This window comes from Sparus aurata, chromosome 22 (assembly GCF_900880675.1).
Source record: "Sparus aurata chromosome 22, fSpaAur1.1, whole genome shotgun sequence".
NCBI lineage: Eukaryota > Metazoa > Chordata > Actinopteri > Spariformes > Sparidae > Sparus > Sparus aurata.
Genome location: NC_044208.1, coordinates 28864941 through 29152202, shown reverse-complemented (window position 1 = coordinate 29152202; position 287262 = coordinate 28864941). Strand labels below are relative to the sequence as shown.

General features: G+C 44.6%; 12 protein-coding genes across 30 annotated transcripts in view; 7 read left to right on the top strand and 5 right to left on the bottom strand.

Moving 5' to 3' along the window:
- The first annotated feature begins 25179 nt into the window (after positions 1 to 25179).
- Positions 25180 to 30634, top strand: LOC115573771 (thrombomodulin-like). Its single transcript, XM_030404732.1, has one exon. The coding sequence runs from the start codon at positions 25360 to 25362 to the stop codon at positions 26971 to 26973; it is 1614 nt and encodes a 537-aa protein (XP_030260592.1). The 5' UTR covers positions 25180 to 25359; the 3' UTR covers positions 26974 to 30634.
- A 230-nt stretch (positions 30635 to 30864) lies between these two features.
- On the top strand, positions 30865 to 32971 carry thbd (thrombomodulin). Its single transcript, XM_030404731.1, has one exon. The coding sequence runs from the start codon at positions 31061 to 31063 to the stop codon at positions 32702 to 32704; it is 1644 nt and encodes a 547-aa protein (XP_030260591.1). The 5' UTR covers positions 30865 to 31060; the 3' UTR covers positions 32705 to 32971.
- A 1510-nt stretch (positions 32972 to 34481) lies between these two features.
- tlr5a (toll-like receptor 5a) lies at positions 34482 to 41773 on the top strand. 3 transcript variants are annotated; one of them, XM_030404728.1, is made up of 6 exons: positions 35219 to 35234; positions 35573 to 35697; positions 37100 to 37159; positions 38264 to 40553; positions 40627 to 40715; positions 41107 to 41773. In XM_030404728.1, the coding sequence occupies exons 3-6, from the start codon at positions 37112 to 37114 to the stop codon at positions 41344 to 41346; spliced, it is 2667 nt and encodes an 888-aa protein (XP_030260588.1). In that variant the 5' UTR covers positions 35219 to 35234; positions 35573 to 35697; positions 37100 to 37111; the 3' UTR covers positions 41347 to 41773. The 3 variants fall into 3 exon arrangements, with proteins under 3 accessions (XP_030260590.1, XP_030260587.1, XP_030260588.1); XM_030404730.1 differs by lacking the exon at positions 35573 to 35697 and having other exon boundaries at positions 34482 to 35234; XM_030404727.1 differs by having other exon boundaries at positions 34482 to 35697.
- A 5047-nt stretch (positions 41774 to 46820) lies between these two features.
- On the bottom strand, positions 46821 to 119206 carry disp1 (dispatched homolog 1 (Drosophila)). Of its 3 annotated transcripts, none has more exons than XM_030404724.1 (12): positions 118959 to 119206; positions 116588 to 116654; positions 100075 to 100154; positions 70148 to 70874; positions 55749 to 55778; positions 54965 to 55088; positions 54270 to 54397; positions 52121 to 52215; positions 51628 to 51725; positions 49765 to 51354; positions 49423 to 49686; positions 46821 to 49182 (listed from the first exon to the last, which is right to left on the bottom strand). In XM_030404724.1, exons 4-12 carry the CDS (start codon positions 70840 to 70842, stop codon positions 47365 to 47367), a joined length of 4842 nt encoding a protein of 1613 aa, XP_030260584.1. In that variant the 5' UTR covers positions 70843 to 70874; positions 100075 to 100154; positions 116588 to 116654; positions 118959 to 119206; the 3' UTR covers positions 46821 to 47364. The 3 variants fall into 3 exon arrangements, with proteins under 3 accessions (XP_030260584.1, XP_030260585.1, XP_030260586.1); XM_030404725.1 differs by having other exon boundaries at positions 118963 to 119206; XM_030404726.1 differs by lacking the exons at positions 100075 to 100154; positions 116588 to 116654; positions 118959 to 119206 and adding an exon at positions 76929 to 77193.
- Positions 119207 to 126714: 7508 nt separating this feature from the next.
- hmbox1b (homeobox containing 1 b) lies at positions 126715 to 147442 on the top strand. 6 transcript variants are annotated; one of them, XM_030405770.1, is made up of 10 exons: positions 126715 to 127122; positions 129094 to 129750; positions 134594 to 134679; positions 136461 to 136571; positions 138444 to 138597; positions 138869 to 138951; positions 139533 to 139628; positions 140715 to 140809; positions 141697 to 141780; positions 142954 to 147442. In XM_030405770.1, the coding sequence occupies exons 2-10, from the start codon at positions 129098 to 129100 to the stop codon at positions 143095 to 143097; spliced, it is 1506 nt and encodes a 501-aa protein (XP_030261630.1). In that variant the 5' UTR covers positions 126715 to 127122; positions 129094 to 129097; the 3' UTR covers positions 143098 to 147442. The 6 variants fall into 6 exon arrangements, with proteins under 6 accessions (XP_030261630.1, XP_030261629.1, XP_030261628.1 ...); XM_030405769.1 differs by having other exon boundaries at positions 126716 to 127122; positions 129091 to 129750; XM_030405768.1 differs by lacking the exon at positions 126715 to 127122 and adding an exon at positions 127177 to 127643.
- Positions 147443 to 147487: 45 nt separating this feature from the next.
- Positions 147488 to 186322, bottom strand: LOC115574308 (kinesin-like protein KIF13B). 4 transcript variants are annotated; one of them, XM_030405760.1, is made up of 42 exons: positions 186151 to 186322; positions 185942 to 186032; positions 184755 to 184837; positions 183691 to 183784; positions 179607 to 179619; positions 179394 to 179454; positions 178905 to 178997; positions 176762 to 176942; positions 176458 to 176545; positions 176200 to 176334; positions 175304 to 175416; positions 173813 to 173924; positions 173194 to 173406; positions 172997 to 173107; positions 172629 to 172763; positions 172410 to 172540; positions 172110 to 172196; positions 171755 to 171945; positions 170101 to 170335; positions 169848 to 170010; positions 168723 to 168869; positions 168402 to 168551; positions 168163 to 168291; positions 167396 to 167569; positions 167145 to 167302; positions 166556 to 166688; positions 166277 to 166423; positions 166099 to 166128; positions 165332 to 165431; positions 164865 to 164991; positions 164103 to 164158; positions 163905 to 164023; positions 163635 to 163811; positions 163451 to 163543; positions 162745 to 162897; positions 162546 to 162623; positions 159519 to 159575; positions 158888 to 158981; positions 158495 to 158613; positions 152616 to 152684; positions 149126 to 150491; positions 147488 to 148856 (listed from the first exon to the last, which is right to left on the bottom strand). In XM_030405760.1, exons 3-42 carry the CDS (start codon positions 184822 to 184824, stop codon positions 148606 to 148608), a joined length of 6153 nt encoding a protein of 2050 aa, XP_030261620.1. In that variant the 5' UTR covers positions 184825 to 184837; positions 185942 to 186032; positions 186151 to 186322; the 3' UTR covers positions 147488 to 148605. The 4 variants fall into 4 exon arrangements, with proteins under 4 accessions (XP_030261620.1, XP_030261621.1, XP_030261622.1 ...); XM_030405761.1 differs by having other exon boundaries at positions 158495 to 158577; XM_030405762.1 differs by lacking the exon at positions 159519 to 159575.
- Positions 186323 to 186542: 220 nt separating this feature from the next.
- On the top strand, positions 186543 to 206447 carry elp3 (elongator acetyltransferase complex subunit 3). Its single transcript, XM_030405764.1, has 16 exons — positions 186543 to 186701; positions 187620 to 187719; positions 187951 to 188089; positions 188534 to 188604; positions 188849 to 188912; positions 189624 to 189692; positions 190272 to 190426; positions 193762 to 193923; positions 194051 to 194177; positions 201060 to 201253; positions 201488 to 201578; positions 203896 to 203961; positions 204070 to 204297; positions 204532 to 204613; positions 205412 to 205551; positions 205584 to 206447. The coding sequence occupies exons 1-15, from the start codon at positions 186680 to 186682 to the stop codon at positions 205501 to 205503; spliced, it is 1662 nt and encodes a 553-aa protein (XP_030261624.1). The 5' UTR covers positions 186543 to 186679; the 3' UTR covers positions 205504 to 205551; positions 205584 to 206447.
- A 2666-nt stretch (positions 206448 to 209113) lies between these two features.
- LOC115574515 (serine/threonine-protein kinase pdik1l-B) lies at positions 209114 to 218346 on the bottom strand. 2 transcript variants are annotated; one of them, XM_030406103.1, is made up of 4 exons: positions 218110 to 218346; positions 217025 to 217784; positions 216122 to 216347; positions 209114 to 211221 (listed from the first exon to the last, which is right to left on the bottom strand). In XM_030406103.1, exons 2-4 carry the CDS (start codon positions 217763 to 217765, stop codon positions 210983 to 210985), a joined length of 1206 nt encoding a protein of 401 aa, XP_030261963.1. In that variant the 5' UTR covers positions 217766 to 217784; positions 218110 to 218346; the 3' UTR covers positions 209114 to 210982. The 2 variants fall into 2 exon arrangements, with proteins under 2 accessions (XP_030261963.1, XP_030261962.1); XM_030406102.1 differs by having other exon boundaries at positions 217025 to 217787; positions 218110 to 218336.
- A 12845-nt stretch (positions 218347 to 231191) lies between these two features.
- Positions 231192 to 255213, top strand: pnocb (prepronociceptin b). 2 transcript variants are annotated; one of them, XM_030404744.1, is made up of 3 exons: positions 231192 to 231334; positions 247602 to 247869; positions 254279 to 255213. In XM_030404744.1, the coding sequence occupies exons 2-3, from the start codon at positions 247732 to 247734 to the stop codon at positions 254951 to 254953; spliced, it is 813 nt and encodes a 270-aa protein (XP_030260604.1). In that variant the 5' UTR covers positions 231192 to 231334; positions 247602 to 247731; the 3' UTR covers positions 254954 to 255213. The 2 variants fall into 2 exon arrangements, with proteins under 2 accessions (XP_030260604.1, XP_030260603.1); XM_030404743.1 differs by lacking the exon at positions 231192 to 231334 and adding an exon at positions 233582 to 233709.
- A 2349-nt stretch (positions 255214 to 257562) lies between these two features.
- Positions 257563 to 267580, bottom strand: znf395b (zinc finger protein 395b). 2 transcript variants are annotated; one of them, XM_030404738.1, is made up of 10 exons: positions 267277 to 267580; positions 264741 to 264914; positions 263696 to 263850; positions 263493 to 263605; positions 262970 to 263169; positions 262786 to 262886; positions 262128 to 262419; positions 259757 to 259846; positions 259463 to 259569; positions 257563 to 258442 (listed from the first exon to the last, which is right to left on the bottom strand). In XM_030404738.1, the coding sequence occupies exons 2-10, from the start codon at positions 264864 to 264866 to the stop codon at positions 258331 to 258333; spliced, it is 1296 nt and encodes a 431-aa protein (XP_030260598.1). In that variant the 5' UTR covers positions 264867 to 264914; positions 267277 to 267580; the 3' UTR covers positions 257563 to 258330. The 2 variants fall into 2 exon arrangements, with proteins under 2 accessions (XP_030260598.1, XP_030260596.1); XM_030404736.1 differs by having other exon boundaries at positions 262128 to 262422; positions 267277 to 267579.
- Positions 267581 to 280828: 13248 nt separating this feature from the next.
- Positions 280829 to 287262, bottom strand: part of paqr8 (progestin and adipoQ receptor family member VIII) — a 17764-nt gene continuing 11330 nt past the window's right edge. For 3 of the 4 annotated variants that reach the window (XM_030404742.1, XM_030404740.1, XM_030404741.1), the window contains exon 2: positions 280829 to 283589. In XM_030404742.1, coding sequence (XP_030260602.1) covers positions 281003 to 282082 — 1080 coding nt within the window. In that variant the 5' untranslated portion in view covers positions 282083 to 283589 and the 3' untranslated portion in view covers positions 280829 to 281002. Of the gene's footprint in view, positions 284046 to 287262 lie in introns of those variants that run through there. The other variant, XM_030404739.1, reaches the window with a different exon arrangement.
- The window catches only part of mcm3 (minichromosome maintenance complex component 3), a 6700-nt gene continuing 3700 nt past the window's right edge, over positions 284263 to 287262 (top strand). Inside the window, exons 1-8 of the mRNA XM_030404735.1 lie at positions 284263 to 284482; positions 284758 to 284870; positions 285534 to 285742; positions 285841 to 285971; positions 286082 to 286320; positions 286402 to 286510; positions 286898 to 287051; positions 287145 to 287262. The exon at positions 287145 to 287262 is cut by the window's right edge and continues 14 nt beyond it. Coding sequence (XP_030260595.1) covers positions 284408 to 284482; positions 284758 to 284870; positions 285534 to 285742; positions 285841 to 285971; positions 286082 to 286320; positions 286402 to 286510; positions 286898 to 287051; positions 287145 to 287262 — 1148 coding nt within the window. The 5' untranslated portion in view covers positions 284263 to 284407. The remainder of the gene's footprint in view (positions 284483 to 284757; positions 284871 to 285533; positions 285743 to 285840; positions 285972 to 286081; positions 286321 to 286401; positions 286511 to 286897; positions 287052 to 287144) is intronic.

The following is a 287262-nucleotide window of genomic DNA, read 5'->3' as shown; positions in this document are numbered from 1 at the left end:
ACATCTGTGTCTCTGTAATTGCAGGCAGATTTACAGGCTTTTTATCGGTGTGTGATTTTTATGGCTTTCCAAAGAAAAAGGCAGTAAACACACCTGGAACAGCAACGTAAGAATTAAAACGCCTTTTAATGAAACATGTAGTTTCAGTGGATCTTCCCACAGTCTGAGCAGACAGACGGCTGACTGATGCTGCTAAAGAAAACAGCTGGAAGATTACGAAGGAAATACCAAAATACCAGCTACTGCTCAACACAGCAGGGGTTAGCCGGTGTGTGTGTGTGTGTGTGTGTGTGTGTGTGTGTGTGTGTGTGTGTGTGTGTGTGTGTGGTTTGACCCTGGGTGAATACTTTCTTTCTCCTCCTGTGTGATTTTTGTGGTTTCAGCCTTGACTTGTGGGGAACATTGTGGTATTAACACACAAATCAGAGACAAGTTTTTAGTTTTTACAGCTGAATTTCTTCCCTCCACCTCGTCATCGTCTCTGCAGATTCACCAGCTTCATCATTTCATCAGCCTTCCAGACTCAGTAGACTCATCGACCACCACCCGTGTCTGGACTCCACGAGGGGGATGCATCACGCTGCTGCTGAGGACAAAACCCCCGCATCGTAAAAATCTCCCTGTAGAGACTTTCTGATCAGACTCAATTATCACAAATCAGCTGCAGCTTCTCCTCATTGTGAAAACCAAGTTGTAAAGAATCGACACAATCTCTAAAATCTATACCAAGTTGTCAATTTGTGTTGTTAAGTTAAAGTCGTGTCATGTTCATGTGCTGCATTTTCAGAAAGGCTTCTGGCAAATAAAGAACTGATGGTGAGTTCAGATGTTACAGGACAAAACGATCCTGAGAGCTTTATCGATCTGGTAACCAGCCATCAGCTCCACGTGATGAACGACAGACGGACAGCTGGACAGAATCTCAAAGATCTGTGGAAAATGATCCCAGTGTCTTTATAAAGAATCAAAAGCTGCAAGAAGAAGCTGACAGTGTAACATGAGTGATACGAGGTTAAACTGTCCATAACAAGCAGCAGGTAACTCATGAAAAGGTGAGACTGACTGTGAACTGTCGATCTGAGGCGACTGTGTCTGATCGTCCCATCGTTACTCGCCTCCTTACTTCAGCCTGCAGCCAGTCAATCATCTGTCTGTGATATGTGTCAGGATTTTGGGACAGTGGCACAGCTGGTTAGTTAGTTAGTTAGATAACTGAAAGCTTTTTTCTCTTGCAGGACTTTAAGACTTTAACGGGCCATCAGACAAGAAACTGCTTCCGTGTTGTTGTTGACTCTGACAGACGGGATATCTTCTCGGTGAGGAATCTGAGTGGAATCTTGGAATTTGCCGTCCTGGTATGTGAGCTTAAAATGAAAAATAAAGGCGTTCACGTTCCTCTCCGTTCCACAGTTTGTTCAGGAACGTATCAGGGCTCTGCAGTTTGTTTCCTCTGGTGGTGAACGCGACCCCTCCACAGTATATTATTATTTAAAGAACAGGAACACGATGACTTTGCAGAACCGCAGTGGTTGACCACATCCGTTCACGGTCGTACATGTTTACTGTCAATCAACAAGTGAGATCAGTAAATACGTCCGCTGCGTTCTCTGTTTTCTATCTGTTGAATTATAATTCAGTGTAGAAGGAGAGACGTGAAGAGCAGCTTGTGTTTGATACCATTTATGTTCATACTGTCGACCGGTTATTAAAAGGAACTTACATGATTTATTGAAGCGTCTCTGGGTGAAGAGAGAAGCTCTCAGCCATCAGCAGGAGGATATCTTTCTGTGGGCTGGACCAGTTCCTGAATTATTTCTGTCCGTGGAGGCAGAGCCAACGTGAAGGAATGCTCGCGGTGATTAAAAGCTTCGGTCGAGGATTAATTATCACTCCGTGAATAATTCTGGTGAATGCTCTGACACCGGGCCAGGCCCGGAGACTCTGCCGGTCCTGGAGATGAGACATGATTTGTTTAATGAGGTTCTGTTTTTCTATCCGACTGATTCCATTACAGACACTTTTACAGCATTTTAAGAGGAAATTCTTGCTTCTCGTTTCTGATATTGTTGCCCCGCTGATTGTTTCATGTCACTGCGATGTTAGATATTTCAGAAATGAGCAGGAAAGACATCTTCAGCACATTCTCGGCTCATTCCTGAGGGCTGGATTTCGCGGTATGCACGATGCCCCTCTGCCTGAATTAAGAAGTACAATCAAGGCCGGTGAGTCCAGAGATTTAAACCATGTGGCCGCGTTATTTAACAAGGAGCGTGCAGAAATATGCAAGAGGTAAAAACAACAGTCTGGATGAAGTTACTCTGCCTGTTGCACAACTATAAGTCAGTGAGGGCTTTGGCAGGTTTACATGACAATGTTTATTGTGCTACTGAAAATCCTCTGGTTTGTTTCCTCTGGTCGGGTTCATGCTATAGAACCACAGACCCAGAACATGAGTCTCAGCCGTGGAGACTGATTTCTCACATCAGCTGTTTCTCTTTCCAAAAAAAAAAGGGAACAACATATCCTGCTGAAAACTGAAGGATTAGGAGCGGATGAGGAGGACTGACTGGTGTTTACAGCAGCATTACGGATCTTTTCGTCTAACTTTTTCCGTCTTCTCTCTGCAGACATCATGTCAGAGCGAGCACAAACCACAGCTGCTGCAAATGTCACGCTCGTACTGAATGTTCAGCACTCACAAACCTCATTAATCTTGCCAGTAAATATGGGAAACAGTAAAATGAAAATCTATTTTATTGGGAAGTTCAAAAACTCCGGCTATTTATAATCCTTGAAGCCATCGGGAGTGTGTTCACATGAACACGCTGACCGGGACCGTTGGACCCGGTCCAGCTGAGGGCTCATCAGGGTTAAGCTGTTTACATGAACTTCTGGCATCGTGCACTCGGCCGCTCTTGCTTTGAATAAACCAGTTAGCAAAATGTTCCTCCTGTTCTCATCGTGCCACGAGTTCAGTGTGTGTCGAGTCAACATCCACCCGCGTAGATGTAAACGCAGACGATGTACGTACGTGAACACACGAGGGGCAGATATATTACATATCTTTATCATGATGAATCCAATAACGTGAACCAGGTCTCTCTCTGATCTCTCTGCACTCGGCTTCATGGAGCTTCAGGGCTGAAGAGAGTTCCAGCTCGTCGTTTGGCTTCACTCTCTCTGCTCTCATGGCTTCATTTAGCTAACGAGTTCAACATATTGACTCACAGAGTGATGATAAAGATAATAATGTGCTCACAACTTGTTCCGGCTTTCCCCCCGAGCGACCAGAGAATCTGATACTGCAGGTTTGAAGTTCACTCGCCTTCAGTGGAATCAGTGCGGCTGCAGATCAGAACCAAACGATCGCCTCACTTCTTACTCTGTGTTCAAAGGCCCAGAGTTTGGCTCTTTGAGATCATTATACACCAATAAAAACATAATTATGAAGGTTTGATTCCAATTGTGCCAACAGACAAAAAGATACCAACGAAATCCTGCACACAAACTTTAATGAGCGTGTCATTAATTGTTTAAAGCTGTAGATGTGCCGAGTGTGCTGACCGTAAACGTTCCCTTTAAACAGCCAATATTAAGAGCATAACTGTGAGCCGGCACCAAGAGATGAACGAGGACGTGACAGAACTTCTACGTATCTTCAATCTAAGTCTGGCTGACGTCAGTGAGACGTAGCTGTTAAAGAAGATGTCTGAATAATTCATCTTTAACTCTCTGCTCTGACAGAGTTCTTTGTTTCTGGACGGTTGCGTTGGGAGTCGGTTCAACTTTGACTTCGCGTCGGTCCAGAGACCGAGCACAGCGCCTTCCAGAGCTGTGGTGTTCCGGGAAGTTTTATAAGGAGACTCGTTGTGCCAATTAACCAAACCCTGCGCTGTGGAGAGTTCTGAGTTCAGACCTCGCTGCTGATTGTTCCACAAGTTCAGTGTGAGACTATTTTCCACAGTAATGATGACTGTTTTTGGTGGTTTGCCTCGTTGTGAACGTATTATTGAGTTCTTGCGGCCTCCCAAAAGACACCCGTGAAAAACAACCAGCGGCTGACGTGTGTGGGGTTTCAGTAACAATGCTCCCTGGTTGTAGGAAGAATTATATCACCCCAGCAGTGCAGGACAATATCTATGAATACAGCTGGCACCGCAGCAAGCATCTGTCACGCTGGATTTATGACTTGGCACATCAGCGCTGTATTTTATTATAATATCACTGCAGCAGCTATTAAATGGCCTCTGCAGTGACACAAACAACGCTCTTGCCAAAGGGGATGTCTGGACAAAGACACATTTTCCTTCCAAATCATCAGCTAATAAAAAACATATCCCAGTGCTGTAAGACTGCGAGAGTCAGGTACCTCATCGGGGACAGAGTTTCCCAAAGCCTTGAATATGTTGACTAACAAGCATTGAAAACTTATTGTCACTTTTTGTTTAACAAGCGCTGGCTCACACATCTGGGGAAACGGCTCAAGGCCACTCAGGAGGGCCAACGGGTGACGAGGTGGAACCTGACCGGCTAAAAATACTCAAGAACTCAGATGGACGACAGATTTCTCATGGAACGATGGAAGTGCTGCTCGCTGCTCGCTGTGACGAGCGGCGGCGATTGTTTCAGCTCTGATTAGCAGCACGACGCTGGAATCTGTGATTTAACTTGTAATAATGCTGCACTGTAGCTCCTTCAGCCTGTAAGAGACTTATATTCAATGTTTAAAGACAAAATAGGTGGTTGTTATGTTGCATCATGCAGGCAGCCGTTAATAATTCATCAGAAAGAAGAGTGACGATGAGAGAAGCTGCTTCTGTGGAAGTTTCACAGCTCAGATTCCTTCAGTTCCAACCAGCTCATCTGCGTCAGCTGTTGTCTGAATGCACTAATGTGTTTGATTTAGCAGCATGAGTTGTCCCTGTTTGTATCATCGTTTTGTCTCTGACTCCTTCAGGTTATATTAACACTGTACTCACAAAGTAAAGTGATGAAATCTGGGAATGAGCAGCTTTACAGAAAGAAGTAAAACTTTTAGCTGTCCAGACTTTTCTGGAGTTGAAAGCAAAGATGAGCACGATGTAAAACCGGAGCCAGACAGAAGCAGTCGATGGAGGGAAGCTTCTCTTTGGTGGCTGCTGGAGCTGAATACTGTTCAGCTGGATCTGTTAAAGGTCTCAGTGGAAACACATAACACAACATATTATCTTCTCCTGATCCTCCATCAGTTTTTAAAGGCAGTGCTGTCTCAGAAACAAACCAGCGAAATGGAAACAACCCGGGAATTATAAGAGAGGCAGACTGAGAAATAGAAAAGTTCACTTATTACAGGACTGGAATCACAGAATGTTCCCTGCATGTCGTGTCTGATGTTTTAATGATCATCTCAAGTTGAACCATAACTTTATTTTGAAAACTCATTCCATTATCAAATACATCACCAACGCTTATCTGCAGAAGAAAACTGACGGATAATTACCGACATTTCAGGTGTGCAAACTTTCAGTTTGACCTCCAGATAAATGGAGCATGTTGACATGAATAATCTGATAACTGGGGATTAAAAAGGTTAACGACAATAATCTGATTTGATGTGTTTACCTGCATTTCAGTGACGAGTTAATGGAAAAAAACAGGTTTACATGATTCAGTCAATCTTTATTTGTTTTGTGTCAATTCAAAGAACAAAAGTCTTCTCATGACACTTTCCAAACTCTTTGATTAATTTATTTACAGAGAAACCAACATTTTTCCTCCATGAGCACTTTTAACAGGAAGAAACCTCGAGCAGAAAAACAAACTTTAAAAAACTTTTTCCCTTTTCTTTTCATAAAGATCCTTCAGCATGTCGTTGCTCATCACGGCTGTTACGTCTTAACAACATCAGGTTTCTTTTACGTTTTCACACATGCACAGATGTAAAAGAACAAAAGGATTAATTGTTTACAGGCGCCAGATGAAACAGAATGTTGAGCAAAAAACTAAATGTGTTTATCAGATTCTGTATAATGTGATAAAAGCTTTTAATAAAGCACATTATGCTTTTCACATTAACACTTGAATAATCTGATAACTCTCTTTATTCTGGGCTCACGGAGGGCTTCAGATCGTCCAACTGCACCGCAGCTCATTTACAGCCTGGCTGCTGCTGCCGGTCCCACCGGATCGCTTTGGTTCTGTTGTCTTGGTCCAACATCTCAGCACTCAGCTGGATTTGCAGCGTCAACATAACCAATAACGACGTCGTCCAAAACTACAGAAATTAGACCCGCTGGAAATAAACTGGACTCACTCCTTTTTGTTTATTCAGATCGAGGTGAGCTCGTCTGTCTGCAGGTTTCCCACATGTGAATTCTTTGCTGGGAAACTACAGAAATAAATTCTAAGTGGTTCTGACTCGATGACACCGGACTGAACGGTCTCATGCTGGATGCCAGTAAACTGGCTTCCCATGATCTTCTTTCCCAAAAGAAAAGATGTTCCCCGAAATATTCTCAATCGGCTTTTTTTCATTCTGAGGTCAGACAGAATCCCTCGTGGCAAAATGAACTTCACATCTTCATTAATTCTGGAGGTAAATTAATCATCAGCTGACAAAGTGAAGACACAGCACTTGAGAAAACGTCATTTTCTGTGGGAGTGACTTTTCCTCCTGTGAGTAAGAAGGAAGTGCGTCCCAAAAAATGATTATTGACGTCCGACAGAATTAATCACTCTTGTACTTTTTAATACAACATATCTGACCAATGAACTACACACACACACACACACACACACACACACACACACACACACACACACACACACTTACTCACACTCTCTCCTGTGCAGACTGAACCAGCGTTCACTGACACACGCGGTGATGCAGCCAGACAGAAGCAGCGGGTCACAGATGACGCCAAAGACTCACTTGACGTTTTCACACTGGGGACTTTCTCTTCTCCTTCTCAGACCGTTTTGTTTCTACTTTTTTCCACTGCTGTGTAAAGTGAGGGTGGTGACGAGGCCGCCAACTCAAACACCGCTCACTGTCCGGGAGAATTTCAGCAGAACTCAAAACACATGGAAATGTTTGTGACCCGCGAACGGAAATCTAAAAATTGATAATGCAACTAATCACTCGCCACATGAGACGCGTTAAAGCCTGGAGGTGCTGCAGGACTGCATCAGTTCTGCTTTTCCAGAGAAAATATTCTGTTGGATGTTGTGGAAACTTTCAGGTTCTTGGTTACAACACAGTAACAGAACCAATGTCAGATGGAAAGATTCTATTGAGATCCTGGGACCGGTTTCCTGATATCATAAAGTCGAAGTGTTCTGAGATAAAATGCTGTTTTGTTCTGTTTCCCTTTAAGGCTGACTTGGTTATATTTGCATGTTCTGGTATTTCCTGACAGTCCATACTGTTGTCACTCATTTAGTAATTTAGTTTGTTTCAACTCTTCTGATTAAGATTTCCTCCTCAAAACTACGTAGTGCTCCTTTAAAATCTGTAAGGTGCTCATTTGGTACATAAAAGCTTCTTCTTGTACAACAGCAACTTTCAACGTTCAGCAGAAATAATCGTGGTAACTGTGAATATTTCTGCTGGATTTGATGTTCAGGGATCTCCAGCGTGTCACCGTGCAGCCGGCTGGATGCTGTCGTGGTCACCATGAAGCGACGCTGGAGGAGTTTCCACAGTGATGCAATGTTTTCATTAGTGTCTCCGTCAGTTTCACCCTCAGATGACGATGTTAATACACATATTAATCACACGATGCCACGGAAACCTCAAATGTCACCAAAACGTTCACTGTGACGGCAGAATTAGATTTCACAACATTCTTGTGACATTGGAGCATCAGAGTCACCGAGGTCAGTGTGGAGTTTCCTGTCCTGCATCTTCTAACAGACTGTTCTGCTCACTTGCCGGCTAGTTTGAATTCACTCTCAGCTGAACGTGTTTTGTTTAAGTGCTACATGTGACTCTATAATCACGATTTCTGTTATATCCAAGTGCATCCACTCAGAAATCATCACGTTACTAATTCAGTGTAGCGAGCGGCAGAGAAGACAGCAAGATGAATCGTTTATATGCAGGAACATCCTGTGAACTTTTATCATATTTGTGCTTTTATTGTTTCTGTGTAAGCACTCATAGTTTACAGGTTGATTAGTTTGATTATTAAACTCAAATAATAAAGTATAAGAGCTATAGGAGCCGGTGTTGTGTCTCGTACTGTCTCTGTCCAGGTCACCGTCAGACTGTCAGCAGAATCAAGATGTAAATGTTCGATCGCGTCTCTTCGTCGTATTATTTGGCTGCAGAGTTACTGATTGTAGGCTGTAATAGTGACGGCTCGGTCGCGAACGAATCAGTTTGAACGAACGACTCTTTAATGCAAACAAACTGACCTGATTCCCCGTTTCACTTCTCTCATTCGTTCATTCGTTGGTTCGTTCTCACAGACCAGTCGCTGTGTTGTTCACTGTTTAGTTATCAGTGGTGAGGAGGACTGAGAGCCGGCCAATCGTATGCTGAGTCTAGGACACTGTTGTCGAATTTTGGCCAATGAGAAACAGGAATGCATAGCAACCACTTCCATGAAAGAAAACCCATTTCATTTCGTTCGTAGCTCTCATTCCCGTTCGGTTACTGATTCCTCTCCTGTCGTTCTCGTTCAGTCAGTAACTCGTTCTTGGCTAGCCGGCTTTAGCTGTTAGCTGCTAACTGTCGTGTTGTCTAAAAGTACACATAATCATGAAGTTGCAGCTATGTATTGGCCATGAACTACAGTGTTATGTTGACCGTTAGCGCGACTGTTTGAGAACGAGGAGCTGAGAACTGTTTGTTACGTGATTCGCCGCTGGACGATGTTGCACCGGAAGTGCAACTGAACGAACTACATGAACGAGTCTTCCTGCCGAACCGACCGACGGGAACTGAATCTCGACATCGAAAGATGAAATCCACCTCTAGGCTGTAATGAGGCTACAACGCGGTCACATCGAGGTTTAACTGCTCCTCAGGTCCAGACTCGCTGTCCACTGACATCTGAAGGACACAAATCATTCCTGTGAGGACAACAACGTGAACATCTTGTCCAGAGAAGTCAGACGGTTTGAAAAGAATCCGTCTGTATCAAACTGTAACGACCGTCTTTGATCAGAGGAGGATGAAGACTTCACTGATCTCCTCCTACAACAGAGTACTGAGTTATCTCCCCAGACTTCTCTGTGGTATTTGTTTAATTATGAATTACTTAGAATTATAACTGAGAATGCAGTTGAGTCAGTTCAGTGCTGACGCATCAGAACCGTCGTCACAGTCGGGAGAAGATGACAGTGATGAGAATAGATGACGATGCTCTGGACCGAGCCAAGGCTGCAGCTGGACGGGCCTGAGGTCAGCCCGGGCCGAGAGTTATGGGTCCAAACCCCAAACTGACGAGACACTGGTGATTCTACAACAACTGTGAATATAACTGACCACCTTTATCAATCTGTTTGTGTTATTCTCTTTTACACGCTTTCTTCTGCCTCGAGCCTTTTTGCTTTTTTAAAGGTCAAAACCAACAAACACTTGTTATTTCCTTCTTACATAAACACAAAGCAAGTGCATCCAGCTGCTGCGTGTGCTCCTTCCATGCAAACAAAGACATTATTTATATTATTAACTAAACGTGTGTGACAGCACTTTGTGATTGAACCAACTTACTCATTCATGATCTTGATTCTGGTCCATCTGTTGCTTTGTTCACATGAACGCACGGCGACGACCTGCAGCCTCGTTTCTGTTTGAGTCCTACGTGATGTAAAGTTTTGTGTTTTGTTGACTAGACATCATCCCTTCCTTCTACAGTTCCTGTAGTAAAGTTAAGACAAAAAAGAAACATTCAATCAGCACAAGTCGTAATTTAAAAGATACGTTTTCTCCGTCTGCACTTCCTCTGTTCAAACTCACTGTTGATTCTATAAACACGGCCTGTTGTACTGAGCGATGTCTACACCGGCCAAGTCCCGTTCACCCTCGACCCCTCGCTCTCCTGCAGACTTAAATCTCCCAAAAATATGTGAATAGAAGGAAACACAACCAGGAACCAGAGTGTTTACAATGCAGGAGAGCGGGCCAAGACAGCGAGCACACATTCAAACATTAGTGAATGTAAAGCCTCGATTGTTGGCAAGAAAATAAAGGAACAATGAAGGTCTGCTGTCAGACTTTAACACAAACTGTTAACATGTGATTCCAGAAAGAAAAAGCGGGATAAACCACAAATCAGGTGATAATTGTTTCGCAGCTACAGTGTCGGCGTTATGCTACCAGACGAATGCTAACGTCGCTTTGTGTCTGCTGGATGTGTGAATAAGCGAGGACACAAACATGCAGGTCAAGAAACAAAAAGGCGAGATTTATTAAGAAAAGCTGGAATCCAATAATCAAAATGCAGGCGAAGAAAAATCTGGCAGAAGACGGCGAAAAACAGGACACGCGAGGAACAGATGCAGACGCAGGAAGAGCCGACTAACCGACACCAGGAGGAGAAAAGATGACAAACTGACGGAGAGAAAAGGAAAACAATGAGAGATCTAACCTGGGACTGGTTAACTCATGACACACAGGTGTGCACAGAAAACGAGCGGGAAGATGACAAAGACGGGAAGTCTAAAGCAAATATGACACATGAGGAGAGAAACAAAATAATGCAGGAAATAACTGAACACCGAAAACCTGAAAACCATGTCGACGTACCAGCATGTAAACTGAAACAACTTGAGAGTTTGAAATACACCAAACATTCAGATTAACATCAACAGAAACTCTGAAATGTCAACGTTAGGTTTCAGAAATGATCTAGTTTCTAAACTCACAGCAGCCACGACGCCTGACTTGTTCACTTTTTCCGACCCCGTGATTACTCAGTTCGTTCTGAAGGTCCGACTGAACCCACCTGGCACTCAGAACAGCTTCACTTCTCACCACAACAGTCGTCTCTTGGACCAGGATCTCACACACAAACCAAATAATATGAATCTGCAGAACACAAAACAGTTTGTGATCGTAGTTGATAAATGAGCATTAGCATGGAGCTGCTGCCTCGGGCTGATTCTGAGAGCCGCTCGCCTCGTTCCAGATGTGTCGAGTGGAAAAATAAGGGCTGAGAATTCACTTCTGCTCAACCAGAGTGAAACTGCTCAGAGCCACAGGTATTTAGTAGCAGAGAACTTCAGGGTCAGCCGCTGTGTCATCAAGCTAACAACCGAGGATGAACCGACGATCCGACACAGCAGGACGAATCCCAGCCAGCAGCCACACTGTTTCCTCCTCGCTGGTCTTTTACCATTTATTATCATCCATCAGACGCATATATATCAAATAAATATATATATATCTCAAATATATATCAACCTTTCATTAAAACTGTCAGCTAGCAGCTACATATAGCACGTTCCCTGGTTGTACGCTGCTATTACAGTTACAGAGTGTCTGAAAACTGTTTTATTTCAGGCTATTCACCATTTATTAAAATGTATTAAATGTGGTTGTTTCCTCCCTTAAAGTTATGAAGACAGCTGGGAGATTTGTTTGACCAATGACGCGACTTGCCACCATCTAGAAGACGTGCATCGACAGCAAGATCAGAAACAATGAAGAAGAAAACGAGGTCATCATCATCCTCAAGCACAAAGAAGCGCTGAGGCTGGTGTTTGATTAAATCGTGCTCGGTAACAGATCTGTGCTGAATAAAAAGAGAAGATATCTGAAAAGAAGATTGAATCTTTGAATGTTTTGATGATGAAGCTGCATTCATCCATGAAAGCTTCTCACAGCGCTCATAATATCTTTACGTCCACATCATGTTCAGTCCTCTTGAGTTTCGGTGGCAGAGGGTGGCACTTTGGTAGATCTCCTAAGATCGACGGTTCGATAGGAGTTCTGACAGAGCAGAGGGCGAAGACGTTTGGCATTACCTTCGTCACAGATTAAAGAAGGGCGGCCGCACTTTGTCCGGATGCTGGTTTGAAGATCTGTTTCAATACAGATTGCTCTATCATTCCACCCAGCCTTGCCTCCGCAGAATTCTTTTAACAGATTTCCACTTCACTGTCAATGCTTCCATCTTTGAACTGAGAGGAAATTTCATTTGGAAGAGTTCAAACATTTTATCAGCTAACGAGACAAACTGTTCCAAAAGACATGAGCAGGAGGTTTAGTCACGCTGTCTTGTTACTGTTATTGTGTCGTCTTCTTTTCCCACATGTCAGCTGCTGCACACCTGATAATCTGAATAAACATCAGCCCTTTTTAGATAGAAAAGGCGGCACATCTGCTCCAAGGTAAGGACGGCAATGTGCCGGCCTGTCTTTCTAATACGGAGGCGTAATATTCCTCCTTTTCCAAAAGCCGCCTCTGAGGTAGGCATAAACATGTGACGTGATGTGAAGCTCGAAGTTCAGCTGTGAACCGTGACAACGAATTTGTCTTCAAAATAAGAGCTTTACATTGCACCCCATTGGAGTTTAGAACTGCGAACTTAGCCAGGGGCTTTTAATTTGAAAGTAGCGACCGTTCTTACCTTGCCGACACAACAACAAGCTAACACAACCAAACAGCTACAGAGAGCGAGGAGACGCTAGCATCTCCTGGATCTCAGCGGCTGTCCAGTTGTTCATCTTAATGTCCGCGGCTGAAGTGATGGACTGACTGCTGTGATCAGCTGTTTCCTGGTTTTAAAACTCCCCGGCTGTGGGTCACACAACAGTGCAGGTCATCCACACCTCCGCCCACCTCACGCAGAGGCCGCCACATTACCGCCTCAGATTTAGATAGCAAGGCGGAAATAAGTGTTCCCTCCGAGGAGGAAAATCGACGGACCACAACAGACCCCCAATTTTCCGCCATCTGTCTAAAACCGCGGACCGAGCCGCCAAAAGGACGGACAGGTTGGCGGCTTGGTGCTCTGTCTAAAAACGGCTAGTGTGTGAAGTTATTTCAATCAGGATCCCTGAAATACTTTTACATCACTATTAAATGATTTAATTTGTCTTTATGTCCTCCGACAGATTTTCTGCGGCTGGTAACACTTTACAATAAGGGTACGATTAACATGAGTTAATTAACATTAACACACATTAAATTAACAGTAATCATTAATGTTGTTATCTAACAGTCTATTAACATGAATCATAACAAATGTCTCTTCTTAACATTATTATTATTTTTGACTTATTTATGATCAAAGTTACACTTTTATTAAAATAGCCTGTTAGAACCTTAATTAACCTTTAATAAATGTAAACAAGAGACGTCTGTTAGCAGTTATTTAATGATTATTATATATGTATTAATTAACCTGTGGTAAATAATGTTAATGTCATCTTTATGAGCGTTGACATAATGTATAAATGAATGCTGTTCATGTTAACGTTGGTTGTAATATTGATGTTGTGTTAATGATACACAGCTTTTTATTTGTTAGTTTATCTAGTTGCCTTGTTGTTTGAAATATTTATAAATATCACAATAATATCTTAAAAACCACAAAGCAAAGTTCACACACAGACACTGGAGGGTTCAGATCACACAGGTGAGGTGAGGGAGCTCAGACAGGTGAGGTGGACACAGGAAGAGGGCGCACTATCAAAATAAAACAGGGACATGATGAAAGACAAGAAAAACATGATTGTGTGAATGTTATTTTGGAGGTAACAGAGCGATGTGTGCAGGTAATGGAGGGCACCTTTATTATATATCAATAAATCATTCCATCATCTGTCCAGCTGGAGTTCCACAGAGTCGCACGCTGCAGGTTTAACTTCCCTGCTGCTCCAAATTTGTCTGAAATTCCTGCCATGAAAAAAAATATACCACAAAACCAAAGCAAGGAAAATAGTGCAGCGTTCCCAGCGCTGCTCGGTGACCTCACATATAGGTCAGAGCGTCGGGGAGGAGGTTGTTTTACACAGGGGAGGTCCGTCTGTGTGGGAAAACCAGGTCGGACTCACAAATACGCAGATTAAAGAGAATCACAGGCTCTGCTCGTCTCCAACCAACGAGAACTCCTGCAGAGAAGTCTGACAGAACTGTTCAAGCAGCTGACTTCAGCTCAGGTTCTTGTTCTGCAGCTTCAGTCCGAGCAGATCAGGTCATTTCCCGTTAAAAACATCAACGCACTCGTCCTCCCTCGCCACATCATGCGTGCAGAATGTCTGCGTATCGTTCGTCGTGCAGCAGGACGTGAGGGAACACAACCCACGGCATGATCCTGAACTCTGTCACGGTCGGAAAAATGCATGAATTCCTGCGTAGATTAGTTCAAGACCCTCAAGTAGATAATCTCACACACACACACACACACCTAGTGAACACTCACAGCTCACACCCTGTTTCTGACTGTAACTCTGTAATATGATGCTGCAGGACCTGAACTGAGGCCTCCGTCTCTGGATTTCATAAGTCCTTGTATATTATCTGTACATACATGAGCATGGGACTGAACACTGAAAGGTCAGAGGTTACACAAATAGCTGAGCTGTATGGAAGAGTGAGTTTATATTTGAAAAGTGGGGGAGGACGGAGAACAGCGAGCTTCCTCTAAAGAAAAGGTCTGTTTATATTCGGAGGTTCAGGAACTTGAGGTGCTTCTGGCTTTAATTAAAGTTTGAACACACAACATTGTTTAATGCAGAAATTTGCCCTTTTAGCTGGAAAGCACAAAGTGTCCACATCACATAGTCCTCAGATGTAATAACAGTATCACAGTAAAAATGGACACATGATGTTTTTCGGAGGAAATATTCAGGCGCCGTTTAATGACCTCATTATAATCCTGTTTGAGACTAACAAGGGCAGAAAGTCATTACAGCTCCTTAAACTAGAGGATACAACAGAAGCAACAGATTTAATAATGAGATATGAATATCAGAAGTGCTAAAAGAAGAAGGAGAAGATGAAGAGCAGGACCACAACAATCTGTGACGACAGAGCTCAGAGTCTCCGGGGGAGAAGCCGAGTCTGTCACACGTATCAGGACTTTGGATTCTGTTCCGTCCTCCTGGTTTGCAGCTTTCCTTCTCTCATACTTTAGTTTCATTTGATGTTTCTCCAGCCAGCAGCACGAAAACAATCAGCTGGTCCAACATCATCACGTGTCTGCTGACCTGAATGTTTCCATGTGGACAACATGTGTGTCGAGGGACAGACGATAAATGTGTGTTTGCACCAGAACACGAAGAACATGGACAATAAATGTGTAAGAGACTGGTTCTTACATCCGTCTCACACGGGCCCAGAGCGACTGTTCTTGTCTCTGGGGGTCACAGGAAGTTCAGAACATTTCTGTCAGCGTGCCAGCGTTGCCTCCTCGGAGGGGCCGTCTTATTTACTGCAGGGGGGAACAGTGGAGGGACGTTCCTGTCCGTCCCTGCACGCATTCATCCGTCGCAGGGCAGCCGTGTTCAGGGTGGGAGCGAGGAAGAGCGAGGAGGAAGCCTGAGGGGAAACGCTGGTGTTACTACTGTTTGTAAAGAGGCACAAGGGAGGCCGCGACCACAATGAGGCGGATTTTTACCTGCGATCAATCTGTCAAGATGCACCACCTTGGGAATCTAAAGAAGAATCGCTGAGCTGCTGCGTTATTTTGAGTTATTTTGCAAAGATGATTTGGCATTTTTACTTTATCTGCAAAGAAATGAATTTAAAAGTGGCATCAAGGTAGTTCAGCTGTCTGAAAGTCTTCAAGTCGTCTCAGAAGATTCATTATTATTCGTACGAATGTCGGGACATGTATGTTTTGTATGTTATGTTATTTTGTGTTTATCTAAGACAGATGGTTTTTTAAAAATCGTATCGCTGATGGGAAACAAACACATTTCAGTTCCCTGTCTCAGACTTTATCACCGACCTCTGCTGGGCTTCAGAGCCTTTCTACAGGAAAGCCTGAGCCTGATATTTCCACGCAATAATTTCCTGTGTTCAGCTCAAAATGTCCTTCATAACTTCTGGTAGAGCTTCTGTTCCAAAGCCAGTAAAATCCATCTGCGTCAGCCAAACAAGAACCGAGAGTTTTATTCTGAAAGGACGATCTGTTTTTTTTTAAAAACCAAATCCAACGATAATCTCATTCTGATTAGTTCTGTCGTACAACGCTGACCTTTTCCAGAATAACATCAATACAATCTGTAATCTTTCTCCTCGTTGATTTTCAGAGAGAGAACAAAGATGTGTTGTTATATATTCTGCTTGTTTAACCTGAAGGCTTGTGATGTCACCCAGGCGTCGCGAGGGGCACTTCCTGCTATTGAGGGAGGGGATCTACCTTCCCGCCCCCCCTCTGCACCTCGGCACAGGACATGATTTACACAAGCGGTATTTATCTGTGAGTCTCAGATGGTGAAACACAATATCCTCACAGCGAGTTCCTCACAGGTCAGCGGGGGTCAGAGAAGGAAAGCAAAGAACATCCCTGCAAGAGTGTCAGAAGCAGGACTGGCTCAGATCGGCCGGTTCAACATGGAGCTGCGGTGACCTGGAGGAGAGTCCAATCTTTCAACTTAGAGGCTCATTTCACGTACGAGAGCTGTTCCCTCATTTGTTCCAGCAGTTTACAGTTTATTGGGCAGTTTTTTTAATACGTATGACATTTGAGAAACATCCGCACTGGTGACTGCCAAAAGTCTCATGTGTCACAATAGTGCCACCGATTGTGACAGCAGCAGACGAGATGAGCTGTTCCTTTCTGATTACAACAGAAAGTGACATCACAGGATCAGACGTGATAAGAGAGCTCATTCAAATGATATGAAACACAAGAGGTGAAATGTGACGAGGACTGAAAGATAAACTAGACGATAACAAAAAAACCAATCAACTCAAGTTTATTAAATGAACCATAACCACGTGACACATTCAATAAATAAGTCAGGTGTGACCTGCTCCTCTGCAGGATAATAATAAAGGATTGGATTTGTATGGCTTTTTCTTTTCAAGACACAAGGCAAGGAGGGTGAAGCCCAAGGACACAACGACCATGACACAACTGGCCGGGCGGGGATCGAACTGCCGACCCTCGGAACACAGGCCGACCCGCTCTACCACCTGAGCCCACGTGTCATGGCCGACCTGCATGGTGACAATCACAGTTCACACCAGTTTTATTTGTGATATCTGAGAATGAAGCAGCATCACTAAAAACATCAATAATGATGCGAGAAGAAATTTCAGCAATCAGAAAAATGTTAAACCAACAACCTGACCAATTCCTCCTCTTCTTCTTCTTCTTCTTCTTCTTCTGCTTCTTCCTCTTCTTCTTTTTCATCTTCGTCTCCTTCTTCTTATTCTTTATTATTCTTCTTCCTCTTCCTCCTCTTCTTCTTTGTCTCCTTCTTATCCTCCTCTTCTTCTTTGTCTCCTTCTTGCTCCTCTTCTTCTTTGTCTCCTTCTTGTCTTCTCCTTCTTATCTTCCTCTTCTTCTTTGTCTCCTTCTTATCTTCCTCTTCTTCTTTGTCTCCTTCTTGCTCCTCTTCTTCTTCTTTGTCTCCTTCTTGCTCCTCTTCTTCTCCTTTGTCTCCTTCTTGCTCCTCTTCTTCTTCTTTGTCTCCTTCTTGTCTTCTTCTTCCTCCTCTTCTTCTCCTTTGTCTCCTTCTTGTTCCTCTTCTTCTTCCTGTACACCTCCTGCTCTGCAGACAGACAGACAGACAGATGGTGAACACAGTGGAACATTGTCATGTCTGTAGATATATTCAGATATATTAGTGTGGAGAATATTGAGAAGTGAAAGTGAGCGATCAGACGCTGGTCGTGTTTCACCACGTTGACTCATCATGATATCTCAGCGCCTACAATCTTCTGTCTGCTCCTGGACGGCTTCACTGATGACTTCTGCTCACTTTGACCTTATAAGGCGTCTCTGATGTCTCGACCAGGCGACGATCTGTCAATGTGAAACTTTTTTCGTTGTGACTCGTTCTCCTGGAAATCAACAGCTGGCAGCCGTTAATCTCAGCAGGGATCTGTTGAGGACCAAAACATGAAACCTGAAGAAATGCTGGAAGTCTTTAAGAATGGACAATATTGAAAATGATCCAAGACAGAATTCACCGAATTCTGTAGAATGATGATGAGTGAGACCCTGCTGACATGTTCTGATGAAACAGTAATATTACTGGTATAATTACATAAACATAAAAACAACCAGCCATTGTTCTGTAATATGAGCTTCCTGCAGCGTGTCTGCTGGGAAGCGTCACATTAGATCATTAACTGTGTCGAGACGACGTTGTTGAACTGAACACGTTTACTGACAGCATCAACGAGAGGAGACGAAAGAACTGAAATTCTGTCAAAGAACAAATGTCTAGTAGCCAGTCAGCGACCAGATAGAGTAATCATGTTAAATGTTTTTATTTTATATGCTTTTACCATCAATTCATCTGTAGAAATCCTGCAGAATAATATTAAAAAATGTTAAATGATGAGAGATTTTGCAGTTTCTTCTAAACTTCTACAACGTGACTTCATCACTCATGTTCCTTTAGTTTGCTGGTTTATTTGAGCTGAAGACTTTAAACTCTGTGTCGATCTAAAAAGGTATTTAACAACACAAAGTAATATATAGATGAGATGCTGATGTTTAACTTCTCTTTAACAAGGTTCATTTGTCTGGTGAGACTTTAATTTATGATTGATCAAACTTCACTTTGATACTTTGTAGATAGTTAATGAATTCTGTGTCGTTCATCTATAAACAATATTTGGACGGTCATTATAAAATTGTAACTGATGATATAAACATTTAAAATCACTTATAAATCTTTTCATGGTTTGTTACTGTGTTAACAATGATTATTAAATGGTGGCGCTTTTTAATAGCATTTTTCCAGTCTACTGACCGCTCAAAGTGCTTTACAGGCTTGACGACTCGCTCTACCTCCTGAGCTACAGCCGCCCATTAGTGTCACCATTCACTTCAAAATTAACAATTTAAAATTATGATCTTGATCATATTTTGCATTTATAAACAGAGCCGAGTGATCCAGCAGCAGGACATGAGACCGAGCAAAGGTTCTGATCTGGTGCTGTTGAGTCCAGACGCACCAGCTCCTGCAGATGTCAGTGAAAATAAAGGTTACCTGGGCGTTCAGCCGCGATCGTGACGCAGACCAGAGTGACGAACGAAGACAATGAGCTCGTTCAGGAAACTGATAAGTTGTACTTTCACTGTCTTTGTAGTACGTGTGTGTGTTTATATAATGACCAGCAGCTCCCTGGAGGGTGTGTGTGGCACACTGGGTCATCTGGGCTGTGTGTGTGTGTGTGTGTGTGTGTGTGTGTGTGTGTGTGTGTGTGTGTGTGTGTGCGTGTGTCTGTGTGTGTGTGTGTCTCCACTGTCACCACCCATGACATAGCAACAGAGCTGAGTCAACTCTCCAGGGTGTGGGTGGATCAGGGCGAGCGATAAACCAAAGTGTGGTGCCCATGTGTGTGTGTGTGTGTGTGCGTGCGTGTGTGTGTGTGTGTGTGTGTGTGTGTGTGTGTGTGTGTGTGTGTGTGTGTGTGTGTGTGTGTGTGTGCCACCTCCACCCTCCTCATGGAAACACCTCCCTTTTCCTCCTCCCTGGTACCGGCTCTCTCACACTCTCTGAAGTCCTTGGCCGAACACTAACATCGTTGGCAGCCGTCGTGAAGCGGACACGTCAGGTCAAAGGTCATGAAAACACTGCGTGTGTGTGTGTGTGTTGGTAAAACTGCTGCTTCTGTTGATATGGAGGGTCAGGTAGATCAGGGACAGTGACACTGATTGGTTCTTGGTTCTCGTGCCATAAATGTTGTTGTTTAAATGCAGTTATTTGATTAAAGCTGATTAAAGTCTCACCACTGGACTTTGTCCTTACTTGTGTTTTTTGTTTTGTGTCCTAAATTATAACATTCAATTTCCCACTTAATGGAGATGTAATATATTTCTTTTAGCAGTAACAGAGTAATATAATATATTACTACAGCTACATCACGTGACGCGTTTACAGTCCAGATACCGAGTGAAGTGAGTTTATTGTTGTTTTTTTAAGACCCCGTCCACACCAACATGAACATATTAATACAGACTCTGTGTGTTTAATACGGCCGAGCCCAGAAGTTCTGTGTTCAGTGATGAAGACTGATGATGAAGACTGATCCTCCGAGTGCACTTTGATTTACATGATAAATCACAGCACGCGCTCTTCTGCTGTGGACTTAAATAAAAAGTCTTGTTGTGTCATTACAGGAAACATTATAGGAGCATTACTTCGCCTACAATTAAAAATATTAATATCTCGTAATATATCAGACTGTGATCCTCTGAGAACAAGACCATCGTTTATTCCAACAGATCTCGGCTGTTTCACTGTTCTACAGAGGTCATTTGGGCGTTTTAGTGAAAGTCACCAAATCAGATCACCTCAGTTTGGACCCTCCGGCTCTCCGTCCCCTCAGACTGCAGCTCTGTGAAGGCTCGCTGTTGGTTAACAGTGAAAACCTGCAGCTCAAAGGTGAATTCAACACACACACACACACACACACACACACACGTTCTGGTGAATGGCTGCAGGACTTCCTTAATCCTGATTTCATCATTTCAGCTCAACTTGTCTCAACAACACATGAAACATCTGTCACATCATCCTCAGCTGTCGGCCGCTCCCTCCTGCTCCGTCACTCACAACAGGCAGGAAATACAGATCTGGGCAAAGTCCGACTCTGTAGCTCATTAACCAGCCAAACTCTAAATCATCCACATTTATGTTTGTGACGCGATGTTGTTGTTTCCCTCATCACTTCAACACGATGTGGAATTATGAATCCAGAGAGCAACTAAATGTTTAGAGAACCAGTCAGGTCATTTAATAAAGCCCAGAGGTTCAGTTCACACTGCTGGTGCACGTGAGTTATTATATATATTCAACCTGTGTTGTGTATATATTTAAATGCTTTTATATGGACATGTTTTATCTCTCATCTGCTCTTACAGCAGACGATCGTCTTGTATGTTTGAATCTTGAATCTTCACTTTAGAAAGGATGTGAGAGTGAGTCATCATTTTTGTTGGCGAGGGATTTTAATTTAACTAGATTTAAATTAATGTGGCTCCTTGTGTTTAAGCTGTGCATATGTTGTGTGCAGTGGCGTGCACAGACTTTTTGAAGGGCAGGGGCGAAAAGAAGGGCACTTTAGGACGCGTTTTGGCTCCCAAGAGGGCAGTTTATCATGTTTTAACCAGCCAAGGGGGCAGTTTAGTGTGTTTTTGCCAACCAAGAGGGCACTTTGGCACGCTTTTTTGGCTCCCAAGAGGGCACTTTAGCACGCATTTTGGCTCCCAAGAGGGCACTTTAGCACGTGTTTTGGCTCCCAAGAGGGCACTTTAGCTCGTGTTTTGGCTCCCAAGGGGGCAGTTTAGTGTGTTTTTGCCAACCAAGCGGGCACTTTAGCGCACGTTTTGGCTCCCAGGAAGGCACTTTAGCACGTGTTTTGGCTCCCAAGAGGGCACTTTAGCTCGTGTTTTGGCTCCCAAGGGGGCAGTTTAGTGTGTTTTTGCCAACCAAGCAGGCACTTTAGCGCACGTTTTGGCTCCCAGGAAGGCACTTTAGCACGTGTTTTGGCTCCCAAGGGGGCAGTTTAGTGTGTTTTTGCCAACCAAGCGGGCACTTTAGCGCACGTTTTGGCTCCCAGGAAGGCACTTTAGCACGTGTTTTGGCTCCCAGGAGGACACTTTAGCACGTGTTTTGGCTCCCAGGAGGGCACTTTAGCACGTGTTTTGGCTCCCAAGGGGGCAGTTTAGTGTGTTTTTGCCAACCAAGAGGGCACTTTAGCGCACGTTTTGGCTCCCAGGAAGGCACTTTAGCACGTGTTTTGGCTCCCAGGAGGGCACTTTAGCACGTGTTTTGGCTCCCAGGAGGGCACTTTAGCACGTGTTTTGGCTCCCAAGGGGGCAGTTTAGTGTGTTTTTGCCAACCAAGAGGGCACTTTAGCGCACGTTTTGGCTCCCAGGAGGCACTTTAGCAAGCGTTTTTCAACAATTGGGCCCCCCGTGTGTACATCATTGGTTGTGTGTGTGTGTTAAAAGTAAAACTGATGAAAGTGTCATTCAGCTTTAAATCTCACATTCCTGAATATATTCCGTGTAACATATTTCCAGTGTCATTGGACCTGCGTTGTCCTGATTTGGTCATCAGTTTGGACGTATACGACCTTTCACAGGCAGCCGGACGCCAGTGAGACCTTTCGTGGGTCAGTTGAAGCAGAACAAACACAAGTATGAAGCAATGTCACAAATATCCAACTGAAAACAGGGCCTGAGCTGAACTGTGGATGTTGTTCGTGGCTCTGACAGCTTCACATTCACATTCTCTTACTGTAAAAACACGGTCAACGCGATGGCGGGAAGGAGCAGGCGCTGCTTCTGAGGAAACAAAACAGCCATCAGACGAGACTTGAACGCTCTCATGGGTAAAATCGTTATGGGCATTAATGACGGATACCAGAAGAAATATTTACAGAGACGGATGCCAACAGAAGCCAACCAGACTTCTTGTTGAGATTCCATGGAGTTACTGTGTCACTGGACTGGATCCACGGTGGCTCACCGCTGGGCGTCCTGAAAAAGGTCAGAATCTCACAAATGAAACGTTCATTACTCAAATATAAACACTGGACTGATTATTTTTGTTTCTCCGGCGTTGAACAAAAGGATGCCGGCGCCGCTCACATCCCCTCCACCCCATTCCAGCAGCACCACACCTCTTTTATGAGGGAAGCGAGGAGGCACTGAAATAGCAAAAGGAGCTGCGAGTGGTTCCTCACGTTTCCATGGAGACGTGTAGATATATCAGCTTATTCTCATTCACACAGTAATTTCAACGCCATGGCAACACGTGGCTCCACTGAGTCACCATGGAGGCCGATCAATGGCATGTGATCACATTCCTTCGAGTGGACTCAGCCGAGACTCCACCCGGAAACCCAGAAGCTCGAGGAATGACAGTATCTAATGTGGTTCTGATCGTGTCCGGCCCGCTTCTTGTTCTGACTTCCTCTTCCAGTTGAGTCACCTTCCCCCCCCGAGGGAAGCAGGAGGAAGCTCCTCCGCCTCTGCTCCGACCCGAGAGAAGATGCTGAACGCTCTCACTGATGACGGATTTAGACCAGAAGTTAGACGACTGTGTCTCTACCTGTGAGGTTCTGGTCCTGTGTTGAGGAAGTCGGTCCACTTTACCGAATCCATGAGTCAGCGCCTCTCCTGGAAGAAGAGCTTTTTATAGTTACTGTCTCTATTAATAAATCCTGCGGTGACTGTTTCATGTCTTCCCTCGCAGCATTACAGCAGTTTGTACGTGGAAGTACTCTTCAGAGATGTCTGCGGGAAAGTAACTGAGTACATTTACTCGAGTACTGTGTGTACAATTCTGAAGGTACTTCTACTTTACTAGGGTGTTTCCATTTTCTGCTACTTCATTCTTCCGCTCCTTTATAGATTTTGGAGGCAAATTCTGTACTTTTTTACTCGATTACATCTGTTTGATAACTTAGTTACTTGTTACTTTGCAGATTACATGTTGCATCAGAGCCAAAGTAGCAGCTCAGCTCTGATGGCAGCCGGATGTGGAGGTGTGACCTCATTTTACGTTCCATGTTTAGTACCAGTTACTTTCCGCGTGAATGACTTGTTACCGCTCCCAAAGTAATAGAGTATTTTAACACAATGTCTTCACTTCTGCAACATGAGTAGAAACTGTAAGTAACAGATTACAAAGTGCAACATTTCTACTTTTTGGTATGTGACTAATGGTTCACATTATTTGGTTAATTAAAAACATCTTCCTGCTGAAACATCTTTGTTCTCGTCTCAGACTTCCTCAACCGTGAAGCGAACGTGACCGATTTCATCTTTATCGAGCAGCAGCTTCACTTTTTAAAGGAGCAGTCTGTAGTTTGGGTGAAGAAATGTTAATGAGCAGAGAAAGATCCTCATTGGCTCTTTTTTCCTTCCAAATAAACAAACTCTCTTTGTTTTCGTGACTGAATAAACAAACTTAAAGGACAACAATTCTTTTAAATCACTTCTTAAGACTGACTTTTATAGACTTGCCTGTATGTGATGTCGTCCTTTTGTTTATTTTTACTTCATATGTCTTAAATTCTGTTCGACAAATTTTATTTATTTTATTTATTTATTTCACCTTCTTTACCAATCTTGTATCATTACCTCTGTTATTTCAACTATTTCATGCAATCTATTTTATTGTACTTTGTAATTGTAAATTGTATTCTTGCTTTGTTCTGTCAAAGCACTTTGTAAACCCTGTTTTTAAAAGTGCTATACAAATAAAGTTATTAAATTATTATTATCAACACACTTTATACTGTTTCACTGTGTTGATGTGTGGCGGACCCTGCCACCTGTCCAGCTTCAAACAGTGTTCTGGGACTACACAGTACCCACAATGCAACTCGGCCCCTGAGTGACATCACTGGAGGCAGTTTATCAGATGACATGCAGCTTCCTCTGGAGATGTCAGTTGTTTAATAGCTTGTTTATTCACTGACGGACTAAATAAATATTTATGACTTTCTCTGATATCTTGATACACACACACACACACACACACACACATATATGTATATATATATATATATTTTGTAAGACTTTATAATATCTATCATATCATTAAAATAGACAATTTATATATGATTAATAACGGCATAATTATAGTTAATTAAACTTTATTTAACTGTAACTGTAATGCTTTATAAAGTACTTATGAGCTGTTGTTTATTGGAAAGTTGTGATTAATGTTCATAATACTGTAAATGATTAAAAATTACTGTGTAGTTCATTTATAAACATTATTTTGATGCATCAGAAAGTTGAAACTTTTTATGAATCATTTTATTGTTCCTGAACAGTGAAATTACTGAAATAAATCTAATGATGTTTATATTTACCATCTATTAATGACAGTTATTATAAAGTGTCAGCCTTGTTAATAAGTTTAATTAATTAAAAGTCAGAATTATCCTGAGACTTCAACTAGAGGATCCCGCGGGATTCTGGGATATTTCTTCATCCTCCTCTTATTAAAAGTGTGTGTGTGTGTGTGTGTGTGTGTGTGTGTGTGTGGGCCGTTCACTTTGAGATAAGGATTTCTGGACAGGGGGGGGGTTGAGTAATCAGACCGGGGTTAAACCGCTGGCAGCGGCGGGACTTCCTTCCTCTCCTGCCCGACACAGAAAAAAGGAAAAGGTTCCAGTGTGAGGCCTTTATAAATGTCCAGCTTTCACTCGCTTTAACAACTTCGGGTCGTCGAGCTCAGAGGTTTATTCACCGTCCTAACGTCGACATCATGACTGCTGTTAGAAACGCGCTGCTTGTTTGCGGGGTTCTGCTCTGCGCGCTGGAGGAAACGGTCCTCTCTCAGTACGGACGCTGCGTCGGGAATCACTGTTTTGCGCTTTTCCAGAAGCTCCAGGACTTTCCAGGCGCACGGGCAAGCTGCAAAAGCTCGGGTGGACAGTTATTCACGTACAGTCAGCCGGACTTGGAGGAGCTGTTGAGGGCTCTGCCCCGCGGCCTCAGCGGGAGGTTCTGGTTGGAGCTGCGCAGCGCCGGCAGGACCACAGAGGAAGCGTCGGCACGTCTCCAAAACTGCTCCTCCGTCTCCGTGACGGAGGGAGAGAACACGGAGGTGTTGTCGGGGCTGTGCAGTGAGAGTCTGAGCGGATATCTGTGCCAGTACTCAGTCGTGGAGCCTTGCGGTCACTTTCAGGCAGGTGGAGGCGCTCAGGTGAAGTACCAGGCGCACGAGGGCTTCGAGGTTTTGGATTCCGAAACGTTTCCACTGGCAACTGTAGCTGTGGCTGGAAAGGACGGCGGTGAGTATCCGGACTCGAAGCACTTGTGTTTCTCTGGGATTTGGCTACCAGCTCCCTGGGTCTGTGAGGTGATGAATGGCGGCTGTGAGCGAAACTGCACCTCGACAGAAAGAAACACAATACACACCTGCGCCTGTCCCGCGGGAGAATCCCTCCACCCCAACAAACTCACCTGCGGCGCAGATCCGCGTGCCGACAGATCGCAAGGGAGCCAACAGGAGGGCGACGCGCCTGTGCCAGGGTGCAGCAACGGCTACAGACTGACGCAGGACCAGAAGAGGTGTGTGGACGTGAATGAGTGTGAAGAAGAGGACCCGTGCACAGGTGAGGGGGAGCAGTGTCACAACACACTGGGGAGTTTCCAGTGCGTGTGCAGAGAGGGCTTCGACTCAGAGGATGGAGTGTGCATGGACGTCTCCATCTGTGAGAAGTGTGAGCACATGATTTGTTTGAAAAACGATGGTGTGTTTCAGTGTGCGTGCAATGCTGGCTTCAGGGTGTCCGCTGACGACCCCACCAAGTGTGAGAGGTACTGCCCAGAGAGAGAGTGTCCGGCCATATGTGACAGAAACACTGATAATGAGAATGCAGACATGCAGCAGTGTGAGTGCCCTGATGGTTACATCCTGGACATGGTGAACGACACAGCAGTTTGTAGTGACATAGATGAGTGTCAGCATGAGCAGTGTGACCAAAAGTGTGAGAACTCCTTCGGTGGCTACAGGTGTTTGTGCAATGAGGGCTACGAGCTGCGCAAAGGGTACAAGTGTGTACTCACCGATGACTCGGAGGACTATGATGGATCCGGCCAAGCTGTAAACCCCACAGAGCCCAGCACCAGCCCGGCCTCAGTGCCTTATTACATCAAGGCCGGCAGCGCCATGGGCATCTTCATGTTCGGGCTGCTGTGTGGCGGGATGCTGATCCTCCTGGTCATGAACATGTTCAAACGGTGCGGCAAGTTTGAGCTGTCCACCCTGAAACATCCAAACATTGATATCTTCTATCTGCAGCAGGTGACCACGGAGACATACAAGAGGTTTTCCTTCGACAGATCGTCAAAGACTGACTCACAAATACTTTAATGACACACCTTTGACCTTCTTCTCGGGTCACAGCGCTCGTCTGCTCAGAGCGGTCAGATACACACACTGTAAAAAAGAAAAAGTTGAGAAAACGTAAAATATCAAGGCAACATGATGCAGGAGATTTTTGAGTTTTCTCAACTTTTGCCTGATGTTGCTGACTTAACTAAGGTTTTTAAGTTTTGCCAAGAGTTCTGCCAACTTGGATCTTCTCGTTCACCTAATTGTGAGACTAAAAAAGAAATTCTTGCTTGAATGCCATGCATTTCTACCTGCACCAAACACAGATTGTTTAGTTGAATTAACAAATAATGACTATAGATATATATATATATATATGTGTGTGCATGCCATATATTGACAGAAACAAACCACGGTGTACATAGAATTCGCAGTGGTACAAACTATTGCAATCAGCATAATGTAGCTGTCCAGCAAGAGGAAATGGGCACGGCATAATTTGGCTCTAACTCTAACTAAAAATTCCCTATTTTTGCAGGGCACTGAGAGAGTTTAACAGACGGGAAGTCTCTCTCTGCAAACACCCCTTCACTCATGGTGCCAACATTTTTATCATCTTTGTTAACTCGACACAATTTAACCACAGAACAAACGATGTGAATTAACCTGCAACTGTCTTACACATCATCTTATTCACAACACATTCACAAACCATAATTACACCAACAACAACAGAATACCCAAGAGTCTTTGCGCTACAGTCCACAAGGGGCGTTACACTATAAATCACTCGGGATTGGTCACATTGACCAAAAATGGATCTAATCTTATAAATCGACTCGATCAACTCCGAGCTGAACTCGTCACAGGTTCCGCCTGCGATGCAAGATCTGGTTGTTTACCTGAAGCTCCTGTGGACGCACCTGTTCAGCAGAGAGCCGTTAAATACTGTTGGAACTGGTTCAGACATGCGCACTTTGCGCAGTGTTGCGCACATGAAGAATCTACGAGTTGGCCAAACTTAACTCAAAAATCTGCTCAAAGATTTACAAATCCTTGTTGTGCTGATTTTAAAATAGTAGTAAGACAACAATGAGGGAAATTTGCTGGGCAAACAAGATTTTATAGATTGCTTGTTGCAAAGCTTTTTTCTGAGTCAGTTTAATTTGAAAACTCAAATGAGAAACAATTAGTAGTTATCATTAATACAGTGCAGTGCTGGATCTTTATCCACTGACAGTCTGAATGGGAAACTGTCTTTAAAAGCTGCGAGCGACCACCTGCTGTGAAGTGCTGTAGTGGAAGCATATACAATGAAGATACACTGTATGCTATATAGGAAAACATCTTAATGCTTTCTTCATATAAAAATGTTCTACATGGAACTGCTGTATTTGCCTTACAGACATCAGCCCTGTTGGTAATGAGCAACACGTCTGACATCTCTCTGAAATGACCACTAAATTATCAGCTGTTGTAAATCTCAAGTTACGTCAGGATACGATATCAGATTGATTCTTTGGATATGATATTTGCTCTCAAAATTGTCTTTAATAAAAACAAAGCTCTGTTAGAAAAGAGCTGAGCAAGGATGGAAACGGTGACACAGAAGTGCTGTAGGAATTTCAAAATAATCTGTAATCACACTGTTATTACACTGTTATTACACTGTTATTACACTGTACAGTGTGATTACACTGTTATCACACTGTTATCACAATTTAATCACACTGTTATCACAATTTAATCACACTATTACACTGTTATTACACTGCTATTACACTGTTATCACAATTTAATCACACTGTTATGACACTGTTATTACACTGTACAGTGTGATTACACTGTTATCACAGTGATTACACTGTTATCACACTGTTATCACACTGTACACTGTTATCACACAGTTATTACACTGTTATCACAATTTAATCACACTGTTATGACACTGTTATTACACTGTTATCACACTGTTATCACACTGTTATCACACAGTGATTACACAGTTATCACACTGTTATCACACTGTTATTACAATTTAATCACACTGTACACTGTTATTACACTGTTATTACACTGTACACTGTTATTACACTGTTATCACAATTTAATCACAATTTGATCACTCTGTAATCACACTGTTCTTACAGTTATTACACTGTAGTCACACTGTAATCGCACTGTTATTAGACTGTAATCACACAGTAGTTAAGTTCTCAGCGTAGAAAACAAAATATCTTTCCATCCAGCAGTCTGTGAGTGATGTAACATTTTCCACATAATGGTTGTAAAACACACTGTATGTTTTTTGTATTTTGTTGTTAATTATCATTTAAACGTTTGGTGTCGCCGCCCTGACTGTGTGTCTGACTGTGTGTCACGCAGCCACAGTGACTCACCGTGACTGATGCTTGCTCATGTAATTTAATTACGTTGTGTTTTTTGGTTTATGACATCATGTAAATCTCCTTCTGATGCAAACCACTCTTTGTTTTGGGATGTATGTGTTGCCATAGGAACTGTTTCGATCAGGGCCGTAGTCAGAATCTGAGAAATACTGAGGTCCAAATAATGTCTGTAATGAACTACACGGGATTTATTCACCATTTACTGTATTATCAACATCAACTGCAACATTCCAATAAGCAGCCGCTCATAAAGAGTTTATGAAGCATTTCATTGTTTGTTAACAGTAAAACAACTATTGAATTGAATTGAATTGACTGTAAGTGTTTCATTATTAATCATATAGAATTGTTTATTTTAATGACCTCAGAGTCCTCAGTGGGAGCCGCGGCCCTGGTTCTGATCCACATTAACTCACAGCTGCGTTTTGTTAGCTCAACGGGTCATTGTCATGTGCCGGAACCTGACCCGCATCCTCCCAAAGTGACAAACCCACATTCTGAAATGTTTCATGTGTTTGTTAACTTACTTTTGCAGACAGAGTCGGAGCTCTGTTCCTCTTGAACGCTGACTCGTGACTCTGATCTGGGAGCTGAGTTGATTCTGAGACACTGACTGTAAACGCTGTAGAGAACAGCGGGCAGAACCGCCTCAGTTCTGTTGAATGTAGAATATTAGAAATGTAATGTGATGCCATGTTGGCTGATAACCCTGAGGTTCTCTCCCGGCTCCTCACTCTGTCGTTTACTCCCCTGTTTGACAAGCTGCTTCCAGCTACACATGAATGTAAAACTGCTGCTCCGGTCGACATCTGTGAAAACAAACGGGACTCGCCACGTGTCTGAATGCACGGCGACTTCCACCTGTTGATTGTTTGTTGTCTCTGCTGAGTGATAATGAAAAGACTTCAAGTTTTAGACATGTGTTATTGTGTTTTTTGTGTTTTCTTGGTCTCTGTGTTCACGTCAGATATTTTTGCGTAACTGGTTTATGACATATCAAGTTTTGTTTTTAGTCTTTTAACATTTTGGCTCATTGTACTTCGATGCTTCCTGTGAAATTTGGGTTCTTCTTCTTCTTCTTCACACTCGACCTGCATAGTTTGTGCTCGTTTATAGATGTACCGCAGTATTTATACTAATTCACACATTTAGCTGTGCACTGCTGGAATAAGCATGATCACCGTGTGTGACGGTGTCACAGCACCAGAGAAACTGTAAATACAAAGTAGGTGTGAGGAAGAGAAGCTTAACACTCACAACAGTTAATAAAGAAGAAACTTCCTGTCCAAACAGTCTTGACCTCCTTCTGTCTTATTTCAGAGTTCTGTCTAAAACAAAATGTGTTGGAAATTTCCTTTAACTGTCAGGATGTTAGCTTCACTTCAGAGAGAATTAGATTTAAAGGCCGATCACGTGTAAACGACTTATTCAGCCTGGTGTTTAGAGCAGAGGGGAGCTGGGAGGGGCTACTGCGGGCAGGGGGCGTTGGGTAGAGCCCCCTTTGCGTGCGCACGGCCTCAGTGCGTTCGTGCGTAAGAGCCGAGCGTAATTGTGGGGATGTGGTCCGCCTGCAGAGGAGAAACTTTCTGGAGGCTGATTAAACTGCTTCCTTCCTCTGCCGGGGCACTAACATGGAGCTGGAGGGTTATAAATAAGCGCAAAACGTTTTCTCCAACAAAAAAGCCAACGGACTAAACGAACACGACCGAGGCTGAAACATGAAGGCTGTCACGGGACTGTGTGTCATCTGGTGGACTCTCCTGGTGGGAAGAACCGGCGGGACGGAGCCGAGTAGCGGGTACTGCATCGGGAACGAGTGTTTCACAGTGTTCCAGGATCCCAGCGATTATGAAACCGCGCGGAGTCAGTGTAGAGATGTCGGAGGACACTTGATGACAGTGCGCTCGTCCGTGTCCCACGACGTTCTGAATATCTTGTTGGGAAACTTAACGGGGAGGTTCTGGATCGGTTTACATCTAACAGCCGGCTGCCCAGACGCTGCTGCCACGCTGAACGGCTTCGAGTGGGTCACCAAAGACAGCGAGAGTGACTTCTTCAACTGGGCGTCACCTTTTGACAGCAGCTGCTCTTCTGGTCGCTGCGTCTCCGTTTCCCAAGCGGAGGACTTCAAGTGGACCCGGGATTCGTGCGCCGAACATGCAGCCGGGTTCCTCTGCGAGTACAGAGTCAGTGATCCGTGCAAAGGTATAGTGGCTGCAGAGGGAGAGACCGTGACCTACAGGACCCCCATGGGCTTCGGAGGGGAGGATCTGCTGTCCTTGCCCCCTGGTAGCACGGCCATCAGGCTGCCAGCTGAGACTAAATACGTGTGCTTCGGGGAGCAGTGGATAAAGGCGCCCTGGACCTGCGAGATACACGAAGGTGGGTGTGAGTACAAATGCGCAACAAACCCCAACAAGGAGTCCTCCTGCTACTGCCCGCCGGGCCAGAGCGTCAACCCTGCTAACAATGTCACCTGCGAGGTGGCCATAGAGGACCCGTGCCTCCCGCTGCGCTGCGCACACGCCTGCTACAAGAATGAGGACTCCTGGGCGTGCGTGTGTGACCACGGCTTCAAGCTGGCGGAGGACGGCAGGTCGTGCGTGGACTACAACGACTGCAGGGACGAGCGGCAGTGTCCCCTGGACAACTTCAAGTGCGTCAACACACACGGCGGGTTTCAGTGCGTCTGCCAGGACGGATACCGGCTGAGCGGCGGCCAGTGCGTCGACGAAAACGAGTGCGTGTCCGCTCCGTGTGAGCACATCTGCACAAACACCGCTGGCAGCTACACGTGCTCCTGTTATGACGGATACAAAGAGGATCCAAACTCACCGGATAAGTGTAAACTTCACTGCGGGAAAGCGGAATGCCGCGCAGAGTGCGACCCGAACGACATGTCGCAGTGCTTCTGCCCCGAAGGGTACGTAGCAGAGGAGAGGGGGCGCGACACGTTTTGCATTGACATAGACGAGTGCGCTTCCTATTCTTGTGATCAAGGTTGTAAGAACACATTTGGCAGCTACGTGTGCTCGTGCTCTCCAGGGTTTATACTAATCAAAGGGTACAGATGCGTAAAAAGCTACGATGACGGGGACTCAGACGGAGGGTCCGGAGCGGCCCCGACGCCGGACACCCCCGGGACATCCGCGGTGCCACATCCAGAGCCGACCAGGCAGCCGTCCGCCGTGACAGTGGGGGGTCTGGTGGGCATCATACTCTGCACCGTCTTCTTCATCGTGCTGGTGGTGTTTCTGGCTCAGCGCATCCTCTGCGGCAGAGGGAAGACGGAGAGCGCCGATGCGCTCAAGGCTCGAGAGGACGAGGCGCACGGACTACGGCACGTGACGAGTGACACTTAGAGCGGCTGACAGAGGGACAGAGCGCGACATGTGAATGTACAGGACAAGCCCCGTCAGCGGGTCCACACAGACTGTACCGGACGGGTTCGGAAGGATGTAAAATTTAACAGCGACACAGTCACTACAGAAACATGAAGTCATGATGGAGGACTGGTTTCATCTGCAGCTCAGCTCACACAACCATGTAATAACACAATGACAGAGAACTTTGTTTTTTAGAGTAAAGTTTGTTTAAAGTTTGTTTTGAACGATAAAAATGTGAATGAACGCGTGTGTCTCCTTCTTGTGGTCGCTCAGTGTCGCTGCAGACGAGCTGACTGCGCCACCATGCGGACAAAACACCGAACCGACACATCTGGACCCTGAACGAGTTGATTCAGGAGAAACCTACAGAGCTCCAGCTGAACACATGATTAGAAGTTCTGCACATGTTGAGTTTACATCAGCAGCTTTGACTCAAAATCATCAGTTCACCTTCATCACGTCTGTTCAGGAGTCTAAGCTGTTAAAAGTTAAGCAAGCAGCACATGAAACAAGATGAAACTACACAGAACGATCCTTTAATCTGCACACCTGATCCATCAACTCAACCTTCAGCTCATACACACTTTATTCATATGAGCACAAATACAAACACATTTACACCTGATGTGACTCTGAACTCAATAATATCAAAATATAATAATTATCATTATCATTAAAATCAGAGCCGGAGCTCCACTGAGGTCATCTTGATACATGTGGTAAGACTTTATAATATGTGTTAGAAATAAGTTTAAAAAATACAGAAAAAACACGTAAAAAAGCAGCAGAAACATAAAAACAATATAAATTACAAACAGATAACTCACATTTCACTTTGAAGTGCAGAAGTTTGCTGTAACAGCAGCAGCTCAGGTGATGAGGACAGAAAAGAGGAACTGTTAAAGTGAATGATCTCTGCATTTAAGATAAGTGATACTAAATCAATAAGCAGGCGCAGCGTACAGTGTGGAGGCTACCTTCAGGACACATCAGCATCTCAGACTCACCTGTCTCAGGTAACAGGGCTGCCAGAGACATGATGGGTCATCAGACAGACACACATCTGAATTATTAAATAAGTCATGTTCTGTGTGTCAGTTTCTGTCTGTACACACTTTATAATATAATAATATAATATCCATCATGTCATTAAAATAAACACACAGAAAAGAGAGAACAGCTTCTTCACATCAGGCCAGTAACTGTCTAATAAAGGTAAGAACTAAACACATAGTTTCGGTTGTTTATTCATTTTTTTAATTTCACTTCTTGTGTTAAATCTTTATTGTACAAGTTGTAACAGGACGAGTTCATGTTCTGGTCCGTTGAAACAAACAGAGTTTAATCTCTTGGTGCCACGACGACAAATGCAAAAGTGTTCACCGCGTTTCCTCGTGTGTTAAAATACAATTATAAAAGCAAAAGCAGGAGAATGAAAATATGAAATAACAACTACAGTGGCTTTCTTTAACCATACAACTTGAAATGTACTTCATGCAGGGACCTCAGTGGTTCTAACTTCCTGGTTACGGCCCTGTTAGTGACACAGGCTGCGGATCAGGGCCAGAACCAGCCTCTTGTAAATCAGAAGGTTGCTGGTTCGATTCCCCTGGTCTGCATGTCGACTGCCATCAGTGTTTGAATGTTTGTATGAGTTACTGTCAGTCGCTTTGGACTAAAGATTCTGCTAAATGTAAATGTAGGTAACAGCAGCAGTGATATAGCAGCATTAGAAGGCTAACAGCTTTGTCGTAATAAGTCCAGTGTTATTAGTTAATTAGTTAATTAGGCCTAGTGTGACTAGACCACATACGAAGTCATTGATAACACACGTGAGGTGAGTATCTGGTGACGCTGTGTCGGCTCTCAGAACTTTTCACAACCTGCATTTAAACCTGATCCAGTTACAACAGTTCAACATGACGGTCAGTTTAACACTTTGACTTCAAACTGCTTCGACTGTAACTGTTTTTAACTACACACCGTCTCCTGCGGTCCAGTAATGTCGACAGCACAAAGGAAGTGATATTAATTTATATGATGTCATGATTACCTGCTGAACTTCTGCTGCTGGAGACAACTTCAAATTAGAAATGACAAAACTTTATCAGGGTTCCTATGTGCCCTGGAAAACCTGGAAAAAACACTTTTCCAGTCCTGGAGGATTATTTAAACTCCCTAAAACGACACAATACAGTCCTGTGTTTGTAATATCATGTATATTATTTATATTTTTAAAAAGTAGATCTGTCTTTAAAGAACACCAGTGAGATGTTCCTTTTCAGAGACTTGTATTAATTTCTCTTTCATATAGTAACTGTGGCTCTTGATGATAAAGGATTGACTTCAGTGATTTATTGAGATTTTAAATAAAGGTTGAATGAATGAATGTTGACACTGATAAGCAACACTGGAGGGGAGGATTATAATCTCTGATCTACGGGTACTCAGACAGGACAAATAAGGAGCTGTGAGGAGGGAGTGAGTGAGGAGGTGGGGCTACCTGGTAAGTTTTGGAAATACGTCTCAGCACAGCAAAGTTCTGATCGATCCGAAACTCCATTCAGGGAACGCGCGTTTTAAAAGTTGTCATCTTGTGAACTGGCCGACAGACCTGATGGATCATGACTTCAGGCTGTTTACAGTCCGACATTATGATGTCGTTAGTTCGGCGTCCATCAGGTCCATTTCTTGTGTCGGGTCGCAGAGAATTCTCCTGGTTCTGGGTTCATACACCGCCCGCTGAAGCAGAACACAATATGAGGACGTTGCGCAACAACTGAAGCGAAACTGTGAAGAAAGAGGTTCAGATTTGTTCACTCGGGATGTTTCCACATTCTTCAGTGTCTGCAGAACGGAAACAAAGTGGAACATGTGATAAAGTGTTGGACGGAGACGGCACCGAGTCAGAGTCAGACACACACGGAAACACCGGCACCGAACCGCACCGAACAGAACAGAACCTGCAGGTAAGACTCAGCTTCACCGCAGCAGAGTCGCTCCGTGTGTCGGTGCGCGTCTGGCACACGAACCTTCACTGTGCAGTAAACTGTTAATGTGTCCGTGTGGACCGAGCCCGGAGGTTCTGGACGGTCACAGCTCGATGATAACTCGACATATTCACTGAGGAGCTGCAGACACGTGAAGGTTAATCCGGATCCGGATCCACAGCTGCTTACTGGACTCTTCAGTCCACCTTTAACAGCTGCAGCGCCGGTTCGGCCGTCCTGCAGCAGGTCGTGGACTGAGAACACGGAATGAATGAGGGAGATGAAGTGAGATTTAATGAAACCATGACCCGGTCTGGAACTGGTTTACAGTCCAGAGCTGACGAGTCTGAGTCCAGTGGCTTTGGACCTGGTCTCTTGTGGTCTAGACATGAAAAAAGCAGTGAAATTGCCGTTTTTAATATATATTTTAAAAGATTTCACACATCGAAAAATGTATTTTAAATGCTCTTTAGCCTCTCTGAGACAATGTAGTCCAGGTTTCATCAGTCTATAGTGGTTTTGGACCTGGACCTGGCCTGTTGTGGTCTAGACGTGAAAAAAGCAGTGAAATTGCCCTTTTTTGTATTTTCACTAATAGAATAAAGGTTTCAAAAATGTGAAAATGTATTTTAAAGAGCCTCTCCCCTATCTGGAATAATCCAGTCCAGGTTTCATGAGTCTGTGTAGTGGTTTTGGACCTGGACCTGGTCTGATGTGGTCCAGAACTTTTTTTTTTTGTTGTTGTATTTTTATACATAATAAAGGTTTTTAAGTCACCAGGAGAGAAATGCTACGTATAAATAAATTAAAGTCAGGATAATCAAATACTGGAGACTTTTTAACACTGAGCAGGTAGAACCAGAGCACATAGACAGGAACTGATAATCACTTCATCAGGAGCAAGGACGTTAAACTCACAAGGAAATGACTGTAAGGTGACGTGTTTATATGATGTCACAGTTAATCAGCTCGTTAGACAGCCTGACGTTCCCACGCGTCCTGCAGAACAGCTGACGACTGCAGGAAGAGTTTCTGTATTAGAGTAGAAATATTAAAACGTTTATTCACTTGAAAGGTTTAAGATTGAATGTGACAATAATGTGAAGTAAACCTCAAACTGTCCGTACGTATAAATCTGATGGTACTCCAATAAAACGTTGTAGTATCTAGAATGTGACAGATGCAACGGAAGCAATAATCCTGATAGGATATGAAACATTTGATGAGCTCACAGCAAACATGTCTGCTGTTTAAAGGAGGTTTGTTATTGACCTGATCAGGTGTGAGAGGATGCGGTGTGACGCGGCAGCAGTGAACCATGAACCTGCTGAGTAAACACTGTCACAGTTCAGCTCTCAGCTTTGTTCATTTGTCTCATCAGGCTGAGGACAGAATGACGACAACAGCTCTCCATTTGGTCGTCGCTGGTTTATACCTGCAGGTATGTGAATATTATTGATCCCTGAGCTGATCAGTTGTGCCTCTTATTTCATAAACTGAACAGTTAGTGGCCAGGAATTAAATAAAAACATTAAAATTATATATACATATAATCTGAGAATGCAAGAAAGAGTTCGGTATTTTGGAAAATATTACTTATTCAGATTTAAGTATGCTCATTCATTGGCTTGGCGAGAGTCATTTGAGAAGATTGATACCAGCCCGCGTGATAGCTTAGCTTAGCTTAGCTTAGCTTAGCACAAAATATAAAGACAGGAGGTTAGCTTGGCAGCGTCAGATACCATCCACCAAGCAGCAACTTGTGTTCATCAACAGCATCAGCAAAAAGTCAAATAATGCTGTTTTGAGTATTCATGCTAAGCTAAGCTATCTGGTCTCTGGCTCCAGTAAAGTATTCATCGTACAGCCATGACAGAGATATCGACAAAGTTAGGCGAGCCTCGCTACGCGGCAGCCGTCTCTGCAAAGCCCCTGGTGAATGTTTCAGGCTAACAAGACCTGGCAGGACTTTATCTGACTGAGCGGTGAGAGAACCAGAACCTGTCTTTCAAGTTCCACCAGGACAAAACAGGTCAAATTTGATTTCTTTAAAAATGCTGCGCCGGAATAATGACTGAAACACTTTCTCCACTGGTCACTCTTCCCCTACGTACGTTCAAAGTTTCGTGAGACAAACGTTTTTCTGCTCCAGAGTCGCGTTGCGTGACGCCGTCTGTTCATCCGACCACACAACTTGAACAAAATGCAAGTTTAATATTTGAATCGTTGAACTTTTCTTGGTGATTCTGTGAAGTCTGCAGCCACGTCTGAACTGTTGTGAATCTCAACTTTACATTTTCATGAGTGCAGCCAGACGATTGGTTGATACGTTAACAGGTTCGGTTGTTATAAAGCAGACAGTGAGGGGACGTGTTATACCTGCCGCTACAGTCTTTGTATTAAACGTCTCTGGTATCCGTCGTCTCATCTAACTCTCTGCAACAAAGCAAATAAGCTGATTTCCTAAAATATCACACGACTCCTGCGACTGTAGAGTTCTGTTGTTTTTCAGTGTACAGATGTGATCCGATCTTCCCACCTGCAGGTATCCTCGTGCTACCAGTCGTGCACTCTTAATGGCCTTGCAGCTTTCTGTGCCTGGCAGCACCACTACTGGGTCCCCGCTCTTCCTCCCAACATCACCAAGCTCTACCTGGAGATGAATTACATCAGTGAAATCAACAGCACCTCACTCAGAAGCTACGGCCAGCTGCTGCAGTTGGATCTCGGGAAGCAGTACGTGCCGCTTGTCATTAGGAACGGTTCTTTCCTCATGCAGAGAAACCTGAGACGACTCATCCTCGGAGACAACATGGGCCTTCAGCTGGAGCCGCGGGCATTTAAAGGACTCCGCAATTTACAGCAGCTCTTTATGGATCATTGCAACCTGGATGCCTCCATCTTGGCTGAGAGCTATCTGGAACCGCTTGTGTCCCTAGAAGAGCTCAACCTCTTTGGTAACCAGATCGTGAGACTCCGACCCGGACGGTTCTTCTCTGCACTCACAAACTTCCGAGAGCTAAACCTCAAATTGAATCCGATCGAAAGATTATGTAAAGACGATCTCGCTGGTTTCCGGGGAAAACGCTTCAAACTCCTGAACTTGAACTCTAATCACTTATACAAAATGAATAGCAGAGACTTTGACTGGGGAAGCTGCGGGAACCCCTTTAGACAGATGGAGTTTGAGGTCCTGGACTTATCCAGCAGTGGATTTAACTTAAACTCATCGCGTCAGTTCTTCAAAGCAATAGAGGGGACTTCAATTACTCATCTCAAATTCTCTGGACAGTTGGGTAAAGGCTTCTCACACGACAACCTCCCTGATCCAGATGAAAGCACGTTCGAGGGCCTCATCAACAGCGCCGTCGACCATTTGGATCTGTCTGGTGGCTTGATATTTGCTCTGCAGAAGGCTGTTTTTAATCCTCTAAAGGTGGCGAGAATTATTGACATTTCCAAAAACAAAATCAATCAGATTAAAAGAAACGCCTTCGATGGCCTTCAAGGCCATTTACGAATGCTCAACCTGTCATCCAACCTCCTGGGAGAAGTACTTTCAGATACATTCGCCAATCTGACGGACCTGAGGGTGCTGGACTTGTCTTACAACCACATCGGCGTTCTGGGATACAAAGCGTTCAGTGGTCTTCCATTATTACGAGCTTTATATCTGACAGGAAACTCCCTCCGAGACCTGGGGTTTCCTGCGTCGTTGCCAAATTTAGATTTTCTTCTTCTGGCCGACAATAAGTTGAATTCTCTGTATGGTATCACCGACTTCGCCGTGAGCAGCATCCATGTCGATGTCCCAGAAAACAGATTAACAAACTTGGAGGATGTTCACGTCATCGTGTCTCATTTTAATCGTCTCCAGAACTTGATGTATAGCGGCAACTTCATCAAGTGGTGCCCATCGAGTCAGAGCAGTTCAGCACCTTATAATAATAGTTTGCGAGTGTTGGATCTTCATGAGAGTTCCCTGCAGATGATGTGGATGCAGGGGATGTGCCTGGACCTGTTTGATCATCTAGAGAACCTGCTTAGTTTAAATATAGCCTTTAACTCACTCGCGACTCTCCCAGAAGGAATCTTCAGAGGTCTCAGGTCCATCGAAGAGATGGACCTCTCCTTTAACGCCTTAACCTATCTGCAGCCGGACGTCTTTCCCGTCAGTCTGAAAAGACTGAACCTCGCCGGCAACTTCCTCGCCTCCCCCGACCCCACGACTTTTCAGTTTCTCAGCTTCCTCAACCTTGTGTTAAATCGGTTCCACTGTGACTGCCATCTGGAGAGCTTCCTGCAGTGGCTAAATGAGACAAATACAACCTTCCTGAGCCAACTTGAGGAGTACAGATGTGAGTTTCCAGCCGCTCTCCAAAACCGTCCTCTGCTGAACTACTCCACGATCGTCGAGCCGTGTGAGGAAGACGACGAAAAGGACGTCCAGAAGCTGAAGTTTGCCCTCTTCGTCTTCTCCGCTCTCCTCGTCGTCATGGTCATTTTAAGTGGGATCGTTTACGCTCATCTCCGAGGGGGCATATTTATCATCTACAAGAGGATCGTTGGTCGGGTTCTCGAAGGCCCGAAACCGATTCCTCCCGTGGACAATGTGCAGTATGATGCCTTCTTCTGTTTCAGCAACAGCGACTACAGGTGGGTGGAGGCGGCTCTGCTAAAGAGGCTGGATAACCAGTTCTCAGAGGAGAACCTCTTCCGCTGTTGTTTTGAGGCCAGAGACTTCATGCCAGGCGTCGATCATATTTCCAACATCAGAGACGCCATCTGGGGCAGCAGGAAGACGGTGTGCGTCGTCTCCAGGGAGTTCCTCAAAGGTACAGGAGTCACGTAATACATTAAGATATTAAAGAAACAACAGAAACTAATCAGGTCATGCTTCCTTTCCAGACGGTTGGTGCTTGGAGGCCTTCAGTCTCGCACAGTGCCGGATGCTGGAGGAGCTGACGAATGTCCTGATTATGTTGGTGGTAGGAAAGGTGTGTTCAGGTTCCCTGAATGTATTTGTTTTCATCTAACTGTGTCTGTTCGGGAACAAGACTCAAACATCATCTTCTCTTACAAACAGCACCTTTGAAGAGTAAGTGACTGCATGTAAAGATTCATAAATTCATTCCATCTGGTGTTGGCGAGTGACTCTGTAGAGAACGAGTTCCTCCAACGATCACGTTCTAATGGGCGGTTTATTATAACAGCTCAGAAGATATTAGGCTTCACACAGATTAAATCATCAGTGGTTTAAATATGGCAGAAAAATGTTGCTGTGCAGATGATAATCAATCTAAGTGGATATATTTAATTGTTAATAGTGTAAATAATTAAAAGTTTCAGCCTTCACCGCTCACCTGTATCTGTGAAATGTATCCGAAGGTGCCTCACTACCAGCTGATGAAGTACAACGCAGTCAGAACGTTCGTCCAGAGGAAGGAGTACGTCACCTGGCCGGAGGACCCTCAGGACCTCGAGTGGTGTTACGAGCAGCTCGTCTCGCAGATACTCAAAGAGACCAAAGTGAAAAAGTTTGCAGAGGACAAACCTGCACAGCCGAACGTCCCGCCTGAGAACGAGGACGTCATCGAGCTCGAGGACATCGGAAAAATTACAGCGTGAACTCCGACTGTGTGATGAAGAGAAACCTGAACTGTCAGATATGTCACAACACATCTGAGGAATCATTGAAAAACATTTAGTATGTATGTTTTATATATCGACGTTCTCACATCTTTAATCTCGATACAGAAATGAGTGCTCAGGCTCCTGAGTAAGATGAGGAAGAAGTTCTCTTTTTGCTTTTTTATTTACCTTTTATTTAAAGTTTTTAATAAATGTTCAGTCTCATCCTTCACAGTGACGTCTGCCACGACCTGCTGATTCTTCTCTACTGGTGACAGTCATCAACAGTTATGTAGTTTAAATATCTTTCACTGTGTTTTGGTGATTTGTGAGTCAAATACTTTGTTTGCAGCAGCAGCACTCCACGACATGTACTGTACAAACTGTTTTTATTATTGAAATTAATAAAGTCTTACTATAAAAACTTGTTAGTCAGCTCTTCTCACTGTTCACCTGAAGCAGAGATCACGTCTTTGTGACACAGACACTGAAGGTGTTACATCAGTGCACCTGAACACAGGTGTGTTAACAGAAGTGTGTGTTCAACTGATGAGTTCATCAATATTTGAAGAGCTGCTGCTCTGATCTGATGATCCCGACGTTACATTTGTTCAGACACGTTTATAAATTATTTTCCAGAATCTGAACATAAACATTGTTTCCTTTAAAGTTGTTTGATGAACAGAGCAAGTAATTAGATTTATAACGGCCTGAAAAAGAGAAGCAGTACATGTGAAGCAGATTTATTGCAGCTTAGTCTCCATTTGGTGACGTTACGTTTCTGCAAACCGCAGATAAAACTTCAATTTCAGTTTTATGATGTGACCCAAAGAGTTCCTGCTTAATTTAACACCTCCTTCTCTGTTCACTCATGTACAATAATAATCAGAACCCTCTAAACTGACAGTACATCTGTCTATATTAAACAGAACCCGGCTTGTTTGCGTCACAAATGTTTACAACTGTTGAAACACAGTCTTGAACAGTGGTCTCTCACTTGACGCTCTCTGGCTGCGACATCAGCTGTGACACGTGTTGTATAAATGCTGATCAAATCTATGAAATATACAAATCTATGTGTCTGTTGTACCATCTAACATTTAATTCTGTCGAGAGGACAGAAAATTATCTGTAGAGAACATTTGTTGGGATCGTTTGACTCTAAACTACCTTAATCTCTGTCCTGGTTCTAGTCCGACCCGGTTAAACATCTGTTTGAATGTTTGTATTCATCAGACAGATTTCATGTTTTTAAATAGTCTAATCCTCAGATCTAATTTAAAAGATATCAACCAGAAACCGTATGGAACGATTGTATTGTTCCATATGGTATTGTATTGTAGTTTACCGTCTTCACCACTAGATGGCGAGTGTCAGCTGTGTGCAGACTCTTCCTGCCACCGTTCACTGGTTAGACTTCAGTGATCATCACATCAGATTATTTCTGATCTCTCTGGGTGTGTCACATTCAAGGATTCCTGTTAATGACACGATTTCATCCTGACAGCGACCGCAAACCGTTCGATCTCTGCAAACACTGCTGGTGTGTCGGACTGTAAGAGGAGAGTGATTCTGAGGTCAGCCGGTTTCTTTTCATTCGAGCCGTGCGTCTGAAAACAGGAAGCTACTGGGCAGAGGAAAGCTTCCGTCCTGTTGGCCCCACCGCCTGCATCCTCCCGGCCTTTATGAGCCAGCTGTTCTGAACATTACGGCCGCCTGCAGGCTCCTGCTGCTTATACACTGTGGACAGTCCATGAATCTGAACGCAGCCCAACATTAACATCTGTCTGGCCTCCTTTATTGTGCACTTGTTTAAAATTATCTGGGATTTTTTTACCAGTGTTGGACTTGGAACAACGCCGTTAGTAGCAGCAACGATGTTAGCAGTTAACGTCTCTACAAACAACAGAGTCGTCCAAGGTGACATTTGTTGCATATCACGTTCACATTATAAGATTATCAGCCACCTTTCACATCAGCAGGTGGAGGTGGAGGCACGACGAGCCAACAAGGCTGCAAGACCACAGTTCTACTCACACCTCAGGCTGTATGTTTGTAAAGAGACCTGTGAACATTTGGTCCGATATTTGTCACGGGAGGACCGACATCCCGATCCTTGACCGGCATTTTAATCCAAACCATGATGCCGTCCGAACCCAAACCAAGTGGGTTTTGTGTGTAGACCTAACCGAACCACAAGCGCAGCGTCTTTACAACATGAAGAAACGTTCAGTGCGAACTCATCTGTGGTTCTGCAGAAGCGCTCTTAACTAACATTTATTCTGGCATTTGGGTCGTTGACTGAGAGGTCGGTTTGAGAAGTCTGGAGCCCTAAAAGCAACAAGAGGCAGTAAAAAAGGATCAGACAAGTCAAGATGATAACTGAACACCAATACTTTAGAATAGATTAATATAATTTAGTCATCGTACGTGTCTTTTACTAGCTCATGGTCTCAGTTTTTTACGCACAACATTTACAGTTTTCCTCGACACATTTACAGTTTTGTTCGTACGTAGACTTTCTGCTCACGAGACGCTGTGCAGCTCGTTAGTTTAACAGAAACTATTGTTGGCTCGGCACATTGAGCGCCGGCCTCTTTGGTGCCATTTGTAAGAAAAATGATGAAAATGTTTGGGTCTCATTCTCAGGACGGGTCGGCCGCCGGCCCAACACGTCATTATTCAACCAGTTGTTTTTACCACTTGTATTAAATTCCTGGAGTGAAACTGGGACGATCACACACGTCTGACCCTGACAGTTAATGATGTGCAGTACCGGGTCCCCACAAAGCTGTCGGTCATGAGTGGGACCCCATAAATACACAAGAACAAACACACACACGTCAATGTGTGTGTGTTTGTAGAGGATGAATTAAAGACTGAATCGAACATTTATTTTTGGCAGTTTTAAAAAATTAAGCAGCTTCCTGTTCAGTTATCTTTTACTAGTTTTATCTGTTTAACAATTATTGGCTCTCTTTCTGATCAAATGACAAAAAATGTGAAACCCGCCTCGCGTCCATAAATCTGGACCGGTCCAGCAGCTCCACTGAAATCTAATTTGAAAAGTGGAAGCAAATGTTTGCCTTGTAAACAAACTCTCCAGTTATTTCAGGCCGGCAGAATCTACTCAGGACAGACACACATGCCTCTGAGATTCTCCCTCACGGGGAAATGTAATAAACCCTGCCCTGCGGCCATAGCTAATATTTGACCTCTGTTTAAGCAAATATAATTACAGAGATGCTCACACGGGCCTGAGGAGGATCCTCTGGGGGGAACTGGACTCATCTTCACTGCAGCGCTGCAGAGGAGGAGGAGAATAAAGGCGGCCGTGGGGAATCTGACGGGAACACAAGCTGATCTCTGTGAGCCAAAATAAGATCGTTCCCCTCGACACAGCGGCATCAAGTGAGCCCAGTGTGGGTGGTTCACTTACGCAACGTGTTTTATAGGACTTGTTTGTTTGTGGAAGTGTGTTCTGAGGTTAAGGGCCGCGATGACGGGGATGAGAGGAAAGATCCAGCGAGCAGCACGGTGGTACTTTTCCTCCCATCGCTCTTCTTTCAAGCTGGAGGAGCGTCATCCATCCCGTTTCCAGCTGCTATTCTGAGCCAAAGCTGAGGTGGAAACACTAACCAACGTCCTCACAGAGCAGACGGCCTGGGACACATAATAAAACACTACATTTAAGAGGTCAATGCAACTCTTGAAGATCGTGCTAAAAGATTGGGTCTGAAATTACACATTTAAGAGAAAAAGCGAGATCTCTGGATCAACTGCTCACTGGATTTTAATCCAAAGTGTGAAACAGACTCATTAGTGCCTCAGTATGAACTACAACACCATGACACTTCATTCACTAACTTAGAGCTGATCAGCCTCCAGATTCAACACTGGAGGAAAGAGACGGCAGAAAAAAGACTGACCACTACTTTTCCAAACTGACCTCCTGGAGGGGAACAGGTGAGTTCTGCACCTGTTGGATCGCTCGGGCTGAAACTTGTTGCTGCTGATTCTGAAGTGAAACTATGAAACAAAACATAAACAACAGATATGATGTATTTTGGGCTCTTTGCAGAATTCTCACCTCACCGACATCTCTGATGCTCAGTAGATGATACAGATGATGTTCTGTGCAGATCATCAACATACAGTTTGTGATGTTTCCAGTCAGGATGCTTTCTGAACAAGAACTCAGCTCCTGTATTGAGTCTTATTTCACTTCCTTACACAGTAGAGCCTGTTGTGTGCTTTTTAACACGTGTGGTGACGTGAACTCACCATGAAACGTTCTCTGATGTTGATTCTCAGGAAGCTGAAACTGTTCACCTGCTCCACTGATACTGATGCAGGTGAGTCTTTGAGATCAACAGTGTCACCTTGTGTTGAGGAGTGGTGGAGGTAGAAGGGCTCAGATGAAAATAAACTATTTTAAACATCTTCAGCATACGTGATCAGCAACTGATTTGGAGGCAGTATAACAGGAATGCTCTCCACCGACTCCTGAGGCTGATTTCTGTCTCTCATCTCTACAATTTATCCCCAAACTAGGTGTTAAATTTGCGGCTACTGTCAGTTTGGTACCAGGCCCGTGTGTTTATCAGAGCTGTTTTAGCTGAAGATAATTTGCTGTTGCCCAAAACGTTACGATGACGGAGACGAGACTGAAACACAACAGACTAAAGTTCCCTCGAGCTGAGAGGACCTGCAGGGTGAGGTGGTCGTTCCCTTCAGGCTGCTTCTTTCAGATACACATGATCATTGAACCTACTGTTATTACAGACGTATTGATTATAGCTGTGCTCCTTTAATGTGCTCAGAACAGTTTGGAGAAGGCTGTAATGCAAAGCAGTCCTGCAGAGGTCCCGTTTCAAAGAGAGAGCCGGCAGAGCAGTCAGCAGATTTTGCTCCAGCGCTTCTCTGGAAGTGTTATGAAAGTGTAACTCTTTTAAAATCTATATTTTTTTAGACAAACTGCCGATGGCAGCCGGGTTGTTTGTTCAGGAACTTGTGCCAGACTGTTGTCTCCCTGTAATTAGCGCCGTCTGCCTCAGCAGGCCTTAAAGTTTTCAGTTGCTGTAACGCATGAAATGAAGCACACAAGGCCAGTTTTATTACTTTTTACCCGTCTATTAAACACAGTTTTGAAATGGATTTTGCCACTTTGGAATCGAGCGGTACCTGAAGTGGATTTACCTGAATTTGTAGCTTTGAGAAGATGAGATCTGTTACACAAGCAGTAATAAAATATGACTATTATACTTGTGTAAACAGAGGCGACATGAGCATAAAGCCTGTGAACGACCTCAGGTCAGAGTGAACACTGAGGCGCCTGCAGCTCTGAGACAATGAAACAGGTGTTTGAACAGAGCCTCATCTTTTTGTTTATGGACCTGTGTGTGTGTGTGTGTGTGTGTGTGTGTGTGTGTGTGTGTGTGTGTGTGTGTTAGGAGAAAGCAGGACAGTAGTGATAAAAAAAGACATTTTAATCATACAGTATATCTGAGGCATGTGGCGACTTGAACACGAGAGCACACTGAGAATTTAACACGAGCTCCCACAAACACGAGACGACTTTGAACCGGCTTGTAAACGTGTCGCGTTTCCATCGATGTAATCGTGTCTGACAGCGTTTATAGATAATTACACACAATATCACAATACAGATGCTGTGCGACTTGACGTTGGTGCAAACGGCTGCTGTGTGAGTATATTCAACACATTTCATTGAGGTGTGTGTGAAACTTCCCATAATTTCCCATAATGATGTAGCTTTAACAACAGTGCGTGCTTCACTGTCAAATCAAACAAACTGTGGTGAGTACAACAAACATGTAAACAGAATATAGTGAGCGGGTCGGAGCTGTGTGAGGAAACACACGGAGGCACTTGGTCGACAAACACATCACACACCTCGTCCGACTGCAGACACACTGCGTGTGTCGGTCCTTGTTTTTTTGGACGTCTGCCATTTGTTCTGCATTAAGATCTTATTAAAATATGGATTTATCATCAGCACAGGCTTTCAGAGGAGGGATTAGTGTTTACTGCAATAGGAGGCACGCTGGTTTCAGTTTTTGGCACGTTAAACTCTGAAGCTGAATTGCACTTCACTTTCAACGTCCTGTTAAAACAGTAGAGTTTCTTTGGAGAGGCGGAGGACGCCCGCTGTCTTTTGGAGTTCTGCTTGCACTTTTTGACACTGTCCTCCCGTGTGACGGGAACGCTGTCGAGCTTCTCCTGGTTACCAGGGATTTTACAACAAGCATCCATCTGCGTTGTTGTCTCTGTGGTTGTGGTGGACTCGTGATTATCACCACAACAATGCTCACTGTACTTTGCTGTCTGTCTTCCTCTGTCTGTGTGTGGCGAGCCCGGTGAGGGGGAGGCGCTCCGAGTCTGAGGTTGTGCTGGGGTCGAGATACTGGCAGGACTTGAGGGCCTCGTTTCATGTTTCTGATCCTCCTCTTGTCCCCCAGGCTGTGAGCCAGAGACTGGACCAGGAGCTGAGTCCTGGTTCAGAGCTGTGTTGATGGATCTCTGCTCTCTGGCTGAACCGGCCTGCATGCTCGCAGCGTGGACGCACTTCCTGAGATGGCAGCTGTGGGCGGGTCCCTGCCTCGGGGCCACCACTCTGCCCTGGGAGCAGTGGTGGAAATGGACGGGGGGGCAGTGGATGTAGTGCATGCGGCACTCCATGTGTGCGTAGACCGGGTCCAGGGTGGCAGGTAACAGGGCTGCGTTCTGCTGGCTCGGGCTGCTTCCTGAGAGGGGGAAGAGCTGAGGGGTGGCAGGGCAGGAAGGAGAGTCCTGGGGAGGCTGAGCACAGGAGAGGGGGGTCCACTGCTGAGGCAGGTGAGGAGGGGGAGGGTCTCCACATGTGCAGGTAGTGTTCTGAGAGTACTGACACCTGGATGGTGTGCTGAGCGCGGCTACAAGCCCGTTCTCAGGTCCGGTCCTGCCACTGTCAGTCTTACTCCTGTAATGGACGTGTGAATAAGGGCCGGTGTGGTGGTGAGGAGGAATCCCGTTGAAAAGCTGAGGACACACTTCCTGCTCCTCTCTGGGTTTGTCTTCAGGTTTCTGATTGGACGCCAGCGGCTCTAACTCATAGTGCTCCGCCTCCCCACCCCTGCTGTCCAGCTGGTACTTCCCCAGGCCGGAGCCTTTCCCCTGGGAGGAGGGGCTGGCGGACGTGACCTCAGAGAACACCTGACACTGCAGCTTTTTGGGCAGCGGGATCTGGCCGCAGGTCCCCTGAGGTCCCAGGCAGCGACACATGCACTGAAAGAAGAAGGTAGCAAAGGCCCAGCTGATGCACATGATCAGCATCATGAACGTGCCGAGCTGGGTGTAGGCCAGCACGGTCGAGGGCATCATCATGGCCCCCGCAACAAAGGTGGTCAGTGCCGCCATGGCGATAGCAGAGCCCATGCGGCTGAGAGAGAAGATCACCTTTCCTTCGCGGTCCGGTTCTGGGGCGAGCCGGTAAGCCACGCCATAGTGGACAGCGAAGTCCACCGACAGCCCCACTGCTACAGAAATAGTAACAGACTCCAAAACGTTGAGCTCCCAGCCGAGGAGCACCAGGGAGCCCACCGTGACGAATATGGTCCCTGCGATGGACAGGATGGCGTACAGACTGATGATGACGTTCCAGGTCGTCAGGAGCATGACACTGAAAGCCACGGCCACCGACAGCGCCATGGCCACCAGAGTGCCGCCTGACAGGCTGTCCTGCAGGTCGTAGAACTCCAGGTTGCTGATGAACCAGCCGTGGCTCAGGCCTGCTGGAGCGTAACGCAACTCCTCAGTGATCCAGGCGTCCACCTGCAACACAAACACAACCCTCGTTATCAGGACTAACAAACACATTGGTGCTTTCAGAAAACATCAACAAGTGTTCAGAAAAAGACGTCACGTTAGGGCAAGACGACATGTCCAAAATCCAAGAAGATATATAGATTCATATCATGATAACGATATAATATCAGCCCTAAAGTAATCAATAATAACACAACCTATGACAGATTGTGTGCAGGTGTTGCTTTAACGTGAAATGTGACCCACCTCTCTGTAGAACTGGTACATCTTCTCGTAGGCCAGCGTGAAGAGGTAGGTGCTCTGGAACTCCAACACGATGGCTCTGATGGTGTCGTTGATGTCGAAGCGAGGTCCGGGGGTCTTGCTGTCCAGATGGTAGTTGGTGCTCCGATCCAGCTCCATGATGGCTCGCTTGATGCACAGCTCAAAGACATCCTGCCTGTAGGGGAAGGTGGACTGACTGCAGCAGGGGTAGACCGACGCCTCCTCACAGTCCTGGTTCTCCATCCACTGGGAAATAAACGGTCAAGCGTCAGGGTTTGCAGGTAATGACAGAATTCTCACACTCAGCACTCTTGTAGTTCTCACCTGTTTGAACGTCTCGATGAAGCAGCTGGTGAAGTCCTGCTCCTCCGACTGAAACACAAAGCTCTGATTTCTGAGCTTCTGGCAGAAGTTGAGGATCCACAGCTGAGCTGCAGGACTGGCGATGTTGAAGCTGCTATCCAGCATCAGCTTTCCCTTGTTTTTAGGATTCAGGGGGTCCCCGTTATCCACCGGCATCACGCCCCAGATGATGGTGATGGGCATGTGGAGCTCCTCGCCGTGATGAACCCTCTCAAACATGAAAAGCTTCTTGTACTCTGCGTCGTAGCGCTCGAACGGGTGCGAGGATCGGAACACCTGAAACTCTGCCAGCTCCAGAGACGGGAGCTTCATCTTTGGGTTGACACAAACCACATAGGCCCCGCCCACCGTCATGGCGAGGAACCAGAAGAGCCAGAGGTAGCGCAGTTTGATGACTATGCAGGGCAGAACCTTCTCAAAGAAGATCCTTGACGCCTCAGAGACAGTGAAGAGGCATTTGTTGGCCTTCTGACAAAGACCTGCCCAGAACACCCGGCTGCAGACGCCTCCCTCCTGGTGTGGAGGCTTCGAGCAGGGGAACACATTCGGCAGGTAGCGTTCATGTAGCACCACCACAGCAGGAAGCCACGTCACCATGAGGATATAGTTCACTAATATGGCAGTACCGGCGTAGACGCCGAAACAGCGTATGGCGGTGATGTTGCTGACGTAATTGGCATAAAACGCTGCAGCGGTGGTGAAGCTGGTGACAAACATGGACAGGGCAGCATGTTGCAGCGTCACGCCGACCGTCTCTGACAGCTCAGCATGCGGCTTATCAAACTTGGTGTAGTTCCAAACATCGCAAAGCACGAAGGCGTCGTCTGCACCGATGCCCACCAGGATGATGAGCGCCGTGAGGTTCATGAAGGGGAAGAACTCAAAGTTGAAGACCATTCGGTAGAGAAAGTAAGACACAATCAGTGAGCTGATGATGGCTATAATCGTCATCAGAGTGATGAACACTGAGCGTGTGTACACACACATGACCAGCAGGACGATCACTATGGCGATGGCAGGATACACCGTGTCCGTGAGGAGGTAGTCCTGAAACAGGTCGTGTTTGATGCCAAACTCGATCCCTGTAACTGTGGTGATGCCGTCTGAGGCGTTCCAGTTCTCAAAATTGTCTAAATAAATGTTCATCATCGACTCTCCTTTCTCTGTGGGGGAGAAGAGCATGCTGTACTTGAGTACAGGCGGAGGAAACTCCAGACTCTTGGGACTGAGGAAGTCTTTGTCCACCAGGAAGTGAAGGATCTGGTAGACAGCGTTGTACTTGGTGCACTTCCGGGGCACACTGGCACACTTGAGCTGGTCCTTCCGTCGCAGGGCCATGTCCCAGCAGTCAGACGCCAGAGTGCCGTTGTGGTAGTACTTGGCACATGAGCGCAGGATCTTGAGCGTGTGCGACACATCGCGCTCTGTGATCTTCTGGCAGGACGACCTGTTGGTGAGGACGGCGATGTAGTTACCCAGAGTCCAGCTGGGACAGCAGGAGGCGTCGTTAGTGCGCTGACACAGACTCCAGTAGTCCCGATGGGAGCGCACCTGTGGACGGAGACAACAGAAAACAGTCAGAACAGACAAAAAAGGTAACGTGAAGCCAGAACAACATTTCAGACTGGCTGCACTGTTTTTTTATTTAGGTGCACCCATCCAGACATTTTGGTTAATCTCCTCAGACATTATCTAAATCATTATAAACAGGAATAATATGTTCAGTTAGGACTAAACTCATGAAGCTGACTCTGTCTCACTGTCTCATCATCTTCAGTCTCGACCTTGGTGGAGGACCGAGCCGTCCCGACACACTGTACGTACCCTGGTGTTGTCCAGATTGCACATAGATTTGATGGCCTGAATGCTCCACAGGTTCTTCCCCTCAGCTGATGTGAACACCAGTCTGGAGTAGCTGTCACCTGCAGAGAGAGTTTATTACTTGAATGGGAAAACCATCTTTTCCAGGATTAATAAAAGTTAGGAAATATGAAACAAAAACAACTCTACCATCTGCCTGATATCAGCTCCTACCAATGCTTTGTGAAAGATGTGCAGTTTTACCTGCTGGTTGGTTTTCTCTCATCTCTCTTTTCTAACCCGTTAATGACAGAACAACTTTATCTAGTATGTGAAAGAAAAGTCTGACGGATTCTTTTCTGTTAGAGGTAGAATTTACATTTTTGCTTCGACACATGAATCACGAAGACGCCTCATATTTAATTTCAGTGCACATTCATTATACATGTTTCTGCATCATATCAGGGCCTGAGATTAACATCATATCTTCATATAACGTCTGTGTTCAGACTCTCACCTGGAACATCACAGAAGAACTCTTTACTGAAGTCCCACTCTGCTTGACGTTTGTCTCGATCAAAGTGCTCATCGGGCCACCTCGGCTCCTGGTGACTGAAAAACATGAGAGCAAACAATTACTTTGACATTCAGAATGTAGCGATTAAGAAGTATTAATCACTTTCATATTGGTCATGTGTGAGTGGTTTGAGCCTGTGGATGATTTGAAGTTGGACTGTGGATTTCTTTGTGACGGACTCGGGTCAGATATTCTTCGTCAGTCCAGAGGATGAGACTTTCTGCACGTTCTTGAGTGCTTCATCTCTGCAGCGCTAACAGAGAGTACAACAGAAGCTAACGTTCCACAGAGCCTCTCTAAAACTTGAAAGATCACCAGGATCTTCTGCAGGTTTGAACAAGTCAAATTTAAGACTTTTTGAACTAAATTTGAGACCTACACAAAGTACAAAAAAGTAAGGAAAAGTGCGTTCCCAGATTTACTTTCTGGGCTTTGATAGTTTGACTTCACTGGAAACTTTTAGCAGCTAACTGGTGTTTTTCTGATTTTGTGTGTGACACCAGCGCTTTCACACCAAGAAAAAACAAACAAAAAATAGGCGACGACAGAAGCGGTAAATTAATGTAAATATTTAAGACCTAACTAAATGTCATTTAAGACCTATATGCAAAATATGGATGTATTTATGACTTTTTAAGGCCTAAAATTGAGACTGTAAATTTGAGACTTTTTAAGACTCCGCGGAAACTCTGTTCAGACACTGTTTGAGTCTTTAATGAACAACGACTGATGCATTCACTACAAAGTCCGTTAGAAATTGTGTTTATTTTGTTCTCTGAGTTTTACAGCACTTTGTAAGATTATTTATTATTATAATGATTTGTTAGATTAAGGGCTGGAGATAAAAAAAGAAACCCTGCACCCCCGGAGGAGAAAACAGTTCCAGTGCCAATCAGTCCGGTCCAAGAAGGAATACAGGAAGACATGTTTGATGATGACGTAAATCACCACAGAGATGTTGTTGTGTCTGAAGCTGCGTGATACAAAGTGAAGGAAGCAGATCTGATGCTTAGTAATGAAATAAGCAGCAGTAATTGTCGTTTCCACAGAAATCAGATGAATGACTCACGACATTACCAGCATACTAGTGTTATTATAATAATAATCATAATAGTGGCTCTGACTGAACAAGGGGGCCTGAGAGGGTGATGTGCAGACGAGTCTTTGGCGTGTGTGTGTGTATGTGTGTGTGTGTGTGTGTGTGTGTGCACTGTTTGTAAGGATAATGCTGCAGTGTAGCCGAGCCTACATGCCGGTGAGCGAGCGAGAAAGGCAGAGTAATCAGGTGGCTGTCAGAGAGAGACTGAGGGGTTGACAGACGGAGGGGATGAGGCAGGGGAGGCCTGCTGACAGCAGCAGAGGCCTCTCGTACACCGTACGCACATAAGTACACAATTACATCTGCAGACAGAGTGTGGAGGGAGACGGACGGGGAGACAAAGGCAGCCACAGACGCAGCAGCAGACAGAGAGGAGGACGCAGGCTGCAGCTGGGAGGACAGCTTTCTGATCTGCAGAGGGAAGCTGCAAGTGTTGGATATGATATCTATCAGATGTGGGCAGAGATCTGAACGCTTCGTGTGTGAAAACCAGAAGTTTGAGACAGAAAAACATAAACATGCAAAGACCTGCTCTTGATTAGTGACAGAGCTCTGTGGACGACCTTGAGGACGGACAGATCTGCACTCTGCTCCCATTTTCTCTCCAGAGTGGATTCAGACTTTTCAGCATATCTGTCAACAGCATCCTTCACCGCCTCCCCACAATCCTCCCACTCCAGTCTCCAGTCCGACTCCCCCTCGACCCCTCAGTGAGGGAGAGAATAATTATAATATGGGCTGCTATTGTGAGAAAACACCACTTTTGCTTTGGTGTTTGATGCTGTTGGATTGTAGCCTCACTAATGTCAAAGTGTTTTGTGTGAGTAGCTATCAGTGGTAGGTTGTTTAATACCCTGCTGTCTGTGCATGTTAGTTTGATTCTGGAAATGTCACTTGTGGGACTAAACAGTGAAGAAGGTCGTCAGTGCTGTTAATGAGAACATAAGAAACAAGCGTGTGTGTTAACACGTGTTAGAGGTGTGTTTGTACTTTTTGGCCTGCTCGTCAGCATATTTGAAGGGGTAGTTTGCCAGCGTTGCTTTGTAGCCCGTATTCTTCACCATGTTGTTCCATGTGACCAGTCGCTGGCCAATGGCTGTTCCCCGCGGCTCAAAACCCTTTTAGGAGGAAAGAAAACAATAACAGAAGACAAGTGATGATTATAAAAAGGCCAGACACTCTTCTTCTTCTTCTTCTTCTTCTTCTTCTTCTCTAGTAAAAAGCACTTAGATTTGACTTTACATCACAGTTGTCAGAGGACGAGACTGATGATCTGTTGAGCTTCACAAATCAAGACTTTATAGTCCAACAATGTGCTGACAGGAAAGTTCAGAAAATCGAATTCTGGCTCCCCTCAAACGGGCCGCTGTCGTCGTCATTCACTGGATATCTGTTCAACTTGATATCTGCACACTTCACCTCCATCACGCTGCTTCTGTGAGCTCATGCTGGATTTGAACGGTTGTTCCATCCAGTATGAGCTCATGGAAGCGTACCAGGAACACATATCTGAGAGTGGATCCCGGGCGAAGTGATCTGGGTCGTCAGCACCACTCCCAACACACAAACAGAACCACACCTACTCGGTACTGAAGGAAGGCCAAATGGAACTAATAAGATATTCACACAGAATACTGGGAAGGTGCTGGTGCTGTTCATATGTGAGGTGGAAACATATCACTCACCAGCAAAGGGTCCGAAAAGTCAGGCAGGTCCGGCACCAGAACGCCCACGAGAGCACACACCACGATGAGCACTGTGCACACCCCCAGCACCACCACCGGCCAATCAGCTATCAGCTCGGCATAGCTGGGAACAAGGAGGAGGCCGTAAGTTAGTAACATAGAGTTTGTATGTCTCCCATTATATAAACACAAGACGATGGCTCAGGTCATATTCATCACTACATGTCAGAAACTCCAGAAGTTAAGCTGAAGATTGTTCAGATTTCATGAGAGTCAGTTGATCTCTGTTCAACTGACGAGTGATTCAAAATACTGAGAAAAGGATCAACTTTGTAATTAATTCATAATTAGATTTGGATGCCATGAGAGGGACTCATACTTGATTTCAGCTCTGATTGGTTAGATAAAGTGTTATTTGGCTGAGAGTATCCATCCCTAAGCAATACTCATAACACTTGTGATTCTGCCTCTAAACCTTTCTGAAAGTCCTGGAAAAGCTTTAATCCTTTATTAAACAGTGTCCTGGATTCAGGTCTGAGACTGCAGTCTAACAGAAAGATGAGGAGATCCAAGCTGCTGGTTAACAGAGGCCAGGTACAGAGAGAGAGACGCACTACTCCCCTCCATAACTCTCATGACTCACTGCTGAGGAATGACAGCTCCACGGGAGCAGTGATGGATGGATGACAGGAATAAAGGAGGAGGAGGAGGAGGAGGAGGAGGAGGAGGGAACTTTGTAGTCCAGAGCATCAACACAGAAGAAACAGATTTTGGCAGGTCTTACCTTTTGGGGAATCGAAAGGGCCTCGGAGGGCTGAAAAACAAAAAGAGGGAGATAAATCAGGTTTACATTTTAAAGTCAAAGCAACAGCCAATCAAAAACAGATTTGTAGAGACTTTTGAGCAAGAGTGGACATCTTTTCTTCATAATCCTCTTTTTTCTTTTTGTCCAGCGGTTTGCACACCTTGGGGTACCGGACCACTGCGAGCATTAAACTGACGTGGCTGTCAAAACCACTTTCCAGTGAATTTATCATAATCCTCTCGGCTCGACACACACACTCACACACACACACACACACACTACTGAGGCCAAGTATAAAATAAATACAGTAACACTAAAGACTGAAACGGACATGAAAACTCCTGCCGGGCTCAAACTGACCTGAAGGGGTCTTCAGGTCAGCATGAACCAAACTAAAGCCCCCAAATCATCCAAATAACTGCAGAACAACAATTTTTCACTCTGATCTGAACCTTAAATCCAAACAGCTACACGAGGAAATGTGTCACAACCTCACAGAACCTGTCCAATCAGATGAGCTCATCAACAACAAAGAGCTTCAGTACACGCTATCATTACAGAAACACATTTTTCAGACAGATCTTCTCCTGGTTCGTATCCTGTGATGTGGCCTCCTGAAATTGGCACGTTGGACCCAAACACACACCAACACACACACACACACACACACACACCAACACACACACACACACTCCGGGCCTATCTGGACTTCTCGTCAGCTCCTCCCGGGAGCGGTGGGGAGCGTCCGGTATGCCGGGAGCAGCAAACGCCCCGGGTGGAGAGGAAGAGGAGGGAGGGAGGGAGGGAGGGAGAGGAAGCAGGAGAAGCAGATACGGCCGCCTGATCACAGCGTGGCTGTGGCTGATAAATGATTCGAGGGGAGACGAGAACTAATGTTTGTGGAGAGAAGACGGAAGGAGGGAGGAAAGTGACAACGTGCCAGGAGAAACTGCTACTTCCTCCAACGTAGCTCCAAAAGATCTCAATGTCTTTTCATTTTCAACTGTTATTAAAATTACATTTCACCGTCTCGATCATGTCAGCAGATCTCAGTATCAGTGGAGTAAATCTCAAGTTCCATCTCGATACGATATCAAACAGATTCTTTGGACAACGATACGATATTCGCTGATATCACAAAGTCTGTCACGATACGAGTTTGGATTATATTTCGATACATCAACTCACAAAAAGCAACTAAAATATGATTGACTGTTTTATTACTGAACTCTTCAGTGGAAATATTTTATCAACGGTTTCAGACATTTAAATGGAAACAACAGTTTCAATTTCAAAATAAAGGCGCGTCTTAACGATGGCAGCGTTATAAATCGTTGATTTCACTTTGCATCGAGGCTACTGGATCGTCGGTCACTGAATCGAGTGACCCTGATCCAGACTGATGTGTCGTTACACCCGTTTAAATCCACCTGTCAAAGGTGCAACGGGTCGCTTCACTGAGGCCACATCAACATCCACCCAGACGAACTCCTCGGATAACACGGACATTTTCAGACACACATTTGTAAAGATCAACCGTCTGCTTCAGTAGCTGCTAACTAACAGCTACATATATCTCTCAGTGCATCACAGACTGTATTCACATCTCCACAGCGTCACAGAGGAACAGGGAGGGAGCTCAGTGGTCGCCCTCTCTCCGCTGCAGCCAATCACGTCATTAGCACTCAGGATATCAGCGCTGTGATTTAAGCACTCTGGCCGGAGAGGCTGCTGTTGTATTTCCGCCCGTCAAAGCAACATGTGCGGAATGTTATAATTAGTGGTAATGAGACGCACAAATGATCTGCAGCTATTGGTGAGGAATTTAACTCCACGGGTGGGGGAGGGGTGTAAATCCCTTTCCAGGCTTCACTGGACACGTTAGCATGACAGCCAGATGTCAGGTGTGTTTCTGTTGTTGTTATTCTGGAGACGCAGATGTGACATATATGTAACTGTAACATGACAGAGATATAGATTAGAATCTGACTTGTTCATGCCCTCAGATATCAACTCATTCTTCATTATAATAATGTTACTGACTGCTTCCGTGAGTTGAACTCTCCCTCCGACGTACAAAGTGACCTTTAACCCGGTTTAAACCAACAATGCTTAATGAAAACCACATTTTCCTTTTCCCCTGCTTTGAACTAGTGGCCAGGGGAAAACTCTGTATTGCTAATGTGATTCCTTTTTGCTCTGTCTCTCGTCTTTCCATGTATGGCCTCGAACTGCAGACCTCAGGACACAGATATGGCCCAAAATGGAGGAGACGAGTTATTGGAAATAGTTGGAATGGATTCATAAAAGCGCCTTCAGGCATATCTATTTGTCTACTGAAGGTCTGTTTTGAATTTTGGTCTGCAGCGCTTCAATCTGAGTCCGTTTCAGCCAATTGGATGAAAGCGTAGCATACCTGAAGCCATTCAGCCCCCAGAAATTTAAGCGATGAGGATGATATATATCAAAAATCCGTCAAGCCAGCAGCAATAACTTATTCTGTCCTCTTAAAACTCAGGTGACCTCGCTTGTAACGATTTTAGGAGATTAAATCCAGATTTGGCAACTTTGGGACTTTTAGTTTTGGCCTCAATCTGTCGATAGGTCATAAACGGACACACAGCGGACCGTATTCACGTGACAATACCTGGATGAAGAAGAAGTCCGAGGGGGGGTGGTGGGGTCGTGGTGACTGATGGTTACAGAGGCTTTAAATCCAGCAGGACGACAACCCGCCGCGTCAGGTTTCCTCCCCGACGCTCTGATCACACAGAGCTCACGACACCTCGAAAGAAAACTCAAAGCGCAGACTCCCTCTCGTCCTCTCCACCTCCTCCCTCTCCCCGGCTTCTGCCCCCTCTCTTATTTTCATTCCCTCTCCCCCGGCCCTGACTAACCTTTCACTGTTATTCTATTTACCAGAGGGAGAGTGTTTCTGGATCACTGGGCTAATTAATAAGGTAAACACAGACTGCCAGCCGCTCACTCAGCACTGCGCTGACAGAGCGGGGAAACAGAGAAGCAGGGCTGAGAGAGTGTGTGTGTGTGTGTGTGTGTGTGTGTGTGTGTGTGTGTGTGTGTGTGTGTGAGGCTCAGCTGTGTTTATGTGTGCGACCTACACACTGACAGCTGAGAATTCTTTACGTGGTGATCCAAAATGGTGGAGGAGCTTTAAGGCCAAAGTGTCTTCTGACCACATCTGAAGCGAGGAGAGAGCCTCTCCCTCGCCGGCGCTCGCAGTGATGTGTTCATGTGCACGCAGGAATAACAACGCTGAAAGAGGAGCTGATCGCTGGATCGACAGTTTCAGGGAGTTACAAATATTTTCAGAAGCAGCGTCCGCTTCCGATGTTGGAACGCAGCAGGTTGAAAGGCGTTCAGATGTGTGTGAATGAGATTTATGAGACCGATCTTGTAAAGTTTTTACACGTGATAAACCTGCAAAATCACAGAGTTTGGTGGCTATAAGTGTTTTAATCAGAGGAATGTGTGAGGAGAAGAAATGTATGTAGACAACAATGTTTTTTGTGCACTTTAAAACATTTTGCATTAAAGGAAACATTTCTGCTTTAATATCTTAAAAACAACGAGCTGTATATTTTGTTTAATCATGTTAATTTCATAACTTCTAATGCAACTAAATGTAACGTGAATAAAACTGTAAAACATCAACTTGTGTGTGGAGTTAAATCTGTGGAAGCTGATCTTGGTTGGTTAATGATGGAGACGTCGACTCTTCGTGGTCCAACGAGGCTTCATGATGTTATCAAACTACTTCTTTGGCTGTCATGGTTTAGATCGACAGACCCGTCGCTGCAGAAGTTTCATAGTGTTCCTTTAAGTTTAACGTCTTCTATTTGCTCATGTTATACCAGACTGTGCACGTGTGCCGGAGGGGGCTGAATGTGAGGGTTCAGAGACGAGGGGGGGTTAACTGTCAACAGACGGGCAGGTAAATATTTCTTGAACAAGGCCTTCAAGTCGGAGCAAGAGCAATTACTGTCAAACGCGGGGCTGCCGGGCCCGCCTCGGCCTGATTAGTGCCTCGCTGGAACGCTGCACACAATTAGAGGCTCGACCGAGCCATGAAATACGTCCAGGCGACCGGCACTCTCCTCTAAATGACATCATGAGACTAGTTAGGCAGAAAAACACTGCGCTGTGTCTGACAGAAGGCCTGTGTGTGTGTGTGTGTGTGTGTGTGTGTGTGTGTGTGTGTGTGTGTGTGTGTGTGTGTGTGTGTGTGTGTGTGTGTTATGGCTAAAGCAGAATACCGACAGGGATATTAACGATCCCCAAAGTGAGCCTCTGTGTACTCTGGGACGACATTAACAAGACTGTAAATATCAAACAGGCCCAAAGAGAATAAAACTACGACTGTGTTAACGCTTTGTGACGCACAGACGGCTCAATAAACAGCTCTAATGTCTGAAAATGAACTTTTTACCTTTGTAGTTCTTCACGTGCACAGACTGAGGTGTAAACAGGGCTTCTTAAGACGCACATGACGAGTGCGTGTTTGTCTAAGTAAAAAGATCTTAAAATGAATTAGGATGAAATTAGTGGAGCTGCACTTCTGTAAACAATCATAAAATAAAACAGTGTAAACACTTTGGTTGGGTTTCTCTCTTATGTCCTGAGTTATAGATCTCAGAGTGTCAGAACAAGGGTTATAAAGTGGACACTCTGTATTTTCTTCCACACACTCCTCCTGCACGTTCTAACCTGAAGAATGTGACAACTAAGAATATACAGTCTGTCAGAGGACACAGCAGCAGAGATAATAATCTGGACAGACGCTGGATGATGGAGGGTAAATGATCTCCAGCAGTAACACAGAGTGATTCACGGGGCATCGTGTTTCCAATAAACACAGAACAGGCCGGAGCTGTTTAAACACAAAGTTTAAATGGAGGTCAGTCGGGGACGCTCTCCCCTCATTATCACCGGGGGAGAAACCAGAGAAGTGTACGGAAGCCTGTGTGGTCAAACTTCTGCTGTGTTGATTATACGTCTTTGTGCCAGAGCTGCAACTGCAGTCATCTCACCTGCTAGATCAGTTTTTTTATCCATCTCGAGCTGCAAATAACATTTATTTTCATTACAGAATATTTTTGCAATTACTCGATAAACTGTTTGATCTTTAAAATCTCAGAAAAGCTTCTACTGAAGCTAAAGCTGACGTCAGTCCAGAACTAATGAATAATTAATTCATGATTACATCAGACCAAAAAAAAGCCAATTCTTATAAATTAGAAGCTGAAATTAAGACATTCTGCTTAAAAAAGAAATAGCTTGCCTCATCACTTAATCCTTTAACTGCCCTATATGTATATTCTGAGGCAGTGACGCTGGTGTCCATGTGTTTCCACGTCTTCTGGGCGCGTCCAGTGGCGAGCGCGGCCTTTCCCGGCTGCACCTGCCATTCCCCTAAATTCTCGGGCGGTGAAATACGAGGGCGCTCAAATTCCAGGCATACAGGCGGGATTTCAGCACTGTAGCCAATAGTTACAAGCTGTCAGTCAGTGTGACGTCTTTATTACGGCTGCACCTCCGCTCAGCTTTATGACTTAAAGCTCACAGACCCAGAGGGGTGCAGGGGAGCGCAGCGCAGATCAAGAGATTTGTTTTGTAAGTGAAGAGAAACTGATTTCAGATCCTGTGTTATAAAAATGATATGTGATTAGTACAACTCTCCGCTACAAGGTGGGTCTATAACAGGTGCCAGCAGCGAGCTGCATTCCATGAGGGTTGAAGAAAATCTGAATCCAGAAATCCTTCTTAACCTGCCAACCTCACACTGCACGGCTGACTGCAGCTGTAAGCAAGCCAACTGTGAGTGGGCGTGTGTGGCCGGTGAGAACAGCGGGGCTTCACAGACGACCTGCAGAGGTGGAACCAATGGTTTTCACCTGATGCCGCACCAGAGACCCTCAGCTTCCTCCCACAGGTGTCTGTTAATACCGCTGGTTAAAACGAGAGGTCAGACAGACTCGGAGACGGATTCACCGTGTGAAATAAAACCACGAACAAAGAAGACGAACTTCAGTCCACAGAGACGTTCGGCTCGGCCCGGAGCAGAACTCCACCTCTCCCAACACAAAGCATGTTCAGTTCAGACTGGGAGGAGAAACTTGGAACTTTCTCCTGCAAAGACAGAATTCCCCTTTTGGAGCCAACTCACCTTATTAAAACAAGATGAGTCACTGAAGCTCATTAGCAAAAAAAGGTTTGAGTAAACTGCTTCATGCCTCGGCAAGGCCAACATTTCTCCTCTGAGAGCTGATGAAGCGACTGATCGTGTACAGATGAATTGACGTTACACTTTAAATGACCCCAAACCTCACCGACTGTACCTGAGCGTGTTCATCAGAAGAAAAGCTCGAGAAAGAAAAAGGTGTGTTTATTGTTTATTAGAAGGATAATGTTTCACTCCGCACCACTTCCTGAACTCCATCATAACCTCACAACACCGACAACCATCTATTCCCTCTGATGTTGTCGTGTCTTTGTGTGACTGTTTCCTTCTTCCTCTTCTCCTCCAATCATTCACTAAACTTCATCTGGTGGATTTATTTCCCCAACATCCCAGGTTTGTCTGGTGACGTAAAGACACCTGGTGCAGCTTCATCTCTCGCAGTAAAAGATCTAATATAGAAGATGATATTTGATGCTATTTTGAAGGGTTTGATTTTAGGAAAGCTGGCCCCTGTGGAGGCCCTGAGGCCAGGAGCCTTAATGATGATAACTGAGTCAAAACGTGTCCTCTCTCCTCCCTCAGTGTGTCTGATAGGACGGGCGGGTGCTGGAGGTGCAGGAGTCTGGAAAATTCCAAGAGGAGGTTCAAGAAGTTCACGAGAGGAAGCAGAAGCAGAGAAAGAGACGCGTCAGTCGACTGCTGGTTCGGTTTGATTCAATCAAACACTCATACGACCTCGAAGAAGAAGAAATTAGTACCTGTGCGTTACAAACATGCCTGTACTCTATTCAATTAAAAAGAAGGAGCATCTATTAACTGTTAACAAAATGTTCTATAGTTTTATTCAAACATAAAATAACATTGGGGATTCCCACAGCAGCATCCAGAGACGCAGTGGATCACAGACTGACTGTGTCTCTGTCACTAATTGATTCACATGTGGTGGAGCCGGTTGGCTTATTTCAGTCCGGTCATGATGTTTTTTGGTCAGCTCGTTTGGAAGAAGAGGAAAGACTTGTTCGCACCGGTCAGCTTATTAATCCGTGCGCCTGCTGCGGCCGCAACAACAAACAGCTCCTGTTTTAGGAAAAACTCCTGAACCTCGGCGCCGTCAAACACCGAGCACACAGATGTTCAGTGTTTAAGAACTGTGACGATATTTAGGACAGAAATGAAAAGGATTTTGTTCAGTTTAACCATAAACCAGCTTCCTGAAGATATGATGTTTAGAACTGATAACTGATATTGTTGATACTCTCCACTTCAGATGGATCAAAGAAAATAAACCAGAACCACAGTTTGCCTCCTCGTCCAGCTGAGGCCCGGCTGGCTGCTCGCTCAGCTGATGAGAAGTCAGGACGTCATGCTCACACACCGGGCTCTGATCCGGTTCTGTGGGGCAGAGCCGGCCTCGGATCCGGGATGGATATGAACGACACTGTGTGAACGAGGGGGGGGGCGCATCGAGAACTGAAGGAAGGGAAGGAAGGATAGAAGAGGATTCAAGAAAGAAAGAAAGAAAGCTGCCAGGTGAACAGAGTCAGCTGAAGACGAGTATTTGTTACATTATTGGGACAGAAATGTGCAAAACTTCCCTGACGTCTGCTTCCAAATATCTAAAAATATGCTTAGAAATGGCAGAGTGAGTTACTTATTAGTGTTACATGTTATACACGAGGCCACAGGTTCAGTTTGCCATGACGCCAGAGACCACAGTCTACGTACACACTCCCACAGACAGAACCCAAATTACTCAACAACAGTTTTAGAGATAGGCCATAAAATACGAGCGTCCCTGCAGACCCGGCTCAAAGTCTGGAGTCAAATCGTTCCCCAGTGCATGAAAAGTTTAAATCACTCAACCGTCCCTCCTCAAGAAAAATCTGAAATGACATTTTAATTTGCAAAAAAGGGAGCGACCACATGCTTTCTGCTCTAAACCAACACACAGCCAACATATCATATCTGTAGTCGTGCATGTGTATCTTGGCTCTGGGTTGAAAACGTCAGCGTACGTTTATCCCGGGCTAACCTCGGAGCGCCATTTGTTCTCCTCCAGGACAAACGAGTATCAGACCTGCAGGATGGGAGTAAATCTCAGCCGTCCATCACAGGAGGCTTTACACAAGCCCACGAGCCACAACATGCACACACACACACAAACACACAAACGCACACACTCTTTTTTCTGATGCAATCTTCTAATTTCACTTGAGTTTAACAGCATGTAACACGGGCTATTAACTGAACTGCTCTGCTTATAAAAAACAACGAGAAACAGAGAAAAGGAAGCCTGCAGGATTTTAAAAGACTCAGATTGCTAGTTTCTCTTGTCACAAATTAACTGTGAAGGTAAAGAGCCCCGAGGGTCACTTATCATCACCGTTTAACAGCCGGCTGAGGTGTAGTAACCCCGTCTCCTCCATATCTTCGTCTGATACTTCAATAACTAATTATATCCACAGAATACAGAATAAAAACCGCTCTTATTCCCTTTTGTATCGCTTCTATCTTTGAGCCGTCAGAGACGTATCGCAGCTGATTCTGCTGCTGCTTCACTCATCTGTTTTGAGGAGCTCTGCAAAATCCTACAATGTGAGTTTAAAGTATTTTTAGGCATCAAAGCAGGTGATGAACAGTTTTTTTTGACCTGCTTCTGTTGGTCCTGCGTCGAGGTATGCTTGAGGTGAACGCTGACATTCAACACTCTGAACTCTCTCAGCCCGAGGGAACACAGAACAGACGTGAAGGTGTGTGACTGTGTGTGTTTGTGTGCTACATGTAGAGAGTCAAACACTGAGTGTTTGTGTGTTCATCTCTTATAATAAGCATCTCTAATTACTGTGCACCATCATCAAGAGTGCTTAATGATCTTTAACACAAGACTATTAAAGTTTTTCTCTTCTGCCTTGGAGAGTTAATAATGTGTGGAGTACAATCAGGTCATTAGTCTTAAAGTCATCTCTAAAAATAATGCATTTCCTGATATTTCTGATGCAATGCCTCTTTTATAAATAAAGGTCATCTGTTGGGTTTTTCCCATGAGGATGCAAAGATTTTCTTTCATGCCGTTGTGCAGTTTAAAAACTCTGCGTGACCTGATTCCTGTCTTTTCCTCTGCAGACGTACATGGAGTCTTTAAGACTCAATAATAGACAGGTGAAGATTCAGACTATATAAAAGGCCGAGCCACAGCTTTTAAACGAGGTCTTCAGGTAACATCATGGATCATAAAGAAGCACCAGCGGGCCTCATTTGTTCCAGACGGCCCAAAGGACTCGCACACAGTTGTTACTCTTGATAATGCGCAAAGCCTCGTCAAGCTGACACCCTGAAACACAGAGCGCACCGATCACTTTCCAGACAAACCCTCGCCGGTCGAGGCTTGCAGCTGTCCGACAGAAAGGGAGAGACGGAGGGAGAAAAGAGGACGGAGGCGAGACAAAAAGAAAGAGTCAAACAAGGAAAATCTGGGATGTCACGATGCTCAGAACTGTGCACACTTACATGGTCCAACAAAAATCCTGCTGATAAAAAAGCTGCTAAATCACACGTGATGAACTGCTCCGATCTTTGGCGCTGTCATGTTTTCATACAGTTCCTCTGATGTGTTGTAGCAACCAAACCACCTGGTGCCTACAAATACTGCAAAATTCAAACTTGCTCAAGATAATGAAAGCTGACCTTTTCCTGCGAGGAGGGAGTGAGAGGCAGGAATTCTTGCTATCTGACAAGGCATGAATCTAAACCAAACTTGTGGTTGCCAAACAACAAGAGCTGTTGCGAGAGGCATCTGTGAAGAATGGTAGAAACATTTAGCTCCAGGAGAGCGAGGAGAGCGAGGAGGGAGGGGGAGGCAGGTTAAATACGTGACGTGACCCCGGATGGTTGAGTGTCAGTGAGCTGTTCGCTGGCTGTTGTGGGGTCATCAGTGGAGGCAGAAGCAGGTCAGCTGAACCTCAGGTACGACGTTATCTGTGTCATGTTCTTTCTCTCGTGGATCTCCGGTAGATGTGCACTTAAAGCCCGAGTGAAGCCTTGAAACTGTAGCAACGGTGTAAGTGTGCACACTTAACTCCAGATTAACTCTTTCGGTCTGTTTGCTTTGTGCTTCACTCTGTTTCTTTATACATTTCCAGGCCTTTAAACACACATGTTCAAGTGTAGCGCTGGAAAAAGTCTCCAGATTCACAGGTTGGCTATGACCTCGCTGTCTGAGCCACAGTTCAGCTCTCAGCTCTTTTTTTAATTTTTTCAGTGTGTTATTTTGGTTTCTGGCTTTAACCGTCGATGTTGTTGTCTCAAATTAACTTTTCTTTTGGTGTTCAGCTGTAGGAGAGTCTGGCACATCCACTCGCTGATCTGTTTAATGCACTTATTTAGCAATTGTAAGGGAATGTAGTCGTGTAGAGTTCTGTGTTATCAAGTGTGATGGGATATGTTAAAACATTTCTTAAAGTCTAAGCAAAAGAAAGCACGTAAATGTAAAACAGAAGCGGCCTGAGAATTAGGGCTGCCCCCAAATAGCCGACCAAAATTTTATTGGTCGATTGGTCGCAGGAAAAAAACCCCAAAACAATTGGAGCTGTCGTGACACTCACTCACTGTCAGTGGTTTTTTTTAACACGGCAGGTCTCTTCGACATCGCGGTTAGACAGTTAACAATTAATAGCCAACCATGTCGGGAAAGACGTCTAAAATATGGGATCATTTTGAAAAGAAGAAAGATGACCCCAAGAAGGTGACATGCAAACTTTGCAAGAAAAACTTCGCCTATTACTCCTCCATGACGAACATGATGTACCACCTTAAACATGTAAGTAGCCTAGCTACCTGCCCATGGTGGCCGAACGTTTGAAAGCAGAGATAAATACATTATTACATTATATTAATATATACATATATATGCGTCAATTAGTCAACTAATCGCTCTAAATGACGACCACTGGTCGACCAAGAAAATCCTTGGTCGGGGCCGGCCCTACTGAGAATAGACCTGTGATGAAAGGGTGACGTTTCTGGGTTTTATTATATCACCTACAATAAACGTTCTATATTTATATCACACAAATGAAATAAACAAACTTCACTGACGACTGAAGAAGACTGTGGATGGTTGTATCAGTTCTTGGTTTAAAAATTGTGCCACAATTACTCAGGTGTAAAACGGATAAACACACAAGCTACAATAAAACTCTATTGTACATTAATTGGTAAAACTCATTGGTAACCACTAAAGACGCGACACAGTGGAAATGTGGTATTGCAGTATTTCCTCTGCACTGTAGCTTAAAGGCTTTCACCTGAAGCCTTTAAACCTGCTGGCACACACCGAGCTGACCCGGGGCCAAACAGCTGACAACCCAAGGACACACTGTTTCCACCCCATCTTAAATAATACACATAAAATGGCTGTGAGAGATAATCTTACAGTGAAGAGACAGACGTGGTCTCACTGATACGTCTAACAGATCCAGAGAGAGGAAAAAAAAACAGAAAGGCCGATAAACAACCGACGGCTGAATCTGCTCCTTCAGCCACTCTGTGGAAACTGCTGAGCTGTGCTTGCCTTTTCAAAAGATTTGGTTTATTTCATATGAGGATAAAGACTAAAGGCTTTTGATCATTCTCAAAATAGAAACATTTGGAAACAAAGTCTGGGCTAATCTCTGTACGTGGATTAATGTTTTGTGAAGCCGAGAACAGAGGAATAAAAGTCCCCTGTTGTGAAACGCACATAAAAAGGTCTCAGCGAAGAGCTAATGTTACAATCCGTCTGTGTGTGTGTGTGTGTGTCTGTGTGTGTGTGTGTGTGTGTGTGTGTGTGTGTGTGTGTGTGTGTGTGTGATCACAGACGTAATCCCTCGGCTAATCTGGCAGATCACAGCCCAGAGGCAGATCAAACTGATATCTGACACCATCTTGTCTGACTCCATACCCTCAAATTATCGAGGCTATTAGGATCATATAGGATCCTGGTTTATGTCTGCGGGAGGGTGTGTGTGTGTGTGTGTGTGTGTGTGTGTGTGTGTGTGTGTGTGTGTGTGTGTGTGTGTTATATTACCAAGTTATATTTAACTACCACCAAACTCCAGCAGCTCCTGGTACAGGGAGGAGGAGGACCGGAGGAGGGAGACGAGGTCTGAAGGTTTTTGTTAACGTCTGGGTTCAGGGCAAAACTATACGACTGAGGCAGGTATATCGTTTCCTACGTCTAATCTCACCATCTGACACACACACACTCACACACACACACACACACACACTACAGGGAAGGGGGAATTTGGGGATGCAGTCTTGAAGCAAATCCAGGCCCTGTAATTCAAACCTGTCATCGCAGAACAAGAGGGACCCGGCTGGTAAATAAGAGAGCGGTTCAACGTTAGAGACGCGTACGTCCACAACGCCACATCTGCTCTCCATTCTGACGTGGAACAGGAGACAGAGGAGAGAGGGAGGCATGAGGAAAGAGAGTGTTAATAGAGTGAGAGGAAAACTGAGAGAAAGAAAAAAAAATGAAGTAGCCGAGAGCAGGGAGGAGGAAAAAATGCATCCAAATGCCTGCAACACAATCCTGTCGGCCTCTCCGTGCCCACCCAGGGTTCAGTTTGTGCTCGCCAGGTTTGGTTGTCGCTCCCCGCTGTGGCTACACAAACCTTATCTTTCAGCGCCACCCACAACGTCCCTACTACTAATGAAAATGATGAGGGAAGACTTCGTCTCAGCGAGGAAAATTCCAGGTTGTAAATAAAGTCTCATGCAAATCAGACTCCCCACAACGAGCTGCTGCCATTAAGAGGAGCAGACATGAGTAAATAATTACTTGTGCAGAGTTTTCACCTCCTGCCTGCCCTTCTCTGTGGTGATGGTAAATATAGGATTATGCAAATGATCATGCGAGGCATTAAATGGTTCCAGTTTCAAATGCGGTGGCAGGCCTGTGGTTTTGGAGTGGAAGGGAAAGAGCCAACTCACTATATATGGATCAGTAGAGGAAAAGAAAAAGGCGTCTGCCAACAAATGCGTTCAATGCTAACATTCTGCCTCGCCTGGAGAAGGCATGGTCGCCATGTGTGTATACATGAGTGTGCTTTGCATGCAATTTCTTTTAATCTGAAGAAAAACTTGCAGCATTCCTCTCATCTCGTGGACAAACTTTGCTTTGGCTGTTTGTTTCCCGACAGCCAGGAGGGTCGAGCAAACACAAGCCGGAGAAAATTGTAAAAATCACCAGAGAACAGGACGCAAATATGAGCTGATGTTACTGTGAGCCGGCCTTTAAACACCAGCGGCAACTACGGGACAAAACCTGTGTGAGTGTGCGTCCAGGATGCACGATAGAGGAGCTTCACCTGTTTTTAGAAACCTGTGATCGAGGTGAGAGATTCATACAAACAGCAGATAAAGTGTTGAAGACAAAGGGACCCGCTAACCCCGGTAGATGTTCAGGGTCGTCCACACACATAACAAACAGTCAAACTGGAACTAGTACGCAACGACACACAGAACACACGTATGGATCCACAAAACACAAGTGGAGTCTGTCCACATAGCAGGCAGCCGCCCAAACACAAGGACCGGAGCCCAGATACTTTTTCCAAGTACTTTTTTGTGCGTCCGCTTTCCGTTAAAAAAATCTATCAACTTTTCCTAAAAGGCGCTGGTGATGTCTCCGTCACACGTTTTCTCTTTCCAGGTATTTCAGCCTCCTATGGATCATGTCAAGCACCAATATGCATGTGAGTGGTAAATGGACTCATATTTCTACAGCGCTTTTCGAGTCTACAGAGCCGCTTTACAACTTTGTCAGATTCACCCTTTCACACACACACACACGTATACACTGATGGTGGAGGCTGCCATGCTCATCAGGAGCAATTTGTGGTTCAATATCTTGCTCAACATGCTTCGACATGCAGCTAGGAGGAGCTGGGATTTGAACCAGCGACCTTCCGACTACTAGCCGAGGTGCTCTACCTCCTGAGCTGCAGCCGCCCGTGTGCAGCGCTTCATCTCAGCGCTCAGAGTGCACAGCCAGCGCTCTCCTGCTTCAGAGAAGTGCTATGTGGACTATACAGGGGCTTAGACACCAGAATGCTAACCCAACACACACAGTGTTTGACAGATACTGATTAAAGCTTTTGAATGAGGTGAGAACGTCACAAAGAACTTCTCCTACCTGCTGCCGGGCGTCTGGTTCTGGAGGTGCTCTTGCCAGCGCTGGAGATGGTGGTGATGGAGACAGAGAGCAGAGGATGGGTGAGGAGGATGGGGATGTGGGTGAGAGTATGTGCAGGCAGACAGGCAGCAGGGGCAGGATGGAGCGGTCCCGGGGTGGGGGACGGATCCGGGTCCTGGTCCTGTGCCGGGAGTCTGGAAGAGCGGGCAGTCCGGCTGCCCACAGGGACAGCACAGGGTGGAGTGGAAGTGACAGTGCTGACAGCAGAGCGGCGGCGGCGGCTGGAGAGGAGGGGAGGAGGAGGACGGGGAGAGGGTGGAGGGCAGGTCGCATTTGGCCAGCCTCTGGGAGTCTGTGACGGCCGGGGAGGACGAGGCGACGGAGGAGGACGGCAGGTTCCTCAAGGACCCGTTCTGTTTGACCACGCCGCCATTTTGGCTCGGCCTGTTGGTTCTCTGGGTAACGTGCGATCTCTGCTGCTTCGGCTGCGCTGGTTTGCACGCTGCATCCTTCACTGTGACGTCTTCCTCTCCGTCTGCTGTCGGGGAGTCTCCACTGCAGGCTGCTGTCAGAGGGTCCTGGCCGTGGCTGACTGGTGTGCTGGTGTTTGAAGGGGCGTTTCCGTTGGCGCTGAGAGGGTGGTGCCCTCCGTTACTGACGGCTAGAGGGTCGCCGCTCGCATCGCTCAGGGCCATGGTCCTCTCCCAGCAAGGACACTGTCACTCCTCTGAGGGACGAGAAGACAACAGAGAGGAAAACACACAAGTTTAGTCTCCAGAGCACAAAATATCAGTTAAATCAGTGTGAGCTGCACGCTGCTAATGGACATTTTCACTTGATGCACCTCTTAATTTATAAAGAACAAACTCACCTATTCTGTTAACGAGAGCTTTGAGCTTAAAGGCAACTCTGAACTGTTGTATGTTGGTCACTCACATGATATACAAGAACACAGACTGAGAAAAAGGACCCCAAAAGTAGTTTTTTGGTGAAAGTGGTTCCAGATTTCAAAATAAAAGATTCAAAAGTCAAAACAAACGAAGTAAAACTGACAAGTATTTGTAGAAAGTTTGGATGGGACTGGAAGAATGTGGATCAGAGAACCACAAACACCCAAACCGCTGTCCAAATGCAGTAAATATGATGATGAATACAATGGAGAATATCTCAGCTTTCATATTACAGGAATAGTTTGCTTTTAATATCAATCTACTGTCCGTCCATTCAGTCAGAAGCAGTTAGTTCAGTTCAGGTGCTGGAGGCAGGAGGATGTCTCGCTCTGTCAGAAATCATTCTTGTTCGTTTAATCTGCATCAACTTCTGTGCTTCACATGTGGAGTCATGAGCTGGATTATTTATTGGCCATGATCATAAACTTTCTAGTCTTCTAATCATCGTAAAGTTTACCCGGCAACCAGCAGAGACTGAAGGAAATCACTGCTGCCGGGCAAGAGATGAATAAAAAACCTCAAACCAGAACGGCAACTCTGATATCAAATACAACATATTTAAATCCACTAGATCAGGATTTGTATTTGGATCTGCATCATGTTTAGCCGTCTCTCAAAATGCTTAATAAAGTGAGAAACAAATCTTGGATCCGTCTGTTTATCAGGAACCACTTCAAATGTAATAGAGGTCTGTTCTGGACCGAGACCAATCCTGCATCCAGGTTCTGTGGAAATGTGCTCAGTAGTCTTTTTGTAATTCTGCGAACAAACCAACCGACTGACAGACAAATGGAAGGCGAACACATCGTTTTAATTAATGCACTTTAGAGGCACTCGTTAGGGGATTTTCTTTACCTTTGGACCGAGCCAAGCTAGTTTCCAGGCTTTATGCTAAGCTAAAGGTCTCCTGGCAATAAAACGAGATACATTTCTTTACCTCTGTATCTGTTAGTTGTCAGGAAATGGAACAAATAAGCTCAGATTCTGTTCCCAGAGAGTCAGACAGGACTGGACTGCATCCAGCTGCACACAGTGGAAAGATGCTGTGTGTGCGTGTGTGATACTGAAGAGAAATCTTGTATCTGAGATTCAATCTAACACACAAAGGATCTCTGTTTTTTTTCAGATTGGACGGTCTTATAAAAACTCTGAACACCAGGTCCTCAGAAACCGAGCGGGCGAGCAGTTTCCATTCAGGATACGCAGCGCTGTGAGAGCGAGGGCTGAAAACTGAGTTCCAGTAAAAAAAAAAATGATATTAAGATGTTTGGCAAACTGAGGAAGCACACTAATGACATTATGGATGCAAAAGCAAACACAAAAAGTAGCCTTGTTAACTTCCCAAAAGCAGGATTTGCTGACACATGAGTGAGCGTGTAACATCTGATTTCCAGCAAACAGTTTGAAACCCCAATTTTTAACCGTACGTTGAGCTTTACGGAGACGAGCTCAGGTGAATGATTAAGGTGTAAATCCAAACCAACGCAGGAAAAACTGCCGAGGTCGTCTGGAAAAACAAAGACAAACAAAGCAGACGGCTGCCAAGTAAAGTTAGAAGAGGAGGAGGTTTCTGATGATTAACTGAATCACCAGTGAAATATTTTGGCAAACTCCACTGATTTTCTCTCATCTCACTGGAGTCTCGACAGTCACATCAAATGGGGGCCGTTTCAGATCAATATGATTTACAGAGCATGAATAAGACCCGGCATAAATCTCCAGTGTTTGTATAGATTACAAAGCATTAGACACTCCTGCATTAGGAGGCTGAGAGAACGGTTCCAACTGGGTGAGAACAAACAGAAGGTTCAAGTTATGCTACAGTTTCAGCCCCTATACGCGATCCGGCTTCGATTACAAAACACAGGAGGCCGCGACGGGAAAATGTGATGCTGAGGGATATTTCAGCACAGCGGGAGGGGGGAGGAGTACGGCGTGGCTGCGGCTTCCAGCCATGATACGCCTGACGCACTTCAAAGGCGGCTGAATTGTGTTTCACAGGTGATGCAGGGTGGAGGCGGGCCGCGCCGCTCCAACAGAGGCCGAACTACAACAAAAGAAACCGACGTGAGCGAGTGTGTGACGTATTAAACAGCAGTAAGAACATTTTACTGCCACATCGTTGGGTTTGTCTCAGCAGGAATCGAGCCTACAGAGACTCTGATATCTGCGATGCCATTGGGAGATAAGCTGGAGGCTGACGATGCTGGATATGATTCAGATGCTGCAGAGCTGAACTGATTACTGTAGTGCTTCAACGACGCTCCCATATCTCGTGACATGTGACTCCTTTACACCGACGCCCTCAAAGTAACTTGGACGTCACATCTCGTATTGTAAAAAACTTTATTTTTTAAGAACTTTCTTGAGTTCAGGCTGGATTATCTAAGTAAGCATCATTTACCTTCACTATTTGCTCTACCCTTCCTAGAAACCTAAGCACACAGCCGCAAAGGTTTTCTTTCAACCCAACCGTGACCCCAGAAAAATATTCCGCCGCAAAATGGATGTGCTTGCATTCGAGCGCCAAGCGATACATCACACTGGCCTGCTTCTCCCACCCGACACTGAGAGAAAGACGCGCGGCGTATGTGACCAATGTGCTCTGTGACACCTCAACATGAATGAGCGGTGAAACATGAGCGTGACAGCGCCGGCGTCGGGTCAGGGGTGGCTGGGAGGACGGGGCTGAGGGGAAGAATAATTGGGGAGCCTGAAGAGCTCAGAATAGCAGAGTAGTGAGGGAAAAGCCAGATGAAGTCATTAGTCTGGCTGCCACAGCTGTCGGGAGCCTGTAACGACTTCGAGAGGCAGGATGAAAGTTTACCAAAGTTTAATGGATGAGTTAAAAAAGGGAAGTAACGGAGATTGTAGTGAAGTGTGTGTGTGTGTGTGTGTGTGTGTGTGTGTGTGTGTGTGAGCTTTCTGCTGTTTGTGTTTTAAGGAATTTAGCTTGGGCTTTGTGTGTGTGCACGAGTGTGTGTCTGTGTGTGTGCAGCAGAGCGTTGACAGGCAGGTGAGACATCCAGGGCAGACTGTGCGGACACAAGCAGGGTCTTGTGTCTCTCTTCAAAACCAGAGCTGACAGCTGGACCGAGCTGCACCACCAAGAACCACTGGAACCGAGGCTCGGAGAATTCTTCCATCCATTTGTGAAGAAAAGCTGGTGTTCTTGATCAAAGACACGCCGGGATAAATGATTTAAAGTACGTTAGCGAGTGTAGCCTGGTAGTAATTAACTGCAACCAAAAAGACGAAGGTAATGCCGGCGACCGAGTGCAGGATGAAGAGCAGAAATTAGGAGCTCCTACCGCTTTCTAATTTCTTTACCTCATCCTCTGATTAGTCTAAAACATCTGGATTCCTGTTCTTTAAGTCGGCAGAACTAAACTTTAAGGAAGATATATCTCTTTAGCATCTCAAATCCACTACAGCACGAATGCAGGACCACCTCACATCCGTCTTCTGTCGCCCAAACATACAGATTCTGTCTGGCTTTGAACTTTTATGAAAAGGAAGCATGAAATCAAGCGACCTTGAGTCCTAAACAATCAGTCCCACCTTAATCTGAAAAGGTCAAACTGTGTCTAGACTTCCAGAAGTGATAAAGTGTCATTTCCCTCCTTCATTCTCACAATAAAACCTGCAGCTTTAAGGGATTACTGGTGCCGCTGAGGAGAACTACACTCGGCCTCCGTAAGAAGAATCATCCCGTGTGCAACCAAAAACCAACAGAAGTAATAATTCCCATCATGAGTGGTTTGGAATAACGCAGGTGATGATGAAGAGCTTCTTCTGCCGTCTTTCATGTGAAGTCGGTGATTATGGGGTGTGAGGGAGATGGTGAGATGTGGGCGACAGACAGCTACACAACACAAGGCAAGGCACCCTGCATCCCTTTAATTAAAGCTAATAGGCAGTAATTACCAGGAATCAGTCAAGAGACAGTTAATAACCACATTGCTCCTAATAATAATAATAATGATGACATCAACGGGCAGAGTCGTCTCCGTCAGGTACTCTCCTGCTCCATGTGGCTTTAGGACACGTACTGTTTGACAGGTTCCTGGTTGTCAGGAGGGATGTTGGAGCGCTCTCACAGCCGGGCCGCTAAACACACCGATGTGACGGTGCCGGCTCGACGCCACAGAACCGAGCCTCAGAACCGAGTCCCAGAACCGAGCCTCAGAACCAAGCCTCAAGGTAAACGCAGCAAGTCAGACCTGCTGGTTTCTATCATTCCATCGAGACAGCTGCAAACATAACTGGCAAATTAGAGAAATCAATTTCTTCTACGCATGTTAAAAGCAGCAGGTACGTACGAGAGGTGACACATATTCGAAGGTGTTTGATCCACTTTAAAGACTGATATCACAACAGGTGATGTAGAAACTGTTCCCAGCAGAGTCACACTGCAGGAACAACACCAGACAGCAGGTAACCAGTTTATTCCCCCGTTAGTTTCAGGGACGTCACAGATGTGTTCAGCTGCTGGTGTAACATCAGACACCAGGACTGTCACACTGATTTATTATTTTAGAACAGCCACATTTGAGAAAAAGTGCAGAAAGGCCGGACTTTAATATTCCAGATGTTTGATCTGAGTCAGTTTAAATGAGTCAAAATAATAAACTTTTACTTCTTCTCTGCTTTGTTTTTTAGTTTTTACTATTGAAAATGAAATATTATAGAAATTAGAGGAAAAAAATATGCCTTATATTAATTTTAATTCAGTAGGTTGTCAGTTTGATTCTTGTTAATCCTCCCGGCTCAAAGCTTCATTCTGATTTACTTTGTTTATGTGGCGGACCCTGCCACCTTCCTGGCTTCAGACAGCGTTCCTGGACCTTACGTTCCTCTGAGAACAACTTGTTTGTATCATTACCTCGTTAATATTGTTATTATTAAACTTCTGAGTTTGTATTTCTTCTCCTAAACTACAGAGAGCTCCTTCAAACAGCCTGGAGTAAAACTTTTTAATTAAATAAGAGTATTTTTGTGCTGAAGCTTTGAACGGTTATGAACAAAAGATTGTTTTGTTATTCTGTGACGATGACATAAAGAACTTGTGAAAAATTAATCGCACAATAATCACAGAATGACTCAGTGCAACACAAGACCTGCAGTTATTCAATATAATAAATAAACATTTCACAAAACAGTGTTTTAATTAATAATGTCATCATGATTTTCACTAGTTTTTCCAATGACAATGAAAACTGTGATGCAGAATGATTCAAAATGTATCGATCGACAGTCAGATGTGGAAATATAAAAGGACTTTCTTTACAAATATATTAAATAAATAATTGATCCGGTCGTCATTAAGTTGAATCAATCAAAGAAGTTTTAGTGTGTTCTCTGACCTCATGCAGCATCACACAGATCAGGTCAAAGTTGAGACAGTCAGTGAACATGTTTCATACATTATTACAGATTAACATAATTAAAAATAATGAAAGAAACTGCTGAAGATTTGCATCCCTCCTCTGTCATCACTGAGAACTGATCTGAGGTCAGTTCCACTGCAGCAGTGATGAGCAGGAGCGTTTGTTAATCTTATCAGAAAAGATGCAAATCACAGTTTTTCTCTGTTTTACTGATTCAGCACCGATATGAAGTCGAGGCTACATGAAGGTTTAACATCGCTCCATTCAAACCTCCACAGCGCGTGGACCCGAACCGAACCGCTCCACAACTCTCCAGCCTTCATTTATCTGTTTTACTTCTGGACACAATCTAAACGCGAAACCACGAGAATCACCCGGCGAGGCGGCTTCCTCTCCTCGGAGTCACCGGAGAACACAGCCGCACATTCAGATCGCTCCTACCGTGCTCCGTGTCGTGTCTCCCCGCTGCTCTGCGCTCGTCACCGCCGGTCGGATCGGCAACACGCGGCGCGCCGTGAAGAATGAAAAGATCCGGTTTGAATGAAAAAGATCTGCAGGGAAACTCGATGGACTCGGTTCCGGAGAGGCGACAACAACAACAGGTCTCAGGTCTGAGAGCGGGCTGGTTCTCCTGGGAGCGCGTCCTGCCAGAATGACTCACAGCCACACACACAAGCCCCGGCTCCCCCGGCCGAGTCTCCGGAGGGACGGAGTGGAGGAGCAGGAGCAGGAGGAGGCGGTGGGCTGGGACTGCGCCATTACGCACTGATAGGACGGTCACACTGTCGGCGTTAACCCGCTCACTGCCGCGCCGGCGGCACGCGTCAACGCACCGCTCATGCGCATTACAACCGCTTCATAACAAAATAAATCAGGATGCAGAGAAATAAAGAAAAGCTGCACAAATAAGAATTAAACTCAACAACACATGAAGCTGTAAACACTGACTGACACATTCAGATCTCCACTGTTCTCCAGGGACGATCTGTCTGACACACACAGGAAGTCAATATGTTCCTTTATCAATTCATTTATACCCAGAATGCCTTTTTCCTCTTGTGAATTACAGCTGCATGAACACCAGTAACGTGTTGCTGTCAGGATTGTACACTCGACTGTCTTCCGTGTAGCTTCTGTGTTAAAATGTGACAAAATAACCTGGAGTTTTCTAATTTTATTGGACTGAATGGCTCAAATTCTGACAGTGAAACAAGTCATTTCTCAACAAAAAAAAAAAAAAAACTAAATGTATCCAACGTTTCACAGACGCTTCTCTCACAATGTTAGCTTGTGGGGAAAAACTCTCTCTGGGCCCCAGAGCGACGCGTGACGATGTTTTTACACGACCACTATGAAAACTGACTTTAAAGTCTGAGCTCTTCCTGAAGAGTTGTGCTCCTGCTGTAGCTTGTTATTTTAGATCACACTACCTTTCCCGGCATGACCCGCCCTCCTCTGCCTCTGATTGGCTACATCCTGTTCTGTTCTAATCGTCATGTTCATCTCTCACCAATGACTGAACAGAGGCCAGATGTCTCACTCTGTAGCTAAAACAGAGCGTTGGAGACACAGTGTGAAAGAGATGCTACAGCGATGCACCATGTCAGAAATATAATGAGTTTTTTGAAAATTAAAGTATGTAAACCTTTTCAACGACACCCAAATAAAAGTATGAGCCTTAAAATAATAATTATATGACATCTTAGAGCAAGAAATAATGACGTGTTGGACAAATTAGATTAAACACAAAATATGAAGCTGTGAACGTTTACTGACAAAAACGCACTTTTCAAAAACAGAACTTAATTTTACATTCTCACAAGCGGAAGTAAACGTATGCGAACTTCACAAAACGAACCAACATGGCGGTTCAGTTAATTTCACCTGCGCTGTGGCAGAAGTCAGCGATACAAGAATACGCTCGAATACAGAAATGCAGCTGGCTTAGCTTACATGATAATGTTTGAAAATAAAAGACTATTTACGCATAATATCCTTGAAAAAGCAGCTTTCCGGATAAGACAGCTAGCCGTCACGTCCACCGTGTTACGCTAAGCTAGTCTCAAGATTACATAACTTTATGAGGCAGGTATCGACCACTGGAACATAAAGACTGAACAATATTTCAAACTGAGATAAACTTTAAAATGTAAAATAAATGTTTTATTATAAATGACCAGAGAATGTTTTCAGCGTCTCTTCATACGGAGCTGGTAAACAGTCTTTCATCATCTGAAATTCTACATAATTCTTTAATGAGGCGGCTCCCGTTGTGAACTCATCAGTTTATTTTAATAACAGATTTCTGCTCAGATGTGTCGGCTGCTCTTCCTCTCAGTACCTCCACACCCAAAACAACACAAGCTGCAGCGGGTGAACTGTGGATGTAATCAAACCTCAGAGAGAGAAAGTCGACACAGCCTCAACTCAGTCGTTTCACTTCAGAAGAACTTGTGACATTTTATGAACAATCACACAGTTTGTTTAACCTGCTGACACGTTTCAACCAAACTGAGCCACATTAATAAAAGTGTTTCATTAAATAAAGGATTATTAAATGTTTACAAAGGAAACTTGCTCTATATAAAGCTTGATTTTACTTTTAAATCCTGTTAAAATCAAATCTTTATGGTTAAACGTCATCAGTGGACTCTGACACGCTGAAAGAAAAACACGATCTCTCCAGACTAGAAATTCTTGTGGATGCACAAACAACTGATTCTCCTCAGCAGGGGAGGAGGTTTATCACAGGGAATGCTGGGAAGGCAGAGGGCCATACCTGGCTTTAATTTCAGCTGTCCACCAGGATTAGGACACAGTTCATATAGCAAGCTGTAATCATCTGCAGTAGTGAGACACTCTCTCGCAGCTGGCCCGAGGCCGGCCGGAGCCTGAGCCGTTCACTGCTTTGTAGTCGTCTCTAATAATAATAATAACCTGGGACTAATACGCTGTGTGGAGGTCACTCCTCTCTGGTCTGGTCTCATTCTGTTACTTCCCCTCTACATTTTTTGCCCTTTCTGATTTTAGAATCCTCCATAACATGCTGCTGAGGCTCCGGTCCAGCTCCCTGTGGGTGCAGCAGCGAGGGAGCTGCCTGTGAGTTACAACACAGCCCGTCGGCGGCTCCACTGATGGTGCTCATGCGGCCGGTCAGCTTAGGACAAAAGATGCCTTCCTCTGAAATAACAACACAAAGGCTTTTCAGCAGCAACACCAGTATCCAGCTCGTTACCTCCACCAAGATCAACATTGGGTTGATATGTGGTGTTAAAATGCAATAGAGAAGCTGAGTTCGGGTTCAGCTAGCCAGAGCCAAGGTCTGCCCGCATGGAGCTGGAAAAGGAACCACATCAAAGGCTGAACTGTACCAGGAAGGAGGGAGGCCCCGGTGAAAGCCCAGCGGCCCCGAGGATGATTGCACACAACTCATCAAAGTGACAGGTTTAGCGGACAACAAAAAAAACGGAGGGAGGACAACTAAATAAGGGAGAGAAGGATAGATGTTTTCAAAACCACTGAAGGCTTTTGCATGGCATGACAAAAATAATGTTTAATGCGCCCTGGAACTTCCTTTTAAATCATTTTTCCGAGGCTAATTCCAAAATTCTGGGGTTAGAATAACTCTCAGTCCCTTTCATTGTGGATTTCTCAACTGCTGGAGCAAATGTGGCACACAGGAAAGACACGCAGACCGAAACTGAAAAAGAGAGAGAGAGAGAGAGAGAGAGAGAGAGAGAGAGAGAGAGAGAGAGAGAGAGAGAGACAGAGAGAGAGAGAGAGAGAGAGAGAGAGACAGAGAGACAGAGAGAGAGAGAGAGAGAGAGAGAGAGAGAGAGAGAGAGAGAGAGAGAGAGAGAGAGAGAGAGACAGAGACAGAGAGAGACAGAGAGAGAGAGAGAGAGAGACAGAGAGGGAGAGAGAGAGAGAATAAAACCTCAAACAGCTGCAAAAAAAGAGAGGAAAAAACAGGGGAGGGCAAAAAAAAAACCTCTCCGCAAAAAGCTCAGTCCTGTAAGTTTAAACATGATCCGACTCGTTGTGTGATTTGAAAGCACATTAACAGTGATCTAATGGCAGAGCGTGCAGATGCTGGATCGTAATGTGTTTCGACATAAATGCAGGAAGGCAGCAGGTAATCCTAGAAGCCCTCGGAGCATTGCAGCGACTCCTGCATGTGATAATGTCTGGCTAACGAGAGAGAGGAGGAGAGAGAGAGGAGGACCGTGGAGGAAGAAGAAGAAGGGAGCGCTGAAAGAGTGCATTAAAGAATCTGAAATGAAGAATTCTCTTGTGGAGAAAAAAGGAACAAACAAAGAGAAAAGAAAAAGGTGATAATGTAACTGACTGAATGAATCAGAAACATGAGGGGGAGCAAACAGGCGCTCGCTGCTCGCTGGCTTCTGTAGGTCTGAGACGCAGAAACCAGGGAAACTCTATCCCTTCGACACCTCGGCGGTGAGGACGGACATCTCCCACCCGATTAGCAATGAGCCCCCTGACGTCTGCCCAGAAGGACCCGAGGGGGCCGAAGAATGGCTGAAACCCAAAAGAGAGCGAACGTCTGAGCTACCCGACAATCAGACGTAGGAGCGGGAGGCCTTGTGTATGTTATACTGTATTTATAATATTTACTTTCAGCCCTCTGCTGTAAATATGATGAAAAACTATAAATATTAATGTAATGTGATGTAAAATGCATGATTGAGCACTCAGGAGGAACCACGTGTCACGCACATGTGCACGTGTTTGACGTCACTGCGAGGCGATGGTTTATTCCACACACTTTTCTAACGTACACTTTTCTCTGTTATGTTTCCAAGTAGAGCCGCCACTCTGTACATGTGTGTGTGCAGACATGCTCTCTAACTGTGCTTACAGCCTTCTCACTGCCAACATCACCATCACTGCCTCCACCTACTGATATGAAAGTCAGGGTATGAACGTGTAGTGTTGTATGAATGCAGTGTGGGTCGATAACATGTAGAAATGTTACGTATCAGTGGTTTGCAGAAATGCTGATCTTTGGAACGAAGAGCCCAAAATGGAGGAAGTGACCACAGCTGTGTGTCAGCCTCCACCTGAAGTTAACCCTCCATATAAGAGGAAGGATCTTTAGACTGTTATGATGCAGTGACATTCACTCGTGCACCTCATGACACGTGCGGTCTTTGAGGCATGGTGACGTAGTGACTCCTGGAAATCTGAGTCACCAACCAGATAAGAATTCAACACAGTGAATTTGGATGATGTGTCAGTTCTCCAGGCACACAAATGTCGGCACTGTCAAGTCAGTTTGCTGTCGATCACCGTGTGGAGTCGTTGTTGTTGTAGCACTTGTTGTGACCCTGGTTCTGAATCTGCTGATCAGATTTAGAGAACAGGCGTCTTGACAGTAAAGATTGGCCTCTGAAGGGCGACAAACAGAGGATGTACGCACTGAAAGACGCCTGGTTGTATCAGGAACAAGCAGGTGAAGCAGACATGTAGCTGTGGATGTTGTTACTTTTAAAGATCAGGGAGAAAAGTAACATGTCTGAGTAATCTAGAGTTACCAAAAATGACATGACCTCTTTGTGACTCGTTCCACATGTGGGTTATATTGTCCAGACACTGTGTAGCCAACCGTACATGAACCTTTGAATGTACTGACTCTACCATCATTCTGTAGCCTTCTTTATGACCCACAGTCAGTAACTCTGCAGCCTGATAACAGGAATAAGAGACGCGATGAACATACAGCTCTATATTCTGCAGACAGTCTGACAGTGAGCTGGGCAGAGACAGACAGTACGAGACACAGCCGTCTACATGAACAGTACAACAAGCTCTTCCTCCAGGCACAACTAACATTTCAATGTGATGTTGTTCTCGTCCTTCTCGCCCAAAAAGTCAAAACACTGTGAATATTTCCACAAAGTAAACGCTGTCCTCTCTGACGTGTCGCTACGATGAATTAGCTCGCTACACATGCGCACCGACACAACTGTAGGTTCACCTTCCTGCAGCAGGACGGAAACAGAGACAGTTTTATTTTCTGTGGCGCCAAAAGAAAAGATGCAATTTTCTCCAGTAACGGATTACTTTTAAGAAAAACTAACAATATAATAGAATACTTGAATTGCAGAACGAACACTTTACTCGTTACAACAAAAACAGATTACTTTGTAAGAAGTTACCAGCGCTGCTGCAGAGACAGGCTGTATCCAGATGACCGCTGTCTGTTTTCAGTCATTTCCTTGCATTCACAACACAAAGATAAAAGAAAATGACACACAAGTATGAAGAGAAAAACTACAGAAGAGAAAGCACTTGGCTGCAGCGAGAAGAGACTGGCAGAGCGCTTCAGCTGCACTTCTGGTCAACATTCTTCTCCGAGGTGTTGACCGCCAGCTCAAAGGTGTGAATGACATCACATGTACGTGTTTGAATCACAATGTCTGGCAGGTGCAAAACCCGGCGGCGAGGACACTTGTTGATTTGTGATAATTAAATTATTTTAATGTGCCACGATTTGGAAACAATTTGAGATAAACCAACGCGGAGCAGAAAGACTGTCGCTGACGTCAGCTGGCCTGTTCAGTGCTGTAAAGAAACATCATTATCACTGCTAACACAAACACTAAAAGTTGTCAAAGATAAGACCTCTACACAGTTCTTGTTCCCACCATAGGTCATTGTGTAAGTCGGTACTGAAGTGTTTCTACGTTCTGATACCACAGAGGTTCCTACATGCGGGTCAGAACCTCTCCACGGGGACCATGAGACAATTAAAAGAATAGATGTTAGAGAGCTAGCAGGCTGAACTTTGAGCTAAATGCTAATGACAGCAGGCTCACAATGACAATGACAACATGTTCAGCAGATTTCATGTTTACCAGGTTCATTAACTGAGTTGAGACTGCATTAAGTTTTCAATTAAAAAAATAACATATTAGAGGAAAAACTAAAGTTCTGACCTGATGACGGCGATAGATGAGAGGTTAATGTGAAGTTACACGGTTCTTGAGGGAAACATGAATGTTTAACCCAGATTTCATGAACTCCATCCTGTAGTTTCAACATTCGTCAAGACATTTCACCCAAAAACACAAATGTGAACCTCACGTCAGCACCAGAGAAAAGTCAGGGGGCCACACATCATCTGGCCGCTATCGATGTCTGAATCAAATATGATGGACTTCCATCTCTAGAGATACAAAAGCAGTGAGCGAGCAGTCGTGTTGAAGTTGTTGCTCAGAGTTTACCTACTTCCTGTTCTCTTGTGCCTGCCGGTACGTTGCTTTCTACTCTTTCATTGATATTACAGATACATCCAAACACCATGACAGATGAATCCTCCTCTTCCTCCTCACCATCTCTTGCCTAAACCAAACAGGATATTTCCAGTCGGTGAGAACATGTCTGACATGGACAGTGTTCTGTTGTGTGCTACACAACTGCATGAAAGGGAAACTCCGGACAATTTCCAAAGAATAAGGTCCGTCTGGACGTTGATTTCACGTGTGAAAACGACCACAGACTGAGTCTGGAAAGTGTTCTCCTTCAGCGTGAGAAAAAAAAAGGTTTTAGTTCTGAATAAGTGGATCAGCACCGCTCACAGAGATACTTGATGTTCCAGATAGATGAAAACAGATTCTGTGTAGTATTATTTTAGCCTCGGACAGAACCGTACCATCCAGTTTTTAAACTGAATGCAGAATCAATACCGGCCAGCTGCAATTATTTGGCAGAAGAACAAGAGAATGTTTGAAAAAGAGAAAAACCAGAGGCCTGTTGTTTTACTGCTGTTGCTTTATCACATTAAACATGCACACTTGTGGCTCAGGCCTCTAATCACGGCTGTTTTCCTGAGGCTGTCGCAGGGTGTCAGGGGCTTTGGAGCAGCCTTTGTCGCTGGTCAACACAGATGACCCCGTCCTTTCTTGGCCCTCCACTCCACATCTCCCTCTTCCCTTCTCTCAAGTGCCTGAGCAACTTCCTAGTCTGGGAAAAGACACAGTTGAATCAAAACTCTTCTTGAGGGAGAGGGATGGGGGGAGAGCTGAGAGCGAGCAGAAGAAGACTGAGAAAAGAGATCTTAATGTGTTTGAACAGAGTCCCGGTTTGATCTCGGACACAAACAGGGCAACAGGGGAGTTATGCAGAGCGGAAGAAGGGAGAGTCCGAGGGAGGGGAGGGCGAGAGGCAGATGGACAGACACGCAAAAGAAGAGAGAGACAGACAATTCACAGGACTGTTGAGGAGGAATTTGGTGGACAGATGTTTGTGTGTGTGAATTAATGGAAGAGAGTTCCTCTTTGAGGGGACCAGAGTTAACGTTTGCTCATAAGGAGAGCAGCCTTTGACGAGCTGCCCAAACAGACACCGAGCCAGAAGCCTCTCTACACTCAGCACTTCTCAACAAACTGTGTGTGTGTGTGTCTCACAAACCTCTGGGGAGGAAGTTAAGTCAAGGCAACTTTATACATCTCCCCAAATATCACAAAACACCCCCTTTATCTCTGGACACTCAGTCAGACCAACCAAACTCCAACATTCATTTTTCCTTGTCCCAAAGAAATCACACTGACGATATCGATGTGTTTTTACTGGTTTATGTTGTTTTCACTTCTCCAGGATTGACCTATTATTTGTCAGGACCGATGTCTCAAGCCTAAATATATGTATTACTTAGAATCACAGAAAAAAAGGTAAACATAAAACACACAGCATTAAAATAACCTGCATGACGTCTGGTCCTCCACCACCATCTTCACTCAGGCGAACACAAAAAACATGAAGGAAACATATGAAAACATATTCTAAAACATTCAGAGGACTTAGATTCTAACATTTCAGGAGCTCAAACAAAAGTCTGGATACTGGGGGAAAGAGTACAGAGCAAAAATGGGTCTGAAGGAAAACTGTGATAAAACTTGAAGGATCGCATCTGTGTGTCAAATTTCTCCGGAGGCCTCTGAGGGCGGGGGACGAGATAGCCTCGGGGAGGAAGGAGGAAAAAAAATGATGACATTTTATTGTGTGGTTGAAAATGTTGGGGGAGGTGTGAGATCACATCCTGCTGTCATAAACTTTTAGACGTACTGAGATAGAAAATGGAGACGTGAGGAAGGACAGAATGAAGGTTGAGGGGAACAAGCTGTGAGAAAGAAGGATGGAAAGGGCATTCGGGTGAGGGGAGGGAGGGAGGGAGTGTCGGAGAGGAAGACGGCGGGAGAAGACAACACTCTCCCTTTCTCTTTCTCCAAATAAAACTCCAGACATACGAGAAATATTGAAGCTGAAGTGTCGCTGAAGTGTCACCACATCCAGCAGCTGGAGTGCAGACAGGGCCGGTCTACAGATTGTCCGTGACTTCCAGCCACTTCAAAGCTTTCTGTCCATCTCAATCATCATCATCTGAGCTTCCAGAGTCTCCATGTTGCCGATCTTATCGCAGACGGATGAGCTTAATATACCAGCTAAACTTTACTCCACAGGACATTCATCACATGCTCTCTTTCGCTGGTTTGTGGGCTGTTGGTATTTTGTTCACTCCAGCTGTAACCACCACAAATGACTAAAAGACTTCAGGTGTCTTTTAACTGGTTCACATGTCCAAAGCAAACTGTCGATTCCCAAACAGTTCCATATGATCTGCTTTGTTTGCTCGACACAATATTGTTTCTACTGCCGGTACACAAATCATTTCTGTAACGATGTCGGGCCACTAGAGCTTCAGAGTCTGACCTGAACTTTTATTACAAACACAAGAAAGTCCTCTATTTACTGACATTAATCTGGTTTTCCTGTTTTTCAACATTGCAAAGAACTGCTCTGTGTGAAAGTGTGATCTGATCAATGAATCACCTGCGACAGTCAATCAGTGAATCCTGGTATGTCTCATCTCATTTTCAGTGTTTTCACTCAACTAAATCACTTTCCCTGAAGCTTTATAATCCAAATATTACATTTAAAGATACTTGAAGGAACCTACAGAAGCAAACAAGACACTCAGAAAGATGATTTGCTGATTCTATATGGATATTCTAACGCTGGTCACTGGGTCGGACTCCAAAAACATTTTTTTTGCACTGGACTGCTGAGGAATGAACCTTCTCTGCAGTATAATGAGCAGCAGAACAACTGGCTTATAACATAAGAGTTTATGTTGGTCGTGCTACCGAGCTATACCGAGCCTTTCTTAGGAACATTGATAACTTTGGCTTTAGCTAAAACAAATTGGAATTACAAAGAAACTGACTGTTGGCTGTAACCTAGACAGTAACATGGCTAAAAACAAAGTGTTGCTGTCCTCTTCGCTGCTGTAGTGTTGTGAATGTCCCACTGTGTGACTTATAAAGGATTATCTTATCTGATCCAAGTTGGGTTTTTTCACAAAGAAAGAAACTTTTTTTCCATCATAAAACACTTTGAATTTGCTATGAAGTTAAATGTCCGGCTGAATGTTCTGTACTCACAGAAGATTCGATAAGATAAATGAATCCCAGTATGTCACCAAATTAAAAGGCGGATGAACAAACGATCAGAGTTAAAACTACAACCACCACCCATCAAAGTTCACCCGTCAGTTTCCAGTCACACCCTGTTCTGTCCAGAGGAAGTTGGCTGGTGATACAGTTGTGAAGTTGTGCAACGTCCCCGCTGGATGACAAGCTTCCTGCCCCGTTCTGTTTGGCACGCTGCGTCCTACATGGCAGTTTGTTGTTCTACGCAGAGGACGCTTGAGATTTCATGGCCGTGTCCCTCTCACAGAGGACTGGGCAGGACGCTGTGCTGTGAGAACATTGCCCTTGGCACATCACCACAGTCGTCTGAAACAAAGATGTCGATGCCAAGGCACATGGAGTGACTTCATCCTGTGTCATCTCACTGAAGTACAAGTGGGCTGTGGGAGGGCCCTCTGGGGGTTGGTGGGGTAAAAAGGGGATCAATTAGACTCACTAAAAAGGCTTTCTGGCTCCAGATTGCTGCTCTAAATGCATGTTAGATGCTTACATCATCTACACTGCTGTATAGATACGTTCACTAGTTTAGTCTTTTCTTCCCTGGATGCTGTTGTTACACCGTTCATGCAGCGTACACAGACACAAGAGAGAGAGGATGAGGCCAAAAAACAAGTGACAGGACTCAAAAGATATCTCATGTACAAGTCTGGACTTTTCCTTTGTTAGTTCTTCATCTTTTAAGCAGGTAAAATATCCGGAGTGTATTCCACTTGTGACACGCCTCTGCAGTTGCAAGTGAAACAGTCAATCACTCAGCTGTAAAAAAACTAAAATCATCAGAGAGATGGTTGGAACATTGGGAGTGGCTAAATCAACAGTTTGGTGGATTCTGAGGAAAAAAACACACACTAGTGAGCTCAGCAACACAACAAGGCCTGGATGTCCATGAAAGACAACAGTGTTGGATCATGGCAGGGTCCTTTCCATGGTGAAGAAAAACACCAAGCCAGCCGAGTGAAGAACACTCTTCAGTTAGTGGGCATATCTCAAGCCCAGGCCCAATAAACACCTTTCCTCTACCACTGATGCTGTTTCACCATCACATCTGCTTCTCTAACCTGTTTGACTCGGGGCGGCCGGGGTTTTCCTTTTCCACCACAGCTGGTCTACCTGCTGGAAGGTGAGTCTTAACCCAAAGACGCTCTCGTCCCGATCCTCACAGCACTAACGAAGAATCACTGCGAACAAAGTGGCTCCGCTCATCCAGTTACAAACATTTACTGTAACTTCTTCACATTATTTAGTCATTTAAAACTTTTAAATTTGAAGCATTAGAGGAAACTTATTTTTCATCAGCAGTAACTACACATGATGATTATGCTGTGACTGTTATAATAGTGGTTGTGGTTCCCAAACGTTTCAAACGATATGAAGTCTGCACTGAAATCACACTGGAAATTCAACTGATTGTTTCTTTCTAAATCCACTGTGGTGGCAAACAGACCGCAACTATGAAAACTGTGTCACTGTCCAGATATGTCCGGACCAAACTGTATACAAGTAACTAGAGTGTATATTCGTGTGTGTGTGTGTGTGTGTGTGTGTGTGTGTGTGTGTGTGTGTGTGGGTCTGGGGGCTGTTAGAGTCGAACTCGGGGCACTTGGAGCCCTTCCCGCTCCCTGCGGAGAGGTGTGCGCCAGGAAGACGGGAACCAGGGCCTCTGCAGCTGCTCCACACACACACACACACACACACACACACACAGACGCACACACACACACACACACAGACAGACACACACACACACACACACACACACACAGACTCACACAGACGCACACACACACACACACACACACAGACAGACTCACACACACACACACACACACACACACACACACACACACACACACACACACACCTAACCTAAACTTTACTTTCTGAAATTTCTCTGCACATCTTCAACAACAAACTATCTGTGGAGAAACTATACCGGCGCCCGTTTCTCCTCCTGACAGCTTCACACAGCATCCGACTCCTCCGCCGCCACTGAGCCTCGACAACCAAAAACAAACCCCACATCAAACAGAAAACCGATACAGGACCAGGAGGGAAGAAAAGGGCCGACAGGTGTCCGTGTGTGTACAGGTGTGTGTGACACAGTGTACATGTGTGAGGCATGTACGGGGCTGTCGGTGTGATATCCCTCAGCCCTGACCGTCCATGCCATCACTTGCACGGGAGACATTAACTGTGGACACATGAGGGTGTGTTTGTCCTCGGCAGGCATGTACACGAATACCTTACTGGACCAAAGGTCTTTCTTCTGTGGGAAAACAAGCTGTTATTATTATGAGTCAAATGGTGGGTACAGCGTTTTGGCAGCGGGCAGCAGGGTGCCAGAGAGGAACCGTAATGCTCAGAAAATGAAAATAAGTGGAAAGTGGTCTGGCTTGCTTTCGCCAGTGTGGACTTTATTAGCCGTCTGTATATGTCCATAAATATTTATAAACAGTGTAAAATTGCTGTAAAAGCAACGAGGGGGGAAAGAACTCCACACCCTGAAATGACTGGGGCCCAGCCTCGCTCTGGCATTAATCTCAGAGTCATTAAAAATGAGGGGGAAATTATTAGTGACAGGCTTATGGAATTACATCATGCTCAGGGTCAACGGGCCTCCCCCACAAGGAATAATAATGGGAGGACCAGAGGTACACCAACGGTATCTGTAGCTTTGGGACTGTTGGGGATCCAGAACCTGTGAAGTCTTGAACTGGCTGAAATTGAAATCTGTGTGTTTCACGCAACAAAAAGACGTCGACAAACCTCCGGTCAGAATGTCTCACTTAGCTTAGAACTGCGAGGGGTTCACATCATCACACGACTACTTGTGAGGGGTTTGTTTTTTATATCAGGGCTTTATGTTCTCCTGTCCTATATAGTATTTCCAGATTAGGAAGATTCTCTATCAAACTCTGACACCAAGATGTCAATTCCAGAAGCCTTGGAAACAAACGATAGACGCACGATAGATCAGACTGATAAATTATCAGCCCTATAATGGAAAATCTACACAATGGCTTCTCAGCAGATAAAGAAATTACAGCTGAGAAACACAACCGATAATACAAAGCCAGCATTGTGCAGCATTTACACACCGTATGTGGCGGTATGCACCTTTAAAGTGTGTTTCCCGGCCGCCAGTAAACTCAGAGACGAACAGGATCGACGATGCTGTTCATGACGTAGAGCTGCTGCAACTGTGTAGAGCCGCGCAATGTAGAGCTGCCGACGTTTTTCAAGTTCAGAAGAAGACGACACGGTTGAAACTTGAAATACATTCAATCTCACTCGCAATGTGCCAAGACCATTTTACGAATGCATCTGGTAATTTCCATTTTTCCATTCGTGCTACCATTGTTAGTATTGTCTCCATAGCAACCTGTAACCTTTTCTGAACCGATGGGGAAGAATGATTCTCATGTTCTCCCCGGATTAATCAAGTCTGTGCCTGCACTGACTCACTAAAGATTGCTTCATGCATCTTTTGATTTAGGTCACATCTTCTTCCTTTTACATTGTGAGGCTTCATATTTTAGTGGAGCCAGAGCTGGAGTTGCTTTTGTTGTGTCGAAATTATTTCAAGCACGCCTTGTAGACTTTACATCCGTGCAGGGAGGATACACCTCCGGTCCAAAGAGGGTCACTGCAGTGTTGCCCATGGTAGAGACGTAGACATGACCAGGAAGATAAAATCCAAATTCCACTTTTGTTCTAATCAACGATGTAATTTTACAGCGCACAGACCGTCCGCCCTCCACTACCACCCCACCCAGCATGAATCAGCTCTGGCATCAGCAATTCACTTCAGTCTCTGCCAGTAAAACCACAGAAGAAGAGGAGGAGGAGTATTGAACGCAGTTGGCTTGACCTGATCTTTCTCCACAAATTACACGATTTGGCCACTTTTTCGTAGTGGCCAAATCGTGTAATTACATTGTCACGTGATGTTCTGGGGCCCAAAAAGACTTTTTCCCGTAAGCTAACATTGTGAAAGAGGCATCTGTGACACAGTTTAATTGTTTTTGAGGCTCACAACCAAAATTATTCTGTCACATCCGTCAAAGTCTCAAAGACTTTACATGCAAGACAGGACAGAAACATACAAGCTGGCCTGATGACAAGGCTCCTATCATTATGTCATATTTCAGTAAACCCTTAATTTCAATCTTCCTCCTATTTGATCGGCCTCAGTCACTCTCTCTGTATACATGTACTGTACACCAAAGTAGGGTCCATCCATCTGCCCGCCTCTGCACCAGTCACCAGGCCTTCAGGCCGTTAATGTCACTCGGAGAGTGGTGGCACGTGATGCAGGGAACAATGACCCTCTTCAGCAGCGTCTGTTTCCATGCAGCTACAGCCAGGAGCTCTCTTCAACACGTGGCTATTAATTGTAATGTACTTTGGCGCAATCTAATAGACACTAATCTTACTCCAGAGGAGAGGACGGTCAGAGAGAAAGTCAAGGGCAGGGAAAAGAGACAGTGCATGAAATGTAGAGAGTCTGCTCTATAGCTGCTACCAAACAGATTGTATTCCTTTAGTTGTGGTTGCAAATGTGGAAAGTGACAAACCATGATTCATGTGTAATCTGGATAATAGTATGATCAGTGAAAAGGAATTCACCCAAGAGAGCACACAAGTATTTAAATCCATGTAAAGTTAAGGTCTCACCAAAGATATTACAATTTATCAGAAATGTCTGAACCAGATTTCATTCTAAGACGTAGTTTTGATATATTTTACAATGTCAACCTCGTGGTGGGAGGAGAGGAAAAGTCAGAGGATCACCAAAGTCATCTGGGCATCACGAATGTCTGTACAACATGTTTTACCAATCCATCTAGCAGAAGTGACAATATTACTATATATATATATATATAACACACACTTTGACCAGCTGGTGGCAGAACATGAAGAGTCGAGGGATAACAAAGGTCTTTAGGATTCATCCTCTGAGCACCAACAATATCTGATCACAAGTTTGTGGTGATCCATACAATACTTGACCAAACTGGTGGACTGACTGAGCCACATGAGCAGTGTGGCTGAGAAAACAAAACACTAAATAAAAACTGTAACACCACCTACAGCGGCGGGCCTACTGTTCATACACCCTCTTACAAATACATTTACATCACATGGACTCTAGCATAACGTCCCATGGGCATGACGGGTTGTGGAAGGCATGATTTCAGTACAGTCCTGGTGATGTGATATAACGGCTAACTTCAGGAATGTATCACTCCACAATATTCAAAGGACCCCATCTTAATCTTCCTGCAACCCATCCGTAGGCCCCGGCTGACACCAGCAGTGCCTACAGGCCTCGCATGAGCTCTGGTCAAAGTCTCTTTCTCCTCTGAGCCTGCCATTGTTGTGGGGGCTGATAAATATTTACTCTTCCCAGCTTGGCAGGGAAATGAGTGGGAGGGGAGAGGGACCCATTGTGACAGAGGGGTCAGAGACACTGACAAGCCAGCAGGGTCCTTCCTACCCCACTGGCACCTAAAACCCCAATACACTATTGGCTCTGCTCGGGGACAGATCCGCTGCCAGCGATGGTTAGAGCCGGGACGTTTGTCTGCGTGGCTGTGTGACGGAGGTGGAGAAACAGAAAGAGAGGGGATGGGGTAAAAAGAGACAGAGACCGGCAGACAGTCGAGAAGACGACCACAGAAAGAGACACAGAGCCGGAGTGCTTTGAAAAGCAGAGCGGAGAAGGTTCCCCTTTGAGAGCTGTTTACATGACAGACCACCAGCGGAACTGACGAGACAATTGAGCAAAGAGGATCCACAACACCAGACAATGCAGCCTAAAAGAAAAGAGGCACTAGTGTTATGAATACACACATCCCTGCAGGCTTCATCTCCCTACTTACCCACTTCTCCACAAAGGAAACCCAATAGGGTTTTTTTTTTTTTCAAGGCAGAACAAAACAGAGCTTTTCAGGGGCAGCCAGATTCAAATCGTCGATGTCAAACCAACAGTATTTGTTTCCTTATGAAATAAAGAAGAACTTCTGTGGGAAATCCAGTGAGAAAGAACATGAGTAAGTCCTCACTGGCCTGAGATTCAGGGTCAAACTTCCAGACCTCACTCAGACCTACCAACCCCCCTTCAGTGTCCTCACCATCTCCAACACAACTCCATTAAAGTTCCCAACTACAAGTCAGCGAGGAGGAAAAGGAAACTTCAATCACAGGGTAAAAAAAATCCCTGTGTTTGGATATCTGTTACTGTAGAAACAGTATTTCATGTACACACTTACACATACTATACAGCAGGTCAGCCAGGTGTCACACACAGATGTACAGGCTGGGCTTCCTACTACTGTGATCAAGGCCGGTCTGTCCCTGACAAAACCTCAGCACCTACAACAATAAACAGAGCTCAGATCTGCATTGATCTGAAGCTGCGTGTCCGTGCCTTCCCTTCATTTATCATTTCCTCTCCGGTTCCTTGGTTATAAGATCTGCTTCCCGTCTGGGGAAAAGACTTGGAAATGAACAGAGTCGGTTAACTCAAAGCAAACGTTTCTCAGACGACAGGCCTGAATTATACATGAGACTGGTAAAACTACAGAGTGGATCTATGAGAGAACAGAGGGCAGCAGCTACACTACCATGTGGAGTGACAATTAGAGGTTTACACTTTTACTGACCTCAGGTGGCGGGTGGGTGTTTCTGAGCTACACTGTCAAATACACATTTTACAACAAAATTAGAATCTATATGTGGGTTTTTGTACGCAACACTGCTGGACAGCTGGAGTGGCGAGACCGAGGAGTTCCCACGGTAATTACAGAATCAAGTGCAATGGTAATTAAACATGTATGTTGGATTTTAGGGCTGCCCCCAAATAGTCGACCAAGCAGTGGTCGACTAAAATTTCATTAGTCGATTGGTCGCAGGAAGAAAAAAACAAACATTTGGAGCCGTGTCTTGTCAAAATTAAGTCAAAATCTATGTGACTGGTGGCTGGCCTGTGTATAAAAGGCTGGAGGGCTTTTAATTTGAAGGGCTAGATACGGGAAGTCGTGACACTCACTCACTGTCAGTGTTTTTTTTTAACACGGCAGGTCCCTTCGACATCGCGGTTAGACAGTTAACAATTAATAGCCAACCATGTCGGGAAAGACGTCTAAAATATGGGATCATTTTGAAAAGAAGAAAGATGACCCCAAGAAGGTGACATGCAAACTTTGCAAGAAAAACTTCGCCTATTACTCCTCCACGACGAACATGACGTACCACCTTAAACATGTAAGTAGCCTAGCTACCTGCCCATGGCGGCCGAACGTTTGAAAGCAGAGATAAATACATTTTATTATTGTTTTATGCGCTAGTATTAGACTATTCATGTGTACTGGTCGACCAAGAAAATCCTTTGTTGGGGGCAGCCCTATTGGATTTGTCTAATGGCATCAACATGATGACATTTGACCTCACGTTAAAGCATCGCACCAAGCAACGGGACGATTTTGTGCATCCACCTGGTTGTTGTGTTTCCACAAGCTGCTCAGAGCTGCAGCAGATAAACACCTGTGAGTACCTGTGAGATGGCAATAATATAACACAGGAGACCAGTTTAGCCAGCATGCTAACACTCGCAGCCAGTGGATAATTAAAGTCAGCTGGATTCATCCACTGGGGACACATGAGTCCATGTAGTTGTTGAGATATTTCACACTGGACCAGAGTGACCAAACAAACCAACAGACCAAAACTGACATCGCTTCAGCCACGATTTTAGTACGGCTACCATTAAATGTCTTTGATTTTTCATTTTTATAAGTCACAACTTGGTGCTGGCAGTTAAGGAACCACGGAGGACAGTCGAAAGTGATCTTAGAGATGTTGTTAAAACTGCCTGTGTCAATCCTGCAGCCTACCATGCATCGTGCCAAAGCGTGCATTAACATGCATCACAGAAACTTTATTGTGCATAACAACTCTCTGCAATAAACTTGGCTGGATACAACATCTTGTATGAGTACTTATCTTTTTACATGAGCTAAATAAAGTGTTTTTTCCATAAAGATAAGACAGATATGTTGGGTAATGTTGAGCAATAATGTCCATTTCAAGTTTAAAATATTTGGAAAACCATGTCTGTGAATTTTAAAAGCATCTGTTATTGATAACCAACCGAGACTTTATTCAAATATTCCAAAGTTTTTCAACGTTAGCCATTCCTCCGACGCATTTATAGTCCCCTGTTATTAATATGTGGTTTCATTACACCAAGCAAGGTATTCATAAATCAAACTGTGGACGTATATCAAGTTGAATCATATTTTGGCTGGAGAGCCGCCGCCTCCATGTGAGCTTATGCACTGATGTCATTTCACTACACCTGTGTCTTGTTATATCGAGGAGTGGTGTTTTCCTAACGCCTCCCATCACATCAAGAAACACAACAGATTATTAAAATCAACAAATCATAAACTTTAATGAAGACATCATCCCGAGCCATCGCAGCTGAAGCTTCTAATGAAGCGAAAAACATGGGATTGTCTGCCAACATGAGGTTATTGGACATGAAACGGCCGCTGGAGGCGTCTTCAGACAGACATACTGTAGTATAGATAAACATCCCCTAACCATTCATTAGACTAATAAAGCCTGCTGGATAACCTGAGGCCTTGGATGATGGAGCAGCAGTCATTTACAACTCTGCACGATCAAAGTTGAGCAGGCTGTGTTTGGTGTGCAGCATGTTGGAGGGGGAGGCACAATGAGCTGGCAGGCAGGCTCAACCCGAGTGTACAGTCAGCCCAGTAATCAAGGGTTCCCAGGCACGAGACAGTCAACACAGCTGCTAGCGGCGGACAGGGAGGGAGGATCAGTTGCTGGTTACTGGCAGACTTTGTTTGAGTCGGCAAGCGAAGAAACATTCATATATCTCAAAATGCTTTCTCCGTTCCCTCCGGCTCGGTTTGTCGACTGGTATGTGCATTGTTGGACTGATTCTTTATCTAGTGAAAAGTACTTTGGGTTAATTCAAGCTACTATAACATCAATAAAGGTGTCAGGTTACGTTCTGCCTATACAGTGGAAGCAAGCTGCCTCGCCCCAAAATAGGAACCACCCTACAAAATTATTGCAACAGAGAATTAGCATATGTACTATCTCAGCATCTGTGACACGTGAGTGAGACGATTCCTTCGACCACCATTTCATAACTGAGCTGATACAAAATGAGACGTCTCAGATGCGTCCGACTGATCTCAGCGTGCTACAATGATTTTCTGATCACACTGTAAGCACGCTTTGTGATACTTTATCAGAGCAGCACATCATAATATCAGGGGAAACGAGTTGAAACAAAATAAAAGCCAGCCACTTCATCAGTTACCATCAGATAACACGAGTCCCACAAGTGTGAGCAGCACACCGGGCTGAAGTTACAGTAGTTTAAGGTTTAATAATCAACAGCCAGTAATTATTATATACTGGCCTACTTGTTCTCTGGTTTCTTATACTGATCTAAATCTGGTTATAAAAGAATTAAGATTTATAGATACCAGTGATGAATGAAACATGATCCAGGAAATCTAGTTTGATTATCAGATCCATGATGTTTAAAGCTTCATCAGAAGCCAAAACACTGCAGGGTGGTTAACAATACTACCAGACAGGATCTCACAACTTACACGCAACTATTTTATCTTTTGTCACAATGATTGAAAAATAAAAAGTAGGAAAAACAGCATTTTTGTTTAATGTAATCGCCCCCCACTCGTGCACCTTTTCAAATGCCCACCGCAGCACTTTGCATGGCGCCTGATGAGCTTCGTGTTGTGTTATCAGACAACACAACGTTGTTTTTGCGTCAGCCTTCTGCGTTGGTCATCCTGTCGCATCTTTCTGCAATAAGTTATAGCCAACATTGGTCTAACGAGCCCACTGAATGAGAAACATTTTACATTTCATTGCTTAAAGTTCATTATTCCACTAATATCTGCATAATGTGTTGATGGCATTATTTTTAGCTCTTCTGTCAACTACCTCAAGTTACTTCCCTTATGCAACCACCACTATGTTAATCACTGCAATTTTGGTCTACTTGACTATGACCACAATTTCCTGTTGGAAATGATGACACTGAAATGGGAGAACACATGCAGAGGGAAATTGTTCAAGTTGATTTAAAATGTACTGAGAGTCTAAACGCAGCCAAGAGCTGTCGAGCAGCACATCACCAAAAAAATTAAATCATTAACTGTTATTATTTGCAAAGTTCCACTTTCCGACCTGGCGTCAGCGGAGTTATCCCCGCGCTAAAGGTCAGTGTTCACTTCCTCTCGAGCTCTCAGGATCTTTTCAAAGACGGTGATGTCTATGAGAGGGAGAGTCCAAGCAGCTGCAGGCAGAACAAGCCGGGCCGGCCAGTTCTGAAGCCTCCAGCGGAATCAACAACAGACGCTGTCCATGTTACAAAGCAGCCACAGCTGCTCCTTTTAGCTGCTCTCCAAATTCACCCATGATTACACACACACACACAATGATCACACACAATAATAAATGAATCCAGGCACGCACACGTTACGCAGCCGAGCCTCGACTCATGTGCATACACGCATGCATGAAAAGGTGAGCAAACAGGATTAAAACCGCAAACATATTCACGTACACTGAATACATCTATGTTACGCATAGCTGCACACACGCATCAGTGTGTTCCTGACGCCTCCACATGACAAGGCAGCCGATCTGTAGGAATGAGGAGGGAGGACAGCCTGGCGTCCAACGTGAACCTGCTGAGCCTCTGAGCAGAGCTGTTGGCTGACTGACACGGCCCTGAAAGGCTTTCAGCAGGTCAGGGCAAAGAGAACCAGAGAGACATACTGAGTGAGTGTGAGAGAGAAATGTGTCTGAAACCAAGTCAAAAGCGATCGGGTTAGTGAGAGAAGTGTGTGAGCTGGTGATTACCTGAGCGTGCACTGCTGCCTGAGTCTAGATTTATACTTTCACATGAAGTCATGTGTTGGAGGAGGTAAAGACACACAGCTCAGCTCAGCCTGAACTGTTGATGCTATTTTTCTTGGTTGGGATAATTTGTGAACAGTCGTACTCCCCCAAACGCTGCTATTACCATAAATCATTCAACAAACATGTTTTCAGAGTAAAATAATATATGAACACATAATCAATAGAAACTGCTTGTTGAGAGATGTATGTTTTCCTGATACAAGCCATTTCTTTCCGAGTATGAATCCACCTCAAAGGTCTGTGAAGGCACTGGAGGCTATGAGCCGTAGGTAAACACATTTACCTGGCTCACTGACCCAGCTGTAGCAAGGTGGAGAACAAACATCCTCACCTTTTACCGGAGGCTTGTCTGAACTTGCCAGAGAGAGGCACGGGGGAAAGGAAGAGAACCAGGAACGGCTGCTTCACAGCTCGGTTCTTCACTCCGCTGCATGTTTTCTTTATTAGGCCGCTTGTGATCAAGGGGCAGCGATTACGGGATACTGACTTCCGTCGGCTAAGTTAGTCTGTACGCTGCTGAGCCAAGGGGAGGGATGATTTTATGATGGCTTTGTGATAACTGCGTTCTTCAAAGGCTTACTGACATTTCAACATCAAACGGCAACATCAAAATCATGACTGTCTTTAGCTAAAAATTGTGATAGTAAATAAAAGCATTTAGAAGCCCTGATTTAGCTTCAGGTTAGACCCACTAAAGAGGAAGAATCTTTATGTGTGTCACGTATCATACGATGTACAACATGGTGAAACTGGTACGAGGGAGCAGTGTGCAGCATGTGTGTGTGCCCAGGACCGACTCCAGATCTTAACCAGTGCTTTGGTCACAGCCACTGACTGGAGAATTACCCTAATGTTTTGATGGGTGGTGAAAGCGGAGTACCCAGAGGAAACCCATGCCGTGCCACAGCGAGATCTTAAACCTGAACCTCTGCTGTGAGGCAACGGCGCCAATAACTGCACCGCCATGTTGCCTCTGTATAAAACCTGGTCTGAAAAGAGACGTAAAAGCACAACTACATTAAAACCTGCCTTCTTTTTACTAGCCAGCAGAAGGTGACTCCACTGGTCTCGAATAGAAGTCGGACTGTGCTGCTGTTCCAGTACGTCTGCTGGCCCGGATCTATTCGGTTCAACTCGGCATTGCCAGAGTTTTACGTTTCCACCACAACTGGGCTTCCTGCTTCAAGGTGTGTCTTAAAAACAACCGCTAACAAAGTGGCTAAGTCAGTTACAAACATGTTTAATTTATTATAACATCCTCACAATAAAAGTCCCCCATTATTTAATCATTTAAAATCTTTTATTATGAAGCAGCATTACAGGAAATGTTGTGTTTTCAGAGGTTTATTAGCCGAGTGGAAACCTTTCTGCATTTATACAGTGGGCCACATAAACATGAAGTAAAACCAGAAGCTTTTTTCGGGGGTTTGTGCCAGGTGAAGAATTCTCATTGGACTAAATAGGGGCCAATCTTTGGGTCCAGAATCAAGTTCTTATCATTCATATATCAGTTAAATGAAGACTAAAGCAGGGAAGGCTTTCAGGTGTAGCTGGCTCACGGCATGTCATCAGGTTCATAGTGAGATCCAATCAGGACTTCCTCCCAAGCTCCACCCTCTCATCCAAATATGGTCACTTCTGGCTCCAAAAGAACAAGATGGTAATGGAACAATGCCAAACTCGAGTCTTCAAGATGGTTGTCCTCAAACCAATGCTGACGTCACAGCTGATTTACACTCGGCCCGACCTTTTCTGGACACTGATGTCAAACAGTACGGTCCAAGAATGGGTCACTGTTCTATCATAAGTGCCGAGTCACACACTATCACTACATGATCCATCATCCAATGCATAAATCAAAACCAACATAAGAACCAATTCTTTAGCACCAACTGTGAATCATTAAATTGTATTTTTGTATGTCGACAGAGAGATGTGCACCATTCATTTAACAGCACCAACGAATGGCAGCAGCTCAGATTGAATCAGATCGTGTGAACAAATGTACCGTACGATGTTCTGCTTTGCTCAGAGACAAGACATCTGATGTCTGAACACAGTATCACATGTCTTACCTGTAGGATGACAATCGACCATGCTCTGCATCTATTCATGCGTCCAGACTCTCAAAACTCCTCACAGAAAACAGGTAAACCTGTAAAGAGATACGAAGATAACATTTACTTCTCACTGGGATTTTTCAGGGTAAAGCTGAATCAACATTAGGATAACGACTCACACTTTGACCAACTTTAGAAAAGAAACAGCAAGGATGCAAAAAGCAAGACCTCTACAACGGGTGCATCTGTGTTCTTAAATGGGGAAAAAATAATAATTATTGCTATTTTTCCATGAAAATCATTTGGAAATTAGCAATTCAAAACTTTCCAGCTACAGAGGCTAGTCTGCAAAACAAGTGATGGAAGAGAAATTGTTATAATTGGCAGAGAAGAGAGGAGAAAGACTGAGAATGTGTCCACGAAGTCGTCAGAGACCTCAGAGCGTCGTGGCTGCAATGCACAGACACAGAGCAACAATAAAACACAAAGACACACATGTACTAAACCTGGAAGTCTTTTTCCTCTTCCACTTTATTCAAACACACCGACCCTCCGACTGAAAGGTCACACCTCTGCTGGGTCCACTCAGCCCGTTAATAAGGTCTGAGGAGGTCACTTAATGGTGACGATTACACACACTGACTGAACACTCACATAGTTCAGGGAAGAGTATTTTGCACTTGCATGAAAGGCAAGAGGTGATGATTTGACAGGTGGAAGAGAAGAAGAGATGGGAAGCTTTGATAAGAGGAAAAATAACTAGGAGACTTTATCTCCCTGCCTGTGACGCCAGTCCAGGAAGGTACAGGTAGCCTCATAACGAGGTTATAATATGTCCTTGAGAATGTCTAATGGCTCAACAGAACAGAAGGCCATTCAACCCAACATATGGTCCACATCACCAATTACTAAGGTGAGTGTCGATAGGGACAAGATGAAGAGGGTGGTAGCCACAGAGGGAGTTGAAATATGGACATATGAGGAGAGGAAGGACTTCCAGCCAATTTAGAGTAACAGCCACAGGTCAGAGGGGCCGATTTCACCAAACATAATGTCTCTAGGTTCCTCCCCAGACTCCCTGTGTGAAACACTGGAAGTGTGGACAACATAATTATTCAAAGTACAGACATAAAATAATGTACACGTAGACAACATGCCATTGAGAGCTGCCTTGGGAGAACCAACTTCTCAAATCCACACAATGTTTTCCTCTTGGCACACAAAAGGCAAGAATATAATGTAGCTTGTATAGAAAATGACGTTTTAATCGAGAACATGCTTCTTGGTTTTTGTTTTTTTACTGTTCAGATATGACTTTATGTTCCACGCACATCAAGCATTTTCTATGTGTCCCATGTGGTCTGTATTTCAAGGAAGAATAAATCTAGTTTTACATCACTGACGCAAACGCAGTGAGGTAAAAGAAAACTATGCACTCAAGATTACATTCAATATCCAGGCAAACATCCTTGCCTTCCAAGACTGTTGCATGGGTGATGAATGGTTTCTTAAAGGTAAAGGGACATCAGCATGTTGTGTAGAGTACTTGTGATGAAGTGCTGCCTGTAGTGGAGAGTAGTAAAATGGAGGGAGTGTAAACAGTTGAAGGCGAGAAGGATGGAAAAAGTATATAACATGGATAAACAAGATGAGGCTTAATAGGAAAATCAAATGCAGGGACTCCCTTATTCTTCAGTGCTGCTTGCTACATGAAATAAATAGTGTGTTAGTTGGAAAGACCCTGGCCCCCACGTCCCCATTTACTTCCAGGAAGGCCCAGATTGACCCCAATTAATTTGCACACAACCATCTCACAGACAATTCCCATCTACCCCAGGTCACTGGTAGCTCTGGTCAAGCATGCATGCACCAATTAATCCAATGGCTCGAGTCACGTCTGCTCTCGTTCCCAAAAGAGTCAATCAAAATCTGGAGATTCAAGACCCAAAATTCTCCCTCCCAATACAGAACTCCATGGAGGCGGCTGATCAGAAACTCAAGTCACTGGTTTCACAATGATAGGCTTAGGCTAAAAGGAACTGCTCCTCAAATTCCTACCTTTCCACAATTCGGAAAATGTTCCCATTGAGCCTGTGAAGACACAAACAATCTGTTGATTCAGTGGCAGAATCCTTTCCCCTAAGCCACTATTTGCTTTAGCGGTGATGACACAAGGGGAGGAATTTGAGCAATGCCTGTGTATCATAGACTCATTTCCTCCAAGTGAGAGCAATCTCCAGACAGACAAGACAGCACTGAAGTCTGGTTTATTCCTGTGGCTCCAGGTCAGCCACTGTCCTGCAGACATGTTACACACTGATGTTTCTTTGTCAGAGGGTACGCCGTCTGCTTTCCTAACCATTGATTCAGAACAAGTAGCAAACATGTAATGGCATGAAGCATTCATACATGGAAACACTTCATGAAACTATATTTTCCAGTGACCTCAGACTCAACATGGATGAAAGCCACTCACTCATCGCTTGTTGGTTTTGTCTGCATAATAAGCGGCACCCAATCAATGGCTATCGAGGCGATAAATTCATCTGAAGACACCAACTTATCTTTGAACATGCCCTAATCCCTGGTCTTTCATAATTTTCAAAGATCATCTTGTGCCGATAGGATTCCAAAGGGCTTACTGTCTCATTCCGCACAAATGGAAGTCTCTCCCAATTGTAAAGGATCAAAGTAGCCTCATAACTGCATCGCTTTCAAGAAGAAAATGAAAAGCGTGAAAAGCCAGAGCACGCTCTGTCTGCGATGGGATCAACACAAACTCAAGCAGCCTTGAGAAAACTTTGCTTGTTTAATAGGGGATCAATGCCAAGAATTATTGTGGCGCTTTGCCATTTGTGCTCATTCTCCCTTTCTCTCTGGCCCTCCCTGATATTTTCCACTGGCAGGTCAATGATATGTCATGAATTTACATGATGCTAAAACACTATGTGTACTCTAAAGAGCACTGAAGGATGCCCTTTTCCTTAGTACGCCAAAGTTAGAGAAAAAAAAAGACATGGAATGGGCCGTGCCAGCAGATTAGCAATCTTTGTACTTCATGGACGCCAGCCAGGAAGCGTCGACCCACTCCACTCTTCACTTGTGTCTTTTTTCAGCTGTTCGATTTCATGCCAGATATGTAAATTGCCTCTGAAAGTCACACAGGAGCTCATACGGGGCCAGTCGCTTTGTAAAAGGCAGCAAAAAAATGAAGCCCGTATCAGATGACATAGGGATATCAACATGGGAGATCTGCCGTGATGAAAGCAGGGGCGTATGGAGAGAGAGTTGCAAAAGGCAACAGCAGGAACGAAGCAGGCAACAGTAATGTCGATTTTACAAATTAAATGATCACAGGATGAGGTCGTTGGAGTTAAAAGGGACGCATGAACTCAATTTTTAATCCCATTACAAACTGTAAAAGCCGCCTGACTGAACCTTCCTCTACAGACCGTCAGACTACTCTGTCAGAAATGTCCAAGTGCACATCCACCCACATACACACCTGTCACCTCATTCTTCTGTGGTGGATCAATTACTCCAGGGCTCGCAGAACATCTCACCCAGATAAACAGAGGGGCAAGTAGGAAGGTGCCCAAGTCTTTGGAAACTTAAACTCTCCAAAGATTGGATAACAAAGACATTAACTTGGGATGTTAGCCAGGAGGAAATGTGTCACCTAATATTACTAATAAATTAATTATTAACACAAAACCTTTTGTCAAAGCCAACTCAAAATCTATCCAGCTTCATCAAAATCATGTAGAATCTGTGAAGTTAGCGGCCTGACACCTGAGAAGAATCAGTCAAGGAGGTTTGTCTTTTGTTTATATTTCTGTTTTTCCAGTGAAATGACGGATGGGCATCAGAGCATGCAGGAGCACACAAGACGGCGGCCTTGCAGCTGTTCCTGTGTGCCTTAGTACCGTCACTGTTTGTGTTCCCAGGAGAGGCGGACAAAGCACTTCCAGGTCGCCCACTAACCTGCCTTCTCATTACCAAAGGTCACCCTGCTGGAACACACCACTGACCTCTCATGCCAAAGGTTACTCAGTGAGGAGGAGGAGGATGGGGAAGGTGAGCGAGAGTTAAGACTAAGAACAAACCTCCTGCGTCAACCCTCACTTTCATTTAACCTCATCACCCATCATGGGACTACTTCTTCCTGAATTGACACTTTAGTACAGCAATTAATGTTCAATTATTCAAGTCAATTATTAATACCAAAATAATCAGATTAAAGTCCCAAGTTCTACCATAGTGTATTTCCAGGCTAGGCGTTTGGCATTTAGCACAGGCCGGAGAGAATGCCTATAGATGGCATTGCTCTTAGATCACAGCAAGCTCATTAGCTCTGGCCCGCTGTTGCATTCACTCAAACCAGACCAAAGACGTGCTTGGGTGGAAATTCAAAGAGGGTAGGAGGAGGGAGGGGTGCGAGGGAACAGATATGTTTCCTTGGATAAGGCAGAGCCGAATAATGACTTCCTGTATTTAGCCTGGAAAACAAAACAGAGAGGCACCATGGACAATTGTGCGAACACAAGTGTTGTCCAAGAGTGCTGTAATACCTACGAAGCAATGTAATCCATCTGTAAGGTTATGTACAGTGGACATGAGGATGATGGGGCAGGGTGTATGTTAGGCGGTTACAACATCTGGATCTTGTAGTACATGCCTCTGGAGTTTCTGACAGTCTCTCTTTCTCAGAGCAACAACCCCCACTCGTTGCATCCACGCTGCTCCCTCCCCCCTTATTTGCCTCTTCCTTCTTTCCTTCCCTATGTCCTTCATCCTATACCCCTTTCCTTAAGGGCCATGTGAAAACTCCCGATTAACAGAAACATGAGAAGTGCTAATGGTTGAACATGAACTTGGAATATGCAAAACACAGGAGCTCTTAACAAGGGCCAAGCTGAAATGTGATTGAATGCGTCAGCAGGTCGTAAAAGGCCCCCTCAAGATCAATGTAATTATGAAAGCTTTACGTGGAGGACTTTCCAGACTGGGGAGTGACCGGCGACAGGAGGAGGTAGCTGCCAGCATTATGTTCCGCCAACAGACCCCCACTTTTAACCCAACAAGTGGGGAACAAGCAAGGTCTTCCAGCTGCCTTCCATCAGCAGCTATAACAGACAAGGTGAAAGAAAGGTAGGACGAAAGAAAAGAGGTTTCCAACACCTGCAGCAGGGTGCCAGCAAACATTCCTTGGTCGTCCGGCCCCTGGGTGATGCACTCTATAAATCCTTGTGATTAGCTACAGTAGCGGGCCTAAGTGCCACTTAAATTAAACCCCAAAGGGGAAGTTGTTGTGACCTCGAAGCTTTGGAAATGTGATTTAGCCGACGTGATTATCACAAAAACAAAGCTAGTTCTGTTTCTCTTAGAAGAGAGGATGAAGGGTGTGATGGAAGTGTATGAAAGGAGAAGTAAGCTTAACAATAATAAGCCATCATTTCAATAATTCATGACAATCAGGAGAAATAACTACCTGTTATTAAGCCATTAGGTAAACTTGAACTAATGGTGAGTCCATTATGCTTCAGCATTCTGGGAAGACTACACAACCAAACAAGACACAGATGTGTGTATAGGAGCTACGCCAACGTTTTCATGCAATGGATGTGAAATCTGTACATTATGTGGTGTCTGCTTTTGCTCCAAAATTGATATCAGCACCTTTCCATTCATCATGTTTTCAAAGCTTCTCCCACCGGACAGCATCTCCAAACACTGACGAGAGAATGGGTGTGATGTTTAAATCAGACAATGTCACTGAATCATCAACCGATCCACGACATGATGGGGAAATTGCAGCATTAACCTGAAGCATACTTGTTGAATAAATGAGAATGTAACTGACCCCAGAGACAGAAACTCTACACAGTGTGGTCTATAAACCTGTTGTGCGAGCAGTAATAGAAGGGATGGCACAGCTCAGGTCCGACTGTTGACAGCTGACGTAGACCAGACCCAACTGCAGTCTGACTTGTACGAGAGACAAACCGTATTTCTACGTACCATCTGTCATTAGGATTATACTCCACCATCAGGCACATAATAGTTGTAAACTCTCTTATAGAGAGTAATTTGCCTGTGATTACATATAAACCAGGTGATCGCTATGAAGCAGCAGATTTCTCTGGACGTATCAATGTATTCCATCACAATGCACAACTGAGAATTACATTACGTTAACATCGCTGATGTCACTGAACATAAACAACAATGGAGGAGAGGTTAATAATCCCTAATCGTGGTTGTTTGCGGACACTCGCAGGTTTTATGATAACACATCTGCTCGTACCAAGACAGGACAAATAAGGAGCTGCTGTGGCGGGAAGTGAGCGAGGAAGTCAGACTACCTGGTAAGTTTTGGAAATACGTCTCAGCACAGCAAAGCTCTGATCCATCAGAACTCCATTCAGGGAACGAGCTGCTAGATTGTTTTGGAAAATGAGGCACAAATAGAGAAGTGTGTGTCCAGTAATTATTACCAAAATGTTACAGAAAAAAAGATTTACATCTATGCTATTTTCTTATTAGTATTGGTATATACTTAATTTATGATTTTAAATAGCATGGAAACTATGGAACACGAAGTAACTATTTTTTTAAAGAAATACGTTTAAATCAAACAGTAATCTGAGTAAAAAAATAAATTGCAGCTCCTCTTTCTTCATAACATCTACTCAATCATTCATCTCAAAATACACAACAGGACGAGCAAGTAGTATGCACCACACACACACACACACACACACACACATTAAAACACAAGACATGCTCTTGAGTCGGCCTTGACAGCGGAGGACATCCTGTGAACGGCCTTGTTTCTGTGCTGGCAGTCAGGGACGATCTGGAGTAGAGTCCTGCAGGGTGACGTCAGACTCGAGTTGTGTGCATTCATCTGTACATGTATGGACTCCCATGCTTTTCAGAGGGGGAGCTGTCTGGCATCAAGCCACATGTCCTAAAAGGCCTGGGCCTCTTAAGACAACCAGAGCAACCAACTAATCTTAAGTTAAGCAACACACAAAGCCTTTTCATAAGGAGAGAGACGGGTCTAATTCATTTGAAATTGACAATGTGCCATAACTACTTCCAGGAAGTAATAATAGCGTTGGAATTTGCTTTGTTCATACTCATCTATACATATGTTCACCCAGCCATGATAAACATGTAAAATGTCATGTCTGAAACCAACTGGTGCCTCACTGAGTCAAACTGTTTGGTCAATTAGTAGGAAATGAATCAGAGAGAAAAAAAATAATAGATCAAGTATGAACATAATCGTTAGTTGGCTTCCTCGTATAAAATGAGAGGGGGGAGGACAAAAGTAAAGATGTGGAGACTGCATTTAACAGAAGAAATGAACACGGGCTGCTCACTTGTGCTTCTTGGTTCAGGCCTGTTTTAAAAAGCAGCTCCACACATACTGCTTCAACCCAACACAATCACACAGTGTGGACCACAGAGACTACAGCCGGGTTAGAGGAGCTGCAGGTCCAGTCAGTGGCATTAGTAAACACACTCAAACACAGAAGCTTTGCCAGGACCAGGGTCACAGTCCGCTCTGCTCACAGAACCGCTGCGTCCAACACCACTCCAGAACAAAATGAGCATCAGTAAAACACTGTACTGGAAACAGCTTTCAGGTCGACTCCAAAGACGCTGGTGCCAAGGAAATGCAAGCCAAATGTTGCTGCTGTAGTTCAGTAATGTTGACCTGTACAGTATGCATATATGTGCCATGTGTGAATGTTTGGATGCAGGTGTGTCTGTATAGCTTTATCAAACTGGTATGCAGAGCAGTGAACATGGTTCTTGTCAAGTTAAATCCACATGGAAGAAAGCAAACTCGCTGGCTGAGAAGAGAACAAAACATCTGGCTCCACACCAGTAGGCTAAAAAAGCATAAAACACAAACAGACATGGAACTCAATGTGACCAAAATTAAACACAGTTAAATCAGTGAATGAGCAGTAAAATCCTGGCTGCAGATCAGCAGCACTTCTCTGAGGAAAGGAAGAGGAGGGACAATGCAAGATAACATGAAAGCTACAGAGGATGCAGAGGAAAAGAAAGGGGGGGAAAGAAAGAAGGCGTCAGAGAGGGAAGGAGGGATGAGGAGAGGGAAGGAGGGATGAGGAGAGGGAGGGAGGGATGAGGAGAGGGAAGGAGGGATGAGGAGAGGGAGGGAGGGATGAGGAGAGGGAGGGAGGGATGAGGAGAGGGAGGGAGGCATGCTGAATCGCTCTGCTTGGCAGCAGCTCTACAGTCAGCCTTTTAGTCAAATTTATGGACGGGCCCAAGCTCCACAAAGGTCTTCATTAAGTGAAACAAAAGAAATGGATCAGGCTGACCCTCCTTCATCTGCCACTCCATCTGTACCTATCCATCCCCCTCGGTACTGTGACCCAATCAACTGGCCCTCCAGGGCCAGGGGCTTGGGCCAGGGCCAGGACTGCTCTCTTTCTCGTTCTCCCTCCCTTGCCTCACCCCTCCCTGGGTGCACCTTCCCACCCTTACGAAGCCTCTCTGGTTTGTGTCAGTCTAATGAACAGTCTCTTAACTCTTCCACAGCAAGAAAGCAGATGGAACCCCGGGAAAATTTGCAGCACATACAGAAAGAAAGCGAAGGAGGGAAGAGGGCAGTTTGGTAAAAAAAAAAAGAAGGGGAGTACCAAATGCACTCCCAAAATGTTCCTCTGGCCGGCGAGCTGAAATTATGCCTTACATTTGCACATTTTTCCAATTTATCTCTTATTGAATTAAGGTTTCAGACTGCTGGACGCCTTTCAGGAGAATGTAGCAGAGGAAGAAGAGAAAGAGTGAGAGAGATAGACGTGTCAGAGGAAAGACTGAATCTGTGCAACTTCTCTTAAAAGGGTCATCTACAGTGAAGATGGTGGTGGTGGTGGTGGTGGTGATGGGAGCACAGCCTACGTCTTTAGGGTGATATCTTCATAAAATGAAGACAGACACTCTGGGCTTCAGTTGAAATCCTCTATAGAAGCTTTGAATGTAAAATAATACACTGATGCTCTAATTCCTATTCTGCAGTATTACTCTGAATACTTTTTCCACCACTGGAACCAGCAATGCTGCACATTTTCCTCTCTCGTGTTTGTTACCTCCAGGTTTACACTCGGGAGATTCAGCCAACAAGTTATTATGGGATATATATGAGTTACAACAGTAACATCATTGTTTAAACCTAATAAAATCCATAGCTGCTCATGCCCTACTACTTCTAATTGGGGACCCAAGGCAGTTGCCTACCTTGCTCAATGGTAAAGTCCAACTTTGAATACCATTGTTCCTGGGGACGTAGCATAGGAAGCATGAGGTAAAGCAAAAGTCTCATGGCAAACCACTTGTTGAATGTACCAATGTCCTGGCAGTGATAAAAGAAGCTGGAGGAGGAAAAGGCTTTGCTCTGTAGGGGTTTGGATAAGCCAGTTCTCCATCTGTGATTATTAAGGTCCAGTTTTCCATCCAGTTCTGTCGCAGGGCACATTCTCAGGTATTATGGGTCTCTACGGTGTAGAAAAAAAAAATAACTACAGAACTCGGAGCAAAGGGTTCAGTCACATAATGCATCCGCTGTGTGAGGAGGTTCAGAAATGACAAAAGTGTCGGAGAGAATGTCGGCAGGGAAGTGACATTTATTAAGTCCTCGCTGTCTGCCGAGAAGCTGGCAGACGTGGAAACGCTGAGCTGACAGAGGTGGAAGCTGAAACTAACAATCAAGATCTGTGTGGCTTTGTTCTGAGATTATTCATAACGTTCACGTCTGCTGCACAACAACCGAATGTTTCCATGATAGTGCTGACGTTCATCCTGTGTCGGTCTTTTGTTTCGGCCCTTTTTCAGATCCAAGGTTAAGGTGACACTGAGGAACTACAGTCTGCCAATTCATTAATTATCCGCCCCATTTAATCAGAGCCTGGACTGTCAATGCCAAACATGAGCGACAATGATATTACATCAGGCTGAGGCGGCTAAAGGGGAAGTGATAAACACAACACTCCCTATAAAATAGATTGGGTGGCTTGTCTGAGTAATTGAATAGCTTCACTCCTGTCTGAGGGACATCGTGGCCTGACTTGCATGTTTGAAATCTGCCCTTTTAAAATGTGCTAGGTGCTGCGATCCTGTCTCTTTAAGGACCCCCCTCCTGAATACCCAGTCTCCTCTGATTGGTCAGCTCACACACGCCTGATCCAGCACCGCTAACAAAAACAACAACAACAACAACAGAGCAGCTGCGCTAAATTAGCTCCTACTTATCAAACTAGCTGACAGGCATAAATTATGCAAATGTGTGACTCTGTGACAGAGTGTGATGTCAGAAAGTCACAGAAATAAAGGCTACTGACGAGATGCTTCATGAGCAGTGTTTTCTGTGGGATAGAGGAGCTTCTGCTGGTGTGGAGTTTAATCTTCATAACCATCAAGATCTTTTATATGCACAAGAACCGATACAAAACAATGACAGAAAGGAAAAAAAGCGCAAAAGGGGATAGGTCTCCTTTAACAGACTATCTTTCAGGTGACTCTTACACCAGTTGGTCAACAAAAATATCGTGGCCACATTTTTGGGCTACAAAAAGGGCAGGGCACCAGGGCAGAGGCCTATCACCAAAAGGTGCCTAACTTAAAAATGGATTCACAAGCTGAAGTAAATCTGGTTTACCGTTTGGGCCAAGTGGCAAAAAGGTGGACTGGCAGTGGGAGCAGCCTAAAACAAAAAGCTAAATAACTCACGTCCACATCAGTGATTGTGTTTGTTTTTAGTTTGACATGAATTTGTTCATTAAACCTTAATTATAACTGTAAATGTTGCTGTTGCTTCGTTATGTATCCCAGGTGCACAGAGCTTCTACAGTCACATAAATACTCAAAGTGTGCCACTTTACTCTCTCGCAGTGTGAATAGAGCGCTTGAGTGCAGTTAGTTCTCTGAACTTTTGATTCATTAAATTAGCACCCGAACAGTACAGGGTGTGATATTCACCAAACTCCATAACTCGTGACGGCAACATCGCCTGTCTGTGTTGCATCAACAAGCTGTCCATTTATTAAAACCTGAAGTTCGTACTGCGTACAGGCCCCCGCGAGGAAGGATAAGGTTAGTCCAGGGGTAACTGAGCCCCTGACCAGGAGGCACATGAGCCAAATATGATTCGACAAGGCCCAGAGCTCCAGGGTCAGGCCGCAGCGAGGAACATGTGTCCCTGAGAGAGAAGGCCTCGCTGAGCCCTCAGCCAGTCAACATTCTCCAGCTTGTGCAACAAATCCTAATGAGGCTGTTCTCTGTGGGGGGAACCAGGGCCCTGTCTGCTGGGATTTGTCTGAAGAGCCAAACAACCAAGGAAAGTCGCAGTGAAGCAACCAACGCTCTGTCTCACACACACAAACCAACACTGGTGAGGTGATGGAAGACATGTTATATTAAATATTAAGCAGAAAATACAGGCTGATTGGTAAAGTTTCTGACAGCAGATTAGAAAATCCTGAAGTTAGTCTGTCTGAGGTTAATGTGGAGCTCAAACAATGATGACAACAAAAAGACTAATTCATCTAAATCCAGGGATCATTCAAAAAAAGAATCAGAGAGGGTTGTGGAATAATACTCATTCCTGACAAAAGAATACGGGACATAAATGTGTTGAAGTTTCCATCTGAGGTTCGTGTTCCTACAAACTCAACACAGACCAACAGAACTCCCCGAGCAGAGACAGCGGGAAGGAAAAAGGTCGATGTTCAAAGACATTCCCATGTTCCTGATCTGTTGTTGGGGTCCGACAGGGTTTAGTCCACCTGAACCACATTAATTCATGCTCCCTTTCTGACTCTCTTCCTTTTTTCTCACAAAAACTTTGTAGCAAAGCTCGGTCCAAAAGTCAGACTGATATATATATTACAATGATACACTCTGACAACTCTGTCGACCTCAGTCAACTTTTTCTGAGGCGGGGGTTGAATAAAATAGTGGCACTAATACGCAACACCTGTTCCCTTTTGGCATCCGTCAGTATATCAAATATACAAACAGTGACAGCTGTGGAGCAGGCACTGATACTGTGGCAAGGCTCTGGGCTCATGTGATGCAAAACACAGAGACGGGGCTTGTTTCTCAGAGCACTTCTTCCCACACAAGGCCCTCAATAGGTCAAAGAGCTGAAAGCAGAGTGTAGTAGCCAGAGCTTATAATATTTCACATATGCTTTTTAAGGAGCACCAGGCGCTATTGATTTCTTTAATCTAAAGCCCAGGAAGCAAAAAAGAAAAGTGCCTGTCGACCAGCCTGCTTTCAATTACGAGGTCCATAAAGACAGCGAGATAGGAGTTGATGTGATGGATGGCTTGTGAGATGCCATGATAGGAGCCATGCCTCCGTCTGCTCAGGCTCAAGTCGGCCTGATGGGACCGTCCACATGCCAGAGACGCACCCGAGACTTAAGTCCAGCTACAATCAAAGAAGCGGCGTAATCAAGAAGTCATTGGAAGGATCCGGTTTGACCACTGAGTATCTGCTTGTACACCTCCTCATACCTGGGTGGCTTTTAGCAGATGACTACAACTGATTAACTCTATTCTCAAAAGGGAAAGAGGAAAGCACTGTTAAATCCAGTCTACAGTCCTACAGTCATGCTAGTAGTCCTGTGAGGCTGCACTCAGGCTAACATCAGCAATTAACATGCTCACATAGACGATTCTAATATGCTGACGTCAAGCAGGTTTACTGATGAACAGGGGAGGGATCACTAAAGTCTTTAGCAATTGTCCTTCTGGGCATCCTGGACATGTGTAGCACATTTCATAGCAATGCAACAAATAGTTTTCAAGATATAAAAGTCAAATAGTTCAACCTACTGAAGGATTCATCCTCAGGGGACCATGAACCTGAAGTGGCAGACTGACCAACGGACAAACTTGTGAACTGAAAACAGAAACCTTTAGTCCTTCAACTGATCACAGGGAAATAATTCTTATCAGAGGATATACAATGAACAGGATGATAGCTGGAGCCTGCATGCTGCGTTTCCTCTAATTAACCCCTCAATCCCTGTGCGAGTGTGTGAGTGTGTGAGTGTGTGAGTGTGTGAGTGTGTGAGTAACGGCGGATGTTGGTAGAGAAATCTAGCATCAGCACTGAGTAGTCAAAACTATTTTAGAAAGTCATCCGGTGATTGAGCTTTGAAAACACACATCCATTTATAGCTCACACGCGGACAATGAGAAACACACGCCTGTTTTTTTTCTCTTTCTTAGTCACTCCTTTATTTGTCCTCTTCACCTCGTGAGTTTTAAGAAACACGTGACATGCAAAGACTCAAAGTTAAACCACGTTTATCCTTCATTTACTAACTGGATGAGCTGCATTTAACTTGAGTTTCAATAGCATAACATTTCTGAGTTAACGCCAACTACAGGTTACAGTTTTTAAGTTTAGTGAGCTTCTCAAATAACAATCACATTCAAGATTTGTTTGTTTGGTTTTACAGTTTACACACAGCAGAGATTTGACTGGCAGTCCCCATTTTAATACATCATCCAGTCTTGAATTTAATTTAAATCAAAACAATTTCACAGCTATTATTTTAACAACTTATTAAGATTTATGAGCTAATCTCAATATGCTTATGTTATTCAAAGTGGCTGTAACTGATTTCTTTATATAGAAGCAATGTTTCAAGTGCTGACATGAAAACAATGAGGTTTAGAAAACGGTCGATTGTTACAAGGAGGTCGACTGTAGCAGTGAACCTACAGAGAACATTAATCTGCAGCTCCCCTCAGATTCACAGAGTTTATAGTGAGTTCCATCGTTTAGCTGTTTGGCTGCAACTTTTGTGATTGGGTTCAGTTCTCGCTACTCTCATAGCTGTTTAAAAAAAGCTTTAAAAACTTGTACACTACCTGCTCAGCACCAAACTGGACCAAACAGACACACTAAGAAGCCAGCAGGTGATCACAGTCGAGCATTCAGCAGCCAAAAAGGCAAACATTTCTTTTGGGAGTTGGTAGAGGACAAAAAAAAAGGTTTAAAAAAGTGTTTTATTGCTAAAAATGACAACAAATTGTTTCTGCTGCCCCAAAGTGGACAAAGGATCAGTTATCACAGGTTTAGACTACAGACTCTTGGTCTGTTTCCAAAGGATCTTCACACAGACTGGTTGGACTGTGTGAAGCTTTGAAATCTGAGTTCTAGGTTGAATTTCATCCTCACTGAAAGCAAAGTTTTAATCTCAGACTAATCTAAATCCATGTCCCTGACAGGCCTGATGGGGACAGAGTTTATCTCCTCAGAGCAGGGAGGACATCTTTCTCTCAGAGATCTTCAGTGGATCCCTCCAGCCGGCCTGTCAGCACCAAAAGACACAAATCCATAGCATGTAGCAGTCTGAAGTCTCCGCAGAGACGGACAGAGATTAGGCATGCTGGTGCTGCAGGGGTCCACGGATTCACCAGTGTCTCAATCCTTCAGCTCAACTTCAAAGGACCCAGTGCAACAGTTTGAATTATAGACAGCAAATGTGCAGTCATGCCTCTGTTGGCTACCAGCTCCCGGCCCGATTACCCCCATGCCGCCCCGAGGAGAACCAACACAGGATACAGTACCAACAACTGCACATCAGCAACAGGACAGAAGGTCACTGAGGCTGATGGCTCAATCCCTCAACTGCAATGTTGGTTTGAAGCACTTTATACAGCTCGTTTAACCTCTGCTAATCTATTTTACCACCGTTTAAGATTGAAGTCAAACGTATATTACAACATCTTTCCACCTGTCTTTACATTATAGTCATACGTTATTCAACTAAGAGGCTGATGATACGGATATCCAATGTCCTGAGAGTAAAAATGCAGCTGAAGCTTGAATTTATTGCCTCCTTTTCCAACTCTGACAGAATAAAAACTTTGCAGACTGTTCGTGCGTTCCCTCACTTTGCTTTACTGCCATTGCTCAGGGAAATTTCCCCCTAACTAAATGCCAACAAGTACAATCAGGAAAGATTGCAGCATATTATCAGCAGATGGACAAAAGACAATTCAGACCAGGCCATTATAGTGCCGATGACACATGGGATTCATTGTGAGGCAATGGAGATGAATACTGGTGCTGTTAGCAAAAGGTAATGGTGGTAAATGGAGCTAAAGAAAACACAGAGCTAACACAACAGATGCTCAACATAAAGAAAATTGGCTCCAATGTCAGAAAATAATCATATAAAACTCTAGATTTTGGTTTCAGTGTGCTCTTTTCTGAATGGTGACACAAAGACAAGGATAAAGACTGATTTAGAAACAGAAAGGCCGGCTTTCAAAAAGACAACGCCATGGAAAAATCTTGCCCAGATGGACAGAGGCCAAAAATGAGATGGCAAGCAGCTGTTACAGCCAGCTGTCCGGGCCAGTTGTTCAGGAGGGCAGGGAGGCCAGGATGGAGGGATTCAGAGACATTTAGAAGAAGGAGGGGGGGACAGATAAGCTATAACAAGCTGACGAGACGGCGAGGGAGGAAGGTGAAAAGAGCTGAGAGGATTTAGAAGTGACTGTTTTCTCTACGCCACACTCAAAGACGAGGGTCACACGTATCTGTATGGATCAGCAGGCCAGACTTGGCTCTGTTCTTGATTGCAGTTTCTCTTTAAATTGCAGAAACTGAAGCGATAACGGCTCTGAGAACAGACTCCAGGTCCTTATACGGTGTTTAAAAAAGCAGCAAATCACCACAAAACATCAATGAGACGGTTGTTACACCGATACAATTTGTTTAACGAGCCACAAATGATGAAACGTGTAAAAAAAAAAACACTTCCGCGGATTAAAGACCATACAGAGTTCATTCAGTTGGAGGTCGGCCACAAAATATCATCTGCTGGGGGCAAAATTAAGTTAACACATAATGGGCTTCTGTGCATTTCCTGAAGTAACAACAGAGCTGTTGTAGTCGTCAAACAAGTTTCTTACACAGACAGTTTCAAGGGACAGACGAGGAGCTGTATGAAGCCTCGTGGCCCGACGACCTTTACAGTAAATATTATCATTGTAGGAAGAGGACTTAATGCAAGCTGCACAACGGCAACCTGTCAATCAACCTGTGTCCACAAACTTCTTATACATCAAACATGAAACACACAACATGACAGGAAAGCATCTGTACAGCGGGACGACAGGGCTGATGCTGAGGAATAGCAAGCATGAGACTGCCCCCTAGTGGTCTTTCTGGAACGATGCATGCAACTACAAGAGAATCACACAGACTGAGGTCAGCTCAGCTTCAGAGGAGAAAGTATGAATGAATTAAATGAGGAAGAAAAACTATTTGTGTCCACCAAGTAATATAAACAGAAGCAGGATCAATTAAAACATGGCTGCAATTAGCTCGTGTGTGAACTACTTTGCTCATGGAGGCATTTCTGATGCTCTCACTTAGTTCTGAAAACATGAATGAAGCCTGTGTGTGTGTGTGTGTGTGTGTGTGTGTGTGTGTGTGTGTGTGTGTTGCTTACTTTAAATTCTTCAGGTGAGTTCGGTGTTTGAGTTTCCTTCTTTCAGTCAACAGCGTGCTGATCTCACCTGGGAGAGGAGTAAGATACGAGGAAAACGTTGACAAATCACTAAAAAATACTTTTTTCTAGAAACAAGGCAGCAATATCTGTTCTGATAAAATATTACATCATTATATTGTGATGTGACAGAGGTGTTGTCTTCTCCTGGTTTTAAAAGCTTAAAAACTTAACTTTCTCTCTGTTATCTGGCGTCTTTAAGTTAAAACAGCAGCGAGACGTACAACAATTCTGGTGACCGAACTCACAAACTGACAGAACCGAGTCTCTGAAGCTCATCATAGACAGAAGACTTCAGTCAGGTCCGATCTAAAAACCAGACAGGAAGCGTCTCTGAGTGAGCCGGATTCTGTCAGAGACACTCCGGACCCGAGGACCGTCACAAACAGTTTCAGCACTAATGCTGTGTCGGCCCGACCCAGTGACCCAGTGACCCAGTGCTCTCTGCCTTACATTTTGCACGTCTGCTCCTGAACAGTTGTTTGGCTGCAGAGCTCCTGGTCACGTTCATATGATGCTGAGAAGCTATAAGAGGAGGATTAGTTCACTAATGCTCGTGAGAGAAAAACCTGTACAACAAACTACTGACACAGAGCTTAGTGACCCGTCTACATGCTCACAGCAGCACAAGTCTTCTTACTTTGTCCTCTGTTATTAAATCTGAGGTTAACTGAATCTTGAATCTCATATTAAAAGAAGTCGCTGACGTTTACATACACTCATAAAGAACATGTACATCAGGGCAGCCATCAGTGACTTCTACAGCTCTCATGTTTCTGTGAACACAAACTACTCTGGCACTAAAACATTCATGAAGTTTGGTTCAGTAATGAATTGATTACACGTCTTCTGAAAATGTGACCAAAACCTGCTGGCTCAGAAATATACATACAGTGATTCTAATATTTGGTGAAATGTTTGTGGGCCATCAGGAGCTTCTGACATCCATCCACCAGCTTCTGGTCGTCGACTGGCTGAATTCTCTTGACAGAATCAGTAAAGTTCAATTAAATCTGTTCCTGATACAGACTTGCTGGATTTTGAAAGAACTTTTCCAAAACCTCAATTCGAGCCTGATTTAGAAATCATTGGACTTTAAGTCTGCCATGATGTTCAAGTTCTTTACAAGTGTATCTAAACTTTTGACCACGACTGCAGATCTCAAATACTGACGTCAACACAATATAACATCTGTTACATCTGTTAATGTTTTATGACAGAGTGGACTTATGAGTGTTCTGAAAGCAAATAAATAATGAACTCGATCGATCGCTTCACTCATTTACTGCTATGCTTCGTCATCAATATGAGTAAACGAAGAGTCTTTGCCTGGACAGAAGAAGCAATCTGAGGACGTCACAATCCAACATACTGATGATGATTCATCAAAAATTGTATTGTGTTATTGTTTTGTGGAAAGATCTGGGCATATGAGATCATCTGTCATCTATCGAATCCAATCAATACGTATCGTGGCAGACTTTGTGACATCAGCAGTTTCATATCGATGTCCAAAGAATAAATATAATATCATATCATGTGAAATAACAGCTGCATCATGCAGACTGTGAAGGTTGGACCTCCCTGTCCTGCAAACACAACTCCTGCTCACACATGCAGGTGTTCAAATAAATGATGTGGAGCAGCTTCTGGTTCCACTCAGCTAACATGTTCTGGAACAACACAGCCGAACCCAGCAGGAGAGCAGAACCACAGGAACGGTTTGCACAACACTTCTTCTCCACAATCAGGCTGCAGAGTAAACTGCTGACATGTTGTCCCCCATCAGATGCTGCTTCACAAACGGTTTAGCGACTAAAAAACCGCACAAACGATCAATAAATCGACATTTTTACACTTTTTATGACACGCCAGGTGTAACAGCTGTAACTTTAACACGCTCGCATGTGTATTAACGTGTTGCGTTCAAGTTTTCACTGTTAATTACAGGCTGAGGTTTATTCTCGTGTCAATTAAGGTGACGTTTTCGTGATTAGCTCCGGCCTTTAACGTTAAATCAAATCTCAGTGGACCCGTCTCAGCCGAACTAGCCTCAACCTTTCCGACACCAAGGCTTCACTATCCGAACCTGATCCAGCTCTCACGTCTCACCATCACTGAGAGGTCCCAGTTCGGATCATTCGGCTCCATTTCACCACCGAAACAAACCCAAAAAACCTGATGTTTGCTCTCAACATGCTAGCTAAGTTCACATTAGCTGTTAGCCGCCGCCAGCTAACCGCGCTGACCAAAACAGCTGGCTGAACAACAGCTCCGCTCTCCGCCTCACACACACGGACACACACGGACTCACACACAGCGGGCAGGACGGACACACACGCTGACAGCTGAACGGACGAAGAGAAAAGTATTCCTGCTCCTCCACTTCGGTTGTTTCTCTGCCGGATGCTGGCGTGTCCTCTCTCCGGGCATCAAACCATGTTGAGCGGGCAGCTGCGCACTAAGTTCGTGTTCGCTCCGGAGCCGTTAGCTGGTTTCTGGAGGAATGTAGGGAGCTTCGAAGGGAGCTAGGAGGAAACCGAGCGCCCTCGACTCCTGACTCCTAGAACCCTGTCTCCTAGACTCCTAGACTCCTGTCTCCTAGATACCTGTCTCCTAGACTCCTAGACTCCTGTCTCCTAGATACCTGTCTCCCAGACTCCTAGACTCCTGTCTCCTAGACTCCTGTCTCCTAGACTCCTAGACTCCTGTCTCCCAGACTCCTAGACTCCTGTCTCCTAGACTCCTGTCTCCCAGACTCCTAGACTCCTGTCTCCTAGACTCCTAAAATACTGTCTCCTGTCTCCTTGCAGTCTCAGTAGGCGCAGCCAGGATTTTAGAAGTACTGAGGTCTTGTCCCGCACATCCACCTACACCTCCACACATACATCCACCTACACCTCCACCTCCACCCACACATCCACCCATTCATCTACCTCCACCTACACCTCCACCTACACCTCCACCCATTCATCTACCTCCACCTACACCTCCACCCGTACATTCACCCCATCTCCACCTTCACATCAGCAACATTTTGAAGACTACAGTATAAATCTGTGTGTTTCTCTGCGTTTTGACCAATAATGACTGAGACAATAATATCAGTGCTAATACATACATTAAAATTGACTCAAACTTCAAATGAAGATTAGTTAAGAATGTGTCCAATTCTGACTTAAATGTACTTAAACTGATTTCTATGCTAAAAAATAACTTATTAACATGGATAACATTTTATAACATCCATCATTACAGTAGATTTACAGATTATTAGATTTAGTGAAGTAGTTTTACTGTTCGGAAACAATAAAATGATTCATAAAACATTTATTAAGTAATTGTTAAGGTTAAAAACGCCAGTTTCAACTCTCTATTGGTGTCAAAATAATGTTTATGAATAAACTACTCAGTATTTATTAACCATTTATAAACTATTATGAACATCAATCACAACTTTCCAATATACCATAATTATGAAGTCTTACCAAATACATATGTATCATGAGAACATGACCTCATATATATTACCATATAACACCTTATATTGTTCTGTTCTTGCCTGGTCTTCTTCTGTTAACTCTGTATCGAAGGTGAAACCGGTTCAGAAAACATTTTTGGAATGTTTTTCTTTTTTTTTTTTCTTTTTTTTTTACTTTTTACTTTTTACTAAACGAAGACAAGGGGATATATTTCAAGCTAGGTGTGAAAATACAGGCCAGTGTATAAATAATAGAAGTTATTGGAGAGAAAGGTAACGACTGAACTGAAATAGTCCATTCAGACCGTTATAACTGTGAACGAAAAACACTCTGTTTAGGTTCTGACAGCTATTAGCTGCTAATGCTACATTATAGCCGACTGAAAGGGCAAAACACTTTGTGGTAATGTGAAATAACTACTCAGATGTGTATGAAAGGACCAAAGGCAGGAGATAAAAGCAAATATATGTATTCATAATCACAAATAATGTTCTGGTTTGTCCTTCTTAGCTACAGTAATGGCAGCAACGCACTCGACGGATGTTTGTGACACAATGAACGAGCCGGAGATAGGAGGAGGTGGAGGGAGGTGGAGGCCAGGGAGAACCGCTAAAAGTGGAGGAAACTGGAAAAACCAAAGCACTCTGAGAAATTACACACCATTAAAATGGTTTTAGTCTCCCTCTGCAGTTGAAAAGTGCATTAAATGACTACATCGGGGTCAACTCATGAATACTTTCACTGTCACTGCCTGCGCTGTACTCAAACATATATACTGGCAGCGACAGGTGCACAGATTACTCAGGTAAGGGACAGACTTCTCTCACTGCTGCAGTTTAAAAGCACCGGTGGAACAAATAACATTCATTAACAACGGCTCAGCTCCATTCAGTTGTGAGTGCTCATCAGCGAGCCGGCACGCAGAAAGAAACTGGAACTACTGACCTGAATGCACTCTAATGATTTGTGTAATCAGATACACTTGCATTTGAAAAGACAGAAATTGTACTACTTTTATGAAGATGTGTTTTATTATTGTGGGTTTTTATGCCTCTTTGACATCGAGGGAGAAAAGCTGGGAGCTTTTAAAGCAGTTAAAACAGCAGCCGACGGATAAGTTGTTTTTCAGCGCTGATTCTAATCCCAATTAGTAATCAATATACATTTGCTGCAAAAAAAATTAATGAAATAAATAAATACAATTGTTTTTGTTTATGGAATTATCAGTGTTGGAATGTAACCGACTACAATTTACTCAAGTACTGTTCATGATAAAGGTTCTCAGTCATCCAGGATGGGTAGTTGGTAAAGTAAAGTTCCGTATCGTGGCCAACTGGGCTTCTTTCAGTTTCTTGAAAAAAATTTCTGTCTCATCCAAGAGGTTTCTTCAGTTCCTCCTATCTGAAGGAAAGTTACAGGCTTTTTAAACCTTGTGTGGGAGTGTCCTGATCACCCATCTACAATGCATTACTGAGTTCTCTCCCCAGGCAGCTTAACAACCATTCACACCTGGGATCACCTGGCCTCAGAGACCTACATGAAGGCCAGTTGGGTCAATGACCCACAAGTGGCCCTAACGACTCTGAAACTCAGAGCTCACAGGTGTCCTTAACGACTCTGTAAGGACAGTCCCACACTACGTAAGGACATTCCCAGACTACGTAAGGACATTCCCACACTATGTAAGGGCACTCCCTACCTCTGTAAGGACACTTCCACAGTATGTAAGGACATTCCCATCCTATGCAAGGACAGTCCCACACTTGTAAGAACACTCCCACACCCCACAAGGACACTCCCACATATTTTAAATGCCTGCGACTCCCCTCCAGTTAGTTAGAACTGAAGCAGCCTCTTGGATGAGAGGTGAAACGTCTTCAACAAACTGAAATGAGTCCAGTTACCTACGATACAGAACTTAGAATTACTGTATTTAAGTAAAACTTTTAGGTTCTTTAAATCATAAATTATCATGTTCTGCTACTTTACTTTATTTCCAGTCCACTTCATTTATTTGATATCTATTGTTACTAGTTGAGTGGAGACACCAGAACTGTGACAACAGACAGACAGATGCTGCATCAGAGACAAAATTTTGCATTTTTTCATTGATTTAATTTATCCGCCCATCAGACACAAAAAAAGACACAAGACAATAATGTGAAAAAAAAGTTGAATATCAGCCCTTACAACTGATAAATTCCTACATTACAGCAACAGGCTGCAGCGAGGGACCTTTGAACACAAGGCACACACTCACCAGGTGAGCTATCAAGTTTTTAAATTATCTTGAATGCAGCCTAGTTTTATTTTCCAGTGTCAGGGCCAGGAGGGAAACCATGACATTCATAAATGTGTTCCTCTTCTCCTCAGACAAAAATGAATTGCTTTGTTTGCCCACCAGGAGGACTAAAATAAGTGGAAACAGGAGGAACAGAAGGAGAAATTAGGAGCTGTTCCTTCTGATAAAATGGAAAAATAAACTTTAATTATGAATTTGCTGAAGTTTGTTGACAATAATATTGTTTGTTTCATGAGTGCCGCTGCTGTGATTGCAGTGAGTAACAGATTTACAGCAACACATAAAGATCAGGAAAAAACAAACACCTAATTTATTCTCCCAGACTCATTTTGGTTGCTGCAGTTGTCACATGGGGGCAGTATGACTGTTGGACTGTATGTTGCACACGCTCTGCAGAGCAGCTTTAGCAGCACACCTCACTTACAAAAACTGCTGTGCACCATTCCAAGTGAAAGCTAAAATATATCTCATATAATGAACCGTAAATATGGAACCATAAGCGCCTTATATGAGCACTACGAGTCCATCATGCATTATTCATGACTGTCAGGTCACGTAGACAACTGCTTTAACAGCATTAATATTCATCACATTCTATTGTGCGTTACGAATGTTTCAAAAAGCTTCTGACTACTTAACACCTCCACTGTGGCAGGTTAGGTCTGTCTTCTTCAAAAGCACTTTGTTATTAAAGGAGAGCAGAGCACTTGTTCTCTGCGTTGCCCGGTTCTGATGTTCCAGCGTGACCTCCGGGTCAAACTATGCATTAGATGTACCATCGATCGTACCCGACACGAAGCATGTTCATCTTTCTATCTACGCTGAACATCACTTTCCATTTTATTCAAGCTGTGTCTTCGATTAAAACTCCAGACAGCGAGTAAGTAACAGTATAGTTTTTTTAAAAAAGGGCAGCTTAGTGTCACTAAACCTGCTTTTATGTAAAGTGCAGAGAATTATATGAAAAGTTTAACTGCAACATCTATGCAGAGGCAAAGCAGGTGCAGGCTGAAATGAGGCAGAAACAGCACAGCAAAAAATATTAAATGGGCTGTTTTTTTTTCAGTCCAACTGCCTAATTGATGCGCATGCTAAGTTAGCCACCTGGATCCATTTCCCCTCCAGAGTAAAGCCTCTTTTAATTTCTCCTTATTGCTGACCTTCATCCACCTGAACCAGCTGAGTAACCAGCTCGCACCTCAAACATTAAGCACTAAGAATATATAAATAGCTCTGTTTGTTTGTAAGGTTTTGAATCTGCTTTTGGAGATGATGCCAAATGTGATTGCTTTGCACCTTATACCTGATTAACCACCTGACATAAGCTGGCGATCAAGAAACTTCTATTTTGCGTTTGATGACTCGTGTTATCTCAGCGTCAGTATTCCACAAAGCTTCTTGTTGTGCCACAGAAGGCTCGGCTCGGCTTTGTCAGTCTTCAAGTGCCCCCATAAATGTTCAGTGGAGTTGAGGTCAGGTGACTGAGGAGGAAAGTCCAGGACAGTCTAGACACTTTGTTCGTCTTTGGTCTTCCTGCAAAGCTTTTATTAAGGTGTGTCTAGACTCATTATCCTGCTGCATGTTATCAGTTATTATGACCTTCCTCAGTCATCCACTGTATCATTCTGGTATTTCTTAGCCCACCTTGACCGTTTGTCTTGGTTTCCCCTCCTGAGAAGTGGTTTATAATCTACTCCTCGTCCTCTGAGACCCCTACAAGACCGGCCTTCTTCTGACAGGACGTCTGCTGTGTCTTGTTATTAAGAATATTCTGTATCTGTGACGACGCTGTTGTTCTATCTATCAGGTAACTCAGCGTGTTGTATTGATCTTGTGATAGTGTGTGGTCACTTTGGGGTCGGCCTGATGATGCTTTGAATACAAACTGATCCATTTTCTACAAAGTGTTTCAAGTTCCATGTTCTGCCAAAACAAAAACACCCTAATATGACTTCTGAGAACATATGCAGCAGGAAGGAAGGACATGTGAAGAAGTGATATTGCAGGTCCTTCCTTCCTGCTGTGGTTTGACTGTATAAATACCATTTCTACTATTTCTTGCAACAATTATTACTCTCTATCTTCACTATCCCCTCTGCTGCAGTAATAAAGCAAATGTCCCAGTTGTGTGACGAATAATCGATGATCTTTTCATATATTATATTATTCTTTCTTATCATTTTTCTACTTATATTTTAACTTATCTGTTATGACTGTTTTAAATGATTGCTCTTTATCTTTACTTTTCTCTCTGCTGCTGTAATAAAGCACATTTTCCTGTTGTGGGACGAATGAAGAATTAACTTATCTTAATATAGATGTTCATTTTTGTCTGGACTCTTGATTACTGCACCACCAACATCATTACATTTCACTTTGTTTATGAACACAGTTGTAAAAGTAGTGAAGTTACACATGTAATCTGTTACCTGTGCCTGCCAGGTAAGGTGGTACAGGCAGCAGCAGCAGCAGCGGGGTTAATGGGAACAGCAGCAGCGGGGTTAAGGGAACAGCAGCAGCAGCAGGGTTAATGGGAACAGCAGCAGCGGGGTTAAGCGAACAGCAGCAGCAGCAGAAGGGTTAAAGGGAGCAGCAGCAGGGTTAAGGGAACAGCAGCAGCAGGGTTAATGGGAACAGCAGCAGCAGCAGAAGGGTTAAAGGGAGCAGCAGCAGCGGGGTTAAGGGAACAGCAGCAGCAGCAGAAGGGTTAAAGGGAGCAGCAGCAGGGTTAAGGGAACAGCAGCAGCAGGGTTAAGGGAGCAGCAGCAGCAGGGTTAAGGGAACAGCAGCAGCAACAGAAGGGTTAAAGGGAGCAGCAGCAGGGTTAAAGGGAACAGCAGCAGCAGCAGAAGGGTTAAAGGGAGCAGCAGCAGGGTTAAGGGAACAGCAGCAGCAACAGAAGGGTTAAAGGGAGCAGCAGCAGCAGAGGGAGGAGGAGGAGGAGGAGGGTTAAGGGGAGCAGCAGCAGCAGGGTTAAAGGGAACAGCAGCAGAAGGGTTAAAGGGAACAGCAGCAGCAACAGAAGGGTTAAAGGGAACAGCAACAGAAGGGTTAAGATCAGCAGGAGGAGGAGGGTTAATGGGAACAGCAGCAGCAGAGGGAGGAGGAGGAGGAGGAGGAGGAGGGTTTAGGGGAGCAGCAGCAGGAGGAGGAGGAGGTTTAAGGGGAGCAGCAGCAGGAGGGGGAGGAGGAGGAGGAGGAGGAGGGTCAAGGGGAGCAGAAGCAGCAGAGGGAGAAGGAGGAGGAGGAGGAGGAGGGATAAGGGGAGCAGCAGCAGAGGGAGGAGGAGGGTTAAGGGGAGCAGCAGCAGGAGGGAGAGGAGGAGGGTTAAGGGGAGCAGCAGCAGCAGAGGAAGAAGGAGGAGGAGGGTTAAGGGGAGCAGCAGCAGCAGCAGGAGGAGGAGGAGGGTTAAGAGGAGCAGCAGCAGCAGGAGGAGGAGGGTTAAGGGGAGCAGCAGAGGGAGGAGGAGGAGGGGGGTTAAGGGGAGCAGCAGCAGCAGGAGGAGGAGGAGGAGGGTTAAGGGGAGCAGCAGCAGCAGAGGAAGAAGGAGGAGGAGGGTTAAGGGGAGCAGCAGCAGCAGCAGCAGGAGGAGGAGGAGGAGGGTTAAGAGGAGCAGCAGAGGGAGGAGGAGGAGGGTCAAGGGGAGCAGCAGCAGCAGAGGGAGGAGGAGGAGGAGGAGGAGGGTTAAGGGGAGCAGCAGCCGCAGCAGGAGGAGGAGGAGAAGGAGGGTTAAGGGGAGCAGCAGCCGCAGCAGGAGGAGGAGGAGGGTTAAGGGGAGCAGCAGCAGGAGGAGGAGGAGGAGGGTTAAGTGGAGCAGCAGAGGGAGGAGTAGGAGGAGGAGGGTTAAGGGGAGCAGCAGCAGGAGGAGGAGGAGGAGGAGGAGGGTTAAGGGGAGCAGCAGCAGGAGGGGGAGGAGGAGGAGGAGGAGGAGGAGGGTTAAGGGGAGCAGCAGCAGCAGCAGGAGGAGGAGGGTTAAGGGGAGCAGCAGCAGGAGGAGGAGGAGGAGGAGGAGGGTTAAGGGGAGCAGCAGCAGCAGGAGGAGGAGGAGGAGGAGGGTTAAGGGGAGCAGCAGCAGCAGGAGGAGGAGGAGGAGGAGGAGGGTTAAGGGGAGCAGCAGCAGCAGGAGGAGGAGGAGGAGGAGGAGGAGGGTAAGGGGAGCAGCAGCAGCAGCAGGAGGAGGAGGAGGAGGGTTAAGGGGAGCAGCAGCAGCAGGAGGAGGAGGAGGAGGAGGAGGGTTAAGGGGAGCAGCAGCAGCAGGAGGAGGAGGAGGAGGAGGGTTAAGGGGAGCAGCAGCAGGAGGAGGAGGGTTAAGGGGAGCAGCCTCTGTGGTCACATTAAAAACTGCATCGCCTTTTGTGACAACTGTAGATCAGTGAGCCATCAGCTCTGGCGCGCTCTCGTGTCAGGGACTTGTAGTTTTTAGTGCGCAGCCCGCCGCCGCGTGGTAGCGGCCTGTGAGGGAGGGAGACTACAGTTCCCTCAGAGCTCCTCGGAGGTGTTAGTTGTCAATATGGCTGTTGTCAGACAGACAAAGCGGAGAGGCAAATAATTCGCCTCTGATTAGAAATCCTTGGAAAGGGGTCGGACAGGGCACTGTGATCAAACTGCTGAATTGTCCGGCTGCAGTGGAAAGACACGGCGGGTCTCTGCTCGGGTTACAAAGTTAAATGGTTAAGTGGACGATTTGAACCGAGGTAAGTCATGTACTGAGCTATCTTCAACACTACAGTGATGTTATTAATATCAGACGGTCGCTAGCCAGCGGCGGCGGCTAACGTCAGCTAGTACCAGCGCTGGCATGGCTAGCATGTTATGCTAATCATTCCGTACCCGCCGAGCGCTGGCAAAACGCGCTTGTGCTAAGTTGCTAGCCGTAGTCCGCGATGTGTGTGTTGTCAGGACGGGTAGAGCTGCAGCGGTACTGGAACCGATGGGGTTCGGTGTGTGTGTGTTAGCGGGCTGCAGCGGGCTAAAGTAACGTCACATTTGGACCACAGAAACATTTGCTAGCGCTAGCTGTTGGGCAAAGGGCGTGAAAGCTGGCATCAGCAGCGGTTCGCCCCGCAGCGCCGAGCCGAGCCGAGCCGAACCGCTGCAGGCCCCACAGCCAGCACAACACAAACACATGGAGGAGACACACATTTAACAAACTTCACTGCCAGAGAACGAGTTCGGTTCAGTCTGAGAGGATCAAATGCATGCAGCCAGTATTTAGGTAAGAAAGAAAGCCTCAGTTGTTTGTTTTTGCCTCCATGATTTAAAACAGCCTCGTTGTTATCTGACAATCTGCTGTGATTTTAGATCTGCTTTAAAAAAGTTGTTGCATTAGTTTTCTTTACCTCAGATGCTCGTGTTTTCATGAGTTAACAGAAGTGCAGTGAGTGATAAAGTTGTGTTTTTCAGTGTGTCATTGCTTTATATCAGGGAGGGCTGTTGCTCCCCTGCAGGGGCGTTTAACCTCCACTGCTCTGTGACTTTACACCAGTTAACCTAACTATAGCCCAAGTGAATAGTTCACCTTGTAAATACTTCACCAGGATGGGTAATAATTTCTTTGCCATGGCTGATGAGCCTCTGTAACAACACAGGATGTCTCAGTCTGACAGCAGGCGCAGGTTGAATTCTTCTTCCTGGGACGTGACAGGTTTTGCAGTGTAACCATTCTTGATAATGATTTAAAGCTTCTGCAGCCTTTCTTATGAATTCTTAATGACATCTGTAGAGACTTGTTAATGTTCACCATGATACTAAGCCGCCCCGTGGCACAGAGGGAATGTATATCCCCCGAATGTGTCTCAAATGTAAGCAGTTGTTATTCTCCTTTTCACAGCTCTGTGTTACAAACCTTATATTTACAGTTTCCTTTTAAGATAACTTGAAAACACTGCGTACTCTCTCAAGACATTTGTGTTATTTCTGTGCTCTGCGCCGCGGAGAATAACACAGATGTAGAGAAACAAAAAAATGCCAGTGACCCCTTTTAAACCATTTATCATATCAGCACAGGTCGGGCTGGCACAGAAGATGGAAAAAATCTGCCGCAGTCTGATTCCAGTTGCATTGATTTTGAGCTACGGCAAATTGCTTATGAAAAACATACAGCGTGGGTGGTGTGCAGAGCCGGGGTTTATATTGTAGCTCTTAAAGAACGGCAGTCAGAATGTTAAGATAGCATCAGCTGTCAAGGTGACTCCGGCACTCTGCGTGTGTTGCCTGCTGGTTCCCAAAAATAGCTGATTTTTATGCTTTGCCCCTCCCTCCCTCTTTCTTTCACACTTCTGTCTCTCGCTCTTGTCTTCCTTTTCCTACTTGCTGCCTCTTTATTTTCTTCTTGCAGTTTTTTTCCCTCTCTTTCTACTTTACCCCTCCACTACCCTTCTCTCTGCCTCGCTCCCTTTTCCATCAGTCTCATTTTTCTCCTCATCTACAACTGCGTTCCTTTCACTCTTTTCCACTTAATCCTCTCATTTCCTTCTGTGTCATCTCTGCCTGACTTTCCTCCCTGCTCCTCCTCTTCTTCTCCTCTCTTCCCATTTCCCTCCCTAGATCTTGATAATCCACTTACTTTCCTTCCTTTAACTTCCCTCTGCATTTCCTGTTTCCTTTTCCCTCCTCTTCTTACTTCTCTGTCTCATAACCTCTCTGTCTTGTCTCCCGTCCAGCAGCAGGATGTCTGAGTTCAGTGAGGAGCCGCGCTTCACAATTGAGCAGATAGATCTGCTGCAGCGGCTGCGTCGCACCGGCATGACCAAGCAGGAGATCCTGCACGCACTCGATACTCTGGACCGGCTGGACCGGGAGCACGGCGACAAGTTCGGCCGCCGCACCTCTTCCTCCTCCTCCTCCTCGTCCTCCTACGGAGTGGGCGGGGCAAACAACAACTCTGCCTCTAATACTACTACATCATTCAACAATAACAACACTGCCTCTGCAACCACCACCTCCGTGTCATGCAATGGCAACAACAGCGCAGAGGGCAGCGCCGGCGACCACTCGGCGACCGCCGCGTCTTCCACCACCTCCAAAATCTCCACCGCCACGCAGACACAGTTCGGCAGCGGAGGGGGACTTTCGCCCTCTCCTAGCAACAGCTATGACACCTCCCCGCCTCCAGGGCCGCCGCCGCCTTCCGCCATCTTGCCCTCACCGGTGTCACTGGTGGCTCTGTCACAGAACGGCCGGGATAGCCTAGCTGCCACACCCAACGGGAAGCTGTCTCCTCCGAGGTACCCAGTGAACAGTGCGGCCGCCGCACGAGCGTTTGGCTTCGAAGCTACAGAGGAAGACCTGGACATCGACGACAAGGTGGAGGAGCTGATGAGGTCAGTAGTCGTGAGCTCTGAACCTTGTACGGGAAACTTTGTACTCGTAGCCTTTTGTCTGAGTTTGGTGCTTGTGGAACTGGATGGAAATTAGGTGATGGTGCACAAGACTAGATCATGTTTGTGGATGTGAGGTTTTGTCATATCTACAGTACAAATGAGCCACAAAATGTTCTTGTGTATGAAGCACACAAGAAAACTCCTTTGAAAAGCAGCGCTGTCGGTTCTTATCCATCTTTTTTGAGCAGTTTTGAAATGCTTGTGTTACAGCGGCTGCTTGGTCAGAGTCCATATTGCCAGTAAGTCCTGCGATGATTAGGCAAGAGAGCAGAGTTTATGTCAGGGTGAATTAAACGGCACCAGGACGAAACTCTGCAGAAGTTTGTCCACGCAGCTGCTTTTTGAAACACATGCACATTAAAAAACACAGAGTTCCTTCATGACCTTGGAAACAGATACTGGGAAAATAACTTCAGCACAAAGTTAATTTGGATCTTTTGATTATCTCACATGATCTTCATCAGTTGAAGGAGTTTGCCTTTAAAGTTTTGATGGTAGAATCATTTTTTTGTCTGGAGCATTTTAAAGACTTCTTGTCCATTCTGACATAAAAGCTGTTGTTCAGATTTCACTCTTAAAAGGAAATAAATCTTCCCATTAAGTCCAGTTAGTCGCTCTTCTGGACATTAAGTCTTATGTTTACTAGGACCTTTAAATAATGTGATATTTCTTGGCTGTATTTTGGACTTTCATAACTGCTGCTGTCAGGCGTCAAAACCAAATAATCACAGTATTGTTTACAACGTGCCTCGATATTAAATATTAACGTAAAGAGATTTTCGGCAAATAATCATCAGTGATGTTGTCATTAAATTACAACAAGTACAACAGTCTGAGAAGTTGAGAACATTACATGAGTTTAGTGTAATACAGCCTTCAGAGCCATGTAGAGACCAGGCCCAGCCTCAGTGTTAACAAGAAGGACTGTTGTTGGATCTTAACACAGTAGCTGATCTGTGGTTGGTTGATCTACAAAAGCTAATGTGAATGAATGAGTCTATGGCTAAAGATTATGTTTACCAGGATTTGAAAAGGGTTCTGCTGTCTGAGTCTGACTTTGTCTCAGCTGTGCTGAAAAGCTTCTTATCCAGTCTGTGATTCTGGTTAGAGAGAACTTCACGTACCGTCGGTGTGATCGGTTGTGATGTGTTTGGTGGCACCAGTGCAGCTGGGAAATCAGAGACTTCTGTGGTTTCTGAGAGAGTTTACCTTTAACATGCGGGTCTTATTTTCCTCGAGGTGTTGAGGTGTAACTTGGTCAGTTTGTGCCACATTATCTGGCGGCGTTGTCTTGTGATTATAAATGTGAAGGTTCCAGTCTAGAGGAGGATTCTTCAGAGGGAAATGACAAAAGCCAGTTCAAGACTCGTGTTCTTGTGGGGCCCATGTGAGCCACAAAGCACTAAAGAGGCCTGTGAGGAAACCTGCTGGATGCGGGAAGACATATCCCTCCAGAAATTAAACATAAAATCAATGCATAAACACCTTTTCAAAGACAAGGAACTTTGCATTCTTTAACCACTTAATGAACACCCCCATTTTAAGGTTCTTTTTCCAAAATGACATGCCGAAATTAAAAGTATGACAGCTCCCACATAGTTTGAGACTCAGGGATGTGCTTGGTACCATTGGAAAGGTAACACCCTCAAGTTTTTTCTAGAAGTGTAAGTGTGATTTTATGACATACTGACACAGAGTTACAGAGGTTGGAACACAGGTTTTGGTTTCCATCCAAACACAAGGGTGTTCCTATGTTGGAACGGTGTTCCTTAAGGGGTTAATGTTCTGACATTGGAATTAAAAGCTGAAAAGTGTTTGCAAAGGACCTTAAATAGATGTATAAAATCATGCAACCAAAACAATAAACAGGGCTCTTTTCAGAACGATTGCATGTAAACACATCAGGCAACATCAAGGTCACATTGATGTGTTGATAATATATATAAGATATGTGCAATATGTCAGGAAGACACTGACGGTATCATCACAGGTGCAGTCCTGATGTGCAGGTGCAGCTCCAGCAGAACACTTTGACATTTAGGACTCAACCTGTTGTGTTGTCATTTAATCTGCTGATTGTTTTCTCAGTGAATGGACTCAAAGCTGCAACCAGTGAATGACTTGCTGCAATAGTTGCTGATGTAACTTTCTGTTGATTGACTAATTGATGAATCAGCTGATTGTTTCGGACCCATCTTGACACAGAAGCAGAACTGAGCATCAGTGAAAAGCACGTGCAAACAGTAAGCTGAACAAATGACAACTAAAGATGAACAAATTAAGATAAAACGGAGTTTGCAGACATTTTCTGCTCAGAGTGCCGGCCTCCATATTTCTACCCGCAGCAGAGCCTCATGACAGTTGCGATTAGCGTGTTTGTCTTGTACAGCATGTACTGCACAACGATGTACACCCTGCGAAGGAGTATCGTAATAACAGACGGGCATAAAGGCTTTCTTGTTCCGATTATGCTTCCAGTCAACAAAGACTGGTATTGCATGAAAGGGAAGCATTCTGCAGCAGATGTGTGAAAAGCCTTCAGGGTTCAGGATGACATTTGCATTTGCTCAGTGGGAAGGAAGAGAAGCGATTACAGTCGTGCACCTCTGGAAACATGACATACAATCATGTGCAGTAACATCAAACAACAACGAGTTTGAAATCACCTGCGCAGTCGCTACTTAGGAGCTTTAATGTGACGGTTTCTGTGTTGACGATCAGCATGTGATACACCTGCTCTCCTCCTCGAAGCACTTTCCACTTCTACAAGCCCTCTCCTGCTGCTGCCTCCCAGCTGCCCCTGCGTGAACAGTCGGAGTAAGAATAGACGTGTAGAGCTTCAGCCTCTGCGCTGGTTGTCCCGTTGCTCATTCACGCTGCCTCTGCATTAAATTACACGTCCTCTTTAGACAGCCCGAGAAGTTAAGAAGCGTTGAAAAGCCCTCGTCCCCTCCGCCTGTAGGACTCTCCAGTGTGTCGCTCCTCGGCGGGGCGTGACACGAAGTTTCAGCTTGTCAACAACCCCACAGAGCCCTTGTGATTTTTTCCTCTCATTTAAAGTGCACATTTCCGTCTCTGCAGGGGTTCGGCCTCTGAGTTGGCATCCACCTCCTCCTCCTCCTCCTCCTCCTCCCTCCACTTCCCACTCTTCCTCAGTCTTGTACAGCAGCTTGTGCTACATTGATTCACTGCTGTCGATACAAGCAGCGTTTTTGAGCTCTAATTTTAGCTGCGCCGCAAGAGGCTGGTGTGGAGGATATTGATGCTGGATGTCAAGAGTCGTGACGCATTTTCATTTCAGAAATAAGCTAACGGAGAACTCGGAGACTTTGATGTGTTCTCCACTTCGACTGTGTCTGGAATACTGACTGGTTCAAAGGATGCTGCGATTTCATGTTTTGAGCAGCAGAGCTGTTAAAGTTTGGAGGGGGGGAGGCGCCCACTGGAAATGCCTTGCGGTTAAAGTAAATAAATAACTAAATAAGAAGTATGCACTGTTAGTGTTCAGTCTATAGCATGATGAGGAATTAATCCAACACAGCCACAAGCTTGTTAGTTTCTCACTGTGTATGTGTATGTATAAGGGAGGGGATGTGGCCGGGAGCCAGAAAGCGGGGTGGGTACACTGTGTGACTGCACATGTTCACTCACCACCCGCCATTCCTGCAAGTCTGTGCATGTTTTATTTTTTTCCCCCCGCCGAGGTCTGAGATAGTGGAAATATGTCGACCAAATACATTTGGAAAATATAGATTAGCTGATTGCGGCTCAGTTCATTTAAATTCACACAGTCGGTGCTTTTGTGTTCCTCTGGAATGCAACGTTGATTATGTGGGAGCCGTAAAAAAAAGAAAAGAGAAGAACAATACATCGATAATAATGCTGTCAAAACTGCACCTCAGGGTAAAATGGAGCCTTGGTTTCGCAGGTTTTCCATGAATAGGAACAAAACAGATTTAATTGTCGGACATGTTTGTCGTTATTTGTACAGTAAACCAGACACACAGTCTGAGTCTGATCTGAAGGGACACAGCAGCGACGGCTGAAGCACAACATTTAGGCTTTTTGTCGTTGATGCTGTAAGTTATGACGCAGCATTTTGCACCACATGTGTTAACCTGTGAAAAAGAAGAAGCTGAATTCTGGTCATACAGACATTCAGACATTTTTCTGTCTACATTTGATGCAGAAGGGATGTAGCGATATACCAAATTTTGCGATATGGCAATAAAAAGAACGGGACTGTGATGACAGGATGTGGTGAAAGAGACGGGGGATGATGTGCAGCACGATGCCGCTGGTCGGACGCAAACTCTGGACCTCTGCAGCGAGGACAGGGCCTCTGAACGTCAGGCTGGTCCTCTACCACCGTTTGTTTTCACTAGCTAACCACGTGAAAAACTCAACGACGACAACTGCTGGCCATAGTGTCGGGAAATGAAAACGTGTCAGTTATGCTGACAGAGATTTTCGTGTTCCTCGTCGTCTGCTGGGCGACGAGATGGAGGGAGATCAGTGGGACTTGTTCTCAGCTGTCATCCCGTATCACACCCACCTGGTGGTCCCGCTGTACAACAGGAGGGGCTGGCTCCTTAAATGCTGTACACATTTATTATATCAGGATTGTTTGAGTAATGTCTTTTAATATAAATCTGTTTTTACCACAACGTGCTGAATCCATAAAGAAACAGTGTTTTTTGAAAATGCTGCTGAACTACTTGCAGATGATGCTAACAGTGTATGAAGATGTTCAGCTGTGCTCTCGTGTTCTGTGTGTCGGCAGGAGGGACAGCAGCATGGTGAAGGAGGAGATCAAGGCGTTCCTGGGGAACAGGAGGATCTCTCAGGCAGTGGTGGCACAAGTTACCGGTGAGTAGCAGTTCTGAAACCACGATGTTGTTTCCTGTCGTGTTGTTTTTAAATGTGCGTCCTTCCCGTTCGAATTACATCTTGTATCCATACTTTTACTTCAATGTTCAATGTTTTGTTTTTTTTCTCATACTGTCCATGCAGTACCTGTATTCGCAGCCCTTTGAAAATAAATGGCATGTTCTGAAATCCCACATTTTCACACTTTGTCAGTCACATGTGGGACGGACTGTTTGTTCCACCGGAGGTAGTAACAGAGGCAAATGTTTTTTACTTTTTAAATGTATTATTGTTTATTGACCTAGATAACCTAATACCTGAGGTTGTATAGAGTTCAGAGGTATGAGGCATTTGAAGATACTCAGAGAAATGAAATGACAATTAGCAAAAATACAGTTTTAGGCGACGGGCAGATCATTTCTATTGTTCGTTAACTTCCCTCCTAAAAAGCCAAGTCTTCTCTGATTGGTCAGCTCTTACAGGCCTGAGCAGACACACCAACATGTTTCTCCATGTTTTAGTTTTTATGTAACAGTAACTGGAGCGAGGAGAAAGACAGCGACTGTACAGCTGTGACATCACAACCTTGATGAAGTCCTGACGGCTGGTTTGAAGGTTCAGTTTCTGAGTCCAGTCTCTCTGGTCTGAACCCTTTAATACTTTCAGTGTTTATATAACACCTTTACCTGCTTTATAATCAAAAGCAGACATGGAAATAACTCTTTCTATTAATATGGCACCCTTTAAGCAATGCAAATAAAGCACAGTGTGGAACTTCTACATATCTGTGTTAGTGTCATATCAGACAAATCAGAATATCGTTAAGTCCTAAAATGTGTCTTTAAGGGGACCTTGAAATAAGTAGTTGGGCACTCATCAGTTGTCAGAGGTTTCTCTGTGACAGCTGCATCTTTTTACATACAGATTCAGTGTTGTTACCATTAGGGGTGGGCAAAAATATCGATACGGCAATATATCGCGATACTTTGCCGCCCAATATAATATCGATTTTTCAACTCCAAATATCGATATATCGCCTAAGAGCGACTCTGCTGTGCGGCGGGTGTATTTCTGTAGTAGAGAGAGTGGCTGAGGTCTTTGCAAAATGGATGGCAAGTTAACAACGCCTCCGCAATTTAAAGTTGACGTTTGGAAGCACTTTGACTTCAAAGTTAAGAGAGATAGCAAGAACAACGAGCTGGACAAAGAGAATATTACTGCCCGGAAATTTCATGGGATTTAATTAAATGGAGAGCCTGTTTTAAATGAAATAGTTTTGACTCAATTTGTCCTCTGATCAATATCATCTGATGTACATATACAGGCACTTGATTTTTCATCTTTATTTATATCGCAATATCGTGATACGCATCGTATCATGACCAAAGTATCGTGATACGTATCGTATCGTGAGGTTCTTGCCAATACCCACCCCTAGTTACCATGCAGAGACTGAGATTCAGAAGGATTTTTATTCATGAAAATAGATGCTGAAGAATCACAAGAACTGGTACAAAAATATCAGTATCAAGCTAAAACCCTAATTTCCCTCTCAGCCCAGCAGAGACGAGCCCGGCAGTGTTTCTGTAGCTGCAGCTTGTGAGAGAGACGTGTGATCGCAGATTCAGAGCGATGGAGGGAGAGAGAAAAACACTTCCTCCTTCTTGTATTCCCTTCTGTCTCTCTTGAAAACCTCCAATGCTTGTCTATAATTCGTAAATTGTTCCAGGAGCTCGATGAAAAACGCTCTTTTTGTAATTTGATGTCTGGCTCCTTTCCAGGCATCAGCCAGAGCAGGATCTCCCATTGGCTGCTGCAGCACGGCTCCGACCTGAGCGAGCAGAAGAAGAGGGCCTTCTACCGCTGGTACACGCTGGAGAAAACCACACCAGGTACATCTGAGTGTTTGAAGCCTCGCGCTGCTCGCTCTTGACTCTGTGTGTTTGTGTAGCTTATCCAAGGACTGCGGCTCAGAAAGGTGGAAGTGCCGAGAGAGATCCATGAGAGTGAGAGGGCAGAGATTTAACACTAAGACTAACAATGCCAGCGTGGTTGTTGTAGACATCAAGGTCAGAAGAGAAACTAGTTTGCTTGGGTCGCTGTGAGTGCTGGTGCAGAGCTGTGGCTGAGGAGATGAAGAGAAACTGAGGAGGTTAAAACTTTAGCCTCACTGATCGCAGCAGGAGGACGACTGCAGGGAAACTCTCTGCTGCCAGCAGTTTCCTCTCGGACTGTTAATGAGACGGCGCCTGATGGTGTGTGTGGTACAGTGAGATGTGGCGTACAGTGTGTGTGTGTGAGATGCCTCCATTCCCCAAAAAACACTTCAGCAGAAGATTCCTGGAGTGTTAAATGAATTTGAGGCCGGTGGAGACGACAGAGGGCTGCAGATGTCGGAGCAACCTCGAGTCAGCTGGTTCTGGTCTTCTGACAAAAATGTGCATTAGTTTTAGTCAAACTTCAGCCAGTTGTAGTGAACACAGAGTATTTGTAAATGTTTATTACTTCCAACCACTTTGAAACTGTCGCCATTTCTGTTGTGTGGAGCCATCACAGTTACAGCTGTTGTTCTGGTCCGTCACAGGGTTCATGGAAAAGGGACTGTTGACTCGTTTGTACACACGATGTCGATCACGAGTCCAAACCGTCTGCAGACTAACGTGAGGAAGTGTTCTGGATACAAAGTGTACGACAGTATTGTTACCACGAGGAATCCGTCCTCCCCTGCTAGCTTGCGGCATCGCGACAGTGTTAAGAAAGCGGTGCAGAATGAAGCAATGCGAGTCGCTTTTGAAATAATTTGAACATATTCCTGTTAGCTACGTTCTACAGCTGGAGTTATTGATGATAGATGACCGGCCTGCGTGTCTGTTGTTCATGTGAGCACCTGACACGCAAATGTTGTTGTTTTCAAGTCTCATCAAGCAGATTTAAGCTTCATTTTGCTGCTATGAAAATGAGTCTTACAGAACCTTAAATCCACACTTGACTGTAAATGGTTAACAGAACAACAGGCCTCCTGCTGGCGTCTGCAGCACATACGTGTGCGCACCTATAGCCAGGCAGCAGACATCCCACGCCTCGGCCTCTGCGGCATGTTCCTCGGTGGAGCCCTGCCAACACAGACAGCAGTGGAAACTGCTCTATGCTATTTATGGCCAGACCGAGCCCGGCCCAGCTCATCTCAGCCCAGCCCCGCACACACGCCTCCATCACTGCTGCAGGGAAAACTGATGCCCCATCCATGCCAGTGTGTTCTGATAACCTGGGCCGATGCAGGGCGACCCAGTTAGGCCCTGTTCATGCACAGAGTCCATGTCAGGTTCTGTGATGATCCAGCACGTCAGCTTCTGACCCTGTAAGACTGTACATCTCAGCTTTTAGCTGTAACGTGTCGAGTTTTATGAGTTTGAGAGCAAACGAAACCTTTTGTGTGCTTTTCTTTTCTGCTGTGCTCGTGATTTGAGACGATGCAGCGGCGTCCTCGTCAGCACTCTTCAGTCGAGTCTATAATCAAAATGTATTGTGAGATTTGCAGAAAGGCGACGTGCGTTCTCACACTCTCGTGAAGGGATGGGCTTTCTGTCTGTTGTGGCAGTTCACACATTACTACCAGCTTTTAACTTTAACTGGCACAGTTTGTCCTTCAAGGCCACAAACACGCCTGAGGACGGCTCCCACAGCTGACGGCGGCTTAAATCTTCCTGACACATGTGCCATCTTCAGTTGTTACCAAGAAGTGACTCTGCTGCCCTCATCCTCAGGTGCCACTCTTAACATGAGGCCAGCTCCATTACCTATGGAGGAGATGGAGTGGAGGCAAACCCCGCCGCCCCTCACCACCACCCCCGGTACCTTCCGGCTGCGTCGAGGAAGTCGCTTCACCTGGAGAAAAGAGTGCCTGGCTGTGATGGAGAGGTGAGTGAGGGGGTGAGGGGGTGAGGGGGAAGGGAAGCGCAGGAGATTAAAGATCATAAATGGGAGTTTGTTTCGTAACTTGTCTCTTATTTCCACATGGAGTTGAGGAAACACTGCAGCTCGTCCAAGGCGACGGCCGGGCGTGTCAGAGAGTCTCAATATTGGCTCGGCTGTGCTGCACACATAACAAACAGCAGTAACTCTGCTTTGTTGACATCGTCCTTGTGTAGTGAAATTAATTTAATCAGTGTGACTCCTCTGCTATTTATAGCTACTTCAACGACAACCAGTACCCAGACGAGGCCAAACGGGAGGAGATAGCCAACGCCTGCAACGCTGTTATTCAGAAACCAGGTACAAACACTCCAACCAGGAAAGTTGTCGGAACACAACGTGATGCCGTTATTTAACAGACAAATATTCCTGTTTTATTATGTTAATATTCTCAGTATTACCATGGCAACAGCCTCCTTCAATCTGTCAGCCAGGCATCGTTACACACTGATGTGTTAAATAAAGTGCTACAGAGCTGAAACAATGACCCGATGAATCCAAAAGTTAATCAGCAATCATCTGCAACAGTTTTATGATAAATTGCCAAAAGTTCCTTTGTTACAGTTTCTCAGATGTGACTGTTTGTGTCCGGAGCGTCTCGGATCTCATGTTTCTTTGACTTGAATGTAAATTGTAGTGACGTCTGTGTGTCCTGTCTGTGCGGCCTCATGCAGCGAGATCAAGTCATTTCTTTTCAACAGATATTTAAGCTTCATCAGTGATTATAAATGTATGAAAGAGCAGAATTCAAAGCACTACGAGAATAAAAAACCTGACCCAGAATGAAATGAAAAGATCAGAACAGGCTGCAGACAAAATGATTGTCACAGCGACAGTGTGAGAATGAACGAGCGCTCAGACTGTCGTGTGGTTTGTTTCAGGGAAGAAGCTGTCCGACCTGGAGAGAGTCACCTCCCTGAAAGTTTACAACTGGTTCGCCAACCGCCGCAAGGAGATCAAGAGACGGGCCAACATTGGTAATGTGGCTTTCAGGAGAGACCGCAAAATGTCCATGTTACACTTCTGATCGCATCCACTGAACATGTAGTGACATCCCTTTGTGTTAACACTACTATTTCATATTTAATAACAGCAGTTACAACTTTCTTTTGCATGGAATGGCTCAGCATTAATTCACTCCATCACAATAGTTAGTAGCTTGTTAATCTGTCACCGAACATCTGTAGTGACCTCTGGCACACAAAATCACAAAATCCTAGCAGTCAATTAAATTTGTAAAATAGAAGCTCCACCACTTTCTCCTCTGAGGAACAAATAATGGAGATTCAGTGTCGAGTCTGATGTTCCCAACCTGTTTTTTTTGTTTTTTAATTCCTGAAACAGTCGAGTGAGTTGAGCTGAAGTGTCCCTCCAACACATCTGTCACTGATTTAAATGTGTCCATTTGTTTTAAACTGGATGTTTTTCATCACAGTAATTATATAAAAATGGATTTTCTTACATTTTGTTTCTGGGTCGAGGCCGTTTGGTTTGTTCAGCGTCCGCCTGGAGTTTCAACATTTATCCATTAACCTACTTTAAACTCACGATTTCAACTGATCATCCTTTTATTTTTGGCAAACAATGTTTTAAATTATGATTTGTACCATCTCTTCATCACTTTCAGATAAGTTTTTAAGTATTTGGACCATTATCATCGCTTACGGCTAATTACTTATATACTAATATAGGTAATAGATAAATGCTTGACATCGATCTCCGACCTGTACGTGATTGGTTGGTTAGACTTCAGTTTTTTGCTCCTTCATGCTCTCAGTTCTGTCACAGTGTTCAGATGCTGCAGTGGACACATCTGTTCGATCCAGTACAACAGTTCTGCTGTAAAGTGGACTTTAACGATCCCTCATGTTTACTGATTGAGTCATAGAGGTGATGATTGATTATATGTAAAGTGCTGCTCTATTTTCTGCCCCCCTCATTTACATAAACGTAGAGAAATCTCTCCACGAAGTCGAGGTTGGGAATCACTGTTCTATAGTATGTAATGAGGGAAATTATTAGTCATCCACCATAAATCTAATGATCCATCCTCTTCCTCCAAGAAGCCACAATCCTGGAGAGTCATGGGATAGACGTCCAGAGTCCAGGCGGACACTCCAACAGCGACGACATCGATGGAAACGACTTCTCAGAGCAGGTAGACATAGATTAAGGATCCTGAGAGACACGTGAAAAAAAAAATTGAGATTCATTTGTACAGCCGGGACTGTAAACGACTGGTCTGATGAAAGAGGAAGAGGTCAGGTCTTCTTGTCCCACTGCTTCACGTCTGTATGTTTTTTATTTATGAACTTTTATTTTATTCCTTTTGCTTCTATGGATCAGCTTCTTGCCAGCCATTCACATCCATCCCCTGGCAAACGGGCTGTTCTTGGACAGCACTCAGTATTCCATTCATTCGTCAAGTGTGATCATGCATTTTGCATGTCTTTTTTTGTTCCAGCTATACAATACATCAGTTGACTTTCCTCATTAGTTTCCTCGCTTTGGTCAAAGTTGTGTTAATAATTAAAATGAGCAGCATGTGGTGTTTGTCTGCAGCTGAGCCCTGCGGCATCACTGTTCACAAATTCACACCAAAGAACATTTGATCTGCTGTTTTCTTTCAGATGAACCCCAAATAATATCATATTTTATATAAAATAAATGGCTGCTCAAAGCTTCTGCTCCGGGCACATTAATTAACAGAACTGGATCTCGTCTCCTTTTTCCTGTAACCAGTGGAAACTTTGGCCGGACGATGGAAACGCAGCAGCGCTGTGTGTGATTGTAGAAACCTTCACGGTGAACGCCGAGCTTTCAGCTTGAGCCCTCGAGCTTTTTACTGTCGATGCAAACTCTCCTGTCAGAGCAGCAGAACGTGAAACAGCCAGTTAACCGTTGAAGCTAATGATTAATGAACACAGGGTCTGTTTAATCAACCAGGCAGTGTTGTCATCCAGAGAACAAGACACGTGTCAAACAGTTCAAATGATTGTGTTGTTTTTAATGGAACAAGGTGAACATAGATCTTCTCTCCTGCAGGCCTGTGACCTGCCATATTTTGACAAGAGACCTCTCAGCCGACCTTTTGGCCTTTACCGACTGGAGCCCACCTCACCGACACAGGTAACATCCACACACCAACCTGCCGGCGTGTTCTCCACAACACAACGCTGCACGTACATCCACAGGCAGATGAGGTCCGGTCCTCATTCTCTCTCATAGCGGTTTCACACTGGCACGTTTCTGGTTCTGGCACTGGTTTGGTTTGGATTATTTACGAGCGTTTGTTTTGTTACTGCAGCTATTTGCTCAGTTTTTTAATTATTTGGTCTGGTGTTCGGGTGAACCCAGCCTTGGCCATCTCTTCTGAAAGTTTGTTGTATACTTTGCTCTTTCTTGTGGAGGTCTCTAATTTCTCCTGGAATTCAGGTGGTGCCCAAATCGCCACCAAACACTTAGTTTCTTCTGCCGACCACTGAACATTTTTCTTCTCCCTCGTCTTCTCTTTCTTTCCTTCTCCCTCCTTCTTTCCTGCTCGACACGCCCACTGATGATGTCACGGTTCCCAAGGAAAAAACAACTATTTTTAGGTTCCGCTGAGAACCGACTTTTCAGGTTCCGAACCAATTATTTTTTCAGTCTGAACGCGTCGGCCGGTTCAAAGTTGCGTTCGGGGACCAGAACCGTGCCGGAGCCCTGCCAGTGTGAAACCGCTAACAGTTTGTGCCACCGTGCCGATCTGTCTGGATCAGCGTTTCATCACTCACTCTTCTAGCCGGTGGTTGTCGAGGCGCTGCTCACCACTTGCAGTCCAAAAAGAGGCCAAGGCCGCTCCGTCAGATCAGACGGAGGTTAAAAGAGGTCCCTTCATCACAATTACACTCTGATTGCAGGGCTTTAAATAGCTGCCAGTGTACAGCAATCAGACAGCACGTTGCTTAAAAGTGGATCTGATGCTGGATGTCGTCGCTTGATGCGCTAAAACCTCACATGAGAGCCGATAAACACAACGTGTGATTCGTGTAATTCCTCACACACGTGCTCTCGTGTTTTATCCATTTGGGAAAGGCTGAAAAAAAACAAAGCACCGTTCAACAAAGCCAGAGCTGCAGTTGCTAAGCTATCATTGGACAGCTGATGATTTCCAGAGGGGGTTTAGTAGGTCAGCGAGCTTGTAGGAACTTAGCAGGAAAATAAAGGACAGGTGGAGAATAATTCACATGCAGAAGTAGAATTCCTGTGTCTTGGTGTTTGTTCACGCCTGGTGAAGCTGTGTCGTCTCCCTCTCTGTCGCAGGACGACAGCGCAGCACACAGCGAGCACCAGGACCCCATCTCTCTGGCCGTGGAGATGGCTGCCGTCAACCACACCATCCTGGCGCTGTCCAGAACCGGAGGGGTCCCCAACGACATCAAGACGGAGTCCCTGGAGGACGAATGAACTGCACAGGACCTGGGACGGAGGGAGGCGGTCCGAGAGGAGAGAGAGAGAGAAAAGGGAAGGAGGTGTAGAAAAAGGTGCGAGACGGGGCTGTAAAAAGAGACCAAAATAATGCTACTTAGTAAACCCTCTGAATCTGTCCCTCAGCCAGCCCCCCGCCGACTGCTCCCTCTCTCTCAGCCTCCCTCCTCCCACAAAGTCCATGTAAACAGTAATTACCCCCCACCCACCCCCACTCCACTCCACTCCACACCAATATATTGACACAGCTGGCGGAAATGTGTCACTATAAATCCTCTGATCTCTGTGAAAATGCTCCACGGAAAGAAGAACAGGGGTCCTTTAAAAAAAACCAAGACGTTGATCCTCGTCTTGGATTGTGTCTCCCAGGAACTCCCCCCTCTTCCTCCTGAACACACTCTCTCCTCACAGGATACCTCTGCTCCTTCCTCTCCTCTTCCCTCTCCAGCCTGGTTGTCTGAGCCGATCCTCAGTCTATCTCACCTCAGCGTCAACCTCAGAAAAATAACGTGTACTGTATATATAATATATATATGGTTCTTATGGTTCTCAGTCACACTCACCTCATGGTGTGCTACCTACCTACCTACCTACCTACCTACCTACCTACCTACCTACCTACCTGCCTACATAACCCTCAAACTTCAACCTCTTCATCGTGCAATTCATCAGAAGAGCAGCCTCCAGTCATTGTCGTCGGGGGGAAGATGGACGGCGAGGCCTTCCATCTCTCCCCGTCAGCACCGAGGCGATGAGAAAGGATGATACCGGCAGACGGAAGTGTCCAGTCACTGTCTCCTCCCCTCTGTAGTTATCATTCCTCAGCAGAGTGGCTTTTTATTTTCCTACACTAGAGCTGCTGTTGGACGAAAACCTCTTTAAAAAGTCAGCTAAAAAAGAAGTAGCCTTAATTTCACACAGACAACTACTCCTTTACTTTTTGCAGAACACGGCAGGTTTCAGAGTTTTTTTCCTGACAACAAGGAAGAAGCTTTTTTAGTATGCATAAAAAAAAAAAAGCCAGACTTTAACGTCTCGTCCGACAGCAGCAGAGGTTTTAGCTCCTTCACTGGCGTCTCCCTGATGTTTTTTAGCCCAGACGGTGACTGGATATACAATCATCTTGCCTTGTTATTTAGCTTCCCAGTGCCACTAATGTTAAGTACTCGAGGCTATGAGAATCAGTTAAGGGTCAATGTGATAATCAAGCAAACTTAAGCTATCTTATAAGGGGAATCGTGCTTTTTTTATTATTTTATTTTATTTTTTAATGTCGTCCATGCCAAAGGAAAACGATGCTCGGAGCAGAAAGCTAAGAGGCTAAGCTAAGACGGATCTGAAGATGATGTTAGCGTTCATCCAAAGCGATTTCTGCGAACTCCTTTGGCGTCTGTAGGTCGTTCTTCATCCTCAGTGAAGCTTCCTGAGCCGGCGTGACACTACAGCAGGCCTGTGTCTGTAAAGATAGAAAGGTATTAGCAGCCAGATGTATAACGATTAAAAAAAAAATACCCCCTAAGCTATTTACTACTTGTTCTGTGACGCTGCCTCTTTGTAATAGCTTCAAGAATGTGCTGTCAGAAGATTTCCTTTTTTAATATCGGTGGTACCAAATTAGACCCAGACCCACACTGGAAATGGTTCAGAATATCAGAGGAAGTTCTGTGGAAAGTTTTTGATGTTTAGTTTAATTTAATTCATATAGCCTCAAAGGTAAAAGCACCACTTTGAAAGGAATCAAAGACATTTAAACCTTTCCAAAACCATCTTTGACTGAACATCATCAGAACGCTAGAAGCAGAGACAAAGTTCTGTGTTCTGATCCGGTAAAGCTCGCTAATTATCACGTATCAGCTGCTCTCAGTGTTTGACTGATTTCCACGAGGCGTATTCACTGTTTCCTCAAGAGTTCGATAAGAAGAATGAAACCAACATGATGAAGTTTGAGCCTGGAGACAGTTAGCTTAGCTTAGCTTAGCCTAGCTTAGCTTAGCTTAGTTTAACATAAGACTGAAGCAGAAGTGGCTTTTGTCCAAAGGTAAAAACTCTCGTAACCCTTCTAGCGCCTCTAAAACTGGCTGGTTAACCTGATATATTTAGTTTTTATTAAAGCCATATTTAATGTTTGGTTTAAAAATGCCAAGCTGACAAACTGTTTTTCGGCGCAGTGACTTCTGGTGCACTTTCAATACTTTTACAGATGATCCAACAGGTTAATAAGCGAGCTTTCAGGTGCTGGTAGAAAGGTTTTTTACCGCTGGACGGCGCTAGGCTAGCTGTCCTCTTTTGCTCTAGCTTTACATTTAGCTCGCAGCACATGACACCTTCTAAAATCCTTCGTTTTGATAGACTGAACATGGACAGAGACAGGCTAGCTATTTCACCCTGTCTCTGGTCTCTATGCTAAGCTAACTGTCTAATTTTTGGCGCACAGACACGAGCAGTATTGATCTTCTCATCAAACTCTCAGCAGGAAGTCTGAGCAGAATATTTCCCAAAACTCAAACTGATGCGTTGAAGAAGGTTTTGGAGACCTGGGAAAATATTCTTCTTCTTCTAGGCAGGATTGATTAAAGCAGTTAGCCAGAAATCTGATGTAACTCCTCGCGTTTTTAGATACGGACATTGGTGAGATGGAACGATGTGATATCTGGATCCTGCTCGTGGGATTTCTCCGGTATCGGCCCGTGTTCTGGTCCAGTAAAAGCTCTATTGAAATCTTCTGTGTGTACGAAGCTGCGAACACAGTGACTCAGATCTGTGTTTCAAAAAGTAAACGGTTGAAAGATAAAAAAACAACAAAAAAACAGTATGTATTTATACTCATTTTATATGGTAATGTACAAAAAAAGAATGACATATGTTTTGAAATGAAACATGCTTTTATTGTTAAATTAATCATGCTTTTTAATTTTCTCCTGATGTATTTTTGTTCTCATTTAAACCAAATTATTATTTTTTTGTATCATCCCTCATTTGACTGAACAACAGTCTCCCCCCGCCCCGTTTGTGTCCGAGGTAGAAAGCTATTTTGTGAAAGATGAACGATGCACCTTATTAAAAAGAAAAAGAATCGCTCCTGAATAAGCTTAAAATGTAATCTTCCTTCCCCCGAGCCTCCGTTTTGAAAATGTCAGACGTTCAGTGGACTGTTTTTGTGGGGCAGGTGTGAAGAATCATGTAAATACAGCTGCTTCACACCAACATCACGTCACACCTGAAGTAACGCCGCACCAAACTCCATCATGAAATCTAGTGTTTTAATGTCAACCTCCTTCGAACAAACACACGTGCATAATTAATCAAATATAGCTCCGAGGAGAGGTTTAAAATTTAAATGACGACTGCAGTTACATAAATTATCATCAGATACTGATTCCATTAAGGTTTTATGGAAATACAAATGCCAAGTTCCATTTTGTTCATGTTGGACTGAAGCAGAGATGGAAACAAGGAGCCGACTCACTGATTGTTTGTTTGGTTATTAACGCCCCCAAAATCTTAAATACGAGGCGAGCTGTTCCTTTAAAGACCTCAAGCTGAAGGATCTAAAGAGAAGCGTGTACATATTTTAAGAATTGACTGCCAAGCACATAGTATTTTATATATAATATAAAACACTATTTGACATTAACATTTTTTTCCGTACGATGATTTCTCCGTGTGGAGTTTGGTGTGACGTTCTGTATCCTTACAGAGAGTATTGTAACAACTGGACGTCGGTGGAAGGAAAATCCTACAAAGAGTGCGTTTAGAGATTATTCTCTCACTTTAAGACACTTTTAAATGAATTGCCTTAGTGTTTGAGAGACGCCATGCCCCCGCTAGCAAGTGCAAGTTTTAATCCAGCAGTATTTTATGTGAGCAGAAATGTTTTATGGGACGGAAGAACGAACCCTCAGGTGCTCAAGAAGTAAAAAAACAAACCAGACTAGAACCTGAACCGGGCTCTCGTCACCCGTGTCGTGTATCCTCCGGTGGCAGCGCTCGCTCTGAAGGGGAATCCTCTCGTGGTGTGTCAGGGTCAACATGTCTACATGTCCTCGTGTGTCCCCAGTGAAAACACCTTCCACTTCATCCCAGTATAGCTCAGAAAAAGAGGACTGAATGCTGTTGTATCAATCTCAAATCTAGTTATGTTTGAAATTACTGTATTGCCCATTTCAGAATTTAGTGCCTTTTTTGGACAGTAGACTGTTCTGTAATTAAGATGTAGTATATATACATTTTTTTGTACAGTTGCTTTGTTCATTTTTTTAACTTGTGTTTATTTTAGTATGATATATATAATGTACAAGAGAATAAAGCTATATCAATGAGACGATTCTCTGGGTTGTTTTTAAATGTCTGGACAAAGATTCACCACATGTTGGGTTGATGACAGCAGAATGAAATTTATTTCATATAAAAAGTTGATTTTTTGTTCATTATCAGCATCATGTCTTCATCTTTTTAAAATAAATAACCAGTCAGGCAGTCAAAGAGATCAACGTGAACATGAGACAGAAATGAAGACGGCCGACACAATCCCTCAAAGTATCCTCGTCACGTACAAATCAACAGGTTCCCACAAACATGCACGACATGATTCAACACTGGCGAGTGAAATAAAAACATCATTGGCTCTCAGTTAATCTGGAAAAAACTTGCTGGAAGACAAAGTGATCAAAACATTCTGCAAACCTTCAGAAGAGTTTGTATGAAAAAAAGGAGTGCAAGGATTTAATTTTCTAAAACAGTAGAAACACACATTCAAATAAATCTGGTTCTCAGCCCACCAGCAGCTCAGAGTTCGGTGGTTTCATCACTAAGGCACATTCGCCGAGTGGTCGGCGTAAATATTCAAAAGGCACAAGAATAATAATAAAACACCAGCATCCAATCAAACCGCACCGACAGGAACGAGCAGTTTACGTGTTGGAGGTCGATGCGTCCGGCTGCAGAACAGCAGAAATATGAGCTCATTAAAGTGTTTTAAAATAAAAATAATTAGAAATAGTTAAGTGTCAATAAAAACCTACAAAAACATTCACATTTCCTGATAAAACGATATTTTTTAATTGCCGAGTCGTGGTCAAAAGTTTACATACACTTGGCGGAACCAGATCATCAGAAGACCGATAATAAATTCATCACTGAATCAAACTGCATGACTGTTTCTGTTTGTGTTCACAGGAACACGAGAGCCGTCCACGCCGCGATGAACACGTTCTTACGAGTGTATGTAAACGATCGACCGCGAATGCTTTAGGGCGGGACGCGGTCCTTTAACAGATGGTGAATGTCTGAAAGAACAGTTTCCTTTTCCCAACAGGAGCGTGAAATGCCTCATGTGACGACCCAAACGTACAGTGAAGGACCAGACACAGTGAACCCGGTCGTAGATCTACCAGAATAAAACACTATCATAACTCTTCATAAAGAGTCACAAACACCAGCTGCTGCATGCGGCTGATGTCCGATGCCATCGACCGGATCCGGAGCCTCTTAAGTGTTCCACGACTTGCGGTTCTCTCCTCTGCTGTGTCCCGGCGACGGCCCGCCACCTTCACCTTTGGCCAGAGCAGTAAGAGCTGCCAGGTTCGGGCTGGATCCAGACAGGTTGGCACTACGGCGCTTGTGCTGTTGGCGGCGGCGCTTGGCGCCTCCCCGGCTCACTCTGTCTGGTCTTACCAGCACGCCGTAACCAGGGTTACAGTGGAAGTAGTGCTTGCCACCCACTGAACCATCATTCTTACCTGGAGAAAGACAGAGAAAGGTTTGTTTGAGATTCTGAGTGGTGATAGAACCGCCCTACCCCTCCACTACCCTCTTGTAACTCAGTTCTGAGGGGTTAAAATATTGGACCTTACCCCAACAAGAATCGGGACACCGTACCCCGAGGGGTGAATGTGCGAAGATAAGGGCCTAAATGGTAGGCTGGGGTTGTATTGGGCTTAAGTATAATGTATGTGAAGATACAGTAAGGTCATCAAATAGCAACAGGACCGGGAACTGTTCTACTCACCTGCTGGTACCTCCAGCTCCACTCCCACCCAGGTACCCTTTGCAAAGTCTGTGGGTCCAACATAACGGACGGTGCCGCTCTTGTTGGTCCCAACAGTCACGAACTCCCCTTCTTTCAACCATTCAGGAACAACAGCGGTATCGTCTCCTTCGTCGGTGTCGGAGATGATTTCCAGGCTTTCCATCGGCACAGAGAGGTTCTGTCCCGCTCCAGGACTGCTGGCCCGGTTGTCCTGCGCCAGCTTTTCCTCCTCCTCGCTCAGAATACGCTGAAAAGACTTGAGGTCTGAAGACTTGACTTTCTGGATCTTGAAGGGGTTTGCCACTGACGCATCAGGTTTGGAAGCCTGAACACTGGATGGATCTGAAGCAGCGGAGGCTTTTGTAGATGCGCTGGCAGGTGTTTCCTGTTGGACCTCATCTGTGGCGGAGGATGAAGTCGGGATGGAGGTGCCACTTGAATTTGACACCCCAGAATTTTCCTGTTCTTCAGATGAAGATACAAGAGGCAGATCGTCGGAAGAGGCAGGAGCTGACACCAATACTTTGGGCACAACAGGCATCAGGTCTGGAGCTGGATCCTGAGCAGGATCTAAGGTCATTTGGACTGGTTCTGGCTGCGGTGGCTGAGGGATGATAGCTTCAGAACGACCTTCTGCAGACGGTTGTGAATCGTGTTGCAGTGACAGCTCAGCCTCCGTCTCGTCTACGGCAGCTAGCTGGAGTTCTTCTGTCAGGGGCGTCTCTGGTTTCAAGTCTTCGGTTTGTGAAATGTCTGTCGGTTTGGTTTCATCATCTTGTAGCGATGTTTCTGTTAGTGGATCCAAACTGTCCAACTGTTCTACTGCAATATGGTCAATTGGTGAGACTTGCTTTTGGTTTGTCTGGCACGGGAAATCTGAATCTGCAACTGAATCTGGCTCTCCTTGCTCCTTCGACTGGACTGATGGAGAATGATTTGGTTCTTGTTGACTCTGGTTTGAATCTGATGGCGTATCGTCTGGTTTGGACCGGGGAAGGTCAGTCCTTTCTTCAGCTACCATACCATCCAAAACCAGCAATGACTCCCGAGGCTCCGATCGGTCCACGAGAAAAGGATACGTTTCAGACTGCGTGACTTTAACGTCCTCGTCATCTGGCACAGCCTCAAAGCCGTCAGCTTTCCCGGATGGAGGCAGATCCCAGCTCAGTGTGTAGACTTCTGACAGTGTTGCTGTGGAGATACTAGTCGAGATGTATCCGCTCGATGCTTCGCTAGTCGGGCTTGGTGTGGAGTCTTCGGACTCTGGGATGATGGAGGGTGGAAGGGTCACGGATCTGGGACTCTCTGCAAGGAGGTCTGGAGGAATGATTTCTTCAATCGGAACCTGAGAGGGAAACGAAGGCAACAAAGGTATCTGTGACTCAAGATGCAACACAAGTCTGAACTCACACCTCAAATGTTGTCGCTTTCCAAAGTTAAGTCTTAAAACCCTTTTCACACAGCGACGCCGCATTATCTCTGCAGCGTTGGTTCGCCAATTCTCCGCCGATGGTCGTTCACACAGAGCGAAGCAGCTCCGCCTTAAAGACGAACCGCTGTGTGATTCACATAGAAAGAAAGAAAGAAAGAGACGTGGCGGTACACGTCATGTTGATGACATCGGTGTGTTTTCAAGGTGTTTCCCAGGTGTCCTCCTGTCAATCTAAACCTGGTGACAGTTCATAATCATATGGTGATTGAGATCCTGACCCACCAAACATCCTGGAAAGTGACGAAGTAACGTTTTTTAAAGTGGAAGCTGTCTAACTCACTCGCGGGAACAGAGGCTGTTTTCTGGGGGAAAGTTCCCTGAAGTCTCGGTCTGGAGGGCTGATGGTCGCGGTGATTTATTTTCATCACAAACAGTCGTGAGTTAAAGTTTTTTGCCGGTGACAGACACTGTTTTTCTCTGTGACGAAGAGTTGGTAGGACAGACAAGAGGACAGACGCTTCTCCTCGTATATCTGCGGTATTTTTTTCCTCATACAAGTTGCCAAAGACAGTTACAGTTTCTATGTTACTGTTGTTTGGTCCTGTAACGTTGCTTTGTGGGACATTTCTCTGTATTAAGTTGAGTGAAGGACCTGTGTAGTTATCAGACTGTAGATCTACACGCCCCCGCTCCGCGCCGCTGGCTTATCCGTTCACACTGGTTCGGTTCGGCAATAATACGGCCCTGATACTACCTCCAGAGACGGATCAGCGCCGGAGTGATATTTCACCCCTTGTCACATCTGAAACTTTCACACAGAGAAAAAGAAAAAGACTCACTCTCATCTTGTGTTTATTGTTTGAAGTCAGATTATTCTCAGCGGGACTCAAACCACTGATAAAACTGGGCTCGTTAAACCGCCTCGAGGAACCATTTATGTAGGAATTAGATTAGTGCGCTGTGGATCTGAATCACTGGTTAGAATGCACTCAGACCTGTGCCCAATTGTTCTGGCAGCATGGAGATTACAAAACAAGCTGTCTAGACAACAAGGTTCGTTTCTCTACAACGTTAACAGGCGGAACTTGTTTGCAAAGAGTTGATTGTGTGTCCACCAGGTAAATGTGTTGGTTTCTACCAACTCCTGAGGTAAGAACTGGCTCTTTAGCCACAGAAACGCTCACAAGAAGGTATGAAATGTTTCTATCTGAGACATTTCTTTGGAAAAAGTTGTTTGCTGCATGTGCATCCTTTTTCAAGATGACAAGTATAAAGTATGGCCAAACCCAGCAGGTTCGATAAGGACCATCACACCACAGGTACGATCTGATGCCTTTCTGGTGTCGTTTCTACAACATCCTGATAAAACGTAGCTCCGGTGTCGTCAATGAAACTGACCAATCATGTTTGAGGAAAGTCCAAATTTCCCCCTAAACCTAACCAAGTTATATTTGCTGCCTAAACCTAACCAATCGTCTTAGCTATCTTAACCTAACCTAACCTAGCATTTGTTTTCCCTAAACCTAACAGTGACGACAAACTGTAAAGAGATTACCTCATATTTTGAGTCTATCATCTAAACATCTGGTCTCCTGAGTGAAAGTCCTTTATTTAACCCACTCAGCCACAGCGGCTTGTTCCAGATGTGGTTTAAGTCGCTGCTGTGGAAGTAAAAATAAGACCATCACACCACATGTACGATCTGATGCCTTTCTGGTGTTGTTTCCAGAACATACTTATACAACGTAGCTCCAGGGTCGTCATTGAAACTGACCAAACATGTTTTAGGAAAGTCCAAATTTTCCCCCTGAACCTGACCAATTGTTTTAGTTTAACCAGTTGTGAGGCACCGGAGCAACGTGAACTATGACGTTCCAGAAACGAAAGCAAAACAAACGCAAAGCTCCGACATCACAACGGCATGTTCTGTCCTGGAACAACATTAATTAAGATGTTCGGAGTAAAACCGACCCTGCAGGATCAGATAAAGTCACACTGTGTTATCTGAATAACACCATGTGGGATGAGAGAACTTACCGGCTGCTGCTGTTTGCTGATGCCCTCTTCAACGCTGGCCGACTGCACCATGATGCGAGGCAAACTCTGCTGCAGGAGGAGAATTCAACAGATGTTCAGTTAATTACATTTTACATAAAGCTGAAAATATGTAAATCAGCGCTGAGTGGTTGTTGAGCAGATTTCAAGATGTTATCAGCGAGCTGCTCGGTGTCATTTCAGTCCAGTTCAACCTGGAGATCAGAAAATAAATATAAGCTGGTCGGTTTTTCTAAACCTGGTCATTACGCAGTGTGAGAGTGTTGATTATCTGCGGCGAGGGAATTACACAGTAAGACAGAAACAGCCTGTAGGGAAAACAGTTAATCCAAGATTGTAAAAAGATGACGGACGCTGCAGGCTCAACATCCGACAGCACTGCCTTCTCCTGCAGCGTCACATCACACTAAACCAGGATATCCAACTGGGCCAGTCGGCCATCTGTGACAGTATATTAGAACTGTGTGACAATTGCTTATAATCAGTTCAATAAATCAACATATTAGAAAAGAAAAAGGACAAATATTCATTTTGCTGCAGTGATTAGCAGTCAAGATGTTGATACGAGCTGCAGAGTGCAATAAAAATATTTGTTCATCAGATCACTCAGACAGATAATCAGAGCAAAATGGTGAAACAATCAGGATAATTGCACCGTAATTATAATTGCACCCAGAATCATTGAATCCCTGTTCAGGATCCTGGTTTCTTCTTTGACATCGAACATGATCCGTCAGCCGATTGAAGCTTTTCAATCATTTGCTTTTTTTTTGTAGTTTCTGAAGAGGGTAATAAAAGATATCATCCGAGATGTTTTAATAATCAGGATGATTGTTTGACTCTCATGCAGCCCTGCGACATATTCTGAGGGAGTTTACACTCGACGTGAAGCAGTTTGATTCGAGTCTCTTTGAGCAGAACGTGAACCTACGTGGACGACATGTCTGACATCAGACAGCAGGTCAAACACGTCTATCCGAGCAGAACAGTGACCCTGAAAGTCAACACAACAGACGCACAAGGATGCTGTGATCATGATGATACGGACAGATTCATGTTGTGTTTTCATCATAAACAGATTAAAAAGAGTCAGCAGATTAAAACGCTGGTTCAGTCGGATCTGTTAAGTCTTCTGTGGCCTCGTCCACTGTTTCCTAAATGTTTGAATGTTTTCCTTTTGCAATTACATGCCCACTTCTTCACGATGACAATGCGAACATGTAGATGTGTAACAAGTAAAATCAGTGGTGTGCACAAGCGGTCGCCCCCCCTCGTGGCCCAATTGTTGGAAAACGCGCTAAAGTGCCCTCCTGGGAGCCAAAAAGTGTGCTAAAGTGCCCTCCTGGTTGGCAAAACACACTAAACTGCCCACTTAGCTGGTTAAAACATGATAAACTGCCCTCTTGGGAGCCAAAATGTGCGCTAAAGTGCCCTTATTTTCGCCCCTGCCCTTCAAAAAGTCTGTGCAGGCCACTGAGTATATAGTATGTCGACCACAATCACATGTTTAGTTTGGCGTGTTAACATGTTAGGGAACAGCTGAGGTTGATATTTGGTTCAGGAGGACGTGAGAGTCTCAATAAAGTTTTATAGAAATCCATTTGATAGTTTGTTATTTCACTAAAAGTTCCGTTTAAGTCAAAATCGGTGGCAGAGTGTCGTGATCCATCTCATCTATATGTCAGAATCAACCAATAGTGGTGGAAGCTGTTTGTCAACGTGTTGATGACTCATCGTGCACTCAGGGGCATAAATATACATTTATACATACGACCACGGATCAATAAAAAAGAGAAGGAACACGTCAGAGCAGCGTGTTGCTCAGGACAACCCACCTGAAGACTTCCATTTTGTGATTTTGGTAAACTGGGTCACATGTTTCACCCTCATGTGGTTCCGGACAGTTAGCTGTCTCTTGCTAAAGTTGCTGCTAACAAATGGTCAGGGGGGCGGGGCTTGACGTGACCTACACTCCAGCTACTTCCTGGTTTTTACAGGTAGCATGTCTCTATGTCCAAGCAAACAGCATGGAACTTTAAAACCTCGGTGGCACTCGAGGAAATGTCATGAAGATTCATCCTCTGGGAGCCTGAATTAAGTCAGAGACGCTTCACTTCTCAAGTATTTTAAGTTTTTGTTGGTAAGATTCGAACCATAACGGAGTATCTATGTGGACTGACTGTTTCTGAGGCCGTAACACAATCAGTCAGTGATCCGATCCACTTCAACAGCCTGCTAATATTTACAATACTCGAGGCTTTTGTTTTTGTGTTTGACCTTTCTGAACATCTGTGGCAGGCAGGGAGGAGTGCAGCGCTAATTAGAGCGATGGCCTCAAACAATGCGCCAACGAGGCCCGACGGGTTTCCATTTCTACCGAGCACCGTGATTTCCCTGATTAGCTTCCCTCCGTGGCTCAAGGTGCTAATCAGTCAAATCAGATGCTGTAGTGTCTGGCTGCAGTGAGAAGCTGCAGACTCCCGGGTCTGGATGGCACATGATTGGAGATCAGAGGATGAGGAGGTGGTTGAGGAGCGCGGGCGACGCGACGTTCACCTGCTCCTAATTAACCCTCGTCTACACACAGTGTGCTCCGACTCAGCGGGGCTGTTTGTGAGTGTCAAACATCACACGACACGTCAATCACCCGACACACACCGACTCGTCTGCACCGTGTGTGTTTCAACCTCAACCGCTGCTCAAGTTACCTGGGCTCCATCCAACATCGTGTTGTGACTGTGTTTGTTCTTATTGTATAATTAACTCGATATCTAATTTAATGTATATTTAACCGTATTAGCAGTAAAACTTTGCCGGCAGCACTTTCATTCATTTGTTTTGAACTGTTGGACGGTTGTATTTGTAAACTGGACTGTTTTATTCATTCATTCTGATTTAAAACGCTGCAACAGGACGAATCAGCTGCAGGAGTTCATGCTCCCACTTCAGAACAAGTGAGGCCTTCAAGGATGAGAGTCATTATTCATTATCTACTCAAAAAGGAAAATCGAGTTAAGTGTCGTAGTCCGCAAAACATTTCTGGAGCTTCACAGCAAAAACAGAGTTGCAGCGTTCTGCTAAACAACCGAAGCAGCTGGAGACCGAAAACAAAATATAAAAAGACTCCACGCAGCTCGTCCGTATCATCCAACGAAGCCCCGACATTACAAACTGATTTGAAAAGATGTTATTTACATCATAATCTTCACTGAGCTGCTAAGTGTGTAAGGAGGACTTTATATCATCAGGAGGAGGAGAGGAGGACTTTATATCATCAGGAGGAGGAGAGGAGGACTTTATATCATCAGGAGGAGAGGAGGACTTTATATCATCAGGAGGAGGAGAGGAGGACTTTATATCATCAGGAGGAGGAGAGGAGGACTTTATATCATCAGGAGGAGGAGGACTTTATATCATCAGGAGGAGAGGAGGACTTTATATCATCAGGAGGAGGAGAGGAGGACTTTATATCATCAGGAGGAGGAGAGGAGGACTTTATATCATCAGGAGGAGGAGAGGAGGACTTTATATCATTCCGGAGGAGAGGAGGACTTATATCATCAGGAGGAGGAGAGGAGGACTTTATATCATCAGGAGGAGAGGAGGACTTTATATCATCAGGAGGAGGAGAGGAGGCTTTATTATCATCAGGAGGAGAGGGGACTTTAAATCTCAGGCGGAGGAGAGGAGGACTTTATATCATCAGGAGGAGGAGAGGAGGACTTTATATCATCAGAGGAGGAGAGGAGGACTTTATATCATCAGGAGGAGAGAGAGGACTTTATATCAATCAGGAGGAGGGAGAGGAGGACTTTATATCATCAGGAGGAGAGGAGGACTTTATATCATCAGGAGGAGGAAGAGGAGGACTTTATATCATCAGGAGGAGGCGAGGAGGACTTTATATCATCAGGAGGAGGAGGAGGACTTTATATCATCATGAGGAGGAGAGGAGGACTTTATATATTCATCAGGAGGAGGAGAGGAGGACTTTATATCATTCATCAGGAGGAGAGGAGGACTTTATATCATCATGAGGAGGAGAGGAGGACTTTATATCCTCAGGAGGAGGAGAGGAGGACTTTATATCCTCAGGAGGAGGAGAGGAGGACTTTATATCATCATGAGGAGGAGAGGAGGACTTTATATCATCAGGAGGAGGAGAGGAGGACTTTATATCCTCAGGAGGAGGAGAGGAGGACTTTATATCATCAGGAGGAGGAGAGGAGGACTTTATATCATCAGGAGGAGGAGAGGAGGACTTTATATCATCAGGAGGAGGAGAGGAGGACTTTATATCATCAGGAGGAGAGGAGGACTTTATATCATCAGGAGGAGGAGAGGAGGACTTTATATCATCAGGAGGAGAGGAGGACTTTATATCATCAGGAGGAGGAGGGAGGACTTTATATCCTCAGGAGGAGGAGAGGAGGACTTTATATCATCAGGAGGAGGAGAGGAGGACTTTATATCCTCAGGAGGAGAGGAGGACTTTATATCCTCAGGAGGAGAGGAGGACTTTATATCCTCAGGAGGAGAGGAGGACTTTATATCCTCAGGAGGAGAGGAGGACTTTATATCATCAGGAGGAGGAGAGGAGGACTTTATATCATCAGGAGGAGGAGAGGAGGACTTTATATCATCAGGAGGAGGAGAGAGGAGGACTTTATATCATCAGGAGGAGGAGAGGACTTTATATCATCAGGAGGAGGAGAGGAGGACTTTATATCATCAGGAGGAGAGGAGGACTTTATATCATCAGGAGGAGGAGAGGAGGACTTTATATCATCAGGAGGAGGAGAGGAGGACTTATATCATCAGGAGGAGAGGAGGACTTTATATCATCAGGAGGAGAGGAGGACTTTATATCATCAGGAAGAGGAGAGGAGGACTTTATATCATCAGGAGGAGGAGAGGAGGACTTTATATCCTCAGGAGGAGGAGAGGAGGACTTTATATCATCAGGAAGAGGAGAGGAGGACTTTATATCATCAGGAGGAGGAGAGGAGGACTTTATATCATCAGGAGGAGAGGAGGACTTTATATCATCAGGAGGAGGAGAGGAGGACTTTATATCATCAGGAGGAGGAGAGGAGGACTTTATATCATCAGGAGGAGGAGAGGAGGACTTTATATCATCAGGAGGAGAGGAGGACTTTATATCATCAGGAGGAGGAGAGGAGGACTTTATATCATCAGGAGGAGGAGAGGAGGACTTTATATCATCAGGAGGAGGAGAGGAGGACTTTATATCATCAGGAGGAGGAGAGGAGGACTGGGTTTTCAGTTTTGGGGGAACTGATCCTTTAAAAGGATCCTCTAAAAAAATAGAGGTCCCTCAAAAGAGTCCAAGAAACCTTTAATGAAAACAATCCAGAACTTTACACTCGAGTCTCTTATTGTTTTTATTATTATCTGAACTGCTGTTGAAGTCCACTTGCAGTTGATTGAAACTGTACTTTGATGATGAAGCTACCTTTGTGTTTTGGACCAATCCGCTGGCTCCGCCCTGATGGAGGCAGGTGAAATGAACACTGTGCACTTGGAAGCCTCCTGATGAGCTCTACATGGTTATGATTACTGTTCTCACCTCTATTCTTGCATCCTTCTGACAAAAACAACACACTCTCATTGTGCAGCGAGGCGTTTATGCTCTTATCTATTTATTATTTGTGTTTCTATCTACATAAGCTCTGTTTCCATGGCAACGGGAGAAATAGGACGAGCTGCCTGACGAGTAGAGGGGGTATTTAGATTCACGCCGCAGCGATGCATATAAAACTTTTAAATCCCTGATAAGACAGGAAGCAGAATACAAGCTTAAAGCCCAGAGACGCTGTGAGTCGGCTGAGCGAGCGTACCTGCTGATGGACAGCTGTCTGGTCTTTGCTATCTTCCTTCCCACCAGGAAGCAGCGACTTGAGCAGCTGGGGTACGGCCTTCACTGGAGGGAGATAAGACGCAGCAAAGCCTGAGTGCACTGATGTCGAGGACGAAGAGACGGAGAGAAGAAGAAGAAGAAGAGGAAGAGGAGTGCCAGGGGAAACAAGGACGGGAGGAGGAAGAGAAAAGTAGGAAAAGATTACGTTTTTGAGGCGAGAGGAGAGAAGACAAGCTAAAGGACGGATGCAGATGCAGGCGTCCGCCAGCGACATCAAAAACAGAGCTTATGACATCAAAGGCAGCGAAAATGGAAAGATAAAACAAAGACAGAGACAGAATCCATCAGGAGATAAAGGTTTAATCAGGCGTACCCGTCTGTGGGTTCAGGTTCTGGGATATGGAGCTGGGCAGAGTGCGTCTGGATGGAGGCGGCGCCACAGAGAGGTCCTGGTGGCTGTCCCAGCCCTGCACACAACATCACACATGTGCTGTTAAAGGAGCAGTTCAGTCTTTTCTGACCTTTAGCAGCCTCTATTGGTGACCGGGAGAAGTGCACCACACACCACAGCTGTCTGTTTCAGCCATTCATACATGACCGTTTAGCTAATCTAATCAATTATCTACTAAACTATACTATTTAGAGTTTCCTCCCCATGTGTAGGACCGTTAGGAGTCACTGCTCGAGTGTGTTTTGTGGTTGTTATCCAGGTCTTGGTGATTCTAAGTGCTGTATCGAAGGCAACTGGACCTTTTTCACCTGACAACAGGTCCAGTTGCCTAGAATTTCAGAGAACATCATCAGTATATTAAATATTGTTACAAAAATATCTATTTCCAGTTTTGCTCCTCTTATCAGTGTTATGATGCAGTTAGGAGACCGGCTGCTGGCCAGAGTTAATGGATCAGTTTATCAGGAAGACAATCAGGCAAGGCAGAAATAAACAGGACATAAACAAAGGATGATCACAGAGGACATCAGTGGACATGATTCATGCTTCTCACCTTGAAGTCGTTGAGTTTATGAGTGGAGGAGTAGAGCTCCAGACTGCTGGCTGACAGCTGGTTACAGGGTTAGAGGTTAGAGCCCAGGTGTTAGTGAGACAGACAGGCTAACAGTGGTGAGACAGGCTAACACTAGAGAGACAGGCTAACACTGGAGAGACAGGCTAACACTGGAGAGACAGGCTAACACTGGAGAGACAGGCTAACACTAGAGAGACAGGCTAACAGTGGTGAGACAGGCTAACACTGGAGAGACAGGCTAACACTGGTGAGACAGGCTAACACTAGAGAGACAGGCTAACACTGGTGAGACAGGCTAACAGTGGAGAGACAGGCTAACAGTGGAGAGACAGGCTAACAGTGGAGAGACAGGCTAACACTAGAGAGACAGGCTAACAGTGGTGAGACAGGCTAACACTAGAGAGACAGGCTAACAGTGGTGAGACAGGCTAACACTGGAGAGACAGGCTAACAGTGGTGAGACAGGCTAACACTAGAGAGACAGGCTAACACTGGAGAGACAGGCTAACACTGGAGAGACAGGCTAACACTAGAGAGACAGGCTAACAGTGGTGAGACAGGCTAACACTGGAGAGACAGGCTAACACTGGAGAGACAGGCTAACACTAGAGAGACAGGCTAACACTGGAGAGACAGGCTAACACTGGAGAGACAGGCTAACACTGGTGAGACAGGCTAACACTAGAGAGACAGGCTAACACTGGTGAGACAGGCTAACAGTGGAGGACAGGCTAACCGTGGAGAGACAGGGCTACAGTGGAGAGACAGGCTAACACCTAGAGAGGACAGGCTAACAGTGGTGAGACAGGCTAACAGTGGAGAGACTAGGCTAACAGTGGAGAGACAGGCTAACAGTGGTGAGAAGGCTAACAGTGGTGAGACAGGCTAACACTAGAGAGACAGTCTAAACAGTTGGTGAGGACAGGCTAACACTAGAGAGGACAGGCTAACAGTGGTGAGACAGGCTAACAGTGGTGAGACAGGCTAACACTAGAGAGACAGGCTAAACACTGGAGAGACAGGCGAACAGTGGTGAGACAGGCCTACAGTGGTGAGACAGGCTAACAGTGGTGAGACAGGCTAACAGTGGATGAGACAGGCTAACAGTGAGAAACAGGCTAACACTAGAGAGACAGGCTAACAGTGGTGAGACAGGCTAACAGTGGTGAGACAGGCTAACAGTGGAGAGACAGGCTAACAGTGGAGAGACAGGCTAACAGTGGTGAGACAGGCTAACACTAGAGAGACAGGCTAACACTGGAGAGACAGGCTAACACTAGAGAGACAGGCTAACAGTGGTGAGACAGGCTAACACTGGTGAGACAGGCTAACAATGGAGAGACAGGCTAACAGTGGAGAAACAGGCTAACAGTGGTGAGACAGGCTAACACTGGTGAGACAGGCTAACACTAGAGAGACAGGCTAACAGTGGTGAGACAGGCTAACACTGGAGAAACAGGCTAACACTGGAGAAACAGGCTAACACTGGAGAGACAGGCTAACAGTGGTGAGACAGGCTAACAGTGGTGAGACAGGCTAACAGTGGAGAGACAGGCTAACAGTGGTGAGACAGGCTAACACTAGAGAGACAGGCTAACAGTGGTGAGACAGGCTAACACTAGAGAGACAGGCTAACAGTGGTGAGACAGGCTAACACTAGAGAGACAGGCTAACAGTGGTGAGACAGGCTAACACTAGAGAGACAGGCTAACAGTGGAGAGACAGGCTAACACTGGTGAGACAGGCTAACACTGGTGAGACAGGCTAACAGTGGAGAGACAGGCTAACAGTGGTGAGACAGGTTAACAGTGGTGAGACAGGCTAACACTGGTGAGACAGGCTAACACTAGAGAGACAGGCTAACAGTGGTGAGACAGGCTAACACTGGAGAAACAGGCTAACACTAGAGAAACAGGCTAACACTGGAGAGACAGGCTAACAGTGGTGAGACAGGCTAACACTAGAGAGACAGGCTAACAGTGGAGAGACAGGCTAACACTAGAGAAACAGGCTAACACTGGAGAGACAGGCTAACAGTGGTGAGACAGGCTAACACTGGTGAGACAGGCTAACACTGGAGAGACAGGCTAACAGTGGTGAGACAGGCTAACAGTGGTGAGACAGGCTAACACTGGAGAGACAGGCTAACACTGGAGAGACAGGCTAACAGTGGTGAGACAGGCTAACACTAGAGAAACAGGCTAACACTGGAGAGACAGGCTAACAGTGGTGAGACAGGCTAACACTAGAGAGACAGGCTAACAGTGGTGAGACAGGCTAACACTGGAGAGACAGGCTAACAGTGGTGAGACAGGCTAACAGTGGTGAGACAGGCTAACACTGGAGAGACAGGCTAACACTGGAGAGACAGGCTAACACTGGTGAGACAGGCTAACACTGGAGAGACAGGCTAACACTGGAGAGACAGGCTAACACTAGAGAGACAGGCTAACAGTAGAGAGACAGGCTAACACTGGAGAGACAGGCTAACACTGGAGAGACAGGCTAACAGTGGTGAGACAGGCTAACAGTGGTGAGACAGGCTAACACTGGAGAGACAGGCTAACACTGGAGAGACAGGCTAACACTGGAGAGACAGGCTAACACTGGAGAGACAGGCTAACACTAGAGAGACAGGCTAACACTAGAGAGACAGGCTAACACTGGAGAGACAGGCTAACACTGGAGAGACAGGCTAACACTGGAGAGACAGGCTAACACTGGAGAGACAGGCTAACAGTGGTGAGACAGGCTAACAGTGGTGAGACAGGCTAACAGCATGATGAAGGAACTGTATGAAACAACAACACTTCAGCCCAGAATCCAGATGAACCAAGAATAATTCCCTCTACCTGCTGATTATCAGTGTTAAAACAAAGTTAGTGAGCGGTTCAGTTCGGTTAGAAAAGAGCTCAAATGTTGAGCGAACAGAACCACCTGTACTGGTTCAGGTGTCACGACCACCTTCTGTCAGAACACCTGAACTGTCCCTTTAATGTCTCTCACCCGGTGGATGTTCGGAGAGCTCAGGCAGCGTCTGGGAGATTTCCCTCTGACGGCCAGCTGTTCCCTCACAGCCACTTCCTGCACACACACACACACACACACACACACACACACACACACACACACACACACACGATTTCATTGGGTCTGAACGTGTTAGATGAGTCAGATCTCAGGTGTTCGTCCTGCACCTCCTCACCTGTCGGAGTCGGTCCAGAGTGAGGATGTTCTCCACAGCCAGGACGCTGCGGAGGTATTTCTCGATGGCCGCCTCGCTGTCGGCTGATTGGTCGTCCTCGGTGCTGGCGGCCAGCCTGGCCAACATCTCCCTGTCCTCTGGACCGTGGATGTCCTGAGGGAGCAGGGAGACGGAGCGTAAAGGGGGCGGAGCTACTGCTTTATGTTTGGTGGTCAGGTGACTGCTCATAGCAACACTCAGCATCCTTCACAAGTGTTATAACAAACCACAGTTTACAGGTCGCACTGTGGCGCAGCACAGAACAGCTGGCTGGTTATTTAAAGAACCGCAGAACACAGACATTAAATATTCAGCAGCGCTGGATGATAAAAACACGTCAGTCTGCTGAAGGTTTACAGCATCCATCCTACCTGATCATCAGTCTTACACAAGATACATGTTTACAGCATGGACTGTACAACACGCCTTTGAATGGAGGATATTAAAGGTCAATTTCAAGAAACACAAGCGTGTCAAAGTTCAAGTTACTGATTAAAGACTGATGTAAAATCCGGTTTCACAAGAACAGAACACCTGCCGACACCAGGCTGAGATTCTGCTCTCCGTCAGGTTCATATTTTGTTGTGATGATTCATAAATTTGTCCTGAGATTAAATGTTTTACTTGACTTTCTTACTCACAAACAGGTTCTGGGCCCGGTACTTACTCCTGGGATGTTGGAGACGATCTCGAAGGTGACTCCACAGCCGGGCACGGTGCTGCGCTGAGACATCCTCTTCAGGAGGCTCTGTGCAAAACCCTGCACACCAACACACAACCACACCACCTCCCATCAGCTCCTCGTCTCAGTTATGTCAGGAGGAAAGTGAATGTGTCGTCGTGTCGCCCACCTGTCTCCCAGCGATGTTGACGCAGATACGCTTTCTGAGTACCAGCTGCATGTCGGCCGGGTGGCTCAGCTGGACCACCGTCCTGACCGTCAGGTACACCCGCTGCTCAGCCGAGCCCACGCGACTCAGCTGGGGGCACTCGTGCACCGTCGAGTCCCAGGAAGCCTCCAACTTTACCTGGAGCACAACAATGTAGAAAGATTCCCTCCATCAGCCACAGAGAGAGGAAAGGTCGAACATCCACGCTATGAATATTAGTTATCACTTCACCTCTGGATCGTAGTGTTTAACAATGTGAAGTTCAAAGAAGTCGTCCTCCTCCTCCCCGCTGAGCAACGCATCCAGCCCTCCGGCCAACGGCGCTGAAAGACTGGACTGGAAGTCGTCCGCTGGAGGAAGACGGAGAGAAAACAGGTTCAACAGTCTGTCAGACATCAGAGGAACAAATGACGGAGAGGAACATCGTACCGCTGAGGTCCAGGAACAGGACGGGAATGTGTGTCTCCATCCCAGGGACAGGAACCCTGTGGAGAGGCAGCACCGTCAGCACACTGGATAAACACCTGGATAAACACCTGGATAAACACCTGGATAAACACCTGGATAAACACCTGGATAAACTCCTGGATAAACTCCTGGATAAACTCCTGGACAAACTCCTGATAAACACCTGGATAAACTCCTGGATAAACACCTGGATAAACACCTGGATACACTCCTGATAAACACCTGGATAAACACCTGGATAAACTCCTGGATAAACTCCTGGATAAACTCCTGGATAAACACCTGGATAAACTCCTGGATAAGCTCCTGGACAAACACCTGGATAAACACCTGGATAAACTCCTGGACAAACACCTGGATAAACTCCTGGATAAACTCCTGGATAAACTCGTGGATAAACACCTGGATAAACTCCTGGATAAACTCCTGGATAAACACCTGGATAAACACCTGGATAAACTCCTGGATAAGCTCCTGGACAAACACCTGGTTAAACTGCTCCTTCGACTCATCCTGACTGCTCATAAAACTAGTATCACCCGACTCATCAGATCTGCAGAGTTCGCTGGTCAGTTGTTCAACTTATTGGGTTAAATTCAACAACTGTTGGATTTTACAGGCAGCTCCAAAAAATTAACATTGTGTTCTTTAAAGCTAATGACAACAAACTAATTAACTAACAAGCAAATTAAAATACACACGCACACACGCACACACACACACCTCTCGACCGGTGCTCCGGGGATGCCGCTGCCGGCCGACGGCACCAGAACTGCGTTGCGTTCTTCAGTCAGCGTCAGGCGACACTCCAGCAGCTGGGACTCCCTCTCAACATCGTCCTCAGACTTATCTACATGCACACACACAAAGAAGGAAACTCTCAGAGCGTCAGTGTTCCTCTGGAGACTTCAGGGCTGTAGACTTCTGATCCCTGTCAGATAAACCGTAATTACATTCTTTCAGTGCTTCACATTCATCCGGGCGACGGTGCTGCAGGAGGCGCTGAGAAAGAATCTATATTTGCTTCATTGTGGCTTCAAATTAATGATGACTTGAACTGCACATCACTGCTACTCGGTTGTGACAACTGAATGAGGCGAAGCAGCACATGAGCAGTAAATGATACGGAGGGAAACAACACGATACGAGTCGGGTGGAATGGAGAACCAGGTCACGGCCGTGTTCAGTACCTGGTTTGCAGACGATCTTCTGGAGCTGCTGGTCCAGATACTCCTGCCTCTGGGTCAGAATCTCCAGCCACTGTCCCCTCATCCTCTCCAGGTCCGCCTCCTGCACGTCAGCACACACACACACACACACACACACATCAGATGTAGCGAAACACATTTTTGGAATTCACAGTTTACATCAGAGACACACTCTCAAAGCTTCGTGCTAGTTTTTCCCCTCCGTTACAAACAGTGTGATGCTCGTTTATCTTCAGAGCAGCTGCAGTCGCGGCTCCATCAGGCCGTTTAATCTACTGTCACCGTCCCAGTTTACAAGCAGCAGGGGAGAATCCACTTAATGACAGAAGTGTGTCTGACTCCCCCACAGGAGGCGGCGACATGCTCTGCTTCAGCTCGTTTCTACTGGACCTTCATCCGGTCGACCTTTTACGTCACAAACCAAACAAGTGAAGTCGCGACAAATGCGCCGTCCATTTCATACGTACTCGTCTTCTTTTGTTCTTCCTGCTACGGATTTATGCCATGGATGACTTCCGGGTCAAGACCCGATGTGGGGACTGCAGTGCATGCTCAGAACCAGAGGCCAGTAAGAAGTAAGAAGAATAAATCGACTCCCACCCACATTATCTGGGTGTTTTAGTCCGACTTTGAGAAATTCCATTTAGTAAGGATTCAGTCGTACGGACGTGTTTTCACAGACTTCACAATAGTAATTAATCCGACTGATTCTAACATCGTGTAAACGTTGTGACTGATCGTCTACTTACTTGGTAGCTGTCCATTTCTTCATCCACACCCTGAAATTTCAAGGAGAGAAGAGTTAAAGAATCAAACTACAGATAAAAATGTTTCTGGAGTCTGAGGGAAGACGTCACTCTCTCACACACACACACACAAAACGTTTCATTTTGCTCCTCAGATATCAACGACAGACTTCCTCCTCACCCAGTGTGATTCACCGCCTCTAGACGGACGCACCGGTTGTACTTTGACATCTCCTATGGACACGGAGAGGATGGAGGCGGGGATGAGGGGCATGGTGCCTGAATCCGGTACTGAACGCACCTCCACCTGGATGCGACGGGACTGACCCTTCAGGTAGAGATTTACAGGAGAGTCATTCATTGAGAAGACAACGGCCGTCACACAGACTGAACGCTGACATCAGTGCAGCTTCATCAGTTCAGAATGAAATCAGATATTCTGATATATCTGTGCTGATACCTGTCGCAGCTGGAAGATTCCTCCCGTGCGAACGTCTTTAGCAGGAACAACATCGACAGTCGTGAACTCTCCGGCCTCGTTCAGCTCCATCAGCTGCACCCACAGCTCCAGCCGACGGGTCACCTCGCTCCACCTGCAGGCGCAGCGCGGTCACACAGGAGATCATCATTACACGCATCATTAAAACACTTTTATCTGTTATGATACAACATATTTCTGTAGATATTAATGTTTGTGTGGTTCATGTTTATCATCACTGAAGATACGAGACTAGACTCAACTAAAACAAGACACCTAATGTTACAGTATCATCCTTCTGCTCAGACATTGATCAGTGGAGCAACATGATCAATGTGTTGATAGATTATAATGTACGACATCAGCCGTGTTGAAAGAGCAGCTCAATAAACATTTGTTGTTCCTGTCGGTGCAAAATGTGCAGAAATTGAAGAAACGTGACATCACGACTTCTCTGTGATGTGTTGCAGAGATATGTGATGAAGTTAGCATGCTAACCAGCTACCAGGCCGGCTACACTTTCTGTCTGTGTCGTGTTGTTTTGGAATCAGTCTCGATGACTTCACGGCACCTTTCTCTGAGAGAACGGGTCTTGGCCTGGATCACTCCGAGGTCCCACAGCGCCAGGTTCCTGCGATGGTTGGCCTGCTTGTGGCCGTACACTTCGATGGCCACGGCGCCGTCGGCTAAAAACTCCACAAACTCCTCTGACACCGGCACCGACAGCTCCTGAGAGGTTAGAAGAGTTGGTGTGAGAATGTGGAGAATACCAAGGCTGGAGGCTGTGAGGTGATCTGGTTCTGTGGCTCTTTGGAGAGTTACCTTGGCGCTGTCAAAGACCACGGTGCACTGAGGGTCTTTGGAGACGGAGGACGAGCTGGAGGGCGTCATCTCTGGAGCGATGAACACCGGCTCCTCCTGCCCCCAGAAGTGGTACTGACAGAAGACAAAGTTGGACAGGTGGCGAGGCAGACCGTTGGCCTGGAGGATGTTCACCTGGGGGAGCGAGAGAGTTGATAAACAAACACCAAGCTTCATCTCACTGCTGTCGTCTGGTCTAAAGCTGCAGATCAGACATTCAACCTTAAATCATTTCAGCGTATTTAAAGTGCTGAACGAGGTCATTGTAAAGATGTGTTGCTCTGTAAAAACTTGCTGCTCTGCACCTAAAGTCAAGAAATGATTTCTACACACAGGGAGAAACGCCTGAAGCCGACACATAAGAACCGGCAGAAGAGACTTGGTTTTTATTTCATTTCATCTGAGGAGAAACAAAGCGAGAAGCAACCAGGATATAAAGCCGACTCAGACTTATTTAAACTGGCGACATTTCACAGTACAGTGAGCTGGAGAACGCCACAACAGAGAGCAGACACAACAACCCGACCGCCTGCCAGATCCATTATTAATCTGGAAATATTTCCCCACTGGCAACTCAGACTGAACTCCTGCATGTAGGATCCTGGCTCATACATCAGTGAGAGGAAGAGATACGACTCAGATTTCCTCAATATCTTCTTGTATTTGGCTCATTTATAACCAAATCACACGATAAGCTGATGAACGAAGCGTGACTTGCATGTTCTTACCACACAGTCCAGTTTGCGCTCCTGTGGTTCTCTGTCTGCGACGTTCTGCTGAGCGTCAGACGGTCCTGAAGCGTCCACCTGAGAGCCGTCCGTCCCTCGCCACACCTCCACGTGCAGCCGACCGGCCACCTGACACACACACAGGCCACAACACTCAGGTGAGGAAGTCAGCAGCGACTGTTGTCTGTCTTTCAGGCCTACAGTCATCCTCCATTATCAGAAACACATCCGGCTCCTACCTCTCCCTTCTGGTTGATGATGGGCACAGCGTACTGCAGCTTGACGTCGTAGAACAGGCAGGCCAGGAACACGTTTGCCACGCCGATCAGACTGTGGTTCTCCTGCTCGTCGAAGAACGGGTCGGCACGCTTGAAATAGGACCGCATCACCTGTCAGACAGAAAGAGAGAAAATGGAGCGAGACTGATGAATGAATTGCTCGTCTGGCGGTTGTAATGAACTCCTGCTTCACCACGTCAGCTCGTGTTTTATCAGCTCATTCTTTGTTTTTAACTGATCAGAGAACAGCAAGTCATGAATCTGTTATCTCTAATCACTCACTGGATTGTCTTCATCGAAGTCCTTCCACTCCTGGTACAGCTCCCTCATGTCCACCAGCCTGTTCTCCATCTTCTCCAGAGCCCAGATCTGCTTCCCTTTACCTTTACGACGCACCTGGATGGCCGGCTCGCTCAGCACTGCATCACGCTACCAAGAGAAGCAGACAGAAAAAAAACTGCTTTCACCTGCTGTTACTCATGTTGGCCTGGAATGCAGATCAGAACATGAACAGTACATTCTGTGTAATATATCACTGCCATCCATTCTCCAAACCACACTCAGGTTTTCTTCAGTAACAAAGTGCTTTTCCTTCAGTCTGCACAAACTGCTTTACATCAGTTTCCCCACGGCGGAGGTGCAGCAGTGGCAGAAGGCAATTAAGGTACTTTGAAACACTTAAGCTCCTGATTGCAGCAATTTGCATAAAGATTCGTCGACCTTCTGGGCATCGAAACTCAATCAAATCTTAAGACACCGACGTGATGCATATAGTTTAGTGATTTCCTTCCTTTCCTCGCTTCCTGAGGTTACCGTCATCTCAGATGTCCATCGTGTATAAACATGAACAAACTCATTTAAAAAGCTGAAGGAAAGACAACTAATCCAGCTCCTTTCAAGAGACCCGAGGACGCTTTTACATATGGGAGGGAAACCTACAGAACTGCCTGAGAATCAGCTGTTTTTTAAGTTTTCTTCTTGTTAATAAATGTCTGTACGTCCATGGGTACACTGCAAAAAGCGACTGCTTATAGCTTATTCAGCAAACATTTAAAAAGGCTAATTCTAATTCTCAGGTTCATTCTTTTATTTGGGGGTCCTCGTAGAAAAGGAAAAGGTTTACATACGGAGCATCGCTGCAGCAGCTCTGTACACACTGAGTCTTCAACGCTCTCTTTCAGCTACAGAGTGAGACATCTCTGTTCAGGGGAAGGATGCAGCCAATCAGAGGCAGAGGAGGGCGGGTCATGTCGAGCAAGGTAGTGTGATCTAAAAAAACACCGCTACAGCTGCTGCAACTGTTTGTCTGCTGACTGACTGAGGTGTAAATATTCTATAATAAATATATAAAAATAGATAATATAATATATCTCTCTCTTAGACACACACACACACACACACACACACCTTCCTGTTGGCGTCCAGGTTGGCGGCAGGTATCTGCAGAGTGACCAGGTACTCCGTCCTCTTGTTGAGCTCCTCGGCGATGAAGCTCGCCTCCTGTGCCAGCAGGTTGGCCCGAACGATCTGCTCCTTCAGGCGCCGCAGGCTGCGCGTCATCATGGCCTCTCTGAATCACAAACAGTTTTACAATCAGTCTATAAAATATCTTCCATCGTGGATTTAAATGCAGCAAAGATGAGTAGAAGTTGTTCCTCACCTGTCCTCGCTCCAGCGCCGCATGCGTTTGTGGGAGCCGTGTGACGTCACTGCAGCGGCGGCGGCGTCGGGCAGCAGGCTCGTCGCCTCCAGGAGGTGGGAGGGTTTCTCAGGAGTCAGCCGGCGCCGGAGCTGCTGCAGCTCCTGTTCGTACATCAGCCTCTGTCGCTCCAGGGCGCAGCGCTTCTCCTCCTCGTGCTGCCTCTCCAGGGTCTGCAAGACCGACTGCAGGGGGTCTAAGGTGGAGGAGGAGGTTCACATTTCATTATTCATTCATTCACTCATTTTAGTCACCCACAAATAAGCTAGAACTGCTTCACAGGATTCACTCGCTGTCGGCCCAAAAGAGAATATGAAGATTTTACAGTAAATGTTAAACTTTAACCAACTGGAATCATTTGGGGTCTGAATTAATCTGCACAAGCTGCTTGGAGTAACTTCATCTGACATCCTGTGCGCTTGATAACAATGTAAACACAGGCCGTTAAAACTTAAAGGAAATATTATTATTCTACAGTGTCTAAAGCCTGATTAACTTATTCTTCCATCGTTGTGATTGAAGGACACAAACACACACACACACACACACACTGTAGTTCACTGTGACTCATTCCAATAAACTCTGTCCATCAAAAATATACAAGATTATGGTGAAAATATTGAACTTGTGGACACGAATCTGGATGTTATTGTTGTTGTGCTGGCTCAGTGTTTTAAACTCTCGTTGTTGTTGTGTTGTTGCTGTCGTGTGGTGAATATATATCATCGTGTAACTGTGTTTAATAAACTCTAGAGCTCATAGCTATACCGTTTCTGATGCTAGTATTATGCGACAGCTATTTTACTTGCAGCCAGCGAGATCTTTAGGAGGTATGCATCATGTTTACTGAGCCCATCAGGACTATGAGGCCCAGGACACTTAGATGGTTGATGCTGTTTCCTTCCAAAAAGTCTGAATAAGGAGACGAAACCAGGAAACACAAACATGATCTCTCCAGTCTGGTGTCGTTTGTGAAAATCCTGAGAGATGTTTGAGCTCCTACGACGTCCATGAGCACTTTTAACGCCACGTGTCACAGATCGACACGATGCATCACAGATTTAAACTCACGTATTTTTAGATCATGCAAACTAAATCACAACATTTACACTGTGAATAGAGTTTAAAATGTTACAGAGGACACTTCAACCAAAGTAGACGTAAACTGTAATTTGAATTCAAAAGTAATATCAGATTTCTTTGTCGCCACTGTAGGAAGTCACATCAGTCTGAGGGCAGGACGCTCTGAAAGCACACGAGCTTTAGAGAGAGTTTGTTTTCTCTGTTCAGGCCTCGATGACGTGCAGCTGCATGCAATTTTAAAAAAACGTCTTAAGCTGGAGGTGGAAAACGTAGACAAGAACAAGCTGAGGGAACAATTACGTTCTTTCAAAGTTGAATATTTGGACGAGAAGTCTCAAATGTTCACACAGCTTCTTATGACACGATGAGTTGGAGGCTGTCTGCTGTGTCACAACGCTGAGTAATGCACGGTCATTTTATTCACCACAACCTCCAACTGCAAAACACGCCGCTCAGCTAAACACATCAACATGTTATTATTACATATTCAGTGTTAACCTTTATACCTGCTGAACATTTCAGTCCGACTCACCGTTGTTGCCCATTCCTTTCATCATGACTTCTGCCTGAGCAAACTCGAAGCCGAAGCTCAGCTCGCTCGACACGTCGCTGGAAGCGTCCAGGTCCACCTCCAGCTGGTCGGTGCTCAGACACGTCTTCATCGCGGCGCCGCCGTCCTCGTCGTCGCCTCCTGCGTGGACCATATGCCTCGGCAGGCTGATCCTGTGTGAATGCATGGGGAGGTGGTGGTTGTGAGAAAGCGAGTGATTGAAAGAGGAAGTGTGATGTGGCGAAAAATAGGAAGAGACACAATGAAGAGTTTGTGATCAGTTTAACACGTTTGTGTCAGGAAACAAACAGCGAACAGACACACAGTCATCGCCCACCTGAAGAAGTGGTTGTTGCCCCACAGGATTCTGTCTCCGTGATGGATCTGGACCGGGCTGGTGACCGCGGCGCCGTTCACACATGTTCTGCAGGTTTCAACAACACGAGACAACGTTTGAGAGGAGAGAAGATTAAACTGTCGTCATTCTGCACGCTCTGAATGGAACAAATCAAACCAACATGCAGATTTTTCCACCGTCAATACAACACAACACATTTATAGATTTAGAGATCTGGGTTTGTCACAACAATCGATCCATCGCGTGTTGCAGTGCTGCTGATTCAGACTGAGTACTCACCGAGCGTTGCGGTGAGGAGTGAGCACCACGCCGCTGCTCTCGGTGATGTCGATGACGCAGTGCTCGGCTTGGATCGCCATCCCGCACAGCTGGATGTCCTGCGAGTTGGCCGAGCCCACGCGTGTGTGCTCCTGGAGACGGAGGAGAGGCGGTCACACAAATGCACAACACATGTGTGCGTACAGGTGAACAGCACCAGGCTGTATGTGTGTGTCGTACCTTCAGGTAGTAGACCAGCAGCTCGTTGAGGGCGGGGTCGGCGTTAAGGTTGACCAGGAAACACTTGTCGTTCACCACTCGGATCCCGGAGGACTGCAGGGAGATACCCAGACTCTCCAGCTGCCTCTGACGCTCCTGCAGGAAACAAGCTGAATTATTAATACACGGATCGATTTGTTGATTATTCTGAGCTTCAGCTGCGCGATGAAAGAAATGCAAAGGTAAAAAGAGCGAAGGAGCTGAGTGGAGAACTTAAAGTTCTGTTTAAGTTTTTGAGAATGAGAACTTTCCCCTCTATGAACCGATGCACAGTGTGTGTGTGTGTGTGTGTGTGTGTGTGTGTGTGTGTGTGTGTGTGTGTGTGTTACCTGTGCAATAGCCTCAGTCTTCCTGAGTTTATCCTCCCAGGTGACCGTCATCTCCTGGATCAGTTTCTCAGACTCCTCCAGCCGCTCCTTCAGCTCGGGGGCCTTCATAGACTGAGAGGGACAGAGGCGGCGTTACACTCTGCACACATCACTGAGTTATTAATCACCACACCTGTGCAGGAATGCGTCGTGTGAACCTCGGCCTCGGTGAGCTGCTCCCTCAGCTTCTCCACTTCCTCCCGGAGCTCCCGGATGATTCTGGCGTTGGGGTCTTCGTTGACGACGGCGTGGTTGACGATGCTCTTGGCTCTGTCGGCGTAACGCAGGGTGGACAGCGTCTCGTCGTAGTTGTCGGCGGCGGGGCTGATGGTGGCGACCATGGCGGTGCGGCTGTTTCCTCCCAGGCTGTCCTGCAGGTGACAATCCACAACAAAACATTTAATACTGGGATTTATCTAAATGTGTGAAGAGCGTATAATTATTGATCATGCAGTGTTTGAGAGGATCACAGTTTCTGCAAAGCTGCATTTAACACTACAAACTGAACACTAATTTAAAAAACCCCAAATTAAAAACTCAAAGCTCAAATCTCAGACAGCGCACAGTTAATGACAAACAATCAGCGGGGCCTTGAAACCAAACGGACACCCCGCTAAATCAATTGGTCAGACTTTGAGAGACTTTAGATTGAAAACATGCACATTGTTCTGGCAGCCTGCTGTGTAATAAAGTGGGCCTGCGCTGCAAAAAGAACTGAAGATGCAGAGAAGTCCCTGCAGTAGAATCTGGATGAACGAGGCCTCGTGTCTCACGTACCTTCAGCAGCCAGGTGAGCACAGAGTCTCTGTAGGGAACAAACTTGTTCTTGTTCTTCCCGGCTCCCTGTTCAGCCAAGGCCGAGATCACTAAACCCAGAGTGCTGAGAGACCTGGAGGGAGGTGCAGAGAGGAGGAGGACAAGGAGGAGGGAGGACAGGGAGGACAGGGAGGACAGGGAGGACAGGGAGGAGGGAGGACAGGGAGGACAGGGAGGAGGGAGGAGGACAAGGAGGACAAGGAGGACAGGGAGGAGGGAGGAGGGAGGACAGGGAGGACAGGGAGGAGGGAGGAGGGGGAGGACAGGGAGGAGGGGGAGGACAGGGAGGAGGGAGGAGGGAGGACAGGGAGGACAGGAAGGAGGGAGGAGGGAGGACAGGAAGGAGGGAGGAGGACAAGGAGGACAAGGAGGACAGGGAGGAGGGAGGAGGGAGGACAGGGAGGACAGGGAGGAGGGAGGAGGGGGAGGACAGGGAGGAGGGGGAGGACAGGGAGGAGGGAGGAGGGAGGACAGGGAGGACAGGGAGGAGGGAGGAGGGAGGAGGGGGAGGACAGGGAGGAGGGGGAGGACAGGGAGGAGGGAGGAGGGAGGACAGGGAGGACAGGGAGGAGGGAGGAGGGAGGAGGACAGGGAGAGCAGGGAGGAGGGAGGAGGGAGAGGGGAGAAGTTACAGCACAGAAACGTAACAGAGCAACCGATAGACCACAAATCATCGAGGCAGTCTCGGCTTGAAACAGCTTCCTGCCGAGCAGAGAGAGGTCAGCTAACGACACGAGGAAACCAAACAGACCAAAACCACCGACTGCAGTGAGGTCATCATGGACTCGAGTACCACCTGGATGACTGAGGTCTTAAAGTCATTACTGTCCTGTAGAGCTGCAGCTCATTACCAACCAATTACATAAACTCCTCATAATTTCAGTCATTTTTTAAGAAAAAACTTCAAATATTGTATAAATGTTGGTTCCAGCTTCTTAAATGTGAAGATTTTCTGCCTTTCTTTGTCGTTTCTCACAGTAAATGAAGAGTCTTTGGGTTTTAGGACCAAAAGTGGGGACGGACCAATTATCAGTCTGATTGTTGAGCATTTTGACATTAATAAGTGTTTTTTATATAAATTGTAATGCAGCTCTGTTAGTCTGCTCTGGTCTCAGTGTCACAACACGACGATGTCACAGTAATAATCAATTAGCAGTGAATCATTTGAAAATGAAGTGATTTATTGAGCCGCAGAAAAAAATGTAAATGCAGAAGAAAAGTTCCTCCACATCGTAGTTTGAGGAAACTGTAGTTGGTTACATGATGACATCACTGCTTATTCTCCACATTCAGACTAAGATTTGTATTTTTCCTGTCAATGTTTCTCAGAAGACGTCTCCTTTGGCTCTGGGAGGTTGTGTGATGAGCATTTATCTCTATTTTCTGTGAAGGATTGATGGATGCTCTGGTGTTGTGCCATATATTTCATATATTTACTGTCTGTTCACTCACTTGTTGATGTTGCTTCCTTCTTTCAGACGTTCGCCCGCCGCTCCGGTCTTGGCGGCTCGCTCGCTGCCGGCCAGATCCACCAGACTCAGCTTGCTCACCTTCTCGCCGCTCGTCTGGAGCAAAACCACACGACAGAACGCAGATTCATTAAACGTGATGACGTAAAATCTCTTCTGGACGTTGCAGAGAGAAAAACTTTGGGCCAGTTGTAGTTTGAGAAGACTTGCAGATGATTCGTGGATCGTTCTTTGCGTTCATTTGGCGTTTCTGTCCAATCCCTGTTTTTATGTTCGCTCTACGTCTCGTTTTATGTGAAGATGTAAAGAAAAAGCTACAATCCACAATTTCCAGTTGAACACAGGACGCATAACACAGACAAAATGAACATAATTTTATATTTTCATAAATTTTTACCATTTAAATCAATAAATCGCATAATAATCAAGAGTTACGCCGGTTTCATTTAAACAGGAATGTCAATAAATAAACAATTAGACATGGAGATTGATTTGATCCTGTGTGTGTGTGTGTGTGTGTGTGTGTGTGTGTGTGTGTGTGTATGTGTGTGTGTGTGTGTGTGTTACCCCAGACTTCAGGTCCATGAGTGTGTGTGTGTGTGTGTGTGTGTGTGCGTGTGTGTGTGTGTGTTACCCCAGACTTCAGGTCCATGAGTGTGTGTGCGTGTGTGTGTGTGTGTGTGTGTGTGTGAGTGTGTGTGCGTGTGTGTGCGTGTGTGTGTGTGTGTGTGTGTGTGTGTTACCCCAGACTGCAGGTCCATGAGTGTGTGTGTGTGTGTGTGTGTGTGTGTGTGTGTGTGTGTTACCCCAGACTTCAGGTCCATGTGTGTGTGTGTGTGTGTGTGTGTGTGTGTGTGTGTGTGTGTGTGTGTGTGTTACCCCAGACTTCAGGTCCATGAGTGTGTGTGTGAGGATGATGTTGAACACAGCGTGGGATCTGCTGCTCTCTTCGTTCATGTTCGTTGCAGCGACTGTGCGAGATTTATTTCCCTCTGACATCAGAGACTCGACGTCCTGTCACAGACACAAACAAACAAACACTCAGACTTTATTTAATAACTTGTTTTTCTCCTGGCGGCACAACGTGACGGAGGGGAAAAGACAAACAGAAGAGAAATGAGACGGCGTTGCAGTTACCTTATAGTTTGCCACCGCCAGGCGAGACAGGCCGTCCACGTACGGCCCGAACACGCTGTGCTCTCTCACTCGGAGCGCTGCTCGACTTCTACAGAGAGGAGACGGTTATTAATCCTCCGGTTCTGTTCTGTTCAACCCGACTGCAAACATGAGAAGATAAACTAGACGGCTGTGTTGCTCCCTTCCCAAAAAAACACATAAATCACAGCCAGTCTTCAGATCCAGATGTTCAGGTCCAGAGTGAACCAGACTGACTGAACCTGACTCCCTGTTTCAACGTCACCTGGACCCAACAGTTCCTCACCCTTTGGGGTCGAGCAGGTCTCGGACCTTCTCGTTGTAGATCTCCATGTAGGAGACCTCCACGGTGAAGCTCTCTCCCTCCTGCGCCTCCTGCACCGTCCTGCTGAACAGCGAGCTGCAGAGTCGAGGGATCAGACCGGGCTGCTCCGCCGAGCCCATCATGGTGTACGACTTCCCCGAGCCTGCAGACACACGGTCAACGTTTAGGAATAAAAACATCAAGCTGGAAACCAATCAGGCAATATTAAAGAGGGAATATGTGAGTTCACTTCAACACTGTGATCAGAGTTCACTGATAAAAGCTTCTTAAGCTGCACAGACGTCTCATTTAACACAAAATAACAATAAGATGTATAACGTGGTCTTTTATGTACGTGATGCGAGCCGAGAAAGAAAATGAGTGATATAACAGACGAATTCATTCAGTAAATCATTAACACCGCTCATGATTCTGCTACTGCATGTGACTATAAATAAACAGATGTAGCACAACACCTCCTCAGCTCTCACACACATTCAATGAGGATAAATTAGAGTCTCCAGAGTCAGACGGGAGAATAAAAAGCTCCGAGCGGCTGAGATTCAGATGAGTTAGCAGCGTAAAACCAGACACCCTCAATTAAAAACAAATCAAACTGCTTGTTGAGACTTTTTCCAGCAGAAGGTTCATGTTGAGATTCACACTCGGGGTCTTTAAGTGACGGCAGGGCGGCTCGGCGGAGAGCAAAGCTGATCCAAACTCAAGTCAGAAAACACTCGAGTGTGAATATAAAGATACAGATGTTGTCAGAGACGCAGCAGAGACGCTTACAGAGCCCAGTTTAACCACAGGAACCAGTGACTGCAGTGTGCTTAAAGGACAAGTTCACCCTGAAATGAAGATGAGTCTGGTGAAGTGTTGTAGTCCACAGAACAGTTCTGGAGCTTCACAGTGAAACAGAGTTGAAGCAGATGGAGACTTGATTTAAAAAAACACAGAAACAACTGCAAAAATACATAAATAATGATAATAAAATGGCTTCATACAGCTGTTTGTCTCTCAGCAGTGTGATAGTGCATCCACTGTAAAGTTTGGCTATTAGGACCAAGTGCAGCTGAACCGCAAATATGTTGGACTCGTCATCCGGCTTGTGAAGACTCGCCCCGACTGGAAATATCACAACACACCTCAATGACCTTTCCATCGCTCCTGCTTTTAATTACGTATTTAACGTCCTGTTTGGACCTAAAAGGCTTGAAATGCTGCATCACAGCATGTTGACGTGTCACGGCAGGAAAGCTCAGGTGTTCACTTATAACATCACTGAGGTGGAACCGCGAGCATCATGTAGTGAAACTAATAAACCGGTCACTCGTTACGTTACTCAGAATACAGTCATCTTGAAAACACTTTAATGAAAGTGAAACTCTCATCAAAATGCAACCGAGGCTTTTTTATGAATGTATCCGAGTCAAACCTTCATGTAAAAGCATAATTAACGCTCCTAAAGCTTAGTTCCATATAAATGCAGGATAATTTGTTGTTTTGTTGTCATCAGCGAAAAACAATATTGACCTTGAAGTTGAAAAAGGAGCCTCATATAAGAAACAATACTAAAATCAAAAGCAGGTAAAGTCACGTGAGATCTCGTGTGGATAGTTGTTACTGGAAGACAGTAGTTCCACCTTAACTGTCCTCCAGGTTACGTCACATTCTGAGGTCGACACTTCTCCACTGGCAGGACGGCGGCGAGCGGAACAAGCTACTGCTAACATGAGTTGTTCAAAAACCTTCTTTTTAGTAAACTCTGTGTACACAAACAATGTTCTCAATGCTCGTGTTCATGTGTAGAGACCCTGGTGATACTACCAGCAAAGTTTCATGTTGTGTCGAGACTTCTTACTGTTTTAAACAGAGAGATTTTGATGCTATCGTAAAAGTTCCCGTAGCACTCCCATTGAAAATGAGTTTGACCTGAAAACGAAAATACTGTAAATCTTAAAAGTGCCTCTTTCATCGTTATTATACTTTTACATGAAGGTTTGACGCGTATATATTCACAAAAAAAGCCTCGGTTGCATTTTGGAGAGAGTTTCTCTTTAAGCGCTCCAGCTAACAACAATATAGAGCGACTGCTGATATTACCAAGGTCTTTGAATCTCACCTGTCTGTCCGTAAGCAAAGATGCAGGCGTTGTAGCCCATGAAGGCGTTGTCCAGCAGACTCTTCCCCAGGCACTGGAACACCACATCCTGACCTGCACACACATCACAAACACTCCAACATCTCAAAGTACAGACTGAAACTTTAACTCCACTTCAAGATAACTCCAGAGAGACAGAACAGACATATAAGAACACTTCTCTGAGCTTCTGCACATTCAGACTTTGTGTTCTCTCGTTTTCCATCCAAGTCAAGAGTCACAGCCCAGAATAGACTCGGTGGGCATTTAGCTCAGGACCAAAACATCTAACGCAGGCTGCTGAAAGATTTACTGTACACCCCCTTTACACTTCCTTTCTTTGTCTCCATAAATAGTTCAGAATATCAGCAAACAGGCTGTCAGGAGATAAATGAGTCACCGAGTGGTGAAGCTGCACTAAAAACAGAACGCTGGCTGATCAGGAAGAGAAAATGTGTTCACTGTGCTAACCTGCAAACTTGTCCTGCTGGGACTCATCCATGGACCAGAAGCAGTAGTCGTAGGCAAACACCTGAGGAGAAAACACCAGGTACAGGAGCGGTTTCAGTGAGAATGGATATTAAACACAGTGAGTATTCAATCATCACGTGCTACTATGGAAATATTATATTTAAAGAACGAGTAAGAAGAGAAATATGGAACTAAATTTAATCTAACACTCACCTTCGGCTGACTCCTGGAGACACAAGAGAGAAGAGAGACAAATATCTGTTACCAACTGGTGTTCAAATGAAACATGTAAACTAAGATAGCTAGCATGTTAATGTTCTGACCCGTAAGTACGCAGAAACCATCACTACATCATCGCACAAATACTCAAATACCTACATGAGTATTTGGTAGTATTTATCTGACACTTAGATCCAAAGAACATGTGTAGGGAGTGTAAAGCAGATCCCCGAGGCCTCGTCAATATTTACTCAAAGCTGCAAAACTCTCACTTCACGTTCACACCTGGAAGCTTCCCAGGTAGAAGCCATTCCTCTCGGGGAGCGTTACTTCTACAGTTTCCCACCAACGTTTTCCCAGCCTGTCTGCAGACACCGGGAGCATCGACCCTCGTGGTCACATGACTGCTGTTCTAACCTACAGGCCGGTGGTTCTCAGCCGCGGGGTCATAAGCTTGTGTCAGTCAGCTGTTAAACGGCTCAAGGATAAAAAGAAAAACACATAATACATGTGTGTCAAAATGCACACGCTGCAGGTCCAAATCTATGTTGTCAGATACTTATTAGTTTCCTGCCTCTGGGAATCTTCTGGTAATTAATTCAACGAAGCAAACTGAGAGAAGAAAAACCAGTTTGAATCATTAACCAGTTAGAGAGCTCAGTCTGAAGTGGGTTGTGTTCACTGTGTGATACGACGACATACAACATGTTTTATGGTTTTATAACACACTCGATCCTTCATGTCACTGTGCTGCAGATTTACAGAATATCTTACATCGTTCAGGCTGCACAGATACAGGAAGTAGTTTTAAAAGGAGGAGCAGAAATTTCCATGTGATTATTTTATATCAACTATCCACTGAATGCACAGAAAAAGTACAATATTGTGATGTTTTGTCATCTCGTCTCTCTGAATAACATGTCAACGCTGTGACTCCTGTTCCTCCAGACGTGCTCGACGTTCACTCACTGTTCTGTGACAGTTCAGAAAAGTACAGCAAACAACACTGCGGCAGAAAAAACAGCAGAGCCAGCAAATACTGAGACCCTGACACGACTCTGGGTCAAAGACAGTGGGGTACACAGTGAGAGCCTCAAGGATACGGAGTCAACGGTGTTTTTAATCGTATGGAGCTTAAATATCTGTCAAGGTGACTAATCCTCTTTAGCTCCGAGGGAATGAAGCGGGAATGTGACCTTCTCACGTCCCTGATTCACAGGCCCAAAGCTCTGCATTCTCACCAGAACACTTTACAACACAGTCACTGCAGTTTAGGTTCATCCCAGTGCAGCCAGCACCAGTCAGTAAACACATTCCAGCCAGCAAACATCAAATCTAATTATCGGACATATTCTCTTCTCTCTGCTTGCAGCTTCGCGGTGTTCTCCATCACCAGAGCAGCAGTCGTGATGGAGCGAGTTAAAGTCTGCTGTCCGTGCGTTTGTCTTCCTGTCTATGAAACAACAGACTTTCATCATCCTGCTGCTGGTTTATAAAGCACCGACTGGTTTCTGATGTTAATGTTGTGATAGTAAGGAACCAGGTCTCCGGAGAAGCCGCCCTTGAAAGTGTGGCATCATACGTAAAGTCAAACACAAACAGTCTTCGCTCAGGCAGAAATATCAATTTAGGCTTTGAAGAGAAAAGGCCACACACGCGGGTGGGGGTGGGTGGGGGTGGTGTAATGAAACAAGGCCTCCCTATGTGAGACTTGGCATGAAAGAGCAACATTAAGTCCTGTCCTCTCCTGGGCTGGCGAGGACATTCCTGAGATAACTGGCAGAGACTCGCAGCTCCAAGGAGTCAACCAAAGCAGACGGTGGCTCAGCGAGGCCGTGACGCAGCGTACAGGTCCACACAGCCGGACCGATCCGGACTCAGTCGGTCTGATAACACGCAGCCCCTCTGGGCGGATGGTCGGGGATTCTGTGCGCACCATTTCTCAAAGTCAGATTATGAAACAAGAAAATATTTGTGATGCATAAACAGATAAAAACGTGGGGCTCTTATCGGAGCTCGGGTATGAAAGTCGGCTGATAAATATCCTGCAACAATTCAAGGTCTGCTTATAGCATGTGCAGTTAAAAAGAGATCCACGGCTCCACTAATCTGCAGCATCTTGACGCCCCTGCTGTACTCCTGCTCGCAGCCACCGAGGGCGTCGTAGCATTAACAGCCCCCGAGGCTCGTGAAGCAGTTCTGTTAAACCAGTCGGGCTGCGACCTGACTGAGCAGAATCTTCTGTGGAATGACTCGACAACAAACGAGGCTTTTCTGCTGCACTGATAAGCTCATAATGGAGCACGTTATTATTGGGAAACTAATCAAGAGGGCCTTTATACAGAAACTGATGATTTTCAGTAAGAAATCATTGCTGCTGAATCATTTTACTTCTCTTTCTTGTGCTGTTCTGGGATCAGTGATGGAGGGTTGTGTGTCTGTGTTGCACTGAGCCTGTAGAACCTGTTCACACTGAGGCCCACAGGGGAAACATACCACCGCTGGAGCGTGTCAGGGCAGAAGAGACATACACGGATACATCATCACGCAGAGAAATGCATAGGATTGCCTGAAATATGAGACTCTCACTTTCTACAGCGAGAGAGATTCATACTCCAGTGACAGGTGAGGACTGACCTGAGGCGTGTTTACTGAACAAGGCAACCTGAGAATGGGCCCAAACCTCCAGGGAGCTCCTACCTGCGGTTCTGACTCACCGCCCGGCTCACCTGAGGGAGGGAGAGGACTGGACTGTTCTGACAACAGGAGACATGACACATGTTCAGCCTCACTGCACTGAGGTGAACTCTGGCTTCATATCATTAAATAAAACAAAGACAAACTTCCGTTCTCAGATGCATGAAGTGTCATTTATAATCTGACTCATCAAGACTCAGATAAAATAATCTGAGTCTTGAATCTTGGTCCATTGTCCTCCGCTTTGTTCCTTCTCCTTTAAATCCTGGTTTGACTACCTGAGCAAGACTGAGCTGGAACAGACACTCCCTTTGTAAAGAAAGAAACGATGATGCAGGAAGGACGCAGAGGGAGGAGGAACATGGAGGAAGTGGAGTAACAGGAGGAGGATCAGGTGGGGTGAGGTGTAGATTTGGGCTTCTTTCGAGGATTTGGATGTTAACCTGACGGGCTGGTTAGAGTCTAGATAAACTCTTCTGCAGGTAATCTGAGGGAGTGAAATGTGTGGAGCTCCTGTACTGTAATGACTGCATGTCTACACACATGAATGGGGTCAATCATTAACCCGCTACTGCGTAGAAGTGGGATCAGTTCCAGCTTCCAACCTCAGCGGGCTGGATCTGTCTACTGAAACCAGCAATCACAAATTGTAGGAGAACACGAGGAAACCAGTAAAGAGAGTCCTGATTATTAATCCTAGTGTAGTGAATCCTGTGTTGAGTCATACAAGCGCTACGGATAAATTCATAACAGTAACAACGCTCACATGTCAACAGATCCATCAGACCAACACCAACAAGTCCTGAGTCCAGACTGACAGGTACGGGTCACGTAGAAGAAGTCTCAAGCAGCCTTTAACAAGTTGTATATACGTCTCTTGAATTGTCTGACTTCAGTCAAAGTCATGTGACCAAATCTGCCACGATCACCTGAAGATGACTCAGGACCAGAGACAGATTTACCTGGGAGCAACTATTCTGATCTCACACACACCCAAAAATCTGTCAGGTGCTGACAAACATTTCCATCGGTTGCACTGATGCACCTGAGTTATCTTCATGTCTCGTTCTCTGTGCTGTGATTTAGAAGAAAAACCTGTGTGTGCACCTTTACACCTGCAAACCTGTAACAACAGTTTGCATAATGCATTAAGACATGCAATTAAAATGTATTTCTGACCTGGAATCTGTGAATAATTGACTGTGTTTCTGGATGGGATTTTTTTTCTGGGAGAACACAATGAAAACCTGGAGTGGAGTTACTGTGGAGCGTGTTTTTGGATGTTTGGACTGCAGACTTTATTCATCTATAAAAGCTGATTGGTTCACATTAAACAGATGACGACGTGATAAACGAGTGTGTGAGACTGTGTGCAGCTCACCGAGGGTCTCCTTTGTTTGTGTTGGTGATGGCTGGATGCAGAACAGTCTGGCTCCCCTCCATCTCCACCACACATTTTGTCTTTAGTTCTTTCTCTAGATTGGAAGAGAAGTTTATTACGTTAATGAGAAAAGGGACAATAACATACTAACATAAAAAAAAAACAGGCTTTTCTCTTCAGTACAGGACCGCTGACGGGTGAACTGGGCTTACAGTGAAACAGCACGTACGCACTGATCATCATAACTTTCCTCAGTTGTCACTGACACAACTGTCATCACAGGACAACAGGTGGCATACACAGTGTGTGTGTGTGTGTGTGTGTGTGTGTGTGTGTGTGCCAGCTCCTCGTGATCACAACACCAACAGCCCAACATGGAGAGGCAGGAAGTAGTTTTATTAGTGATGATTCATCCAGGACTCGCCTGTGCAAACATTACAACCAGCTCACTGCTCCCTAAGCAGAATATGAGGAAAAGCAGGGTCGCGACTTCTCTTCCTCATTCCAGCCTCGAGGAGAAGCTCTCTGAAGGCGGAGACAGCCCTGACACTTCCTACTGGAGCAGGACTCGTGAGTTCTTCCACACTAAGAGTCAGATTGGAAAGGTTTTCTGAAGGTAAAGGCAGCGTGTCAGCTGGCGCTTCAGTCCTGCTCAGCTGTTCAGTGAAAGTGACTCAAACATGTCACAGTACATTCATTATAGTCCCCGTTCTGTCAGGAAGTGATGTCACCGTTCCTTCCATAATTTACCATTTCCACTCCCACGCCACTTCAGCCAAAACTTTTCCAAAGTGGGGCAAATAGACCTTTTCAGAGCCTGACAGGGAAAACAAACCCTGGAAAACACTGGAATGAAGCCTCTATTGTTTGCTGAAAACTACAAATTAACCCAGACTTCACAGACAGAGCGTTGCAGTGCTGATAAGTCCCTTTGGAGCTGAGCAGAGTTGTAAAAAAGAAACAACAACCTTTGTTTGACTAGTAAAAAACAGACTAATGAGTCGCTGCTTGGTGCAAAACTTGTATCAGTGACTGTCGAAAGGCTTGTGTGACGCTGCACTCACCTCTCCTGTTCATCGGTCGCACACGAACCGCGACCTTCACATTGGAGACATTGAGGCTGTTGTCGTCCATGGTGCCACCTGACCTGCACATAAGCGAACACACACAGGTCAAGACAGTCACCCTCTGTATTGTCATAATAACAATACTAATAATACTTATACTATTAATACTAATACTACTAATAATAATAATTATAACACCTTTAAAAACAGAGCTCACAAACTGATTTGAACAAAAAGCAAGAAGGTAATTTTACTGAATAAGCACCCAACAAACACACAAACACAAGGAAGTCTAGTCTAAGGTGAGTTAAAACAAAAAGGCAGAACACAAAATGTGAAAACATAAAAAATCTAAATGAGTTACAAGTAAAGGAGTGAAAGTAATGAAACAGGCAAAATCACAGAAAAGGAAATGAAAAGAACAGTTACATAAATAAACTATATGTACTTAAAAATGACATGAAAGCTACTTAAAAAATATATGAATTTTGATTAAGAAATTAATCTAAAATAGAATAAGCAGTAAAATGTAATAAAAAGGGGTGTGTCCTATTTGTCAACTTTAGTCATACAATTCGGCGTTGGTTTGGAGTCACTGGTTCTCATGACATAGAAAGTATTGGAAAAAAACTGCTGAATTTTTATTAAAAATATTCATATAAAATAGACCAGGCGGTAAAATGCAATAAAAAGACATGTGTCTTATTTGTCCCATTTAATTATACAATTCGGCGTTAGTTTGGAGTCACTGGGCCACATGACATGGAAGCTATTGTAAAAACTGCTGAATTTTGATTACAAATATTTATGTAACATACAAGGAGCAGTAACATGTAATACAAAGACATGTGATTTATTTGTCCCATTTAATCATACAATTCGGCGTTGGTTCGAAGTCACTGGGCCACATGACATGTTAGCTACTGGAAAGAAATGCTGAATTTCCATAATTAACATTGAAATAAAATAGAAGAAGCGGCAAAGTCCAATAAAAAAGAGCTTCAGATCCCGAATTACACCTGAACGCAACCATGGATTGACACCGCAGATTCATGGCGTGAGAAACAAGTGTCTGTAAATGAGCAGTAAGACTCACAACAACACTCACACTTCAAGACGCGTGAATAAAAACACAGAAACGAGCTAAAAGCGACTAAACATGTTGAGAAAAGCGGAGAACAAACCGTGTGACGGACTGCGCAGGTTGTTCCCCGTCCGACGCTCAGAGGCACCTTCAAGGAACACTCGGCAGCTAGCCCGGGACGCTAACGAGAGCTGGGGAACAGCGAACACACACACGGGTCAAATGTTTTCATACTGACCGCTGATCAACGTGCCTGACCCGGGTACAGCGCCGGGTGACCCCCCGGTGTATACACCCACAAACACTCACGGTACACGGTTCATCCCCCGCCGCTCTGACACCTGTTGCATTTCCTGAAACTTCCCGCAGAGATCGGTCAAGCCATGTCAACCCTGCAGCTCAAGGGATTTACTGCGAGGTTTAGTGAGTTCTCTCCAAGTTGCGCTCAGCTCGGCTCGGCTCGGCTCGGCTCTCGCTTGGACGGTTTGCGAAGGGATCCAGCGCCATCGTGAGGATCCGTAGATACTGCAAGTCTGTGCTTTTCGCTCAGAACAGTGGGAAAAAAATAATATCCTCACGTAAAACTAACAACACTGATATGAAATGTGTAAAAAACCATTCGGAAGCTTTTAGAAACGTAAAGTTTAACCCGGGGGAGAAATTAGTGTTTACGCCGTTTTTACGACAGTTTCGCGCGCCGTACGGCAGTGAGCCGTGTTCCGACGCAACGTGGAGTTGTTTACTATTTCTGACAGCCTGTCGGGTGTAAAGAACTGATGTAAAGTCCTCAAACCCGCATCCACCTGTTGGAAACTGGACTAGTGTGCCTACAGAACAAATGGGGAAGCCAAAGAAAAAGAGTGAGTGTCTGACGAAGTGTTTCAAAATGTCTAAAAATAGCTTTTCTAAACTGCTAATGCGCTCTGTAGCTTGTTGCTAATGCTAACTGCAAGCCTGCCACCGTCTCATAAGACGATTACAATGATGTAACTGTGTGTAAGAGTTTAATTATGTTATCTGGTTTGGTCCTACTGTGAAAACACTTGATGGTAAAGCCATAACTCATCCCGTAATCGACCGCACTGTTGACAAATGTGCTATCACTGGGTCGCATGACATGAAAGCTACTGGAAAAAACTGTTGAATTTTGATTAAAATTATTCATTTTACATACAACAAAAGTAAAAATGTGATAACAAGATGTGTGTCCTATGCTGCCTGTGTAGTGATAAAATTCGGCTTTGGTTTGAAGTCACTGGGTCGCATGACATGGAAGCTATTTAGAAGAAATGCTGATTTTTGATAGAAATATCCATATTTGATAGAAGAAGCAGTAAAATGGTCTCAGAAGTGGTGTGTCTTATTTGTTCCCTTTAGTAATACAATTCGGCTTTGGTTTGAAGTCATGGGGTTACATTAGATGGAAGCTATTGAGAAGAAATGCTAGATTTTCGTAATAAATATTCATATGATATAACAGAAGCAGTAAAATCCATTAAAAAGATGTGTGTCCTATGTGGCCAGTGTAGTGATACAATTCGGCATTAGTTTGGAGTCACTGGGTCACATGACATGGAAGCTATTGGGGAGGAAAGAAGAAAATTATTTTATTGAAATTTTTTTTTTTACATGACAGAGAATCAAGATAAGTGTGCTATATGAGATCAGTTTAGTATTATTTTTTTTAAACTAAATTCACCCCGGTGTGAAACCAGGTATCTTCATTGAAGTACTCTCAAAATGTTGATGTAACTTTATTGATTATGGCTGTTTGTCAGGTGATCTCAGCCGGGCTGAGCTGATGATGATGACCATTGCTGATGTCATCAAGCAGCTGGTTGAAGCCCACGAAGACGGCAAAGACATCAACCTCAACAAGTACGTCTTCATCAGTGTAGACATTCAGCTCCTGGGATTATGTTCCAATCAAACTACACACCACAGGCTCTCATTACAGTTACATGCAATGTTTATAGAAACTGATGTTGTGTACTGATTGTATACTTGTCATCTCTGAGCTTTATAGACATACAAATGATTCAGAAGATGCTCTCTTACTTCAGTGTTTTATATGTGTTGTTTATTCTTATGCTTCTTCTCTGTTTTCAGAGTAAAGACAAAGACCTCAGCTAAATATGGACTTGAAGCACAGCCTCGATTGGTTGACATCATCGCTGCCGTTCCTCCACAGTACCGTCGTGCTCTGGTGCCCAAACTAAAGGCCAAACCCATCCGCACTGCCAGCGGGGTACGTAGCACTCAAGTTCCCGTCTGACACGATACCACGGGGTCAGCGGTTTAATGTTCAGCTCTGTCAGGCTGTAAGCATACAGTCAACAGACGTTTAAGTAATATCAGACTAGAAAATGTCGTAACAAGATGTAACTTTCCCCAGAGTTTCTTGGATGAGTTGATTTGATTAAACAGAATACAAAGTATGACCACATGAAAATGGATATTGACCTGGTTTCTTACCCGGATTATTATAAAACATGTCAGGGTGAAAGTTTTATCAGCTTTAGTTTGTATTTACATTGATCTTAAATAAAGAGATCAACTCCAACATACTGAAAGAGACGTGAAAGGAATTAGATTTAGGGAAGTTTTAACATCGGGGCCAGTAAAAGAACATTATGACCAATTTATCACTGAAGAAAATAAGTAAATCTTTAATTCTTCGTCTCCATCACAGATCGCAGTCGTGGCTGTGATGTGCAAACCACATCGATGTCCCCACATCAGCTTTACAGGCAACATCTGTGTGTAAGTGTTTGTTTTTGTTTTTTTGCAGATCATTCATTACATTTTTTAAGATTAACTTTTGATATTACCAATTTAAGATGTGACCAGAATAAGATTATATTAAAATATGGAATGTAAGTACAAGTGAATGGATGAAAACTGGCAGAGTACGATAGAAACCCTCAGGAGGGAATTTAGTGACCACTGAAGGTGTTTTTTACACTTTTTGTTACATATGAATTAATTTTTTCTTTTTTAACGGCAGCTACTGTCCTGGTGGACCAGACTCAGACTTTGAGTACTCCACACAGTCTTACACCGGCTATGAGGTGAGTTAGTTTCATTCTGCCACCAGTCTGTTATTTTAGAGGAGTTTAGGAGTTTTCTGATTGAGATTGTCTCTGAATAAAATGTGCTTACCTCTCATTAAATTACCTGGACTGACTGACGGTGACGTTGTCCATTACTTTGATATATTTACTCACTGTTATTGTAGCAGCTTTGTCTCGGCCTGTCACAATAACTACTTTTATTGTTGAGTGATTTATTGCCCGAGAAACAATTGCAATAAACAACATTATCTTCATTTTGAGACCATTTTATGCCGCTGATGTATTATTATGCAGTTATACTATCAAAACAAGTACACAGAAAGAGCAATGAAGCTCTAACTCATGATATTTACACATTGGACTGTGAAAGAAAAAGAAAAAATAATTGAATTAAACATAACTAAAACAGCAAATTAAACAGACTCCTGTGCTGTTTATGTGACCACAGCAGCTCAGCAACATTGACTGAGCTGGTGAACATTTATGAATAAGTCTGTAAAGTATGAACGATAAGTCGATAATGTAATGTTTTATATTTTTGTTGTTACTTTGTCATTTATTACAGTCAGTACCCAATTTCTCATGTTGGAGTAAAGTCAGGCCGACTTTTAACTGACTTTAAGGACTTGAGGAAGATAAACTATTATAATTATTATATTTGTTTTCTTCTACAATGGTTTTAATCACTGTCATTCTTCTCACTGACAGCCGACGTCCATGAGAGCAATCCGAGCTCGTTATGACCCGTACCTGCAGACCAGACACCGGGTGGAGCAGGTCAGTGCAACTCTGCAGTTGTTTTAATGACTCCTTTAATTTGGTTGGTTTGGTTTTATATTACCATTTCACGACAAAAAATCCATATAATCTTGTTTCTCCACGCATGTGTTTTGGTTTACATGGTTCCATGTTGCTGAACCTGCCGGATCACCAAATCTTATCTTATCTTCTGTGCTGTTGTAGTCGACGGCTGATAATATATTTAGCATTCAGTAATGAGTGTCATGGCTTTTACTCGCCTGCCAGGACTTGACCCAAATTACACCATTATTTAGAATGATGGCCACATTAGTCTGACGCAGCGGAGCAAAGCCGTTCATTAACGCAACAGTTGATGTAAAAATCTGAGCTGTCGGATTCTGACTCGTCTTCTTCGTTGAGTTTTAGCTGTTAGAAGTTAGTTTAGGTGCAATTAAAGTAAAGTAAAATTCCAGTTTGTTCATTAGAATATATTACAATCAACTGTCAGAACTTTGTTGTTCTTTAATTTACTTTGCTGCTTTTAACTTTACTCTCAATAACAGCCAGTGAAATAGTAAAGAAAGCCTCGTGTGTGTTTGTGTTGTGTGTTTGCAGCTGAAGCAGCTCGGTCACAGCGTGGACAAGGTGGAGTTCATCGTGATGGGCGGGACCTTCATGGCTCTGGCCGAGGAGTACAGAGATTACTTCATCAGGAACCTCCACGACGCGCTGTCAGGACACACGTCCAACAGCGTGGCCGAGGCCGTCAGGTACAGAACACCTGCGTCTCAGAACAGTGACGTGTCGCGCTGCAGACACGGCTGTGACGTTTCATTTGTTGCTTCTCGCTGTTTCCAGAACTTTTAAGAAACTGAAACAAATCAGTGGAGAAAATAATCAGAAGATAAATCCACAATGAAAATAATGAACAGACATTAAAAGCTTAGATTTAATTACATCTCTTTGACCAAATAAATAAAGCTGAGTACAACAACATCATCGACAGGTGCTGTAACATCCAGGTGATAAACGTTATATACTGTGTTTACTGAGCTTTCACAGCACGACGTCTGAACATACTGCAGGTTCACACGAGTGTTGGATCTCACCAGTCGACTACATCAGCAAAATCCAGCCTTTACATAATGCATGAGTCATAATAATCTAATGCTCTCATATATAATGATGCAACAGTCACAGAGGGGCGTCGAGTACTTTTACCTTTAATACTTTACATTTTCCTGATCATTCTTTACAGAGATGGAGTTTAATGATGTGGGGACTCATTCTGGGCAGTTTTCAGATGTCGACTCATAAATTAAATTATATAATTTGCTGAATTTAGTCGTTATATTTTCAGTGCAGGACTTTCTGCAGGTCTGATGTTGGATATTTGTCCCTTCATCTCTTCTTGGTGCTGGTGTTCTTTCTCTCTGACAGACATGAGACATCATCGATTCTGACATTCTTTGGTATTTTTTTATAGTATCTTTTATCTTCTTTATAAAAGGTAATCTTATTCCTCCCCTGTGTTGTAAAAACACCTGCTCAGTACCGTATGTTGAACAGTCTCCTCCACCAGAGGGAGCTGTTCTACCATTCGTTGCATTTCTTTTCATTCAGTCATGAATCTTTCATCTTCTGCAGGATGTTTTTACAGTGAGTGACATCATCCAGATTTACTTAAATCATCTGGAAATAAAAAATTGTATAGATGATGTATAAGGTCTCACTTTGCAAGGCAGCGTGGGTGTTTTTAATTAGTTTGTTGGTTTTGTACAATGAATCAGTGAGTCCGTAAGTTAAGTACACACACATTTATTTAAATGTAAATATACATTCTTCAGAAAGTTGTATAATAAAGACATCACCATCTACATGAGCAGAAGACGACATACGAACAGATCAAAACTTAAAAAATACAGAATTTTCAGTGAGACAAAGAGAGAAAGGCAGAAGATGTTCACATGTGAGAAGCTGGAAACAGTTTAACAACAGATATTTGTAAGCTTTTCTTGATAAATGACTGAAATGACTTCTGTCTGCCGTTTAATGTTCAGTCGTTTAATAATCCTTTATGAAACAGCTTCAGTTCATGTCTGCTCTGTTCTCCTGCTGCTCCTCACCCTGACAGCCTTCTCAGTTCTGTGTGTTATGCAACATGTTAAGTATCACACCGTGTTGTTATCAACATTCACACCAAACATCCTGCAGGAAGCTCGTACGACGATCATCTCCGTATTTTAAAACCCTTGAATGAACTCATTCACGACTCAGTGGGAACATTCGCCCGGCCGCTCTCTGTAATTCCTCCTCAGTCACTTCCATTGATTTCTCACTTATGGAGTTAGACCGGCTTTGAATGAAATTGGCCGGTGCATCTGCTCAGTATGGATGAGTCGCAGCTTCTCAGTTGACTTGGAAAAGGACTGAAAGTCAGAGTAGAAATGGCCGTTTGTTGAAGACGACACACAGACAATTTGACCAAATAATGGCTTTTTTCAGAGGGCTGGGGCTGTTTGTTTGTCTGATAAGACCTGAGAGACGTGTGTGTGTGTGTGTGTGCGCGTGTGTGTGTGTGTGTGTGTGTGTGAATGAATTCAGCCTGCTCTGCTATCAGCCTTCTTCGTTAAGATGCTGTGATTGGAGTAATGGTGGCGGCTTCTGCCCCGTTTGTGACGGAGGGGGGCACTTGGTTTGACAGGGGACAGCTCTTATCTCCACCTCTGTGTGTGTGTGTGTGTGTGTGTGTGTGTGTGTGTGTGTGTGTGTGTGTGTGTGTGTGTGTGTGTGTGTGTGTGTGTGTGTGTGTGTGAGAGATATTCGTGATGTGTGTTTGCGTCTGAAAGAAGGCGTGCGTGCATGAAGCTCCCGTCTGTGTTTCTCACTCGGCTCGTGATCTGATCACAGCGGCGAGATGCCTCCAGATAATCACCTGAGATAATAGACTTTTTATTGATTCATCTCACACAATCTGATCATCCTCTGTGGAGCATAAACTCATGTAATTGGTGTAAATCAGCCAGCAGACTGTAAAAGATGGACATTTATTGCCAGCAGATACAGAATCTGAGGGAATATTATGTGGCGTGAGCAGAGCTGATGGTCACGGAGCAGCTGGAGTGGAGCGGAGGACAGCCGGCTGCTGCTGCTGCTGCTGCTCTGCTCAGAGAGTTTTTGATCAGTGACTCAAATAAGTTTAGAAGAAGCAAACCCAAGACATGATGAAGTTCAGAATCTGTCTTGAGACGACATTTAAAGATAATGAAGTCACTGACACATGTGGCTGTTTGGTTTAAAGACTTGCAGCCTCTTCAGCACACAGGACCAACTGGTTTATTGTGGACGATTGTGTTTATGGAAAGATATTTTCTGCTCAGTGACACAATGTGCATGTACACAGGGTTAGAAACATGATCAAAGAAGAAACATATAAGCACTAATTCTGCATTTTATATCTGATAAATATATAAATACATTTGTTTTAGTCTTCCTTTTTAAACGTGGGTTGAGAGTTGATATTTAACAGCTCATCGTTGCTGCTGATGCCAATATTGAGGAGTAAAAACATCTGATATCGATATATCACCAAACATACTTATAATAGTTTTGTATAGTTGATCTCTTAAATGTGCAGATGGTAATGCACCTTCTGATCGATCCTCAGCTCCCGAACACCACAAACTGAGAAATGTAAATGTACATTATCTGTTGTTCTAAACAAACATCAACACAGCGCTGACATATCATCACCAGAGTCAGAATGTATTAATAACTGAATCATTTGAGTGTTTAACCCACTCATTAATGTCTCATTTGATATTTTTTTTAAACATGACAAATGTTGTCGTTGTTATAATCTGTGTGCTTGGCTGCGTTACTGTATCCTTAATGTGAGGTTAGTGTTAACAGTCTGGATAATGAGCCGTGCAAACTCCCAGCATGCAAATTGATGTTGCTAAATGATCCCAGTATATAAAGCACTCCAACATCGGTTAGACTAAATAGTTCAATTAAATAAACCTTATTGCATCTGAGCAGGAATGATTTAAAGATATAATGAGCAGAAGTGATGTAAACTCTAGCTGTTGGTTTCCTCCTGCAGATACTCTGAGCGCAGCAACACCAAGTGTGTGGGAATCACCATCGAGACGCGACCCGACTACTGCCTGAAGCGACACCTCAGCGACATGCTGGGCTACGGCTGCACCCGGCTGGAGATCGGAGTCCAGAGCGTGTACGAAGACGTGGCCCGGGACACCAACAGGTCAGCGGGTCGGGTGGAGCGGTGGAGATGAGAAGGCGACGTGATGAGATACGAGCCGGTCTGATGACAGATCGCTGAACCTTCAGGCTTTATAATCTAACTCTGCACTTCTGTATGTTTCTCCCAGAGGCCACACGGTGCGCGCTGTGTGCGAGTCCTTCCACCTGTCGAAGGACGCCGGCTTCAAAGTGGTCGCTCACATGATGCCAGACCTGCCGAACGTGGGCATGGAGAGAGACGTGGAGCAGTTCATCGTAAGCATTAATACATAATTATACTGTGAGCTGGTCGTGTCAGACGCACCACACAGCGGCCCAACAGGGTGATTGTAGTTCATAGGGATTTGCTTTTCTAATAGTGGGTCAGAGTTGGAGTGGCTCGAGGGAAATTACCTAAATAAGTGTTATTATAATCAGGATATCTTGATTTCAATCATTTAATCATAATTTTAATTAGAAGTTACCGTTGCGTACCATCGTTGTCTCCACAGAACAGAATCGTGCTCCTAAAACAAGTAATTATTATAAATGTCTTACACTGTAAATAAAACTGCCCTCTTTGTTTTAGGAGATACGTTCGAATTCTGGCCATATTTTACAAATTACACCTTTAAATCATCCGACAATAACAACAAATACCAGGAAACACAACGTTAGGACGGCTCTGAAGATGATGGCTGTGATGAGATAACATGCAACTTTATTTATCCACAGTAGAAAAGAGTGCAGATAACGACAGAATATACAGAAAAATAAGATTATCAATCAGGTGAACATGGTGGAAACTAAACTGAAGACACACAAATGATAAATCAGAATAATAAGAAACATTGTTCAGGCTGGATGTTATTTCACAGATCTGTTTTTGGATTTTATTTTGTTACGCTGCAGCATCATTTACTTTCTCTGTTAATTGTTGTTTTCATTGTGAGTCTGTTGGACGATCAGTGCTGTAAACTCATTGATCATTGATTATATTTTTAACCTTGGGTAGAGAAGACAGAGACGTCTCCACTGATGACGGCTCACACATGTATGTTATGATTCAGTCATTAAGATGTGATGGTGAGAAACTCTGCTGGTGTCGTACAGGAAGCAAAACTTCTTCCTGCTTCTTCTTCTTCTTCTGTATTTATCTTCTTTAACAGTCGACTGGAGGATGTGTTCATATGTTTTTGGATGAATATAGTGTTGCTGATGAGGCTCACACACTACAATGATTGATAGTTATAAAAAAGAACCATTATACTATACTTGTTGTACCACATTGATCATTAAAGCTGCGGCCAGCTTTGGTCCACAGCCTGCTTTTACCTGCAGCCTGCTCTTACCTGCAGCCTGCTCTTACCTGCAGCCTGCTTTTACCTGCAGCCTGCTCTTACCTGCAGCCTGCTCTTACCTGCAGCCTGCTCTTACCTGCAGCCTGCTCTTACCTGCAGCCTGCTCTTACCTGCAGCCTGCTCTTACCTGCAGCCTGCTCTTACCTGCAGCCTGCTCTTACCTGCAGCCTGCTTTTAGGTTCCAGGTGAGAAAAAGTTGCAGTCAGAGTGAGTAAAAGCTTCAGACTTATAATAATAATAATACCAGTAAAGTTCTGCACCGAGTTGATCGTTAAGTTTCTTGTTTGTGACATTAGTAATCACGTCTCTTCCTTTGCTTGGCATCAGGGCGCGTCATCGCCACATATCTCACAGTGGTATAGTAACATGTAGCATCTAAAGATAGAAACTGAAAAGTCGTGACAGCTTCGACTGTGATGTGACAAAAATCCCGTCAGATGTCTCTCAACAGCAGCAGGCTCACGTTACGGCTCTGATTGGAAACGCAGCGCTGAGACGAGGCTCCTGCCCGTCACGGCCGCCTGGAGGATGTAAATGATCCCTCAGTTTGAGGCTCATTTGGTTTATTTTTACGTCGATCAAACAGAAATCAAGTGGTTTGAAAACACAACGAAGGAAGAGAGGAGATGTTTCTAATTAGCTCAGGTGAGACCGACGCACCTCCTGCGACTCGTATCAAAATATGTCACTCGTCATTTCAAAAGCAGCGACAGTCGTTCCTCCTCCTCCTCCGCCCGCTAATTCAGCTGTTTCTGTTCTTTATTTGTGTTATTGCTGTTTCTGATGACTGGCAGCGTGGTGCTTCACAGGGGTTTAGCGTTACCACGGGGGCTGTATGAGGAGGTGAACAAGTCGAAACCTTGATTTTCTCTGTAATGAGCTCCAAATGAAACAAGAACAGAAACAGAAAGAGACGGAGAGTTCAGTGGAAACAGCTCAGTGGGGCTCGACGATGGAATGAATGTATTTGACAGTTTTAAACAACTATTGTCTTTCAGTTATCGTCCTGCGTTCACACGTCTGGTCGGGCACTTTGTGGCAGTACAGTTAAAAAGCTAGTGTGACATTTTTTTATTAAGTTCTTTTGCTTTCTTGCTAGACAAAAGATGAAGATAGACGCTGCAAAATCAAAAAAATCTCATCAAGTGTTTCATATTTGTCCAGTTTCTAGTAAAATATATCTTAATATAAGTCACAATCACCTAGAAAGAAGCATTTCAGTGCAGTGAATGAGACTGCTGTTCAGACACCTGTTAGCAGAAACACCGTCGTCATTGTGTTTTAATCGCTGTCGTGTTTCTGCTTTCATTAAGTATGAAGATGTAACCAGGAGGCGTTAGCTTAGCTTAGCATAAAGACTTGAAGTGGGGGGAACAGCTAGCCTGCGAGTCTAAAGCTGTGTGAGCGGTTCTGAGAGGCTCTGCAGAGGCACAGGTAGAAGATGACGTCAGTGGAGAACATCTCGCCGTTCTGTGATAGAATCACATCATGAAACGAAGCTGTCGTTGCTCTCTGGTGGACAAACTACCTGATGTCCCTCCTAATTCACCTGAACCACATCTGTCTGGACTGCAGTGTGTTGTTAGCTGAGGGTCGACACAGGCTGGTGCAGCTACAACACACGACCACTGAGCGATGTGTCGGCGAGGCCAGAATTAAACCACATTACACGGTGATCATCGAGGGGCAGAATGGACGCGTAACGAGCCGAGACGCCGCTGAGCGCCGACCACATGTCAGATGTGATTCACAGTTGTGTTGTTTGCTCACAGAAAGAAGATTTTGCTGTTGTCTTAATGGTTATTTTTGCGTGTTGCTGTTGTTGTTGCCGCCTGAGGAGAGCGGGGATGAATTGTGCGGTGATGAAGGTGTTCAGGACGCTGATCTGCTGAACATCAGCAGCTCTGAGTGCTTCATTTGCTGCAGAAAATATATGTGTGCTGTGGAGGACGAGTGTGTGTCCTCCTGCAGATTTGTTACATTACCTCTGTGTGTGTGTGTGTGTGTGTGTGTGTGTGTGTGTGTGTGTGTTTGATGGTAATGTGCAGGGCAGCAGGTCAGCACAGTGAGAGGAAGCCGGCTAAATGTGCGTTCGGCCCTCAGAGTCACTTCTTTGCTTTTCCTCTAACGCTCCCTCCCTCCGTCACACCTCCTCCTCCCCTCCCTGCGTTTTATTTCCTTCTTTGTCTCCGCTGTCTTTTCTCTCCCAGCGAGCAGTCTCGATAATTTCTCCCTCCTGTCTCTCTGTTTGTTTGTCTCGCCTCCCTCATGCTTGACTCGTGTCTCTATTATCTTTCACTTTATCTTTTTTTTTCCTCCGCTCGTAACTTTTCACTGGTGGCTTCTCTTCTGTCAGACGGTCTTTCTTCTCTCAGTCCTTCCTGTCACCGTCTCCTCTCCTCCCGTCTCCCCCTCAGCCTCTCTCCCCCCTCCTTCCTCTCTTATCTCACCGACATGTTCGGATGATACAGCTCGTGCTCCCCCTCCGCTGCACCTCATCATATCTAATCTTCTGTGTCATGATTCGTGCTGGTGAGCGGGGGGTGAAATATGCAGGTTCTTAAACATCTTCACTCCAGGATCCAAACTAAGCATCTGTGGAATTTTGTTCCTGGGATCCATAAAGAATTCAATGCTGCACTCTGAGCACAGGGTGCATCTATGAAGGAGGTCAGGAAGAGGATGCAGTGGGAAATATCAGATGGGGAGGTTTTTAATTGGACCTCAGAATCGTGGGGCACATTTATATTCTGAACTAGTGAGAGTACACCTGAAGTCCAGCATGTTACAGGTGCACTGTGGAGGTTTGACCACTCGTATAGATACAGAGGTGTGATTTAATGAGAGGATGCTGATTCAAGAAGCCCAGTAATGTAGAGAAGAAGAAGAAGAAGAAGAAGAAGAAGAAGAAGAAGAAGAAGAAGAAGAAGAAGAAGAAGAAGAAGAAGAAGAAGAAGAAGAAGACATCAAGGATACAAATGTGTTCTGTCGAGCGAAACGAGAATTAAAATAACGTTTGTTGTTTTGTTGTTGACAGAGCACCTTTAATCCTCCACCTCACTTTTACTTTACTAAACATAAAAAACTAAATGGAGTCCCAGATATTGTAATCTTTACGTGACGGCCAATAGTAAGAAGATAACTGGGTAAACTGACCAATCAGAGGCTTCTGCTGTGATAAACTAAATAGTCACGACGGGCATTTGTGTTGTGTAGTCGACCTGCTGAGATGTTTGTTTTCTGCACTATCTGCGATAACGTGACAAATATTTCTATTTCTTTATTTTTAGTTTTAAGAAGGCGCCTGCCAGGTAATTAATAATGACACCTGTCCTAATCGATATTGCTGTAATGACGACAGGTGAAAAGACAACATGTCAGCTCGTCACTGTCGTCGGCCTCATCAGCATCATTCTCAGCAGACAGACTAGCTGGTGAACGTTTTGGAGCATTTAGCCGCTAAAGAACCGGATATTTCCCACAGCAGCTGGTAGAGAGCAGAAACAGAGCTCAAAGGAGAGTGAACGTTGAACTTTAAATTCATCTGATGTCCAGAAAAACAGCTTGAAATGATGGTTAATGTTGCTTTTTGTCTGCTGGCTGTGCAGAGATACAGATTTCAGACGTGTCCACTTTTTAAGACGATGAAACATCGGCGTTGTCGCACTGCTGCCACAAAAAATCAGCCATCGCAGGTAAAATAAGATGAGAAGATTTCAACATTTAGATTTAAGTTTTATATACTTTGCAATATATAATCAGAGGCAAACTTCTGCAGGTGTAAACATGTTTAAAGTTCCTGTTTGCAGCTTTATTAACTGTTAGGTTTAAATATGAAGTTGACCCATTAACACAGAGAATGAGTGGGAACACATAGTTTGGACTAATATTAATATTAAAGATGATATAACAATAATAAAGATAAAGATCTATACATGGAGGCTTTAAGGGCAATAAAACAATTTGTTGATAGGATGAAAAAGTGGGTCTGAATATTTGTTATCTGTGAGTTTAATTCACGCTCACGCTGCCCTGCGACCCGCCAACGGATCAAGAAGGAAAAGTGTGAAATGAACGAATGAAGAAAAATTCCAGCTCATAGATTGAGTTTGCCTGCTTATAATATATAATATATAATATATATGATGAGGACGGGAAGCAAATGCTGCAAACATGATGCAAACAGCAGCGAGGCTTCAAACAATGTCCGTGGAAATGAGCAAGAACAGTTCCCTCCAGGCGTCTCAGTGCGCTGCTCTTCTGGGATCTCTGGATATTTTTTTTATTCTGTGTCTGTTTGCATTAATCATATTTATTCAATCACGCGTCTCTTTTGATCCGTCATCTGTTTGCTTGCGTTTACTTTCCCGGTCAGCCTTGACGAAAGAACAGTTGTGGATGTGCAGTCCGCTGAGGGCAGCAGCAGCAGGAGAACGCTGCATCCTCCTCACGTCTATCGCGGACGGCCTGATAATGAAATTCGATTACAACTTCCTCCCAGCCGGAGATCCTCTCGCACTTATCTCTGTTGTACAGATGCTCCCCGTCCCAGGGGAGGCATCCTTAACAGGCTCCTCTCCACCGACCAACAGGAGCTCTGATATGTCGTCCAAAATGGTAGAAGGTGCAAAAATGGCGTGTAGGCCCCTTCTTTTTTTTAAGCAGTGTTATGTTAGATGGACTCCCTCCTCCCTCCTTCAGGTTTGGTGCCGGGCCGTGTGGGACGTGTCCTCCTGTGATTATGAGCTGTGACGAGAGGCAGATTGTGAGATACTGATAATGCGTCCTATTTTAGAATGCGCCTCCATTCCAGATCTTCACGGTTTTGATCATGATATTCAGCTCAGGGGGAGGACGCCTGGAAATCCTGCTGATTCCCTTCACTGCACTAAACTAGACACCAGAAAATGTCGCATGGAGCGCAGCGGCGCTGATATCTGCTGTATTCTCACTGGAATTCTGCTCTAGGTTCAGTCAGTGCTTTTACAAATGGACCTGTTTTATTAATGGTTCTGACACTTGTCATCGATGCTGCCCGGCCGTGTGAGAGAAGCCACGACATGACTGAAGTAAACTCTGCGGTGTTCACTTCTATTTCCAACTCTCTTTTTCCCACAGATTCTACATTTAACGTCTGTGTAGCTCAACAGTCACAGTGTACACTGCAGATGTGACAGTTCAGTCCATTATAACATGCAGTAAAACAGATCATTCATTGTTGCTGCTGATGCTAAACGACTGTGTGTCAGACTGTAACGCTGTCTCTGACTCTCTGAGCTTTGTTCTGCTTTACAGGAACAGTTCAGACTCATTTAAAATCAGTCATTATCTTCTCACCTCCATGATGATGGAACGACTTCTGTAGTCCACAAAACATTTCTGGAGCTTCACAGCAAAACAGTGTTGCAGCGTTCTCCTGCACAGCTGAAGCAGACGGGACTGTGGGGGGAAACTAGCATTCTAGAAGACTTTAGATCCAAAACAGGATTTGAGGAGACTTTATTTACACCTTCTATGTGCGGTGAAGCTCGTGCATTCACTTCAGTTCGGGTACGTTTTGAGCTCAGTGGCCTCAGGGAAGACTTGGGTCACACCAGACGAGCTGTATGGAGCTGATTTAGGGGTTAACCCTGTTTTTTTAATGTTTTAAAAGTCCTCATCTGCTTCAGTTTGTTCTGGGAATGCTTGCATCACCCCGTGTTCCATTGATTTGGGGGTGATTAGATATCCAGACTAAGCGTGATTAATAAGATTCAGAGACTCTGGTTTGTGACGTGGATCTCTGTGTGGCCTGCAGGAGTTCTTTGAGAATCCAGCGTTCAGGCCGGACGGTTTGAAGCTGTACCCGACGCTGGTGATCCGCGGCACGGGTCTGTACGAACTGTGGAAGACGGGCCGGTACAAGAGCTACACGCCCAGCGCCCTGGTGGACCTGGTGGCCCGAATCCTTGCACTGGTGCCGCCGTGGACGCGAGTGTACCGTGTGCAGAGGTGAGATGATGAATGGGTCGGATGTGAGCCTTCAGTGCCGTTCTTTGCTTTCTTAGTTTTGTCTGATGTGAGCTTCCTGTGTAGGAGAGCGCTCGGCTCGTATCCGACCGACAGGAAGTCTCTCCTGTACGACACTTACAGCTCCTCACTCAGAGCTTTTCACTTTTTTCTTCTTGCATCATTTTCTGTTCTCACACGTCTCTCCCCGCTTCCTGTCTTTGTACCACCTATCAGGGACATCCCCATGCCGCTGGTGAGCTCCGGAGTGGAGCACGGCAACCTGAGAGAGTTGGCGCTGGCCAGGATGAAGGACATGGGCACTGAGGTGAGACTCGCATTACACTGAGAACCACCGTGTCAGCTTATTTCCAGTGAGGAAGCTAATAGACTTTCCCTGCTGGGATGCGATCCAAACAGGCAGCGCAGGACAAATGCTGACTGAAGAATCTGCATGCGTTTCTATGATGGAGTCAGATGACAGATTAAAGCACCTGCCACGTATAGTTAAGCACTGCTGGAGTGGAGGACCGGAGCGCCCTCCCTCCCACGCCTCGCACATTTATTGAATTTATGGAGAAAGTCGATGGAGTAGAATTCATCCAGCATGAGAACAGCAGGCGGGTGCATCTGACAGCCTCAGCACTCCGGACATGAGGCAGAAGACCACCTGACAGCTTCCATCACAACAGCCTCAGGATGAAGAGACCAATCAGAAAACACCTGTGAGGTCGAGAGCCGGGCGAGTTCTGAACGCCGGGCTGAAATCAGGGGCAGATTCTGCTCTTCTCCCGCTCGTCTGCTCGGTTCTCAGTTCATTTTTATCACATGATTCATTATTGAAGAAGACGTCCGGGATCACTTGTGAAATCTCTCCTGCAGACGGAGACTTTGTTTTTGTTCTGAGCCGCCGCAGAGATGTTTTTATCATATTCTCCAAACTGCATCCTGTGCAGAGTTCAACTTGTTCAACCTCGTTTTCCACCCAGTTTTCAAAACTTTTCCAACCCGTGCAGCGTTCACAAATCTGTTTTTTTAAGGAGCTGCAGTTCATCAATATAAATGAAAGCTTATAAAGTAATGATCTTTATGATTTCAGCCATGAGATGAATTATATTCAGCAGCTGCAGCATAATATTACAACCTCCAGACGTGTGAGGGCAGCGAGCAGCTTTATCTTTCACAGTGCAGCCGAACAGTCTGACTTCAGTGTGCACGCGGCGCAGCTACGTACACACACACCAGCAGGACACGTGGACTCCTTGTTGAGCAGGTGGAGGTGTGCCGACTGTCACCTGGAGCTTTTCATCTCACAGCCCGACGTGGCTGCTCCTGAATGTTTCATCACTGCACAACAGTTTTCGAGTCATGTTGTTTGATAGAAAAACTTCTGATCGTCACCGTCAGCACCGACGTCAGCGTCTCCTGTGACTGTTTCACTGTGACTGTGTTTAACTGAGGCGGCTGCAGTGAATCCAGCTGAACACCAGGTGAACCCACTGTGCTGGTGACGGTAATTTAACCACTTAATGAACGCCCCCATTTTAAGGTTCTTTTTCCAAAATGACATACCGAAATTAAAAGCATGACAGCTCCCACATAGTTTGAGACTCAGGGATGTGCTTGGTACCATTGGAAAGGTAACACCCTCTAGTTTTACTAGAAGTGTCAGTGTGATTCTATGACATACTGACACAGAGTTACAGAGGTTGGAACACAGGGTTTGGTTTCCGTCCAATTCAAATGTCAATAAACTGACTAAGATATAAGGGCTCAGGTATGTCTGTGGACACAGCAGACACAGTTAGGCCATAGCTACAGGTCTCAGCTTGCTACACTCAGTAATTTGAAGTCAAAAGACTAAAAAATTGATTTTTCACAATGTTTTTTCTAAAGGCATGTCTGTGCGTTTTGCTTGGGTCCTTTTTTTCCAAGAGCGCCTACTGAGATTCAAAGGCTTATAACTTGAGAACCCCTTTACCTAGAAACATAATCTTGGTCTCAAATGAAAGCTAAGACCCTGCAGGGTTTCTTGCTGGTTCGACACTTGTAGCTAGTTTTGGGTAAAATGACGTGGATATTCCCATTCTATGGACTCTTGGCGAACTATGAAAAAGAAATTGTGGCATGACGTTGTAGCTGTGGAAAAAGGGAACACTCTGAAGGTATGTAGGCATTCTGGCTTCTTGCGGTAGAGGGCTCTTTCTAATGTTGTGTCATGGTGAGTTTAAAAGGCTATTACATGGTCTGGAAATAACTTTTTTCCTTTGTGTTTGGGCTTTAAAATAATCACGACAGTCTCAGCTTTCCAACAGTGAGTTTTAAGATCTGATGCTTAAAACTATTAGCAAAAAAAACTATTAGTTTTTACGAAGGGTGTTCGTTAAGTGAAGGGTGTTCCTATGTTGGAACGGTGTTCCTTAAGGGGTTAATCAGAGTTAATCATAGTGCTGTGAAAACTATGTTGAGACATATTTACAGAATTAAAACACGCTGAATGGCTGGTAATATTGTATTACGCTGCAAGTTCGCTGCATGTTTTATACTTTAAACTGCCTTTGAATTAACGTAAACATTGGATTGTTCAGGACGAAGATTTTGAGTTTCTAAGCCTGTTTGATTTGTTTGTGTTTCTGTGTGTGCAGTGTCGAGACGTGAGGACCAGAGAAGTCGGCATTCAGGAGATCCACCACAAAGTCAGACCGTACCAGGTAACAGACAGCGCTCAGCACTCTGATGTCCTGAAGGAAGGCTTCTAATTATCAGATGCTGTTTTTGTGTACAACCTCTCCCAACACTGACAGACGTGTTGTCCTCAGGTGGAGCTGATCCGGAGGGACTACACGGCCAACGGCGGCTGGGAGACCTTCCTCTCCTACGAGGACCCTGAGCAGGACATCCTGATCGGCCTGCTGCGTCTGCGCCGCTGCTCTCCTCAGTCCTTCCGAGCGGAGCTGAAAGGAGGCGTGTCCATCGTCCGCGAGCTGCACGTTTATGGAAGCGTCGTCCCCGTCAGCAGCCGAGATCCCAGCAAGTTCCAGCATCAGGTGGTTACGCCGTCAGACACAAACTCAAGTTATGACGTCTTTATCCGAACACTTAGACGCCCGACCAGCTGTGAATCTGATTGTTTTTTCTCCGACTCTGTTAGACATCACTGCCGGCCTGCGTCTTCTCAGAGCACAGAAAAAAAAAACTGAGATTAACTATAAAATGAGGCAAACGTGCTCTGAAAACTGATTTCACAAAGTTAAACTCACTTGATTTCACTTCTCGTTCAGGGTTTTGGGATGATGCTGATGGAGGAGGCGGAGAGAATTGCCAGAGATGAACACGGCTCAAACAAATTGGCTGTTATCTCAGGTGAGGCGCAGAACAACATCGTTTACCCTCTGCCTACACGTCCAAATCAAATATCTATTTCAGACATAGATCAGAGGTTTGGTGATTGAAGAACACACTCTCAGCCGCTCTCGTGGCTCTGAAATGGCAGATTCAGTCACAGCGGGGCGCGACGACTACAGTTAAGAGAAATACTCCAGGAAGTCATTCTGCTCGGAGCTGCAGCCAGAGGCACGCAGTGTTTCAGAAGTGAATTAGTACAACGATGATGATGATGATGATGATATGGAGGGAAAAAGATTTTTAAAGCTGTTTATATAATTGCCTCATGATGATGCTATTTCAGTCTTAATTCTACTGTATGTGACGTTGTGAATGGTCACATCAGTGCCAGCAGCGTCTCAAACATTAAACATCAAACGGCACTTTTGCTGAGAGGATTTTTACGAGCTGAGGTAAAATAACGCTCCACACAAACCAGCAGAACAACAAGTTATAATGGACCCGACCGGTGTGTGAAGCTGTGTGTGGTTATTTTGTAGTTTCACCAATGCAGTACAACACACACTCATTGTTTGTCTTGAATTAACGTTAAAATAAGAGTAGCTTATTGACATTTTAATTCACATTGTGTCGCTGCTTCAAGTATTTACTCAGTGGACTGATGTTGCTCCGGTTCTGACCAAAGACCAGCATGTGAATTACCAGCGAGGCCTGTGTGATTTGTTCTGTTCTGTGATGTGATGTGATCCTTTTAGTTACACTCGTGTGGTTTTAATTCACTGAACACTTCGTCGTCCTCTCTGTTGTGTTTCGCAGGCGTTGGAACGAGGAACTACTACAGGAAGATGGGCTACGAGTTGGAGGGACCGTACATGGTGAAGGACCTGTATGAACCCAAAAATGACTGAACCTGGGCCGTGTCACATCTGGACACTGTCACATCTGGACTGTGTCACATCTGGACACTGTCACATCTGGACACTGTCACATCTGGACAGCAGCTGCATCGGCACAAATTATTTTATTTATCAAGACACTGTTTTACGGACAGTTCCTGCAGTTCATTCAGTGGAACGTGGTATTTGTTTCCGGCGTTGGAGGAGATGATCGTTGGGTTTTCTGTCACAGTTTTTGCTTTTTATCTAGTGCTCACTTTGCTGTTGCAGCTCCTCCCACTTCATGTAGGTGAGGAGAAGGTGTGAGAGGGCGTCAGGAGTAAAGTTACTCGGGAAGAAGCCGGAGAATCTCGTGGACGCAGTTTTGAGTCAGCAAACATTCTTTTGCTGACAAGTTTAAAGAAAAGTACAGTTTCAGTCGGGTCCTCCCACAAACAGTAGCACGTTAGCATTTTTAGCTTCCCATATTGAAACATCTGGGTACCTCCGATGCCTCACAGGGAACTCTGTGTCTGATTCAGTCCGACGAGAAGCGAGAGCGATCCTGCCGAGACGTTTTATTGTGTTGTATGTCTAGGTGTCTCTTAAATAATTTGCGCGTGTTCGTCCGGGATGAGAAACCTGCTCAGCATCACGCTCTGAGTTAATCATGTTTATGCCGCAATTAAATAGAAACCCCATTATGAGCCAAGTATTCATTAATGGTTGGCAGTGGATGAATGAGCAGTGGGGAAGCGTCCTCGCTGGGCAGCCGTTGTGTAATTGCTCAATTTTGATTTATAGGGCAGGAAATTGAATATTAGCGTTACATAAATTGCTTTTTAAAGCCGCACAGTTAATCCTATTTCTTGTTTTTCTGTCATGCATTCTTAGGCTTCCTGTATTCTGGTAAATTCCAGATGTTGTGCACATCAATTGACCATTTTTTGTTGGAGAATAAAGTCTATTTCAGAGTATTTGCGTCCTGCTTTGTGAGAGAAGTTCTCGATTCTGCAGAAAGACATTTCAATAATTAAACCTGAATGAGAGAATAGCCAAAAAGGTCAAATCATAAGAGAGGCTGCTGTAATGTACTCCCCAATGTCAGGGGTGTCAGCCCCATCAGGAGACCCGTGATGATTGCCCTATGAGACTGTTTCACTGGCTCATTTGATAAAGCTTTTCCAATTACATCCTCATCCGTTACCTGTCCTCTCAGCGCTGACTGAATGCCGTGTTCAGCCACACTGTTCCTGGAAAGACTTTGTCATTTGAGAAATAGCGAGCAATAAAGCGCCAGAGGCTCATGCGACGACCTCATGTCTCATATAGATTTCCAACCGCACGGGAGCGATTGGAGCCGAGCGGCCATGCGTAATTTCCTGGATGCGGCCGCTGTGTCGTGACTCTGCTGAGCTGCGCTGTGTTGCTGTTGCAGTCGTGACGCAGTGAGGAAGAGGCCACAATCAGGCTTTCTCTCCACGCCTGCTCACTCCTGCTATCAGTTGTGAAATCTGAAAGGACTTTTCCCTCCGCTCACACTCGCTGAGGCTGTGGCGAGCTGATTCGTGCTGTAGAGGAGGCAGAGTCGGCTCTAATCTCCACCGCAACATGAGCAGAAGTGTAGCGAGTTCAGTTAAACTCTGCTGGAGTGAAGCTAACAGGACACGTCCACCACGATTACCTGAGTGAAGGAGGAGAGAGGATGGAGGCGGTGATGCTGCACAGGTTCTGCACAGGTTCTACTCCTGTTTAGTTGTAAATATGGCTCATCATCAGTCCGAGGTGACTTTGGATTGGACTGGGTGCTTTATTGTTGATGCCAGATATCATTGGCAGTCACCAGTTGTATGTGAGCCATTTAAATACAAATACAATGAAAATAAATGGTTTGTATAATTAAAATGCTTGGTCTTAATCTGAGGGTTTTCCACTGAGCTCCTCTCTCTTCCTCTCTCTCTGTACATATTCATGTCTCATTGACTTGGCTTCCTCCCTGAAGTCTCTGTCCTCACTATCATCATCTTTATTAAACTCTTACTGTTATTAATACGCATATTTCAGTTATTAAAGCTGTTATTGTGGTTGTAACAACACCGCCCTAAAGCTCGACGAGCTGCATGGTTAACGGTGGTCGTTCTACCATTTCCCATCCACCATTTCTTCCGAAAATTAAAGTGAAACTCTCGCCAAAAAGCAACCCAAACTTTATTTGGGATTGAATATGAGTCAAACCTTCATGTAAAAGCATATTTACGACGAAAGAGGCACTTCTAAGATTTAACGTAGTTTCGGTTTTGGGCACGTTAATTTTGAACGGGAGTGCTCGGGGCAGGATATGCTAGCATCAAAATCGCTATTTTTAAAACAGTAAGAAGTCTCGACACAACATGAAACTTTGCTCGTAGTATCACCAGGGTCTCTACACATGAACACGAGCATTGAGAACATTGTTTGTGTACACAGAGTTTACTAAAAAGAAGGTTTTTGAACTACTCACGTTAGCTGCTGCATCTCCTGCGCGTCGCCGTCATGGCAGGAGCTGCAGCTAGCATATCCTGCCCCTAGCTCTCCCGTTCAAAATTAACGTGCTCAAAACCGAAACTACGTTAAATCTTAAAAGTGCCTCTTTCGTCGTAATTATGCTTTTACACGAAGGTTTGACTCATATTCAATCCCAAATAAAGCCTCAGTTGCTTTTTGGCAAGTTTCACTTTAATATTACAAGATATTACCTGGAAGTGTTTAACTATACAGTTCATGAACTGGCGGATGTATAGATGTACTAATGTGCCTCTGCAGTAAAGTGGGATTCCACCTCGCGTCCCCGCTGCAGGCCTCAGTCATGGAGGTCACGCTGCTACTGAGTTACTCCACATTTATAATTACATTTAAAGTTAGTGCCCTCTCTCAGTACAATCCTCACACGCCCATTTGTAGACACTGAAATTGATCCCTTTCTAATGCAGTTCACATTCTGAGACACGGGCGACTGAATCTGCTGTTCTCAGTTCAGTTCAGCTGAAGGGTGTAAAAGCCTTCTGCAGTGCAAGTTAACGCCTCTAACTGCTGCTAGCCCTCCAAGTAGCTCAGTGACAGACTTTCACACTAAAGGACCACAACTTAGGAAACTCAAACTCATGTGTTAAACACCTTCAGCCTGTATAATCTCCCAAATCCCTCATCAGACCCAAACATGCCGATCATGAACATGTATGAAGACGTTCAGCCTGAAACGTCCGGACCATAAATTCCTCTAAACTCTCTTTGGAGGTGGTCCGAGGTTGTGTGAGTGAGGTTGTGTGAGTGGAGGTTGTGTGAGTGGAGGTTGTGTGAGTGGAGGTTGTGTGAGTGAGGTTGTGTGAGTGGAGGTTGTGTGAGTGGAGGTTGTGTGAGTGAGGTTGTGTGAGTGAGGTTGTGTGAGTGGAGGTTGTGTGAGTGAGGTTGTGTGAGTGAGGTGTTGGCTGAGCAGCAGAGCAGCGAGGAGTCATCACACCTGTAAAGGTCACAGATGTGTCAGAGCTGACCTCACTGAGCCGGAGCAGAGAGGTCAGGTGAGCTCGCGTCACCGTCTCACATCTCTCCTGACGTTAACTCCACAGACACGACCGAGCTCAGCCTTCTCACCACGAGGAGACCAGAGTGACTTTATGCTAATGCTGGATTTTATTTTATTATGAAGACCTTATTTTACTGCATGGTATGAATTTTACATCAACAACAGTTAAGTCACAATTCCACATTTTCTGGACACAGTTCATGTTAGAAAACACACCCTTTATTTTTTTTTTTTAGACGTATGAGTGAAGAAGTCGTCATCTGAGATACGGACTGTCAGTGACTAAGACTGATGAGCAGTAATAAATGCTGCGGACACAGCGTGGATACGATCAGCAACAACGCTAATGCCTGCCTTTAATTTCCTGTTCACGAGGGGACGATATATTAGTGATCGTTAGTCACTGTGAGTCAGGCTGCTAGCTCCGTTAGTCTCAGTGCAGATATCAACACAGCAAGTTTCACTCAAAGTCTTTATGTTACTGACTCAAAAGAAAACTGGGGAAACAGCATTTTAAAATAAGAAACACACAAAAAAAAACAATTTCAAGTAATTTGAATTCAAGTGCAAAGCAAATATGAAATACATCAACATCTCTGAAAAGTATTAAAGTGTTAAAGCAGAAAAATATGAAGTAAGCACTAAATACGACTGTATTTAAAGGAAAAGTTTGACCAAAAACTAAAATTCAAGTCATCTGCTCATCCACCTTAACATTTCTGGAGCTTCACAGTGTTGAAACGTTCTTCTGAACAACTGAAGTAGCTGGAGAAAAAATACAAAACATAAATTGGCTCTTTACAGCTCATCCAGTGTGATCATCACACTGAGCAGCTTCAATGAACATGTTGGCCTTTAAATCCAGATAAAAATCATCTTTTCAAATCAGTTTGGGATCTCTGGGCTTCTGGATTACACCAGATGAGCTGCATGGAGCCATTTCATGTTTTTTAATATCTTCAAACAAGTCCCCATCTACTGTACTTCAGCTTTTAAGAGAATGCTGCAACAAAGTTTTTGCTGTGAAGCTCCAGAAATGTTTTGTTTTTAATGTATTTTAATGTACTTCCTACTGACACAGCGGGGGGTAATGATGACAGTATTCTCATTTGTGGGTGCACTGTTCCTTTAAAGTAGTTAAAGGCTTCTGAGACTGTTCTCGCTGTTTGTATAATGACTCTAACCTGTTGTACATGTTGAGGTTGTGCTCAAACTAAAACCTCAAACATTACCTCAGTGTTGAACGGACGCCTGTTGCTGACAGACACAATAAGACTCATCAAAGTTAAAAGTTACTACAGGACCACTGCTACATCTGTTAGGTCCACGAGACATTGATGAAGATGAAGGTGAAGATATCTGAAGATAATAAACACAAAATAATTAAATGCTAGCTACACTTTTCAGCAAGTAAAAGGCTCAGTGTCCACAAATCAAATCAGATGCAACACCTGAAATAAAGCTGAGAAAACAATGACGTGCAGACCAGCAGCAGCAGCAGCAGCAGCACTAATCCCTTACATTTCATTTTCAGCCATATACACACACACTGAAATTGATTTTCTATGTCAAGCATTCCAGGTCCAAGCAACAGCATGGGGCCCACGTCAAGTACAGCCCGAGTGAGTCCCACTAGATCTCTATATCGACTTGTTTAAATATCATTGCGTGTCTTGTTGGGGCCTCAGCAGACCTCCACTATTTCACGTACGCTCCCTTTATGTGGTTTTCTCCACAGTTTATGAATCGAGCTGCTGTTTCTGTGACAGAAATAGCACCTGCTGCAATCCCACGTAATCATACATATTTCTTATCCCCACTTCCCCCTGTGGCGGCAAAGTGGCTATTGCTTACACATGTAGGATACACTGCAGTCAGGGGGGCCACAGTCAATATTTCCATGTAGTGGCTATAGTGATTACAGCCATTATGGTCTGTTAAGACCACTTTGTGTCAGTGGGAGTCCTCTTTCAGAGCAGAGCGCACTCTGGCCTCCAGCTGGTTTGCCGGGGGCCGGGAATCCGGGTTTGAGGCGAGCATGTCTAAAAGCAGGGTGCACATGGCCGGACCAGGAGGGGGTGGCAGCGGGGGGGCTCTCTTGAACTTCATAGGGATGCACAGCTGGAGGTCGGCGTTCTCCCACAATGCTTCACCCAGCGGCATCAACCAGCGACCCTTACACACATAGGCACCTCGAGAGGAGAGACGAGCAAAGACATGGTTAGGTCGTTTAGGACTGACGGCAACAGCACAGACTGCAGGGAGCCGCTTGATCTCAGTGATTGTGGGCCACACGTGTATTTACGATCAGTCAAGAGCTCACTGGTGTGACATATTTCCAGTAACTGCCGACAGAGCCCACAAGCCCTTAAAACCGGGCCAGGCGAGTGTGTGGAAGAACTGGAGATCACAGTGGGTCCAGACGGTACTCACACAGGAGCAACACAAACACAATCACCAGACAACACACAGTGTGAGGCTGTGGGAGCAACACAAACACAATCACCAGACAACACACAGTGTGAGGCTGTGGGAGCAACACAAACACAATCACCAGACAACACACAGTGTGAGGCTGTGGGAGCAACACAAACACAATCACCAGACAACACAGTGTGAGGCTGTGGGAGCAACACAACACATAACAGTCAATACGTGGTGTTATCTGAATCAGTAGACACAAATGTTGATGATCTATTTTGGATATCACTCTTATAAATATCAACTCAACTGTGACATTTTTATTATTTTGCATTAATCATCCTGAATTCAGCCCAAACTGTAGTTTTGTATGTAAATAAAACACGATCAAATGTATTTTCTCAGTTTAAATCACGTCCCTTCAGCTTTTACACACACCAGTTTCTTTATATGTTTAGATTAACATCACTATATTTATTCAATTTATGTTGCAGCTCTCATAAAAATCACAGAGAATGTATTATGTCATCGCTGGCCAATATAATGAAATGCGTTAAACTTTTACAACATATCATGTGATCAGTGTCATGATGAATCCAGCCTGTGATCACCGTTGTGTTTAATAAATGCTGTCAGCTTCTTACAGTTGGTGTGATGCTGCAGGTCCTGATGAACTGTGATACACAGCTGCTCTGAACGCTGCTGTGAGTTTGAAGTGTGAACTCACGAGTGCTGCGTGTTGACATGTTTCAGAAGAGGGGCACTTGCCTGATTACCTGATTACAACCAAACATGCACTTAAGTGTCGAGTGTTAAACTGCAGGCACCAGAATAGACCCAAACAGAAAGTGTTGGAGCGTTACTTAAAAACAAACATCTGTCTGGTAGAGGAAAGAGAGAGGAGACTAAATTACCAGATGTTGTTTCTAAATGTGTTATTTGCTAAGTTGCTGTCACGTCAAGGAACAATTTATATGATTTTCTGCAGAAAGACGGTTATTGAGTCCTGGTTGTCAAATACCAGTGTGTTACTGCAGGGAAGTGAGTCTGAATCCTCTGAGGTGAGCTGACCTTTATCAAAATGTTTTGATAACTTGAAGGATATAAAGGAGTCTTGGTTCAGAAACTACCCAGTAGAACCAACATTTGGTACCCAACACTAAAATGTTTGTTCGTTCCTGACTTTTGCTGGTGGCTTAAGGAAACATGTTCTCAGGAATATATATATAGATATAGATATAAAAAAAACTATAGCTTTGTCCCATTTTCATATTACTTACTAAGAGTGATTAAATAAAGGTTACTAGCTGGAAAAAATGGAAACTTAACCTGAAGGTTTGGTTGGTGGAATAACCTCAGAAAACAGTTTCATATGTAATATTTGGAAATTGATCTGGTTGATAAGTTGTGGAAAGTTGAAGTACCCAGATGAACTTCCTCATCGTTCTTTCACACCATTATAAGATTAATACTTTGGGGTTTTGGCTGCTGATCAGAATAATTAAGAAAGATAAAAACGTTGGGCTCTAATGACCTGAATTGCTCATTTGTCTTTGTTTGACATGTTCTAAATGATTGATTGAAAAGAATTAGAAGATTAATAAGGAGAAAAAAATCATTAGTTGCATCCCTAAAATGTAGCAACCCAAAGAGTCAAAGAGGATAATCTGTGAGAGTAATTAAAATGCATCAATTGTTACTTAATCAGTAGGTTTATTATGGTCCTTCTTCAGTTCTTAGATGACTTTTAAAAGGAGTAGAGTGTGTAACACATATCATCCCAGTGTGAGCCTTTTCCCTGTGATGATGAACCCTCACAGAAACACTTGAGGTGAAGTCTACAGTCAAGTGCACGACTGGTCTGATTTCCAAACCTGACGGAGATAAAAGCAAACACTGCTTCCAGCTCTGTGCCTGCACGAGGACAAACACCGGAGGTTGTGTTTTACTCCTCGACTTCCTCCTCTGAGCTTCCCTGCCTCGTCAAATAACTGTGTGAGTGCTGAGAGAGGACAAAGTCAAATAATGGACTGTTTTATCTGTCTGGGAAAAGCCTCCCGCTGCCTCTCCCCCATTTACTCACTGACAAAGAGGATTGTGATCATGGGCGCTAAATTCCATTTTCCCATTGAAGTGAGTGGAACCCCTCTCTGCTCCGATCGTAACATATTCACTCAGCCTAATGGAGTATGGGCGACTCAGGGAGGTTGTGAGGACCTAAACTTGGGGATGACGGTTCACATCCCTCTGATTCCAGATCAGCTCTGAACGCAGTTTTTTGTGAATAAAAAGAGACGTCTGTATTACAGCCATTACATTATTCTGATATTGGAGTGCAGAGCAGAACTGAGCCCGGCGTCCATTAAGACACTTCCTCATCCCGCGGCCACGAGGGGATTCTGACAGGAAATAGGACATTAAAAGAAGAAGAAAAAGACTCAAATCTAAATGGTGCTCTGTAGAGCTATACTGGCAAAGTGCTTCTTCTTCGTGCTCATATTGAAGTTTTTGCAGACTTTATGGGTCCAAGTCACTCAGACGCTCTCTAAGTACTCAAATACTTGTTCTGGATGTCAGTATTTATTTCATGTATAGAATAATCATAGTTTAGCACATAAGTTAGCACGCAACCATCGGCAGAAGAAAATTAGCAAGCTCATCATGGAGATGCTGACTGGAGATGTGCTCCTGTTAGGAATGTTAATGATCAGTTCTTAACCGATTAATCGCTGTTAAGAATTTAACCAATTAAAAATGTCTTAATAGACAATAAGAGATGGGCACGGATACATCGAGAAGTATCTCACAATATCAGTTTACAGATGTTTGCTTTTTAAATATATACAAAGAAAACAAAGAACTGATAGGAGAAAATTTAAGTAATTTGTGATGTAGAAAATATAAAAAGACATTTTACACAAACCGATGTGACTTCAATATTGGTGGAATTCTGTTGCCAGTTGTTGAACAGCGACATAAAGAAGCTCAGTAATTAAAATGACGTCATTGTTTTGTGTTATTCATCGCTCAGGTAACTTGTTGTGTTTTACTTTATCTGTTCTTTTAACTCCTAATGTGGCCGACTGTGATTTCCCATCCGACATAGATCATGTCAGTGGTTAAAACTGTTTGCTGAAGGAAAAACGTTCAACATATTTCATTGATGATGACTCGATAATCGATCGTTAAGGCAGCCCACTATAAATTAAAGAAATTACTTTGAAATTTGCGGCCCTAGCTCCTGTTGAGCTTTGTGGAGAAAGAAAGCTTCTGCCTGCTGGTGAGATTTGTTGAGCCAAAGTACAAGCTGAGATATGGATTTTTTTCCAGCCAATACGTTAACGGATAATTACCTGCTCCTCATGGCCGATAAGATAACTGCTAAAAGTTCACATTTCACACAAAAGTTCCTAACCTGGTGTTTATGCACAGCTGAGAGTAAGAAGCAGAGACTTAGTGATTGAAGTTGGATGGTTTCATATTCAACAGCTCTAATAATATCTGTTGTGTAGAAACCGTTTCCTTCCTCTTGCAACCGCGGCAGGACTTGTTTTTTGTGCTCTGCTTTTATTTGCAGATTGCAAACCAAGTGTGCCAGAGTGTGCGGATGTTGTGCTCTTTAACTCCATGAAAACAATTCAGCTTTATATTATCATCCACACTGCTCAGCTGTAATTTAAAAGGTAAACAGTGGATAATATAAATGTCCCAATACTTGTACACATCATGCATCTCTAAGTGTTGTGAAGGCTTATGAGGAAAGTGTTGTGAAACTGATCTGCAAAGTGCCAACAATGTAGCTGACAGTGGTGTTTGTTAAACAAGTGTTCCAACGTCTTTAACAGCATTTTTGCTTGAGTGTTCATTTTGGACTCTATTCTAAAATTAGATTTACTGCAGCACTTTGTAAGAATCTGAAGCAAGTACTGGAATACAGAAACTGCTTTAAATGACCATGCTGACAACTCACTACATCACAATGTTTGGAATGACAAGAAATCTACAACAAAGACAAAAACTGACATCAAACTGTACAAATGCCACCACATCATCTCATTAACATCAAAATGTAACTGGTCTCCAGTAATGTAGACTGATGTTTAACAAATCCCTGGGTCAGATTCAAAATAATAATAATAATAATAATAATAATAATAATAATACTTTGCCACAATATTCCAAAGAAACCAGCATCTCCAGCGCTGCCACCAACAGAACTTTTGGATCAGCAAAGGTTGAATAACATTCTGTCAGCTTGTATTATCAGAAACAGCGCCACGTTAATTCATATGAAAATCTGCATAGCATAAATCATTAATCTCTCGCCATTTAGATTTATGATTGTACCACCCATGAGTGATGAATGTATGATGCATAGTATCTGACATTTTTAATATGTGCCAGTTAATTAAGTCAAACTCGATTCTGTGCGATGAGTCATCAACCTGCCCGACCACACACTCAAACCTTTCAGTGAGCAGGATACAACATGACAGGCCTCCGTGATGTGTTACCCAACATGTTACCACTGCCCCATGATACTGACTGACTCTGTGCTCACATATCTGTGTGTTCATGTGTATTGTGGGGTTGTATCTCCACTGCCCTGGTCCAGGTGCTTTGGTTGCTCATCTGTAGTCTACTCTACTGACACCACCGCTGGACACTTACCCAGTTGTTCCTGCGTGGTTCCTTCTTCCACAAAGGTGATTCTCTCCAGGACAGCCCAGAACATCACACCCAGCGAGAAGATGTCAGCCTGGGCTGTGTAGGTCAGTCCACCCCACACCTCTGGAGCCATGTAGAAGTCAGAGCCACAGGTGGAGGAGAAGTGCTGCCTCGTCAGGTCTCCATCCAACAGACCTTCACTCATCTTGCTCAGACCAAAGTCTGCTACCTAGAGATTGGACAGGGACGATCACTGAAAAGGAAATACAGTTTGCTTTGTGTTGACACAGACATGTAGAAACTGTTCTTCTCCTCTAGGTCTGTATGCCAAGTTATGTCTTAGTACAGCTGAGCTGAAACAATAGCTCAATTAATCAATACTTCAACCAAAACTAATCACCAGCTATTCTGATCATCTCCTTCATCAATGATAAAATAAATCTTAGTTTAGTAAGTACAAATGCTAAATATTTTCAGATTCCAGCTTTTCAAATATCAACTGTTTTTCTTTCTTCTGTGATAATTTAATTAACTGAATATCTTCAGACTGCTGGAACGACATAACATTACATTTAAAATATGTCAAATTGGACTTTGGACATACTCCAAAATGTCTCTGGCCACACTGTATGTGCAACATATTTCCAGACTGTTCTCAGTACAAACTTTATTTTTTAAATCAACTGTGGTAAAGTTTCTAACTTCTGACATGAACCTGATAAATATTATCTTAGTATTTCGTATTCTAATTGTACGAGTCTGCTGTGAAAACAAAACACCTCCTGAGAGAAAAAACTATTAAATCCTTTCAACAGTGTTAGTTCTTTTTAACAAATTGTGTCAGGACTCTAGGATGATGCCGCATTATATGACGTAAACATCATGACGTCACAACAATCTGCCCACCTTGACAACAGGGCCTTTGGGTGTCACACAGACCAGCACATTGTCAGGCTTCAGGTCTCGGTGGGTGATTCCCAGGCAGTGCAGGAAGGCCACAGCGCTGCAGAGCTGCCGCACCACACTCAGGTTACGCTGGGCGTCAGGTGGACTGGAGAGCAGGTACTGATTCAAGTCTCCCCCATCGCAGTACTCCATCACGAGCCACAGGGCCAGGCAGCGCAGGGGTTCTGGCTGCTCTTCCTCACTCTGGGCCGGTCTCTTCCTGGTTCTGTTCTGTGGCCTCTGTGGGGTTGTAGAATCAGATGCATTTGGTTTAGCCTTGTCCTGGAGCTTGGCCCTGGCTGGGAGTGTGTTGGTCCTGTCCTGAAGTCTGGACACAGAGTGAATACTCCTCTGGGTGTTGGACTGGGAGTTATCCGTTTCCTGATCGTGCTGTGCTCTGACCACACTGCCCTTCAGCACACTCTCAACCAGACGTAGAGGCAGTTTCCCTGATTTTAGGGGCTTCAGGCTCCTCGGGCCTGTCTGCAGGAGGCAGCTGTGGAGTGCGATGACATTCACATGGTTCTTGGCTGTGGATCTCATGGCCCACAGCTCCTGCAGGTAGAGTTCAATGCACTCCGGGTTGCTGCAGGGAAGCCGCTTGATCGCCACCCGCTGTCCCGTTCTGGCCATATGTCCCTCAAAGACGACGCCATAGCTGCCCCGTCCGACCTCCTTCTCCAACGTGTAGAGCTCTTCCATCTGTCACAGGAGCTGCAGCCTGCTGTGACAGCCAATAACTGACGTCAGCATGATCAATTAAACCGGATGTTTACTCAAACAGCCGGGAAACGACAAGCTAACGTCTCTTTAACGTTAACAACAGGCGCTGCCGTTGCTACCGTTGGCTGCTCAGTGACAACATAACTTGTGTTTTCTAGCTATCTTTATCAAGTTGAACTTAAACACGAATAATAAATACACAAACAGTGAGTGGAATGATTAAACTGACTGAAGCTGAATGTAACACGGAGCCGTCAGGAAGCTTTAACGTTAAAGGGGAAGCGAAAAACAAAGCTGTGTTTCAGAACGAGCTCCGGACTCACCCGAGAGAGTTCATCCAACATCACCAGCGATTAATCCACACGAGTCTATAATCTACTCGGTGGACGAGCCGTCTAACTCCATATTCGATGAATCTGGACTTTTTTTATTGTCGATAAACAACTTCGATAAAGTAGCAGAGAACAACTGCGACTTTGACTTCCGTATCTAAATTCGGAGGGTCCCGCTCTGTGTGCGTGCGTGCGTCGTGATTGGCTGCGGGAATTCGACCGCGCGTTGTGATTGGTTCGCAGCAGAGCGGTAGATTGCAATATGATTCGATTCGAATTGTCAAACCACTCCCACCACAAGTTACAACTGCTGCTGCGCGAGACGTCACGTATTCAGTTGCCAAGTCCGCTGATTATACGCGACTTTGGGCTTATTTTTCTGTAAAGTCGCTAATAAATATCGGTAGTTGCGGGTTTTTTGATGTTGTTGTTAAAGTGTTGTTGCTTATTTGGGCTTACTTCCTGCTCCATGAGCTGTCGAGCAGATATATTCGATATGTTATTTAAACGCAGGATAGTTTGTTTTCTTGCTGGATCTGTTGGGAGGGGCGGAGCCAAGGATCCCCATACACACAGGTCGTCATAGCGACAACAGCTTTCCCCAGCATCCTGCTTCTGATTGGCTCTGACCCTGATTGCAATAAATGCTAGCCAATCAGAGGCAGAGTAGGTCGGTCTGTTTCTTTTCCGGCAACACTTGAGTGACAGACATTTAAATGAAATTTGCGGGACTGACGATCTGATGAACTTTTTAACAAACAATGGCAGGAACAAAGTGGACGAAATAAAAAAGATACAACAAAGAAACCGGTGTAAAGGAATGGATTCAGCCCTTAGTGGGAGACGATACAAAAGCCTGTGTAGGATTGTGCGAAATACGAGCACATCATGCTACTCATGACAACATGCCACCATGACTGTCATAACGATCTGATGACGTCATTGGCCTTGTGATCGCCTCCAGAGGTTAAATCAGAATCAGAATCAGAAATACTTTAATAACCCCAGGGGGAAATTATTTTTGTTACGCACTCCAGATATACAAACAACATATATTATACAAGCAACATCTATTTAGAACTACATATATAAAAGATCAATGTGCAGTTTAAATAATGTGCAAAAAGTGCAAACAAAAAAGATGATTGTCTGTGCTTGAGTCAGGTTACAGAAGGGGGGAGTCTGACCCTCTTAGGGAGGCGTTATAGAGTTTAATGACCACAGGCAGGAATGATTTCCTGTGGCGCTCAGTGGTGCATTTGGGTGAGAGGAGTCTTCCGCTGAATGTGCTCATCTGCTGGGCCAGTGTGTCATAGAGAGGGTGTGTGACATTATCCAAGATGGACTGAAGCTTGGACAGCATCCTCCTCTCTGTGTCCAGCTCCTCCCCCACGACATCACCGGCCCTCCTGATCAGTTTGTTTTGTTTTGTAAATACCTGGATCTCCACACTGGTCCAGCCTCAGACGAGCATGAACTGATGAAGCCTCTCTGTGAAACGTCTTCAAAGACATATAACCAGTCCAGTTGCGTTCGATTCAATTTCCTTGAGATATGGTTTCATTATGTTGTTGTTTGAATGTGGACCATTGAGATCATGTTTTTTTGAATAGATATTTCAGAATTTCTTTTTCAACAAATTGTTATGTTGTTGAATGTGTTTTCAAATTTGGTGCCTGAATCTCCTTGAAAGTTGAGGATGGCAAGTCCTGGAACTAAAACAAAAATAGGTAATAACATAAAAACAATAATAAATGCAATGATACAATACAATACATTACTGGATTCAGGATGATATTTATGTGTGTGCAAAGTGTAATAATCTCTTTTTCTTTTTGTACCACTACCAGAGAAGTCGCTTGTTTTGGGCTTGTTTTCATAGGCCCATTTGCTTGTTTCTCTCACGAGATCTGGCAACACTCACATACCGTCAGATGGGTACTAATGGCTGATATAAACAAACACATCTCAATATTGGTATTGACCTCAAAAGTCCAGTTCTGGTCCGGCTATATTCATACGGATTTAAACAACATTTCCAAAATGTCTTGTTTACATCGGCAGCTTATTCTCAACCATCCCTGCTCCTGTTTGTGTCCTTCAGCTGCCCAGAACAGAAAGTGGGCCTTGGCGAAGAGAACCTGTTGGGAACGGCTCCATCAGCAAAGACACGCCTCACTTCATCACCAGTCAGATGATTCTCCTCAAAGCTGCAGGCCTGGGAGGTCGCCCAGTGGTCAGTCACTATCAGATCCTTCTTCAGAAAGCTGCATCAGCTGATCACAGTAAAACCTCCGGACCCCCAGCAACACCCTGCTGCTGCTTCCTCATCAGTCTCAGCCAGAAGCTTCAGCCATGTCACACTTTGTGCATCAGGTCTTTTTCACAGTGACTGCTGAGGTGATGACAATAAGATGTGTCAGGTGGTGTCACTGCACAAATCGTTCACTTTTGTGACATTTCTTTACAGTTGCATTTGACTTGACAGCACCCTTGCTCCAACACCTCCATGGCAACATGGACTCATGTGACTCCATCAGCGGAGCAGGAGGACGGATACAGCTCCCAGGACAGTGGAGGAGAGAACAGCCGACAGACGGAGAACTTTAAAACACCACATCGTGCACAGGCCGTCTGCCTGGAGGACCATGAAGTCGGCGAGGAGACGGTGCATTCCCCTGCTCTGTCTTTGGAGTGCAGATCATACAGTCATCCATCATTTGCCAAATATTCAAACCCATCTATTGAGGAGGCTGTTGAAAAGACCCCCACCCTGAACAAATGGTTCAGTCCATCCCCACCTGACCACAACAGCTCCAGGGGGAAATGTTTTTCAACCAGACAAGTCAACAAAACCTTTTTGCCAAGCTCTTTGGATTGGGAGGATTTAGCTTACTCTGAAAGTCTTACTGAGTTTTTGTGTGAGGAAAACAAAGATGTAGACATTGTTGGTGAAACAAAGCCACTTAACTCACCTGCACTGAATGGAGGAGGCATGATGACATGATTTATCTGAGCAGGTGTGTAAGAACCCGGTTGGATCAGTCTCACTTCATCACAGAGATCTGGTGCAAACAGGAAATAGTGACAGTGAGACTGTTGCAAAGAGACTGGATGCATCATATTGTTACCCTCTGGATGATGAGAACGAGGCTTGTGACTGGTCCAGAGATCTGTTCTGACTCGGTCTGACAGGTTCTGTTGCAGATGGACTTTAATTGTTCCAAAGCGTTTTCCTGAATGCATTCCACACTGACAGAACAGTTCAGACCTACCTTTGTTTGAATAGAATATTAAACACTAAGCCTCCCCTCCCCTCCTCCTGCTGTTTGCAGATATAAAAGTCCAGCTGCTTCACATTCAGTCTTCATTCACAAACATTTACAGTAGAATGAGTTGTACCAGAGCAGACCGACCACAGCAGCAAAAGTGGGACAAGTCTTATTATGTCTCTGGTTTAAGAATGTGATTTTGAAATAAAGAATCTCCTGGACACGTGTCACATTTACATTTCAAGCATCGGTTGAAACCTGCCCATTGACTGACATATTTTTTCCGATAGGCATATCTATATTATTCAACATTAACAAAGAATTTACTATAAATCCCAAGCATGCAGTAATAATTCAAAAAATGAGAAAATGAGAACCAAATCAGAAATGTGGTCATTTAAAGCAGTTTGTGTGAAAGCAGTGAAACATGTTTCACATTATGAGCCACATAAACTTCTGTTTCACTGAAGAGTTTCCACAATGTGACTTCAGTTTTGACCAATGGAAGCCAGAAATCGACAACAACTGTAAACAGTAACTCAAACCTCGTTGTTAAGGCTTTTCTCTTCCCCTGACTGCTCTCCACTGGATCTGCTGTAACATAAGTGTGTGTATGATTGGTACTGCTGCTTCATCCAAGGACCAAATTAAAATATCAAATTCTTGACAGACTTTTATCAAATTTTTGTAATTTTAGGGCCCGAGCACTATCAGTGTGAGGACCCTAATGTTTCTGTAAGTTCAAATAAAGTAAAGCCACACACACACACACACACACACACACACAGTTTTACTTTTGCTATGATCACATTATAAACACGTGCATTAATATATTCAAAGTTCAGAGAGCATATTTAGGGTTGGATTGAATTAGCTGAAACCAAACAGGTGAAGTGAGAGTGGAATAAAAGCATTCAGAGAAAAATCTGAAAATTCCTGGTGTGAGCTGAGGAGCCTGTAAACTATCCTGACTAAAACACCTTTTGGATTTATTTCACGTCCTGTTTTCTATTTTATATCAATAAGTACTCGGTTTAAAACAAGGTTTAGAGATCTAAAGGTTGAGATCTAAAAACCTTCAGTCAAATAAAACCTCACTTAGGCAAGTTTATTTATATAGAATTTAATCCATTCAGAGACATTAATCAAAACTAAAACATTCAGACAATAAAACAGCAACTGAAAGACAGAACGGAAAAAAAGGATAATATAATAAGCTACAGATAAAAAATCCATTTAATGAATTTACTTATTTGAAAACCAAAGTCAACAGTTATGTTTTATTCTCATTAGATGAGCTCACAGTTTCACCTCGATTATGTTCCTGACTACTTTTTTAAATAAGTAACTGTATCAGAACAAACATTTTAAATAACCCTCCCGATCCCCCGTATAAGTAAACCAAATGTTTACTGAGACAAACAAACAGAAACCATTCAGTGCAGACGACATGAGGTTGTATAATGAGCATATAAACTACTTTAGCTGCTCAGAATGACTTTTTATCTGTCTGCTTGGTGATATCACAGGCAGCACTTCAGGTATATTTCATATCAGCTGCTGGTAAAACATTATAAACCTCACTGAGCTGCTGTTAGCTTCATTCATGTGATAAGAGATGGAGAGACATTAGTAAACAACACATGGGTCCTGTTTCTAAATCAGTCATTCCCAAAATAGGAATAGATAATGCAGGTAATGGAAGCCCTGCTCTCCACTGCAGAAAGAAAATGTATACATCAAATATAGTTAAAGCTTGACAATGCCACTGAGAGGAGACACTGGACTCCATCAAAAGACTCAACACGTTCTTTAAAATCAGGGGTGAGCAGGATTAAAAAACCACAACAGAGTGCGATTTTTAAAAAAAGGGTTTATTACGTAAATAGCCAGTAAAGACAACAGTGCTCACTGTCTGAGCAGGTGAAACTGTAGTCAACAAACAACTGCAGCACCTGAAGGAGTCGTCATCAGAAGACAGATACTCAGATTTCCTGCAGCTTCAGGCTCCTGCTGTGGCTCGTCTCCAGGGTTTGGCTCCTCTTGTTGGTCTTGGCTGCTCGTCCATCACCTGCAGGAAGATAAAGAGGAGCAGTGGTAGTTTGACGTCTCTTTGTGGAGGTTTTGTGTGTTTTTAGAGGTTTTGTGTTTGAAAAGGTTTTGTGTGTTTTTATGTCTGTTTTTGGAGGTTTTGTGTGTTTGAAGAGGTTTTTTGTATTTTAGAGGTTTTATGTCTTTTTATGTTTGTTTTTAGAGGTTTTGAGTTTATGAGATTTTGAGTTTGTTTAAAGGGGTTTTTGTTTGAAGAGGTTTTATGTATTTGTGGAGGTTTTTATTGTTTTTCGGGTGTTTGTTGAGGTGTTGTTTTGTGGTAGTTGTTCGTCCTCCACAAAGAGACGTGGGCCTGTTTCTGATGCGTTTTGAGTCTCCTTGTGGAGGTTTGAGTCCCTACCTCAGTTGTATTTAACCTGAAAACACTTTTCATAATTTGTTTAATGGAGTTTTAATTCAATGGGAAGAAGATTTGAACATTTACATTGGTGTAAAGTTACTCTGTATGTTCATTTAAGTAGTGTGATTAAGTTCAATTTTGAGGTACATGTACTGTTCTAGATTATTTCTATTTTCACAACTTTGAACTGATTTACAGTTTATAATTTAACTGCACAATATTTAACAGCTTACATTTTACAATGTTATTTAGTTAATAATTATATGAATCTGCAAAGTAACTAATACAAAATATTAACTGATCAAACATGACGTATTATCACAGATTAAGACACGTACTCTTAAAGCAAAAAAAAGATAGTTGATTTTTGAGTCTCATTCTCAGGCTGTCAAAAAACGACCTTTCGAGGAAATGGGAAAGCGCTCAAGGTGTCAACCTGGCCTTCAGATTCCCCAGTTCTCAGTCCAACTAAGCATGTCCCTAGCAAGGCACTAGGCCCGGACTTAACAAGCACACTTTCTGCACACTTCTACCAACCATATATGTATACACTGAGAGCCACAACATTAGAACCAGTGACAGGTGAAATAAATAACATGGATCATAGTGTTCCAATGCCATGTTCGGCTGTGAAACCATGAGTCCTAGCATTCATGTGGATGTCTCCTTGACAAACACCAGTCACCCAAACACAGCTGCAGACCGAGTACACCCCCTCATGGCAGCAGCACTCCTTGATGGCAGTGCCCCCCCAGCAGGACAACGCGCCTGCAACGCTGCAAAAACTGCTCAGGAACGACCCGAGGAACGTGGGAAAGAGCTCAAGGTGTCAACCTGGCCTCCAGATCCCCCAGATCTCAATCCAACTGAGCTTCCACAGGATGCAGTCTGAGCCAAGAACGATCCACGGGGGCCCCAACGTGGATGGGAGTTGGTTCTGGCGCATCCAATAGATGCTCAGCTGGATTGGGATCTGGAGAATGAGGAGGCCAGTTTGACACCTTGGGTTCTTTGCCATGAGGGGGTGTAGTTGGTCTGAACGGTGTTTGGGTGGGTGGTGTTTGTCAAAGAGGATCCACAGAAATGACAGAACTCAAAGTTTCCCGGCAGAACATTTGATTGTAACAAGATGATCAATGATCACTTCACTTGTCAGTTGTTTTAATGTTTCGGCTGAACAGTGAAGATATACATGTTAGATACTTTTCAGAGTTTTTAACTATATTATTCAAACTTTCACTGCACTTTGTCTAACAGCTTTAGTTACTAGTTACTTTGCAGATTCATATATCAATATCAAATATTCAGGGTACACATTTTTCAAGGTCAAATTCAAGCACTTTTCAAGCACTTTTAAGGGTCATTTTCAAGATTTTTCAGCACCTTATTGCTGGGGTAAAGTACTTATCTACAGGAATATATATACTCATGATTTTATTCTTTACTTTTTATCACAATTATGTACATTGTATTTGCTGTAAACATCTAAAATTATGTTTCATAATAGCAAAAACTTCAGAAATTAATTATCCAGTCTGATCCCAATTTTGTAAAAGACACAGTTATAAGGTCAAGCACTTTCAAGCACTTAAACTAAAATCCAAGCACTTTTCAGACCTTGAAAACACAACATTGAAATTCAAGCACTTTCAAGGATGTCAAGCACCCTTACGGACCCTGAATATTCACTGATCAAACATGATGTATTATTATAGACTAAACTACCCAGCATTAAAAGCAGAAAGTCGAGACCTTAGAGAGGAAATGTGAGACAAGCCAGTGTGCTGCATTATGGAGGACAGTTATTAATCAATCGATTAATTGCGTGATATAGGCATACTCATAAAGCAGTTCTGTAGAAAGGCAGCTGATTTTTGAGTCTCATTCTTAGGTTATCAAATAACGCACTTTGTGGGCTATTAACAGGACTCTTAGAGAGTCGAGTTGTTAACAGTGAGAAGACTTGTATTCTCATATACATTTTATTTTGTGTTTATCCAGTAGCTGTAAAAACACTCATTGAATCCTGTTGGTTTTGAAGTGGGGTCTAAGTCTGCTCTGGTTGGTCGGTTCACACAAGCCTGATAACCGAGTTTGCCTTGTAGACCAAGAACAACTGGATTGCTGTTACTGAACTTTTGTGCCTCGAACTCTACGTTGGTGAACTGGTTGTCGTAGCTTACTGCGCTCAACATTGTTAAGCTAACACTGTTAGCCTGACAAGCTTTATACCACGATGTTTCTCCAGCAAAACAACAACTTTGAAGGCTTCATAACACTTATCAAGCACTCTCTGAATTTGTGTGCTCGAGTTGAGATGTACCTGAACTGAAAACAAACCTTCAATACAATCAGAAGGACACAGACAAACTAACAACCACTCAAGCTGTTTGTAGCTATCAGTTCGCAAGACAACAACCTCAAAGGCTTCATAACGCTTATCAAGAACTCTCTGAACACACAGTTGCACGCTCGAGTGGAGATGTACCTGAACTGAAAACAAACTTTCAGTGCGCTCAGAAGGACGCAGACAAACTAACAACCGCTCAAACTGTTTGTAGCTATCAGCTCAATGCACTTCCACCATGAACATAACCACAACAACTGCTTCCAAATGAAAAACGTCACCACAGCACAATCGGATCGTTATTAGTGGCCTGCTGGGCAGTGAGGCCGAGGGCCCTGTAACAGCTTTGTAATGATCTTTGCATGGTGTTATCAAGCAGGATGCTGTTGCAAACAGTTGCAAAGAAAATTAATTCCTGCACTTGCTTTCATTTTGTTTTTTCACAGAGGTTCAACATTATCCTCAAGCAAAGGCATCGCGTCCATGCTCACTGAACTCGCGAGTGAAATCGTCATGGACAGATGAGGGCAGAGACCTGAACCACTTTGTTGGCGTCAGGCTAGCTTCTACCGTGGTCCTGAGCATGTCCCTAGCCAGGCACAAGGCCCAAGCTAAACACGCACACTTTGTGCACGCTTCTACCATACCATAGGTGTGTAACAACAGGGGCCTGTAAGTTGGTGGGATCGCACAAGGGCTCGTAGGATACGGTATTACCAATACCAGCGGCTGATCTAAGGCCTGACTACTGCCATTCATAGAAAACACCCCTTACAGCTCTGATGGACAGCACTCGAGCATTTGCCATTGAAGATAGCTGAAGTCCGGTCAAGTTAACCTGTAACTTACAATGACAACACCAGGTGTGCCTGGCAGACCACTAACAACTGGATTGCTGTTACTGATCTTTTGTCCCTAGAAAGCTCTATAGCACGAGGCCTCCAAAACAACACGTCTGCGCTCAGTTCTGCTGGAGTTGTAGCTCTCAATCCACTGCACTTTTACCATGAATAAGAATGCCAATGTTAAAACCAGGCTCTGCTCAACATAGTTTATACACTCAGAAGGATGTAGACAAACTAGCAACCGCTCAAGAAAAACTTTACACAGGCCACCAGAAATTAACATGCCTCCAGTCATTCTGCTGGTATTTGTAGCTCAGTTTGCTGCACCTCTACCATGAATGAGACCACAAGAACTGCTTCTGAACAAAAACCTTCACCACTGCACAGTTGCACGTCAGAAACAGAATAAGATCCTTATTAGTATAGGACGAGGCTTACTATTATAGGCAGAGGCTAATATTAATGTTAAATCTACATAAATGAAGCTGTCCATTTAAAATGTATAAGTCCCTGCTCAAAGCCCACAGACAGAAGTATTTTAAAAAGTGCAGACATGAATACTATATAAAATATACCATATATTGCACAAAATACAATATGGATGGAGAAGGGAATAGTTATTTTGTGTTGTGTTATTATTTGTGAATGATGACTTCATGGGGGTGATATCACAGAGAGGGGCGAGGCACTTGCAAATATCATGTATATAAGAATATATTTCTTACCTTTTTATTATATTGTTTATTTTGTACTATTATTATTGTTTATTGTTAAATTGAACTGTCCATAGGATCCATGGGAATTGCATGAGGAGGTCAGAAAATATTTATATTATATTATATTATATTATATTATATTATATTATATTATGTTATATTATATTATGTTTGTGTTGGGACGTCACATGGTTCTGACATGAGAGCGGCCTAAAGTGCACTAACAAAGCAAAGTGCATCGACCCTAATGTCCAGTAGGTGGCGCCTGCTTGACACAGTCCCACCAGGTTTGACAGGTCCCATCTCCCATTGTCTGAGAACGCACCTGAATGCATCGTCAGTTCCGGATGAACGAGAAAATAAAAGCAGGTGCGTGTTTGTTACTATGGTTACAACTCCAGTCCCAGAGTGACGTGCTACCGGAAGTATCAGCAATCGTCGATTAAGTTCAGCAGGATATGAATCTTGGATTACTCATGGAAATTACGTTTTTTATCCCACGTCGAAGTTGGGCGACTGGTAAGGATTTTGAAGAAGTATTACTCCAAAAGTACACAGTAAAAGTACTTTTGGGGAAAACGTGACAGGTGGCAACTCTAGCTGTAGCCGCGTTACGTTAGCGCGTCCGCCATGTTGGATGTGGCAGGTCTGCCATGTAAACAAATACAAGTAAATGTGTTTTCTGAATAAAAGGCATTAACGTTTACATTTAACTTTTAAAATGTCAGTGATTTTGATGAATCCTTTTTATATTCAGTGATTTACATTAATTTAAGCACTAATAATAACAATAATTGACACAAAAATTAACAAATTGCAAATCAAAATAAAACACTGCAACTGGCAGTGAAGTGATTTACTCCATGACAGATAATTAACACTTATTAATTTGTTTACAACAACATGTCATGGTAAAAACTAAGCTACTATCATAAATATGCACCATATGAAAGTCAGTCGTCCATATTTAAAGTTATATAAATGAAACAAGCTGGCTCATATGATATTGATCAAACAAAACGTAAACAACTCACTTGCATAATATATAGTGTGTATTTATAATAGTAGTCTACTGCAAATCCATTTATTTTGGCTTTGGTTTGGACTCAGGGAACAATCAGTAATCCAGAACCAGTCGACCTGAGGGTTCTGGAGGGTTCCTACTGGGTCAGGAGATCTGATTGGTGTTTTCTGATAAGCACTGATTGATTTATGGGTCAGCCAGCACGCTTTGAAGTTGATTCTGTGAAAATCTGGCAGCCATGTTAGTGATCTGAGAACTGGAGTAATGTGCTGAGCTTTTTTTGGTTCTGGTTATCAGCCTGGCAGCAACATTATGGATCAGCTGAAGTCTGTCTGTCTGCTGATTTAGACACACCTGTAAACAGTCTGTTGCAGTAGTCCAGCCTGCTAGAGATAAATGCACAAACACATTTCTCAGACATCCAGTCTCCGACCTTAACAATATTTTTCAGGTGGTAGAAGGCTGATTATGTTCTGGATTTAATGTGACTGCTGAAATTAACGATTTCTGATTTCTGGCTTGATTTTTACAGTTCACGGACAGACACTAAGCACAGACTTTAAGTCGTTCCTCATCAGCCCCAAAAACAATAACTTCAGTTTAATCCTCATTCAGCTGGAGAAGATTCTGGGTAGATTTGTTCAATGCAATATGTCCCATTTTAGCAGATATTAGCATTTGTGTCTTATCACAACAATCATGGAGACATTTAATAATCTGCACTGTAATTACAAATAGAATGTTGCCTAAATCATTTGGATTCAAAACAAAATTATAACTTTATATTTTTAAGAGCTTTCAGGTACTCTGAGCCACTCACTGGCTTAAAACTGCTCAAAGAGAGACAGGATTAGTAAAGTCTGTGTGTCCGGAAGTGATTCAGGTCTAATTTGGTAGATGTTACGCTTCAGTGGGTGCTCAGTTTTCAATACTGGCATTCATTTTGTAAAAACACATAGGAAACTCAATAGAAATGCTGAGAATGCCCAACGTAAGTGATAAAGTGATAAATCTGAATCAGTGGTCTATTATAAGCTGGGACAGTTTTGTGATCGAGCCATTTCCTTTGACTCAAAAGCACTGAAAATGCACAAACACGCAGAAAAAAGCCCCGAAACTTCCTTCATTGCTGCAGTCCCATTTAATCACAAAGGACCGGAACAAAACGCACACCTTCACACACACACACGCACACACACACACACACACACACACACACACACACACACACACACACACACACACACACACAGTGAGTGGGTGCTGCATCAGTATCGACTGGAGCGGCAACAGTGGTGATGACAGATAACAGCGCTGGTGTGCGTGTGTGTTTGTTCTGGGAGAATATAATAGGAAACATGGTGATTCACTGCACTGAAGCACTCTGAGGTGTGTGTGCCGTGTGTGTGCCGTGTGTGCGTGTGCATGCGTATGTGATCCATAGCTTTTATCAGCGATGCCAATCATGAATACTCTTCATTACGTGAGGAAGATGGAGTCAGTCACACTTGACTTCTTTTTATCTTGAAGCAAATGCCCCTCTATTCTTATTCTATTATCATATCTCACTGGCTGTGACAGATATCTGGATGCAGACGTAATGTAGAGCGCATCCTGGCTGCAGAATTTATTAGGAAGTACTATTTTGAGGAAGGGAACCACACAAAGGAGCCAGAATTGAATCCCGCGACAAATTCAATAAAGCTTTCCAGGCAAACCCAAAAACATGTAAATGAGTCCAATAAGAATTATAGTTTTAATCACCTCTGTTTTCAGACTAATTGTGTTTCTGTGGGGGCTTTGCCTGCTAATTATGGAGTCCACCAACAGAAGGGGCAACAGTAATTATTTCCTTGATTGAGGTCAGAACCTCTTGCATTTAATCCTGCGCTCCTCACACACGAAGAGTAAACATCAGTAAACAACTTCTCAGCATCCCTTACTCAATTTCACGGCAGTCACTCTTTTACAGATAATGATTTTCTTCCTCAGTAAGCTGGCTGCCTTATTGAAAAGTCTGCCACAGTGTCTGCCTGCCATGTTACTATTGTGTTAATCTAATTTCTTCGACAGTGCTCCTCTGGTCTGAGATGCCTCTCGGTATCTGCATCTGACACTGAAAAGAAAATATCTGAAGGGGATATTTGCAATAAGATGGATGCACGCGAACACATGAGATACTGCTGCGTGTCTCGCTGGATGCTTACGCTCTGAAAGTTTTTTGGGCCGGTTGACGCAGCAGATTTTCCCGAGCAGAGGTGTAAATCTTCTCCCGTGCAAAATTAAGGCGGCTTTTCCTGGGATGGAAATGTAATCCGTCATCTTTCGGCCGCCCGCTGTTAACAACAGACACTTGTGTCTTGGCAGGTGAAAGCCCAGAGCCGCCATAAACCTTGCAGAGATCCCCCCCACCACCACCCACCACCACCCACCACCACCTTTGGTTCCACATCATTGGGTTTAATTGTGGAGGAGGACGGTAAAACACCTCAGCTGGATGAGATGGAGAGGGGACGAGGAGTTCAAGTGGAAGTGAGCAGTGGACACGAGCCAAGCGCCGGTCAGTTTTGGTTTCAGCTGTTTGTGAGTTTCTACAAACTCTTCTGGCAGCGAGCCGACCCGGTACCAGTCAGCAGTTTGTATCTTAAAAACCTCTTTGGGCCTTTAAATCTAGTTGTTGTTGTGGGAAGAAGAAGTAGAAGTGGTGTCACAGCTATAAAACCAATACAGTGGGACGTACTATAGATGCAAATTTGGAGCAATACTACCAAGTGCTTGTGTCTTTATTGGAAAATAGAGTTCATTATAGGGAAGTGTCTCGGGACAGATAATACGTTTAAACTGAGAGTATAATACCTTTTGCTTTTATGTCAACTATCATTCTCTCCACATCTCTTAAAATGGTGTTTATGAAACATCTCACAATGCGGACGTTGATCATGACAATCTCAGCGCTGATAAGACTAATTATTTATCATGTTTCCATTGCTGCAAATCAATGGATTTGTATTACATTACAGCAGAATAAATGAACCCTCTGCAGCTTTTAATATTGTTGTATGGCTGTTTGGAAACCAATTACACATTTCTATACGGGGTTATTTGCGTTTCTAATCCTTGTGGAAAATTACTGAATGATGAAAGCTTCAGTCTTAGACAAACAGGATGGGCTCCGCTCCGAGACACAAATATGTATTTTTTAATTTTTTTTTTTTTAAAGATTGTCTGTAGAAACAATAATAGTCAACCTTGAACTGACACTTGAGTTCAGTTTACAGATCGTGTGAATCATACAAACTTCAAAAGCAGCGACAAATGACGACACTGTGACAGAGTTTTAATCTGTACGTCAGAAAACAACGTACTGATGAAACACTCACATCCACAATCTTTATTTTCAATTATCTACCCCAGATTGTGGAACAAAATGCATGTGACCCGGTTTGAAATCTACAAGAATACGTGTAAATGATCCAAAAACCAACACGAGACTCACACAGAAGGTTTCTCTGTGATGTGGCGTTGAGCGTGACCCTCCCTGTCAGCGCGGTAATCGAAGCCTCTCGGCCTCCACAGGAAGCGTTTGTGGACGGCGGTGGATAACAGTGATATCAATGACAGACAGGCCTCGCGACGGCTGCTTGTTCTTCTGGGCTCCTTATCTCAGCCGCACTGAGGGTTCTGTCTATGTACCCAATTCATCCATCACTATCAGGCCGCACACAGGTTCAGGGCCAGCATTCACTCTTTAACAGGGAGCTAAAGCTAATGTCAGCTCACGACAGGGAGGGAGGTGAATTTAAAGTGGAACCTGGAGACTGAAGCCAGAGGGTTCTGCTGTTGCTTTGGTTTTTATCACAGACATGATTATTGTTGTTCCCCTCAGATGTAGAAGCCGTTAGCTGTGCTAGCAACGTGACTTATGGACGGCAGTGTCGGTGAATTCATCAACGGTCAGTCGGTTAAACACTTTTGGGTCAGACTGTAACATCTCAACAATTATCAAATGTTTTGCCGTAAAATTTTGATCAGAATATTTCTTGTCTTCATCGTGCTTCTCGTCAGCCGCACTGTTCTTCCACTTGTTTCTTCCTCTTCCCTGTTTGCTTCACCTCAGCTGTTTCTTCTTCTGGTAATTTCATCATTATTATCACCTTAACTTAACTCTCCACATGTATTTTAGACCACAGGCCGCTGAGAAAGCTCTCAGGACCTCGGAGCAGGTACTTGTTTCCATGGCCATGACTCACAGTAGCCTCCTGTCTGCGGACCCGGGCCGGCTGTCTGCACCACATTGTTCATTCTGTCATTCACAAGAAGAACAAAGTCTGACTTTCAACAAAAAAAGGCTTCTTGTTGTTTTTCTGTGTTCCAGCACAAACAGCCTGATCGATCCGTGATCGTCTCCATGGCACAGCCCGTATTTAACTTGAATTTCTGGACCGAACATCCGATTTGGAGCTGCTTTGTCTCCCTGACCTTGGCAGCAGGTTGCCATTGAGGTTGTGGGTTTTACGGACACCTCAGTCACAGGAATTCTGCATCAATCTCACGGTGCATGATGCGTATTTTTAGAGCCCCATTAGTTGGCTCAATGAAGACGAAACCGGTGGCGTAGGCGATGCCTCCTACGTCAGTGCGGGCCACGGCTTGTGTGTCTGTCCGGGGTTTGTGCGTAACAGAATGGGGGAATCCACCCCTCGCTCTAGCCCTCCTCTATGGTGATGTACAGGGGAAGGGAGGGAGGGAGGGAGGGAGGGAGGGAGAGAACTGGAGGGTTGAGCCAGGAGGGAAGGGGTGTGCCGTTATAAGAAGCCTCAGAGGAGGCATGCACTCAGTTGTTGAAACCCTTAGCCTAAGGATACGAGCTGAGCCACCAAACTCTCCTGCGCCCACAGAAGGAAGAGAGAGAATATCTGTACGTCACAGAAACAGGTAAGGGAGTGCTGGAGTGTGACTTTGTTTCATCTGAGTGTGAGTCTACCTGTGTGTGGAGATCGTGCAGTTAAATGAAGAAGACACTTGTTTGGAGATTAGAATCAGTTAATTAGGACAAAGCCCTGGATGATAGATCCCGAGGGAATCCTGTTGTTTGAGGACAACCACTGCAGGATTCCTGGTCTAACTTTCCGTTTTTCTCTCAGACGTGAAGACGGTTGTGATTTGTTTCTGGCTCTGTGATTTTGGATTTTGACCTCAGAGGTGATTCTGTAAATAACCCTCCGCACCTGGTTTTTCTTTCCATTACTCTGTTTGTCTCCCTGCGGCTCTAAAGGCACCACAGTCACCGTCAGCAGTATCCACATCGCACCTGATTAACTGCTTAATTAACAAGAGAGAAAGTCTCGGGTCCAGCTGAGAAAGCAGTTAGTTAGTCATCTGCACTGTGGGCTGAGATGTACCTGACTGTAATCTAACACAACTGGAATATATGGAAAGATAAAGAATATAAATGGAGATTTAGAAAAATGACCGATGATTAAACGTGCCACGACTCGTTAGTCTTCACTAATATTGAAGCTGAATCTATCGAAACGGCAGTCGTGGAAGTCAGTGAAAGCCACTCTGAAAGCAGCTTATTTATGGTTTGCTCTTGTGATTGATCGTGAAGTATTGCATGTCAGATTAAATACATTCCACTGAAGCTTCAAAGAAACACTGACCAAAGCTGTTTCATTCTTCCTGAAGCAGCTCCGGTGTCAAACACCCAACAAGAAGGGGGAGAAAGAATAAAAAGCCGGAGACGTGAATCAGTTGAACGCTGTTATTATGCTAAGCATATGATAATGATGATTTTAATGATAATGGTAATGAATGTGCATAATCTTTTCCCATTATCAGTAAAGACGATACGGGCGCAGACAGGGGAGAAAATGGGTGCTTAATGTGCCGTTGACAGATAAATGACTCCACAGTGAGGAAGTGTTTGATGAAGAGTGACGCGTGTTTACAGGACGGAGTCAGAAACACATTCTTCCAGGTAAATCAGACGAGTTAAATGTTCACAGCTTCCCAATTATCTGTTGAGTTTTGTTTCTTTGGATGGAAAATGGACCTCATTTCTCAGAAAGTAAATGTTTGAATGCACGATTATCCCTCTATAATAGACTTTGTCTACTCGTAATAGTCTTTTTTTAAATGAGTAATAATAGACGGAGATGCACGATATTGAATTCTTGCCGATATCTTGATAGCCAATATTTCCAAACTCATTTTGGCTGATTGTCAAAGCTGATAAAGATATTTGCACATATTTTCTATCCACCGGCCTGCAGCGAGCGTCTCGTCTCGTTGTCGTGCAGCGCTTTTCAAAATGAAGACATCCGCCGGGCAAAAATCCCAAAACTTCACGTTCACGTCTTGACATATCAGAATTAAAGCGTCATCTTCTCGCCTGTTTTCGGGCTGGTATTTCAATTTAAAGGTGATATTATGTGTGATATTATTGTGCGGTCCTCGTACATGGAGCTCATAGAAATGCATCTTATTTTTCTAAATCCATTCTCACATTTAAATTGGTTTAATCTAGTTACATCTCACTGTGCATGTCACAGTTTCCAATTTAAAACAGTGATGCTCTGCCAGTACATCAGGAGCTTTTTAATCAGCTAAAGAAAATAAAGCTTTTAGGATTTCTGCTGCCTACACTTAGATTGATCTGATTAAACTGTGTTCAGGATGTTCATTAGGACTGTTGTAGTGTTTTATACGCACGAATCCTCCTCGTGATCACAGAACGACTCGCTGAGGTGTAAGAACAGCAGACTTGCCAGGTATTGCCGTATCTGTTGCCCAAGTATTTTACAGCTCATCACTTTTTTTTTTTCAAACCTCGCTGTCCTCACCTTGATAAAAGTTGGGAGCTCGTCTGGCCGTGCTAGATTGCTTCCCCTTGGCTCCATGTCCAATGGATTAGTGCAGGTGTCAACGCAGCTTAACAGCAACCAGATCAGTGATGACACCATGTCAGCTGCCTTACTCTCTGCAGGATACAGTCTGGGGACACTGCAGCACCGAGTGCATTATTAAGGACGTGATGTCCCCGTTGTGTTGGATCGAGCTCTGACAGTTGACATCTTTGACACGGCCTTGCAAAGACGGAGCCAATGAGTCAACATTTGAGGGGGTCGGTGTCTTCTTGGGAGTCCGAGTGTCTGACAGGACGTGAGCATAACATCCTGACACACAGAACTGCAGAACACCGTGATAGAACCAGTGGTTATAATAACGGTAACCTGTTAAGTCTAGTTTTGATTATCATAATTCTATTCTTCTGGTGTTGGTGTTGCTTGGTTTCCTTTCATCACATAGAAAAATCAGTTATATTTGTTATAGAAGGCGGCACTGACACTCGTTGTGCATCCTCTCAGTGGCTGTCAGTCACTAGGAACTGAGATGGTTTTTAATTTTTAGGTTTTTTTCTGTTCATGTCCTGTATGAAACCAGAAAGGAACATCGATGTATTATTTAAAACAAATGTATCATTATCTAAACCACCTGAACCTAACCGAGTAGTTTAACCCTAACCCGACCTGAACCAAGTACTTCTGGTTGTTACCTAAACCAAACCGAGTAGTTTTGTAGTTTAAACCTAACGAGTAGTTTTGTAGTTTAAACCTAACAAGTAGTTTTGTAGTTTAAACCTAACAAGTAGTTTTGTAGTTTAAACCTAACGAGTAGATTTGTAGTTTAAACCTAACAAGTAGTTTTGTAGTTTAAACCTAACGAGTAGATTTGTAGTCTAAATCTAACGAGTACTTTTATAGTCTAAACCAAACCGAGTACTTTTGTAGTCTTAACCTAACAAGTAGATTTGTAGTTTAAACCTAACAAGTAGTTTCGTAGTTTAAACCTAACGAGTAGTTTTGTAGTCTAAACCAAACCAAACTGTGACCAAAGTCTCAAAAGTAAAAATCAATACAAAACAAACTTGGTGGCCCACATGTTAGTTACATTCATCACGCTTCCTCTGAAAACAGGTTTTTTCCACCTTTTACCCAAATCATCTGATTTCCTGAAGGCTTTCTGACATATATAACCAACAGACAGACAATCACTGTCCATGTGCATAGATGTGACGACAAATACACAGATTATTGGAAAACAACGTGCGCTGGGCTGAGACGGTCACTTTGGGGAGTGACGACGTTGGAACAAAATGTCACATGAATTCACTTCTCTGCATTCAGTGTCCGCCCTTTCTCCCACAGACGCCCACACACAGAATCCCTCGTCTGTTTCAGCCCGGGCGACAGTTTATCAGCAGGCTGATCCGTCTGCGCTGCACTCTGCTCTCTCAGTGTGCGATCATCCAAGTTGAACTGCAATGGAAGGATATTATTCTGAGGCTATTAACACAGCTTCATGGTGACTAAATTAGATGATTGTTGATGCGATTTCTCTCTATGAAGGGCATATCTCCTGCTGGGGATGATTGCAGATGAGACGTCACACCCAGTTCGGCGTCCGCCCCCAGGTGCAAATGTGTTCGCAATTAAAGAAACCCTGCGAGTACATCTGATGGAAACAATATTAATAATATGCTCAGTTGATCTTATATGATGGCGCCGTGGAAGGAAGCAGATATGGATATTAAGAATGTTATATCTCCACTTAATATTTGTACTAATGTGAGACTGTTATAGCCTGTTATGTGGGATATGAGGAGAGAGAAAAAAAGAGGCATTTTTATCACATTTTCATTCAATTTGTGCGCTCGACAGTCTACGTGAGATAAGATCTCCTGAAGGCACAGAGTTATCCAGGAAGCAGGAGTTGTTCCAGCAGATATGATCACAGTAAGACAAAGAGAATTGGGGAGATAAAGCGTCTGTAATGCACGTCATTTCACATTAACTTTTTTATATGCTTGAATTAGCTGCATGAACAGCTTCAGAATGACCTCAGTGTTCTTAACTCTCCACCACTTTTCTCCTTAAGAGCATCATAATCTGTCAGTTCTGCTTCTCTGCGACAGTAACTGGACTTGAGTCCTGCGACGCGGCGGGGCAAAAGGTGCGATTGTGAAACCTGATGGAGCCGTGGCGGACACGTCTAAATGGGATTAGGGCGCATTCTCTCAGATTAGTCATTTCAGGAGGCTTCCTGCGAAGGAAGGGCACAAGTGCAAACGCTCCGTCTGGTGCTCCCGGTCCTCTAAACTCTCCGCTGAGTCACACACTGTCTGATTGTGGCTGCACAGACTGGATTCACGCTGCTGTGTGAGAGATGATGCTGTGAATCCTCAGACTGAAGAATAGTTTGTCATCAAGAGGGAAACAGGCGTCATATTTGGTTTAAATCTCAGTGGTATTGCACAATTCGTGTAGCTTCCTGTGGGCACTTTTGTGTGAGTTTTGAGTTTGTCGACGATGATGGAATGTCAAAGAACAGACGGGAACATCACTTTTGATAAATAATTAATTGCTTCGGTAATTTATCAGGCAAAATGTGAAATATTTGCCTGTTTTGGGGGGATTTTCTGGAACCAACAGAAAAACTAAGTAGTCCGTGACTCCTGCAGTCCTGAGGAGTGAAAGTTATTCCTCTCAGGTTTCATGTAATCTCCACAACCCTCACCAATAAGAACGGTCAGCCTGTAAACAGCCTGAGAGACGACAGCTCGCTGCTGCTGAAAACTGAAGACGACTGAGAGGAGTGTGTCACCATTTCTATCAGCTCAGAGTTTCTCTCATTTGGATGTTGGCAGTCGAAGAACAACATTCAGAATTGTTTGGTTTTTTTAAGAAAAGGAGAAGGGCCTAAATAGGTTTGTGAGAGTGAGGAGGACGTTTTATTCCTCCGGTGGAAATTACACCTTGATTACAAACTGTTCTTTAAAAGCAGAACAACCAAAACCAATCTGAAAATAATCTAAACGAGTTTATTGAGTGCCGTCTAATCGCAGGCAATCAGTGACCAGTGAGAGGAACAATATCTGGTGTCAAGATGCTGGTCTGATGAGTCACCACTGTAATATGTTCCAGGGAGCCCGGTTTAAGATCCGCTACTTCAGCACTGAAAGGTTAACGTCCCTTTGCAAAGTTTAATTTCGTATTTCCGTGTGCAATCATACTACAAACCACTGGTTTCAAAGGGGCTCGTGGTCGGGTACATGATAGAAAGGTCAACAGCCTGGAATCCATCTAGAGTAAACGACAGTCATCATTTATTTACCTTTACATCAGTTAATAAGAAGTTGAGATAACAGAGGAGACCTGGAATAAAACAGGAGGGCAGTTGTGAGCTGGCTGCAGAGGAGGAGGATGAAATAACTGTCCATGACGAGCAGAAGTGACCTGGTTCAAATCTTTCCAACAGATCCTGTTATTAACTTTCTGTCTTCTGCTGCGTTCAGCAACACGATGCAGTCGTCACCAGCTGATGGGCTGCAGTTTGTTTGAGAGAATCACATTGATTCCCCTCACATACAAACTGCAGCGTCAGGTGGAAGAGACAGCTTGACCCTTGTTTTAAAGGATTACATCATCCAAGACTGTTTTATTTTGTCAGGTTCTGATATTTCTGACTCCACCTGGACAAAATGGAGGTGAATGGATGTTGATACCAGAACAACCTCCTTATTCAGTTACATAATCCGCAGAACAGTTTTCAGATCTCTACTTCACACAACACAAACACAACTGCCGTCATTTAGAGACATGTTTCGAGCACAGGAAGTGTTTTATTTTGAAACTTTATCCAGGTTAGAGTAGCGTGGATGAGGTTTACAAAGTTAAGGACTTTGGTTCGAGTCTCTGTGGATGTTAAAGTTTAATTTTCCATCGTATGAGAATTGAGTTGGAAATCTCAGACACTGACTTTTAGAACTAAACTACAAACAACTAAAGTAACATGTTGTTGTTTTGTAATCTGAGTAAACTGGCCCCTTTAAAAGAATAGACTTTTATTTTATTGATCTGACACAGAAATGTGTCAGCAGCAGAATGTAGAAACTGTGAATGTTGAGTCGGTATTACGAGGCCCGTCTTTGTGTTTCACGAGTCGCAATTCACACACTGAACGTCTCTTTATTGGCCCGTTATACCTGATCAACGCGTTCTCAACAAGCGATTAGAGAGTGTGAGGTAATAAAACACTGATGAATCTTCTCAGGTTGTGATGAATTAATCAAGTACCATGGATGCCTCAGGAGATGTGATAGATAGAAGAGGAATTTGAATCATTTCCCCTTTCTACAAATCGACCGCATCTTCACACAATCCATCTTTGGAGGGTCGTAGTGAAGGGGGAGTCAGGATCTGCACTCCACCAGGAGAGACCGGAAACATCTCTAATATGTCGTGAAAGATAAAAGATCTCGGCCAAATTTAAAGATGTGGAAGTGAAGAAGTATGAAGCAACACTGGGACACGAGTGGGGAGGAAAAAAGGGAGTGCTGATGCAGAAACGAAGCGAGAAGAACCACAAAGTGGATGCGAAGAAGGAGACAGACGGATGGAGACCCCTCGGTTATCTGTGCATTAGCAGACTCCTTTTGTTTTTCTCAGCATCATTCAGACGACTAATGGACGAGATGGAGTGAGTCAGAACGTTGTCAGAGACGAGCGCCGAGCCTTTCTTCTCCCCTGCTCACGTTCAGGACACCTTTGGCCCCCTCTCCACCCTTCATTACCCCTGCTAATGCTAATTTATTCAGCCGTTAGCTTTATTAATACACTTGATTTTGCAACTTTGCACTTAGATCCATTCACTTATTGGCAAAAAGGTTTTTAATCGGGGGGAATGTACAGAAAGTACGGAGGCTGCAAGGGGCCACGATCTAAGCAAGAACATCTTTTGTGTTCCTATATTTTCTTTCTTCCCTCTGAATTCTTGAGTTTTTTATGGCAAACATGCAGGATACACCTGTCCAGGAAAGAACAGGGCAGTTTGCCTCACCTGTTCAGCACACCTAGGTCACGTTTGATTGGGTGGTGCGTTCAGGAGTCCTTATTAAAGCCTGTAATTAATTAAACAGCTTTAAGGCGGCAAATATTTTTAGTTGAAACCAAGATTTTTCAACTAAACCTTACAAAGTTATCAGGAATGAGAGTGATGACCAACTCTGCCGCGATGACACACACAGACGAGCTAAAAACTGCTGGTTATAATGAAAAACTCCCACTTTTCTGCCCCCTCGCTCACCTTGATATTTTTGCACATGGCCCTTTAAAGGACGGTAAACTGGTGGAACATTACTGCAGATTTTCAGGCTCTTACGTGTTTTAGCTGCAGACAAAAGAATGTACTCGGACAACAAAACCAAATGCATGAGACCAGCGTTCCTTTCATGAATGCGCAGATTGAAAGGAAAACACGTAACGTTTTCAGGGTCTTAGTTAAATCTAATGGAAGCACAAAACAGAGGATTTGTTTTGGAAAGAAGCGGGGTAAAAGCATTCATTTGTACAGGATGGAGAGACTCATCTCAAAGTAGAAGGACATCAGGCACTTTGCACTAATCCATTTTCTTTTTGCTTTCAGGCCAGCGTTCATTTAGAAGGCCATGGTTGTTTGTATGTGCGAATGATGCAGATCTGTTTTCAAATGAAACGTCATGTGATGAGGTCTCAGGCTCTCTGGAGGAGAGACCGGAGCGCCCCGGACCGGTCCTCCCTCTCCTCCCTCTCCTCTCCCAGAGATCACCACTTCATCCCTGTACCGTACATCATATATCAGCCCCCCTCTGCACAGAGTCAACCGCCTGCTCTGTCAGATAGATTATGCAAATGATATGAACGTTAAAGGCGGCTGAAATGGCGTGCAGATTTATAGGCAAGGGTGGCTAAAATGGAGCCAGCGCCAATATCACCACCAGGAATGATATCATTACCCAAACAGGGCAGAGAGAGGAGTGTGTCGGTTCATGGATCAAAGTGTCACCGGGGTGAAGATTCAATCTGAAGTTATTGAGATGTGGAGAACTGTCGGGCTCCTGGTTGTGTCTGAGGCTCCGGGGAACAGTGACTGAGATAAAGTCATGAAGGTAAACTGTAAGAAATGCCGACCGTGGCACACGATGCACTGATGACTTTGTAATTACTGTAATTATATATTCAAAATATCTGAGACCAACAGACAACATACTTCTATTTGCTCCTCTTCATCGCAAATTATAAAATCATTTAAACAATTAGAATGAAAAGTTGAATCTTTAAAAAATCATCTTTGCATCGTATACATCCACATTTTGCTGTTAAGTTGCACTAAAGCTGCATGGACTCTGAAATCTGATGACTTGTGTTTCCACAAAGCTTCTTGTGCTTTCTCAGTCATCATCATCAGGTTGTTCACAAGCTTGTGGAGTCCATGCAGCTCCAGTGCACGCATCAACCTTTCACTGCAATTGTTAAGCTGATATTATCATTTGTAATTTAAAAATATATATATTACATTAAAAAACAAGTGCAAAATAGAAATAACTTGACCACTGCACCAGTGACGAATGCAGGACTTCATCATCATCTACGACCTGAAACAAGTTTTCTCTCTCTCAGTTGTTCGTCGGGGCTGTTTTGCTTCTTTTTGTGTTTTTGTGGCATTTTCCAGTCTGTCATTTATTCATTTATAAGACTAAGAAACAGAACAACGTGATGATCAGTTTGCACAGAGCAGATTGAGCCAGACAGGAAGTCAGACAGCTTACTTACATCTGGTCAAGTTTCAAAATAAAACGCCTGGTGCCGACTCTGCAGCAACACATAAAACAGACAGTGAAACGATCCGTCAGCTGCAGGTCGACTCCAGCAGTGGCAGCACTGACACGTCTCCAGGTTCTGCTAGTCATTCAAAATGGCTTATAATAATAATAAAAAGCAGCTCACATTCACCTCCACTTGTAACTCCAAACTACACATCCTGCTGGTAGCCGTCCTGACAGACACGCTGCTCTATATAAAGCCTGTCCGGTGTGACGTGTTGTTGGGGAGTGAAGGGTTAAGTGTGTCGCGCTTCGTTGGGACGAGAGGTGAGCAATAAAAAATGATCACGCGAGTGCGACGACGTTAACCCGTCCTGTCGAGCAGCTCACTGAAACACCCGCTGTAAACATCTCAGGGCCGCAGATTGATGACATCGCAGCCCCATTAACACTTAATATGCTTGTCAATTGTTTTCTGGCGAACAATAATGGATTACACTCAGGCAGCCGTGTGGTAACTCACTGCTTCAGCCTGCAGGGAGATACAAATCCATCACTCCACAGCCAGATCATAAATCTTTAATCAAGTTAACAACTTCATTAAAACACGAAAGTAACATCACTCAAGATCATGAACATGTTTTATATCAGTTGATATAAATGTAACTGTGTTAAATGGACAAATTATGTCATCTGATATTGATCGCAGGCTCCTGCATCCAATCAAATCGGAAATCATATCGTGACAGACTTTGTTTTATTGGCAAATATCGTATCGTTCTCCAAAGAATCGATATGATATCATATCGTGATGAACTTGTGATTTACTCCACTGATACTGAGATCTGCTGACAGGATCAAGACAGTGAGATTTAATTTTAATACCAGCTGTAAATGAAAAGACATTAAAATCTTTCTGAGCTTCCTTCGAGGAAACAACAGTTTCTCCTGGCATGCTGTCACTTTCCTCCCTCCTTCTGTCGACTCTCCACAAACATTAGTTCACAGTATTGTTACACTTACTCAAGTAAACATTACACCATGTCATCTACTAAGTCACCTTTAAATCAGAATTTAGTGCCGAATACAATTTGAATTAAAATCTAAACCTTTAATCTGCACGATTTGTTAAAAAGGTAACTAACACTCAGAGTCGTGTCAGAAAGGAATACTTTGTACTTCTACTTCTCAGTATTACTTTAATACCAACAGTTTTAATGTAACTTCAGTGTCACCATCTAATACCCTCAGTGCCATAAATCAACTTATCCTGAAGAAACAAATATTTCTGTCGTACTGTAAAATGGAAATAAAAGTTCTAAAGTCTTACATGGATATACTTAGTATAGTTTTCCCGTGTTGTTCAACTAAAAGCTCACAATATTCAAACATGAACCAGTGAATGTGCGGAGACACAAACAAGCGAACATCCGTGGTCTCATTGTGAAGCTGCTGCCGGAGAGTGCAGCACATTTTCTTTATTAATAATGATGTTGACAAAAAGCTCACAGTGGCCCCAAACGCCTGTTTATGTTAATACACTGGTATAATTTGATTAATGTGAGAGAGCCGTGTCTTTGTGGTGCTGGAGTGAATCCAGGGCCGCGCCATCGCTCAGATGTTCAGCTTACTTAGTCGGCGCCACTTAAGGGACGACATCACAATGTGAAACGGGCTGAGTCAGCACGCCTGCAAATGATCAGCACACAAAACATCTCGGCGAGGCAAACAAACGCGGACCCTCTAATGATTTCCCATAAAGCCATTAATATTTTTTGTAAATGGGCCGCAGTCACACACGACCCGGTTCATACACTATCGACTGCGAGTGGTAATGTGGTGAAGTGGAAGTGGTCACGCTGTGTTAGCTTTTACTTATTCATTTATTGTTTTTTACTTCAGAGCACCCGTCAATACAGAAACCCTCTCTGTGTTTAATAAAGACACTCTGTGGGATCGTGTTGTGAAAACATCCTGTAAAAAGCATTTTTCATCCTCAGTGTTTCATAATGTTTCACACAGAAATACCATTTTTAACCAACTTTATTTTAGTGTCACTATATTAATTTCTTATTCATTATTATAACGAAATGAACCATTTCAAAGCCCAAAAGCAGACATATTGTTTTAAACATTTTGAATTAGAAAGCACCAAGTATAACTGTTATTGATGACATGTAAAGTGGTTGTATTGGTGTTTATGTTTTAAATATTCCTCAGTCTTACGTATATAGAAATCATGACCGTGTTCACAGTCACAGAGGATTCTCATGTTTCCTCTGTGAGACACACTGAAACTTAGCAGTGTTAACTTCTTATACTTTAGTCTGCATATTATATTTATACGCTGCTCACACTTTGTTTTATGGGTCCTGCAGTTTTCTGAAAAAGTCCTGATGAAGTTATCAGAGTTGAACTGATTGATTGTGTGAACTACAGCGACATTTACTCTGGAAAGCGCTGCTCAAATTCAAATCTGAGAAACTATGGATTGGAAACTGTTGAGTCGTGGAGAGCGGCGCTGAGTCGAGGCCCGGAAGGTCGCGCATAAAGTCACATCCTCCGGACTGTCGCGGACAATCTGACCCGAAAGAAACCACGGACCAGCAGCATCGAGCTACTGAAACACATCGTCCACAGGCAGAGACTTTATATACACTCACATACGGCCAATAATAAATTGATTAATACGTTAAATTGCTACAAATTGTTCCATAGAGCCCCTTTAATTATATAAACAATGTACAATGTTGAACACTTCATTAATTTCCTCCTCTCACAAATCAGCTGTGCGCTGCCCGAAGGACTCCTGAGGTTACACAAATAATGACTTAATGAATTAATTATTTGATGTGTACGAGCTGAAGACTGTCGCCGTTTTTTCCTGTAATTAGCATCAGATGTTGATTTAACAGTAATGTAAAGTGTTACTGACCTCCGGAGGACCGAGAACAGATCTGAAACAAGTCATTTACAGCAGGAGGAGCAGAAAGAGGTCCTCAAGAAATCACACTTTTAAGAGAAACGCTTGCTGCTGGTGAAATAATTGGTTTGACTTCTTTTGTTTCTAGTTAATGGAATAGATATAAAGGTATACCAGCGTCCAGGTTTATCATGGGGAAGTTCAACTGTAGCATTCTTGAAAGCTCAAATGTCAATAATTTTATACTAACGATAGATCAGATGACTACGAGTCTCTGATAGTTTGATCTACTGAAAACGATCATCTGAATCTACAGCTCCCCGCAGCTATACAGAGCTTTTATCATCGTTTGTTTTAGTGTTTCTACCAGCAAAAAAAAACAACCCAAAACCGTCTAAAATCCATCTGTACATGGCAGTAAAGGTTGTGAACAGATTAGTGTTTAGCAGCTAAAGTGACAGTCACATTAGTCGGGAGCTGGTAGCCAGTAAAACAACGCTAACAGGGTACATATTGTGTTTGTATTCTCCAGGTGGACATGAACACAACTCCAAATGAATGCTAATGTTGCTCTGTGTCGTCCAGATGTGTTAATTAGCAACTGTTTGCTCATAAGTTTGTAGGTAATCTCCTAGAGAAGATTGTTTTTGACCAACTTTTGAAACAGCTTTATTAAAGGTGGTTAATGACTTCTGGTTTAATTAATGCGGCTGTTCTGTTTCTGTTGGACTTGGTGGGTCTCTGTGGCACCTGACGGGTTTCTCTCATACATTCTTTTATAAGTGTAGCATTTAGAAGTTAATTTAAATTATATTAAATTAGTTTTTGAGTTAATGTATTAAAAACATGTTAATGTTTACACAGGTAACTATTTACTTATTTATGTTTACAGTTATTATTTACATATTTTCATCTTGAAATCTTTTCAGTGGCACAGACAAGACAGCTACAATAATGTGTGGAATGTACCTTTTGGGTTGCCATACTTTTACCTCAGTCCTTCTAGCTTCTGATTGGTTAGTTAAGTCACATGTGAGTCAGAACAGTGCTTCTTAAGGACATTATCTCTCTAGATCCTGCTCTTCTTTATCATTAAGAGTGCTCAAACCAGCACACTGAACCGTCACGTTACATAAACATCAGTGACAATGTGTCTGAATTGACTCGATGTTAAATACGGTGTTCCTCAGGGAAGCATTCTAGGACCTCTTCTGGTTTTTATATATATAAAAATATATATATAACGCTGTTATGCTGATGATATACAACTTTATCTGTTTCGCCTGACAAACCCAGTTCTCTGCATCACCCGTCTCACTGACATTAATAACATTTTTAAAATGAAATGAACAGAAAACATAAATCCTGCTTGTAGGACCAGATAAAGAAACACTTGTGACGGCATTTGCCAACTTGTCCAAACAAATTAAGACACATCACAGATTTAATTTTTGACCCATAACGATGCTGAAATGCTAATAGATGCTTTGATTACAAGTTGTTTATATTACTGTAACATTCCTGTTGATCAGTGGAATAGTGTGACGCAGTTCGTAGGTCTGTAGATCGCACAATAATCACCAGTCCATCAGTTCATCCTCGCCGTGCTCGAGGTTTATAAACCTTCAGAGGTCAAATGTTGCTGGTGGGGAGAAGCAATCTGTGAAGTTCTGAACGGTTGTTTTTGTCTTCGTTATCTCTGTGTTATTGGATGATATCGGGGTGAGTGATGGTGCAGATGGAGGTCAGGCAACAAACACCTGGTTCACAGATCTGTAGCTGCAGTCAGAGGACACGATCCTCTGGAGTTTAATCAGCTGTCCAGTTATCGTCCACACACATCGTCAGATTCTTCATCTGAACTCTTGTGTTTTATTCCAGCTCGGACACTATAGCTTTCCCTACTTACAGCTGCCAGTCCACCACATAAACTGTGCTGCTGCTTTATTGCTCTGCGCTCTCTGACCCGTACTGACCCGTTCTGACCCGGGTCAGATCCACTCACACAAACCTCCAGCTGTAGCTTTAGCCTGTTGTGATTTCCAGCCTGCAGTTGCGGCTTCCTGCTCCACTGGAAAATACCCATTTTCTCACTTATTGCCTCGGGTTGTGCTCTCTCTCCATCCCACCCACATCTCCTGCTGTTGGCTGAACGCTCTCCCACCACCGACGCTTCGACTGACCGCCCAAATCCAGCTAATGATCCCTGGAGATAGAATATGACGCAATGTTCATGTCACTCTGTCTGCTTTCTCCCTGCAGGCTGGACCCGGATTCCCGAAGGCTTCACCCTCTCCCAGTTTCTCCAGCTGTTGACCCTTGTTTCGGACTCCTCTCTTCTACCTGCTGGGCTCCACGTTGTCCCTGCCCGCCTGCCTGGCTGTGCTGAGCGATGAAGATCCCTGTGTGGTACCTGGTGGTGCTGCTGGCGTGTCTCTTCACCCCTGGACGCAGCGACTGCCAGGGGGAGTGTGTGGCCTGCGGACTGCTCCTGCAGCAGCAGCAGCTGCAGCAAGCCTTCAACACCATGGTGAGTGTGTGTGTGTGTGTGTGTGTGTGTGTGTGTGTGTGTGTGTGGGACTGTCAGTTGTCGTGAGTCACTGTTGATAAGAGCGTTCGCTAAATGCCTTGTCAACAGTGTCGTGTGCTCGTCAGTGTGGGTACAGCTGCTCCGAGCCTCCAGCAGCCTGATGGAGGTGTGTTTGTGTTTGTGTTTGTGATTGTCTGACTAAGTTATTTTCAATCATGATAACAGCTCCTGCGTAATGGGTTGTGTACAGTTTGATAGTGCTGTGTGCACTTTGTTTGCCCGTGTATATGGGAGTCAATATGGAGAAGGAGCGCAGCAGCATTACTGTGTGTTTCTGATGTGATGACATTTTATATTTCGAGGCAGTAAATTAAATTTAATCTGAGGCAGTTTATTGCTTTGAAGGAAACGTTGACCACACAATAAAAATGTAGTCATTACCCATTCAGCCCCTGTGATGATGAGTTCAGTTTGGTGGTCAAACAAACATTTGTGGAGCTTCACAGTTCGTCTCTTCAGATCTCTATGGAGCCATTTGAATCTTTGTTTTTGGTTCTTTTTTGCGTTTTAAAACAAGTCTCCATCTACTCCAGAAATGTTTTGTAGGGTACGAAACTTTCCATCAGCACTGGTGTGAGTTAATAATGACTGGATGTTCATGTTTGGGTGAATTTATCCTACGTGTCATTATGAACACATGAAATCTGCCAGTACAGTGAGAGCTGACTGTCTGTCTCACCTGCAGGTCTCTGCAGTGAGAGGTGTTCACTCTTGTTCAAACCGTCCCATCGTTTAACACTTGCTACCTTTCTTTTGTTACTGGCTGATGTTGAAACCCCTCTGGACCGACTGCAGGTGATTCAGGTCACCTGTGTGCAGGTGGTGCAGAGACTGACTCCTGATGGAGGAGTGGAGGCAGATTAGAGCGTTTCTCTCTCAGCCAATCACAGTGTGACGATGCTCCTTTTAGTGAATGTTTAAAGAGCTGGGGAACAGACACCAGGTGGTTCTGATACTGATTCTGAACCTGTCTCTGACTCACTGAGGACGGCGTCTCATTAGATTGTGTTTTCTTTGCTTCTCCGCTTCATTCTAGTGAAGAAACTGTGTTTATTCTTGATCCCCTTGAAACCCGAAGCCCTCTGTACCTCTTCAGTTTGACATTTCATTTCCCTGGAGTTTGTAGGAGCACATTTCAGTTTGATTATCTCTGACGAGGCATTTTGTTTAGTGGTTTATTGTCCAGTATCTGTAGCTGACATTGGGCATCCTCTCTAGATTTACATGTGTATGGTTTATATTTATATGTAGGCTGGTCTGTTAGCATTTTACTGCCATAACCGCCACGACTGAACATGTCGCATGTCCAAATTGGACGCTGCACTTCTTAGTTCCTCAGCTTCAAACCTGCCAGTCATGACAGACATAAAGACAAACTTAAATAAAACAGTGATCCTTCTAACTTACACCTGTTGCAGAGGTAAAGACGGCACCAAACAATATATAAACATAAAGCTGCTTTTTCCGATTTGCCATTTCAGAGATGTACCGTTTCAGCTGCACCACACTGATACTGCTTCAGTCTCATGGCTGAGGGATTTGCATGTGTGAGTATCTACAGCACTTGTGCAATGCTTCGTGACCAACATGAGGATAGCAGCCTCTGCACGGAGACACTCGCTCTGCGAAAATCAAACCAAAACTCAAGTGCAGCACACAATCTCATTTCCAAACAGCGCGGGCCACGTCAGCCGGTAAAAATAGTCCGTGGGCGTCTGTGAATAGCTGCAGGACGGCTAATTTAGCTGATAATGATGCAGAGAAAGACAGCTGGGACCTTTTTTGGGGAGCTGCAATAGAACTCTGTAATTGACTGCTGCTCAGTATCATCAACCCGGGCTTACGTTGGTGACTGACACATTTTATCAGCTCCTCATTGTGTTAGCTGCTCTCCTCATCGAGCCGCAGATGGAATCCACCGGGCAATTCCATTGTTTCCCACGCCAGACTGAACGAGTGTGTGTGTGTGTGTGTGTGTGTGTGTGTGTGTGTGAGGGAGACGCTGCCGTTGTTTGTTATAATGTCAGGACACATTGATTTATTCGTGCAGAGACCTACACACCCAGACGAACACACACACACACACACACACACACACACACACACACACATCTCTCCTCTGACTGCATTCATTGTGGAACGCCAGCTTTTGTTTACATATCTGCTAATTATCTGAGCCGTTATTCACACCATTCTGAGCAGGTTGCATAGTATCTTTATTTATATATATGATTAAAATTAGTACTTTCACACAGCACCAGAAGAAGTACCAGAACAACCCAACGAGTCGAAGTCCAGGCAGCACGAACAGCGGTGCACTCGATGAACAACAGACCGCTGACGAAGAGAAGAGTGTCAGTGCGATTAGACGTACTTCTTGTTGTACGAGCAGGGTGAGAGCGTAACAGTCGTCTCATCAAAGGTCCCAGATAGCTTCGTTCATTATGCTACAAACTGATAAGATGACACCAGATTACACGGATGGAGTTCGTTAACATCAGAGCTGTGATCTGACGTCACCGCCGCCCTGAAACTGCCAACAGTTTAAACTACTAAAAATCTAAATTATGTTTCTTTTACTTTATTATCATCTGTAGTTTCTGTGCTTTTACCTCCAAACTGCACTCAGCTCACTTTAGTACATTTATATTCCTCTGATTAAAACCTCTCAGTCCGAGCTGTTAGCGCTGTTAGCAATAAACTGCTAGCTCCGCGGCTGTTAGCGCCTGAAGCCAAACAGCTAACAGCCAGAAGCTCAACACACATCATGTCAGTTTGTCTTTTATCAAGCCGGCTCAGTCGGTGGAAGTCTCTATTCTCTGCACAACACCAAATATTCAGGTGTTTTTACATACGAAGTCGAGCTTTTTTTGGCTTCATGCGCCTCACAGGAGTGGACCGGGCTCCGTCTCCACGGCTGTGTCCAGGTTTTAATGTAACACCCTCGGTCCACCCCTTAGATACGCCCCTGTTAGGGAGGTGTTCGTTTGCCTCAACCTAACGACGGCCGCGTCATAATCCATTTAATATCTGAATACTTCATTTGACGGACCGGAGGCTGATTAACACCCTGAACCAGAGCAAATGAAGCGTTTGCAGCATCGTCACCACGGAGGATTCTCTCAAGCTCTTCATCGTCTGGCCCCCGCAAGTACATAAAGACATGACCACGCACACACACACACACACACACACACACACACACTCATAAACTCCTTTAGATTGCTCCATTGATCTGACGTGGAGAATCCCCTGGTGTGCTCTTTTCATTTACGACGGATAATTAATTTCCGTTGATAGATTCACAGCGGAAACTCCCTCTTCACTCATCCCTCTGATGTGAGCAGGTTTTCTGATAACAATGCAGTTTATCTCATTCGAGCGAGATTTGACGAGTAAATGGGATTCGCTTTCTCACCTCGAGCTGAAATTTAAACTCGGAGGAGCTCGGGAGTTTGAGGAACGAGGAGAAAGGAGGAGACGTGTGCGCATAAAATCTGTATGGCGTGGCAGCTGGAGCCTATTTTCTGATATATTTACTGTGGAGGAAAAACTAATGCACTGAGGTTTCTACAGCTGAAGGTGTGAATGAAGGACTCAGCCTCATTTTGAGGTTAAACGTCAGGGAGGATCTATTTTCAGGTCGCCTGTAAAAAGTGTTTTCACCTAGGAGAACGGAAAACAGGAACAGACTTGACAGATTTTATTACTAATATTTATATCAAAAATGCTCTTGAAACGTTCTTCATGCGTCCTCTCCTCCATACTGGTGTTCAGGTGTCACGCCAAACTGTGAGGTGTGATGGTAACAGGACAGGCAGGTCATTAAAACCGCCCAGAGTCAGTGACTCAGCACTGACAGCGTTCACTCATTATCAAAAGTGCAGTTGTCAAACACTGTGTTTCATTTCCAGAGAGAAAAACACGCTGATTGAAGCCCATCCGGAAGAAAATAGACATCATTTACCTGCTGTCCTTCAACCTGATTTCTAATTTCCTCCAATTTGGTGCTGTCAGTCATTCTGCAGGAGTCGGTCTCATGTATAAAATGATGGACGTCTCACATTAGCACATAACTTTCCATATACGCTGAACACAGCAGGAAAAAGGTCCACTTAACTCCCCCGACACATCAGCCGTCCGGGTCGAGGGGCGGCTCGGTCCGGCAGTGACACGCCAGAAATGAGACGCTGCCGTGGACAGTGTAGTTCTAACAGGCACTCGAGTAGATATAATAACACGATCAGTCCAGTCTGAGGCTGTGAGATGTAGCCTTCGTCATGTAGCCTTAGCGACTAGCTCGGGACGTTAGCGGAGCATTTAGCAGCTAAAGCAGCAGGAATGATTCAGAGCTGCAGATGAAATGCTAATGTTGCTTCTTGTGTCTGCTGGAGGTCTAAAAACAGGTTAGCAACTTTATATATTCAGTATTTATATTCAGTTCAGTTGTTTTATTATCACGGACGGGATTCACTTAGTCTGCAAACACACAAATACAAAAACAAACAGAACAAAAAAGTTTCCTGAACGTTGAACATACAAACAATAAGTCAACAGAACAATCTTTAAATCAGTATATCACATGTGCAGATTGAGTTATTGCACAACTCTACATCTCCGACCTGAGAGAAGAGTGTCAGACTCAAAGTAAAGGAGTAACGTAGACCTGGACCGGTCCTGGAGAACCTGCTGGTCAAAGACAATCATCAGGGGTTCTGTTGGACACCTGTCACCTCACCAGCCACCTTCACAATAAAGCTCAGGTGTTGTTTCAGAGAACAGATCTACTTTAAAATCACTGAACTTCCTCAGGATGTACAGATTCAACACCAGTTCTTTGTTGAAGGTCTGAGATGATCTACTAAAATCAACGACCATATCTTTGCTCTTCATCACACCATTGGACAAACATATTGATACCTACCTTGTTGAGTTAAACCCTCAGGTGACCATCAAACAGCTTCTACACTGATCTCAGAACAGTTAAGTTGCTGCTTCGGTATCATGGCAGTAAAAACTGCAGCGATCAGATATGATGGGCTGCGCTGCTGCGGTGCGTTAACCAGAATCTTCATTATCTATTAAGTATAAAACCATTTAATTAAGATGCCAGTGGGGATATTTTCAGTTTCCAATCAGAAACAGCGTGTGAACGTATGTTTCCTGTAAAGCCTCACTGTCGGGAGCCTCTCAGTGTGAACCCTCCTCTCTGCCTCGTGTCCTGTGTCCTGACTGTTTTTTAGAAGGCTGTCACGGATTTCTGCTGCGAAGAAATAAAAAATAAACTCGGCAAGGAAACATTCACTCACTTTGCATACGTGACGTCGCCATCGCGTGTCGTTAAACTGCACATTTCTAAGTATTGCATCAGGGAAGGTCGACGGAAACGCCATCATTTGAAATATCTTCCTCAATTTTCGCCCCCCCCCCCCCACAAAAAAGTTTGTACACACTCTCGAGATGTTCATTATCCAGCATCCAATAAGTTCTGGTGTAGTGAACGTTGAATACATGTGACTGATCAGCTGTTTCTGCTGCAAGAAACAAAGAAAGAAGAAGCAGCAGTTGTGTCCACTGACGGCGTCTTCACAGGTTTTTTCAAAAGATATGTATTCACAGATCTCTCATCTCATTTTCTTCCGCTTATCTGTGATGTTACCGTATTTTATCCCCTTTTCAAGGGGTCGCAGGGGTTTCTGGAGCCAATCCCAGTCTCTCTCTGGGCGAAGGCAGGGTACCTGGATGAGTCACCAGCTCATCGCAGGACTCTTACTGATGGCAGAGGCTGCCGCACAAGGTGCCATCTGCACATCAGGAGGTTTAGTATCTTGCTCAAGGATACTTCGACATGTAGCTCAGTTCCGCACCAGGGGAGCCGGGATTCAAACCAGCGACCTTCTGATCACCAGTCAACCAACTCTACCCAGTGAGCTACAGCCGCCCCCTATGTTCACATTCAAACAAGGCTGAGGCATTGTTCTTTGTTTTCAGTTTGCAAACTCTAAAAAGCAAACCCAGTATTCTCAGACTGAACACTGAGATGCTCGGCAGCCAAACTAAACAGCAGATACGTTTATGGATAGCGTTGCCCAAACACCCTTGCTGTGTCTAGAACCGGTCTCAATATCCCCTCAAGCAAACATAAGAGTTTAGACATTTGTGTGTGTGTGTGTGTGTGTGTGTGTGTGTGTGTGTGTGTGTGTGTGTGTGTCCATGTACAGGAGCTGTGTCCTCACCACGGCGGCCCACAGTCTCTCTCACCTCGCTAAGAAAGCCAAAAGACGGCTCCCAAGATAAATGTTGTTTATCTCCGTGTGGATTAATCTACCGGCCTTCTCTCCCTCTGCAGGTGTGTCTGCTGGAGTGCGAGGGTCACGTCTCCCCGTCGCTCACGTGGGAGGTGTGTAAACGTGCCGTGAAGCTGTCGCACCATCCGGCGACGCTGTCGGAGGGAGGCGCTCTGCTCAAGAGAGCGGGAGAGGAGCTGGCGCTGACCTCTCTCGACCTGAGCTCAGACAATGAACTGCTGCAGTCTGCAGCCGCAGAGCGCTTCCAGGAGGAGGATCGGGATGAGACACCCTTGGAACAGCGCAGCGTCCAGTATGACTCATCACTGCTGGAATCCTCTGAGGAGGAGGAGGAGGAGGAGGAGGAGGGGGGCCCGCAGGGTCTGGATCTCGGTCTGCTGGACGAAGACAGGAAGCAGAGGGGGCAGAGGAACGTGGAGCGTGACAGCCAGCTGGAAGAGGACGAGAATGACACCGCAGAGGCCGTCACCTTGTCCAAACGCTTTGGCGGCTTTCAGAGGGGGCGCCATGGATACAGGAAGCTGATTGGCTCCCCCACGAGGCCCTTACAAAAGCGCTACGGCGGGTTCATAGGCGTCCGGAAATCTGCCCGCAAGTGGAACAATCAGAAACGTGTGAACCAGCTGCTCAGGCAGTACCTGGGCATGAGGAGCAGCCGCAGCGGCAAGTTCAACAGCATCCCGGTGACTCGGGTGTGGAGGCAAAACAAACTGTAGCGTGCGTCTGCTGCCCCCAGTTACCTCAACCAATCACGTTCTCAACAGCTCGCCCACAGTGTGACGTCATCAGAAGAACAGACTCCGCCATCTTGCTGCACCTTTTCTGTGTCTCTAAGTAACAAGGAATGTTTTTGACCGTGATGTCCTTCTTATTAAGCATATTTTCGTGCCATTCTGTGAAATAAAAAGAATTAGAGAAGTGCAATTGAATATATTTTTGTGTGTTGGTATAATAAACGGGGCCAAATGAGATCGGAGGTTTGACCTGAGGGTGTGACTTTCATGCATGTGTGGATGTCTTCAGCTGTTGTTTTGCACTCTGTGGTTTGTGTCTGAGAGCTGACTCACGTCCAGCGCTCAGGAAAAAGGACTGACGTGTTCAAATGTTATTTTCACATCCAAATGTTTGATTTCATCTGGACCATAATCTCCCCACACGTCTGAGCAGAAACATGAGTTGAGTTGTGGATTCTGTTCGCGACGGTTCGATCAGATGTAAATATGGTGGGACGGCGGGAGAACTGAAGCACAAACTGTTAATTACTGCTGCCAGAATCTGATTTTCTGCTTAAATTACTGAATTAATTAAACACAGTTTATATAAAATTGGTTTTCTGAACTTTCAAACTCACCAAAAACTCTGCAGCTCGACTAAAAAAGAAAAACAAGGCTTCTTCTGAGTTTTGACTCTCAGGCTCCCTCCAGTGAAACAACACTGCCCTCTGGTGGTTGAGGAAGAACGTGTTGCCCCTGGAGACTGACTTGGGATCAGTTCTGCCGTGTCCTCAGTTATTCTCTGGATTGAGTTCATTTTTCTGACATTACACTCAGAAATTTGTGTGAGACCAGATCGGAAAAATATTTAAAAAACAGAAAAGCAGGATTCATTAGATTTACCAACATCTATAAGGGACTGTGTGAAAAGTATTGTGGGGGCTGAAGCTTACGTTTCCCTTTTTAAAGGTCTATTAAAGGTACAACATGTAGGATTTTCATAAAGAATTCATCGTGTATACTATTTTTGTTGTATTTGGAACATTTCTGGGAAATTCAGAGGAAAGATGTTGACGTACTGCACCTTTAAACGGTGTGTTTACGAAGCAGAATGTAGTGCGACTTTAAAGTTTCCTTTGGACATTCAACAAAGATCATAACTAGTAAGTTATAACTTGTGTTGTAAATGTCATACTGGAGCCACGACTGCACCAAGAACAGGTGGAATTATACATTCACCTGGCAGCAGCTGATGGCCTCCTCTGATTGGACGGCTCACACACACCTGACTCAGCACACAGTTAACAACAACAACAACAACCACAACAGAGTGGCTGTGTTAAATCAATTCTTACAAGCAAAACTAGCTGCAAGGTGTAAATTACACAAATGTGTGACTCTGTGATGAAATGTGATGTCACAGAGTCACAAAATTTAAGGCGGGACTACTGATGAGGCGTTTAATGAGCAGTGCTTAACGTGGGAGAGGGGAGCTTCTGTTGGTGCTCACACACGTCTGATCCGACTTTGACCTTTTAAATTTTTAACACCTATAGGACACTAAATGACATTTATCATCGTTCCCAAAACAATGTGACTGTTGCAACATACCAGCAACAAGTCAAGTGGACTTTTGTTTGGTTAGGTTCAGGAAAATATTGTGGTTTTCCTTAAATTAAGGTGAGCTACGTATCTTCAGTTGAAAACGTTCCTCTGATCCCGTGTGGACTCTCTCAGTCTCTGTAGTTTCTCTCGTCCTGTTTGTTCTTTAAACATCTGCTGAGTTTTACTGTTTCATCGTGTTCACTTTCAGCTGGTTCATGTTTAGTTACTGCTGCTGAAAACATATTTCCTGTGATGCTGCTTCAAAATAAAAGCTTTAACAGGGGGCTTTTATTGTGAAGAAGTTACAGGAAATTAAATGTGTTTAGAACTGCTTTGTTAGCGGTGATTCTTTGGTAGTTCAGCAGAACTTAGGTAGTTTGTAAAACAACAATACGAAGCGAGTCGACGTTTTTCCTCCTAACTGGATTCAAAATATCAAAAAATGACATGAAAAATAAAATATTTGCTGTGAAAACAAAATAATTCTCAACCTTTATTTCCCCTCTGATGGTTTTCATACAGTCCCTCACTCATCCTGCAGTTCTACAGACCAGCAGCATTAAACTGATCTCCAGTCAGTTCTCAGGCATTCCTTAAGTCCGTCTGACTCGGTTCTGACGCTCCGTCTGAGATTAGAAGGATGAAATCAGCTGTTTCTGCTCGGCGACAAAAAAACAAATAAATGTTTATGTTTATCTTCATATTTTCCTCCTCGAGCAGGTCGCATCTTCTTCTGCATCTTAACAGTGTTTTAATGATGAGATGTAACGATGTATGCACGTGAGTGTGTGTGTGTGTGTGTGTGTGTTCCCTGTCAATTCAACACACACAGAAAAAAGACAAAAGGAAGTTGTGAACAGGGTGTACAGTTCAGAGCACGTTTCTATCATTACTCCATTGTTCTGAGTGTCATACAAAATGTGTATAGAGAAAAAAAAACGACAATAAAATAGTTTGCTACTTGTTTTGTGGACTGTCGTGAAGAAGACGAACAGAAACAAACCAGCTTCAAATTCTCAGTGCTTTTTAATTTGTGTTTGACAATATATTTCCTCTTTTTTTTTTGTTTTTTTTGTTTATTTTATTGCTATTACAAACTCATTCCCCTAACGCTTAATCCCACCGCCACGACTCCATAGCTTCACGGATAATAAAACCATTAACACTGGTTCGTACGCCAACATGTGGGCAGGAAGGAAAACAGGAACTTGGTTGAGTCGAACCAAATGTAGCTTATTCATGTGAGTTTATATTCCAACAAAGTGCCAAAAAACATTAAATCTGCCCAAATAAGCGGGCTGAACAAGACGATTTTTAAAAAAAAAGAAAAAAAAAAAGGTATAAAATACTCATATGTAACTCAAAGCACACAATATCATTTACATCATAACCACGGTGTAACCACTGGAGGAAGAGAAGGACCAGCAGCCGTCTAACACACGGGAGCTACAGGGGGCAGCAACACGGCCTTTGGATAACGTGGGAGAGTATCGTAGGCTTAGCACATCACATGGTCGACGTCAGGCCGGCTTCAGTTTGTAAGGAAGTTACAAAGATACAGAAAAAAATTAATTTGTATTTCTTTAGGAAAGAAACCAAAAAAAAACAGGTTGAAAGTAAAAAAACAAACATGTAAGAGAAGAGTTGTTTTCTGGTGACGGCGCTCAGGCCCTGATTTAAATCCTCGCTCTGATAAAAGTCTCTTTTATCGCTCATTCATCCATCCACCTCTCCGTCTCTCTCACTCTCTCCGTCGTGCAGCTGTTTTGTGTGTTTTAGTCGGGGAAGCGTTGGCAGGCTTTCTTCCAGCGGCAGGCGGTGCACCACTGATCCTTGCGCTCCACTCCGTACACCTTGCGGCACTTCTTGGCCTCGCCGCGACCCTTCCTGCAGACGAGAGGACACAACAGTGTGTGGATGAGAACACACACACACACACACACACACACACACACACACAGGCTTGATGTGATCAGTCTCTATAAAAAAAGAGGCTGAGGGGAAAATGTTCTGATAGCAAACGAAGGCGTGATTGAATCAGTTTTATCTTCCCTGGCTGAGCGGTGGAAAATGTGATATTACAGACGGCAGCAGAGCGGATCATGAACCTGACAACCTGCAGGATGAAGACGGAGGCAGCAACACAGAGAACAGAAGAATGATCAATTCTGCAGCGGCACCTCTCTGATATTGATCTGCATTTAAACATCATAACAGCCTCAGTTTACCATTAAACCTCAAACCAGGAACAGACAACTATAACTGATGAATCCCCGACAAACATTCCCTCGTTCAGCTTATTGATTGTGACGATTTGCTGTTTTTTCTCTTTAGATTTTTGAAAGTTAGTCAGACAAGACAAGACATTTGATGACATCATCACCTTGAGATGAGCATGAACATGATATTCTGACATTTTATAGAAAAAGTGATCGATTAATTGTACATTTTAGTTACTAGTAACCATATTTATTTTGACACACGGACTTCAATTGGGAGTCGGATCAAAATTGTCAGTTAAAAAAAAACACGAGACAGTTTGTAATGTTGGTATAACTCAGCTGAATATGACTGCTGGCTAACGAGGCTAACAGAGCTAGCGAAGCCAGCGTTAAAGCTCAGCCGAGGAGGACGACATTAACGTTTACATCCTGAGCTGACGCGAGCTCGAGCCTCTTGTTTCCTTCTGTGTGTTTTGGGGTGAACTGTCCCTTTAATACTTTGGTTTCTGATTAAACATCTGCAAAATGGCCGACGTTCCGGTCAGTCTCAGCTATCTTTTGTGTTAGCAAATGTTCACTCTGAACTATCAAGGGAACATAAATGTTACCTGCCAAACATTAGCACGTTAGCAATTAGCTCAACCACCAGCATGACTGTAGACGCGTCAGCTGGTCGGTGCCTCACCTGAAGGAGCAGTGAGTGCGGGAGGGCGACGCACTCATGGGCTGTAGCCGGTTCTGTTGGAGCCACTGTTCACCGACACTGACGGACCGGCAGCGAGGTTTCACCATCTGAAGAGACGGTTAGAGTTAGAACAGGCGTCATGAAACAGAACAATATATACAGACTGTGTTTTACTGACGTCTCACATGCAACAAAGGTCTTAATTAACCCTCAAAGCAGAGTTTAACTGACGCTCCTGCAGGTTTATATCGTCTGTTAGGCAGGACAGCAAACAGAACCAGACAGAAGACCCACCGGAGTGTTAGAGATGGAGGTGGAGGGGGTCCAAGCCGCCTGGCAGCCGGGGCTCCTGGAGGCCACAGAGACCTGGACGGGGCTACAGGCCTGGAAGCAGCAGGAGAGAGGAGACGACACACGAGTCAGTACATCTGCACGACAACCTGATTCATATGACAAGTTATCGTGTTGCATTTGCTTGCTTTCACTGGTTTTCTGTCCACTTGGGTGCACCAAAAAAAAGATAATCAACGAGTCAATAAGGCGTCCATGTTAGCTAACACATGCAGTATGGCTGACTTACACATCCAGCAGACACGGAGCAACATTAGCATTTATTTAAAGTCATGTTTCCAAATATCTGTCCATCAACTCCTGAGAAATACATCTGACGGTTCAGGTGCTAAATGCTTCGCTAGTTTCACAAGCTAGCTGCTGCTCTGTCTGTCTTGTTCGGTGCTGGACATAAAGTGATGTTAAGACATGCAAAATGTATACGTCCTTTTTAAAAGTAGGCAGCAGTGTATTAAAGTGTCAGCTCACCTTTACTTTTATTTTTATTGTGTATTTCAAAAAGGTGCAATTTGTAAAATATGGCCAGAATTTGAAGGCTGCAACCAACAACCGCTGCTCTCTGCTACCTATCCTTAACTGTAGTTAGCGACCGTTAGCCAGTTAGCTCAACATGTCTTTAGTCCCTCTCTCTGCTCTGCTAACAGAGCATCAGCAGCTAACTGTGTTTTAGAAATGGAGTCTGCTAACATGAACAGCTTCCGGGAAAACACATAAGTTCCACAGAGCTCGTTGAATCATGTATGTTAAATCTGAAATGATCCCAGCAGCTCTACCGCTCCGTCTCTAACAGAGATGTAAGAACACATTACTCCCATGCTGACCCGTTCAGATTGGCTCCCTGCTCCAGAACACACATTCTGAACTTTAAACATTGATTCAGTCCGTCTTGCCTCAGATGATTTGCCAAATTGTTCTGACTAATCCATTTATGGCTTTTTCGATTCTGTCCAGTCGCTGCAACAAACTGAGAGCATCCAACATGCCACACATTAAATTATCTCCTCCCGCCAACGTGTTCCCGCTGCCTCCGTCCTGTTTCTGCTCCCTGTGCAGCCCTGAGCTCTGCACACACACAGAAACTGCTCCAAAGTGCTTTAATATCCACAAAGCAGAACATAACGCGGGAGAGCATTCACTGTGTCGACCCTGGAGTTACAGTCAGAGAGCACGGGTCGGAAAGAAACGTGCTAATGTAAGTTCAACGCTGCGGTCGGGCTTTTCAAGCCACAAGCCGCCAGCAGCCATGACACACACAGCTGACCCTGAACGCTGCTCCACCAGCAGCCCCGACCCACACTCAGTCACCGCTCAGACAAAAGACAAATGTGGCAGGAGATGGACACATTCTCTAACATCTGCATCATCAGAAACATGAATATTTTTTATGACATATTCCAGAAAACGTGTAGCATGACAGAGTCCGTCTGATCCTGGATCTGTGTACGTCCACTCCCACAGACAGCGCGGGATCTTTTTGTGTTTTTCGGCCCTTTGTAGGCCAGAGAGAGTCTCGTCTCCATTCGGGGGAACGGGGCGAGCGCACTCTCTCACTGTCACAAAGCATCCATTTACAGCCTCAGTGGTTCGGGGTAAATGCAGGTCACCAGTGAAATGTGCTGCTTTGTGATGCATAAACAAAGTTGTAGCTCATTGGCTGGTTGGAGGGTGATCAGTGAGGGGGCGCCGGGCGAGGAGGACCTGACAACGCTGCAGACATGAGACTGCAGCACGGACGCTCCGGTTACATGACGAGACTGTCCTCTGAGGGAAAACTGGGATGTTTGGAAGGTAAATTCCTGCGTTCACACACTAAAATCTACGACGTTTAATAATTCATGCCAACAGGCGCAGCTCTGTCTCCTTCCATCGCTCTCAAGACAATTTCAGACCCCAAAAAAAACACTGCCGGCTCTCAGACGGGAACTCAAACGCTCCAAAGTCGGCGGTTATTTAAAGAAAAACGAGGATCTTCACCGCCGAGAGAACACAAGTCCAGTGTGACTCCCACCAGAACATCACTGCAACACGACACATCATCTGTTGTGTCTGTTGTTGAGACGCTTCATCTTCATCTTAACGTCTAAAACAGCTGAACTGTCTCTTTGTCAGCAAGAAGTTCTGTGCTAATCGATGCTATAATCATATTTAATATAATATAAATATAACAGATGCTTCCTGGCAGGCGGAGCCACTTTGCAGATGACAAAAAAGCTGAATTCTGCTTCAGTTTATTGATCTTCGTGGGTGAAGCTGCACATTTAATAACCGCTGGAATTAAATAAATATTGTCAGACAGCAACGCAGCTGCACCCACCTGATAGAGATGCTCCGTATGGATCTGCCAGAAGCTGCTGGGTGCCGACTGGCTGAGCGGACTGGGCCTGCTCAGGACGGGCCCGGAGCTGGAGTTGGACCTGGGCCTGTGAGCCGGAGGGATCTGGAGCTCCGAGGCCGGAGGAGAACCGCAGGAGGCCCAGCTGAGATGAGAGGACGAGGCCTGGCCCAGAGCCTGCTGGGAGGGAGCTGGAGCGGAGCTGGAGTCCGCCGTCTCACAGGAGATCCTGGTGTAGTAGAAGTCCTCTTCTCTCTGGGACTGATCCGACCCACTGCTGTGTGTGAGAGGAAAGAGCGTGAGTTGTTTGTTTTCACTGTGGCCCAGATATAAAATCCCCAAAATGTTTCATCACGTCCTGTAACTCAGTCAGAGCTCTTCCACAACCTGAAAATTTTATTCCCTCCTGTTTTTTTAATGTTGTTTTTCAGCTCAGAAAACTAAACCGTCTGCGTTTGGAGGTCTGATGGGAAGCCGGGAAACAAAACGTCAAATCCCTGAAACACTCGATAACTCCTTTATATTCTAGTTTACGAGTAACATCTGATATAACTGACTGAAAACAAAATCATCCTGATATCTGTTCCTAAACTCCAACACAACTGACTGTTTGTGTGAAATCAGAAGTGTTCCAGCTCACCCCAGATGCAGCACACGGATATGTCTTTTCATTCCAACTGAAGACGTCAGCACCTTGCCACAGCTGGGCCAGAGACACCTGTACACACCTCTGAACGAGCTCTGAGAGAGAGACCAGCACAGGTGAGGTTCAGCAGGGAGGCTGGGACAGGAGACAAAGAGAAAGACGTAGAAGAAACACAAACCTTTGGCTTTTTGGCATTAAGCTCATCTCCCTGCTCCAGTTCCATGTGCAGGCCTTCATCAGGACTGCTGTCCAGCTCGGTGACGGACGGCGAGGGGGCGGGGCTCACGTTGCCGTGGTCCCAGCTCCAGTAGCCGCTGCTGCCGCTGTCGGACAGCTCGCCGCCGCCACACTCCATGTCAGCCGGTGACGACGAGCCGGCTGGAGAACAAACGAGACCTCTTTACCTGAAGACAGGAACTGTTTCCTCTCAATACCAGGACGTGTCTACTTCTTCTCTGTTATCTTGTTTACAATTCAGCCAAAAGGTTTTATTAGCAAGTCATCTATATTACAGGTAAATGTGTTTACTACATATAATGTTAGACAGCTGCTGCTGTGAGTCTCCTCAGACACGTTAACAATCATTCAATAAAATGTTCACAAAAAATCAAAAAAGCTCAAAATGTGAATCTGGCATCTTTATAATAAACCAGTAAATATAACCAGCAGGTGAGACTGTGTGCTGCTGAGCGGAGACACACCTGGTCCAGGATCTGTTTGTGGAGGACTCTGGACCACGGGGCTGCAGGACAGGCTGGTCAGAACCATGGCGGCCATGATCTCATCCATCTCCACCGACTCTGGACTGCGGAAGCTGGAGACAACACACAGGAAGCTCTCAGCTCAGCCTCCATCACCATGACGACCAGCACGCTCTCACACACACACTGCTCTGTAGCCTCACCTGTACGCAGCCTCTCTGGTGGCAGACGCGTTGCCGAGGTGCATTGTGGGTCCCACAGTTTGTACCCCTTGCGGCAGGTGAACTGACGTCTTGTTCCTGTGATGCCCGATCTCCATGAATGCTGTGTGAGCCTGGACACAGCTCCCTGCATACACCTTCAGACACAGGTAACAGTCAGCGTATCTCTGTTAGGACGAGTACGTGAGTCTTTGTTACGCTGAGACGAGTCTCTGTGCCGCCGTGATTAAAGCGGTTAAGAAAGTATTTCCTGTCCATCTGCGGCGTCCCGCCTGCAGACAGCCCGACCTGCCAGGACCACTGCATGGTGCCGGCCGCTGATAGGGAAGGTTTGTAGGGCCCAAACTAAAATGTAGAATGTGTGTTATGTATTATTTTCCATTTATATACAACGTGATGTTTTCTATCACATCGACTCAGTATGAATAAATTAAATCAACTCCAGAACGATCTGTCAGCAGAATCACACAGTGTCGAGAGGATTTCCACAAAACTTGTAAAAATTACCTCGTTAACTTTCAGTGTTTTCTTCTCATTTTCTTCAACATGACAACGGACGACGTGTTCAACATTTTTCTTAATTTCCCAGGAAATAATGCACGGAAAACAATATTCAGGTGGCGGGAATCTATGAGCGAGTATAATCAGTTATGGATCCGAATACAAATCTGGAGCAAGCAGACTGAAATATGTTTTATTTGCACCGACTGGCGGAGGTTTGCACTCTACTGTGTGTTCTTCTAGCTGCATATAAAGACTGAGGGGAACTTCTACAGAAACCTCATGTGTTTGTTCAAATGTTAGTGAGTATTCGGCTGATGTGATGTTAACTTAATGTTCATCCTATCATCAAAATGTTCCCATAATGCCATGCAAGACTGAATTCTGATAACACGATACAGTAATATATTTCTTTTAGCAGTAACAGAGTAATAACATGTTATTAATAATATTTCAGTAATATATTACATTGCATCTTGAGAGTAACTTGCCCTCAGTCTCAGTCTCAGTCTCTGCATCTACTCACCACCGTCTGCTGCCGCCCGTTGCTGTTGTGCGTCGTTGTAGAGATGCAGGCCCGCGGTCCCGACGGGCAGACAGCCGTCCCGCCTGGCTCTGATCCAGTTCTGTCCTCAGGTCCCATAGCTGCCATGGTGCTGCTGCACACAGTGAGGGGGACTCAGCACAGTGTCACACCTCCCTGCAGACGAGACACCGCGGGACCGACATGAGCTCTGAACCGACCAGAATATCTCACTGCGTCTGCCAATAACAGAGCAACGCTCCTAAACCTGCTCATTAAAAAGAGCAAAACAGCAGATCAGTGTTGCACTAAGAGACGAATCAGAGGAGAGAGCGATGATGATCACAGGAGTGGAGGTCAAGGCATCCTCAGTTTACAAACCAAGCTTCAGAAACACTGGATCCTACATTTCCCATCATGCAAAGTCAACAGTATCTTTCATTCCACGCCCCCCCGCCTCCTAAATGACATCATCAGGTGCTCCTCCTGACGGGCAGCCTGAACTTGTGCCCCTTTAAACAATGTGTTTGAATCCCGTTTATGCAGCATAATAATGTCTTTAATCAACTTCTGCAGGAACATCCAGACGGCTTCATTCAAAAGCGTTAAACGATGAAGGAACGACCCAACGAGGACGACTGTTCTCTCAGAGGAAACATATTGTGTCTCAGATGAACAGATATGTTTACATATGTTGGCAAACACTCTCTCCCATCATGCATCTCTCTGCCTGACAGTGCAGAGTGAAACACAGCACAGAGGATTTGAGTGTGATGCTGGACTCTGACGTGGACTCAGACTCGGGTGGATTTGGGTCGTGGGCTCAACCAAAATCTCGCAGTAGATTTTGCCGTCTGCTCCAGCAGAGTACGTGACCGATAACGCGTTCCCGGAGACGTAATCTGACGTCTGGGCGCCTTCGCTGTGGCCTGTGGCCCATAGTGGTAAAATGGGGGCAACGCTGCATTCAGGGCACGTGGGAATAATGAGATGACACTTTAAGACTCATAACCAGCCGATACAATATTGTGGTTTCACAGACTTATACTTATAATGACCCTTAAAGGAATGAAAACAAAGGAGTTTTAAAAATATATGATGTCTTACAAACATGAAACTTGATATAAATAAAACTACTATGGTAGAATTTAATATATATTTAATCATTCATTCATTTTACAATGCAAATTGTTCATGATTTGCTGTTTCGAGCATCGTGGACATTTTAGGGCCATCAAACTCAACGACTGGAGTTTTTCTGACGAGAGTTTGAGGTCAAATTACTGCAAATAAATGAATAAATAAAAACAACACTAGAGATTTCACATATTCCAATAATCAATTAATATTTAATAGACATTAAATATCAAAATACTTTAAGACTCTTTCTCCAGTAACCGACTATTCTCAGAAGGCTTGTTTACTTTTGCCAACAAAACATTTTAACAAAACTATCTTTACTTTTATAAATGACTTTAAGATACATGTTACAACACAATGATTATTTTTTGGTCTTATTATCATTATTAGAATTGTATTTATTTATTTATTTGCCATATAAGTTTTCACACACGGTGAATTTTCTGTGGTCTGTCGGTGCAAAACAACAAACAATACTATAAAATGACTGAAAGATATAAATAAAGATGAAAAATAGCACAATAAACTTCCACATCTTATACTGTTCAATTGGATAAATTGTGGCTTCATCAGAAAGTGATCAGTTCCTTTTAAATTAATATCTATGACGTGTTTTGTATCATAATTACTGATTGCAGGTCAACACAGAGATTCCAGCGATAAAAATCAACTCTCCCATTTTTTCCGCTGCACCTGAACGCAGCATAAAGCCAGATTTTCCCCCACCTTTCGTCCAATCAGCGTCCAGCGTCGGTAGTAAACAAGCGGCGCAGTGTAGGCAGGCAGCGGCCGCTGATTGGCTGAGCTCTGGTTTCGCAGACACACACCCCCTTTCTGACAACGTGTTCAGACACGAGTTTCGCCGGGAGGGACCGAGCCGGACCGGGGGCTCGTGGGCCTGCTGGAGCCGGACCGAACCTCCTCCTGAGCATCGCGCGCAGACAAAACACACTTTCACGGTCCAAACGCGTCACGTGACCGCAGGTGTGAGCGGCGGGCCGCAGGTGTGATGTGTGAACCGAGCCGCGCGACAAACACAACAATCACGTCATCGCTCAGAAGCGCCGCGGAGGCGCGAGCGGCTCCGTCTGACGCGAGGCGGTGAAATCCCCGAGTCCGTGTTGCACACGGTGATCCAGAGTCCAGGTCCAGAACCAGCACTGTCCCCGAACTGATACCACATTAACGTCCTTTGTTCTGGTGGTTCGGACGTGTTGGAGCAGGCAGAAGTGATAGTTTATCATCCGGATCTCCACCCAGCAGAACCAGGCTCGTCCCTCCCCCCCCTCAGCTCACCGCCACAGAAACGTTTCAGTCCGCCATGCAACAAAACAACAACAACAACAACAACAACCCAACACAACACAACAACACAACAACACACCCGCACCGGGCTCACCTCGGTCCGGTCCGTCCCGTCGGAGCCGCTGCAGCAGCGGGTCGGCTCGGCTCGGTTCGTCTCTGCCTGGCTGTCCCGCCGCTCGCCGGCTCTTCAGTCTGGCCGGTGGAGGAGGAGGAGGTGCAGGGGGGCTGGTGGGTCGGATACGCGCCTACGTGCGTCCGCCTGGTGAACCAATGCAGGCGGCGACAGCTGGACGGAGCGCAGAGACGTCGACCTGCAGCCCGCTGCACGAGAGGATGATGTAGGTGAGAGGTTACCAGAGCAGCATCCTGTCTGTCTGCGTGTCTGTCTGCACGTCTGTCTGTCTGCACGTCTGTCTGCCTGCACGTCTGCATGTCTGTCTGCATGTCTGTCTGATGCAGAAACAAACAGACTGTTATTAATGTTTATTATCTGATGTTCCTGATTCACACGAGCTTTTGGCTTTGGATAAATAAATATGAGAACATTTTTATTTTCTTAAAAAAAAAAAATAATGTTTAGACTGTTTTTTGTCTTTTTAACAATTAAAGTGTGATAACACAACTCCATCCAACATATATGTGCTCCACAAGATAATAAAACACAGTGAGGAGTAGAGGGAGAGAGAGGTCCTCGTACACCTTTATATATAAAATATATATTATATAAAATAAAACGATCAACAGACAATCAAACGCAAAGAAGTCAAGTCTGACAAATGTAAAAACACAAAAAATCAAATTAGATTACAAGTAAAAAAAAGGAATAAAAGATGATTAATTTAAGCAAGTAAATGCAAAAATAAAAATAAATGAAACAAAAGAATAAAGGAGGATTACGTGATGACATCACATCCAAGGAATTCAGAACAGATAGAAAGATAATGAGCGGTTAAAGAATAAAGATAAAAATATAAAGTCACCAATATATTTTATTGCTTGTCGTTGTGAAAAATCTGATTTTCAAGTGTAAAAATTGTCACATTGACTTTATACATATTTAAGTGTGCTTTTTACGGTGGCCCTGAAGTGCCAAGATTCCAGATTGGAAATGAAGGACAGACAGAAGCGGACTTATAACATTTCTAACATTCAACCACACAGACACTTAATGCCAACAGACTGGCTTCATTCTGCAGCCTTCATTCAGACAGACAGAATTTATTTATATGGTTTTATCTCTATCTATCTATCTATCTATCTATCTATCTATCTATATCTAAAGATCTTAAAAAGCCCTACAGGGTCTCTCTGCTCCTGAACGCCTCGCCAGTAGTCCCGCCTTTAATCCTGTAACTTTGTGACATCACACTGCGTCACCGCATCACACGCTTCCATAATTGTATCTAGCGTCTAGTTTGTCTGGTGAGAGTTGATTTAGCACAGCTGCTCTGTTGCTCAGGCGTGTGTGCTCTGACCAATCAGAGAAGAGTGGGCGTTTTGGGGGCGGGGCCTTAAAGAGATAGGAGCTAAAACAGAGCGTTTCAGACAGAGGGGGAATACGGAGCTGCAGAACTGGACAGTCTGAGAAAAGTGATGTGTTTTTAAACGTGAGATCGTGTGAACATGTTCTAGTAGTAACCAAGAATTAAACTATGAGCCTGAACATGTCATCACTATACATCATCATATTGATATTTAATTAAAGGATAATGAGAACATAGTCAAGTTACAGTGCTAAGAATAAAGATCAATGATCAGTTTTAATCAATAACTCCAAACCTGCTGATAGCATCACACACAGCGTATCAACCCCCAACGTCACGTGATACATTCTCTGGATTGAGATCAAACACTGTGTGTGTGAGTGTGTGTGTGTGAGTGTGTGTGTGTGTGTGTGTGTGTGTGTGTGTGTGTGTGTGAGTGTGTGTGTGTGTGTCTGTGTGTGTGTGTGTGTGTGTGTGTGTGTGTGTGTGTGTGGCCGGATTAGTGTCGGCTGTCTGCACCCTCTCCACCAGACATCCAGTCAGCAGGGATTTTAGGGTCTGAGCAGCGACACACAGAGACAGAAACACAATCCTAGTCCCAATCTGACTCCTAAACCAGACAGACCTCCTCCTGCAGCTTCATCAGTAACGACGCCGTGTTCACTCCTCCGGCCTCGACATTTACATCATGAAGAGACAGTGAATTTACAAAAGCCAGACAGAAGATTCTAACAGACATTAATGTTGTTGTACAGCCGGTGTTAATGATTTTAAGGGTGGTGCGGTCGAGGTTTAGACGGGTGGTGTTTGGATCCTTATTGGCTGCCGTCCAATTTGAGGTCATGTTAGAAATAAAAGCTCATCTGCTTTTAAACAGCACCAAGAGTCTGCAGCCACACTAGAGGATGACATCGCTAACATGCTAACGTGTAGCAGGTTAAATGTTTACCTTTGCAGATTAACACAAAAGCGAAATACAGCCGAGGCTGATGGGAACGTCATCGGTGTTGAATGTTTTTAGTCGTAAACCAAAGTATGTAGCTGTGATGACACTAGTTGGAGTCGGAGGATTGTTGGTGGGAACAATCCATGAAACAGTTGTTGAGGCTTTTCAGTCCAAACCACAAATATTAACCCTTTTTTATTAGAAATAAGTCAGGGGATCATTAGAGTCATCTTGAAATAACAGACGGACCGAATCCTTCAGACAGTTGTTGAGGCAGTTTACCACAAAACAACTCGTGTCAGCCTCATGGTGGCGCCAGAGGAAACATCAGAGCAGCAGTGAGTCAGAGGATTATTACTCAGAAATTATGAAATATAGATGTTTCAGTCTGGACCAGAGTGGTGGACCGACTGCTGTGGACATGGTTTCAGTCGCGGGACTAGTTAAAGGTAACACCTGTCTACCAGTTCATTACTGAGGAGAATATTAACAGGTTCCATCCAAATCTACAACAGAATGATTCAAACTTTATTGCCTTTCATTTGACAGACTTAAAAATCATAACAACTCAATTTCAAATCTTCAAATCTCAACCTGTCAGCTCCATCAGGACTGTGTGGGTGTGGTACTGCACTGTAATGTGGGACATCCCCGCTGCCTCGCCCACCAAAACACAGATACAGAAATCTCTCTCATCTCTATGAGCTGATATCTCTGAAAGAATCAGCTGCTCACACCGAAACTATCTGCATGGATGAACAGAAATACAGGTAGCAGTGAAACCATGTGACTGCGTGGTGAACTGTCCCTTTAAGAAGACATCATTGCTCGTAAGAAAGAAAAGGAAACAGGTTGTCAAGGCTTTAATGTGGAGCGGCAAGAGAGAGGCAGCATGGCTGACACCGGTGTTGTCGCACTTGGGTGTGTTTTATTTGGACAGTTGAGTGGATCAGCGTGGAGACAACAGGCTCGACGACTGGCGTTACAGGAATGACGACTCCACCCTGCGTCGTGACCTTTGGTTCACTTTGAATTCTCAGCGAGACCCGAGTGCCACTCCCATCCCGTCACATGCAGCCGGGATGAGGTGGAAAGGTTGGCTTCTCAAAACTGTCTCTGAGTCCAGGACGCAACAGAACCAACGAGTATCGTCAATGTCAGACGTGCTTTCTGCACCAGCTGCAGGTGAAGTCAGCAGCAGACTGAGGAACACTGAATCACATGGAAAAATACAAAATACAGACATACAGTCGATCCCCTGCACCGAAACTACTAAACAATCAAACAATCCTCGTCTATTGACACAGAACAGAAAGTCGCTTCCTCTATTGTCCCGTCAGACACAAACAGATGAATAAATATGATTTTAAACGTTACCTCAGATCTTTGGAAACCACCGTGCCAACCCTGCTGCGGATCTTAAGATTACATTGATTTTCATACAGCGTTTAAATCAGTTTAGCTTATCTTAGAATTGAAATGGGGAAACAGCTAGAAGTCCAACAACCAGCACCTTTTTAAAGCTGACAGTAATTTAACATTACAAAGTTACATGTCATGTCTTTAATTCGTACCAAGATCAGAGAGTAAAAGCTTGTTAGTTCGGTATGTTGTTCTTGGCTGGCTGCAGCGACTTCCTTGTCGCGGTGATGACAGGACTGCAGGAAGTCACCGGTCTGGCCAAGAAATAGTTACACCGTGTAAACCGCCTGTAAAACGAATCACCATTAATCCACAATCTGTATTAAACGAGCTAGAAGCTTCACTGGAAACTGTCGTCCTCCACTTTACGCTCGCTTCATGACAAAACAAACCAAACATCATTTGATCAGCTGTCTGTTCTGAGCTCACTGAACGGTGGAAAGTTGTCTTTTCTCTGAGCTTTGTCTGCATCCTGGAGAGGAACAGCCAGTCGGATCGTCTTACATGGACGACAGAGTCACCAGTGTTAAACATGCAGTATGAGCGAGCACACGTCAGAGGTAAGTTAACACCTCAACAGTTTAGTGGCAACACTCAAAAAAATAAGAATCAAAACTGACAGAAAATAATGGAAACAACATGCAAACTTTAAAAAATCTAATCAGGAAAACTTTGAGTTGAGCTGGTTGATAGGAAGTCTTTATGAGAAGCTCTCCGGTCAGATGAACAGAATCCAGAGAGGTGGAGGTGCATGGAGGGTGTGGAGGAGGTGTGGATGGAGGAGGGGTGGATGGAGGAGGTGTAGATGGAGGAGGTGCGGATGGAGGAGGTGCGGATGGAGGAGGGGTGGATGGAGGAGGGGTGGATGGAGGAGGTGCGAATGGAGGAGGGGTGGATGGAGGAGGTGTGGATGGAGGAGGTGTGGATGGAGGAGGTGCGGATGGAGGAGGTGTGGATGGAGGTGGTGTGGAGGAGGTGTGGATGGAGGAGGTGTGGATGGAGGCTCAGACTGGAGGAGGTGCGGATGGAGGAGGTGCGGATGGAGGAGGTGCGGATGGAGGAGGTGTGGATGGAGGAGGTGTGGATGGAGGAGGTGCGGATGGAGGAGGTGTGGATGGAGGTGGTGTGGAGGAGGTGTGGATGGAGGAGGTGTGGATGGAGGCTCAGACTGGAGGAGGTGCGGATGGAGGAGGTGCGGATGGAGGAGGTGCGGATGGAGGAGGTGCGGATGGAGGTGGTGTGGAGGAGGTGTGGATGGAGGAGGTGTGGATGGAGGCTCAGACTGGAGGAGGCAGGGGGAAACTTCTCCTCCTGCCTCCTCCTTTTCCATCCATCCGTCCATTTGAAACGAGGTTAAGTTTAGGAAACTGGGGTTCTGGAGTTCTGATTGGTCCTCTGTCCTGGTTCTTGTTTGAGGCGGGGGGGTTGTGAGATGTGAGTGTTCTGGACCGGGACCGGCTGGTTAGTCGGTCACTTCATGACTTCGGTCAAGAGTGCTGGCAGGCATGTTTTTGTGGCTCCTCCAGCCGATGGACGCGTCTGGAAGTTGAGATGAAATGAAACTGTGAGTGAAATGCAGAAATGTTTTATTGAAAAGATGTTTCTGTTTTCAGAGAACTCACCAGGCGTGTCTGCTGTCTTCGTGCCAGCGACCCCGTTGGATCCTCCTGCACCTCCTGCTCCTCCTGCACCTCCTGCTCCGTCAGACTGTGGTAGAGAGAGACAGATGGACAGTGAGGACGTAATGTAAACACAGTATTCACCTTATTATCAACCAAAACAGAGACCGGTGCAGTCTGTTGTCCTAAAACACAGGAATCAGTTTGCAATTTAGCACAAAGTCTGTGAGTTTGTTGAAATGATTGTTGGTTATATGCCTGAAATAAGGTCCTCTAAGTTTTGTTCTCCAACCTAAAGTCCATTATTAAATGTCCCACAGTTTAATTGTGAAGCTCTTCATGTGTTAAAAACAGTTAGCGGTTGCTAACGAGTGTCTGAATGAGACTACAGAGGTTGTCGGGGACATTAAACGTCCTCACAGCGAACACGGAGACTCATCTACTCACTAGTCCGTCTTTACAGCCACTTTAGTTACACACTGTTCTAACTCTGACTTTACAACTCGTACTTTGATCAGTTTATAGAAAACCTGGATAGTAATTGTGCAGTAAGACTCTTAGTGGTGGTGACGTTTCAGTCATGTGACGTGATGTCGTCTGTTTGTAGCTTCTATACGGAGCCAGAAACGGAGCGAAGATCATTTCTGTTTCTGTAGTTGTTTGAGACCGTCTGTCAGGTACTTCTGCCCACTCACCAGCGATTAGCTTCCATACTTTTTCACTGCAGCAGCTAACGAAACAAGTAAATGAGCTAATTATAGAGCTAGCTGCCAGTTAGCTTAGCTTAGCACAAAGACTGCAAACAGGGTAAACGGCTAACCATCATCTCATCTTCTGACAGAGCCAGACTAGCTGTTTTCCAGTTTCCTGTCTTTGTGCTAAGCTAAGCTAACTGGCTGCTGGGGGTAGACTATCTCTTTAATTGTTACCTATAGATTACTGTGTGTAGCTTTTGCGATTAAGATGTCCATCACACAAACAAACTAACTGAAGATAACCTGCTGGATCCTTCAAGCTGAAGTTTGAAGGATTCAGCATTTAGAGCCAAGCGGTTTGTTTCCCTGTCACAAACACACACAGAGGTTTTTCATATCTCTGTATGACCCGTACGCTTGTTGATACTCGCAGTGAAAGATGTCGGATGTTTTTTTTTATACAAATATGCAAATGATGACAGGAGCTTCCAAAGAACTGACATTTTTGCATGTTACGCGGTAACGCCTGTCAGCGGACTGACTGCGGTCACAGCTCCTCTCTCTGTGACTGTCGTGGCATCATGGCGCTCACTTTAACGCTTCAGGGTAGACGGCACATTACAGAGAGTCACTGTTCCAAATGTGTGGGTCAATATTCCACTTCCTGCATGAAGTGACAAAACATTTAGCTCAAACTCCAAACAGCATGGAGGCGTAGGGAGAAGTGTCGAGGCTGCTGTCTGCTGTTTAATGTTTCATGCTCGTTTTCTTTATATTAAGCATGAAACTATCACAGCCACTCTGCTGATAGCTCAGTGACTAACTAGCTAGCTCGCTAACGTGACATTGTTACTGCAGATTCTTGCACGATAATCCCACATTTCTATATATTCCAATATCACAAAGTCACGACTCACGGTGAGAATCATGAATCAAACCCTTTTAATTTTTCCCCCCTCTGATATATTTCCTCACTTGCTGCTTGTCGTACTTCGGGCCTTATTCCGCCTCTGATTGGCTCACCCAGATATTAACCCGGACCAATCATCTGTCCGCATGCCTAAATCTAACCAACCCAACGAAAGATGCAACGAGTACCAACCAATCAGAGGCAGACAAGGGGTTCAGCTGGAAATGCAGAGTGGCTTTTGTCAGTAATGTGAATATTAGTGCACTAATAATAACCTGACAGAATTATTCTTTGTGCTACTTTATACATAATTAGACATTTTCATTGCTGGCCGGATCTATTTTAATTTGTCTAATGGGTTCACACGCTTTGACTCTAATGAGGCCGATAGCAGCGACAGTATCAGAGCCGTTACTGTCCCGCTGAGCGCCGACAATCAGCCACTTATTGCTGCTAATTGGCAGCTAATGAAGTCTAATAGATGCCACACGCTACGTTAAGATATTCAAGGTGATGTCGTGTGAATGCAGTGAGGAAAGTGGAAGATGAAGATGAAAAGAGGTTCTTACCGTCATGCCGCTCACGTCATACGCGTTGTTCGTGTTCCTGAGGAAGACAAAGACAGTTAGATTAATTCAGTGTTGAGATGTTAAACCAGGCGCTTAATCAGGACCGGAGACTAGATCTGATGAGACAAGTGACTTTGTAAATGCTTCATAAAGACCTGTGACCTGAACTCATCTCGTCAAGACTTGAGACTAAATCTGGGAGTTTGCTTTAAAACGATTTCAGACTTGACTTTGACTTTATTTTAAAAGACTTGAGACAAGACATGTGAACTGACTTGAACTGGCATCATCAAGATTTGAGACTGAACTTGAACTTGCTTTAAAAGACATCTGACCTGACTTGAACTCGTGCTTCAGGACGTGAGACCTGACTTGGGTTTATTGCTTTGACGAGACTCTAGACTTGATTTACTCAAAAGACTTCTGGTGCAAATAAGCTTTTAAAACTAGTCGGTTGAATCTGAGGGATCACGTCTCCCAGGTATTAGTCCGATCCTTCCTCGAGATATTCTTTGTCGTAGCTGGATCAACATACCACGGCACTAGGCGTGTTCCCCTCCCTTTAATATACACACATACTTTCTGAGTTGTGAGCAATGATTGCCATCTATCACGACGGTCCCATTCAGGTTTCATTCCTCTATGTGAGCACCGAGCCCAGGAATGTACAGAGATAGACGTGTGGAAGATAAGACTATTGTCTCACTCCACGGTACCTCTGTGTCACTGTCACTGCTATGTTTCATGTGACAGTAAACATTAACGGGTGCATATTTGTGCGTTAATCCACCTGCATACAACATGCACACAAAGATCTCATTACAACTGTCCAGGCCCAGCCCAGCTACGGTGGCCTTGAAGCCTAAATGTTTGATGATCATACGTCCTCTTCAAACAGGAAACACCCTTCGCTGAAAACCACCTGTCGAGTCGAACGAGTCCGTGTTGTGTGCTGCTGAAAAAGATGATTAATAGCAAAACAGGAAAAATGAATCCGCCTGCCAACTTATTGTGAGCAGCGACTAAGAACAGGAGAGGACTTGTTCTGTTCTGGAGGGCAGTGCCGATCACGATTACTCACACATGAGGCGACACTGTGCTTAATACCTTTAAGTCCCTCAGGAGTGAAAATGACCTGAGGCAGCTGATATTTTATGCTATACTGACGGAAAACACAACACGCTAAGAATAACACCACTTCCTGTTTCCCTCACCTGCGACATCTGGCACAAAGAGCCACGAGAGTGATGCTCAGGACGAGGAAGACGACGAGGGAGACGATGCCCACCTCAGGGGAGGAAAACCAGCCCATCATGCCAACCATGCCCACGGGAGCCATTGCTGCGCTGCTCTGTGAGGAAAGACAGAACCGCCGCCAAAAGTGTCAACGATGTGGGCCGCACGCCACCGAAGTGGGTCGTGGGAAAAAAGGCTGCGTTAAATCTTTTTAAATATATCAGTTAGGTAGAAATCTGATGACGTCCAGTAAACAAACAGCATCTCACAGGTTGAGATTCAAATGAACACATACTTCAACACGAACCCTGATGATATAGAGTATAGAAGATCAGATCAGAACAGAACAGAACAGAACAGAACAGATCAGAACGCAGGGTTCAGAACTCACCTTGTCTGCTGCTCGACTCTAATGAAACTCTGTCACAAACTGCTGCCGTCACTTTATGTGTCTCACTGCAGGCAGACGACTTTGGGAGGGACTGACTTCAGCTGTGACTGTCTGTCTGTCTGTCTGTCTGTCTGTCTGTCTGTCTGTCTGTGGTGAAGGAGGTGGTGACACCAGCCCATAAACAGCTCTTTGTGTGTGTCACCATGACTGAATTACATCCGTACCTGAGCGCCTCCTCACCTGATCCGCCCTCCACTTCCAGGAATGTTGGAATGAATGTTTTTTCTGCCAGAATTACTGAAACCTTTTAAAGTGGGTGATTAAAACAAACAACACACTGGAGTTGTTGTGTGTGTGTGTGTGTGTGTGTGTGTGTGTGTGTGTGTGTGTGTGTGTGTGGACAACACCTCCCTCTAGCAGCAGCTCACATGGCTGCAGATGATTGGCAGCTGTTTACAGGCTGGCGGCGTATTCACACTATGTGCACATTTTAAACATGCAGGCGTTGTGTTGTGTGTTCCTGAGCGATGACGCATCACAACACACCTTTTATATCATGTCTCTGATAATAAGGAGGCCAGAGAGTAATGGGACGCCATGGAGTCACTTACATGACATTTATACTTTTAATTCCACTTTGGATTTATTTTAAGAACAGAGTCAGTGACAGTAGAAAACACACGGCTGCTGACACGCTCCCTCTCCTCTTGGTCTCTGTGCTTAGCGCTGATTCTGCTGAAATCACGCTCACAAGGCAGGTATTACAGAAAAAAGGGATCATTGTTCTGACCGGGTCCAGTGGAAATGGATTACTGTGCTTTCGAGGAGCAGCCTGAGCTCTGCACATGTGAAGTGAGAACATTTGGCTAAAAGAGGCCGAGGGGCCGGTCGGGACAAAGAAATGTAGAAACCTTAAAAACCCAAAACAAAAAGAAACACCAGCCCGGCAGGATAAACTTCTCGGGGTGAACGAGGGTGGAATATCACTGCAGAGAGTGTTTTAATGTTTCCAGCCACACCTGCACATCAGCCTTTATTGAACTGTTTGATCAGTGAAGTGACCCCCCTCAGTGTCGAGGCAGGAACCCTCTGCTGTTTTTTTACATTTCCAGGAACTATTTTCACTCAGGACTTTGTCTTATAAACACTTACAAATAGTCATTAAAGCAGAAGTCGACCCCCAAATTAAACATTCAGGTGTTATCTACTCACCTCCGAGCTGATGGAAAGTTACGTAAAGAATACAACAGAACAAACATAAAAGAAGCCCAGAGATCAAACAGTGACTGACCTGAAAACACTTTTATGTGATAATATTTGTGTACATGATGAGACTGAATGACACTCGACAGTCCACTGTCTTCTAACTTCGACCTTTCAGACATTTGAGGAAAAAAGTTTTGTGTCTTTCTTGCTGAAGGTTGGATGGAAAGATTACAAACCTCACTTCTGTCTGTTGAATATGAAGGAGACTGTTAGCTTAGCCACATCTGAGCTAACTCAGTCCAAAACACAGAACACCAGAACCTCTAACGCTCACTAATGAGAGTAATAAAAATAAGATAATTATATATTTAGTTTGTTTAATCCTTAGAATCCTTGTGTCTAACCTTTGAGAGATCGATATCAATTAGTGGTGTAACGATACATCGATCCGGATCCATATATTGGTTCTGTGATAACGATCCAATAGCATCGCTGCAGAGGGAAAACTGTGTCTGTGTCACTGTTTCCTCCCATCTCAGCTCCTTTCTGATTGGACGAATCTATCTTTTCCTCCAACTGTGTTTCCCATGATGTAACTGTTCCTTTAATAACATAATTGCTGATATATAAAGTTTTGTAGATGCAGAAACAAGAATGTGGAGAACGAATTCCACTGATTGACTCTGAGAAACACGTCCACACTCACACACACACACACACACACACACACACACACACACACACACACACACACACACACACACACACATTACTTGTTTAACAGCTCCATTCATTCGTAATCATTTCCTGAAGCGCTGCAGAACGACCAATCTATAACTCTCAGCAGCCTTCATCTGTTCCCCTCGTGGGATCTGTATGAGATCTGCTCAGAGGCACAAAGCAAAATCAATATCTACGCCATCACAGCGGGCGGAGGAGGAGGAGGAGGAGGAGGAGGAAGAGGAGAGGGGGGAAGAGGAGGAGGAGGAGGAGGAGGAGGGAGGAGGAAGAGGAGAGGGGGAAGAGGAGGAGGAGGAGGAGGAGGAAGAGGAGAGGGGGGAAGAGGAGGAGGAGGAGGAGGAGGAAGAGGAGAGGGGGGAAGAGGAGGAGGAGGAGGAGGAGGGAGGAGGAGGAGGAGGAGGAGGGAGAGGGAGGGAGGAGGAGGAGGAGGAGGAGGAGGAGGAAGAGGAGGAGGGGGGAAGAGGAGGAGGAGGAGGAGGAGGAGGAGGAAGAGGAGAGGGGGGGAAGAGGAGGAGGAGGAGGAGGAGGAGGAGGAGGAGAGGGAGGAGGAGGAGGAGAGAGGAGGAAGAGGAGGAGGGGGGAAGAGGAGGAGGAGGAGGAGGAGGAGGAGGGAGGAGGAAGAGGAGAGGGGGGAAGGGAGGAGGAGGAGGAGGAGGAGGAGGAGGAAGAGGAGAGGGGGAGGAAGAGGAGGAGGAAGAGGAGGAGGAGGAGGAGGAGGAGGGAGGAGGAGGAGGAGGGAAGAGGAGGAGGAGGAGGAGGCCTGCAGGAATCACGGCAGAGTCAAATATTTGCGACATAATCCTGACGGCACAATCTGCTTGTACAACAAATCATCTGTATTTGTGGGGAAATTGAAATGAAAACAACCTTCCTGATGTGAGTTGAACCTGCAGAGGACGGATCGATGTAACGATGCAGCGAAGGGTTCACTCACACAATAATACATGTAACACACAGAAACTGACTGTGGTACAGGTTCTTACAGGATGTCAAAGAGTCAGGTGAAGTGTTGTAGTCCACAAAACATGTCTGGAGCTTCACAGCAGAACAGTGTCGCAGCGTTTTCCTAATCTACAACCAGCTGAAGTAGATGAGGACGTGTTTTATAACGTGAAAACACAACAGAAATAAACACAAACTGTGTGATCTGCTGTAATCTGAGTCTCTGGTAGAGTGGTTGACCACAAAGATTTCAGTCTAAAAATTGGTTAAATTACATCTTTTAAATCAATTGGGAATCTCAGAGATTTAGATAACGACGAGCTGTTTGAAGAAATATACATAAATTCTTTCTTTTTTCAAATGATTCATGTCCCCAGTTACTTCAGTTGTGTTGGAGAACGCTGCAACGTTTTTGTGCTGTGAAGCTCCAGAAATGTTTTGTGGACTCTCAACCTTCATGAGGGCGAGTAGATAGTGACTGAACTTTACTTTTTGTGTGCAGTTTTTCCTTTAAATATACTTTGAATGAAGTAAGAATGTGTAATAAACCAAATGTGAGGAGATGAAAGAGATGTTTGGTATCACCATCAGCAGCAAAGACTGGTGTCAGGGTGTCAGCTTGTTTCCTACAGGTGTGTTCACCTGAGGGGAATTATAGATGTGGCATAAAGTCCAGGATGAAGTGCTGGTGGGTCTGTCGGATCTTCTCATTTAATTCTCGGCTAAAACAGCGGATGTGCACATTTTTAAACCGCTCAGCTGTCCCTATGAAACGATGCCTGAGTGCTGAGTCACACACTGATACTGGGCCACTGTGGAACAGGTCCAGAGGGAATTTACTCCATAGAGACAAAAGGTGTGTTCACCTGCTTAATGACTGAAACACAACATGGAGAGAACAGGCAGAACCACAGGGACACGCTGACGATGACTCAGTTTCCTGCGTGTGAACAAACAACAAACACGATGTGTATTCATGTTAACATCAGCGTCCAAACATCTGGACTGATTTCACTGGTTCCTGTTACTGATGCTTCCATCAAAATAGTTTTATTCAGGAACAATAACATCATTTCTTTTCCACACAGTCGTTGCCGTGATGCCGTCCGACTGTCATCACATCTAACCAACCCAGTCAGACACAGTAACCGGGTCTGTCGGCCCACTTCTGTGGAACCAAGTGATCCAGATGTGCCGTCTCAGTCTTGTCTTGTCTCTTTTCGATGCTGATGCTTCTTCTTACCTCAGAGAACGTTTTGTGGCAAACAGGAATGTCTAATGTAACGCTGGAGAAGCAGGGTTGGAGTGGAATCAAAGAACTTAATATAAAACAAGGTTATTAGTATATTTCATCTAATTAAAGAACAGATATAAACAAAACACACCACGAGGTTTCACACTCAGACTGACTCTGTCATCAGCAGCAGTTAAAAGTGAGGATGCTCACAAATAGTTAAATCATCAGTTAAGCTCTTCAGACACGTGTCAAGAAATTCCATCACATTATTTTATTGTTCAAATACTTTCAGAAGAAACCACATTTATGTATCTACTTATTTCACAAACAAAAACATTTAAAGATGGCTGGATTTCATTATTAAATAGAAGATAATTTGGTACATTTAAACTGTCACACACACACACACACACACACACTCGTCACTCTTCCCTCTCGTCTTTATCCTGCAGGAACTTCTTCATGCGCGTCATGGTGAAGATGGCCGTCAGCAGGCAGCAGAGGAACAGGACGGGGAACGACACGCACGCCCACCACAGCTGCCTTTCTCCAAACACCTCCACCACAGTGTCCCTCCGCCCGGCGTAGTCCCTGAACAGAGCCTCCAGCTGGAACATGGTGCACAGAGACAAGAACACGTGGAAGATCTGGTGACCCTGACCCACAAAGTCACAGCGGCCCGGGAAGAAGCGCTCGGGGATGGGACAGGAGAAGAAGAGCGCCGACAGCAGGAAAGAGACAATCTGGAGGGCGTGGAAGGGCAGCGAGGGCTCCTGCGTCCAGGGGACGGTGAGCAGGCGGTGGGCGACGGGGCTGATGTCCAGCACGTATGCCAGCGTGGTGGGGATCAGCTGGCAGATCTTACGCTGCAGCGGGTAAGGCCGCCGGTACCTGAACTTAGCGAAACAGCAGCCGGCACAGGAGAGCCACCCAAAGAAGGCAGCGCCGGGTAGAAACATCTGCCCGATGCAGCTGTCTCTCCACGCCGGCTCTGACGTGTAGAAGAAGTGTCCGAGCGAGCAACCATACTGATACACAGCCACGCCCACGTAGTCCATGAAGAAGACGGAGTAGTGTGCATGTTCAGAGCGAGACTGCAGGAGGTGAGCCGCCACGCTGAAGTGCAGGTAGGTGAGGGCCGACACCAGGAACACAGTCAGAGGTAGAGAGGCTGCGTCCCAGGTGTACCCCAGGGCGTCTACGTTGGCCCACCAGCGGAGCAGCAGCACAGGGCCCGCCAACAGGTGAGTCCACACGTTCAGGGATTCATTGTGTCTCTGGAAGAGGCTGAGGAGGTAGCAGCGCCAGTCCTGCTGGACGGGGCGGTAGCCCGACAGGATGTAGGGCTCTCGGAACAGGCTGGGGACCTGGGAGGCAGCGACGGTGGGGCTGGGGGATGGAATGGAGGAAGAAGGGAAGAGGTCTGTGAGGCGCGGCAGGTGGACCAGGTGCTTGATGCTCAGGTTGAAAGGGCTGAGCCGCTGCAGAATGTCACCCGACATGGCTGGAGGACGGGTGGAGGAGAGGAAGAGGAGGCGGAGAGAAGAACAGCCTGAGGAAGACAAAACGTCAGAGAGACAGTAAACAACAGGAAGCAGAGACAGCTGTCGTTAGCAGCAGTTAGCAGCAGTTAGCCGTTACTCAGCTCTTACACATTTCACCTTTAAGTAAATTTCGTATCAGACACTTTCAGACTTTTACTCGTATTGTTTTAACACAATAACTTTACTTTTACCCAACCATAGGTTTTTACGACACTGGTAACAAACAAGCAGTATTATGTCTGGAGACTATGATGTGTAAACTGGGCGCGTCCTTAATTTAATTTAATTTAATTTAATTTAATTTAATTTAATTTATTCGTAGAGGGATTATTTACAATATTAAACATAAATGTTGCCATTTAATGCATTGTACCAGAGTAAGTTTAGAGCTAATTTACATCTTGGCAGGTGTAATCAAAACTTCACATATTACAAACAACACTAAAATATAACTAATTAAGAAAACTATAATAAACAGAAGACATACACACAAAGAATATATTATATACGTTAATAAATGATACAAATATGTGATTTATAATGGAGTGTTGTGAAACTTTAGCAAAAAAGTTGATCTGGATATTAACAATACTTTAATGTTGGCAATATTTTGATTAATTGCGTATAGAGGATGGGATATAAGAATGTAAAGTAGTAGAAAATAACGTCTGAACTTAATCTGAGAGAGGAAATTTTCTGAAACGTCTCATCTGTGAGGGAACTTGTCGTCTGACGGTCCAGATTTGACATGTTTGTCTCATTTTCTGGGTAATAATCATTAAAACAAATGCATGACACACATTCCTCTCTGTGTGAGTCATGTGCATGAAAACAAGGCATGAAGTCAAACCTGCAACAACCGGCTACGAACACACAGGGAAGAATGTGGACGGCTGCTGTCTCCAAGGTAAACAGGCACCCGTCTGAGGACAGACTGCTGCTGAACACAGCCCCTCCACAACATTCACCCTCAGAAACTCTGACAAACTGACCTGAAATATCTGCACGTACTTAAATCTAACAAGTATAAACTAAGCTTTTCTTGATACATCAACAAAGTGACGTCTCCACCTGCTGCATGTGCATTTGAGCCCATGAAGAAACACCACATAAAGTTCTCTTTTCCTTTAATTCAGCATAATGTTGCCACATAGAAACTTCACTGTATCCTTTATGTGTCAACACAGAAGAAGAAAAACAAAAACAGCTCACACAATCACAAAGAAGAAGTGATTTACATGGTGAACATGGAGCGTGTCCAAACAGACACTCTGTCAGACAGAAGTGTGGCTGTGTTGCCGGGATCAGAGAAGAAGAAACATCAGCTCACCTGCCCGTGTGGACACAGCACACCTGTTGCTCCTCTGCTGCAGTCTGAAGAATCACCAGGCTGACTGCGTCTCCTCCTGCACACTACAGCATGTTGAGGTAGAGAGGTGTTGCAGAGGCTGCAGGGAGGTGAGGGCTGAAAACACACAGTGGAGAGGAGGGGGCGGGGCTTAGATGACCGGAAACGCCCCCCACCTCCCACCAACAAATTACAGTGTTGATATATTCTTACACAACACATGGAAAGGTGCTCATACTTTGAGTTTTTTGAGTTTGTTTTATTTTTTTAAGGAGAAAATTGTGTTTAATGAGCAAAATACTTTATTAGTTAGTTAAATACATTATAACAAAACCTTCATATATAAATATGATACATTTGAAAAATAAAAAAATAAGAATAACATTGTATGTGTAATTTTGTACGTGTGTCTCCATCTTCTGTCTGCTATGATACAGTGCATCTGCAGGTATTCAAGATATATATAGATATATAAAAAGACATTAATTAAACCTTAAAACCATTTATATAATGTGTTTGTTGTGTAAATCATTTGTACATGATAGACAAATGAATCACAGATGAACAAATAATTGACAGCCTGTGTTTATTAACAGTTAATCTGATGTTTCTGTCGCCATCTGCTGGACAGTTTGTTTACATCAGCTGCACTTCCGCCTTCCTCACAGCCCCGCCGTTTTTCGCGCGAGTTCTTCGAAGGGGTGGGGTCACGTGGTGTCATCTGTGGGTTCTTATTGGACAGCCCGCGATTCACCCGCCGACCATGCAGACGAGCACGTGCCGAGTTGACCAATCAGGTGTCCCGCTCGGCTTGTGCCGGGAACGCAGTGGCGCGAAAACCTCTCAGTCTGTGTCTGACTGCAGCGGAGCGACACGTCCACCAGACTCCAGCCAGGATTTTAACGTTTTAACGTCTAATAACTAAAAAACTAACAATGGCAACCGACGTGGTCGATGACCGGGAGATGAGAGAGGCGCAGAGGGACTACCTGGACTTTCTGGACGACGACGTAAGTCCTGATTTGTTTCTTCTTTTATGAGGTGAAAATTAGAAACCATGCGGCCAACAAAAGACAGAAGCTCAAGTCTGAAAATATCTCTTTAAAATATCAGTTTACGAAAGCAACACGGTTTTATTCAGTTTGTTGTCAGAGTTAAGTCTGTTTGGAGCTTATTTAATGTGTTTATTTTTAATAAGTTGATGCCTCTTTGTGCTGAAGACGAGAGAAACTTACCAAGTTTATTTAGGACGAGAATTAATAAAAACAATGTTCATGTTCTGCAGCAAGACCAGGGAGTTTACCAGAGCAAAGTCCGGGACATGATCAGCGAGAACAAAGCCCGACTCATCGTCAACATCAACGACCTGAGGAGGAAGAACGAGGCCCGGGCTGCCAAGTGAGTGTGTGTGTGTGTGTGTGTGTGTGTGTGTGTGTGTTTTAACCCTTAGATGCATGAATGGGTCAAACATATAAATATCTTCATGATGAAGAGTTGTCGTCATTCATATTCAGTGTTTTTGTTGAGGTGATGTTTAAAGTTTGAACTCATCTTTTAATACATTTGCAGAAATTGTAGTTTTTGGCTGTCAAACACTTTACATGTCCATCTTGCAATTTGGGGGGGAAAAAAATAAATTTTCTGACGGATATTGTGATTTAATTTGAATTTAAAGTTAAGTTGCAGCTCAATATTCACTGTGTAATTGATTTTAAAGCGCGATGGAGCATTACCACATCCATGTGCAGGTTTCAAAGTATTCATAGTAGTTTTGTTTCACGTCTCTTTGAAGCTGAAATACTTCCACATCACTGAAGTGTCGCCTGTCTTTGTTAATAAACCATCCAAGGCTGCTGCTCGGTCAGAGGACGCCATTTTTCTGCACCACAGATGTAAAGATGTACTTGTCGTTGGCAGGCGTTTACACAGTCACTTTGGGCCACGTCTGATTGGCGAGCATTATTGTCACATGACTATTGTGTGAAAGAGTGTGTTTGTTATTATTATAGTCACACAGTTAGTCATTTCATCCAGCACCAAACGCTCTCCTGTCTCCGTCAGACTGATGAGCAATGCCTTCGAGGAGCTGCTGGCGTTCCAGCGGGCTCTGAAGGACCTGGTGGCCTCGGTGGACGCCACCTACGCCAAGCAGTACGAGGAGTTCTACGTCGGCCTGGAGGGAAGCTTCGGCACCAAGCACGTCACCCCTCGCACCCTGACCTCCCGCCTGCTGGGCAGCATGGTGTGTGTGGAGGGCATCATCACCAAATGTGAGTGGATTGTTGGCGATCACTTGTTTCAGAATGTTTCCCTGCAAAGGCTAAGTTAAGAGCTTGTAGATCATCTTCCTCTCCTCGCTCTTCTTCAGGCTCTCTGGTGCGTCCTAAAGTGGTGCGCAGCGTCCACTACTGTCCCGCCACCAAGAAGACGATGGAGAGGAAATACACCGACATGACCTCACTGGATGCTTTTCCCTCCAGCGCCATCTACCCCACCAAGGTACCTGCAGCAGCCGGGATGTTTGTTTTTATGTTCCAGATAGTTGAAGGCATTCTGTGATAGATGAACAGTGATGATCTTAACTTTTCTTCCTCCTCCTCCCTCGACAGGACGAGGAGAACAACCCTCTGGAGACGGAGTTTGGGCTCTCCATCTACAAGGACCATCAGACCATTACGGTGCAGGAGATGCCAGAGAAAGCCCCCGCCGGACAGCTGCCTCGCTCTGTGGACATCATCCTGGACAACGACCTGGTGGACGTGGTCAAACCCGGAGACAGAATCCAGGTCATCGGAACGTACCGCTGCCTGCCCGGAAAGAAGGGAGGGTTCACCTCCGGCACGTTCAGGTGAGCTGGAATACAACGTGTCCTGGAGCTGCTGAGCTCATCCTCCTTCTGTTACTAATCTGTCACCTTCTGTCAAATCAGAACCATCATGATCGCCTGCCACGTGAAACAGATGAGCAAGGAAGTGTCTCCGTACTTCTCAGCGGACGACGTCGCCAAAATCAGGAACTTCAGCAAGACTCGCTCCATGGTGAGGCTCGCAGCGGCCCGGGCTCTCTGTTAGTGTTGTCACTTTGACTTAAAGGTGCAGTATGTAAGATTCGGCCACCTGTCCAATTTATAGGCTGCTCCAAACAAATGGGGGCAACATATATCACCAAGGTAGCTGCTAACTTTTCTAGTTAGCTCAGTTAGCTGTGCAGCTAGCAGTTGGGACTATTAGCTGGACTGGGATGCACCTGGTTAGCATACATCCTTCAGTTAATGTCTCTGCGACACCATACGCAGCCATCATAACGTCAGAGTTGCTATTTATCTACATTCTGTTGTTAATTCTGATTATTTTTTGACTGTTTTCAACTGAAATCTTCCATAAAGCCGTTTTTGTTTTTTTTTAACTTGGACTGTTTTTCCTCAGGATGTGTTCGACCAGCTGTCTCGCTCACTGGCTCCCAGTATCCACGGCCACGAGTACATAAAGAAGGCCATCCTCTGCATGTTGCTGGGCGGCGTGGAGAAGGTTCTGGAGAACGGATCACGTATCAGAGGAGACATCAACATCCTGCTGATCGGTACCAGAGCTTTTCTGCTAGCGTCGTCTTTCAGGCAGGACACTTGTTGGAGACGTTGTAGTTAATGAGATCTCTGTCCTTCTTCATCACCAGGTGATCCATCAGTAGCAAAGTCCCAGCTGCTGCGTTACGTCCTCCACACGGCGCCCAGGGCGATCCCCACCACCGGGCGAGGCTCGTCTGGAGTGGGTCTGACTGCTGCCGTCACCAC

Excerpts from the sequence above, each read along its gene's own strand:
- LOC115574308 (XM_030405760.1), bottom strand. The coding sequence starts at position 184,824 with ATGGACGACAACAGCCTCAATGTCTCCAATGTGAAGGTCGCGGTTCGT. Across the intron at positions 170,011-170,100 it reads CGGCGCTGGAGCGAGGACAG|AGAGGCCATGATGACGCGCA; the intron begins GTGAGGAACAAC and ends TTTGTGATTCAG. Across the intron at positions 159,576-162,545 it reads GCTCTCCGAACATCCACCGG|CTGTCAGCCAGCAGTCTGGA; the intron begins GTGAGAGACATT and ends CCCTGTAACCAG.
- disp1 (XM_030404724.1), bottom strand. The coding sequence starts at position 70,842 with ATGGCCCTGAGCGATGCGAGCGGCGACCCTCTAGCCGTCAGTAACGGA. Across the intron at positions 55,089-55,748 it reads CCCTTTCGATTCCCCAAAAG|CTATGCCGAGCTGATAGCTG; the intron begins GTAAGACCTGCC and ends CCTTGTTCCCAG. Across the intron at positions 52,216-54,269 it reads GCTGACGAGCAGGCCAAAAA|TCACCAGGAGCCGAGGTGGC; the intron begins GTACAAACACAC and ends CATGTTTTTCAG.
- tlr5a (XM_030404727.1), top strand. The coding sequence starts at position 35,554 with ATGTTTCCACATTCTTCAGTGTCTGCAGAACGGAAACAAAGTGGAACA. Across the intron at positions 37,160-38,263 it reads TCGCTGGTTTATACCTGCAG|GTATCCTCGTGCTACCAGTC; the intron begins GTATGTGAATAT and ends TCCCACCTGCAG. Across the intron at positions 40,554-40,626 it reads CTCCAGGGAGTTCCTCAAAG|ACGGTTGGTGCTTGGAGGCC; the intron begins GTACAGGAGTCA and ends CTTCCTTTCCAG.
- LOC115574515 (XM_030406103.1), bottom strand. The coding sequence starts at position 217,765 with ATGGAAGAGCTCTACACGTTGGAGAAGGAGGTCGGACGGGGCAGCTAT. Across the intron at positions 216,348-217,024 it reads CCAAAGGCCCTGTTGTCAAG|GTAGCAGACTTTGGTCTGAG; the intron begins GTGGGCAGATTG and ends TCCAATCTCTAG. Across the intron at positions 211,222-216,121 it reads AACCACGCAGGAACAACTGG|GTGCCTATGTGTGTAAGGGT; the intron begins GTAAGTGTCCAG and ends TCTCCTCTCGAG.
- thbd (XM_030404731.1), top strand. The coding sequence starts at position 31,061 with ATGAAGGCTGTCACGGGACTGTGTGTCATCTGGTGGACTCTCCTGGTG.
- pnocb (XM_030404744.1), top strand. The coding sequence starts at position 247,732 with ATGAAGATCCCTGTGTGGTACCTGGTGGTGCTGCTGGCGTGTCTCTTC. Across the intron at positions 247,870-254,278 it reads AGCAAGCCTTCAACACCATG|GTGTGTCTGCTGGAGTGCGA; the intron begins GTGAGTGTGTGT and ends CTCCCTCTGCAG.
- znf395b (XM_030404736.1), bottom strand. The coding sequence starts at position 264,866 with ATGGCAGCTATGGGACCTGAGGACAGAACTGGATCAGAGCCAGGCGGG. Across the intron at positions 262,423-262,785 it reads ATCCGTGTGCTGCATCTGGG|CAGTGGGTCGGATCAGTCCC; the intron begins GTGAGCTGGAAC and ends TCTCACACACAG. Across the intron at positions 259,847-262,127 it reads ATACGGAGCATCTCTATCAG|GCCTGTAGCCCCGTCCAGGT; the intron begins GTGGGTGCAGCT and ends TGCTGCTTCCAG.
- elp3 (XM_030405764.1), top strand. The coding sequence starts at position 186,680 with ATGGGGAAGCCAAAGAAAAAGA. Across the intron at positions 188,090-188,533 it reads CCATCCGCACTGCCAGCGGG|ATCGCAGTCGTGGCTGTGAT; the intron begins GTACGTAGCACT and ends TCTCCATCACAG. Across the intron at positions 203,962-204,069 it reads ACAAAGTCAGACCGTACCAG|GTGGAGCTGATCCGGAGGGA; the intron begins GTAACAGACAGC and ends TGTTGTCCTCAG.
- LOC115573771 (XM_030404732.1), top strand. The coding sequence starts at position 25,360 with ATGACTGCTGTTAGAAACGCGCTGCTTGTTTGCGGGGTTCTGCTCTGC.
- hmbox1b (XM_030405766.1), top strand. Across the intron at positions 136,572-138,443 it reads GCTGGAGAAAACCACACCAG|GTGCCACTCTTAACATGAGG; the intron begins GTACATCTGAGT and ends CCTCATCCTCAG. Across the intron at positions 140,810-141,696 it reads GAAACGACTTCTCAGAGCAG|GCCTGTGACCTGCCATATTT; the intron begins GTAGACATAGAT and ends TCTCTCCTGCAG.